At 39.4% G+C, this 288,358-nt stretch overlaps 10 protein-coding genes across 21 annotated transcripts; 3 read left to right on the top strand and 7 right to left on the bottom strand.

Annotated features, from left to right (window-relative positions):
- Window positions 1-7,133: 7,133 nt before the first annotated feature.
- LOC102228201 (lysine-specific demethylase 4A-like) lies at window positions 7,134-29,009 on the bottom strand. Of its 3 annotated transcripts, none has more exons than XM_023335628.1 (23): window positions 28,856-29,009; window positions 26,239-26,400; window positions 25,955-26,130; window positions 25,747-25,861; window positions 25,387-25,580; window positions 24,356-24,405; window positions 23,891-23,994; window positions 23,654-23,791; window positions 23,348-23,565; window positions 22,835-22,992; window positions 22,073-22,728; window positions 20,136-20,240; window positions 19,825-19,945; window positions 19,528-19,703; window positions 18,529-18,742; window positions 18,162-18,241; window positions 17,566-17,621; window positions 16,176-16,284; window positions 14,087-14,278; window positions 10,769-10,939; window positions 8,952-9,071; window positions 8,734-8,826; window positions 7,134-8,618 (listed from the first exon to the last, which is right to left on the bottom strand). In XM_023335628.1, the coding sequence occupies exons 2-23, from the start codon at window positions 26,377-26,379 to the stop codon at window positions 8,481-8,483; spliced, it is 3,525 nt and encodes a 1,174-aa protein (XP_023191396.1). In that variant the 5' UTR covers window positions 26,380-26,400; window positions 28,856-29,009; the 3' UTR covers window positions 7,134-8,480. The 3 variants fall into 3 exon arrangements, with proteins under 3 accessions (XP_023191396.1, XP_014325485.1, XP_023191397.1); XM_014469999.2 differs by having other exon boundaries at window positions 19,825-19,942; XM_023335629.1 differs by lacking the exon at window positions 20,136-20,240 and having other exon boundaries at window positions 19,825-19,942.
- Window positions 29,010-32,007: 2,998 nt separating this feature from the next.
- On the bottom strand, window positions 32,008-43,084 carry LOC102236749 (protein ABHD8-like). Its single transcript, XM_005802340.2, has 5 exons — window positions 42,713-43,084; window positions 37,493-38,325; window positions 36,390-36,560; window positions 35,989-36,205; window positions 32,008-34,112 (listed from the first exon to the last, which is right to left on the bottom strand). Exons 2-5 carry the CDS (start codon window positions 38,314-38,316, stop codon window positions 33,912-33,914), a joined length of 1,413 nt encoding a protein of 470 aa, XP_005802397.1. The 5' UTR covers window positions 38,317-38,325; window positions 42,713-43,084; the 3' UTR covers window positions 32,008-33,911.
- A 1,577-nt stretch (window positions 43,085-44,661) lies between these two features.
- Window positions 44,662-46,467, top strand: mrpl34 (mitochondrial ribosomal protein L34). Of its 2 annotated transcripts, none has more exons than XM_005802338.3 (2): window positions 44,662-44,877; window positions 45,625-46,467. In XM_005802338.3, the coding sequence occupies exons 1-2, from the start codon at window positions 44,822-44,824 to the stop codon at window positions 45,947-45,949; spliced, it is 381 nt and encodes a 126-aa protein (XP_005802395.1). In that variant the 5' UTR covers window positions 44,662-44,821; the 3' UTR covers window positions 45,950-46,467. The 2 variants fall into 2 exon arrangements, with proteins under 2 accessions (XP_005802395.1, XP_005802396.1); XM_005802339.3 differs by having other exon boundaries at window positions 44,718-44,877; window positions 45,628-46,467.
- Window positions 46,468-47,736: 1,269 nt separating this feature from the next.
- LOC102235906 (DET1- and DDB1-associated protein 1-like) lies at window positions 47,737-51,071 on the top strand. 4 transcript variants are annotated; one of them, XM_023335578.1, is made up of 5 exons: window positions 47,737-47,825; window positions 48,251-48,331; window positions 48,436-48,487; window positions 48,572-48,633; window positions 49,198-51,071. In XM_023335578.1, exons 1-5 carry the CDS (start codon window positions 47,766-47,768, stop codon window positions 49,300-49,302), a joined length of 360 nt encoding a protein of 119 aa, XP_023191346.1. In that variant the 5' UTR covers window positions 47,737-47,765; the 3' UTR covers window positions 49,303-51,071. The 4 variants fall into 4 exon arrangements, with proteins under 4 accessions (XP_023191346.1, XP_023191347.1, XP_005802394.1 ...); XM_023335579.1 differs by having other exon boundaries at window positions 47,750-47,819; XM_005802337.3 differs by having other exon boundaries at window positions 47,751-48,047.
- Window positions 51,072-51,170: 99 nt separating this feature from the next.
- On the bottom strand, window positions 51,171-73,713 carry LOC102227945 (anoctamin-8-like). 3 transcript variants are annotated; one of them, XM_023335575.1, is made up of 18 exons: window positions 73,390-73,713; window positions 70,406-70,516; window positions 66,986-67,118; window positions 66,758-66,896; window positions 66,514-66,610; window positions 65,574-65,690; window positions 65,294-65,421; window positions 64,030-64,191; window positions 60,379-60,531; window positions 59,679-59,805; window positions 59,460-59,515; window positions 59,300-59,374; window positions 56,984-57,481; window positions 56,026-56,202; window positions 55,725-55,916; window positions 55,502-55,633; window positions 55,222-55,332; window positions 51,171-54,131 (listed from the first exon to the last, which is right to left on the bottom strand). In XM_023335575.1, exons 1-18 carry the CDS (start codon window positions 73,577-73,579, stop codon window positions 53,493-53,495), a joined length of 3,237 nt encoding a protein of 1,078 aa, XP_023191343.1. In that variant the 5' UTR covers window positions 73,580-73,713; the 3' UTR covers window positions 51,171-53,492. The 3 variants fall into 3 exon arrangements, with proteins under 3 accessions (XP_023191343.1, XP_023191344.1, XP_023191345.1); XM_023335576.1 differs by having other exon boundaries at window positions 56,026-56,199; XM_023335577.1 differs by lacking the exon at window positions 73,390-73,713 and having other exon boundaries at window positions 66,986-67,056; window positions 70,406-70,489.
- A 28,188-nt stretch (window positions 73,714-101,901) lies between these two features.
- LOC102219682 (plasmalemma vesicle-associated protein) lies at window positions 101,902-109,695 on the bottom strand. Its single transcript, XM_023335882.1, has 6 exons — window positions 109,078-109,695; window positions 107,071-107,131; window positions 106,234-106,955; window positions 104,262-105,045; window positions 103,718-103,772; window positions 101,902-103,415 (listed from the first exon to the last, which is right to left on the bottom strand). The coding sequence occupies exons 1-6, from the start codon at window positions 109,471-109,473 to the stop codon at window positions 103,382-103,384; spliced, it is 2,052 nt and encodes a 683-aa protein (XP_023191650.1). The 5' UTR covers window positions 109,474-109,695; the 3' UTR covers window positions 101,902-103,381.
- An 18,068-nt stretch (window positions 109,696-127,763) lies between these two features.
- Window positions 127,764-141,171, top strand: LOC102218397 (nuclear receptor subfamily 2 group F member 6-like). Of its 2 annotated transcripts, none has more exons than XM_014473934.2 (6): window positions 127,764-128,585; window positions 128,844-129,554; window positions 133,766-133,860; window positions 136,479-136,807; window positions 136,939-137,185; window positions 139,565-141,171. In XM_014473934.2, exons 2-6 carry the CDS (start codon window positions 129,286-129,288, stop codon window positions 139,837-139,839), a joined length of 1,215 nt encoding a protein of 404 aa, XP_014329420.1. In that variant the 5' UTR covers window positions 127,764-128,585; window positions 128,844-129,285; the 3' UTR covers window positions 139,840-141,171. The 2 variants fall into 2 exon arrangements, with proteins under 2 accessions (XP_014329420.1, XP_005812687.1); XM_005812630.2 differs by having other exon boundaries at window positions 127,766-128,585; window positions 136,476-136,807.
- Window positions 141,172-141,923: 752 nt separating this feature from the next.
- Window positions 141,924-157,780, bottom strand: LOC102220032 (occludin-like). Of its 2 annotated transcripts, XM_023334827.1 has the most exons (10): window positions 157,539-157,780; window positions 155,473-156,037; window positions 154,807-155,010; window positions 154,537-154,698; window positions 147,556-147,698; window positions 146,644-146,934; window positions 146,233-146,404; window positions 145,379-145,420; window positions 143,070-143,203; window positions 141,924-142,908 (listed from the first exon to the last, which is right to left on the bottom strand). In XM_023334827.1, the coding sequence occupies exons 2-9, from the start codon at window positions 156,019-156,021 to the stop codon at window positions 143,102-143,104; spliced, it is 1,665 nt and encodes a 554-aa protein (XP_023190595.1). In that variant the 5' UTR covers window positions 156,022-156,037; window positions 157,539-157,780; the 3' UTR covers window positions 141,924-142,908; window positions 143,070-143,101. The 2 variants fall into 2 exon arrangements, with proteins under 2 accessions (XP_023190595.1, XP_023190596.1); XM_023334828.1 differs by lacking the exon at window positions 145,379-145,420.
- Window positions 157,781-159,804: 2,024 nt separating this feature from the next.
- On the bottom strand, window positions 159,805-165,886 carry LOC102219772 (MARVEL domain-containing protein 2-like). Its single transcript, XM_005811065.2, has 6 exons — window positions 165,627-165,886; window positions 162,933-164,049; window positions 161,203-161,405; window positions 160,936-161,107; window positions 160,769-160,819; window positions 159,805-160,477 (listed from the first exon to the last, which is right to left on the bottom strand). Exons 2-6 carry the CDS (start codon window positions 164,046-164,048, stop codon window positions 160,361-160,363), a joined length of 1,659 nt encoding a protein of 552 aa, XP_005811122.1. The 5' UTR covers window position 164,049; window positions 165,627-165,886; the 3' UTR covers window positions 159,805-160,360.
- Window positions 165,887-177,872: 11,986 nt separating this feature from the next.
- On the bottom strand, window positions 177,873-264,631 carry LOC102217965 (small conductance calcium-activated potassium channel protein 2-like). 2 transcript variants are annotated; one of them, XM_023335198.1, is made up of 10 exons: window positions 262,804-264,631; window positions 222,332-222,805; window positions 218,232-218,327; window positions 216,273-216,691; window positions 194,964-195,105; window positions 193,707-193,817; window positions 192,739-192,866; window positions 192,298-192,306; window positions 183,579-183,648; window positions 177,873-179,935 (listed from the first exon to the last, which is right to left on the bottom strand). In XM_023335198.1, exons 1-10 carry the CDS (start codon window positions 264,079-264,081, stop codon window positions 179,630-179,632), a joined length of 3,033 nt encoding a protein of 1,010 aa, XP_023190966.1. In that variant the 5' UTR covers window positions 264,082-264,631; the 3' UTR covers window positions 177,873-179,629. The 2 variants fall into 2 exon arrangements, with proteins under 2 accessions (XP_023190966.1, XP_005811115.2); XM_005811058.2 differs by lacking the exon at window positions 192,298-192,306 and having other exon boundaries at window positions 262,804-264,630.
- Between the last annotated feature and the right edge of the window lie 23,727 nt (window positions 264,632-288,358).

The following is a 288,358-nucleotide window of genomic DNA, read 5'->3' as shown; positions in this document are numbered from 1 at the left end:
TGAGGACACTACAGCAAGTAAGATATTAACTCTTCAAAACATGTCAATAGAATCCCATAAAAAATAAAGAGAAAAAACATCTGAATCATCTCTCAGGATGATTTGATTTGGGTTTATTTATCTAAAAAAAAAAAAAAAAAAAATCGGATGTGCTGTGGTGGAGCAGAGGTTAAGCACTACCCACATAAGGAGACCTCAGTACTCGACGCGGCTGTCGCAGGTTCGATTCCCGGCCTGGTGACCTTTGCTGCATGTCTTCCCCCTTCTCTCATTACCCACTTTCCTGTCAATTAACTATCAAATAAAGGCCACTAGAGCCAATAAAACCTTTAAAAAAAAAAATTTAAAAAAAAAAAAAAAAAAAAATCACTGAGATCCTACTGAATAGGACATGCTGGATATTTAAGTGAATATACCTTTAACTTCAGACGTTTATTGCTAAAGCAGACTCTGTTGAATCCTGTCCTCCGGTGTCGGTGTGGTTTATTTCAGAAGGTTAAATCAGAGTAATGTGGTCTGAGTTGGGTCGAATCCAGCAGCATTTCTGAGGAAACTGGCACACCTCTCAGCTGAATTCACATGACCACAGCACATCCTTCACAATGTCCCTTTATACAGTCACTTTGTTCACAGATGCACTGCAGCCAGCCTCAGCTCAGGAGGATAACAGCAAATGAAAGGTGGCTGATTAACCATGTCAGCAGTGAGCCACATGTTTCAATCATGCTGAGAGGTGACTTTATGAAAACAAATGAAGCCATTGACCTGAGTGAGACATGAGAAGTAACACTTAAAAGCTTTACTTGAATCCAGAATTGAATGTCATTACATTAATGGCAAACAAGTATAAAATTCTAGATCCTAATATTTAACTGCTTGTTCCTCCATGGCAGCAATAGCAGTCATCAAGTGTTTGTTATAAGTGGTAAAGTCTGCTAGACCAGCGTTTCCCAATTCCGGTCCTCAGGCCCCCCTGCTCTGCATGTTTTAGATGTGCCTCTATTCCAGAGCAGCTGATTCAAATGATTGCATGACCATCAAGTGCTGCAGAAACCTGTTGATCACCCATATATTCAATCCAGGTGTGTAGCAGAAGGGAAACACCTAAAACATGCAGGGCAGGGAGGCCTGAGGACCAGAATTGGGAAACGCCGTGCTAGAGCACTGCCAGGCCCACTCTGTTTTACAGAATTATTATAATTCAGACACACTGGAAGGTTTCTACATGAGCAGTCAATTTAAAGTCATGTTTTTTTCTTCACCTTACTATTTGGGGTGTTTTAATATAAGAGTCACTTGGCGCACAAAACTCCACCCACTCTTGTTATTTATCTAAAAGGCTCGGTTAGTTTTATGCAACATCCACTCAAAAGCTCCACTTTTGGCTGACACTGGCTTAGAAAAAAATATTTTTTGGAAGTTGTCTATGTTTTTTCAACTGAATTAGGACTATTTTGCATCACTGGATCCAAAACTGACATCCATTTTTCTCAATCGGGTCAAGTTTTTATTATTTCAGACAATAATTTCTCTTTGAAATTAATAATGTAAGTAATTAAGAATTAAACAGACTAAATCTTAATTTAGTCTGAAGTCAAAGTAAGTAGTTATTAAAACTACTTGCTGTGTTTACTAAAGCTGTTTTATTATTTCAAAATTTGCTTGATGGGAAACATGTAAGAGGAAGGAAAAAGCAAAACAGAAGAATCTGTAAATACATCAAGTTATCTGTTCTTTCAACCAATCTAAAGTATATTCTGTTATCTACTGTTGCTCTGATCTTTAACTGATAAGATTTGTAAAATGAAACCTGTGACCACATGCAAAGATTTTGTCCATCTGGTGAAGCTTAGAAATAATGAACAAACCCAGAAAATGACGTGGTAGATCCTTCCTTGAAAGCAGCTGCTTAGAAATTCTACAACTCTAGAAACTGAGACCTCAGTGTTATAAGTAAAATGCCTGAACTCATGTCTGTGACTGAAGCGAAACAGATCAGTATCATGAAACCACAACATGCCAGCCATCAGAGGAGGGGAAAACCTCTGACGTGTTTCTCTTCCCGGGCCACTCAAAGGAACTCACAGTTCCGGCCAAAAGTACGCAGGAAAGCGAAAACTGGAGAGATGTGGGTATTTTTTTTCTCTCATTCATTCTCCATCTGTAGAAACTGCTACACACTTTTGAGGAAATCTTATTTGATCAATAACAATGCACAGAGAAAACATCGACTTTGTAAAATATAGGCAAAGAAGCTCTATTCCAAGTGTTTTTTTTTGTTGTTGTTGTTAGACTTAAAGTTGTATATAATATATCAGCATACATTGTTTTCAATAATAATTACTGAGAATCAATCAGAACTTTATGCAAATTGTAGCATAAAGATCCAAAAACTCCCCAGGGGGAATTTTTTAATGCTCTGTTCTCTGTTAGCACAAACTCACGTTTTTCTGTAGATTCTTTTGAGGCTTCAACATTTTTATCATGCCTACTGTACATGTATTTACAGTAAACTGAAGAACAGCTAACAAATACAATCCACAAAGCTATGATTACAGGTGCACTGTTTTCTGACATTTAAGATAACATATCTCTCATTTGGACTTTGGATAGCTGATCCCCAGATGTAAAACTAAAGATTATAAAACCAGTTTGGTTTCTGCTGTTTCTATAGTTTTCAATATTTTAAAGTATTCAGCACTTAGACATTTTAAATCATGTTCTATTTATATTTATGGTGTTGTCTATGTTAAATATCTTGTTTGACACGAAAAAGCTGACCCGCCTCCCTGTGACCACATCTAAATAAAGTTGATTAATTGCTTTGACATTCAAAATATTCTTATAAAAAAAGAGTCCTCTATTTATTTTCTCCCTCCTGAATGAGGGAGGACAAGAGAACATGCGGATGAGTCTTTCCTTTTTAATGTCACAAAAAACTCATTTAAGAAAAACCACAGACAGTTTGGACCAAAGTATTCGCTCATCTGCTTTCACACATGTAAAACCTGAGTGGCATCCTGACAGCTTCAACTTCTCTGTGGAGCCAAATACAAAACACGAGACATATAATATAATATAATATAATATAATATAATATAATATAATATAATATAATATAATATAATATCAGATACAAGGAATCTTATGAGGTTGGACATGACACTGTGAAACATACAGCAGCATTGTGGGATACCTTTGACAACATTCACAATGCACTGAAACATTCAGAAACTCAAACCTGCAGCTTAACAGAGCAGATCCTCAGATTGCAGTTATTATTTGTACTGTAAACAAAACCATGCAGGGACAGGTCAGAAATCCTGAACCAGATCAGATTCTTCCCTGAGGACACAGTTTGGTGTACAGAGTGTGATCTTCCCATTGGCACCAAATAAAGACGTGCATACTGTGTTTCCTCGCGCTTCCTCTCCCCAGGCTCTGTAGGTGTTAAAACATCGACGACAGGAAGTGTTTGTGAGATATTAACAACATGGTTTCCTACATTTGGTTCAGCTGACAGAGTTGCACTTGTCTCAAAATACTGATGTACGTGAAACTGCTGAATTTCCTCTCCAGCTGTCAATCACATTTAGACTGACCTTTAGGGAAAGAAAATGAAAGTCCTCCATGTCGTCCAGTTGTCATACTGTTAATTATTTAAGAAAAGCTTCTTATCGAATCTGTAATGGTCAATAAACCAACTCTATTTATAGAACACCTTTACAGCCACTCAAGTTGATTAAAGTACTTTTTAAATTAGATAACATGGTGAAAAACATCACGTACATATATATAAATATACACAACTAGATATGAACAGCTTGTCAAATTGATTGATCTTCCAGATTGAAACTGAGCCAGAAATTTAATGTTCAATCTAAATAAATTGTATCAGACTTCTCTCCCCTCACTGGAGGACTTGCACAGCGACCGCTGTCTAAAAAAAGCACAACACATCACAAAGGACACTTCTGACCCTGGACATTCTCTGTTTACACTGCAGCCTTCAGGCAGAAGATACAGAGCAACCAGAACCAGAACCAACCGTCTCAGAGACAGTTTCTACAATAATAATACTAAATGCAATAACAAAACTAAATGCAATCAAAAACAACCATTAATCATCATGAATGATGTATGTGAGAATGTGGCTATTCTTATTTATTAGGTTTTTTTATCAGTTATTTGTTATTTCTTACATTGTGTGTGAATTGTGGGACAGTTATTTTTTGTTTTTAAGCATGTGCACCGATTGATGGCACTTTTTAAATTTCGTTGTTCTTGTGACAATGACAATAAAGATTTATCTTATCTTATCTTATCTTGTGTTTGCCAAAACAAACCAGATTCTCACGGTCACCTTAGCCCCGCTGCTTTGGGCAGGAAGTCACATGTGTATCTGCTGCTGTCCTTCCTTTTATTCATGGATTCAAACAGATTCTAAAAGTTTATAACAAAACAACATGATGCTGAATCCTCTTGACAATGGCTGGTGGTTGGAGAATGTGAGCGTATTAGAATAGCAAATTACATTAGAAAAAAACTGTCCGTGTAATCCCTGAAAGTCACTGCAAATTCTGCAGCTTCATAAGTTTGTGAGCACTGCATGGTCTGACCCTGAGGTGAATCTGGTGGGATGTCCACACCTGGGAGCTGCTCTATGTTTTCTTCCTGGTAACCATTTTCTCTCTGTCCAGAAAGCCAGATTGTTAGGAAATGGCTTTAGAATATTTTCCAGATTAAGGAGTACGTTTTTTTTCTGGGATTGCTGCTGATGCCTTTTGACATTCTGATTAATTTGAGGAGACAAACAGATTGGTTTCAAATATCTGTACTGACTTAACACCTAGAAATTGGGCCTCTTTCTCTTTAGAACACAAAATGCTGTTGACACACAAACAAGCTTCTCCCCTCAGTAAGAACTTCCCCCTCTTGTGGAGACGTGTGGACTAGCTCCATAAATTCACTGATGACTACCTTTGCTCTTCAGAGGCAACCTGTACCTTCAGGCTGTTAAATGTGTCTGCTCAGCTGCGATTTAAGGATCTTTGCCATATTCCTCCAGTTTTAAGCTGAAGCATCTGCTCCATACTGAAAGATGTTCGTTGGAGAACATCGGTGAACAAACTGCATCATGAAGACTGAGGAACACAGCAGAGAGAAGGATAGAAAACAGATCTACAGCGTCCTGGTCAACCATTTGAATGTGGAAAGTTCCAGGGGAACTCAGGAGGAGCTTGCAGACCTCCACGGCTCAGGTGGAAGAATATGTGGACGGGACAACTATTAGTTGTGAACAGTGCTGTGGACGGATAGATGGTAGGACGGGCTAGAGAATCCGTCCTTTTTCCTCTTTACAAAAAAAAAAGTGCCTTTCTGAAATTATTTTATTTTTTTGAAGGGGCCGGTATTATGCGTTTTCCAGGCACATAGTGCCATTTTATAGCACAATCAAGTAACTATGTTACCATCACTTATTGTATAAATGCTGCATATATCAAAGAATAGAAATTGGGCCTCTGTCTCTTTAGAAACTCCTCCTCCAGGAAGTCATACCAACTCCTCTATTAACCCTTTAACGTTTCTTTTATTAAACCAGCATTGCACTGAGATGTAGCTCCTGCAATGAGTTCAGCAGATGCACAGTTCCACCAGGTGTTTGCCAATAGCTGCTGGCTAGTCTGAAGGAGCCGAGTGGAGGAATCCTGGGGGACGGCTGCTCTGTAATGTGGAAGCTCCGTGGAGGAGCTGCATCTCGAAGGCGGTGCTACGTCCACCCATTTGTATTGCACAGCTGAATGGTTGCCATGGTAATTAAAGGACTTCTCAAACATGCATGAAAGAATCAAGGCAACACTCCAGTTATATCTTTGACGAGAGAACAACATAACAAAACATAAAATGTAAAGCTCAAACAGTGGATTTTGCACAAAGCTGCCAATTTTAGTTTTATGTTGTTTTTTAAGTGTAGTGTGCCTAAATGTAGCATTCCAGGACTTAAAAACCTATATTACCTGTGCCCCACATTTTACAATTTTATCTTTGAACTATGTTTTTTTTCAAGCTGGTTTATAAATGTTTGAATTTGAATTGATTACTAACAATTACCAACTAAAGTATAGCAATGACATTAATGTGTCATTGCTGTACTTTATTCTGTTGTTGCCCATTTGACTGTTAGAAAAACTAGCCAGTAGAGTGATGATCATTATTAAGCATCAGCCAGCATACAACTACATAGACATGACGTTTAAGATGTGCTTTCAATAAATATCACAGTGCTAAGGCCGCCAGTGGTTCCCTGTGCTGCACATGGTGCCTTGCATGTCCCTGGTCTCTATAGCTGCAAAAATAAAACCATTGTTGAAAGAAGACCAGAAGAGGTCCTGTGGGACAAACATGTGGAAGAAGGAGCTCTGGTCAGATGAGATCAAAACTAAGCAAAAACAAACAAGTGAACACAGAATATCCATGCAATGACACAGGCCAGAACTGCCTGGAAAATAAAAGGAGCCAAATTCCATGTAATCCTGGTAGGAATATGGACAATAATATCCACCTGCATCAGGGATACAAACCCTGGACCTTGTAGCTATACTCGGCCTACAAAATATTAGAGCTGAATACTTCTGCATTCCACCCTTTTTTGATGTATTTTTGAGAAACCACTAATCTTTACTACTTCACAAATATGATTTTTATCTACTATTCAAAAATCCCCTGAGGTTTGTGATTCTAATGTGACAAAAGGTGAAAAGGTTCAAGCTGCAGATTAAGCACTCTGCAAAGTTCAGTCTGCAACTCGAAACTCGGCAATGTTCTCAACCATTTCTCATCAAGGTCTATTAAAAGGCGTTTGAGGTTTTGTGTACGTGCAATATTTCTTTAAATAGGTTTCCTGTGCTTATTCAGATTAGCCATCAACTCTGAGAACATGCTAAGCAGATCGGAAGCAACAGAGGCAAAAGGGAAGGAACAAAATGTGATTCAAACTAGTTTAATAAACAGGATAAATTTGAGTGAATGGAAAGTGTAAGGATTTAAAGCTGTAGAATTAAAAAACAAAATGCCTCACACTCTGCTCAGATTGGCTTTTGAATAGTCAAGGAGAAATAAATGATACAAAGCACTCTTTTTTTTACCCCAAACTTTACTCAAATAGTTTATGCTTACAAAGTTTTAAAGCAGCCTTATGGACAGAGATCTAAAGACGACAGCAGGACGAAGATAAAACAAGCATCTGGCCACATTATCCTACAGAAAGGCCAGCTACTTTTACTTTCCTTATCACAATTCTAGCTTAAAGGAGGAATAAGGGGCTGAAAGTGGGAGTAAAACCTTCAGAGCACATAACTACCAGGCTTCAAAGTATCTGAAATTTAATACTCTACAGTTAGTTGAAATAAAAACACAAACACAACGGGAAATAAAATCCAATTTTCAGGGTGGTTGTCAAGGATACACAGATGTATCAAAGGTTAAAACTTCCTGAAAGAAACAGTAAGTGCTTTAGCTTTAAGAAAAACTCAAGAACCACAGGAAGTTGTCACCTTCCATTTCCTGCACAGGAAACGACAACAAAAAAACGCTCTAAAAATTTAAAACCCGTCAGCGTAATAAATATAAATACATCTCAAGTTGTCTTTAGATTGGTGAAAAGCATGTGACAAAAATAGCTTTCTTCTCAATCTGGATGCATTTTGCATAAATAAAGTCACACTATTATTTACAATATTTATAATAATCCACGGGACAAAAAAAAGAAAAACAAAAAGTCAGCTTGGCCCTTTAAAATGTAAGGCTTAGAGAACATGTCTAGACTTTCTTCCATCTTCACAGTAGATGCACCGTAACGAGCTGTGATTTAACTACACACTTACTTAATCAAGTCCTATTCAGTTCATTAAAATCATTCTACGATTCTACGAGTAGAGGGAAATTACAGTCTGAAAAACTTGATTAAAAAAAAAACATATTCAGGAGCTACAACTCTTTGGGGTCAAAGTTGAAACAGTTCATGACAAAAAGAAGAAAGCGTACATTTTAACTGCATTAGTTAAATAATAAAAAAAATTCCTTTAGAAGCCAATATTGTAAAATAAACAAAAAGTTGGAAATAAATAGCTGCAACCTGATCAGGAAAGCTTGATGAAGCAGTGATAGTAGAGAAAAGCTAAACTTACTGTCCCGTTCAGTCCTAATGCTTACACTTCACTGATTAATGGCTTCTTCCTGAAGAACGGAGAACAGAGGTCTAACAGGATGTTTTAAAGCACGAGTCATTTTAAATCCCAGCCGTAGTTTAGAAATATGGAGGCTTCTGGAGAAAGGGAAAGAAAGCAAAAGAAAACAAAACGAAAAGAAAGAAAGAGAAAAGCAAAGAAAGGAGGGGAACGGCAACTTATGAGCAAGAAAACTAAAGAAATGAAGACTTTCACATTTCCATAGTGATTTATTTTGGTAAAACATGGCAGCAGTCACTCCATAATGGCTCGGTAGACAACAGGCTCTATGTAGTCCTCTCTGTATCGGGAGTTGATGACTCGCTGTCGTTTGGAGTTCTGTTTGACGTTGCTCTGTGTGAATAGCTCAAAGCGCATGTCCGACGCCACCGACTGGAGACAGAACAATGAGGGTGAGGGTAGAGGAGGGAGAGAGGCCGCCGCGGGTCACCACAGGTCACCACTCACACTCATTCATGACAGAACAGAAAGAAGAAACCCAGCCTACCATTCGAGACTTGACTCGTTTGGGCAAATCCTCTTCAGGCGTGTAAATGTCTTCTCTCTTCACTGTGAGTTGTGATCCATCTTCAAACTCCACCTGTAGGGGGGCGCACACACACACACACACACACACACACACACACACACACACACACACACACACATTAAAAACTTGACACGGATATGATGTGCAGGACAGTGTGAGGGACCAGCAGCAGTTACCATATACATGGGGACGGAGTGGGACGCTACAAACTTAGCTCCGTACAGAAGGCCGTCTGTCCATCGCACTTGGACAGGCTGACCTGCGGAGGGTGGGCCGAGCCGGACACAATCCCAGTTCTGGAAACACACAGAGCAAAGTGTCAACTTTAGCTCTGTGTGTAGACTTTTGCAGAAACTGTTACACACATTTCTATATGTGCAGAAGCAATACAGAGATGATAAACACTCTACACAGAGCCACATACTTTAGAGCAGCGTTTCAATTCCACAGAAGATTACAACGTATAGTAATTGTACGTGTTCACAGTTAATATTATTGATTTTATCAGCCTTTCTATAACACCATATCAGAACGTGAGCGAATTCTGATGGCAGACAGGTAGATGAGTTTTTTAACGTTTCACACAAAGAAACTTAAAAAAAACCTGCTCTGTTTTCAGAGCAGGTTCAGAAAACTATCAGACATGGTTCAGGTCCACTTAAGGAAAGTGGCTCAAACCGGATATTTTGGGGTGAAAAGATTGGAAGTGAACTGTTCAGACTGCAGTGAAACAGTGAATCTGGGTTGCATTTGGATGAAAGAAAATACATAATTTGGGTCGCATTCACCTGCTGTGTGAACTTTGTCTCACTTCCTCTAATTTAGATTATTAGAGTGCCAGCTAATGAAAACCCAAAATAATACTAAAAATATCAACAACAGTTATGTTCCATGCAGAAATATTCATGTTATGTCCTCCAGTCATGTTGAGACTTGGGAGGCTGAGCTGCAGAAGGCCGTTGCTAAGGAAGCTGGCTGTGTCAAGGCATGTTAAAAGGAAGTGCAGAGCAGATTGCGTAAAGCTGAAATGTTACTGTGGCCAACTGACCTCACATGACCCCGGAGAGCACATGTGTCAAACTCGGGGCCTGCAGGCCAAATCTGGCCCGCCATAGCCATTTCTGTGGCCCTCCAGGCCTCCGAGGGCCACAGACAGAAGTAAAAGATAACAGTTGTGTGCTTATCATTTTCAGTTGAATGAATTCAGTTTTTATTTTATTTAAAGCCAAATTACATCAATGTGAAAAGATGCGACATGTGATTTAATCTTAAATGCAAGTCAAATGCAGAGAAAGATGTGGTATTTAACAGTTTAAAAATAGGTCGTTTTGTCTATCTGTTCTGCCACGACCCTTTCAGGACATTCATGATCCTGGTGTGATGCGACATGGAAATGTCATACAGAATCAATGGAGTCTTATCAAGAAGAAGATGAGACACAAGAACAAAGAATGTAGAAGACATGAAGGTTTCCTGAACACCTCAGCAAAAACACAGGCTGATCAGTAAAACAAATGGAGCCTCAACTAAGAACCGTCTCCTGGTCTGGATTGAAAATCCTACCTATTTATTGTTATTAAGCAATTATCAGAGAATGTGGGGTTTTCTTCAACTGTGAATAAAATGCATCATTCAGCTGCAGGATTTTCTAGAGGTGTTGTATTAATCAGCCTATTTGTGCTTTGTGTGTGTGTGTCCTGTTTTGTTTTTCTCTAAACAAATAAATAAAACATGCATATATTGGTGGTTTTTTGTGTCGTTTTTCTTCTTTCTCTTCCATACTGTTCTTAGTTGCAATTTACTTTATTCATATCAATAAGAAGAAAAAAGAACTTCAAATGATCAGATGATATTTCTGCTCTTTAAGTTGTAACTCTGCATTGCTGAGTGAAAAGAAAATTATTTTAAAAAACATCACAGCCCTTCCTTTTGAATGGAATCATGAGAAAGGATAACTGTCATGGTTTGTTGATTGGACTGTACCAGTACTGACCTCGATGTCCTCTGGTAAGAGGTTGTCGCTGTACGAGCCGTCGTCAAACACCACCTCGTAGAAGGTGGCGGTGGTCAGCTCCACCACCTCACTGTAGTAGTAGCGGCAGTTCTTGTGCTTACAGATCACCTTGTGGCCCACTGACAGATCTCTCAGAGAGGCCTTGTTGCGCTATGGAACAGAAACTGAGTGTTACATCAACTAGAGCGGCAGTGAATCAAACAACGAGCCAGAGGTATGAAGGCGACGCTCCACTAATGGATTAGGACTTGGAGAGAAATGCTCCACGTTTTTCTGCTTCTAGACAGATCCAGATTGGGTAACGAACAGGTTATAGAACGTGCCCAGAAGTAGCTTCATGGAGCACCACTGCAGCACTATGAGGACGGGTTTGTTGGCTGAGTTGACACGACACCAAGGCAAGATGGCTCCTGTCTGTGTGACAGCGATCTGAAGAAGCTTCTGACTGAAGAAATGGTTGCTCTACAACAGTCTCATGAAGAGGATGCTCAGGATTGTTTGCTGTTTTTCATTTAATGAGGATTTTTTTTGTATGATAATCTCCACAGTCCAGCCTTCTTTACTATTCTTATTTATCAAGTTTATTAAAAGGGGAAAATTTAATTAAAATGTAAAATTCAAGTGAATATAACATAGCAGCGCTGTTGGTTGAGAGGAGCTGAACATAAACTCTGCCTTTTATGGTCCCATGTCTGCTTGTTGTATAACTTACTGCAGCATTTATGATTGTGTAACCAGGATAATTTTTCTATATTAGATGTAGTTTAGTTATTTTATTTTCCATTTTGTTAAATCTAATTTTATTTTGTTTTATTTAAAGATCTAATTTAAAAATCCTCCTTTGTTTTACTTTTCCGACATTAACCGGGCGAGAGCAGGGTTGTTCTCGCGAGGGTTTAACGTCATGTTACAGCTGCACGTCAGTCCTAAATTGACAGCCACTGCTTATATTGCTGCTAAATCGCACCTTGGGTAGCAGACGCTGTGGGACTGTGACGTGCAGGTAGGCTTGGGTGTTGTTCCCAAAGCGGTTTTGCTTTTGAATGTCGATTATACATCAATCGTATACCTCTGTTAAATTACAGACATATGGTCGCTCATCTGAACGCTGAAACGATCTCTGTTTGTCAAAAGAGGAACTGGTAAGTGTTGCTCGGGAGCTAGGATGCTAGCGCTAGCCTATTTTTGTTTTTTCCCTTCCGTCACCGACAGAGACTTCCTTGGTTTAAGGAACTGGACTTTAAAGCTGTGAAACAATTTGTATATATTGTAAATATAAATACACCTCATTGATTTTGCACTCTCCAGTTGTATGTGTCTTGCAATTTGCCACTACCTCCAGTAGACGAACCTGGAACCTAGTTTTTCACTTAGAGTGACGTTGATTTGGGTTTTTTAATAATCTTAAAATGTAACTCGGGTTACAATTGGTTGAATGCTATACAGGCTGCTGGATTTGGACTTTAGTCTCAATTTCTTTGTACCAGTGAGATTTAACACTCTGCTTTTCTACAGTCTAGGTAAGTTAGTTCAGTGTAGAGCGAGTTGTTGTTAAAAAACACCGCTTTAAGGCTTTGGCTCAGTCCACCTTTCTATAAGCTTACTATAGATGAAACACAAACATTTATGCTCCAAACTGGAATATTTAAGAGCTTGGCTTAATTTTGGTTTAGTTGTGTAATTCAGTTTCAATATATAAATGTTTTGCATGTGTTCATATTTAAAATAAATCAAATCACTGCATGTGTTTTTTGTTAAACCGATAGGACTGTACTGAATGTTTTACGTACCGACACATGAATCGATACAGAACTAAAATCCAGCTTAGACAGGAAATACTGGGAGGGAGATCAATCTAAAAGGAGTTCAGATCTATTCTTTAAATCAGAAACAGCACATATTGGTGAAAAAATATATAATATTTGTAAATAAACCAAACCAGCTGAACTTATCGCTCAGAGGTTAAAAAACCTTTTGCAGAGCTGCAGAGTTCTTTGTCCATCTTGATCTTGGCTCAAAGCTGCCTGGAGGATCCAACCAAAGGTTCCTCTTTTGAACCACCTTTTAAAGGATTTATCCACCCTTTTGGTGTGTTTGCATTGGCTAGCACTGATGCTGTGCTTGTTTCATTGGCTGTCTGCTTGGACAGATGATCTCATATCCAATCACTGTCTTAGACACATTATGTCCTGATGACTGTGCTAGTGTCTCAGGGTTGCTCAACGGCCCTCCTATGTCCATTGCCTGCACAACCTTTTCTCTGAAAAGTTTCATCTGCTTCCAAATAAGGCATTGACCATCACTGCTCTCCTGTTAGTTCCCCTTTTCCCCTAACCTTCCACCTACCATCTACCTCCAACATATCAGTGATCTTTAATTGCAGTTACAAATTTTACACCATCTCAAGTTCAATGTCGAAATCACATTTATAACTTCTTTAGCTTCTCTGATTTAGCATTCATTTATAATTTTATGATAACATAACTTATTACTCTTATTATAATCTTAATATGAGTTATTACAGATGTTTTCTGAAAAGAAACCAAGAATAATCCATAATTCTAATTATTTGACACCAAAGTTAGTTACTTGTAAGTGTACCCACAAGTGTAAGTGCAAGTGCAAGTATTTTTACAATAAACCAATATTAATATACGGTAAGTATTTTACTTTTAATCTTATCCAATTACTCAAAATGTTTAGATTTCATTTTTTAAAACTTGTATGCTTTGAAATAAGGAATAGTCTCAACTATTTTCATAAATCTGCAGGCTGGAAACTTACTTCCTCTTTTTCCAGGAAACCTGCTCTTCCCGTTTCATGAATCTCTCTTCCTGACTATGATTTCTTATAATTAGATAGAAAAAAGAAGTAGAATTAAAGCAAAGTTCGCAGGAGACAAAAACAACACAACCAGATTTATTTTATTGATGTTTAAGTCTACTGTTGGGCCTAGATGTCACTTGTGTGATTAATTTTAAAAATAACTTGATTTATTGTTACTGTTAAACTAAAATCTCCAGCATGGGGAAGTGGGATGATCTTGGGTTTTCTTGACAATGCACACAAACATAACACTGTGTTTTTTCCATTGATAGGAATTTAAATATTGTTTATTTCTGTACTACTGTCATCTTGTTTTTTGTTGAGTTTTTCAGTATGGTGTATTTTTTTTCTTTTCTCTGACTTGGGTAGGAAAAAGTTAAAAAACACCAAAAATAAACTAACTTATGTAATATAATCGTCACCTAAAGTGGACCTCTAACCGTCAGCCCAGCTGTGGCCCTGCTAGGTTACCTCAGGTATGACGGGCGCTTTGTGTCGGTGGCAGGTGATGAAGACGACGAATGGCCAGTCATCTGGGTGCATGAGGATGCCAGCTGCCTGAGCACAGGAGGGATGAAACGCTGTGGAGCAGCGGCCATGGGAGCACTGGACACAGCAGCCCTTCACCTCCCTCTTCATCCGCTTCCTGCAGCACGCACACTTCTGCTCACACAACCCAGGAGGAGCACAGAGACCAGTCAGAAAAAGGGAAAAACAGAATGACTTTGCAAGGGGAAAAGGACAAGGGGAGGATGTCCACTATCAAGGGCAGCAGAGAGACTGGGACACATGCCAGAGCCAAGATATTAGAAAGAGAAATTACACCAATTTCCCTTTGATACTTTAGTGCCATCATGACATCATGGGGCTTTTCTCATTTCATTTCATTCATTCATGTGACCTACATCAATGAACAGAAGGTCAGCTATTGTGTTTAACAACTTGTGGCATAACCAACACTCTCACAACATGACATAATGCAGACAGAACGTCACCAAGCCTGAAAGGGGAAGCTCTGCACAAAGTGAAAACTGAATCATCAACTTAAGTACCAAACTTTCCCTTCTATGGGTTTTATCAGAAATGGTTCCAACCACAAATATTGTAACACTGACAATGAAACTAGCTTCTGAGCTGGCAGTGAAATAAGGGCCGGCCGAACTATTTATTTGAAATCTACGTCAAAAATGATTATCAATCAATTTTATTTTCTGTTTTTGAAGACTTAATTTTTGGAAAATCAAGTTGTTTTATTTCACCAATGTTTTCACAGTTCAGAGTGATATCAGTGCACCCAATAACTGTAATATTAATTCTTCAAGTAGTTCAATGTCTTATATATATGCTTTTATTTTGAAGTGCTTCCTTTTATTCTGAAAGTGGTTTGTTCTGTTTATTTTCTTCTTCTTGATGTTCGTCAGCTGATCTGTTTTCTGTTTACTGTTGAGACCGGTGCCGCAGTCATTGATGATGCGAGTAGTGGTATTAGTCATGTGACATGAATAGATAGATGCTAATTATCACTACTGACAGAGTTGTTTAGCTGCTGGTATATTTCTATAGTTTGTTAATGTCTGTTTTATTCTTAATGTGGTAGATTTTTATTAAAACTATCTAGCATTCAACCATTAGTTTTTGAGCTTTGACCAGTTAGAGCTAGATTGATTCCAAGTTTTGCATCATTTAAATTTAAACAGCCCTTATCACAGAGGGAATTAATGCTGTTTTTTACTTGCTTGTGAATTGTTATATTTAGATTTTCTTGCAATAGTAATTTTGAACCTTTATTCATCATTACTGTATTTTCAGAAACTGCTTCAATTTATTTGCATCGTTGACATAATTCTTCAGTAAACCTATTTAAACACCTGATGACCAGCGTGCTTTCTGACCAAAGCCCTGAAGTGGTCAGTTAACAAAATCCAGCAACAGAGGTCAAAATCCTTAACAAACTACTTTACTTATTTTGATTTTACCAGCTTTGTCAACTCACAGAAGGACTGACTGAAATAACAGCCAGTTTATAAGTTATTTTTAAGGTATTTTCTGTCATTTGTTATTTTTTAAGGAAAAAAAATTATTTATATTGGAAATTAAATTTCCAATTATTTTTATGAATTGAAAATTTTATTTTTAAATCACATCACCTGCTTTAATTAGAGGGTAAAAAAGTTGTGAAAGTGCCATTTTTAAGTATTAAATGAGGAACTTAGAAATCTAAATATTAATTAGCTGAATTAAAAACTTAAGACACAAGTTGTCATCTCAATATAAATAGATGTAAAAGTCCTTTATTTCTTATTCTAATATCTAATTGATAAAAATCGAAATATCTGATTAAGTCTGGAAACTATTTTTCCCCATGTTAATTTTTGCTTAATTTTCAGATTTTCCAAATTAATTGAATCAAATTCCACATTTTCAGATTGTGCAGGAGCCCTGAGAGTAGTGACAGAAGGATGTGAGAAAACAGGATGTAAATTCGGATCAGCAGGAATTCCCTTCATCCGTTTTAAAACAAGAGCAAACACAAAGGAAGAAAGCGCCTCTGGGCTCTTACCAGTCTGAAGCGAGGCAGCGGGATGGTAGAGAGGTCAATGGGGCTGCGGTTGGTGATGTTGACAAAACGCGCTTCCAGGATGGTGATGGCACACAGAACATGGACCCATCTGAGGGAAAGGTAAACAGAAACCATAAAGTCTGGATTAATCAAACAAATAACTCTTCAAGGTAAAAGCAGCTAAACATGATGAGGACACTAAAGATAGAATACAAATCCCTATCGAAAAAAATTTCTAGTTTGACTCTGGAAAAAATTACGAAATTAGTATTAGACTGTGGCTCAATGTGCCCTTTCACCTACTGACTTCCTACCCTTGCTTTAGCACACCTTCAGTTAAAATAGAGATGCACTGATCAGGTGCAGGTCCTTTTCAATGCAAATTTCAGATTTTTGTTCCAGATCTGACTTGTTACTTTAAATACTACAACACATAAATCAGAAAAAAATATGTGCAGTACATTTTATGACTGTTTTGAATTTAATCCCAAAAAAATTCTAATTAGTACATCAATAACCATGATCCCAATCTTTATCAGATTTTCTTTTAATACTCAAACTTGCATTAACTGCTGGTAGATGGGTTTTGATGCAATTAGTGGATCTGCACAACTGCAGTATTCCAATATTTACACTTATTTACATGCAGGCTGAATGGTAAATCAGTAGGACTTTAGAGTAGGGCTGGGTAATGTGGCTTAAATATTAAAGCTTAGATTTTTTCATAGAAAATCTGATTTTAAATCAATTATTTTCCTCTCTTTTACTTTTCTTAAGAAGAGTTTACAAATGACAGAAAATATTTTCTAAAACTTGCTTTTATTTCAATCATCTCTTATGGAAGTTGACCTGAATTCGAACAAATACAGGCTGTAAAATGTCTGCTTGTAAACCAAGATGGGAAGCCCTGGGCAGGCTGACATCACTGAATTACAGAAACACACCGTGTGTGTTGGTGGAAAAATTAAATCTTCATAAACAGAAAATTCTATTAAATTGATAAAATCATTTTATTGCCCAAGCATACTTTAGAGTAAAAGAACATCAATGATTTTTTTTATCCACAACAGTCAGACACACTGTTGTTTTGTTTTTAATTTCCTGTAACATTTTCTGTTGCTTTCAGTCACTTACCCCACGCTGAATAATTAAGCGGTGACGGTTCTATAAAAACTTCTCAAAACATGCGGTGTAAGCTCTATGTTTTTGTTGTGTGGCTCTAATCAGCATCAGGTTGAACAAACTGTCACTAACCAGGTGTTATATTTTGAGTCAGACACCAAAACCACCAGAGTTCATTTCGGAATCTCCAGAAAAACTCAACCATCTCTGGTGTTTTTTAAGAATGAAAAAATATTAAGTCAATATTTTCCCTGCCTCTACTACTTACTTGTCATTGTTGGCTCTCTGCAGGGCTCCACCTCTCAGTGAACACAGGCAGCAGTCCTGAAGGAGGGAACAATAAATTAGTCATAACTGCACCTCGAGGAACGCCCGACTGGGTTAGATAATTAATCATGACTCATTTTAATCTAGAGCAATGAAAGTAACAAGGAAACTGAGATCAGAGGCATTTTCAAAGGTTCTGACCAGCAATAACAATTTTAGATTCTACATAAAAACAATTACTATGTAAAAAAATTACTTGGGTGGAGGTGGGAGACGGAAGTTACCAAAAACTAATCCAAGTTAAGAAATATAAAATAATTTAGCTAACTGAACAACAATGTAAAGCAAAAAAAGATATTCACAAGTAAAACTACTGTAAATAAATGGCATCTCAGATGTCTTTACCACCTCAGCACTGCCCCCTAGTGGAAGACAACATTCAACCATATGAAGCACACAGGACTGCTGAGAGTCAGGAAGCCACTTTGAAGACTAAAGCGCGGAGAACTGTCCCCCATGACAATATCTGAAGGAGCAAAAAAAATGCTCCAACCAGCTAACTGCTAATGGAAACATGAGGGAAGCCAAGAAACTAACCTCAGTGATGGCATTCGCCTCACAGCGAGCACATAGCCAGTTGTCTAACTCTGCCTCTTCTCCAGAAATGCCGTAGCAACCTAAGCATGAGCAGAAAAAAATAAGCCATACATTCCTGAGGTGTACTGAAGTAAAATGTCAAGTATTTTTCATTCTTCATTAAAAACACTTTGATGTAAAAAGCAACACTACTCAAAATAAAACTTAAATCTGAAAAACAGTTTAAAAAATCTGACAATGCTTTAGGCAGCAAAGGCTTATTGTGTCTCAACTATTTTAAGTTTACTGTAAATTTACAGTAATATCTGAGTGCCTGTGCAGACACTGGATTGTTTTCCAGTCTATCTATCCAGAGGGGTGGGCTTACTTGTATGCACTCGAACGCAGCACTGAGCACAGCTGATGAGGCGGCTTGTTCCATCCTCAGCGACGTGAGGATTGGACAGCTGACCCTGTACGCCATCATTTGTTCTGGCCGTATGAGTGTTGAAGCACATTTCAGGGATGAGCGGCCTGGACCACTGACGACCTCCTGGGCGATTCACCAGCATCAAGCTGGAGCTCTCATTGCCAGACTCAGACTTTAAGGGGAGAGGAACACAGAGTTTATTTCACCCAAACCTTTGGCATTTCAATCTCAGTGAACTGATGTGCAGCTACTTAAACCTTACAACGTTACATTAACTGACCTACCAGACTTCATTTGTCAGTATCTGACTGTTTTCTGGACAATCACTGATCTTTACACAGCTTGATGTGGGCGATATTAATATTTTTGTTGGTATCGCCAGCTGTTAAAATGTTAGCATTTATGGGGCCATAAGCAGCTGCTTAGTTCATTTATGGCTTACATTGGCTCGTAGCATGGGCAGCATTACATCGTGTCTTAAGGTCCACCGGCTGATTAGTTAACTGGTATTTAATAAAAGTGCAAAAAAAATTATATTTATTTTAATTGTATTTTTTGTTTGTGGTTATCAAGACTCTATACCTGTGTGTTTTAAGTACTGTCAACAATGTCATCCAGTAACACAATAACCCTGTAACATTTTTACATTTCCTGTCAGAGTAACATTTAATACAAAAACATGGTTGACCGCCTGGAACCCCGACCACCAGGGTTAGCAAGTTTTCTGGAGTAAACCCCGGAAATGCAATTAGGATTTCTAAATATAATGGAAAATAAATCATAAAGCATGAAATCACTCAGAGCACAAAGCACAGGATCTATGATTAAAGATCTAATTGATTAAAGTATGGATAACATCGCTGGGAACATGCCTGAAAAGACACATATATAGTAGTTGTTTACATATATAGTAGTTGTTTACATATATAGTAGTTGCAGCAGTCCTGTAGCTGGTACCTGGTGGTAAGTGTAGAAAAGCAGACAGATGGAGCAGTAAGGAGGCTGTTGGCCCATCATTTTGTTGTAGTCCCACTCTGCCTGGGGGTTGTAAGGCTGACTCTGCCACAGTTGGGTCAGTGGCTTTGCCCACTCCTCCTTCTCTTCTTGTTCGACCTCTATGCTGACATCCTGATCTGGAGACAAGAGGGAGAAATGTTTTAATAATGAATAGCAATGATTTTTAAACCAAACTGTGATAAAAAAAAAAACAGAGTCAAAGTGCCACCTTACAGTGAGAACTACACAGTTTCATACCTTCATCACCGCACGTCTCTCTGATCAGAAGAGGGTGATGGCGAGGCAGTCGACAAAGCTCTTCTTCCTGCTCCTGTTTCTTTGACTCAAGCTTGCAGTAAGACTGCTCTTCTAATACCTGCTGGAGAAAAAGGGGAACAGCATATCTTTAAAATAAGCATCACATCGCCGCTGTGGGCACCTTAAAATCTGGAGATTTTAATCTGCTTGAAACATTGGGGCCCACTGAGGCCTCTGTACTCATGTGTGTCAAATCCTAATCAAATTCAGCCTAACCATGTCATCAAACTCTGCTCCCTTGAACTACTTACATAAGTGTGAGGAATCACCTGGACCTCATCCTGCTTGTGTTGCTCTGCAGGAATGGTGTCTTTCATGACGATAATGCCACTGTCCAGTAGTGGACACTCGTAACTCTGTAGTTTAAACAGTGGATCCAGAAGATCAATAAAGGCAGAGAGCAAATTCAGGGTAAAACGGTTGATAAAAGCGGTTTCTGCCATGAGAACGACTTAGTTAAGACTTTTTTTTGTTAGTATAGTTAGTTAGAGGAAGAGTGTCATAATAAAGTCACGCAGTGAAAACACACCAGTACAGATACACTAAACGATGTTTCAGTTCAGCAATAGATTAAAATCACAATTTGATACCCAATGATTACGTTTACTATCATTCAAAATAAATGTCACTAAAGTAGTTTTTGAACTGTTCTTTTCTCAGGGCGGAATGATGACAACAACCTCAGCAAATCTTAAAAACAACAACTAGGTGCACAAATTTGAATTTCCTACAGATTTTTTTCTAATCTAATATATCCAAGACCAACTATTTACATAAACCTATGTTAATCTTCAGCAGGTTGCTAAGAAAAAAAAGTGCTTTTGTAGCCATCTGAATATAAAGACTTTATCCTGTATTGTTGGCTTCCTGGTCCAGACCTGGTTTTAATGAGACATTGCACAAGATGGAGGGAATAACAAAAGAGAATGTCTTTCACTTTGTTCAAATGTGCTTGACACAGTTCAACAGGACAATTATCCCAAACTACTGACTGGGCTCAAAGCTGTGTTTCTGCCAAGAAACCAAGCAATGGCTTTGCTACATGTGACTTCTTTGGAATTTGATATGGGACATTTGTGAGGATGCATCCATATAATATTGCAAGCATAAACATGTTTAAACCTCTGTAGGCTAGAGAAAATCTAGACAAATCTAAAAAAATAAAAAAAGACCGTGCCAAGGTCTTTTTTGGACCAAGTTTTATCTTATAAATAAAATTAAATGTTATAATATACTCTTATAAAAAAAAGAATCAAAAAATCTAATTTAACATTAAAGGCCAGAAATCAATATTATCCTTGTGTGTATATAAACTTTTGACCAGGACAGTAGGTATTAATCACTGTCAGTTTAATGCCAAGAGAAAAGGTAGAATTGGTATTGTTACTGCATCACATTAAGCAAGTTAGGCGAGTTGTGCAGAGAGTAAAAAGTTAGTAAAGTAAAGTTAGCAAGAGCACAGAGAACAAAAAGGGCCTGAACACTAGCCATGTAACAAGGCCCTAGTCACAATCTTAAAGGGGCAGTATTATGATTCTCCAGCAACACTGAATCATGTTATAGCACAAACGAGTAACTATTTTAACTTCAGTTTTTAAAATTCTACAGATGTCAAACGTGACTTAAAAGAAATTTGACATTGTATATAAATGCCTTAAAATTGGGCCTCTGTCTCTTTCAGGTAGTCATCACATGACTCCAGTACTAACCCTTTTAACAACGTTTTTATCAGCGTTGACAAGTAACAAGTATCTTTGAATCGTCTGAGGTCCTATAATGAGCTCAGACGATTCAAAGATCCACCAGGTGTTTGCTAGTCTTAAGGAGCTGAGAAAGGAGTCTTGGGGGGGAGAGCTGCTCTGTGACTTGAAAACTTGAAGCCAGAGCTAGATCAACCCAGGCATTTTGTACAGCTGAATGTTGCCATGGAGATTAAAGGATTTCTCAAAAATGCATGAAAGAGTCAAGGCAACACTCGAGGTATGTTTTTGATGAGGGAATAACATAAAAACATGATGTAAAGCTCAAATGATGATACTGCCCCTTCAGCATCTGATAACTTTGCTCTGCTTATCCTGACATGTTAGAGGTGAACATATATTTAGATATTTCGAAGGACTTTTAGAAAGTAGTATAGTTCCCCCTCACATTTGGCAATAAGTATTGTTTTAAGTCAAGAGACACAGACCTTTCGTTTTTTGGCTCTGGAAGCCTCCATCTTGACTTTGCTGAGGTCATGGAGCTGTGTCTGGCTCTGTGGGGGGGCCGACCTGGCCTCAGCTTTGGCTTTCTCCATTCTAACTGGGTCTTGAATGAACTGTATTTTTTCAGGCTTGTCATTGTTTTGGTTCTGGTGTGCTTGTGATTCATTAAGTTTCTCTTGTATCTGAAGAACTGAGGTTCCAGGCTGAAGCTGTGCTAGTTCTTGGCCCAGCGCCATGGGTAAAGCCTGGACCTGTGTCAGCGTGCAAGCTTTGCTCTGAAGGCGACGTGGCTGCTGCTCCTTAGCGTAGCTGTGGATTTGGAGCTGCTTGTGATGATCCTGCTGCTTTTCTGACGTGTAGCTTTGCACCAGGAGAGTGTCTTTTGAACTCAGAGTCCTGTGGAAGAGCAGACTGGCCACACCCATTTTACGCACGTGTTGAGCAGGGGCTTCTGTCCACATCGGCGCTGCTGAAACCGACAGATGCCCATTTCTGGGCCTCGTCTGAGAAGAGATTGCAGGTGCTCGAGTCTTGGTGTAATGAGGAGGACGGCCTCCGTCACCGTTGCTCTGCGACATGCTCCTATGAAATGGGTCCATCAGCGTAAGCTTTGTTGGCGTGACAACCAACTTTGGCGGCCCTGGAAATAAAATGAGAAAAGGCCATATATTTTCTTTCCCCACAGAGTAACTAAGACAGAGTAACTAAGCTGACCAAACAGGAAGCCCTTGCGATGAATTTATCACCTTTATTTCTTCTGCCATCGTGTGCCACTGCTCGGTGAGGGATGAGGCTCAGCCTGGGCCTCTTTCCATACTCCTCGTCATCGTCCTCATCTTTGGGGACAACCTCGTCAGGCACCTCCAAACAAACACGGTGTCTTTTGGCCTCTATTCGTTGCGTGCTGAAGAATCACCACAAACAGACAGGACAAAGGTTACCCACATACGTTCAAATTTCCATTGTTTGCTGAATAATTTTGAGGCTATTTTAGTTTGCTTGTAAAGTTTTGCATGTTTAAGTGTGCCAATTTAAACAATTCTTTCTTAAAAATTTCATGAAACATTATTATAAAAGTGCCCTCTAGTGAACTGCTGGGTTTGACTGCTGGCATTAGTGGTGAAGCTAAAGTGGATGCTGGTGTCTAGCTTGAATCAGATGTCTTAACAGATCAATACTGTTTCTATTGTTGCCTCTTGCATTTATTTAGAACATTTCCCCCCCCCGCCACCTCATTATTTTAGCAGTCACTACAATACCTTTTCCTTTCTCCATCCTCATAGCCACTCTCGTTGAAGCTGCTGTCACTGTTGCTGCTGAAAGAGTCGCCCAGAAATTCCCTAGCCTCTGGGGTGGGCTTTGAGTGGTCGATGGGCACCGTATCTCGCCCTGCCAGCCACTGTTCATAGCGGTCTGGCTGGTATTTCCTGACAAAAACATCCATTGAAATCTTCACCATGTCTTTACGGCATGAGCACTGAGGGAGAAAGAGAAAGCAAGACAGGCGTTAAAACAACTAAATTAAATCAACTATTAAAAGCATACATGCTTTATCTGGTCCTCACCAAAACTGCTTGCTTGCCATACTCGATCCATCTCTCCGTAGCAAAGTTGGTGGATTCGGCACAATTGAAACCGTGGTTGAAACCAGCGTGATAGGCATAGGGGAAAGTAATCATAAACTCACCAGCTTCCTGAGTGATCTACAGAAACAGGAATACACTAATTAGCAACTACACATTAAGCCTTTAGCTTGTTTCACAGGTACAAATCACTATTGAAAATGCTAAACAAACACTTACCTTTTCAAATGGAATGCCGTATTTCTTCAGTATTGAAGGAGAGATAAGAGTCATTTTATGCCTTAAAAAGGCTTCACAATTTTGAGAACTACCAGGAAAAAATCCTAAAGGAGAAGAATAAATAGATTAAAGAACAATCTCTAAAGTGGCCTGGTTAATCAGATGATATCCTTTTCAACAGATCTTTTAGTACGAAGGTGGACTGTAAGCTGCTTTAGGACTTGCTGATGACTTGTGATGAAGATCCAATAAGGTGTTGTTGGTGTTTCTTTGCCTTCAGCGTTTTAATCAGAACTGAATCTCGGTATAATCTGACTCTGAACAGTATTGTTCAGTGTCAAATCAGTGAGAATTGACTCTGAACAGTGAGAAAAATCCCCAAAACTGAACTTCATTCTCCCATAACTTATGTGATCAACAGACAAACCATTCATCTCTATAGAACTCTGCTCTGTGCTGCCTTACCTTTAGCCAGACGCTCCAGTCTCTTCCCATGCTCTGGGGAAACGCAGTACCTACAAACAACCAAAAGAGAACGAAGTTTAGATTCTACAAGCATTTAGTTGTATCAACTGTTGTTAAGCCTCTCGGAAGAAAAAAAATTCTTGAAGTTAAATGCACAAAGGCAAGGACTCTTGTGTAAGAAATTAAGTCCATAAACATTTGTGATAATGTTAATTTTATTTATTTATTTTTTTGCTGAAATATGGATTGACTGATAGACCAGCCTAACAGTTCATGTCTGCACATTTGAAATTAACAATAGTCTCCTCACTGTTACCAACTCAGCAACTTTCTTGCTATATTTAGCAACATATCAGACAAAGTTTTCTGGCCAATCACTGACTTGCCAACTCCAATTTTGGCCTATACAAATTTTAAATTCTGAAAAGTCGCTAAATATAGCAACAAATATAGCACCTGGTGGGCATGTCTCAGTTGGTCCTCTCTCACTGCAGTGCAAAAGGGGACAGTGGCTGATTTTTAGACCTTCACAGAAGCAGACAAGATCGGTTTGACATGCAAGTATCGGCCTATATTAAAAAATTAAGGAAATGGGGACCGATTTATTGATGCACCCCTAATTCTATTATGAGAAAATTAGGTTTTATGGTTTCAATAAAAACATCTATCAGCAGATAGTTGTTCAAAGTTTCTTGACTGCAAGTTATACAGTCATCAGTAAATAATGTACAATAGTATTAAATTATGCAAGACTTTTCATGACTATCTCTAATTCATGAGAGTTGACTTCAAGGAATAAATAATATGCAGTAACTTAACAACAAGAGTACAAAAGGTTTAAGTGGAAGTAGGAAGGGACAAAATGGTCAAAACAGGGCTCCAAATTGGCTGGAGTTTTCTGTATCTCTGTGTTAAACCTAAGCTGCCGTTTTTTTAATCACCCTACCATGCTTGTGTAATAACTCCCAATAGATTTTAAAACACCTTCACATTTTCTGCAACTTTCGAAGAAAATCTGGGGAAGGCCTTACCACGACTTGGGCTCTCCAAAGTGCAAGTAGTTGATGCTGTAAAGGTCCATGTCCTCAGTGTGCCATGCAAAGGTGGTCTTCCACATTCCAAAATACAAGTAGGGGGTGTTAACACCCTCAATAGTTATTCCACTGTCACGCTCCACAGTGTCCAAAATGGTTCCCAAGTGGCAAATATTCCATTCCTCAATATCCTGCCAGAATACAGTCCCAGGTTAGGTCACAGCAGTCACAATGGGCAAATATGAATAATGATGTTCCAACATCAGTTTGACCAATCACATAAACACTACATCACAACCAGAAATGTGTACTGATGTGTACTTCCACATCAACAACATCTAATGAGTATCGACTCACAGGGTCATACAGGCTTCCGTTAACATCTGCTCCATACAGAGGAGGGTTAAATGTTAAATTCTTCCAGTATTTCCTTTCCAGCTCCTCAAAATCATCATAATGTGGACTGCAGAACCTGAAAAAGGCATTCAGGGCAGTTAAGACCAAACTTTTTTTCTTTTTCTTTTTTAGCTTTAAACAATCAGCATTACAAGCACATGAATCCTACTTGTCACTGTTGGCAATCTTACGAAACTCTTTAACAGTCATGGCTCTCTTCTGAATGTTGTACTGAGTGAAAAGGCCTGACTGTCCAGTCACCACCTGCTGAATGGGTGCAGGAATCACCAAATCATCTATGTCCTCATAAGAACCTCGAGGCCTCCACTCCTTTGGTGGAACAATCTGAAAGAAGGGTCAGGAGACGGTGTTATCTCAGCTAGCAACATAGAACAGATCCGTGGTAGAATCAGAATCTTATTTTTCTACATCCCAACATCAGACATTAGTTACCTTTGCTAATCCTGCTCTGTGTGCTCCCTTGGACTCTATATATGCAATATAGCGGCTGAAATTCTTGAATTCTTCAGCAGTGGGATAAAACGTCATGATAACTTTGGAACCATGATTTTGAGAGAGTGCCTCTGATGCCATCTTTTATCTCTGGTGCGGCTCCTGCACATTGAAAAGAGAGATTTCTTTTTCTTTTAGCACAAGTAGCAATTTAAAGTGTCTTGTAAAAGTTATTACACCTCATATAATTTTGTAAATATTCTATTCTATCTTTTCATTGGACAACATTGAAGATCTGACACTTTGATACAATGTAAACACTGCAAAGAAAATCTTACAATGCATTTTTGTTTAGTTTCTAGTGTAAATACCTAAATACACCTGAAATGGGAAAGAAATATCTTACAAGTATGACTGGACGAAATGGATGGAAAGCTTATCACGATACAAGGTTTTCATAACAGTCAATATTAATAATTATTGATTTGTTTTTTAAATTTAAAATATCCAATATACTGCCAAACTGGTAGCGTTCCTGTTCTATCAGCAGTTTTCTTCACACTGTTGTTTTTTATTTGCCTCTTAACTGCATGTTGTGCAGTTATGAGGCACAGTGGCAAAACCTGAAACTGCTGCTGCGCAAGTTACTCAACAGGTTGTCGCTAGGCCAGTGGTTCTCAAATGGGGGTACGTGGAGATACTGCAGGGGGTACGTGAAGCTTTTCAAAATATCTTTAAAAAATCAGTAGGCTCCTCATAATAAGTCTTGGGAAAAATTATTTTGTAAAAAGTTCGATAAAATATAAATGTGTGTTCATACACTGAATTTTATATTCAGTATTTACAGGGTATTTACAGCACTGTACCTCTTTTTTATTCCAAAAATGTTTTGCCCGTGTCAGGGGGTACTTGACTAAAATTATATTTTTAAGGGGGTACATCACTGAAAAAAGTTTGAGAACCACTGCGCTAGGCAACCAAAGAGCGATTGAATTAGTTGATGCTGCCAACCCAGCTTTGCTGGCACTGAGAGATTGAGCGGCTAAAGCCTTTCCTCTGTCTACATCTCCCAGAATGCTGTGCGGTTCCGTTAATATTCTGTTGAATATTTTATAAGACGTATCATCAGTTACTGACTGTAATCAGAAGATTTTTAGCTCCACTGGCCAGTCAAAAACTCATAAATCTGATCTTTCTCTGATCATGATCCCAGTAACAACTACACTCTTTATTGAGCCTTAAACATAGACATTTTCAAGAACAAAGATGTAAGAAGTTCTTTAAAATTAAACTAAAATACTTTTAACAATTTTGAGGCTTGTATGTGGTTAACTCAGGATGCTGAGCAAGAGAGCAAAACTTAAAGCAAGTACCATAAAGCCTGAACAGAGGCTGCAAACAGATAAAATGATCAAATGATCAAACAGAGTTGCCCTGTTTGATCATTTGACCTTTCAGCCTCTGTCTATTATAAAAGCACGATTGATTTGAAATATTGATATGGTTAACAGAAGGGAGATGACCATGACAAGGCACCAAGCTAGTACAGGAATCTGATTTACTATTTAATAATATTGTTTGTCTGAGAAAACAAAGGACTAGAAATCGTATATTAAAAACCTGAGTGATATATAATTCTGTTGTCATGAAAAGACAAGCAAGACATTTTCTTTTTATTTAAGAAAAAAAGACTATTTAAAATTGTCAGACAATTGTGATCTATTTGAAAACAACTGACAAGTTTCTAGTAACATCTTAAAAAAATATTTTTTTTATACAAAAATTATCTGATTTTTAATATTTACATTTTCAAACAACCCCAACTCTAACCCATTAATAGCATTTTTAAAAATATACATATTCTGAACAGGCGTTCAAATGTCGATAGACCCATCTCTCCTTAATCAATTATTCTCTGACATAAACTATTTTTTAGGATCCAACATGTAGCCGGTTGACATACCAGTATTTCATGTTCCACGTTACTTTGAAGCTAGCATGAATTCAGCCTGTATGCTTCCGCGCACAGAAATAATCGCTCCTGATTGGTTAAAAACTGGTCTCTTTAAATCTCTCCGAAATGTGGCTAGCTACCGTGCTAATGAAACAAGCTATATCAGTTAACGACTGTGTGGCAAAGCAGAATATAAAGTTAGAAATGATAGCAAGTCTTATTCAGCGGATACTGGAAATATGGCAATGTCAACCAAAGCGTTAACTTTGCAAACAACAATAAACAGGCTGGGAAAGGCAGCGTGTATTAAGAACTCTAACCCCATTAAGCCCGAAATGGGATGTGGCTACGCTAAGTATCAGATGTTACATCCCATAGAAACATTTGCATGCATCTTGGGCAGACTTAGCTTTAGCATTCTCTTGGTAGTTTAAAAATGAACTTATATTAACCTTCCGTTTGTACGAATGTCTGAGCCGAAATATTGCAACTGGCATGCAAATTCTGTATCTATACCAGGGCATGGCCTGCACCCCGACCAATAGCAACACCATTAGCTTCACAGCAGCTCCTATGGCTAACAGACTATATCCACCGGATTAGCATTTTGAGTTCAGTAGTTCACGTTCTGCATCCAAGCGACGTCGACGTGTAGATACATACCTCCTGCTCTAGATATGACCGAACTCTGTCCTTTATGGAGCAAATAAATTATAGTTAACCAAAAGGACGAATAGCATACCACAGAGAAGATAGCCTGCTAACTAACTAACAGAACATCACAGTCCTCCATTACCACCTCTACGCATGAACACGCATCTCGTAAGTTGTTTACCACAAGACGCACGGGACACGCTCAGCCAATCAGATGGCGAGTTTCATGGCTTAGCTTTACAGCAGCTTTATGTAGAAGTTTACTCACGAATTAAGTTATAAGTTAATTTGATGCACTTTAAACAAAAAGAGGAGCATTTTTTGTTGGTTAAAGGATCTATGACACCAACATAGTCATAACAGAAGCCAAATTATATACTTTGAAAAAGTGTATTAGTCATTATTTAGGAAAAGAACGAGCCCACTAGCAAGTTTTACTTTAAACTCCTGAACTAGAATTTTTATTTTTTTATAGCATAAGTACTAATTAACTAGCTATATAAAAATTAAAAAAGAAAGAAATTACCTTACAGTTTTATGGGGGTTTTTTTTTCGCCACATAGACTAAGTATATGGTTTCCCGTTTATACGTAGCCATGACAAGTTTCATGGAAATGGAATGTAATATGAAAATTTAATGTCATGATTCTAAAGTGTAAATTAAATCACAGTTTTGAATATTATTGTATTTTGGTAAATTTTGTTGAAAATAAGGCTGCAAAATACCACAAAATTGTGTAATTATAGTGTAATCACTGTATATTGCAATGGCTATCTATTGCAAATAATCCCCATTTCACTGACATTTCTTTCTTTTTGTTCATCACTATATTCCAAACATTTTGAGCGACCTATTAAATCTCCGCCAGTGCCACTAACAACATCAACATATTTGTGTAGTAATAGCAGAGTACTCTTATTTAAACAAATAGGATAAACCAGCTGCTCAACCGAAGGCGAAAATAATGCAGAACCAAAGACATTTACACAAAAATGTCAAGAAATGCACAAAAAGGTAAAGACATGCACTAAATAACCTACTTAGATAGTTTAACAGCAGAAAAAAAAGCTGAGTTAGGGGTTAGTTACACTTTAAATACTAATTTCTTTGTATTGATTCTGTATTTAAGTGAGATTATGTGTACCAACAAAGATTCATTAAAAGATAAATAAATTTTGCAATAGAAAAATCAGCCTGTGGATTATTTTTAATTGTATTCATAAAAGTATTGATAATAGACAGATTATTAGACCGATAAGTGCAAAAGATAAACATTTTACTATTGCTTACAATAAGTCAAATAACTGCTGCAAATTAAATATTAAAATGTTTAACTGCCTAATGAGAGTTTGCTGAGAATTACACATAGTCTGTCCATCATGGAGATGGGCCCTGATGTTTATACATTGGTCAATTAATAAAGTCATTTTAGAGTGTGGTTTCTAAGATCACCTCTTGGCTCCATTTCTCTCCGTTTCTTCATTACCTACAAGCATCATAAAATCTCAAGACAATGGAAAAATTTTCATGTTCAGTTGAACTTCAAAATGTAAAAAAAAATGAAACAAGCTGGTGTGTTTGTGTTTGTGTTGGGGACTTGGGCCGTGCCTCAGCAGTGTATGTTCTGGTCCAGGGTAGCATATTGTTTATGGGGCTATTTTGGGCCGGCTGTGGTACTGAGTTGTGCTCTGGTGGGGGCCCTGCTCCATGACTTGATTCCCTCCTCCTCCTTGCTTCTTCCAATCCCTGGGAACTGTAGATTGTCAGTCCCTGCCTGACAAGTTTGGGGCACCAAATCAACACAAAAATAGTTCCCCAAGTACCAAAATCTGCACCTGGTAACTGGGTGCCAGGTTACCCAGCACCCACCTGGCACCCACCAAATTCTCTATGAAAGCTGTTGAAGAAGAGAGCATGAGAGACGAGCCAGGACTCTAGGTGATCCAGAACAGAGGTGCCAAAGTCCAGTCCTTGAGATTTAGCATTCTGCAACTTTTAGATGCAGGATGACCAGCAGAGCTCAAAGATGCTGATGAGCCATTAAATTCAGGTGTGTTGGAGAAGGGAGGCACCTAAAAGTTGCAGCATGGTAGATCTGTAGGACTAGATTTGGCCACCTCGATCTAGAGGGATTGTGCGCTTAGGAATGGTCAAAGATTCCTTGTCTGTCGGCTGCAGCTTGGGAAAATATAAAAGCGGGAAGGCAAAAAGTTGTCCTATTGGTGCCCTGGTGATTTTAAAAAATAATTTTTTTAATGGAATCTTATGTGCATAAATTAAAGGTCGGATTTTTCTTTATTTATCAGTATGACAAACAATTAATTTATTTGAAGGGTTTATACATATCTCCTGTCAATGTGGAGCACAATGAACATGGTGACATTTTCTGAAAGTTATCTCACACTTTGGAGGCTACATGTAAATTATTTTTTATCTTTTACAGCAGTGGTGTCCAACCTATTTGTCAAAATTGTCAAGTCAAAAGGACTCACAGCCCCAAAAATAATGTTTAAACCACAAAAAAGTAGTTTTTCTTTTATTGTTCAACAATAAACTAAGCACACAATGATTCTAATCAAACAAGTCAGTTTTTGTTTTGTCGTGTTGTTTTTTGTCTGAAAGGGAAGTTTAAATCATTGTAGATCCAAAGCTTAGAGTTTTTCCACCTTATTAAAAAAAAAATATCCTGGTTATAAATTCGCTTTGGCTCAGATTAAAAAATATTCGGTTGAGTTTCACCCATTGCCTCTCTCTCTCTTCATAAAAGCTTGCTATATTAAGCCAGGTTTACCAAATTGAAAGCAGATTTGAGTGCTCTAAAGTCTAAGTAGAAGTCAGCTGATAAATGTGGTCTTACTTATTAAAAATTTAAAAACATGGTTGTTAAAAGACAAATACTTTGTGTTTCATATTTTTTGTTGTAGAAAATCTTTTATTTGTCACTAGTTAAAAAAGGTTTATTTGCTCTAGTTAAAGAAAAAAATGTCTCTATTTGCATCAATCCCCTGTTCTGGTGGGTCACACAGAATCAGTGAAGGGGCCATAAAATGGCCTCTGGGCCACATTTTGGACATCCATTACATATGGATGGATGTCAGATATTTCCAACTCTTTCAAAAAAAAAAAACCAAACAAACAAACAAACACGCAGAAACCCATCTTGATGCTGAACATCTGTTTTATTTCATGCCATAAAAGGCACATTCATACATTGAATCCCACTGTTTTTGATTGGTTATATTATGTTATATGCATCTACATTTAGGCAGTGCATATACAGCGTTATCCTTCCCATTAATAAAGGTAACAATAACACTAAACTTGTTAATCACACACACACACAAAAAAAAATTAGCACGTATAACAATTTCTATATGCAGTTTTAGCATAATAGGAAGTATATGTGCACCCTGTAGTCCACACACTTTTACTCACCTTTTACACCAAAGGAGACACAAGCAGCATTTGTGGGGTTTTTGAAAAATGTCCATAAAGAATATAGTATAGAATGTTATAGAGACATCAGTCCCCAGTCTATTTCCTCTCTGGTTCCTTAAATTGCATAAAACACAAGGTAAGTTGCATCCGCATTCTCTCAAAATGCATATTTAACCTCTAGCATGTCCTCCTTTGGGGGATTTATATAAATTTAATCATGGCGGCCCATTTTTTCTTCTCATCTATTTACACCCTCCGCGACACAAAACAGTAAACTATCCAACCAACAGATACGTACCGTCAGGGAGTATGTTAGAGAACGCTTAGCCCGCACTGTCCTGTCCCACTATGAGACAAACAACATCCATGAATGAATAACTTCCACTTAGGAACATTTTGTTTAGTCTGACACACAGCAAAAGGAAGAAAAAAAAGATTATGGCATAGAGAGCAAAGTACTCTTATTTTTGCACTCATCACTGTTTAAACATAAGCAGGTCAAAAAAGCAACCACAGCTTGTACTGCAGATTGGCATTGTTTCAGAAAAAGAAAAACAATACTCATTTTATCCAAATGTAGTGTACTAATTATTAATTGTCTCCTGTTGTTTATATTCAAGAATGATGCAATAGCATTTGAGTTGTTTTAGTCATTAGGTCACACCTAGAATTGACCAGAGGACAGAATTGGTCGATTCTCCCTTGATCGGATCTGATTGGGGATCTGAAGGTCGGATTAATATGTTTTCGAATCAGTCCTCCAATTTTCAGTCTCTAAATGCATGCTGATTTGACTGATTTAACTTTATGAGTTTATTAAGTCAGTCTGGGGATCATTTATGATCCCCAACATAAATGGAGATCATTTGGAACCTGCAATACATTGTTTTTGTCGTCCTTATAGAAAATGAACGAGAAAATAAGAATAGTGGGTCAGACCTCAAAGAAAAACAGAAATATTTATGTTGGCCGTAAAGTGTGTATCTGTTAATTATGTTTGAGATAGGGAAAACAGAACATTTTATAGAACTGAGGAACATTTTTGTGTCTTTGTCATTTTATATTTCCAGTTAATTTATACAGATGTCCATTATGATTTATTTTAGTATGTTATTAGTATTATCATATTTATCATTGGATGTGATGACACATTAATACTACCAATTCTTGCCATAGACTTTCCCTATTAAAGCCAGTTTCCCTTTTACAGTCAACCTTAAATGGATTCAACCATTACGTAATCCTTCTCATAGGTAAAACCGAGTCCACATGAGGAACTCCAGACATCATTACAGAGATGTTTAATCTTTTGTGTTGAGTAGCTGTCCACTTTTCCTCACAAACATTTCACACACAGATCACGAATGGCAGTTCTTTTGAGCACCGAGGAAGTCATTTTGCAAGCAGAGCACAAACCGGTGCAGAAGTGGAAAAGAAACTGTGTTTGTGTCCCTTCCTCTCATCCAATGTTCCTCGCTGCTCTATCTCGGAGCACAAGGGTTCACCCACATCCTGAAGACATGGTCCTCCTTGGAATCGCTCTCAGCCACGGGGCCTTATTAACACATAGATGCAAAACAACGGCCTTCCGCTTGGTGATGTGACAGAGGGAGCCTTCTGTGAGCGTTATTTGTCCACAGGCTTTTTGATCTTCAGCATGTTGATAGTGTCACAGACAGAAACGGTGTGGTTGGCCTCTCCCTTTCTGGACATGTCCGGCTCCCAGAGGAAGAACTCGTGGAGGAGGGTGTTGACGGTGTCAGGACACTCCATCATGACCATGTGACTTCCCTCCTCAATGACCTTCAGGAAGGCAAACAGGAGGATCTGGAAGCAGAGTTGGAAGGAATGCAAACCTGTCAATATCTACAACTGGAATGGATCAGACACAAATCCAGCTGTCATTTCTTTTCTCTATAGGAAGATTTTTGTTGAAGGTATTAAATATTAGCTAGTAAGTCTGTTTGCATTTATTGAATGATGAATAATGGGCAAATTCTAACATTTTGATCAGAATTTAATTGAAAATGTTGGTTAAGTTTACTGTTATTCTGATTATTATTATTTCTTGATACTGTCCAAAATATTATTAGTATTATTATTATCGGTATTAATCTATATATAATGTATTTATATATATATATATATATATATAAGTACAAATTATTAGCTTCACTCTTATGATGCAAAAGTGTTTGGAATTTTAGCTTCAGTTATTTTGTGTTTAGACCATTTTTCATTGTTTGTTTTTCTTATGTCATTTTAGTTCATTGCATTAGTTCAGTTACTCTTATTGTTTGTGTTTTGGATTTATTTACTTAGATTTGTATTTATCTGCTTACTGTTCATTCTTTCATTCTCTTTCCTTCTGTTTACTTCACCTCAGTCTACCGTTCTGCTTCCCATCCCAGCTGTTAATCATTTCCTCATTTGCCAATACCTGCTATTTTTCGCAGCTGCATCCACTTGCCTGTAATTAGCTATTCCAGTTCCTCTACGATTTCCACTCCCTCCTGAGTACATTTAAGCTTTCTGGTCACATTGAGTTTAATGTGAATGTTACAGAGAGAAAATGTTGCTCTCTGTCAGTCTTTTCTCCATGTTTCTTTGTTAATTTTCACCTTAATCAGGAGTTTTATAAGTAATTTCTGGAATTCATTATTAAAATCTTTTGCACCAATCCTGCCACCACCTGTTGCCCACACTTATTTTATAACCACCATTATGCCGCATTCTATTTCTATTCGCCGTAGCATTTTATTGCCATTCATCATTTTGTTTTATTTTGACATGGAGGACAAACCTGACAATTTCCTCAAGAAGAGACAGGTTTGGCACCTGTCTCTTGAGCAGACCTGAGCAGACACCTCCGCTGGGTCATCTGCCAAAGACGACGCAGCGGAGGTGTCTGCTCCTGACAAGGGGATCCTTCACATCCATAACACTGTTCTATGAACATTTATCACTGCTTATATTAATGAATATTAATCTGGACCGAGAAATTTCAAATAGATCTTGCTGATTTTACACTCAAGATTGTGGAAATAGTATATACTTTTATTTGATCAATAAAATATATAGATATATTCCCATTTATGTAGCACGCACTACAGTAAGAGCCTAATTCATTTAATTTATTGATGAATTTAAGTAGTGTACAAATACATTTGTTAGAATTTACCTAATTTAGTTAAGTACAACTCAAAATGGGATTGGAATTTAACTATTATTTTATGTACAAAACTTAATACATTTGTGCAAAGAAATATAAACTAAAATCTAACCAAATATTTTTTTTTCAATTTTGCAGTTAAGTTCTAACAGTCTATTACCAAGGTGTGCAGTAATTCAGTGCTGCTTCTCCCACATGTTGTTGTGTACTGTCTGCTAGTTGGCTTAAACATGGCTCCTGCACATTTGTCTCACTCTCACTTTGGAAATTTTTAGTATATTTATGCAAAAAAAAAAATTACAGACACACAGGAGTGTCCGCAGAAAATTTTTTATGAGATGGGCAGTAAAGATTTTAAAATAATTTTAAATTACATTTTTGTATTATAACACAAAGTTAATTATATAAATCAATTATATGATTTTGTGAGTAGTCTAATACCATGAGACTGCGATACGTCCACTCATAATGTGTCATAATGTGGAAGCCTCATATCTGCACAGGCATATGTTTCCTGTAGCTTTACTGTACCTCTGCCATGCGCTGGTCCTCCTCCATGGGCACAAACTTGTCACACATGCCGTGAACCAGCAGAATGGGCACAGTGAGCTCGGCATGGTAGACCTCATCGCCCTCGGGCCAGTATTGACCGCTCATCATTGCCCGCAGGACAAACGGAGACACATTGAATGCGTTGCCCTGCTTCAACAACTGCTTCTCTTTTGCACCTTGGCGAGCAAATCCAGCTCTGAAAGTTGGAGAAATGTTACCAAAAATCTGCACATTTGAAGATCTTATAAAGATTAAAAAGTAGTCAAAACATGCTTTTTTTGTACCATTTCTTAATATTATTAGATTTTTTATTTTTAATTTTTATATTTCTTGCTTCAATGGGTGTTGCTCTACAACACAAAACCATATACAGATCTTACTTCAAAAAGCTCCAGGCCAGGCAAGGTGAAAGGCAGTGAAGGACACATGATGGAAGCTGAAAGATGGAGCAGAGACTGGGTTCCAGAGCTGTAGGGCCCCCTCCATTGATCATCACTACCTTATGGACCAGATCAGGATATTCATGGGCAAGGAATGTGCAAAATGATACTCTGGAAGAGACATAAAGACTAATTGAAGAATGGCAGTAAAATGTACATTGCAGTTCGAAAAGCAGTTTTGCACAGCTGTGTAAAAAGGTCATTGTAGATAGAAAAAAAGAGTACATTTAAACTCAGACATTTTTAGATTAATTTCTATTAAATTTAAATTTTCTAGAAAAAAGAACAAAGAAATTTCTGAGCCTGAAATGTTGAACATTTGCTAGAAAAAACCCAAACATTTATAGTTTCAATTTTTCAGTTTGAAAAGCCAAATATTTGCTTGACAAATAATTTTTGTCAAGCAAAAATGTCATAATTTTTCTATAGAAAACATAGAAATTTTTGAGTTTCAAGCTGAAAATTTGCTGGAAAAAAATTTATGTTTTTCTAGAAAATTACAGAGATTAATCACAGAATTGCTCAATTTCTTTTTCAGAAATTCACAGATCTTGGGCTCAGAAATGTTCTTGTTTTTTCTAGGAAATCTTTGAGGTTATTCTCAAAATAAATGAGTGTTTTGGTGAAAATTAACTCCATTTTTTTATTGACAATGGTCCTTATAGGCCATCATAATTTTAAGGTTTCCCCCAGTGTATTATAAGCCTGGAGGGCCACCAGGCTTTACTTGTGCCCCCACCAGTCTTAGCATTGCAGGCTTAGCATTTATTTAAGTTCTTTTTTTTAATGTTTGCATTTTTTTAAGACGTTTTTGGTGTTCATATATAAATCTTCCAATAACACATAATTATCAAGTGATATTATCAAATTTCCTGTCAACTGTAAACAGATTTTAACACAAAAACACAGCGGGCCACTGGATGAATGACTGCCGAGTGGCCCTACCACTGGGGTTAGCAAGTTTTCTGGGGGAAACCTGGATTTTAATTATTTTTGCAAGTACAGAGTCCTTCTGGACCCAATGATTGATGAATCAGACTCACCCATATGAGTGGCCTATGAGAATGTTCCGTTTCCGAGCATATCTCTTGAAGATGGCCCGAAGGTCCTCTGCCAGTGCATAAAATGTGTAAGCCGCTGCGATCTGCGGAGCAGTGCTGGCCCCGTGCCCAGCCAGGTCAGGTGCGATCACCTCATAGCCCAGCCGGGAGAAGAACTCCAGCTGGCTGCTCCAAATGTCCAGAGAGCCCCCCACACCATGCACAAAAAACAGCGCCACGTCCGAATGCGTTCCTTTGCAGCTCGAGATGACCCGTGTTGAGTCAATCAGCACGGTGCGTTTAGGCTTGCGACGACGGCGGCGGGGAGGCGGAGCAGGCTTCTGCTCTCCAGAAGGCAATGGATCTGGGGGAACGGGGTTGGGGTCAGGAGATGAGGGCATCTCTTTGTAGTCAGCGAGCTCCACCTCCACGGTGCTGCAGGGCTCCACATCTCCATCCTGACACTGCAGGATCTCAGAATGCAAAACATCGCCGAGGTTCTCAATCACCAGCTGGCCATTGCGATAGACCGTGATCTTCCTCTTGCAGTGGACGCTGGTGCCAATATCATCATTAATGGAGTCCCGAACAGAGGCATCGTTATTGCTATCATAGTCAGCAGTTGTCTTGTTCTTCCCGGCATCTTGTTTTTCCGTGTCCATGCGCTGGCGATCTGGTTTGATGTGCCGCACTCGCAGAACCCTCCCTGGTTTCACCTCCACAAACTCAAACCCATCGGAGGGCTCTGAAGACTCCACAGGCAGGACCAGGCTGGTGGTCTTCCCCGTCAGGCAACACAGGATCCCGTCAGTGATGCTGGTCAGCATGGTGCCTTTCTGCTTTCACAAGACAACACATACGCAAAGTTACAGTTAAGTGTCAGGAATGGGAATCAGAGGATGAAATCTTACCTGTTTACATGGGAGCCTGTTTTTAAGGAGTTAAATATTCAGGTGAAAAGTAAAGTCAGGTAAATTTACTTTTATTGATATGTGACTGAATTGTAAAACTTGTATGTATTTTCCAGCCTTTTGTATTTTCCGGCATTTTGTCAAGTAACTATGTTACTTTCATTTATTGCAAAAATACTGTATATATCAAATACGACTTAATGCTTTTTTTTACTTTGTAATATGACACTTTGAAATTGAAATCTAATTCAGCTCTAGTTCAGCTTAGCACTAGTCATGTTGTAGATAAAATAAAGTAATTCATAGGCAGTATCATATGATGTATCCACAAGCTAATATTCTGATCAGAACGTTTAGTATTTGTTCATCCTTTGTGAAGATAGCTCTTTTTAAAGCTTTTTGTACTCCACTATACACTGCCCATCTATGCCGACGATACAAAAAATAAGCGAGTAGAGTAGTGCTAGTGCTAGCCATATGTTTGTACATAATGCTGTACCCACATGTGCAGCTGTGCTCAGGAATCTTATGTACAAATGCATGTGATCATCTGTGTCATGCAATAATATAATTGCAGTTTTAGTAAACCCTGCTTTTAGTATAGTGAGATTTTCTTCAAGATTGTGGAATCATTGGAGTCATCATATATTTGTGACTCAGTGAATAAAAAGTCATGTTTATTTTCATTTTTCTCTTATTTTGCTTGTTTTACCCTTTTACTATGGACCTTTTTTGTGTCTGGAATGATGATGATGATGATGATGATGATGATGATGATGATGATGATGATGATGATGATGATGATGATGATGATGATGATGATGATGATGATGATGATGATGATCCAATTATGAGCTTGACATTGTAAGTGTAACTATAAAAGCTGGGTATATAGAATAACTTCAACATGCAAAGTTATCAATAAGGAGAAGAGGGAGCAGAATCAACTGTTCCTCCTTCTGCTGTCAGACATTTAGCCAGGACTTTCTGAAACTGGAAAACTGAATGGATAGAATAGCACTTTGCTCCAATCTGATGGTTGAAGAACCTAAATAACAGATTAAAACAATAAATATCTTTGTTGTTGAGCTCATATGTCTATTTATTCAATAATGTAGCTCAAAAAGGATTTTTTAATTGAAAATGTTGCTTATTTTTGCCAATGTATTGTTTTTGATTAATTGCAATTATTTAATTACAGGCCCTCCAATTAACTCGATTAAGAATTTTAATCAAATCTCATCATTAATATAGACAAAAACGTAAGCTTTCATTTTGTTTTTGATTTCAACATTGTCTGTTCAACAAGCTGTCACTGGAGATTCCAAATGTCAACTTCTGCTCCATGATGAAATTTAATCATCCCAAAAGAGTCAAAACGCTGAGCCAATGAAGATCAGATCAAGTGTTGTTATGCACTCACCTCTATGATAAAGCAGCATTCCAACATCCACATTAATCAAAAACCATAAAAAAATACTTCTGCTGTCTTGGAGTTTCAGTGTCAGTCAGGACTGACTGTTGACAATCGAACCAGGATGTTTTCTATTTATAACTCCTTTTTTAACGCAGCCAGAATCCAAAAATAAATAGCAAACACTCGTCATGGGTCATGACTGTGTATTTGTCTGTGAGCAACATGTCTCATAAGAGAATGAGAACGGTTTTCCAACTATTTCTGTTTCTAGTCCAGACTAGAAAAATAGTAGTATTCGACTCTTTGATGCATTTAAAGAATTTGAAGGGAGTTCAAATTAAGCATCTTTGTTGCTAACATTTGAACCAAAACGATTTGGGAATGAGAACAGGAAGAGGCTGGTAAAGAATCTGACAGGATCCACTTCTCTGTGCAAACTCAATAAGTGTTTATATACCTGCTGGTATTTGCACAATATACTCATTTTAAGTCATATTTCTGCCGATACCTGGCATTTTTATTGTTCCTTATTTTAAATAGTCTGTTAATACTATGGGTTTAATTAACCTATGGATTTCTTTACTTTGGATAGGACTGCACTATCTTTAATAACTGCACAGTATTTATGCTAAAATGACTACATGGGCTATCACACATTTCTCCAGAAGACATGTAGCTCAGCCACATGCTAATTTCTACTGACGTACTTCATTTTGACCTGATGCCAGTTTCTTGGTCAGCACCCAGGCAACGATGTTTGACTCACACTGTTGACAATCACACTGGTGTACAATCATCCCATGTATGGTAGGGTTGAACTTTGGTCTAAACTAACTTTTTAAAATCAAAGTGTTAGATGGGTTTAGATGGTTTATGGTTTAGATGGTTTATGGTTTAGATGGTTAAAACTTAGACAGTGGGGTGCTCCACCAGGACAAGGATCCCAAACACTCATAAAAACATGTTTTAGAATTTGGGGTGTCCTGATCCGATATTTATATCAAAATTGGTTTGATATCAGCCAAAAAATTAGCATTGAATTATATCAGATTACATCTGAAATCACAAATATAAACACTCTCATAGCATTTAGTCTGCCCCAGAATTTCTATCCCTCACACAGAGGGATAGAAACCCACTGGTTAATTATAAATGAGTCAGTTGTTCTGACACTTATTATTGTTGACTATTGTTCTCTGCTTGAGTAATACCACTTGGTCAAGCCTTTTCTAACATTCCACACGGCAATGCAAGTTATGAAAATATGTATGATTTGTGCTGATATTGTATTGGGTCAATATTGATATTGGCCGATACTCAAAGCTGCAATATTGGTATCATAATGAAAGTGAAAAAGTTAGAATGGATAAGCAGGCTGACATTAAAATTCTGAAATGGCCTTGACCATTGTAAAAATGTGTGACTGTAAAGAATCTAGCACAGCATGTCAGCCTGAACCATGCCTGCAGTGAAGCATGGGTAGGGTAGTATTACTCTGTGGGAGACAGGCTGAATAGAACTTTAGGCTCTTTGAACCTTGGTCACTACCCTCATGCTTATACTGAATTTGCTTCACTGTGGATAGAGACACTGATATTTGCTTGACCTTTGAATGTTCCTCTGTTCTTGAACTCCCTAACCAATATAATTTCATGGTGACAGTCTGGATCAGATTGCAGTAAATTGGACATAATGTAAAGTTCCAAAACACAAATACATCAAATCTGGTTTTGGAATCAGGTTTATAATAAGTTAATGGAATTGGTCCAAAATCAAACCTTGTGAGATGTTATGGATGGTGCCTGAAAGCTGGATCAGAGATAAGAAACCAAACAGTTTGAACAAGTTCTATCATTTCCGATAAGAAGAGTGTTCTTAGTTCTTATATGCAGTCAGAATTATGCAATTATTCAAAAATCTATCTATCTGTCTGTCTGTCTGTCTGTCTGTCTGTCTGTCTGTCTGTCTGTCTGTCTGTCTGTCTGTCTGTCTGTCTGTCTGTCTGTCTGTCTGTCTGTCTGTCTATCTATCTATCTATCTATCTATCTATCTATCTATCTATCTATCTATCTATCTATCTATCTATCTATCTATCTATCTATCTATCTATCTATCTATCTATCTATCTATCTATCTATCTATCTATCTATCTATCTATCTATCTATCTATCTATCTATCTTGCAGCTGCATTTTCCCTCATGGTGGAGAAAAACACAGCAGCTGCGCTGAAATGTAAATCAGGGATTCTCCTACTGACCTACTGATCGATAACCAGACCCAGATCTGCATGTGTCTGCAGTTTTTAACGGACCTCTGAACAGTGCAGGCTGCCCCTCGAACCGTACCGCCATTTTCGCAACACTTACACAAATTTGGCGCATTGTGCGCGTTCAGCCATCGCTGCTGCTGTGCGTGGGCTGAGTGATGCACGTGCATGGCCTATTTTGTAAGAGGAGACCATTTTAACCTACTTTCTGTTTACTAAGCGATCCGAAGTGGCGCAGCGGAATCACAATGAATTCAAAACATTGAGTCATACCACAGCATCACAGGCTGTTCTGCAGGAAAACAATGTGGCTGTTAATCTGTTACACATGAAATAACAGCGAGAACAATTTATTATTATTATTATTATTATTATTATTATTATTATTATTATTATTATTATTATTGTTGTTGTTGTTGTTGTTGTTTTAAAAAAATTATGTTTCTTTTTTCTTTTTTGCGCATCAACAATATGTTGCAGTCCTGTGCGGAATGTGCGTTTATATGACAGATGTGCGTAATTTTGCGCATCCATATTAACAGATGCAGTCGGCCGACCAAAGATGAAAAGATGTACATGCAAAGTGAAAACCTGCCTCGCAAAAAAAAAAAAGAAACTGATTTCTTACCTGCAGAATTATTGACGATCTGGTGCGTAACCGGCTCTGAAGGGCCGTCTACACGGGAGATGCTGCAGAACTGTGGGCGCTTTCCAGCCTCATCAGGCGGCCGTCACTCGACACAAATGGATTCGAAGTGGAAGTAAAGCATGCCTCCATCAAATTGTGCCAGTTGCATTCAAATAAGATTTCCATAGCGAGAAGGAACGGCAGTGTTTTTCAGCACCCCCTCCATCCCTCAGCATCCACTGCGTTATGAGGGCCAAACCCTACCCAGCCCTGCTGCCCTTGGATCCGCAGCACCACGGACAATCTTCGCGCATTTTCGTTGCTGAGTGGCAGCGGGGAGGGCTAATAGAGGACAGCTGAACGCTGGGAAAAAGCCAATAGGAGAAGGCTGCTGTCCTTGTTGCTAAGGCTGGTTTAATAATAACAGAATGCTTGTAGTCAGAGGCAGAACCTGCTGAGATGGTCCCATTTTATCATCTGAGCAGTGGGATGCATGATCATACATAACATGACATGCGTGAGTCTCTGTTAAAATCTGCAACCGCTATCAAACCCCCATAAACATGTCATTATGTTGTACATGAAAGAGTCACTGCAGCTGCTGCATCACAGAGGTGTAATGTATATTAGCCTGCAGCCTCCTTTATTCTGACACCGTGAAATAAAATCCAGTGCAACCAGATGCCTCCAGGATTGAGTTTGTAAATAGAAATGGATGCATGTGCATGCATTTCACACAGCTTTTCTGTGAGGGCCCGATGGGTTTATTAGAGAATGAGTACCCAGCAAGCAGGTCAGGGAGAAAGCTGCAGAGAAGTTCAAAGCAGATTTAGGTTACAAAACAATGCATCCAGTTTTTAAGATCTGAAAGAACACCGCTCAGTCTACTATGGGAATATGGTACACCTGCAATTCTACCAATTCTAAGGATGCCCACCTAAAATGGCAACTTGTGTTAGAACATTATTAAGAGAGGCAGCAAACAGGCTTTCTCAAGAGCTCACATGATGGGACAATATTAATTGTAAACTTATCTGGCCTATGACCAAAGCCATAGAGCGGGCAGCAATCATCAAAGAAGGTCAGATAAGACCAAAGCTGAACCTCATGGCTTATAGGTGAAATGTGACTGTATGCAAGAAGAAAACTGACACTGAACACCACCCATCCATAGTGCAACATGGTGATGGTAGCATTATGCTGTGGGAACAGGGAAGTGCACAGTAAGACCCTTTTTCCTCTTGACAAAAAAATGTGCCCTTATGGATCCTGCTTTTTGTTTTGGTCCAAGATAGCATTTCTGGATTTAAAAGCCTATTTTGCCAGCCTGGTCATTGCCTTCCTGCACAATTTTGCTTGATTATAATCTTGCCTCACAGACAGTCTGGGCTTTCTCCCATTTATTTGAGTTAGAATTTATACTGGATCAATCAGCAAACATAATGAGAAGTTGTGAACGACGCCGTTGATGTTCTGTGCTATTTTAGAATCATTTTAGACCCTCTGTACGAAGCAAATAGCAAATAGCATAGAACAAGGGGCTGGTTTTTACCAGGCTACCATTTTGCCCCTTCAGATTGTGCCCAACATTTTTGTAATTTTGCCTAACAAGACACAGTTGAAAGTGGAAGTTTTAACATCACAATTGTGAAAAGGTTAAATGATCTTGAACTTTAGTTGCTGCTGCCATCTATTTAATTTATGTCAGAATGTGTCCAAAAATAGACAAACTATTCTTTCACACTAGCGCCAAACCTAAAACCAGTTTGATTTACCTGGGTGACTTAAACCTGTAGGTTCTGTAGTTATGTGTGTGTCAAATACTTTTCTGGAGTCTAATTTTAACAATAAGAAGAATTGATCTGCACCACGAATGAACAGCGCAAGATAGACAGACAGACAGACAAATGGTGCGCATGCGCACCCTCCGACTTTTTTTTTTTTTTTAACATACACTCGCTCTCTACTCCACTGCCTAGTGCAGCAAGAAGCATTTCCTTTGGTCAAAGTCTGAACCAATCAGCTTGCTCCTTCTTGCGAGGTACCATTCTATCTGTGACTTTCAGCGTTCACACGTAGTTAACCTGTTAGTTTGAAAAGAATCTCAGAATGAACACCGTTTTGTCGTCTATTTCCCGACTGCGTGGATTAACCCACCTACGTAGGTAAGTCAGTTCGCTATGACAGACAGGAGGAAGGCCGTAGTGTTTGTACGCCACGCTAATCGCACATGCTAACGGCTAGGGTCCTGTTCGCTACAATCCATATTTATGCTAACTCGGAGTGGGAGGCTGCTTCTGCGAGCTTCACACTGACTCATGGTCACAGACTACAACCAAGTGACACTGAATAGTGATTGTTACTACTAGCTGGCAGGGATCTGTCAACTTTTCTGTGCCTCCTTTTGGTTTTGTAGTTTGCTTTCGCTGCTCCATTTTCTCTGCTAATGTTTTCTTATTTAATGTAGAAGTGTCAATGATTCAGTTCAGTTTATTTATACACCGCAAATTCCCAGGAGCAGAGGGAGCAATCAGGTCTCTGATGCACGATGAAGCTTAACTATTAAAGGATTTAGATGTGAGAGGGACAATATTTAATTCTATTCTGGATTTAATAGGGAGCCGGTGAAGGGAAGCTAAAACGGGGACATATGATTTTTGTTTTTAATTTTCATCAAAACTCTTGCTTCAGCATTTTGGATCAACTGAAGGGACTGACAGGGAATTCAACATATTAGTTGAAAGTGGTCTCAAAATGACGATATTATTGTTTATCGCAATAATTTTTGGTTTATAGCTAAATTTGTTATCGTGACAGGCCTCAGCCTACCTATGAGATGTGATAAATTCATTACATTGAATTGTGTTTTCATATTCAGGCTCATTAAACTTTAACTTGTGCTTCTTCTGCAGCAGCGTCCCTACGTCGGATCTCTCAGCAAATACCACGTCTCACCTCAGGTTCTTCAGCAGCTGGTTTGCGTCCGGCGCAGCTGCGAGACCTCGGGTTTTCCGACTTCTGGGGCCTCTCCCTTGGCAAGTGGAGAGCGGCGATGCGGTCCAGCAGCTCCCCTGGCTGCACCAGCAGGTGCGAACCCGCAAAAGAGGCACAGAGTACCAGCCGAACAACATAAAACGGATAAATACACACGGTTGGGTCAAGAGGATGAGCACGCGGGGCGGCATAGAGGTGATCCTGCGGCGTATGTTGAAGAGACGGAAATCCCTCTCTCACTGAAGGTCTTGATGGAGGATCTGAAGGACCTGGAGTCTTGGGAGGTGCTCAGGATGCCACTGGAAATGTCTGTAGTTGGATAAAATGGTTATACTTTGAAAATGACTGTTCTGACCTCTGATCAGAACCAAGAACTGCTATCGTATAGTTTCACCAACCGGTCAAAATGTCCTGTTCTAAAATACAACATGTAAAATGTGTTTCAATTATGAAATGTATCAAAATAAAATGAGTTAGCAAAATAAGGTTTGTTATTGTGAAACCCAGTGATGTTTGGAGTTATGTGTAACACCTTCTCAGTGCTCTGCCCTCCAGCTGTTAGAACTTTGTTTATTTGCCAGAAGACACCAGGAGGAACTCTTTTCTCTGTAAAGTTTTAGTAGAATTTGTTTGGCATTCTGTCTGGAAGTACAAGTTCATCTCAATGAGTACAAATTCCATCAAAAAGCTTACTTATTTCATTCAATTCATAAAGCAATAGTTGCATGTTTTACAGTGATGTATTAAAAGCATTTCTTAAAGCTAGTCTTATGTTTTGTACCTTAAAACTAATGAAAACCCCAAGTCTTCATGACAGTTACTGTCACCCTCTACAATGAAAAGAATGTACTTAAGGCTGCAATATTTCTGTTTTATAAAACATTTTTATCACATATTTGTTCAAACTGTCAACTTGTGACAGTATGATTTGAGACTGATAATCTGAAAAATAATTGAGCTCTGCCTTTTCCCAGCGCTAACTAGAAACAATCAATCAGAGTCAGGAGGCGGGTCTTAGCGCTGTCAATCAAAGTCTCACGTGGCTCTTCTCATGTCCTCCTGCCCTGGTTGTCTGGGGTGAGGCACCTTCTTCCTGGTAGCTACCCTGGCTGTCAGTGCGAAGGCTAGTTAGCATGACCTCCAATGACGGCGGATAAACCATTTTTTTATAAAGGCAAGTTGTTTCTCTGCCATTAGTACATTGACTTCTTTTTTTTTTTTTTTTTTTTACAAAATTACATGCTGCTGCTCGAAGGTCACAGTAAAAAAAAAAAAAGCTGGCTTTTTACAGTGTTTTATCCAATCATAATAATGAAAAGTTGACTGGAAGGAAGAACTGGTGTCAAAGCAACACGACTCAGCTTTCGCTTGAATAGCATTGATGCAGTAATTTGTGCATATGGAACCACAACTAGAGGTACATATGGGATACATGATTTTTTTTTATGTATCCCATGAAAAAAATGGGAGAGCTATTGAGAGAGCTATTTGATTCTAATAGCTCTCAGTTGTGAGCTATTAGAATCAAAATGAGCAGAAATAAACACTTAAAATATGCCATTCTACTTCTTCCTATTGTGACAATATTATTGCCTTCAGAATAAATGTCAAAAATGATATTCATTCACTAAGAGGGTGTTTTGGAATGTGTTGATAATTTAAGAAACTGATAAATACACGTCAAATTCATAAATCGACATTTTAATTTGTTTTACATTTCAATTATGGAATCTTGGTATTAATTGTATTATTTCAAGATACTTTGGATTACCAAAATCGGAAAGATTAAAATGGGGAAAATACAGTATTTTCAGAGCAATAGCAACTTTTAACTGTATTCATTATTGCCAAAATAAAGAAATACAAATAAAAGTAATACATTCTTTAATATGTCTATGGTTTGCATTGCCATAATATAACGTAGTGCTGGAAACTCGCACAGGCTCAAAGGCAAAATTACGTAATCACCGTTTTGGCCAATCATCGTATCGGTCTTCAGAGCTCGTTCACAGTGAAACCAATGAGATGACGTGGAGGTTAAAGAGTCACCGCCCTCAAAATGGATCAACAACAAAGATGGAGTTGTGAACTGAGAGCTACGCAGACACCTCTAGTAAATGTTTGTGGTTTTTTTCTTACAGACTTTTAAGCGTCTAAATAATAAAGCTGACGTAGTACAGTAATATTAGATGTAGTTTATGACTGTTAGTCATCCTGAGAAGCTGTCTAACAAGTAAACAAGTCGGTTTCTAGGAAACGACTCAACAACAAAGCTTTGTTGCTAGCTCGTTTTCACTCAGCGTGCTAAGCTAGTGGACACGCGAAGACAAAAATGGAGAAGGTTTGTTTACTGTTGCTTTATGTCGGCTTTTAGATAAATTATAGAAGAATAAATCCTTTGTTCTATTGGGTTTCTGGCTTCTGGCCCATTAGCAATAGTGTGAACTTGTGAAATAATTCGTAGTTTGTACCACGAATGTCAGGAATTATTTTTACCACATGGGAGTTACTGCGTATGCTTTATCTGTCCTGAACCTTTGTCAGAGAAACTTCCTGAAGGGGCTGCCTGTCTACAACAAAAACAGCTTCACCAGGTTCCATGCAGACTCTGTATGTAAAGCTTCAGTAAGTTCTCCATTCTCACTGTTTGGATAAACAAATGTTCCTGTTTTGCCGACATGATTACTGCTAATTTCTGACTTAAACTTATTGTCAATCCTGTGCTTCAGAACCGTCGGCCGTCTGTGTATCTTCCTACACGAGAATATCCATCAGATCAGAGTAAGTTCCAAGACTTATTCCTGAAGATGAACATCCTGTGCATCTTTTAATGTTTCCTGTTCATGTCTGTGTTATTTCACTCAGTCATTGTGACAGAGAAGACAAACATCCTACTGCGGTATCTACATCAGCAGTGGGATAAAAAGGTAAATGTTGTAACAGTGGAATGATGTGACGATCTGGAAACCCGTAGGGTTTCAGAAACAGCTAGATAATGGCATAATAATACAATTTTGCCCTCTCAAAAACCAATAACCTTTCATTTAATGCTAGAACTGGAAGATATTTTATATATCCAAAATAAAATATGACAAACAAAAACAATTAAATAAAACGCAAATAAAAAACACACTCACCCGAAACCATGAATAAAATGAACTGTACTTCAAAAGATAATTGTCAGAATGGAAATATATCATGGGATTAATTGATTAATTGCTTATTGCAACAAGCTTATAAATACATGCATATATTTGAAAGATCCGACATTGTCTGGGTAAAAGAAAACCACAATAAATGCCAACCTGACCTATACACATTTCAAACTCTTTTGCTGTACATTATATTAATTTTCCATTCAGGGAAAGAGACTATGTGAAGCACTACATTCAAATTTGTATGTAAATGTCTGAGCCATCATTGTTTCATCTTTGACTGCCCATGCTGAATGTCGTGAGCCAACGATTTGGATTTTCTTCTAAATTTGCCAGAATTCGGGGAAGAAGCGAGAGCAGGAGCAGACAGAAGAGGACAGCGTGGCGCCTCCGCGGAAGATGGCGCGAACGGACAGCGAAGAGCCCACCGAGGATTCGTAAAGAGCCGCGCTGCTTCCTCCGTTCTCCCAGAGACTCGACTGCTTCAACAGAATCCACGCAGACATGCGGCGCATTTGCAGACGTGGCGGTGCGGTAAACAGTGCTGATGGTTTCGGAACGCAGCTGTCCCGACGGCCCCTCACAGTGTGACTCCAGGTTTACTCCAGGAGTTTTTTTACTTACCGAGCCTCCATGTCTCTGCTGTGGAGTGGGAGTCTTAACATGACCATACTTCTACCTCCTCTGCCCTCAGTCTTGTTTTGTTCTTCTTCTCCTCCTCCTAAACAGTCTCGTTTGTACACAGCATGTGAAGTTCTAATTGTTGCAGAGCTTATGTATGCAATAATTCACGCATATGATTATGTTGCTATCATTCTGGTTTGTGCTCAGTCAGGTATTTTCCACTTTCATAATTGGTAATGAAAGGAGGCATTTGAAATACGTTCTAGTTTCATCTTTAATGTTCTCAGTGGTTTATAATAATTTATTAATTCTGGGCTTTCTGCATTAAAAGCTTTCTGCAACTCATTTACTTCAATATGAAGTAAATGAGTTGTTTCCTCAGAGAAACTAGTGATTTATTGCCTTAAATGATAATCCGCATTGAAGAAATATGAGTCAGTGTCTAGTGAAGCAGATTTCATACTCACATTGGGTGATTCAGCTCCGTTACCAGAAGTAGATTTTGTAGCTTTCAAGCGCTCTGTTGTGTGAGGCTTCACAACCAATGGTGTACATTTTTTAACAATAAGATTAAAACAATACTTCAATATGTTGTTAATACCTACAGCTGTGTTTAAGTTAACTTGTATCCATATTAATAGCGAGGCTACCTGTGAGTCCATGCTAGAAATGTGCCAGACACACTAAAGAAGAATCCTGAAAACCGGGCTGAGTTGGGCCGAGCAGGTACCGGTAGGAAAGAGTCCTCTTTAAAGAGTTCAGTGCATTGAGAAACAAGTTCAGACTGGAATGCTTACTTCCTGACAAGCGTTTGGATATTTGCAGTGTGCATGTTGGAGTAACAGTCCTTTGAAAAATTATTCATACTCCTTTAAATTTGGCACGCTGTCACCACAAATTAATTTTTCTTTTTATTGGCATTTTTCATTAAAGAGAAAAACATTATAGTGCACACAATGTAATGTGACATCTAAGGAAATAGATAAGTATTTTTGAAATAAATCTGAAAAGTGTGAAGTGCATTTGTAATTGCAGCCTTCGCTGTAATGACAGCAGAAAGCATTACATCTGCTAGCTTTTCCTGTGTTGCATAATAGCTCCAACTCTATAACAGATCTGTTCTAGATGGAGAACTGATCTGTGAACATCAGTTTTCAAGTCTTACCATAAAGTCTGAACATCCAGGTCTGGACTTTGACTGGGCCATTTTCATAACCCGTTCCATGTTTTGGGTCCTGCTAGAAGACGAAGCGCCTCCTCAGTCTCAAATGTAATGCAGGTTTTCTTCCCTGATTCTCATATATTTAGCTCCATTCTTCTTCCCTGTTCCCACAGCATGATACACACAGTACTGTGTTTCAGAGTGATGTGGATTCCTGTCAACAGATTTGCTTTGGTTCTCTTCAGAATCCCAGTAAATTATGTTTGTCCTTTTAATGCAACAAATGGTTTTGTATTGTATCTTGTTTCTTGAAGTAATATCTTCTTTGTTTAGCTTTGTTTATGCTGTTGCATTTAAAGGCAGATTTTGGTCACAATGTAACAAGAACATGTTCTGAACAGTAAAATGCATCTTTCTGTCAGAATTATTTGTGGTGTTTGTTTATTTGTTAACTGCTGCTCAGAGGTTTGGACTGGAGTGTTTACCTGCTCAGGCATGATGAGTACCGACATTTAGCATATTTGACTTGGACAGTTCTTTCAACCTCTCAGTAGAACAGTTGCAGCTCTCACATGACGAGTTTGGAATGTGTCTGAGTTTATTGCATATATGCACTGTCAGCGTTTGTATAAAGGTACATGGTGACACACAGTAACTGACAAAAACCAGAAAGCTTTGGAGAAACTTTCAAGGAAAAAAACCCCTTTCTTCCTACTTACCTCTACTGTCGTGACAGAAAGAAAGTATACTCTGTTTCAGCTCTTGGGTTTTATGTATCAGGGTACAATAAAAATCATCTGTTCTTTTAAAAAAATCATTTCAATTAGAATTTTATTTGAATGTACAAAACCATGTACCTTCATTCACACCGTCATGATTCAGCAGGCCTTGTAGTAAAACAGTGTTGAGAAACATTGTATTGTGTGTTATGGTCTAACGGTTGTGTTTTTGTAATGCTGTGAAGGTGATTAATGTGAAGATAGACAACTTTTCTTTTCTAAATGTTTTCCTCTCATGATTACAGTTTACACTTAAAACATTTTGTTTTAAAATGTTTGATAGTTTTTGTCACTTGTTTCAGAAAGTGACTCATGTATAGCTACATCACACACTGGCATTTTTCAAGCCTCTATTTCTACTATTTTTGATAATTATGTCCTAAAGATAATGACAACCTCCAATTTAGTGTCTCACAATATAAGAAAATCGTGGCGATATTAAACACTGAAAACTCACGGTTCACACCTTAATCAGCTAATTGACTGAAAACACCTGCAGAGGTTTCCTGAGCCTCTCTGTCATTAAGACACAACATTCTGACTGGAGCGTAAGACAGTGACAGACACCATCCACTAGGAGGCGAGGCTACAAGAGGTGATTGCTGAAGAAGCCGCTGGTTCACAGAGGGCTGAATCTGGGGCATATTCATAGAAAGTTGAATGGAAGGAAAATGTGAGTTAGAACAAGGTGAGCCAGCAACATAATTGAAGTTTTTGAGATGATTGTCAAGAAGAATACATTCAAAAATGTGTGAATTTGACCTTTAACCCTGTAAAGAATATCTGGGCTTTCCCGTTAAGTGGAAAACCCAAGCAGATGACCTGAAGGCCGCTGTCAAAGCTACCTGGGTCACAGGCTGACCTCCTCCATGCCACCCTGCATTCATGCAGTAATTCATGCAAAAGGAGCCCCGAACAAATATTAAGGGAATAGAAATCAGCATCGTTCTCAGAAGCCTGACATGTCTGTTAAGCAATATTCTGATTTTCTGAGACACTGAATGTTGGATTTCCAGGATCTGTGAGGCATAATCATCAAAACTAGAAGAAATTAAGACTTGAAATATCTCTCACTGTGTGTTTAACTTTTTAAAATGAATAAAAGCAAATACTGAGCTGTCATGACTAACAATTGCATGATGGTGCCGATGTTAATAATAATCAGTTAATGAACTGCTGCTACAGCCCCTCTAAAGGTCCCATGAAAGGACCACAGGTGCACTTAGTTTTTTTTTTACCAGTGTTTCCATCATGGTTTACTTTTTGTTCAAAACAGTGTGAGAAATTTGATTGTGTCCTAATATATATTAAACCCAAGAACAAACAGGGTGTACTCTTTTTTTCATCCTCACTGTAAGTTGAAACAGTGGTGGCTGAACCAATAGGTCAGAGTTTGCCCCTTGCCCCCTTGTGGTTGCCACTGCCTGGAGGCATCAGAACCCAGCAGCAGCATGATCTCTCATAAAGCAACACCAGCTCCTATCCTGTTTCTCTCCAATGGACATTGAACTGAGTGACATTTATTTGCCTCATATAGTTACAGTCACTAAATTATGTAGTAAAATAAATTCATAGAAAATCAAAGTTTGTAAAAATAGATTTTTTTATGGTCACAGTGACTATATCTGACCTAGTGCAGAAGAATCCCAATGGCTTTGAACGTGCATTGCAACTGAAAAGACAGTGAACATGTCACGCATGCACATGGAAACATGCATCCAGTACCAGCACCAACTTGGAAGTTTGACCAACAAACTGCCTTTCTACTGTCTTGGTTCTGGACCATTTCTGTCTCTGGTACTGTCTCAGATCAGGCTGCACTGTTGCTGAACCCCAATAGAATCAGTGACACTTACTGTACAGTTTATACATGGAAGTTAGGTAATTAAGTGTAAGCAGAGACAGTGGCACGCTTTATGGAGTTGCATCAAGAGTGAAAGGTGAACACTTGCTGCATGTGATCCTTGTGGTTTAACACCAGGGTGCATCAGTGCCTCTACATTTTGCATGATCATTTATACAGTTTTTTCCCTTCCTAATATGACGTTGCTGTGGGTGAGCATTTGTTAGGTCTTTGGGTTTTCTAAATCAGTCTGTAGTCTTGATTCTCCTTTATCTGACTCGTTTGAGGGTAATTCCTCTGTGGTTGTGTTAGGTTGAGAGTTAGTAGCCTGGTTCTGCTGCTGTGTGCCATTAGCACACACCACGGTACCCTCTGATTTGCTAAAACTGAACAGCTTCCCTGGACTAAATGTTCTGTTTGGGGATTGTGGTCTCTCTTGTCCACCAGGGGGAGCAGAAGACGTCACTGCTGAGCCTGGTGTTCCTCCAGATGCCGCCGCTGGCTCTTTTTTCACTTCAGGTGACTTTAGGAACTTCAGAAATCCAGGCAGCTTTGCTTCGCCTCCCGTCGGGGACTGAGCTGGTGACCGGGATGTCCCAGAGGAGAACTTCCCTTGGAGAGGAATGATCTGTTTGAGCTTCATCACGTTATTATTCCCAAGCAGGGAGCTGGGCCTCTTGGGCTTGTCGCCAGGCTTGCTGCCCTGTGATTTGTCGTGGTGGTGCTGGTGCTGCATGTCCGCCTTATTGTCGCTCTCATGGCGAGCTTCTGCCTGCAGCTCGGCCTGGCGGTGAAGCTCCTCCTCCTCCCGGCGGCGCCGGAGTTGCTGCTGGAAGTGCTGCTGTGCCTGCAGCTCATGTTTCTGAAAGGAGAAACATTTAGGACAAAGTGATGGAAAAGAAACATTCTACAGAACCACAATGTGTTCTACATTCCGACAGTAAACTAAGGGTGTTTTCACAGTCTGGTAGACTCGGTTTGACAGGGGACCAAAAAGGCAGCGTTTGGTCCATTTTCATCTGTTGTGTTCTCTTACACACAGTGTTGTGTCAAACCAACCAAATCCTTTGGAAAACCTGTTCAACCCCTCACCTAAGAAACACTGAAGGAAACACCTCTGAAGAAGACACTGAGGGCATCTTCCTTCTTCACAAAATGTGAACAAAAGTGGAGTGGTGTCAGATTTTAGTGGTTGGAGGATTTCTCTTTTGTCCTCGGTAAAAGACCCCGGAGTCATTTCTCCATTTCTGCTAGATGAACATGTTTGTGTTGGTTGTATTTACCCAGAATGCCTTGTGTTGTAATGAACTTCCTGCTTTTGGAGTGGTATTTGGACCGCTTGGCATTCACATATGTATTCAAACTGCACCGTAATTAACCTCAATCAAATCAAGCTTTTTTTCTTAATAAATTAAATTAGGGCTGCACAATATTAGAAAATACTGTGATGACAATAATATTGATAAATTTTATAATCACAATAACAGTGCTTATCATAATCATGTTCAGAACACTGAATATACTAACCAAAAATGATTGCACTCCAAACAATCATTTGGGATATGAATAATGGGCACAACAATATTGTGATGACAAGATATTTGCGATATATTGTGCAGCCCTAAGTGACATCATCACATATAAAACATTTTTTAAATTGTTACTCTGATTATTTTGCTATGATGTTAACACTGTTGTCCTTTGAAGTGTGACAAGTAAAAAACTGAAAGTATCTGAAAAAGGAGCACCATACAGAGAGTTGACTAACATCACGCACTGCCACTATCCAAAAACAGACTTAACCACAGAGCATTTCAGGTTAACACACAACAAGAAACCAAGGGACGTGTGCACACAGATATACAACAATGCAACACAAACTGGCCAATCGGCAGCCAACAGCAGGTCTGATGTTGGCAGAAGGTCTTTCAAGCTATGACGTAGCGATATACCTTGAAAGCTTCCCTTCGTCGGTACTCTAGCTTGGCCATCTCGTCTGCTACCCAGCCAGGGATATCAGGGATGGCGACATGGATGACGTACTTTAGGAGGATTGCAAAGTGCTGAAAACCCACAAGACCACAAAGGGACAAACTGAGCACAACACATCAGAGTACAAGACATTCATTTTCACATTCTGTGTTTTGATGGATAAATAAGTCACCATAAAGCACCATAAAGCCTACACTAGTCAGAACATCTTCAGGTTTAATGAGAGTATGCAGGAAATACCTCAAGTAAGACAATGGAGATGATGGTCATCTCAGGGCTCAACCAGGGGAACAGACGCTGAAGCTGGCCACACTGACCAATCAGGTAACAGTTAACTATAATGGCTATCAAGCCCATGGCCTCCATTGCAGTCTGTTGTTGAGAACAAGCAGACAAATTTACAGGCTGTTGAGGTGGGAGCCCGAAAGACATTATTGACAATTCCAAGCTGGAAGTAACCAACCTGCCACTGTCCGATGTTCTCCACTCTCTGTCCGAATGGTCTCCGGAGGCCGGTGCACAGCTTCAGGGCATCACTTCGTATCTCAATGATGTTGTTGATAAGAGCACACATGGCCGCCAGGGGAAAGGCCGAGGAGAAGAGCACCACGTAGCCGAACTGAATGAACATCTCCTGGTAGTCTTGAAGTGTTCCCTTTTCACATCAAATGTCCCAGCACAAAAATATTAGTCACATTTTTTAAATGTGTTCACATAACTGTGAGTAGGCATAATTTTGGAGAAACATGTATCAGGAATGCTACCTCATAAGTCTGCATACAACTCTCTATCTCAGCCTGAGTCAAAGCAATGGTTTTTGGTTCCTCTGGTGGATCCATCCAAGATTTCTTGTCATCTTTCCGCTCGCCTACATTCCTTCTCTGGCAGACGGAGTCGGACTCTTTTGAAGAGGACATACTAACGTTCTCCTTGGTCTCCTGCTGAAGGAAAAATTAAAAATAATACTTCTGTGCTAATAACTGAGACATCTTTAATGTGTATTTATTCACACATTTCTTAAGGGTCTAGCATGGTCGAGCCAACGTGTTGAAATTGGTTCTCATTGTCGCAGTTGGGTGACGAGAATCACTTCATTTAGTTCTCAGCCTCATGTCGTCCACCCCTTCCTGTCACAACCCCCCAAAGAACTTATGCCCCCTGCTTCATGTAAACCTATGAAGATTGGTCAGAATTTGTGGGTGTGTTTGCCCCAAATACACAACATCCAAAAACAGTTTTTTCAGCCAGCGGGTAGGATGGGTAGTTTGAGGTTGACTAAGCCCATGAGGTAGCACGTTCAGTGAACACTAAACTTCTCCTGCCTGGTTCTGGCCTGAGGCAGCGTGTGAATATCCCACCCACACTTTCTGTTGGTTTTTTGGGCTTTCAATAACATGGAAAATAAAATGAGGTGTTGCAGCTCATCAATCATTATTTCGTACTCTATCATTCTATCGAACTTGGAGTACAGTGGTTCCTCTTTGCCATGTTTGCAGTTTTACTACACTGTTGTAAACCACACATATGATGAAACACCATGTCGTATACTGCAGTAGGAGGGGCTTCACAGGAGCTCAGATCAGTGTGTCTTGTGGACCTTGAAGGGTGTTTGTGAAAGCAAACACTTTAGTTGGGCATTGTCAACTTTGGCCCAACAATGCTGGGCCCTTAAGATGTTGAGAAACCCTGACCAGTAGACAGAAACAATGCTGACCACATTACCTGAGACAGCGATTCACAGTCACTGTCCTCATCACAACTGTCAAAAATACTGGATGGATCCATCCCGTCTTCCATCAGCGTCGGACTGTCCTCCAGGAAACTGTCCTCCACAGCCTGGGTCTCCGTCTTGACATTCTTGTAGTCCACCTTCTCGGTGAAGCTGACTTTCCGATGCTTCATAATGCTGTCGTTCATGTCCCACTCCTCCTCTGAGAGCCTGAAGCCAGCTTTCAGATCTCCTCTTCTCTTCGGTTCCTGGATACAGTTCGCAGCGTGACTCTTTGAGATTCCTCTGGGACTCAAGAAAGAGTAGGACGTCATTGAGGCTTGTGCCTTCCCAAGAGCCAGGCGCCCATACTTGAGAATGATGACTTGTAGGAGCTCCCATAAGACCTTTGGGGTGAAGACGCCGAGCTTGCTTTGCTCGTAGAGATATGGCTGAAGGACTTCTTTGATGTTTTGCAGGAATTGGCGGAAAATCAACAGAGTAGCAAGCATCTGAAAGGAAAACAGAGACTTTACATACAAGATATATTTTTTTATATGTGCATGTACGTATATGTTTGTTATTATGGAGTATTGGAGAAGGGGTACGATTAAATACATTGTTACTTCTTCCTACACCTTCTCAGACATTAAATGGAATTTATGTTTTATGTGTATTGTCATGTGTGATACAGGTTATGGATATATGGATAGATCTGTACACATTGAGTATGTACTTACTCTTCAGATTTATTTTGTGTGTATTCAGTTAAAGTAAATGTATCAATTGACATAAACTTATTTTTAAAGGAGTTTTTTATATGTTCGAATTGTGTGTGCATCCGTGTGTATATGTATGTATGAGTATATGGGTAAGTATAGACACACAAATTCATACTAGTGTTAATGTGGATGAACATAAACATCTGGAATTAATCATTATGAAAATGAAATGACATAAAATGACATGGTGCGTGTGTCTGAAGTGTAAAGTGCTTTGAGTGGTATAAGTTCAGTCCATTTTACCATTTGTCTTTGTACTGTTTATTTGCATGACTACCAACAGCAGAAACTTTAACTAGACTTTTCTGTTTTTGTGTTGTGTGCTATCAGTGCAGAAATATCTAGATGTTGTGTGGTTGTGCAGTCAGACACACAGGAAGCTGCGTGGTTTCCTTGATACAGCTGCTATAGATAGAGTCGCATGTTTTGTTCTTACACTTGGTCAGAGGTAGGATGCAATTTACAAATTGAAAGTAAAAGATTCAAAGTGTGGAGACGTTACAACCTGGTTTTACCATCAACTTCATGTTTTTATTATATTTAGAAGAATGTTCATATCTGTTCATATGTTTGTGTTCATACATTTGAAAGACGCTATTATCCAAATGGTGATTGTTTACAAAGCTGTAAAGCTACAAAGTACTGTTGGCCAAAATAATCCAAAATAAGTTATTATTATTATTATTTAAATATAATAATATTATATGAATCAGTCTTGGTGTTATGGTGGTTCTGAAGGTAGGAGTTTGGTGGTCAGATGGCACCATGGCTCTGACTACAAGGCAGCCTTGCTTCTGTCAGTCTGAATATCATCACCTTCCTAAAATAATGACTTCAGTCATATTTTTTGCCAAAAGTGTATTTTTTTTTTTGCCTAATTCATCTTTTGGCAATAAAGAGCTGGTTGCTGTTTTTTGCTTCCCCCCACCCTCCCCAAAATTACTTTTGGAAAAAAAAAACACCAATACTCAGGCCATTATTTTAGGAATGTGACAATATTATGTTTTTCAAGAATCAATTTAATGTCAGGGCTGCACAGTTGGCAGCACTATTAACTTGCAGCAAAATCCCAACAAATCCCAACCTGTGATCTTTCTGTATGTTCTCCCTGTGTATGCATGGATTCTCTCTGGGTCATAAGATTCTGTTTTTGTTAATATGTTATTTAATATTACCACCAGAGTTCATACACATTTTTAATGTCAAAATTCAAGAATTGTCATCAGATTTTCAAAACAAAAGCATTGAAAAAGCTGAGAAGAAAGACATGCTCAGTAGCAGTTCTGTTGAAGTCAGAGGGTTTTGACACTGATGGAAGTTGCAGAGTCTGCTTTTAATTGCAATTTCAATTTTGTAAAGTCCCTGGAGAGGACATATGTTGTGAACTGGCGCTATGTAAATAAACGGAACTGAATTGAATGAGTCTACAGGGCTGGCAAAGTTTTGCCAAAGCTCAAAACTGACTCATATTCCAAAACAAATAGCAACTACTGAATTGTTTTTTTGTATGACTGATTTCAAATTTCAAATTTTCTTCAAAGTTCTTACCTCCTTCAGTCGCTCCATGTCCTTGAGATAGAATCCAATGTAGAAAAGACTGAGGTAAGAATTGATGAATTCAAACTGTGAAGAACAAGAAGACATAAGAAGAAATAGAAAACCAAACTATCCTGAAAAACAAACCACAAAACAAAACAGGATAACTTACAAAAACCATCTTGATGATCAAATTGTTCTCGTAGGCACTCTGAAATCTGTAGTTCTCTGGAAGAACAAACAAGCATGAAGAATTAGAGAGATTCTGTTTCCTACTTCTATTTCTGCTGGAGAAATGGAGAGTCAGTCACCATCCTTTCCCTTTCTTATTAAAGAACTCGGCTATTATTCACACAAACAGATTTCTGTCATTTGACAAAATGATTCTTACCCATGTCATTAAGCCAGTAGGCAATCTTCTTATACACCTCGTCACATACAGTTACAGTGATGGCCAGAAGTATCTTAGGGATGAATCTTGTGATACTAGGCAGCTCCTGAATCTCCATCACCACTTCCTGCAAAGTGAAGAATATTATTATGGAATCAGAACTAATAACAGTCTCATAGCTGTTATTCACCAGTCATGACATGAAAACTATGGAGGACCAAAACTGACATAATTAAAAATAAAAAGCAGAAAGTAATAGATTTTGTTTTTCCTTTTCCTTACACATGCATTTTCATCAAGAAATGCATGACCAGCCAATAGACAGGAGTTGAAGTTTTAAGACACCGCCCTCCTCATTTGCATAACGAGGCAGAAATGTTTTAAATTAAAACGAGGAGGTGAGGAAATGTAAAAAGAACAAAGGAAAGACAAAATATTCATACATTTCTTGATGAAATGCATGTGTAAATGTGACAGATAATACATTTTATTTATAGTGGCTGTTACATCTTGAGATCTCAAAGGGCTAGATGATGCTATGTGTGTCATAAAACTAGAACTATATATATAAAATGTGTATATTTTACCTGTTTGAAAATTTAATACTATTGCAATATTGGATTCTTTATGTTTGGCTGTGGAGCTGTGTCATTATTAGCTGTTTTGATTAGCATGGTGGACAGCGCTGTCCTACAGAGACCTGCAGCTGAAGACAGAGGAGCATGGCGAGAAAGACGAAGCAGAGGCAGAGCAGGCAGACCGGCAGGCTGACCAGCCATCTGAACATGGCTCTCTTCCAGGCGGGGTAGTAGAACTCCTCACAGCCCGTTATGGGACTGCACCGCTTCACACCCTGCAGGCACACATTAGAAATGAGATTGTTGGGAAAGACTGTGGAACCTCTGGCCGTGATGATGCAAATCCTGCTCAGCAGGATTTTACAAAAAAACATTATGAACAACCCTGACCATGAGACTGTCTAAGAAAAACAGTGTCTTTAGTCAGAGGCTTTTTCAAATTTGCTTTAATATAGACCACTACAGGAGCTGTTTCCTGCCAACAGCCATCATTATCTACACCAGTGGTTCTCAAACTTTTTTCAGTGATGTACCCCCTTAAAAATATATTTTTAGTCAAGTACCCCCTGACACGGGCAAAACATTTTTGGAATTAAAAAGGGGTACAGTGCTGTAAAATCACTGTCTGATTTATTAAAGCCAAACAACTTATATCAGTGAACCTGACAAATACATCCATATTGCAAACATTGCATGGTTAAACAAAAAAGAAAAACAGAAGACGATGACCACCAGGAAAGTATAAAACCAGTCAAACCGTTTTATTTTAAAGGATATTGAAACTAAATACTGAATATAAAATTCAGTGCATGAACACACATTTATATTTTATCGACCTTTTCACAAAATAATTTTTCCTAAGACTTATTATGAGGAGCCTACTGATTTTTTAAAGATATTTTGAAAAGCTTCACGTACCCCCTGCAGTACCTCCACGTACCCCCATTTGAGAACCACTGATCTAGGGTGTCCCTACGCTCTTTCAGGTCTCATACTGATGTTTCCAGTTTTGTTAGAGCCAAATTATAGACAGCGTTTCACCAGGAGACCTAGAGTGAGGAGCCCCGCCCCTTTCCCCCTTGCGCCTCAGACAGAGTTTGGGGAAAAAGATGGCGGTCGTTCTTCGTTCGCTAAAGCTGTTCTTGTTTACAGGTTAGCAGTGTGAAGCTGGTGGAAACTGTCCCCGCTAAAATGTAAATTTACAAGTTCATTCGGTGCTGATTTCGTAATTACTTGCTAGACGTGTTTAGACGTTCGAGGGAAAAAGAGTGATTTTGTTTCATAATTACGGTTTGTAGCTATAACGGTCGTAAAACAGCCGTTATAGAAGTTTGCTACATGTATCTAAACTTCGATACACTCTCCGACCCAACCTTATTAAGGTTACGGTGGTATCCTGACGGGTTGTGTTATCTTTTGATAGGAAGTGTTAAAGTTACTCTGTTACATGTACCGGAAATCAGTTCTCATCAGTTTCAAACATTTATTATAGACGTTACCACTTTTCCCCTACTACCCAGTAATTGATTCTACTGTACTAGCTTAAGCTAGATCTAGTCCTCTAAATATGCCCATATTAAATTATAGAACTAATAATATGATTACATTTTTCAGAGTTATTACAATTCAAAGAAATTAGTAGCCTTACAATTTCACTGAACTTGAGGAATAGTTTTCTTTTTATGTAAATCTGTAAGATTTAAATCGATTGTTGAATTGTTTTGATTTGGCCCTTGGATGCTGTCACAGCTGGTAGGGGCTGATGTTGTTTATTGAAGTAGATGGAATATGGTTGTTTTGGAGCAACGGAAGGACACATGGACATGAATGCACAAAGGAATGTTCAATGTATGATTGCATGATTTCATGATTTTGACAATTTGTAATAAAACAGACAGAGTTTGGGGAAGAAAACGGCGGTCGTTCTTCGTTCGCTAAAGCTGTTCTTGTTTACAGGCTTCCCACTCGGAAGAAAGGAGAAGAAGAGACAAAACAAAACAAACATCAATTGTTACAACTGTTTCAATACAGCTGAGACATGTAACAGAGGTATAAAAAACATTTTTTCTGAGGTAACAGCCTGCGATGTCATCGATGACATCACGTCCGTCCCTGACTGTCACTGATGACATCAGACCGACAAAACGAACGTGATGTCATCGATGACATCGCAGGCTGTTCCTTCAGAAGTGCTTGAATAAGACGACCACGTGGTAATGTGAAGGCCTGTGAAGGCCCTCGCACCGAACGTGGACGCGAGGGCCTGTGAAGGCCTGGGATCCTTCAAGGACCTGGCCTGTGAAGGCCCTCGCACCGAACGTGGACGCGAGGGCCTGTGAAGGCCAGGGATCCTTCATGGACCTGGCCTGTGAAGGCCCTCGCACCGAACGTGGACGCGAGGGCCTGTGAAGGCCAGGGATCCTTGAATGACCTGACCTGTGAAGGCCCTCGCACCGAACGTGGACGCGAGGGCCTGTGAAGGCCAGGGATCCTTGAATGACCTGACCTGTGAAGGCCCTCGCACCGCCACGTGGACGCGAGGGGACTGTGAAGGCCAGGGATCCTTCATGGACCTGGCCTGTGAAGGCCCTTGCACCGCCACGTGGGCGCGAGGGCCTGTGAAGGCCAGGGATCCTTCAAGGACCTGGCCTGTGAAGGCCCTCGCACCGCCACCTGGATGCGAAGGCATGTGAAGGCCCTGGCCTGTGAAAGCCCTCGCACCAGCACCTGTATGCGAGGGCCTGTGAAGTCGTGTAAAAGTAGTAGAAAAAGTTGAGTACCTTTCTACCGTTTCTACTCTCTGCTCCTTCCATGCGTTGCTCTAGAGCAGTGGTTCTCAAACTTTTTTCAGTGATGTACCCCCTTAAAAATGTATTTTTAGTCAAGTACCCCCTGACACGGGCAAAACTAATTAAAAAGGGGTACAGTGCTGTAAAATCACTGTCTGATTTATTAAAGCCAAACAACTTATATCAGTGAACCTGACAAATACATCCATATTGCAAACATTGCATGGTTAAACAAAAAAGAAAACAGAAGACGGTGACCACCAGAAAGGTATAAAACCAGTCAAACCGTTTTATTTTAAAGGATATTGAAACTAAATACTGAATATAAAATTCAGTACATGAACACACATTTATATTTTATCGAACTTTTCACAAAATAATTTTTCCCAAGACTTATTATGAGGAGCCTACTGATTTTTTAAAGATATTTTGAAAAGCTTCACGTACCCCCTGCAGTACCTCCACGTACCCCCAGGGGTACACGTACCCCCATTTGAGAACCACTGATCTACACCAACATTTAATTTCCCTTTGGGAGCAATAAAATACTTTGGAATTGAATTAATATTAATCAATAATTAATCAGTGTCAGAGAGAATGTTTACAAAAGCAAGCACCCAAAGTGGGGCTCTAACCCACCACCCTGAGATTAAGAGTCTCATGCTCTACTGACTGAGCTAGCCAGGCTCTGCCCCCCTGTGACCAGTGTGCCTCTTTACCCATCACAACTTCTTTCTGTGGGGGCATGCAACCTAACAACAACCCCCCCCCCCCCCCCCCCCCCCCCACACACACACACACACACACTGACCCCGCCTCTTCTGCTGCTCTCAGAGCACATGGACCCGCCAATCCCATTTCCTGCTATTGTAGGCTAACCTTGTGTTGGGAGGAAGACTGTCAGAGGAAGCATCACCAAGACATGAGAAGCTTTCAGGGTCATTATTACAGGAAGCCTGTGCTTTTATTGTGAAGAGTTCTCACCCTGAACTGGGGCCTGGGCTCCTCCAAGGACTCGACGGGGGTGTCCAGGGTGCCCCACCTGTAGGCCAGCTCCGCTTCTCGCCGCTTCCAGCGCTCCAGAAACAAAGTTGCCCAGATGACATTGAAGAGAGCAAAAACTACACAGCAGATATCCTGGCTGGTCTGTGTGGGGACAAAAGGTTGAGTCAGTCACTTTACGCCACTTTAATTGTAAAGCTGTGAGGAGGATCAATCAGTTTTCTTTAGTACTTTTGCTTTGTAGTTATATTCCAACCCAAGATGTTCCCCTTCTTTGTTCAATGTGTACTTTTTGAAACTTTTCTCTGTGAAAATATAAAATCTGAGGATGACTCTACAGCACACAAGAGAAAATACTAAAAACATGGATTTCTGTTCATAAACTGTGCTGCCTTTTTAAGAAGTATATGTATTACAGTAAAACTGGCTAAAATGTTCTTTGCATGCCCAGTCTTTGGTCATGCAAACACAAGATACAGAGTGTAGGTGATCGGACCTCTAGTTAATAAAGGAAATGACCTTGCTATTCACTCGTCTACCCTCTTTGCACAGATGTAAGGTGGCTGTTTTCAACCCTGAGAAAACACCTAGAACTGTCGGTTCCTTATCTTTGCAGATGCTCCTCATCTAATACAGGAAATTAACTTATGAACTTAATGTTTCTACTTACTATAAATGCTGCAATGTACATGTTTCACTTCAACCATCAATATGTTACCAAACAATATTCTGGAAGTATAAGGTCAAAGGGAGACATAAGGTGGAATAAACAACAAGAATATAACTATAAATCAAAAACAATATAATCAATAAATGAAAAATGATAGCATTTAATACAATATGATGAATAGAATAAGTAAAATAAATATATGAGCACATAGGAATAAAAGCTGAATATAAGATAAGTATAACAAAATAATAATGCAGTGATTATTATTATCCCAACACATAAATCAATCAATAAGGTCAGACCAACTGCAGATAACAGTTAGTTTGACCTTAAATTTAAGTATTTATTCTCTTAAATAAACTTATGACGTTAACTCATATGCATTAGCATCAGTTTACATATACTGATTTGTGCTATGTCTCATCCATATTTCTATAACTAGTTAAAATGACCTCCTTATTTTTCTGTTTAAATTGTATTACATTTTTACTTTCTTTTGACTTTTCATTTAACTTGTTCCATAGTTTTACACCATTAATTGAAATACAAAAGCTCTCTGTTTAAGGTTTGGGATACCTGGTCATCTTCTGCTAGTATCCACAGCAGAAAGCCAATGACGGCAGGGTAGAGCATGGAGTTGGTGTAGAAACCCAGCCAAGCAAAGTACATGCCGATCTTCACTCCAAAGTAGTCACAAATGTCATCTGGAAATGATTTATTAGACATCACTGAGGATATTCAGCTTGCTTTAAACAGCTCCATCCTTGTGTTAGCAGAAGTGGACCACGATTTCAAGAAATCTATTCAGTATGATGCATTCCATTGTTCTGGCGTGTCATCCTCTAGTATTTCTTACCGAGGGGCTGCCTTTCACACACAGCCTGGACCCACGAAGTCATCAGCTGGTTGAGTATTCTTTGTTCATGAAGAGGAAACATCTGATGGATCACTCCCCGAGCGATTAGTTCTGGAACTAAAAGTACAGACAAGGGCTAAAACCAGAGTTCCCAGTTCGATGCGTCAGTTCTTCTGTCACATAAAATTGTAGCGAAATAAATCAAAGTTTTTGGGTTACATTGTGACAAGATGTGAAAAGCTTTGGGGTATGTAAACTTTTGAAAGGTACTGAAATTATAGCAGACTAACAATGTTGCATCTTTTTGCTGAACTTTTGTAGCTCCTGGTCCAAAATCACCAAGTTAAAAGTGCCACATAAATATGATAAGGAAAAAACATAGATTTGAGCATAAAATTTTTACCTGCTCAGCAATAAACTGAAATAAAGGGGATATTTTAGTGAAACAAAAAGTAGTAATTTTTGACAGGAAGGGATATATAAATCACTGACAAAAACGTTTTGTACTTATTAAAGTTGTACAGTTGTAATATAATAACTCAATTTATTGTCTATTTTCAACAACAAGAATATGATTTGGGATTTTCTTTGAAAACTGCTTGATATTTCCATTTTTAGAAAATTTCAGTTGTAAAAAAATTACTTTTTTAATTGAAAAAAAAAAGTTTTCATTTGGATCATTTGCCTGTCCTGGGTGCATCAATCAAATTTTATTTGAATAGCACATTTCAGCAACAAGGCAGTTCAAAGTGCTTAACATCATAAAAACATATACACTGCTTGCAGCCACGAACCACACAAAATTAGCTTAGCTGCTGCAAACATGGGCCCCCAGGCCACACTTTGAACATTAACCCCTGCATTAAGGGATAAAACCAAAATAAAGAAATGAGAAGATGCAGAACAGCCTGGGAAATGTGGATGATAAAAAGCATCTCACTTATTGGCTGCCCCTCCAAGAAGTGGATGTTGTGGAGCATTTCCCCGTGTTTGGCACGCAGGTTATCCAGCCAATACTTAATGATGCTCTGGCGTTCCTAAGCACAACAGGCACACATGGTTTTATTGAATTTAATAAAATAACATGTACATTTGTACATCCATTTTTTGTTTTTTTTAACAGGGACCTGAGTGACATTCCAACACTACCAGATGACACAGAAAACAAGAATCTGACTTCTAACCTGCGAAGTGAAAAAGCAAAGCTCGCTTTCTATGTTCTCATATATGTTGTCCTCTTCACAGGAGAAGCGGCGCATGCCACCACCAAACTGTGGCTTCACAGTCTTGTACATGCCCATCTGCTCGGCTCCTCGCAGCAGGCTGTTGGGGGGGAAAAACAGCAAGATTTCATTTCTGTCTGAAATAAAAGGCTATAGTTTCTTGTACCTGTGAAAGAGGTTGAGTCTTACTTTTCAAATGTTGTTGTGATGAAGAAGGCGTGGGTCTGGGTGTGTTTATGTTGCCGGACCTGGATGCTGACCTGTGGGATTCCAACACGAATTTGATTCAGAAGCCACAGCAGAGAGTGGTCATCTATTGTATCTGGGGAAATTAGAAATACATCCATTTGAAGTTCATCAGAATATTTTCAACTATCTACTGTCCAAAAACAGAAGCAGATGTGGTAAAGTAGAAGTTTCTGTGTCTATTCTAGAGATGCTTGACTAGACCAGTTGTTGATCAGCTGATCTGAAACTAAAAATCACATCCTTTGTGTGATCAGTTATTGCAGTGTATTGGTAATTTGTTGAATATCTTTTGGATAAACCAATTAATAATTGGTTTGCATATGGTGCTTAATAGGATTTTTTTTACAGAGTCTGAATGCAGGTGAAGCTAAAACTATGCCACTTGAAGAGTTCTGGGTAAAGAATATTTAAAAACGAAGATCTTAATTGGAAAATGTATTTTTTTACACAGTTTTGACTCACTTACTGCTCTGAGAGTGTTCTTCTGTCAGCAAATGACCTTTTTTGAGTTTGTTTACTCAAGTTAAAGATTAATCATTTAACAAATTAACTTCACAATTTCAATAATTAATTTCTGACAATTATTCCAATTAATAATTTCAGCTCTAGTTGTGTTTTTAGCCCAATTCTTCTTGCGTGGAATCTCAGTGGTGGATCCACTTCCGCTATTCTGCTAATGCGCTAATAGCAGAGCTAATTTGTCATTTACTGCCTTTAGCGTTTTTGCTAATTTGTAAAATGCTTCCTGTAAATTAATTTTTCCAGATAAATACAAAAGTGCTAATTTAATTTGTGGTTTTGTAAACATTTAACTGAATAAAGTTTAAAATTTGTGTTGAAGCTTTGATTAGCGACTGTTAAGAATTCTTCAAGTAGTCAGATGTTTATACATGCTCTTATTGTGAGGCTGGGAGGGGGAAAGACTACTTATGCAGAAGTTTATTTCGTCTCAAATTACATTTATTCTGTACCCAGAATGCATAACGGTAGACAGATAAAATACTACTTGTGCACTGCATGATTTCTGATCGAATCCCTACTGTGGCAAACTCAGCAACAGCGTTAGCAATACTCAAAAATCTCTTACTCTTGAAATCATTTAATGAGTAAAAGTTCTCTTCCACAGAATAACCTCCTGAAGCATCACTGTACAGGTAGGTGTGCACTAACAAATTTGACCCTGCTCATGGTAATACACTGTGACATAACACATGGACTGGACGATATGGTCAACTGTCAGATATGTTAAGATCCTGGGTTGTTGAGTTGTGGTCACAAACATTGACACTGACTTCAGTTGCTCCTCCACCCTTTCTCTAACTTCACCATAAAGTGCAGGTATGGCTGTATGTGAAAAATCTTACCGGCAGGGATTTTGTATCTGTGGTCAATGACTGACATCATTTTCCTGAAGCCCCTTATTTCCACCATAGTAAACAACATCATGCCTTTAGCATGGGCTTTTCTTTTGACATGTCTGGGTCTGGGGTGAAGCTTTAGGGACATGTTGGCTTATACGTCATTGTGGTTCATCTTCTGACTCCCAGAATATTCTATCAACAGGAAATGCTTCACATGGTGGAACAAATTGATGTTTTCCTGCTGCTAGTTGGCACGACTCTCCGGCACATTGTGCAGCACGCTGAAACCTGAAGTTTATCAGATCTTAGAGATCTGAACTACGTCTATACCACCAAATTAATCTTTCCTCTCTTATCAATATTTTGTCTGCTTTCTCTTTGCTTGCGGAAGCTCATTCAGTCACATTTGCATTACAAAAATGGTCATTCCATTTTTGGCTAAAACTTACCGCATTGGAGCTTAGCGTAACCTAGGCCAACCACCTAGCACAGCCTTCTACTGCTGGGCACGAGTCTGCCGTGTACGTCATTACTCAAGTAGCCAATGTGTTGTGGCCATTGGCGGTTTCTGATATGAGCGCCCTGGGCAGTTGTCCAGGGTGCCATCTTGCGGAGGCGGCATGAGCCCAGGGCGCCAAACAGACTAGGACTGCCTCTATCTTTCTGTTCAGCTTGAACTGGTTGTGCCCTGAATGTCAGTCAGTGAAATGCTGTAATCATAGACTGTAATATCAGTCTATGATACTACATAGACTGAGATCTGAATTACATCTACACCAGTTCAAATTACCATTATTGAATAATTTTATATAGTGATATATATATATATTGCCATTTAATCTTGGTCCCGCTCTAACATTTTTACTGGTCTACTCTGGCCACCCTTATGAAAGTTTTCTGGGGCCGGCACTGTTGCACACGACTGGCAGGTACGAAACAAAAAAAAAAAACTTATAACAGAGACTTGTGAAAAAGGAACAAAATGAGCTAGAATCTCTCTTATAAAGGAATAATTCAGACATATTGTGACTCATTTTGGTTTTTATGTGCATTTCCAACTGTAACCTGATAGTCCTGTAAATTTGGGATCTTTCTGTAATTGATTTATTTTGATATAAGTATTTTATTTTTGAGACAGTATTCTGTTCAATTGATCCAGAAAGAATAGAATAGAATAGAATTCAACTTTATTGTCATTGCACTGTCACAAGTACGAGCAACGAGATGTAGTTCGCATCTATCCAGAAGTGCTCTACGAGATATAATATTTATTTACAGATGTACAAGACTATGTATGTATGGACTGTAAGGGGTTATAGCAAGAGATATAGATATTGTGTATAAATATAAATATGGGAGCTACATGCACAGATTATACAGAATATATAAGAATGTTAGGGAATAGATTATAGATAAATAATGGCAGATAAAATTTACAGGTTGTATGTGTGTGTGAAGAAAACAGTCCGTGGTAATCTCTAATCAGTGCATACACAGTAAGGTTGATTAGAAGCCATTTTTAAGAGCAATATTATGCTCACTGGTGATAGGTGGTACTGGAGGTTAAAGGTCAGTCAAGCTGAGTTCTATTATTTCCTCATCTTTCATAGAAAATAAAAACAAGAAACTATTTTACACAATGTCCTTTTAAAAACGGTGCCTGAGACAACTGTGGCAATTGTGTATTCAGACAGAAATAATAAATGTTGACTTAAGCCACTTATCTGCCCATAAGTAAACAGCGTGCTGTTTAAACACCACACATATAACAGGATGTGCTCCTTCACACTGCATGTGTGTATGGTTGCTTAATGAAATGCTTCAAGTTCGCATTGCTGGCCCTTCCATTAAAAGGAAACAGCAGAAAGAACAAGTGTTGTTAATCGACAGCTTTTAATATCCCCCAAAGCACTTCACTGTAAATCTCTGACTGGCTCCCAGCGCCTTCTCTCCTCACCGCAGGACAAACATGGAGGACATGTCAGAGTAGAGCGTCTACCTGGAAAAGTCATCAGGATGTCACAGTTTTGTGTGGGAACCATCTTTAACCAAGACTTGCGAGAGTTGATGTAATGTCTGGCCAGCAGAAGTCGTTTCCCAAACAGTTTATCTAAGAAAAAGAAAGAAAAATATGAGTCTGACAGGGAAGGATAAAGCACATTAAAACAGTGAGTGTGTGCTGATGAAAGACAACATGTACCAGACAGATGGTGGCATTTATCATTGTGACGATGAACACAGATGACTGGCTGGTTCTGCCACTCACCACTAGCTGCACTTCCATTGACCAATCTGACATTTCATGTGTTTCATTGAAGACGTGTTTTTTGCTTAAAAGTTTTTTTCCGCTGGGATGAGCGGTTTATTGGTTTATTTTACAAAACTGCAATGGAAGCACTTTTTTCGCATCACACGAGTAACCAGATGTTACTGCTGGCACAAACCACGAAGACGACGACAGGAAGTAGCTGGACGATAGAAGCACTGCATGCATTTTAATGCCTTATTGCTTGAACAAACGTATTCCCATTTTAATTGCATTTCATATTTAATGGAAACACCACAATTGCGTTTTTTACAATATTTGCAGAATGCTGACAAAATTTTGCGTATATTTGTAATGGAAATGTAGCTACTGATGCTATTTCTTCTGAAAAATCTTTTATACTCCTTCCTTTTTTCAATTTTCTCTAAGACAAAATAGCAGAAATATCCCAGTTAAGCAAGACTCTGCTGCTGTGGCTGAATGACTGAGCAAATATTGTGTACCGACAAATAATTTGCAGACTGAGTGGCGTGCAAACAGTCCCAAGCAAACTCTCTTTTCAAGTCTGACTCCAAAAAAAAAACATCAGTGGTGTTATTTTTGGTTTGTCTCACACTCGTACTGCTCATATGGATTTTACTCTGATATAGTGGTGGGTTTTGGAAGAAAAGCAATACATAGTCTGTAGCTTATCAGTCAGCTGAACCTTGCATAGGTTTCCCAATGCTTCTATGCATGTGCAGTTAACTGTGGATTGATTGTCATGGATGAAAAGACATGTAATGATCACATGTAGGTCAGAGAGAATTATAGAAGTTGTGAAAAAGAGTGATTAACACTCTAAATATCAACTCTTCACACATATTTGATGTATTTGCAAACAGAAACCTTAGATCCATGTGATATAGTTAGTTAGTTTTGAAGTGTATCACAGAAATATGTGTAAAAAAAAAAAAATGCTGAAATCCCAAAATACGTGTGTCAACGTGGTCTGCAGCCATTTTCGCTGCCTGGTGGCTCTCAGTGGCTCACACTCCGTCCTGCTGAGGCAGTAGCTGCAGTGACTGACCACTCTCCTAATTGTTCACTGAATTATAAGGTGACTCTCTCAGTGTCTGCGTGAGCTTGGACTTTTTTATGATCAAACCCATCTACTCATAGTCTGTGCTATCCCTCCCAGCCTGAGCCATCCGTGTGTTAGTCATGTCTATATTCATTTAAAAAACAACTATTTTGGCTTTATGAAATTTAAACTAAAAAGGTTAGGTAAATCTGCTTTTACATAAATAAATCAAGAAAGTCACATTTCTGACTTGAAATTTGCTTCTCTAACACAAACCCTTGTTTAAATAAGCAGTAAATATGCAGCTTAATGAGAGAAAAAAATGCTAAGCTATTAAGGGGGGAACCCAAAAATCAGCCCTGACTTTCTTTATTTTGGGAGACTGGTGATCGGCTGATAGTTGCATGTGAAGGTGATCTTATCCACCAATCTTTGATACTTCCATAAAGGTTTGAAAATCAATCAAAACCAATAGTTACCCCTTTTCCCTCTTCCCCGTTGCCATCTTATCAACTTTTTTTTTTGCAATATTAAGCAACTTTTTTGACAAAAGAAATTGGTATCTGCCAACAGGTGAATTAGCAAGTCAGGTTTTGTAAATATCGGTGATCGGTCAGAAAACAGCAATCAGTGCAACCCTACTGAACAACTCTTTAGTTATCATTAAAAAACTTACAGCTATATGAAAAGATCTAGGACCTGTGACAACAACTGCTTATGAAGTTCAAATCAATTCAGAAGTGGCATCAGTGCTCATAAATGTTATGAAATATGAACTGTTGTCTACTGAAATATGAATACATTAGACACAGAACCATCTTTGTTAGAATGGATCCATCAGAATCTTATGCCTTCTTATCCTATCATGGCACCAGTTAGTGGGTGGGATGTGTTAGGCAGTTAGTGAACATTTCATTTTCAAACTCTATGTGTTGGAAGATGGAAAAATGGGCAGCAGGATCCAGGTGGTGACTGTCAATCAGTGGAACAGGAAGGAATTGTGAGCTCCCATCCAACATACATGCTACTGCTGAAGAAGTTATTGTTGCTAATCAGTAATACTTTTATAACAAATTTATGTCCGATCATGATTTCTTGGTTAATGTCAAGTTGTTATAACAAACACATTTTGAATAATGTCAACTGTGTATTAAAAGTGTCATGATTTACCAAATGACACTTTATGACAACAGTCATAAATATTCATGAAGACTTACTCATGTTCATGACAGGTGTTATGTCATGTTTATGACGGTGTCATGACAGGATTATTCACAACTCGTCAAATAAAGTGTTACCCATATAGGTTATAAAACCAGAAGCATTTTCAGTGACTCTAACTAATCAGATAAGAACAGAGCAGGATTTCATAATGCATCCTCATTGTACGGTTCTCCAGACAAAGAGAGCTGCAACATATTCTTCTTTCTTTACTGGTTAACCAGTAATGCAGCAGCAGGACATGCCTAATGTTTCCTGAATTCACCTGTGGTTCCAGCAGGCCCGTCACAGGGAAACACGCAAAACCAAAAACCCTTCAGCCAAGTCGTCGCGGCGTCAGTGATGCTTCACAAAGCCCGGGCACGGTGGCTTGTAAATGTTCATTGTCAATCACATGAAACACAAATACGTAGCTCAGGGGTGGGAAACTCACCGAACACCCCGGCGGTTTGCTGCTGCTGGTTGCTGGTCCTGTCCTGGTGCTCGCTGGGCACCGTCCTCTCCGTCCTCTCCATCCTCTCCCCTACCCCGTCTCTGCCGTCGGCGTCTGCGGCGCAGCTGCAACCGTCTGCCGCAGACTCGGCATCAGCCGTCGCCTGCGTGTTGGTGCCCAAAAGCTCCATTACGTGAAGGAAGACGGCCGTCAGAACCCGCAGGAGGCTGTTAATACATGACTGCTGACTGTAGGAATGACAGCCTGGTGTGCGTAGCAGTCAGGCAGGAGAGGGAGGAGCGCGAGGTACATAAACATGTCATGTAGCCGCAAGTTCTGCTCACCAGTCGTGACTGCGTGACGTCACAGACCGGGGGACACCGCGCTCGGGCTACAGGTTCATACAGAAAATGGGACATATCTTCTATTTATTGCTCAGATCAATCTAGTCTGAATATCGCTTTGCTATATCTCTGCATTATCCGTTTTTTATTTAAAACGCATATTCTGAATGTGTGTGATAATCCACCAAACCGTTAAATATAAAGCTGAAAAAAAAAAAAGTTTACATAAATCAAATAAAAATACCTTTTTCCCCTCACTGTCTTACGTTAAATCTTCTAAACTTCTTTTGTTTCAGGTCAGTTAGTTACCAACATTATTTCTGTTTGTTAAATACCACAACAATGGTAGAAATAATCTCAGATATTTATTTATCGATGTCTTCCAAATCAGAATTTTACATTTCCTCAGCATTTGGTACCATTACCTTTGAAATGTATGACGTGGGTCAAAGGTCTTGGGATTGCTTCTATAAACTTCTTTCAATAGTTTGCTGGAGTTCTGGAACATTCTTCCTCCTCCTTCATGAGAATTCTGAGATGAAAGTCAGAATTCTTCTTCTTCAGTGACTCTAGTCATCTTCCATATTATCCAGACTAATCAGACCCTGATGTTTTAAGACAGAGGAACTACCAGGGGCACCACCAGGAATCTTGGGCCCATGACAAAAAACTTAGATTGGGCCCCCCGTGTAAACACAATAATGGTCATTCCATTTTTAACAAAGACCTGTTATAATTTTTTGAGTGTATTTGACCTACAAAAAGCATCACCATTTTAAAGGCTTGCAACTGCCTTGCTTTTTTTGGTCCAATACTGATACTAGGATAATATTTACTGCTCATAAATTTTATATGCAACAGTTCACATACAGTATGCAAGTAGGTTGCTTACATTTTGTCTATTACTTAAATGGCTCTTCCCACAAGCAACAGTCATAGGCAACTTGCAAAATACACATAAAGCAATCCAGACTTCTCAAAAAATGCTATGTAGTTGCATTTTATTCAAGCTGCAGTATACAACTTTAATTAAAAAAAATGTTTTCTCTATATTTGTTAAAGCTGTCATCATGTCGTGCCAGTTTGTTATGAGACAAATAATCTGTGAAAACAATCAATCTCCTCCACCTCCTTCCTGAACTAGGTAAAGCAATGCAACGTTCCGGCCAAAACAACCAATCAGAACCAGTAGGAGGATCTTAGCGCTGTCAATCAACCTCATTCACTCACTGTTAAATATGCTAATGGGGGAGAAACAACTTATTACAGGAAAACAGTTTATCTGCCATCATTGGTAACTATGCTAACCAGACTGAGCATTTGCAACAGGCTGCGCTAGTTACAGCATAGCACAGAGCAAGGGGAGGGAGGATGAGCAGCCACATAAGATTGTGATTGACAGCGCTAAAACTCTCCTGCCACTGATTGGTTGTTTCTAGCACTGGAAGAAGGCAGAGGAAATAGATTTTCCACAGATAATCTCTCATGCTGTACTGTCACAATATAATGATAGTTTTAACAAATATGCAAAAAAAATATTTTTTAAAAAGTTACATACTGCAGTTTTAATTTCACTTAGGAGAGGACAGGTCAGGAGGGACGTGGGTTAGAGCTGCTGCTGACCGACTCATCTGTTGTTAAGTGTGGTAAAAGGTAGGGACAAGTTTAATATATGAATTTATTTCCTTAATTCATTAAATGCTAGTGAAATGGAGGCAAACAGTAGTCTGTAGCTAAGCTAACTATGCTGAATGGTCGATAATCTCACACAGTCTACCCACCTCTCTGAGAAAAACTGGGTTACAAATTGACACTCTTGTCTTTTTCTTTCTCTTACCTCTCAATTTTTTTGAAAACCTGATTTTCAGACATTTTTTAATAGCAAAATGACCACCACAGTCTTGTCTTCTACTGACTGCTGCTGAACACCGTCACCGTCAAGCGCGCTAAGCAGGAACGAACCATTTCATGCAGATCCAGGAGAGGGTTCAGTGCAAATATGGATGTGTGCTTTTTGGTTTGGGAGTGGTAACATTTAATTTTTACTGATAAAACAATTTTAGAAAACACAATATGATTAATTTTGTAATTGGCATTGCCCCATTTTATTTGATTTCTATGAAAAATAAAATAAAATACAATGTGGCAGACCCCCTGTTGGTCAGGGGCCCTTGGAGTTGTCCTAACTTTCCCCCCCTATACAACACCCCTGGGAACCACGTTATATAGAACTACTCTCCCCAGAGACTTTCATCTTGGGAGAGATGATCAGTGTCACAGTGAAAGTGGATGCCAAAAAACCCCCCCAAAAAACTCTGCCAGAGATGTCTTTTCACTGTTTCATGAAATATGCATTTCATATAAACACACAATTATGCCCATAGTAAAACCATAAGTCGCTGTAAAATAAAGAGCTGCTTATCATTAAAGTATGAAAAACAGATAGAATTTCACAAGTTATCTGATTACCGACCAATGATGAATCATTGTGCACATTTTTACATTTTCAAAACTAGATTTGCATTATTTTTTTTAAAGTAAAGTCCACTTATTGCATTTTACAGTGTGGTCTTTTGCTGTGTTCAGGCCTAAATTACATCTCTTTTTCGAGGTTTGAAACGCTGGCCTGTTAGCGTAGGCTTCTGTTGCCTTTGATTACTCATAAAAGACACTCGAAATTACTTACTAAATTACTTACATTGGATGTTTTTAAAACTTCTCATAAGACCCACTTTTGCGACCTCTTAAAAGTTGATATCATGGTTGTTGTTTCCAATTTATTTTAAATGTGTATTTTTATGCAGGAACTTCTTCACACAGGAAAGCTGAACGAGGAGGCTAATGTTTCACCTGTAATCCCTCCAGTAGTGCTGCTCACAACTGGACTCAGTGGTTCGTACATTTATTGAGAAACATGAGGACCTTCTCAGGCTGTATATAGCATTGGACACTCAGAGATAAATGGTTACCTTTGGCTTCTGTTTTTCGGACTAGTTTGTGTAAACAGTGACACAGCATTACACAGTGCAACACATTAAACATAAACATAGAAACATTTGCTCTATCTATTGGTGCTCTAATCAATTGACAATTTCTAGACCCAGCTGCAGGTTGGACTTTAAAAAATTCTAGGACCTACATAAAACACCAATAAACACACATCTAAACAATCAAGCAAAAGTAAACACTCACAAACAATGAATGCTAATCCAAAGTCAAACAGTTAAAAATCTCAGACTAGACGATCAAAGACAAAAGATTTTGCATGGATTGGTTGACAGATGATTGTACTACCAGAAATGAGGAAAAAGTAACAGACGGTTCATGAATCACATGGAAGAATGAACAATGAGGAGAGTGTGGCAAAGAAGAATATTGGGAATAGATAAAGATGGGAGCAGGACAGATTAAAAGCTGGGGTGGATCTTAAAGAGCATCAAAAACCTAATGTATTTCTGATTGATTAAGAAATGTTCAGAGGTTGTGTACACACAAAAAACATGTGTGTGCCATTTTCAACGTAAACTTCAACATGGCTAAATAATCAACTAAGAGTTGAAATGTTCAGCCTTACAGCAGATCCATGGCCCCCATTTCTTGTTATTGGCTGCTTGATGACTCAGTTAAGGTAAAACCTCTGCAAAATTGTTGATTGTGAACAGAAAGCGTTTTCATTCATCTGTACACAATGGAATTTATTTCACTTTAGCAAACCTCAACAGAAATGTAAATGATAATGAAATAATGTTTTAGTTACACTGTAAAAAACAAATAAACAAACAAAAAACGTCTCTAGTTTATGGTAAAATACCAGCAGCTGTGGTTGCCGGATTTGACCGTATAAATAAATATGGTCAATAAATAAAATAAATACTGTAAATTAGAGACTTTTTTTCTTTTACAGTGTATCTGAACATTATAGTCATAGCTGACCATAAGCCTCTTCAACATCTGATCCTTTGAAGACAGCATAGAATGTCTGTAATTATAATCATATTCACACTATTAATGCACTTTAATCATGCACAGCGTCCTGTGAACTGGTCATGTAAAGGCACATGTACATATTAAAGATGCCCTACATACCCATACATGTCACATGCATCTAAAATGTGAAAGTAAACTACCATGAAACATTTCCCCACATTATTTCCATGATGTTGTAGAAAAGTCCGTGTTATTGCAATATACAGCTGTGGCCACTAGATGGCAGGGGTAAGTGGTTTATTTCTTAATTCTTTCAGGAAAGTTTGACGGCGTCTCAAGCACATTATTAAGGCAGACTGGTTTCATTCCTGCTAAAGTCAAGCAGCTCGTCACATCAGTAAAATTACCTCCATAAAATTACTATATTTGAGGCAACTGCAACCTGTCAAAGCAGTCAAGAGAACCAACTCAGAGCTATGGTGCTGGATAAATTTGATTGCACTGGAAACCCTGATCCCTGATTCAGAAAAAGACATACATCAAAGCACAAACAATAGTGTGCGTCTGAGGTCAAAGTGCGTGACAAATTTCAATTCTTCCTAAAAAGACAAACAAGTACAAAGATAACAATAAAAGTCAGAGAAGGGACACATCATACAATAGACTAATCAGAAGGAAAAGTTAAATAGATGATTTGAAATAGTTCCAAACCAAAAATCCGACTTTCTCCATGAATATAAAATATGTTTTATTGCTGTGTATAGAACATTACATTTTAATATAAATTGCAAACATCATTCTAATTGTTTACACTGGTATATAAAACCTCATAATTTTTGTCTTTTAAAGTGTTTTGAATTTATTTGTAGAAGAGCATTTTTTCTACTTCTTGTCCACACTGATTTACTTCTGAAATGCACATTAGTTTTAAAGTAATACACATAATTTTACTTGGGAAATCAAACTTCCTTGTGTCAAGAAAACTGGCATAGGGTGTGAGATCTTTCCGGGTGCATGCAGAAAAGGTGCATAGAGGCCTGGGAGAAAATAAGTAATCTTGTAGTTTGATTAAAAGCTAATTAAATTGAATATGAAGGAATAGTAAAATGAATACAAGTAATCACATAATAACCTTCTGAAATGTATTATCTGAAATGTGATCTGTAATGATTTCTGTAATGAATTAACTGTGGAAAGATTATGGTTGATGAATTATAATAAGTAAGAGATGTGATTGATTGTTAACTAAGGATCAAACTTGTGATAATGTGAAGTTGTAATCATTTGAAATTAATTCAAACAGGTTAACAACAGATTTAATGTGTTTAATGAGCTATAATAAATAATAGTGGGTTATAGAAAAAGAGAGGAATACAGTACAGTCCTGAAACAGGAAATGTCGCAAGCAGTTCTGAACAGATGGTCAGAGCGCACAGGAGGGTTGGAGTGTTGAGTTTGGCTGAAGCAACGGAGAAAGGGGAAGTACGGGACTTTCCACTATGGTCAGCAGAAATAGGTTGGGCAATGTGGGGGCTTTTTCATGATACATAGCAGATGTGAAGCAAGTCACGTAGACCAAATTTCCCCATACACACACATGGAGGAGAGATGCATAAAAAGGGGCTGAAAAGAGGAACCAGCCGTTCCCAGTCCGACGGCGCAGAAGGAGAGACAACTTGCTGAAGCAGATTGAGCCACGGACCGCACTTCAGAACCACGGGAGAGCTCGGACTTCACACCGCCAAGAAAGGACTGGGTTCCATCGCCCCATCCCTGGTTCTTCATTCGATCGTCGGTCTCGTCTCAGCCCAGCAATTACAAACTCTGCAACCAGACTTGGAGGAAGGACAAAGCTCCCTCAGGGATGAGGAACTGGGTTTTGCAAAAGGATTCGGACCCGTTCTGCTTTGTTTCTTTTCTAAAGAGGGTTTTTTCCACACAAGGCAAAGACCTCAACCAAGGATGCTAGAAATTCCTGTTGCCAAAGATCCACCATCGTCTGGGTATGAGTTGAATCTGCTCATTGAAATTCCATTTCAGAACTTGCGACTTTAGTCAGGGAAAAGAGGACAGGGTAGTATGATTGTACATGTAAATTTTATTACACTGTTCTTGAATTATTTACGATTGATTATTGATTTGTATGTCGCATATCCCTGCTTAAGCTTGCTTAATAAAATTATACTATAAAATTCTAAAGAGGTTGGTGGACATTGGAATTAATAGAGTCATTTAATCTTCGTTCAGTTCTTTTAATTAAGGTAAAACTAATGTACATGATTCCAGTAAATAGGAGGCTTCATAATTTCCTTTGGTGAGAGTAAATAATGACCCTGGGACTTACATCTAAGTCACTAAACATAATCTAGCCGGTTCCAAGTGCAAGTTATGATTTAGAAAGTGGGCTACCGTTAACAGAAGTGGTTATTGGAATTATGCAGCTGTGAGGGCTACTCAGCTGATTGTTTCTTAACTGTAAAGGGTCATAACTTCTGGATTGGAGGTAGTTAGAGCTAGACGAATCACTTTCGCCACCAGTTTAAATAGATTATCTCTTATAGAGTACTTTTAGGGTAATACCCAGGTCTCAGAGATTTTCCGGACCTGTTAGACAGAGAACTGGTCAGTAGGCAGCCCTGGGTAGTAGTGAGGAGTGGGCGGGGCTGACTATTGCAGGATAACCTTCATGGCGCCCAACGTGGGGCGGCGCACAACTGAGTAGGCGGGCCCCAAAGACACCAAGTCAGTGAAAACAGATGCGAGACTCTGAATAGCTCACTTGGGTTTCTAACTCTTAGGGAAGAGAGTTAGTGGTGACTGACAAGGCCATCAGTCACAACCCTCGCAGTAACTGTATAGCATACAGGTGAGGGAAAGCTTCTACTGAGGATAGAATGACCAGATCCAGACAGTGAAGCCAGTAGCCAACACAGCCTGGACCCATCCCTACTCGAAAGCGCAAAGAGAGGCTTTGGGGGATAGGCGACTCGAAAGACAAAGACAACTATGAGTGAAGAAGAAGAAAGAGGGGAACTGGAGCCCCTACAAAAGCCAGCAATGGAACAAGAGGCAAGCAACATCAGCCGGGATGGGAAGAATCATCAATCCCATCTTTCCAAATCTACATTATCGCAATTTCCTGTAATGTTGATATTACTTGGTGATGGATTGGAATCCTGGACTGAGATAAATAAAAAGATGTTCTTTGATTCTCACTTCACCATGAGCAAGGACGTGGCTCGGAGCCCAATGGAAATCATAGTGCAAAAACGGATATACTACTGCACCCAGCTTAGACACGGCCACCGACTGGGGGTCGTCAGATGCCCAGTGAAAGTGGCTAAGAAGCCGGAGGTTAGAGGATGGCTGGAATGGTTCGCTGACCTCCTTGAAGGATGGGCGGATGGTGAGCTACGAATTGTCCACAGCCCCTCCGAAAAGTATGACCGCGTAGTAAAAACAGCTACCTTGGCGGCGGGCATCGATGGAATCCTGGTGGACCCAAACGCCAAGGGGGTGAACCAGTACAAAGACTACGCTGAGGCCATGCAGAGACTTTCAACCTACAAAGAGGGCAAGGAAAAGGAGCGAGCCCTCGAAGAGGCAGGGTCGGAGGTGGCTGAGCCTCCGTCCCGACTGCCCAGCAGAACCACGACACCGACTCGCCAGACGAAGCAACCTCCGAGGTATCTGATAGACCTGACGGGCGGCAGCGACGACAACGCCGGCGGTGACAGCAGCGACGACAGCGATGGAGGTCCCTCAGCTCCACCAGGTCCATCGCGGAACGAGGACATCCCACCTGCACCAGCCAATGAGGAAGACCCCGAGGAAGCGCTCGTCGGCGGCCTCACTGAGGAGCAGTTGGAGCAAGCGGCCAGGGACTGGTCCCTGCGACGAGGTCTGGAGCCCGGGTTTCATCCCCGAGCCCACAGCACGGAGAGGAGGCATCCACTACCACCTACGGAGACCCCAGCGGCCAGCAGTTCCGACGAGGACAGGGAGGAATCGGACGAGGAGCAGCGGGACCCCGGTCGCCCTAAGAAGAAGACTCAGAAATCGGACACCTGGAGGATGGCCCGAGAATTAGCCGAAATACCACCGGGGGCCAGCAACTTTAGACTGCAGACCGGCCTCCGGATTTATCAGGTTATTGGAAGAATATGGGATCTTGAGGGTGACGGACTGATTGTGTTCACCAATGACAGATACAAGATCCACAATCGAAAGTTCAGACGCAGCCTTGAGGACCAAGCAGGGCAATATTACCAAGCGGATTCAAAATTGCTAGAAGCCACCTGTAGCCCAAAGACAAGGGGAGAAGTAGTCTTGATGAACGGCTATAGTCTCCCTTATGGTGCTGTAATCCTAGTCCCGATTGACGTCTACCGAAAAGGAGAGAGTTTGGAGGAATATCGGAAGAAGATGTGGCATGGACTCGAGCGGGGCTTAGCGGCGGCCAGCAACGAATGCATGAGAAGAGTCATAGTGAGTGTACAGGGACTGAGATCGCCGGATCTGCCAAGGGACACCGCCAGATCAATAGCGGAGAACGGAGTGGTGAATATAGCCAAGACCAACAGTCATTTCTTTGTGTTCAAAGAAGTGGTGGTGGTGGTTGACCCCCGTCTGCATCGACTCCGCACTGAGCAAGGGGTGAAATTGGCAGCTGAGATGGAGGAGCAATGCCGCATTAGCCATCCATCGCAAGAAATCAAGAAATATCCCTTAAAAATTCCCCAAAGTGAGGTTTTAAACACCACCCAGATAGGAAAAGCCAAGGCCGTGCAGCCACCCAGGATAAAGATAAAGGAGGCACCTGTTGAACCAGGGTTCTCTGCAGCAAGGTACGTTAAGGAGTTCTCGTTTGAAGAGAGCCGCAGTGAACTGAAAAAACCCAATGCGGGAAAAGTCAAGAATGAGCAGCCGACGGTCCCGAAAGAAGAAGGACCGATGAAACCAGCTAAGATTCGACCGCTGAACTCCCCCAGGAGAGAACCTCTTCGACAACAGCAGCATGAAGACATCAGCGACTCGGAGGACGAAGAGGAGCAACCGGAGATCGAACATCCTGGAGAAGAAGAAGAGGAGAGCGATCACGGCAGCGTCTTCTCCGACCCAAGGCAACTACCGGCCGAGCATAAGACACTCCGAACAGGACAGCATCGGGGTAAGAAGAAAGAAATAGAAACCTTTGACATCGAAGGATCTTCTGAGAGACTGGCAAGAGACGTGACCTGGGGTCCCGTGCAGGCTAAGGACGGACGGCGTACGTATGTACCAGAAGTCGGCCAAACCGAGTACCAGATCCCGGCAGGATGGGCCAGCAGATTGGGAGACCGGGTGCAGCTCGAGGTGGAAGCAACAATCGGAGAATGGGCTAACATCCTGATGACACCATCCTGCTCCACTCTGACAGCACACTATTCCCTGACTACCAACTTCAGGAATGCCTACATTGGAATTATGTATGATGTGATGCTGCGACGACTGAAGAAAGCTGCCTTCAAATACTCCAGGGAGGCTCGACAGAAGCTGGACGAAGTGTCGGCTGATGAGGAGGAACCCCAGGCGACGTCTTCGGAGCCAGGACCACAGATCCCGGTGAGGCCACTAGGGGCGTTGGCTCAGCTACCTGCCGCTAATACGGGACAGGATGCTTACGCCGAGTTGAAGAATCTAAGGCTGGTAATTAGGAGTAAAAACGCAGACGAAAACAATGAGGAGTATCTGAAAGATGTTTGGCCAACCGTGTTGTCTACCACCAACCACGAGGGAGCCAAAAAGTTGTGGCTGACCAGCGTGACCTCGGACCCGATGGTTGGAACAGATTCAGCACAGAGCAACTATGAAAGGCTGGTGTTGGAGGACATGGATGATGAAGAGTCCCAGGTGAAGAGAGCCAGAGGACGGCTGGACAAGGGAAGCCGGTTGGAACCGCTTTGGCACACACTTAAGCAGACCGTTTCCCCTGCGAGATATGTGAAAGTACTGCGTGAGGTGACAAAAGGACGCAGAGGAGAGATCGTGTTCGTGAAGTTGCCAGTGAGAAGCACAACAGTCGCTCAGATGGATGTAGCAGTGCAAGGATTCGACCTGGAACAACAGTACTACGAGGACAAAAGGAAGAAGGAGGCTAGCCAACCGGCAAAGCCACCTGGAAGGGTTAACATCAGACAACCATCCAACTTCCAGGGTAGACCGTTCCAGCAAGGAGCACCGCCATCCAACTTCCAGAGCAGACCGTTTCAACAAGGAGCACCGCCATCCAACTTCCGGAACCGGCCGTTCCAGCAGAAACCACCAGGACCACAAGGGAAACCGACCAACCCTCCGGCTTCATCAAACCAGCCAGGAAAAGGTCAGTTCCTGACAGATGAGGAGTATAGGAAATTGAGCCCAGAAGAGAGGACGGCCCTCCGTGAGTCCCGTAAAGCCGGGGCCGGAGGGTCACCAAAGTAATGGCGTCCAGGTCGCGGGTCATTTTAGAAAATGCCTACTGGGAGGGGGACGAAATCTACGCTAAAGTGGAAGGAGTGCCCTACCTAGTGGACACCGGAGCGGAGGTGTCGATGACCCGCAAAGACCTAAAAACAGCAGGACACCTGAAGGTTCAGTTTGCTAATGGGAAAATAGAAGAAATGCCATATGGAACCTGGAAAGGAGTAGTGTGGGTGAAAGGTCCCTACAATCTCCTCACAGTAAAAGACTTAGACGAACTCAGTAAAAAGAAAGGCACACATCGCCGACTGGAGCGAAGGCTGACAAGTTTGAAAGCAAGATTGGTGAAAGTTGGCCCGACTCAAGCAGGGTCAGAAAAGCAAGACTGGTACAAACCGGTCGACATACCAACGGTGACAGAACAGAAACTTGAAGAGAGTGACTTCTCCCCGGCTGGGAAAGAGAAGCTACGTAAAATCATCGCTACAGCACAGGTAGCACGGTTCAAGAACGATTGTGGAGATTTGGGCCCAAAGTTTGTTCATCACATCGAAGGTGGGGTTCATCCACCTGTTCGGCAGTACCCGTTGAACCCAGGAGCAGTCGAGGAGATGGACAAGATCGTGAAGGAACTGGGCGCCCTAGAGATCATCAGAGAGGAGCTCAACCCGATCACCAACAGCCCCATCCAGGCGGTGAAGAAACCTGAATCGGCTGGAGGGGGTTGGAGGCCAGTTATCAACTTCAAAGCCCTGAATCGGAGAACAATAGCAAACCGAGCCAGTTTAATTAATCCACAAGGAGCGTTGAAAACTCTTCGAGTCAAGAAGTTCAAGTCATGCATCGACCTAGCCAATGGATTTTTCTCTCTACGCCTCGCCAGACAGTCGCAAGGTAAAACTGCATTCACCCACAAAGGCAAGAGCTATGTGTGGCAAAGGTTACCCCAGGGGTACAAGAACTCCCCAAACGTGTTCCAGTCAGCAGTGATGGAAGTACTGGGGGACGTAGGTGCTACTGTGTACATTGATGATGTTTTTATTGCTGATGACACAGAAGAAGAACACCTAGAGAGGCTACAAAAAGTGGTTGAAAATCTCACTAAGGCAGGTTTGAAGCTAAACCTCAAGAAATGTCAATTTGGACAGTTCCAAGTGAACTATCTGGGTTTCCAAGTTACGTCGGACTTGGGACTCTCGGATGGGTACAGAGAAAAGCTGACGAACATTCAACCACCACAGTCAGAAAATGACTTGCAGAAAATATTGGGACTGTGCAACTATGTCAGAGACCATGTACCCAACTATCAGAAATATGCCAAACCTTTGTACCACTGCCTGAGGAAAAGTGAGGACGACGAGAAAGACGGAAAAAGACCCTGGGTTTGGACAGCAGCCAATCAACAGAACCTAGAGGAACTGAGAAGGGCCATTCAAGCAGCTGTGAGATTGGAGCCAAGGAGTTTGTCAGAAAGACTGGTGGCAGAGATCAGCTGCGAGAATGACGATGCCATGATCAAAGTGAGTAACGAAAATGGAGGCTTAGTTACCCTGTGGAGTTACACCCTAACTTCTGTTGAAAAGAAATACCCGCAGGAAGAGAAAGAGCTAGCGGTGTTAGCCCGCTATTGGGGTGTGCTGAAAGATTTAGCACAAGGACAACCAGTTAAAGTCATCACACAAAGCCAAGTTCACAAGTACCTAAGAAAAGGGACTGTGGAAAGTACTAAAGCAACCAATACTCGGTGGGGAAGATGGGAGGACATCTTGCTGGACCCGGAGCTTGAAATTGGGCCAGCACAACCTACCAGTAAGAAAAAACCACAAGAAACACTTGAGAAGCCAGGACAACCGGAATGGACAATCTACACCGATGGATCCAGAAAGGGGTCCGACCAGTCGGCATACTGGGGATTTATTCTGAAGCAGGACGGCAAAGAGAAATGCCGCCAGAAAGGAAAGGCCCCGGGTAGTGCTCAAGCCGGAGAAGTGACGGCAGTACTGGAAGGATTGCTGGAGCTGGTGAAAAGGAAAATCAAAAGTGCCAGGTTAGTAACCGACAGTTACTACTGCGCTCAGGCTCTCAGAGAGGACTTGGCCATTTGGGAAGAAAATGGTTTCGAGACAGCAAAGGGCAAGCCAGTGGCACACAAAGATTTGTGGAAAAAGATTGCTGAGCTGAAGCTGCAGTTGGAAATAGAAGTGCAGCACCAAAGAGCACACACGCATGAGGGAGCTCATTGGCGTGGGAATGATGAAGTGGACTGTTATGTCCAACAAAGGAAGATCGTCTTTGTCGGTACCGAGAAGTGGGACAGAACTCCCAAAGGACGGGAGGTCCCAGAAGAATACGTGGTCGAGGTCGTGCGGAGCGTGCATGAGGCCCTTGGACATGCAGGCGTGCGACCTACCCGTAAGGAACTGGAGGAGCAAGACCTTTGGATCCCAGTGAAACAAGTCCAACGCGTGCTAAGGGACTGTGAAGTGTGTGGTCAATACAACGCAGGTCGCCGAGGGCAGCGGATGGATGGGTTGTCCATCAAAAGCACGGTCCCCTGGGGCTCAGTCTGCATGGATGTTGCAGGACCCATGGGGATAACAGGAAGGAGAGGTGAGAAGTACCTCTTAGTGCTGGTGGATTCTATGTCGGGGTTTGTAACTACAAAAGCAGCCAGGAAAGCAAACGGCAATAGCGTTGTCGGCATGCTGGAACAAGTATGCAGTGCCCTGGGAATCCCGAAAGAGCTGCGCACGGACAATGGGACTCATTTCCGTAATTCACAGGTTGACCAGTGGTGTCAGAAGTATGGAGTAATGCGAGTTTACTCGCCACCCTACACCCCACAAGCTAACGGAGTGGTGGAACGAGCCATAGGGTTAGTGAAGAGCTGGATAGCTAAAAATGCTAACACCAACAGTTGGAGCACCCAAGCGGTGGAAATAGGGCAGGCCCTGAACGACAGAAGCAGAGCCGAAAGACCCGCCCCTGCGATGGAACTCAACCAACGGCCGTTCACCACGAAGGAAGTGGGGCGGGGCTCCAGCGACAAAAAGGAGAAGCTGACGCCCAGAGTGCCATTCCGAGAGGGACAGCGCGTGTGGGTCAAAGCAAGAGAACAACCTGTACATGCAGCAGTAAAACCCAAGTTTGAGACAACTGACATCGTCAAGAGAGTACTGGATAGGAACACAGTATTGCTGGAAAGAAAAGGGATCCAAGGAGTCGAGCAGCTCAAGCCGGTTCCTGACTAAAGCGAAACAGAAGCCGGTGAAATGGCCAGTGAATCATGTACCATTCCACCCTATCTCGGACTGGCCACCGTGAAAGGGGTGGTTGTAATTAGAAGAACACCTTCAGGGATTTGGGCAGGACGAGCCCTGAAGAAATTGGATTGGGCCAAAAATGGAGTCCTGTCGGAAGACAGAGAGATGCTGGTTTGGAGGAAAGCTAAAAGCGGCTGCCCGGTTTGTTTAGCCGACCACCATCTTCCCATTATCTGGGAAAGACCGGGCCGTGAGAAGCCAAGACACCAGGAGGCTACCGCAGAGATGCTACAACACCTTCGCGTCTCCCCAGTCACGGTATTGAACAATACAGTCTGTGGGAACTGCCGAGTGGGTTACCTGCCCCGACTTAAGTTGGAAACCCAATGGGGGTGGCTCCAGGAAAAACCAAGAACTTGTTATTGCACGTGGGACGGAGATGAGCTACACCACTGCCCTGTGTGCGAGGAACAGCTAAAGAGTGGAGAGGTAACATTGACAGGCGCAGCTGAAGGGTGGCAAGTGACAAGATTTTACAGCTCGCTGCGATATTACAGAACCTATGGGCAAGTGCAGCCGAACTATGGGAGCTCCATACCGATAATATTACCAGGACCTTCCGCCCCTCCGAACACTCCAGAGGAATTGGACCCATGGGTGTGGAAGAGGGAAGAAGGGCCCCATGATGTCCTGTGGGATTCTGTTCAAGCCGCCTGGCCATATGACGCTGCTAGAGCATCCCTGTCATGTCCACCATTGAATGCCAACCACTCTCCGGTGGTCTTCCGGGTACATCGGCCTCACGCATACCAACCATCAGCTGAGGAGCTAAGTGCACTCCCAGATGACGCCCGAGAGCAAGCCGTTAATGGTGGGTGGACAGGCCCCTGGGAACTAACCACCTGGGCACATCTAATTTTGGAGGTCATCAATGACTGCACGATACCCATAGTGGATCTGCCGGATGTACCAAGAGAAGATGGGGTGCGCAGCTCGGATATGTATTACTACACCACAGAGGTGGAAGGATGGGGCAGCAATGCGGTGAGACCAAAGGAGAAGTCTTGCCTGTACTGGGTGACAGCGGAATCCCAGTTTCGGGATGGAGTTTTGCAACACCCAGGAGGAGTGGCTCACAGGGCGAGTACGCCCTCTGATCCTAGCACCTCCTGTCGGGTCCAGCTGTCAGTGCGCATGATCACCGTTCCCTATAAAGGGATCTACTCAGTCGGAGCAGCCATCAAAGTGGTACCAGACGAGCAGACTCACGCCACCGTGTCCAGTACGGAGCCGGAGCCTCCCAAGAAGAAACCCAAAACTCACGCCTGGCAGAAGCTTGCCTCAGCATTTCCATGGAGAAAGACAAGCCAAGACTGATGGACGCACCGGAAGGAGGAAAACGAGTCGTCAAGTCTGAAGGTCAGCAAAAAACCAAAAAGCGAAAGGGGAGACAGTGTTTTGTGACTAGATTGTTCAAAGTGGGGGTTGGAGTCTCATCGGGACTATCAGACAGAGGCCCGTTTTTAAAACTCCCTACCACCTCCATTCTACTAGATATGCCAAGAGAAGATTTCACTGTTTCCAATCCGCTCACCGAGGCCTATTTTCTCAAGTTTCTCATATATCTCCGACCCACCAATTTCCAAAACGTAAAAGAGGTGGGGGAAAGTGAAGAATACACGACGCCCCCTGCCATGAAGCCACATTTATTTATCCCTACCGCACCGCCCGCTTGGAAAGGAAGAGGATCCGACAACACGGTTAATGTTGCATCAATCTCACCTATGTGCCCAAGATCTCTGCCCTGGATTTTTAATACAGTGTATCTCAGGGTATGGGGGATCGAACTACGGATTAGGTGGGGTCCCCATTATCTTGAACCACTGCAAGGACTGTATTGTGAAATTTCACTTAATGACATGATGATTTGGACCACTTCACCAAGTATGGCGAAAACCATAGTAAGGAGGGAAATAAATCCTGAATGTTATATATTTAATAACACCAGGCTTCCATTAAAATTGGAAATAGACAGGGTCTACCCCAATCCACCACACCAGAGGATTTTTACTCCGTCAACCTGGGGGTACCGCACTAGACTAACTCTGCATGGACAATCATTGTACACCTATATCTCAGTACCTGCCCCAATAGGGTACAAACACGAATCCTGGCAAGACCAGGCGCTGAAAAACGGAACCGCCCCAGGCCCATTCCCTAGGCCGGACTACTGGAGGGTGTTCCACTGGAAGTGGGTGTGGAGGGGGTTGGAGCCTGATTTACCCTACCCCTCTCCCATATATACAGCCCTGCAGCAGAGAAGGGCCACCAGACGGGTTGGAAAGAACCCTGCCAACCAGGGCCACTTCAACTCTCTGAGAAAAATCTGCACTACGCCTGATACAGCGGATCCCAGGGAAGCACTAATCTGGCCAGGATGGATGCTATCGGCATGAGGCGCAAGCCTACAGACCCGAATGGCCTGGATGTCACATCGGATTCAGACAGCTCTACTGACACCGACGACGACTCGGAAACCTCTAACGAACCCTTGCTACGGAAAACGACTACGATAACCAGAAAAACCCTATGCCTGAAAGGGCTGCTAACGCTTCTTGCCCTGCTGTTTGCTGCTGCTGTTCTTGCTACTATCTTCTACTTCATCGGAGTTGGACCGTGGTATCTTACGCATACAAGAGTCACCTACGGACATTCTAAGTACACTAACTTCAATTGTTGGAATACAAGCACCACGGCTATTTTTGTACCATGGAATAACGACACATCTGTCCAGAACCGAACCGGGCTGTTCGCCAAAGACAACGGGAAAAAGTACGTGGAGCGCCGAGCCTTCGGATTGAACGACTCCACTCTGGACGACCTTCTGAATCGCACCTGGGAGATCTACAACTATGACTTCCTCGAGACTGGAGTGCTCTGCTGGATACGGGTTCTGCAAAACAAAGAACGACGGACCGTCAGATGCAACTGGATTCACCCGGACCGAGGTATGCCAGAATGGCATTGCAACATGGCTTGTCGATCGCTGCTATTGATGCCAAGTCAAGGGTACTGGGATACCGAAGTAGTATACCCAGCCCCACACAGGTCCTCAGGCTGTCGGGCCTGGCTTCCACGAGGGGAGTTTTGGGGAGACATCCACCTGAACTGCAGAAAGGATGACATCATCCCAACAGCACCAACGGGCAACTGGACCTATCGAAATGCCTCCCGAGGTAATCTTCCAGTTAATACAACGATGCTGCCTACATCAGCCAATTTGACCAACATGACGGCTTTCCTGATCAGACAAGGACCTAGACGGTTTATGTATGAAGATGAGCAAAAGCACTGTTATAGACACCACTTTAGTTGGTTAAATCCTTGCCTCTGGAATAAGTTTGTGCAATGTGCAGGACAGAATTATATAGTTACAGCCATAGAGGAATACTGGGCCGATTTGTGGCACTCTACACGCACAGTCCGCACAGAAGTTGAAACCTGGCTGAACAACTCATTCCCATGGACATACATAGCCAAAGACCAGACGTTCTTTATGGGAGACTTTCCGGAGGGAACGGTTCGCTCTCATACTGGTTTGGAGGAGCTACACATTGCCAATTTGCGTACACAACCCCTTCCAACTCCTGATGACCTTCTGAGTGCTCCTAAAACGGACTTTGCAAAAATTGACAAATGTGTCGCCAAAAGAATTTTTGACAGCCTAAATGACACCTGTTGGAGGAAAACCCACTCATCGCCACGTTGTGACCTCTGGCAAACTGGGAATGCTATTCACTCCACCTGGAGGTACAACTGCCCTGACCCTGACAAAGCACCTACTGCTAAGTGGGCTTTGCGGGCCTGGTATGAAGATTACACTCGAAATTGGGACTACGAGTGGTGGGGACTTCAACAAGATGAGTTCGAAGCTTGGGTAACACCATGCCTCACGGAATCAACAAACTACTGGGTCAAGTACCAGTACATCGCCACGGTTTATTCGAAAGACCGCATGATTTGGCCTGGAGTTTTTTGGAGACCTGACAGTTATGTCAACCCAAGACCTTGGCGCATGACCTGTAGAAACACGACAAGACGGGTCCTCGAATGCACGATCAGTTTGGCCAGGAGACCCTGCCAAACCGTTCGAGGTTGGGAAAGCTACTGCAGGGAACATTATGCAGAGGAGTATGACACTCACTCTGCTGAGGTTACTTGGCGGAAAATCAATGGCACATGGCGGAGGGCCATAGTGAGTGGACGGACATGCACCGACGCAATCCTAGGATATCATCTTCAGAAGCGCAAGAGCATTCTTGGACTACCCGTTCCGTTCATTCCAAATCCCCTTATAGCCATCGCTGAAGGACATGCTTTTCGGAAAAGTCTGTGTGAAGGGAACATCGACTCAGGGTTTGACTGGGTAGGACCCAACCTGTTGTATTCCAATCTCACCTGCTCCACCACTATGGAGCATTGGCAGCAATGTGGAGAAGGCTCTAATAAACATGACTGTTTCTGGTATGAGACTATGGGGGCAACTTTGGTGGCCGTCGCCACCGAGGTTGTGGAAGAAATTGCTCATGTGGTGGAAGAAGGCCTCAACATTGTTGAACAGTGGCTGCTAGACGCTTTGAGCGTGCTATGGCCATATCTCTTAGGACTCCTGGGCGTCGCCGTAGCAATACTCATCGGCAAAATCGTCTTGGAGGCGTGGCTGAAAGCACTTTGTCGTTGCAAAAAGAGGAACTACCAGCCCCTCCCCCCTAAGGAGGAGCCTACTTCTGCATAAGAGAGAGCTGCCTTGTGCCTGTGAGCCATTCAACCTTCATCGCAGCTGCCGACAGGACCTGATCCGGAGCGACCATCATCTCACATCATGGAAAACAACTCTTCGACCAACTCATCAAATCCCAACTCACTTTTTGCACCGATTCAAGTGAGTACCATTGAGCACTTAGGGATTACCCTGGCCTGGGTAGTCTTCTGCCACACCGGTCCTTGGCCCAAGGGACATCCTATGAGGATCTTCGTCGCGCTACAAGGATATGCCAAGCTTATCCTCCGTCCAATCATTCTCCACAGATGGGGGTTGGCTTCGTCCCTCTTCGCCTGTTACCTGATGGGCTGTACTCGCATCAATTGGCGCAGGGGCGTTGTGGTCTGCCTGTGGCTCATCACCGATACCGCAGCCCTGATACTGGAATTGGTCCTGGGGGGCGCACAGGCTACACGAACCGCCCCATTTAAGATTCTCACAGCCATTCTAGAAGGGCTTTTCGCAGTATCTATCCTCATCTACTTAGCGCGCCAGGCCTTGTCTATCAAGGGTCGGGGACGGCGAATTTGGATGCAAAAGTGGGTAATCCTGGCTCTTTGGGCAACGGTTTGGGGGATCCTGGTGGTCCTCTACTGGCTTCATGAGACCTCGGACCTCGCCATTGTTGTCTGGCTGATGACCTACGCGGCAATATTCCATGATTCAGCTCATGTCTATGATCGAGGTGAACCAGCACCGGATCATGACATTTCGGCTCCTGTGATTAATTCACCTTGGCTCGCAAAACAAGCTGGCACACGGGCTTAAAACCAGCCTACTCTCTCAGCTTTCGCTTTAGCATTTTCGTCATTGTAAGTACATGTAGTTAATCAATAACCACTGATCATGAAGTTACCTGGGTTACTGTTTCTCCTCAGGCATCAACCTGCTGTGTGGGATGTGGGATCACCGCAGAATCCTATGGATTCATTTGGGTGGCATCGTCCGCCCGCTGGTGTCACAAATGCGTGAGCAGCCATTTTAATGATGTAACGGCAATCCTCTGCGCTACAGGGCTGGAGGATTTGCCCTACATAGCGGATTCCACATCTAGATCCCTGGAACGGGTGCACAAAATCGTGTGGACCTCTGCATTTGGCCTAGCCGACGACGACTTCCCAGCATCTCCATTGTATACGGGACTACGGCTGCCCGTAATTCATAAGTTGTGGGAACACCAACTTACTCGGCAATGCCTCCCAACTTTACATCTGTTGGATGGCCGAATTGTGGCGGTGGGCGACTATCTTCCGCCTACACGTCCCGTGTCCCCAGACTTGTTTGTCGACGTCGGATGCCAAGCCAGCAGTGCGACTAACGACAAAGGTACCCAAACTGAGAAACTCAGTTCATCTCCCCAAGCATGCCAGAATGAGGACACCCTTTCCCCTTCATCTCCATCACCAAGTGATATGGATTTCCAGAATCTGCTGGCAGAGTTGGACGACTACTGCAACAATCCATCAACGCTGCCCGACTTCGGCATGGACTTGCCTTCGCCTCTGCCGCCTCCGCTGGAACGTTCCACCCTTTCCGTCTCAGGTGACTCTACACTTGACAACGATTTAGGTGCAGAACTCTGGCTTTCTCCGCCATCCAATCTGTCGGAGTATGCGGTTGTGGATTCCTGGACACCTTCATTGTCTCCGGTTACCTGCTATGAGCGGGACATCCTCACTATCACTTGTGATGATGGACTTGATCTCTTTTGACTTTGGACTCTGTGTTTTCTGCGAAGCACCGTCCGATCTCATGGAGGGGGTGTCAAGAAAACTGGCATAGGGTGTGAGATCTTTCCGGGTGCATGCAGAAAAGGTGCATAGAGGCCTGGGAGAAAATAAGTAATCTTGTAGTTTGATTAAAAGCTAATTAAATTGAATATGAAGGAATAGTAAAATGAATACAAGTAATCACATAATAACCTTCTGAAATGTATTATCTGAAATGTGATCTGTAATGATTTCTGTAATGAATTAACTGTGGAAAGATTATGGTTGATGAATTATAATAAGTAAGAGATGTGATTGATTGTTAACTAAGGATCAAACTTGTGATAATGTGAAGTTGTAATCATTTGAAATTAATTCAAACAGGTTAACAACAGATTTAATGTGTTTAATGAGCTATAATAAATAATAGTGGGTTATAGAAAAAGAGAGGAATACAGTACAGTCCTGAAACAGGAAATGTCGCAAGCAGTTCTGAACAGATGGTCAGAGCGCACAGGAGGGTTGGAGTGTTGAGTTTGGCTGAAGCAACGGAGAAAGGGGAAGTACGGGACTTTCCACTATGGTCAGCAGAAATAGGTTGGGCAATGTGGGGGCTTTTTCATGATACATAGCAGATGTGAAGCAAGTCACGTAGACCAAATTTCCCCATACACACACATGGAGGAGAGATGCATAAAAAGGGGCTGAAAAGAGGAACCAGCCGTTCCCAGTCCGACGGCGCAGAAGGAGAGACAACTTGCTGAAGCAGATTGAGCCACGGACCGCACTTCAGAACCACGGGGGAGCTCGGACTTCACACCGCCAAGAAAGGACTGGGTTCCATCGCCCCATCCCTGGTTCTTCATTCGATCGTCGGTCTCGTCTCAGCCCAGCAATTACAAACTCTGCAACCAGACTTGGAGGAAGGACAAAGCTCCCTCAGGGATGAGGAACTGGGTTTTGCAAAAGGATTCGGACCCGTTCTGCTTTGTTTCTTTTCTAAAGAGGGTTTTTTCCACACAAGGCAAAGACCTCAACCAAGGATGCTAGAAATTCCTGTTGCCAAAGATCCACCATCGTCTGGGTATGAGTTGAATCTGCTCATTGAAATTCCATTTCAGAACTTGCGACTTTAGTCAGGGAAAAGAGGACAGGGTAGTATGATTGTACATGTAAATTTTATTACACTGTTCTTGAATTATTTACGATTGATTATTGATTTGTATGTCGCATATCCCTGCTTAAGCTTGCTTAATAAAATTATACTATAAAATTCTAAAGAGGTTGGTGGACATTGGAATTAATAGAGTCATTTAATCTTCGTTCAGTTCTTTTAATTAAGGTAAAACTAATGTACATGATTCCAGTAAATAGGAGGCTTCATAATTTCCTTTGGTGAGAGTAAATAATGACCCTGGGACTTACATCTAAGTCACTAAACATAATCTAGCCGGTTCCAAGTGCAAGTTATGATTTAGAAAGTGGGCTACCGTTAACAGAAGTGGTTATTGGAATTATGCAGCTGTGAGGGCTACTCAGCTGATTGTTTCTTAACTGTAAAGGGTCATAACTTCTGGATTGGAGGTAGTTAGAGCTAGACGAATCACTTTCGCCACCAGTTTAAATAGATTATCTCTTATAGAGTACTTTTAGGGTAATACCCAGGTCTCAGAGATTTTCCGGACCTGTTAGACAGAGAACTGGTCAGTAGGCAGCCCTGGGTAGTAGTGAGGAGTGGGCGGGGCTGACTATTGCAGGATAACCTTCACTTGTGTTATTCCTATCACTTGATCTTAAGATAAATAGCTTTTGTCAGTTAATTGGCAACAATATCTTTCTAGCTACAAATATAACAAATAGAATTTTTAAATTGATCTTGTTCCTTAGTTTCAAGATTTTTATTGAATAGACAATTTGCATGTTCTTTAACACTCACTTCATATGAAATTATTATAGGTTTACTTTGAGTCACAAACAAATGCTTAATGTTGGTTGTATAACCAACAACAAATGATATACTGTATGTTTTATATAAAAAAAACATTGTGTTTTGCAGTGTTGTATAGTAACGAAGTAAAAATACTTCACTACTTTACTTAAGTATATTTTGGAGTACTTCATACTTTCCTGGAGTATGAAAATTTTTGATGACTTTCACTTTTACTTCACTATATTTCCGAACTTAATTGCGTACTTTTACTCCGATACATTTTCAATGTGTGGTTTAGTTACTCGTTACAAAAAAGCGAGAGAGAGAAACGCAAGTGTTTTGATCCCACCTACTGATTAGCAAGTAGCAAGCAGGCTACCGAACAAAGTCCGTAGCCTGCTTGCCTGGGCTTGTTCATCACCACCAATAGGATACACCTTCTTCTTCTTCTTTTCTATTATGGCGGATCACAAGCAACTTTAAGGTGCATACCGCCACCTACTGTACATGAGTGTGTAGAAGCATTACTTCACATCTATTAAATTCTATTTTTTAATTTTGTATTCTTAAGATAAATAAACAATGCTTTCCTTAATTTGTGAATATCTGTTATGTTTCCTTCATTTCCTAATATACCTTTAAGATTCCATTCATGCCCCATATTTCTAACTATTCTCTTTAATTCTTCCCTTTCGAGTTCATTTGACTTACAGTTCATCAATATGTGTTCTACATTTTCTTTCTCTCCACATCTCTCACATTTATCATTATTTTTCCTCCCTATTTTATAAAGCATGTCATTTAAGTAGGTATGACCTACTCTTAATCTACTAATTATTATTTCTTCTCTTCTGTTTCTTTCATTAATGCTTCGAATTTGAACTTACTTTTGTACTTCATATAATCTTCTTCCTTTCTTATCTTCATTCCACATTTTTTGCCATTTTTTGATTTCTTTACTTTTAATTAGGATACACCTGTTTCGCTTCTCCCATTAAACACAAAGCAAGTCTCGCAATCAGTAGCAGTCACATGGAAATTCTATCTTACAAAAACTCCCCGTCCAACTTGAAGAAACACATCGAGGTAACTTCTTATGAAATGGTTATAATCCTCCTGTTTCAGTAACTATAGCTTGGTCACTAGGCACTACTGTATTGTGAAATCTTGACCATAAATGAACTTTGTTTGGCATTGTTTCAGTTCCACACGTGGTGTATTTAGCTTAGGCCTAATGTTGACTGTAGCAGGCTACCTAGACTCCTCTGTTCAATGGGGGACAGAAGCCATAGCGATAGCAATTTAGACTAAATTTAACGAATATAGGAAAGGCATGCAAGTTCAAAACCAGGTTTACAGATGCCAATAAGCTGCATTTCCCTCCCAATTCTTTTTTTCTTTTGCATAATGACCAGTTGTGTGCACCACCTACTGACTGTAGCATTGACTGATTCACTGATTTGTGAAGTAGAGTAATCGTAACAGCTCTTTTTCTTCATGTTGGCCGCATTTTCTGTACTATTTATTTTTCTCATTTTCAGCACTGACCTTACTTGAAGGGAAAACTTAAGGCTTACAAAAACTTTGTATTTTCTGTCCTGGAGGGTTTACTAAGAAGCTGGTTCAGTTGTAAAGCAGGTTAAGTTAACCTTGTGCTATAGGTAAAGCACCTAATTTTCTTAACTAAATGATGCCTGCAGGTATATCTATTAGCAGGTTTAATTTTGCCTGCACTTGGTTGTGTACATTATTTTAAGTGTATTTGACAAGTTTACCAAACTATAAAAAATGTCATTCAAACTGCATTTGCTTTGTTTTACTTTTTACTTGTACTTTTCATTACATTACTTGAGTACATCCATTTTTACAGTACTTTCCATACTTAAGTACAAGAAGTTTCAGATACTTTAAGACTTTAACTCAAGTAACATTTCAGTCAGTGACTTGGACTTTTACCAAAGTCGTATTTTGGAGAGGTACTTGTACTTTTACTTGACTCTGAGATTTCAGTACTTTATACAACACTGGTGTTTTGGATGGATTCTAGAACAGTCTGTGAAATAGAAGATTCTTTGTGAATAGGTATCTAAAGTCTGTTTTTTATTATTTTATTTTTATTGACGTTACATCAGCCTCTCTCTTCATCTTCTGAACATCAGCAATGTTTTCATGCTAATCTTATCGGACCAAAGGGCTTGCCTCCAGGATGGATGGTTTCTTTCCTCACACTCCTGTCTGGTTGGAAAGTTTTTCTTGTTTTTCTGCAGCCTTGCAGTTCATTCCTGCAGAGCTCCAATTCCCCACCTGGCTAACTCATTCATTAGCAGTTGTTCTGTGGCCTTTTGACACTTTTCTCTCTAGTTTTCTTTCCAGGGTCTTCAGATCTCTGCCAGGTTTACTCTGTAACAGGTCTCCATGGTGCTGCTTGATGATTCTTCTGACTCCAGTTAGAACTGCTGTGACATCTTTGTTTTATTTAGTTTTGACTTGAGTTTTTCGAAGCCAATGACTCCAAACATAATAAAGTTTTCACACTTTGTGTTCATTAGAAGAAAATCATTTGTTTTGAGTAGATTTATCAAGCCTGGAGCTTCACAAAGTCGAGGGTCGTTATTGAATAACATTTGTTTGTGCTGCTGCTCAACAAAAATGTCAGATTTGAGGACAAGGGCAATCATTTCAACATTTTTCAATATATATATAATTCAGTAATTCAAACCCATGACCTTTACATAAGGGGAATGAAAACATTTGTGTCCATATTTCACAGTTTGAACTCAGGGTGAAGCAGCTGATACGTCCACTCTGTAAAATAGAGTGGAAGTATCAGGTTAATGGTTAAGGTTAATGATATAAATACTGTCGCTTTTCCTCTTGTAGACGTACTTCTCCATCTGGAAGTCGAGGTTCATGCCTCCCAGGCATGAACAAATTCATCATTTGTATTTTTGAATGATAAACCTAAAATGTTGCTTTAACAATTCATAAGCAACTCAAAAGCTGCTTCCCTAACATCTTTCCTGATGTGCTTTCTCATTGTCACAAACCAGCAAACTGTCCAAGTGTCTGCATTTATAGAAGTGATCACACCTACGAAGAATCATTGATGCATTTAATTCCAAGGACCTGATTAATCTGATTATACTGATGCTGTGATTTGTTGAACATTCAGAACATTTTTCTGTGCATAACCTCCAGTGAATAACTCCTGTTGGTGTATCATTAACATCTGGAAGGGTTGCTGTAGTTTGTTATGATGGCCTAATGATGTTAATTGAGGTTTCAACATCTTGGCTAAAAGAAGCTGAAACTGTGAAATTCAGATGTCTATTGTAGCAACTAATTTGTTCTTTGTTCTTTGAGAACAGTGCCGTCCATAGGGGTCATGGTGAAGGTCACAGTTACTCTCAGCCCCGCCCATCCACAGCTTGTCCATCCTTAGTGGTCTCCAGCACTATCTTCCACCCTCATCTATTGGACCGGATTGTGAGAGTCCCAGCAGAGAGGAAATGCAATTAGAAGTCCAAATAACATGTGAACATTGGGAGCCTCTGAATAAGAGGCAGCAGTCCTTCAACCCCAGATTAGGAAGGAGGTCGTAATCATAACCATCCGTTAAATATCCTGCCAAAGGAAGAGGAGGGTGGCGGCCAGGCGGACTGCTGCACAATGGACCCGACTCTTCATCAGTGCCTTGGGCACAACATCCCCAAATAATTCAGAAGATCATTTACTCTTACAGAAACCCACACTGGTTACCCCCATAAAGACATCGCACTAACCGTGAGACAAAGAAAAATTAATTCCTAATACTGAATAATTGTGATTCAGGCCATTTGGTGCCATTATCTATACTCTAAAAACAATCATACTCAGAAGTTGTTTTCTAGGGGCTGCAACTAACAATTTTTTTAGTAATCAATTAATTTACCGACGATTAATCAATTTAATTGAATAAAGAAAATCGGCATATTCTGCAGATTCTTCATTTAACAACTTTGCAATATCAGAAATAATGCAAATACAATTCCTTTCTTAAATAAGAAAATAAACATTTTATTGCTTAAAAATATCTTTAGTGAATGCTTTTCTTTAGTGGTCATTTGTACCAAAGAATGCATCTGCAGCTACAAATCCTCCTTTTTTAAAAAAAATTAATAAATAAATTCTTCCAGCATCAACATGTGAACAGCTCAGCTCTTTCTGAATGACTTAATAGCAGTAGGGCTGATCTGGTCATCAGTTTTGGTTTTACCTATTCATAATTGGACAGCAGGAGCTGCTGAATTGAAGATTATGTTTTGTTTTGTTTTTTTTTTAACAGAATTTGATGAAGTTAAATTACGCCTCTTAATGAGCTCTAAGTAGAACTTATTGATAAAGTTTTTTGTTTTTTTTTAACCCCTCCAGGGGGTCTTTTTGTGGGCTCTAGAGTCCCTTTTTTATGAAGTAGGCTGACAGGAAAGGTGGAAGGAGAGGAGGGAAGACATGCGATAAATGTTGCCGGGTCCGGGAGTCGAACCCGAGACAGCCGCCTTGAGGACTTGAGGCCTCCAAATGTGGGTCGCGCTAACCCCTATGCCACCACGGCACGCCCATAAAGGGGTTTTTAATGTTAAAAGTAAAATGTACACATTTTTGTACAGTTTAGGTTTGATTCCTGCTTTCAGTGGGTTGTTCTTTCAGCAAATGGCCTTTTTGTTGTCTGTTTACTCCAGCTAACAATGAATTGATTACTGAATTCCTTGACAATTATTTCAATACTCGATTAACTCATGATTAATCCGATGAATCGTTTCAGCCCTAATGTTTTCCTCATTTTTTCTTGATTCATATGTTGCATCATTACTAGTTTGTAAACACAACAAAAAATTTGACTCAAACTGATAAGTTAGCATTTATGTACTTCTTTCACTTATTATTGTTCCCTGCTGGATTAAAACAATAATTACTCATAATCCTTGCTGCATTCCTGTTCATCCACAGGAATGCTGACATGTGAGGAGCTGTCTGGGATCCTGAGATAAGCCGACAGGAAATATGCTTACTCAGGTGAGCATCATGGTGACAGTGGAAATTATCTGAATGCATCTTTTATCTGAGAGTCTTTAATAAGATGACTCCCCAAAGCATCCACCCAGATGACCTTTATTATCCTAACAGCTACTCCTCCAACGAGCTGCACATCCCAAAAGTAGGAAAAACTGTTTCTGCTAAACAAAGGATATCCTTTGGACAGGGCAGAGCTGTCCTCATACGAATGGACAACAATAGAAATGGGCTGTGGTGCAACCAACAAGGTATTTATCTGTTCATCTACCTCCTTTTATATATATATATATATATATATATATATATATATATATATATATATATATATATATATATATATATATATATATATATATATATATATATATATATATATATATATATAAAGGTTATGGGCTTGTGTAGTGATCTTAATTAGGGTTGATAGAATAATGTCCTCATAATTAAAAAAAAAAAGCAAAAATAAAACTCCCTCATATTTCATGCCAAGACCACACAAAACATGACAATCAAATATCTAATGAGTAAAATATGAGTAACGCCAGCTGCCTTTCGTTTCTGAATAACCTGAGAGACATTTAGTGCCACCATCTGGGCGACAGGAACCAGCTCTTTAGGCAGAGAAGAACTGTGGAGCTGTTTTTGGAACCTGCACGTACGTGACACTGCGAGCAAAGGTTCCCCTCATCCGTCTGCCTCTGTCTTCTGACAGGTTGGCAGGTAAACATAAACACCATGGAAGGATTAAACCTTGCTGAACGTAACCGTGGCAGCAGGGGCCACGGAGTCACTTTGCAGACAATTAGCTACACAATAGGTGACGCAAAAAGGGACAAACAGTGATTTCCAGGTCTGAGTGGGGTAACAGTTTAAATAGCTTTGTTTACAAAGGCATGCTTTTGTTCTGACAGACAGACATCTGGAGGCTCAGGTGCTCAAGTGGGAAAAGGGCAGCCACCGGTTTGTTGTTAAAGACACGACCTAAACAGGATGTATGTATAAGTATTTCAAACTAATAGCCACATGAGGTCTGAAGCAGAAGTTTAATAATGTTCAACACTTGATTGATTTTGTTTCTTTAACAATATAATTGGAAACAACAGGAAAAGAGCTGACATTTTGTCGAGTAAAAGTACAAAAATGTTGGCCAGTGGTGAGCGAGGCTTTTAAATCCAGAAATGCTTCTTTGTTCAGACCACACTGTTAAAAAACAAAGCATTTCAGTTTTTGTCCACAGGTGCTCTGGGTGCACATCCCTGCCAACAAATTTTATAAGTGTATTTTATTTATTTTCATATATTTACAAAAACAAAAACAAAATGCTGGGAATGACATGTTGAATATAATGTGTGGCGCAGTTTTCACAGTAAAAGAGCTAAGCAGCTTTCAAATAAATTTCAGTAGATGCATATTGAAGACATAACTGGTGAAATACTGTATGTATTGTACATTCTATTTCTTTATATTCAACACAGTGCCTTGCAAAAGTGTTCATATGTCTTGAGGTTTTCAACACAGTTCTATGCGAGATATCTACAAAAATTAGATGATAACTATGAAATAAAGGGGAATGTTACATGGCTTTCAAAATGAAATCAATTACAAATAGAAATCTGAGAAATGTGGTGTGCAAGGCATTCTGCCCCCTTTACTAGAATGACCTTAAATAAACTGAAATCAATTGCTTTCAATAGCGCCTTAACTAGTAGAATGGGATAAAGGCTTACATATTGTATCATATCAGACAAACAGTTATATGATGTAACTGCTTGTTGCTGTTTTCTTATACAGCGAATCGGGACTTTGACTGGATACTAGTTGAAATGACGGGGTTTTATCCCTTTACTTAAAGGCTTTTCATTATAATGTTGAAAATCTGCAAAAAAACAAAAGAAAAAAAAGAAAAGAAAGCAACTACATATTTTTGTTTAACTTGTCTGCCACTGCACCCACGCACTTAAACTCCAAAAGCAAAGAAAGAAAAATTAAGCATTCTTTGCTCATTTGCTATAATTTAAACCAAGGTGTCTACTGTATCCAGATGTTCAACCATACAGAATTTGTTTTAATAAGAGGAACTGCCAGTAATTTCAGTGACAAGATGTGAGGAAACTGACAGTGATAAACCCAAAAAGACATGTACGCCTGTAATGGCAGAGAAAGATGGTTCATCACTCCAAAGGGGATGAATATTAAATTAATTCATGTTTTCAGATTTTTATTTGGAGAACAAATTAAAAACCATGCATCATTTTCCTTCCACTCCAAAACAATCTCAACTTTGTGTTGCTCTATCACATGACGTTCCATGTGATAGAACGTCATGTAAAACCTCCAAATACATGGAGGTTTGTGATTATTACATAACTAAAAATGTGGGAAATATTATATAAATTTTGATAGTCATTGTAATGAGCTCAGAATGAAAAACTTGTGTAATCCCTGTAAATTCCTTCCTTTCTCATCTAAATATTTACTTCATCTCCACATGGACTTCCATTGGTTTAACCCAACATTCTGGATAGATCTTGCTTCTCCCTGAAAGGAAAACAAAGAGTAAAAATGAATTAGTGGTTGTTGTTGTTGATAATGTGAGGAGGAAGAGGGTCAAGCTCTCATATTAACATGCCTGGTCCATCTTCACAAAAGTAGGTTACACTGTACCATCTCATGTTTATTTAAAGAATACACTATATTTCATTTGTGATTTTTTTTTCCTTTCTTTTTTTTTTTTTTTTACACTCACAATATTCTCGAAAAGCCCTTAAATAAATAATGAAAAACTCAGCAGCAAAACTCAGTTTAATTTGCCCCCTTTGTGACAGAATGCTGATACTCACTGTGGGGCAGGAGGATCAATGAAGCGCTGCAGGTCCTGGATGTGCTTGGTGACGACTAATGGTCAAACACAGAAGGAAAAATGAGGTGTGATTATCATGAAACATAAACGCTCCAGGTTGTTATGAGCATTGTGATGTTAAAGTGTGAATAGGACATGTTGTAAATCATCTGTGCATTCCAAATAGTAACGCTTTTGAAGGGACCAATGGCATTATTTATAATTTAGACTTAAATGATATGAGGTAGGGTTATGGAAAGAGGGGAGTTCATCCTCATTTAAATGTAGATTCTATCTCTGGAAATCAGAGCCAGGTTTAAAACTACTGAGAAAAAAATGGGATGAGTTTTTGATTACACCCAGTTTAAGAACCCGAGAAGTTTGGGTTAAAAACCAGAATGTGACTCTGAAGACTGTTGCCATGGAGACCATCAGAGGAACTGTTCCAACATCTAACATGTTTACATATAAAATAGTCCTGAAAATGGATCACAAAATAAAGAGATAAAACTAAAACATAACATTTTGGGGGGGGTTGGTCTTACCTGAACCACCCGTCTGTCCGCTTGTTCTTCCTCCACCAAACACAGGCCCGGTTCCAACATTCCCACTTCCAGTAGATGGTTTCCCTGGCACACTTCCTGTCTTACTTTGCCCTGAGTTGCTGCTCCCAAGACCAAAATCAAGCCAAGACAAAGATGGTGATGAACTGGTTTTACTGGCTGAGCTGCCAGTCCGACTCGACACAGATGACGACGCCAACCCGTAGCCTGGTGAGCTTTTCCCCCATGAAGCCGGACTGTTTAAACCTGTTCCAGCTGAACCTTGGTTTAGTCTGGATCCCAAAGACCCAACTGACGACCCAAAGGATGACAGGCTTTTCCCACTCTCTGCTAGCTTGTCTGGTTGTGTCCCGCTTGAGCCAAGAGTTGACCCAAACGTTCCCGGGCTTGAGGGTCTATTAATTCCTGAACCTACGCTCAGGCTTGGATTTGACCTGGGTTGCTGGAGGATTGAACTTATTGAGCTTGCTCCAACTGGTCCTGCCTGATTAAATGTTGACCCAGTGTTACCGGGGCTTGACCTTGACCCATAGGATGAGAGGGTTGAACTTGCTGAACCTGCTCCTGTGGATCCAGTCCTATTGAGTCCTGACCCAGCACTACTCTGGCTTGGACTTGACCCAACTGTTCCTGTTCTACTTTGACCTAAACTGGAAGAACTGGAAGGGGAATAGCTGGAACCACCACCGTCTGACAAGCCAGTCCCGAAATGGTTCATGCTCGGCATTGAGCCCAGGCCCCCTCCTAGGTATCCACCAAATGTATTCTGAAATAAAAAGACAGCAGCAAATGAACATGTGAGTTCCCAGCAAAACAATGCAGGAACAACAATAATGGCAACCAGTTAATCAAACATGGAGTCTTCAGCTGTTTTTACACAACATTTAGCAGCTGAATAGCTGCTGGGGGGAGCAGCAGCTGCACCATGAAGCAGCTGGATCATTTTCAGCTGCTTCATGTCTATGATCATTCACTGGTCTGAAAATCCTACAGAAGCCATGATTTTATCAACTTTTTTTTAAAAAATATTGCAATAAAAAAGATTGCAAAATTTGAAATAGCTTCCTCTATTTCGCTAAAACATTTTCATGCTCGTCTGAGGTGGCTTCTGGCTTGTCTGAAAAAAGGAGTTTGTGCTCTAAAGTGGAGATGGAAACACATTGCCAGAATAAGTTCTGGCGTAGTGAATGAACCCATCCACTCGTGTGTCTGCATCCATGGTGCTGACCAGAATTGGGCCTGTTGGTCTTGCCAAATTTTACCATGGGTGATTGGACGGTTTCACCTGAGGCTTCCTCATAGATCTCTCTCCTCTTCCTCATCATCCAGTAACCAAAGCACGGGATCTGAGGTTGGTAGCAGGTCCAGAATCTGACTGTGTTTTTGTCATTGTTTTAGTAAATCTCAAAAGACAATTTTACAATGAAGAAACTCAGCTAGCCTGGTCACTGTCTTCATACATTGTCTTGGATTCCTCCAGTAGAATTTCTAACAAGCCAATCAGCGAACAGAAAGAGAAGTTGTGAACGATGACTTTGATTTTTTTTGTGCTCGTTTAGAATAGTTTCCAAACTTTACTTCCTGTTCATTACTGCCATGCGCAGCATCGACATCTGATGAAATAACTTTGCGTAGCCTGATTGATTCACTCCAAACCAGCTGATGGAAACAAGCTTAATTTGCATCTTCTTTCTTTCTTTCTGTTTTTTATTCTTTTACATTTCAAAAGTTTGCTCAGAATTTGCATGACAATTGGATGAAGATAGAATATAGCTAAAGGGACATTGTGTAAATGTTCCTTGTAATTATTTCCATCAATCTCTGCTCTGGGTTTTGAATGTAGTCAATAAAATAATTCGTTGTAGAGATTATATTTTGAAAGGATTTATGTTCTACACAGTATTTTGTGTCAAGTCAGAAGGAATCTAAATCACTCCTCAGTGGTGATTCTTACCCTCGCCATGCATGACATGTTGAGTTGATTTAATTTGCCTTTTAGATCATCAATAACTAAGTCGTTGTACTTCAGTCTCTGAAGCTGGAGATTATTATCGCTAGTCAGCTTCATCTTGTCCATCAGGAGTCTCTCCTTCTCCTGATCATGTTTCTGCTGAAGTTCTGCTCTGCTGCGTTTGTGCTGCTCCAAAATGCTCGTGCGATTTTGGACGACCTCGCGATAGTCCTCAGACAGCCTCCAGTTCTCTGCCTTTAGGCGGGTGTTCTCGATCTGCATGTCTGACACCTGCTCTCCGACCTTGTTCAGGTATTGCTGCAGCTTGTTCTCCACCTCATGGGACAGGCTGGTGCAGTTGGTGTGGATCTGCTCCAGGTGCTCCTTCTGTTTTGCGCAGGTCAGCTGGAACGCGATGTGCTTAGGGAACAGAGATTCGATCTTCACCAGGAAAGCCTTAGAAACGTCGGAGACAGGAGCCAGCATCTGGGAAAACTCGTTCTTAGAGTTTTGCTTGAAGAGGTCCAATTCTTTTTCCAGGATGGATTTTTCTCTCCTGAGACGGATAGCTTCCAGGAGCTGGTTGTCCCTCTCTTTAGCAATCTGCTCCCTTTCCAGAGTCATTGACCTCGATGTTGTAGTAAAGTTGGAATCCAAAGACTGAAGTCTAATTTTCATTTGCTCAGTCAGCAGCCCACAGTTACAGTCCCCACGAGGCTGGACAGCTTTAAACACAAAATAGCAGTGAATAAAGGCAGCTACTCTTTCAAACACATACAAGTATTTTTATGTCTTGGGTTTGAGTAAAACATTTTGAGTTTGAATAAGTATTATACTTACCCAGAGTGTGGGTTGTCATGTATGTCATCCTGCATTTCATCAGCTCTATTTCGCAATTTTTCTGTTTAAACAGCAAGAAAAAAAGCCATTAGTCTCAGTCTGTGAAGGATTGTCATTGAAATATAATCAGTCACTCCAGGATGTTGAGATTTTTTTTCTTTTTCTTTTTTTTGTATTGAGATTGTTGTGGCCCAAAATATTTTGCAGCACGTTTTTCAAAATGTTGCAGTTAAAGTTGAACATTTTTCTTTAACCCTTGTGCGATCCTAACATTCTGTTTATTCCCCTTCTGTGTGTCCTACTGGTCAAAAATAGCCCGCCCTAACAAAAGCCCCAAAATAAAGCAGAATAATTGCATTTTAAATCCAAAATCTATTTTGCATGATGAAACAGTCTGATGTTTATCAATTCAACAAATTTTTTTATCATGTATTTTTGTTACACAATGCAAAAAGACGATCAACAGTATTACACACTTTTTTCTTTTTACCACAAACCAAGTGTTGTAACAAATTTTTTTTACACAGTAAAAGTTTATTATTGTAATTATATAAATGCGAAATTATTACTTCTGAATTAATTATACTGAAAGGAAAAAAAAGTCAATAATTCTAAACTTTTATGTCAACAGTTCATTCCTTTATATTTTTTTACGGAGTGAATTATAAAAATATCTCTTGTAACACAACCAAACAAAATGTAGCTTGATTTTGTGAACAATTTAACATCAGCTCTTATGTTGTGTCTCATATTTATATGAGATGTTCAACACAAGAACATCTTCTGCTCAACATAAGGTGTTGAACTTGTAAGATGTGCTTATGTTGAACGTCTTCAACATAAGCCAAAGAACATAAGATGTTCTTATGTTGTATGTAATTCTAACTGACCACCTCACCTTGAACATAAGATGAAGAGTGCAGGTGCAGGTCAAATGCAAGTTCAATTCATACATCAATCCAGTTTCTTTGATATTGTGTGTGTGTGCATGTGGGGAGGGCGTGTGCGAGTGTGTGCGTGGAGTGGTGTGTGTGTGTGTATGTATATGTTTTTAACTTTTATGCTGTTGTTTGTGCATAGATGTATGGATGCAGCTCCACGCGTTCCTAATTTTTAAACACCTTGTGTTTCCTCAGTGTGTATATTTAAACACACTGTAAAAACAGCTTTCAGTGGAGCTGACAAAAAATAAATCAACCAGTAAACTACAGTAGTCACACTGACAAACGCGGGGAACAATCTACATGTGGAATCAGCTCACAGCAGAACGTAGGAATCATTTAAACTGGGGCTGGACGTGGCATGTGGGAAACCCCACAGTCTTCCTACCTCAGCCCAAAATTCCTATGTGTGCCAAATGCATTAAAAGTATACATGAAATATTATTATTATTACTATTTAACCAAGAAGTCCCACTGAGATCAGAAATCTCACAAGCGAGCCCTGGCCATGACAACAGGCAGAAATAAAACCAAGAATAATATACAGACAATAAAACAAATGATTGGACATTTACTGCATTTACTACATCCTAAAGTCCTTAATGGATATTTTGATTTTATGAAATACTATAGATTATTCAAAGAACCTGATGCAGGAAAGAAAAATGGTATTTTTGCCAAAATCTCCCAAAGCCCTCAGAATACTGCTGGCTGATAAAAGGCATGAGTGGTATTTTATATTTATTGTAAGACAAATAAATAATAAGATGAAAATGTCGATTCCTCAACAATTTTCCTCCACAAGCTTTTGAGAAATACTGCTGCAAACTGTTTATGTAGAACGTCTTACTCTGAATATAACCCAGAATGCATTGCTTTCTGCTGTATGTTCAGGTTTTTGTAGAAACACTACATAAGCTCAGTTTTCTTAAACAATTCTTCTTATTATTATTATTATTATTATTATTATTATTATTATTATTGTTGTTGTTGTTGTTGTTATTTTCTTTAAAGCATTTTTACACCAAAATGTTTGAGTTAACAATGTGTTCTCTATTTTTCTTACCATCTCCATGGTCTGGAACTTGAAAATCTCGATGGACCTGTTGACTAAGCTCTTCAGTTGTGCCAGGTCGTAGTCGTTCTTAGCCTTCTCAGTGAGGGTGGCATTCAGGAGGTTGGTGAGGTTCTTCCTCTGGTTCTGCAGGGCAACGTTTTCAATGGAGATTTGGCTGAACCTCTTTTCCAGGTCCTGGTCAGGATTCGAAGAGGCAGAGACATGCATGTTCCCATAGATCAGAAACAGCACAAGGCTGACTATGATGAGAGACTGGATGAGAGATGAGAAGAAGAAGATGATGCGCATGTAGTAGCCACAACTCTTGCCCTTCGAGCGGTACTGCATCTTCTTTTGAGCCTCTGGACTGAACTTGTTGACCTGGGAATAGCCGCTGCTGTACATCGCTGTTGATAAGTTACAAGGCTGTCCAAGAGTTGAGATTACAATGAGCTGTCAGTCGAGTTCTGTTAAAGTCTTTCTCTAAGTAGGAAGATAACCTGCAGCAACTTGCAGGTTTAACACAGCAGACACATTTCACAGCAAGCCAGATGCCCTGCACATGTAGGCCAGCTGTTTCCTCACTGCAGCTCTGGAAACACAACAATCGATTGTGGATCAGGTTTAAAAATGCGCAGGAGTTTATAAACCCCTCTGCGGAGCCATCTCCCTTCAGGGGAAGTGGAGCCAGCTTCAGCCTCCTCCTCCTATTGGCTGCTTAAAACACACAAATATTCACACAATCACACGTGATTCCATATTAAAGTAATGCTGTGTTACAAATGAACACTGCTCTTTGTTGTTTTAAAGGTAATGTGAAAAAAACTATGTACATAAAATATTAACATAATGTTACACTGCAGAAACACAAAATCTTAGTACGTATTTTTGTCCAGTTTCTATTGCTAACATCTTAGTGCTCTTGAAATAAGACAACAATAACTTATAAGTAACTTTTCAGCTAAGATACAGAAGATTGTTTTAAGTCAATAATTTCGTAATATTGAAAAAAAAAGTCCTTGTTATAAACAAAATAATCTGCCAGTGGAACTAATACTTTTTCATCAACATTAAGTAATTATTGAATTAAAAGAAACTCCTATTTCTTCCTGAAAGGTTACTTGTAAGTTAGTTTTGTCTCATTTCAAATGTATTTACATATTTATACTAGAAGCTAAACCAACAGTACTGGTAAGTAAGACTTTATGTTTTCTCGGTGTAAAATGACACGTCTGGGTTAAATAGACAGTTTTTTAAAGTGAGTTTAAGTGAGTTAAGGTCAAGCACATATTACCTGCTGTAGCTAACTGTTCACTGCATCGCCACTATGATTAAATATGGAGAAGGGGTTTTTTTTTTGCAGATGTTTGGTGTGAAGAAAAATTATTTCTACCATCCCCAAATAACTGCAATCTCACAAGATTCATATGAATTTTCTCAAATTCAGCATTATGCAGCGTTATGGTGTTATTATGGCAGCTAAATTATTTGGTAAATAATGACTTTAATGAGAAGATGGCACTTTTATCTGACTTTTAATGCAAATTTTAAAGCAACTTTGAAGTGTCATTATTTACCAAATTACACTTCATAACAACAGTCATAAACATTCACAAAGACCTCTTCATATTGTCAGCAGGAGTTATGTCACATTTATGACAGTCTCATGTCAGTCTTATGAACACCCCTTCACATAACGTGGTACCAAAATGTCCCCAATATTTTAAAGGAATAGTAAGGTAAATTTTGAAGACTTTAACAAATAAATCTCTCTCATATTCTTTCTCTCATTATTGTGGCGATTGGCAAATGGAAATGAATTTGGTCATTCTAACTGACCTGAAACAAGACAAGTTTGGTCTGATTTAACCTCAGACAAAGAAAGGGGGGGGGGGGGGTATATGTAAACTTCTGGTTTGAACTGCGTATGTTCCACTGGTGAACGCTGCACCACGCTGGATATGTGGAGTCTCTCCATAAAGCTGTCAAAAACATATTTATGGGATCATGAAGAGCGTTTTCCGGCGCGCAGCAGGAGAGAAGGACAAAGCCATGTGTTGTTCTTCTGGAATGCTCCCCCGGAACGTCTTTGATGATCTGAGTCTCTTGTCAACATTTTGACGTCAGTCCACTTTCCTCTGTGCCAAACATGCACCGACGCCATCCAGAGTGCAGAGCAATTTTTTCCATTGTAGCAGTCGCCACTTTTCCTGCCGTGCGTTCTTCACATGGCAGATCTGAGCTGGAGAGGAAGAAACTAATCATGGGGGAACCGCTGGTGCCAAAGATGCCTAAGGTGAAGAAAAAAAAAAAAAAAAACATTAGGCCAATGAGAGACGGGAATAAATAAGCTGAAGAAACGTGATATTTCCGATATGTCTTTATATAAACTCTGTAATCTATGTTGGGGACAGGAAGAAAGGCCCTCTGTATAACGATGCTGATGTTGTTTTCATCTAGAAAAAGCAGAAGCAAACAGGCCTGTAACAACATGGAGAAGTTTATCTTTCCCATAATTTTGACATATTTTAAAGCGGTGGTCCCCAACCCCCGGGCCGCGGACCTGTACCGGTCCGTGTAAGAAATAATTAAATATTTCCGTTTTATGTATTATTTGAGTCTGGAGTAACTTTATTTTGAAAATCTTTTCACAGGATTCTCTCGGTTACGTCTTGCGCCAACATTGAGCCCACAAGCAGCAAAATGAGTAAGAAACAGATCAGATGTCTTTGGAAAGTTTCTTTGCTAAGGGGAAAAAGCCCAGAGATGGTTCACACAGCACAATTTAAGGATTGTCAGCCAATTTTCCAAACCTCTGTGACCACAGAGCCGATAAAAGTCCAACAGGTTTGATCGGTTGGTGTGTCCAGCCACAAGGCAGGAGCAACACACCACACACATTCCACTCACGAACATCGCGATTCCAGAAGAAAATCCAGTAAAACCTCCAACATACCATACATGAATTTAGAATAACCAAACACGGATGACGATGTAGAAGCAGCAGTGATAGTTTGTGGACTCATTTTAAGCGATAAAAGATGGAACAAAAAGAAAAGGCGAGGAGCAGCCGCTCTATTTGCTGCACTGTGATTTGGAGGTGAGTTATTTTTTTTTCATAGTTAACATTTGTAACTGAATAAACATAACCACATATAATAAACATATATAAAAATGTTTATTTTGTAAATTTTAATTTTACACATAGTAATAAATATTTCCATATATCACCTCTGATGTCCACCGGACTCTCAGTTGCCATGTCAACTGTCTGGGATTCCCCTCCGTTCTTACGTCACCGCTCTTGGACAATGTTTAAAAAAAGGCTTTAGCGGGAACACCAACATGCTTATGTTCCACACCCCCACATTCCCCCGTTTTGACCGGACCACGGTAGTAAAAAGGTAGTAATTGTTATAATCAATAACTTACAGGTAGTGGTTTGATTGCATAGACTCATTCAGTAAATTAGAATAATATTAAAAATCATTTATTTCTGGAACTTCTTCACTAAGTGAAAGGCATTATATACAGTATGTAAGTGTCAGTGAAATAATTTATTTCTTGGAAAAAATGTATGTCTATTACTAACAGTTAGGATAATGTATTTGAAGTTGTTTGGTTAACGTTTTGAGATTTGTGTAAAATTGTTGTATTTCATTTCGTGTCGAACTATTTTTTGTTGAAAGTTATGGCGAGATTTGCTTATATGTGAAAGGCTGCTAGACTTGAATAAACAGATTAGGAGCGGAAGCCTGGAACCGAGCTACGTGCAACAGCCTCGTGTCTCCTGTACATGTGAAGGTATTTTGTAGTTATGTTTGTAATGTTTTGTACATTTATTGGTTATGGTGTTTTAATCACTTAATATTTTAATTTAGAGTGGACGACGAAGAATTAATCTGTTAAAGACCTCCAAAGCGGCAGGCGGCCACGAGGTCACCTTTGTTAAATCACTTGTCACCTGTCTGTCTGTAAATGTATCCAGCTAGTGTCAGTCCTGACTGAATGAAAATCATTATAACCTATTTACTCATGTAATGAAGAACAGCTGAAAAGTTACTGGGTTTATCAACTGCTGTAGCAATTTCGCTCCAACTCCTCCTCTTGTCATTTCTATATTCTTTGCACAAAATGTTGAATAAACATTAAAGTTGTTTCCACATATCATCTCCGAAGGGTTGCGCCGTGTCAGCTGTTTGGGATTCCCCTCCGTAATTTCCCCTCAGAAAGCATAGAGGAGAATCAGTGCTTTTTGATTGGCTACCTGTCACATTCAACAGGCTGCGTTAAAGCTCCCAGTCGGGGAAAACCCCTGATTTAGATCGGAGCGGCAACGACGATCTACTGTAACACACCACACAATCTGAGAAAGACCAACGTTCTAAGATTGTTGTAAGGGGAAAAATAGGGGCAAAAAACATGTAGTGTGAACTATTGCATCAGGTAATCGGATGTGCCCATCTTCTCTATTTAAATCTAATTATTACTGAAGGGCAACATAGTATACAAACTTCATAATCTGCACTCTTTTGGCTGAATGCAGTATTTATTTCCACTTTTACTTTATGTTGTTTAGGGTTTTTTTTTTCAAGTGAGTTTTTTGTTAATGGAGACTGAGAATCCATTTTATTTTTGTTTTTGGTTGTTTTGTTTATTTTGTTTATCATTTCCAGTGTTTAGTGTTCTTTTGAAAATAAAGTGTATCCATCTTTGGCAGGAAATCGCATGCATTATTACATCATTTCCATTAAATCAGTGTAAAAAGGTCTTCAAACAATATTATCATTTATCGCAATAATTTTTGAGACAATTAATCGCTGAGAAATTTGCTATCATGATAGGCCTAGATTTGACAGCACTGACATCTTTTTAATGAATCTGTAATAGTCCAATGAAACACCCGCTGACTGATGTGATTATGTTTACTGTTCCATCATGCTGGGTTGGGCTTCACCAAGTTTGACTATAAAATGCTATTTTTAGCATGTTTAATGTTCATGTGTATCTTCTAGATTTTTTTCTAGCTAGATACAACTGGTTTTGTCTTTATGACAGCAGATTAAGATTTTGTTTAGTCACATTTTTGTCCCCTTTTAAGATTTTTTATTTTATTTTAGATGAGTAAATCTTACTACATTTTAGTCGACTCAAATAGAAGTCAGAGAGAAATGCATTTTCCTAGCATATGATTTCTTTAGTCATAAAAATATTTATTTCAGGATGGAATGAAGTGTTTTTAATTTCATGTTTTAATCTCCACAAAACTCAAACATCTAAACCCAACGTTTAAAAAAGCATCCCCATTTGAATATTCTTGAAAAAACATTTCAATAAAGTGTTGATAAACAGATAAATATGTTTTTTTTAATTAATACTCTTTATACATTGTTTTATTATGTTTTGAGAGAAGAAGCTACTTTAATACATGAGGCTAAATTGAAATCAAAATCTCCCAGAAGTTGGAATCATTTTTGTGTGACTGATTTAATAAAAGTTTAAATCAGAGGGGTGCAGTTTTGTGAACTCACATCAACAGCACAGCATGCTGCAGTGTAGATATTTAATGTCCAAACTGGTGCCTGGTGCTGGACATTTTCTCATGGACTCTCTGGAGGGACTGCAGCCTCCATCTACAGTCCAAAGATGTATGGAACCATGATTTATCTCTAAAATTACTTTCAAGTGTCAGACTGTCAGATTTTAGGGCTGTAGAGGCATCAGCAGTACCCCAACTCTCCCCAACTGACCTGAAGTATAGGCACCAACCTGCTGCAAAGAATGGATCAAAGAAATAAAGTGGATGGATGGTCTGTTATTCTAACAGAACACGATTCCACTCAGACAAACCAAACAACCCGCTGACATTATCGTAACGTGAGGAGGTCAGAATAAGACACCACCAGCAACGACTTTAGGAGAATGGAAGCAGTTTTTTATTGAAGGGTTTTGGAGAAGGAAGGACAAATTTAAAAATAGGATGAGCTCATAAAGTCTTGTAATGAAAAACATATGAATCCAAAAATATTTTAACACAAGGACATACAGTAAAATCAGACAATGCAGAATTATTTATAAGTGCAATAAAAGGGTTTTTACTTGGGAGGCCAAGTAAAAAATAATATTTCCTCAGGAACCAGACTTGATACAGGGTGAAGACAAAGGGATGTCAGTCCTGTTTCCTACGAAGTGTCTTCTAAGTGGCCAGATTTTTATCACTCTTTTAACAATCTCTGACGAAGATCCCTTTACTGGAAACGAGCTGAACTTTGATCCAGCTGTTTGTGGAAATAGAAACACTTGAGACAGCATAAACAAGCCAAATCTGTATCACTCCCACACAAAGAGGTGTGGAGCATCTGCTCCCACTTAGGTCCTGCTTTTTACACAATGTGCAGTTTACAGTTTGGAAGTCACAGTGTGGAGGTGATTAGGAACCAGAGCTCTATTGTGTTGTCAGTGGAGGACATGAGAGCACAAAGAAAAGTGAAGTGTGTTTACCGGGAGGGTTTCCTGTCCGCATAAGGCTGTTTACCAACCCTGAACTGCATATTCCTGCCATCGCTGTGATGCTTAGTTTATTTTGTCATGGAGCCAGACGAGCCTATTAATAAGAGCTCAACTGTTTCTGTTTGTTGGTAACTAGATTCCCAGGCACCAGATTGCTTTATGTCTGCTGCGATTCGCTCCACAGAGCCTGAAATGTCGAGTACCCAGAAATCATGAAGAGTTTCACTCTGTTTTAATTTTTAAATTTTTTATCTTTTTTTTTTTTTTACACGACTTCTCCTTTGGGTATATTTCAAATGTAATGGACACAGAGATGAAAAGAAATAGATAAAGCTGGGTAAAAAGTTAAAAGAGAAAGAAGGAGATAAGAGTTTATAAGATAACACTCTAGAAGTCTGCTTCTCCACCTGCACAAAGAAAGAAAACAAGCTAGAAACCATAGTGATCATTGAGAAGAACAAGATCCAGTTAATGCAAAGTTTTTCAAAGAGTTTGATCTGGAGTGTCATTTTGTAGCTGTCAGACATACAGTAACGGTCATAACTTTTAATGGCAACACAAAGCCAAATGCTTGAAAGGTCAGAGTTATGAGCTGTGAGCTCTAAGAGCTCAAAAGTTTCCAAACTTTCCTTTTTCTCAGATTTACAATCTGAGAAAAAGCTTTCAAACTTCATATCAGAATGGTGATAATGAGAGATGAAGCTGTGCTCAGTAGCAGGCTGGTTATTATAAGAGAGCCGCTCTCTGACACCAACAACCAGACCAACTTCAAAGTCACCCAACTTCCTTTTTATTTTCCGTTCTGATCCTCACTTTGAACTTAAAAGAAAAAAAGACACAAGCTGCCTAGATGCTTACATACATCGAGCTGCTGACATGTGATTGGGTTCACTATTTACATTAGTAAGCGACTGAACTATACTGTGCATAATAAGGTGTCCACTGATTGAACAGACTTGGTTTCTTTGCCAGTTTCTTTCAGCAATGGTTAAGGCTAAAAAATAAAAGAAGGCCTGCAGCCATCATCATTCAGAAAATAATTCATGGAGGTTCAGTGGTATGAAGGCTCTAGGATGAGCATGTGTGTCCAGTAAGTCCAGTAAGAATCAACTTTCCACCAGTGCAGAGTTTGCTGAGCAGTGCAAACTGCAGTGAAGCATCCTGATCAAGTGTCTGTGTTGCCCTGGCGACCTGTCCTTGGTGACCCCACTTCTCACCTGATGAATGGATGGACAAGCCAGAGGTATATGAGTCTGATCAGTAAGTAGAACTGGACTACTTCACTCACTTCTAACATCTTCCAAAAGTTTTTATGAGTATACAATCTGTTGGAAGGAACAAACATAAATAATATTGGATCATAAAAATAAATGATTACAGGTTGCTATGGATTAGCATATTTTCTTGCGCTGAATCTTTGAGAAATCCATCAGTTTTTTATGACAGCCTCAGGAAAGACTGCAGGAAGGTTAACAACAATATGTTGAGTAGAAAGCCAGGTTGTGCAATTCTGTTAAAATGTTGGTAAAAGACATCTTGCCAACTTCCTGCAGCTGAAATGAACTGATATGGAGAGAGATTTCTCCTAGCTACTGGATAACAGGAAACTGAACACAAATGTTTTCAACGCTGTCACTACTATTCATGTTTTACTGGTTTTTTTCCTGTTTTTGTTGAATGTTCTGTTATTTGGACTTCTTAGTAATTTTTAAACAAATTAAATAATCTCCAAATCTGATCATTTGTACAATTTTTGTTTCTAGAGTAAAACTATAGAACCTCCCAAAGTTTAGAGCAGGCTGGAGCTTCCCTTTGATTTTAGTGAGGATATGTGCTGAGCGGAGGGAGATCCCAAGATGGTCCACAAATCAGACAAGTTTTGACATGGAGCACACTGCCACCTAGTGGTGGCAGTGTGCTGGTGGAAATGGAAACTACTACAACCACAAGTGACTACACCATCTTGGTGAGAACGTTCCAGCACATGGCTGACAAGATAAACAGCTGTATGCAGAATTTTTACTTTTGAATGATTTTTGCCGTTTAATTGAATCTGTTTCTCGTGTCGTCAATATTTGATGACTGAATCCCACAAATAGTCTGCATCTGTGAATTATTAAAGTAGAGAGCTGTTGAAGCTGGTTGCACATTTATCATGGATGACTTGAACAGAACTAAATCAAGAAATGCATGAAAAAAACTTCAATGATTTATGGCCTTCTAGTTTGAGGTGTAGTTGAGCCCAGACAGCGACAACACATAATGTTCTGATGCTTTGTCTTTAGCTTTTATTCATTTGTTGACCAGTTTCTGGGTTTCAGGGCTGCAGCAGCCTCACAACAACCTCTCTTGGAGCAAGTGACGAGGTAAAGAATAGCATTCTTAGTTTTCTATTTTAATTTGCAAAGCAAAGTAGCATTGATGAGCTACAATAAGCCATTTCATTTAAATCAATAATCCCATATGCCATCAGAAGTCCTCCTGCAGTTTGAATTTGTTCATCTCCTGAATTAATTTCAAATTTAAAGGTTTCAGCACATCTTTTGGATTAATTATTTATCTTAAAAAAAGAACAAACACCATGAGCTGTGAATCAGAGTAATCAATCAGTGATGTTATCTTCTTCACCGTGAAGTCTGAGCACCAAACCGGTGCTAATTTGTTCTCTACTTATTGGTTTTACCCATACTTAGGGAGGTAAGATTTTGTCGTATTGTTTTTTTATTTGCTCTTATCTAGAAACAATTCTGTTACTTCAAAATTTTTTTGCTGAAGTAGCAAAAGGAATATCAAGGTATTTTTCTTATCGTGGTATGAGAGTCCTGACTTCTTACACAAAATGAGACCCTAAGGACACTAAGCATGAAGGCTTAATTGCTCCGTGTCTTTGAGTTATGAGTAGCAAAAGCTTGACTTTTTTTGTTTTTGCCACTGACATTAAATCCTTTTAAACTCTGGAATGCCCCAGGATTTCTTTTCTTGTCCGTTTTTTATCACTCCTAAAATGAGTCCTTTTATAACGTTCATCTAAGAATTCACAGTGTATCTTAACAGTTACTACGAGGATTCCTGATCATTAGTTTGGTAATGTGAGGACTGGGAACCACACTTCCTGGAGTCTCTGATGGTTGCTATGGCAACTGCAGCTTCAACTGGCGGACTGTTCAGCTGTTTCTGTGTACATCCTACAACCCCAGGCTCTCCTTTTAAAAGCAAGAAACATCTTCACTGCTGCACTTGCTTCAATCAATCAATAAATCAATCATGTTTATTTGTAAATCGCATTTCAGCAAAATGGCAGTTCAAAGTGCTTCACATCATAAAACTGTCAGTCAACTGTCATCATAGAACTGTCTGTTCTCGTTCTCTTTGCTCCAATAACATTATTCTTCTGCATGTCCCACGCTTTCGAACTGAAAAAGGGAAGCAAGCATTCAGTGTTTTGCCCCCACAGCGTGGAATCAGTTGCAGTCTGAACTTAAGATGTCGGAAATGATTTCACTGGACTTATTTCGATCAGTTCTTAAAGATAGGCAACAAGATTCTATGAAACAGTGTCATTGTTTTTAAATTGTTTTTATTGTTTTATACTTGTGCATATGTAGTAATTGTTTTTATCTTGTAACCAGGTTGCTATGTATTGCAAATTTTTTGCTCAGGTCCCTCTTGAAAATGAGATCTAGATCTCAACGGGGTTTACCTGATTAAATAAAGGAATATATAAATATATATAAAAACACCAAAATACAAAGTCAAAAAAATCATGTAGAAACCAGTAACAAATATTACATTTTGTTTAGTGCCATCATTAAAATCATCAATACACGCCAATAAGCTGGAATTATGGTTCAAAACCAACAATAAGATGAGAGGGATGCATAATCATATTAGATGCAATGACAGGCAGGACTTTCTTAAGAAAAGTTGTGGGTATGACAGGAAGAACTTCACCTTAATTGATTTATAATTTCTTCTAAGTGTTTTTTTTCCTGCATGTGTAATGTTTGGGGACAGCATTGATATTGGATTAGGTATAGATGTGCAGATTAGCCCTCTATTATTTTTTACCTCTATTTTTCTTTTTTCTTTTTCTCTTCAAAGTTGGTAAAATCCCTGCAGGCCATGTTAGAGTGGAGTTCTAACACGCAGGGTTTGTGAGTCTGTCAGCTGTTGCAAATAAAGCTGGAGCATTGTTCATGTTTTCATTTATGATTTCTGCAAAGAATGTTTCCCCTGCATGTTTTAGTGTCCAGTGATAGTTCTGCTTCAACAGCTTCAGATTTGTTTTTTCTTAGCATGTGAAAGAGCAACTTCTTGGTGAAAACATATTGGTTTTCCTTGTCCAAATTAATCTATTGAAATATTCACAATTTAAAGTTTTGGCCATTATATGTTATAATATGTCAATCCTCAAATAGTTTTAACATATATAATTAAACTAATTTACCAATAATATTAGTGGGATAAGCCAACAAGGCTTCCCTCCAGTGATGTTTGACTTATTGTTGCTTTGCTCCACGGTATCTTGTATTCTAAATCACACCTGGGCGTCCAGGCCTGAAGAAAGCCGTCTCTGTACTGAGGGACACACAGGCAGGAGACTGGCTGAAGTCCTCAGCCAGATGGAACAAGGACAAATAAACAATCTGGTGCCAAATGATGTGCACAGTTCATGCTCTATGTAGAAAGAGTCTGCTTTCTGTTGTCTCTCTTCCAGCTTCTCTGGGGAAAATAAGCATTGAATGGTTTTTTTCAGTATATATATTTATTTTAATGGGGAAGTTGAAATGGTACTCACAGCCCAGGTAGTCTACATAAACAAATAAAAAGTGTAATGTTAACAAAAGAAGCTGGAATAAAAGCATAAAATTATGGAGAGCTGTTTGTAAAGTTACATGGTGAAACGTTAGCAACAATAATTTGGGTTATTCATAAGAGATAAAAATTGGGTGAGCATTTTCCAAAGCCATATTTTCACCATGTTATCCATTGCTTGATTTATAAATGTCACAGTTCCAAACTAAATATTTAATTAGCGAGTTAACCATTTAGTTTGTTAACTAAATATTCAGATTGTACCTAAATATTTAGATTGCTAGCTAAATATTTTGTGCATAAGCTAAATATTTAGCTTGGTAATTCATTCTTTTGTTTGAAAATGGTGCATTTAGAAATGAATGTAACTCCTGTTTTTCTTCTCTTATGATGGACTAAAAAAAATCACAAATTATTGCTGTTAATTTTTGACTGTGAAACTTTACAAATGACACCTCAAAATAAAAAGCCAAGAAAATACCTCACACAGCATTCTGGCTCCCCATCCGCTTCAAATAATATCAGCTGCTTTAGTTCAAATTTTACGGTTTATTATAGTTTGTCATCAGCAAAGTAACACATGAAAAGCCTATGATTTCTTAAACCAATTGCAGATTTTCCATTTGGTTGTTTGATAAGATAACCTGCAGGATTCATGTCACATCACTCATCCTACCACAGCCTATTAGGGCCATTGTAATTAGAAAACAAAATTTACTAGAAAAAACACTCGTACATTTTTAGATTAATCTCAGATGCTTTTTAGAGAAAAAAACGTGGACATTTTTTAAATGTACTCCTTTTTTTCTATCTACGATGGCCATAATTCAGCGTCATTTCTTCTCCTTCAAATTGTGTTTATGTATATTTTAATTTAAATCCATGTTCCTGCTGACCCCAGAAACAGCTGGGCTGCTGCAGGGTGTGGGAAAAAGGATTTTTACTCCGCACGTCGTCAGGTACAGTGGCTTCCCGAGTGTTCCCACCGAACACCGAAGAGAAACCTGGAGGGTCGATCCCTCTCGTGTCTCTGTGTCTTGAGCACAGCAGATGTTTTCCCTCTGACCTGCACAAAAGGCCTCTGTTTTTGTTACCAGGCTTGTCCATTCCTCTGGGGTCAAAGGTCACCGTGGTCTCAGGGTGAAGCTGTCACTGCAAGTCTAAACATCTGACATCCATCAGAGCGTGACGACAATGCCACGCCTGTGAGAGGCCTCTACAGGCTCTCCTTGACCACTGTGAGTGAAGAAGTCTTTCTTTTCTTTTTCCTGGATGCTGATGCAGCTGAGATCGGGTTTCACTGGGAGCTGGGGGATACCTGGCACTGAGGCTGGCAGAACATTGTACACAGAAAGGGTTAACTTTAGTGGCTGAAAAGTTAACTTAATTCATTCCTAGTCCCGCCAACAGGTGGGGTCTAATGATCCACCCTGCAAGCTTAAAGCCTGGCAACCTAAGCCTGCTGAAAATTTGGGACTATATAAATTTAATTGGCATTAAAAGGGACTGTTTCACTGAATAAGATGAAATTTCATTTAAAGTGTGCCATCAAATTGCTTTGAAGTGTGTTTCAAGATTTACAGAGTAAATATAATGACATTTTCTAATAACAGGAGGGCTAAGGCAGCCACTGGCTAGGAGGGGCTGTTCAGATCTGACCTACAATATAATGAAAATCTGCTGAATATATGAACTATGATTAAACAGCCAAGCAAATGATGAGGTTTTGGTCATTTCTGCAATTTTTCAACATTTAATCACTTTTTACCTTCATGTGCTGGAACAACCAGCAAAGGCCTGGTGAACTACCAGGATTCTCAGCAGCTAACAACCAGCAAAAGAGGCTCTGAGTTTGACAAAAGGCATGGAAGAACTCAAGCTAACATCGAATGCCATGTCAGAATAACTGAACAAGGTGGTGAAGCAACAAACAAGTCTGATGCATTTTATTGGAGAAATTCAACAACTGAAAGTGATTATCAAAGAAAAGGAGAAGATAGAAGAGCTGGAAAACAACTCAGAAATACACACACACACATTCACACACAAAGGCAGCAGCAGAAGAGTACAAAGGGGAAGATACACCACCAGAAGAACAACTTTCTCTTGAGCAGCAACGTATCAGGTTCTTTAGCAGTAAATGCATTTTGCTGGACAGTAAAAATATTGCTGCTTGTAACACATTATTGGAAAAAGCAAAATACAAACTCAGAAAAACAAAACAAAAGACCAAATATCGTTTGATTTGTGAGTACAAAACACAAAACTGAAAAAAAATAACAAAAACAAAAAACTGGAGGGCACAGATGTTTTTGTGAATGAACGCCTCACAAAAAAGAATGCAGAGATTGCTTACCAAACCAGGATTCTGAAGAAGGAGAGAAAACGACAGGCCATGGACTAGGAGTTATGAGAGTTGGAAGGTTCTCCTATGTACGATAATGTCCAAACCACCAAAAATGTTTCTGAGCTGGAGAGATACAGGTAAACAACATTAAAAACCTGGAAACAGCTAGATGTTCTAGGAGGACTCTGGTACCAAACAAATAACAAAACTGGTTTCTGAGTGCGTAAATCAAGCTAATGTACCCTCCACCCTGCAGGAGGGCAGACTTTGGGCTGTGGTGGACAGAGTGAGGCATCCCAAACACTCTTGAGATGCTGAATTGGGATTCAACATCATGTAAATATACATTGACTTTCAATTATTAACATACAGAAAAACATCAGACAATTTTCTATCACGTTGCATGTTTCTGAAGCCGTGACCTTTGAACCAACAGCTGGAAGTTCTGTTGCTCCCAGCAAAGAAGGAAGGAATGAAAAAACGTCCTTGGAGCAGCTATTGCCACAGTATCCAGCATTACGCCCACATGAAAACATGGAGAGAAAAAAAAGATCTGATGGCAGCTTTCAGTTCAGAGACAGGCAGCAGATTAAAAGGCTGAAACACCAAAGCTCTGAAATGGAACATTAATTATGTTTGTTTATCAGCAGGAGATTTTTTTTAAAGAGATCAAATGTTTTCTGGAACTAGCTTTAGCTGCAAAGCCAAACTTGGCCTTTAGTTCTAAATGCCCAGTAAATGTCCAACTTTCCACAAATCAACTGTTTCTAAAGCCAAGAGAGAGGTGGGAATGAAACTGTTTTTTTTTTGCAGCAGTGATTTTCTTTTCATCCACATCTAAAAGCCCAGTGTAATTCCATATCTATGCCCAATAGCTTGCTTTATTCCTTTTCTTCATTTATTATTTATTACTCATTTTCTTTGTTGCAGCTATTTCTATATTTAGTTTCCCAGCAGCAGCAGTGAGTGTAAAACATGTTAAATAACTGATGGCATGCACACACGAGGCAACGCTGTTTTATGTCTTGCTCATGTGTGCTGTTCATTTTGGCCAACATTTCTGTAGATGCTTTTACATGGTGTACCTCGTCATAACTTTTTTAACTTCATCAGTTTTACCTGATTTACATAAATCGAGAAATATCTCAAATGATGGTGAACTTTAAAATCAAGATTTGGCTACACACAGACACATCCATTTAATGTGATTTTTTTCCAGTGCTGGAAGAATCTGTACAATTTATTCTGCCTCAAAGCATACATGCTCAAACACATGAATCTTCAGGGACAGTTGGTTGGAAATTCTTTAGCAATTTGCACCTCTACCATAACCATTTACAGACATGTTCAACATATTAGAATATATGTATTGTATGTTGGATTAAAAATACTATTTAAAATAAACAACATTTATAAAGGTATTTAACAAACTTTTCATTAAGCCTACTTTTCTGACTTCAAACATATATATTTTTACTGGTCTGATGTAATGTTCTAATTTTAAATTTCATGGTTTCAATGACTGTAAGCGGAAAATCATCATATTTAACAGAAATAAATACTTTCAAACATCCATTTGTGTGTAATTAATCTATTCAATGCGTTTCACTTAATAATAAAGTTCCTGAAATAAATGGACTTTTCAGTAATATTCTATTTTATTGAGTGGATCTGTATGTCTGATCTCTCTTCTTGGCACAACTGGAGTTAACTGGTCTGAGTTCATACTGACCACACACAGCCAGTCCCACTGACTGATGAGCACACTCAAGTTGGAGCAATAGTCTTCAACCTCTGTACTGATCAAATTTGAATTGAACCATTATGAAACATAACTTATTCTACAGGCATCACAAATCTGATTTTAAATGACCTATGAGCTCTCCCAGAGTAAAAATAAACATCAAGCTTTATCAAATTTGAAGATTATTCTTTGGCCAAGATGCAAAATATATAATAAGCTGGTCTACCAAGTTCAGAAGCAATTCAGAACTCTATAAGGTGAAGCCAACTTGAGAGACACTACATGAAAGATGTTTGGAACGATCTGGAATAAAAGAAATATAACATGTGTGTTACTATTGCACTGATATTGTGAAGAAAAAGGCATTGATAAGGTCAAGGTATTTGGTATTTCTACTTCCATTGGATTGTGATGGGACGCTCATCATCAGTCCGGTTCAGAGTACAGCTAACTGAAAAAATTATACTGTCATCCAAATTCTTTGCAATCTTTTTATAAACTGGAAAACAAAACAGCCTAATATTAGGCCTTGAGGGACAACTTTATTTTTTTCTGAAAACTGGACATATAGTTAGCTTTTAAACCAGCCTAGAGCCTCTTTATTAAAAAACATCAATGAATCTGGCTCTTTTTCAAATGTAAGTATTTTGAACCTCTTGTTATGTCAAAACTGATTGACTCAGTGTTTCACCTTAGGTAAGACTTATTTATTTCCTTAACACTCTCTAACTTTGTTGCAGTAAAGTAAAGTAGTAAAGTAGTGATAAGTCAACTCAACAGCAACACAACTTCTGCATCTTCAATAATTATTGTTTTTTGTTGTGGTTTTGGAACGAGTAACACAAGTATGAGACATCAGTAACATCTGCCTCGACCTGAACTGGGGTGGAAGTGATTGTTGATGCAAGCGCACTAATAATGCTTATTTCAGGTCATTGAGCTAATTTACCTAAAGGCCTGTTCAGACCTAGTATCAGCTGTAAGTGAAGTTCATACGTGGCATTAAAAACTAGAGATGAGTAGAACAGCAAAAATATATATACTCAAGTACAAGTAGCCTTAATACTACTTGTACTTGAGTATTTTACTCAGGTATAAGTGAAATGTAGTCATCCAAAAATTACTCCTAAGAAAGTAAGAATACTCAAGTAGGAGTAGAAAAGCATTAGGTAAGAAGACAGCCTGAGTACTGAGTAACTGTAATAACTTCTGATGTAGTTTGTGAAAACTATTTAATCAAAAAAACAAAAATAACTTATGTGCAAATTCCTGCAATATTAAAGAACAAAGAATTTAGTAAAAATCAATAACTACACAGTAAAATACTATAAATGACATATTAAAGCAGAACACATTTCCAGCTCCATATTATTCACAACATAAAGCTTTTAAAAGCAATCCTTACAGTAGGTAATGTAGTAACAACCAGGAGTTGATAAAGACGCATGCACCTTTTTTTCTCACTGTCTAAATCAGACCAAACTTTTCTTATTTTCAATAATTACCTAAATTATTTTTATTAGCTAAATGCCACAATAATGAGAGAAAGAATCTTTCAGAAATGTATTTATTAATGTTCTCAAAATCTGAATTTGACATACATTTCCTCAGTATGTAGCTGATGTCATTACATTTGAACTGTATGACTTTGGTCAAATGTTTTGGGTTCCTTCCACAAGCTTCACCCAATAATTTCTGGAGTTCTGATCCATTTTCCTTCTCTCATTTCTCTCATTTCTATTTGCAGTCAGCAAATAGAAATAACATTGGTAATTGTAACAGACGTAAAAGTAAAAATTTGGTGTCATTTAACTTCAGTTAGTGAGACATAAAGATATTTCTTTTCACTCGGTGTATGGAAAGTTCAGGTTTCAACAGTAAGTGTTGAGATCAGGATGAGGAACGTGGAACATGAAGAGTTAAGGGTTAAAGTAGAGCTAAAACGTGACTAGTGACAGCAGCATTGATATGACGTGAAGGTAGGATTAGTTTCTGATGATTATTTGTGACTACTATGAAATACACAAGTCATCAGATAACATGTTTTTTTCTTTTTCAGACTTAAAGCCTAACTTACAGCCTTGCTAAATATTTGTTCTTCTTACACACACAAACAGTCTGTCTTTCACAACTACTGTCTATTTGACAACCCTAATCGTTTTCAACACAAGAAGTGACAAAAGCATGCACAAAGGCCTAATTAAACAGACTTTCTCCAATTAACACACACACAGACAACCCCCTGATGACCCATTAGCAGCCCAATAGATTGGACAAAGCTTCTCTTCGCCGTGAGCTCTGCAGGGGATGAAGCTGGATTTAGATTTAGGAATGCCATAAAAGTGTCGATAGTTGGGGGCGCCTTTAAAAAAAAAATCCCTGACTGACCACCAGCTGACCAGATGCGTATGGCATACTGCTCATGGTACTGACTCCATCATGAGTCCTCCTCCTTTTCCTCCTTCAGCCTCGTAAGCTGCACATTTACAAGTAGATTCATCTCTTATCTCTTAAAGCTCTTATGCTGGGCTGCCGTGCGTCTTCCCCTCCCTTTTATCTGCATTTGACCCTGGGCTTTTAGCGTGGCGAAGAGTGTGTGAAAGTCAGCTTGACCTCTTGGGTTAACCTCAAACACAAATCACCACGCGCTTTACAAAATGCTGAGACAGAGGGGCCTTTTGAGAGATATGCAGTCGGCCACGACGTGATAACCTTTAGTTTCTCTCACAGCAGCAGGGAAGCGGTCTGTAGGCAGAAGATGAGCCACTCTGCTGGAGGGGATAGTGGGGGGTCGTTGAGAAGTAAAGTTCTGTGTGATTTGTGATTAGAGCGAAGCATTCACGTCCAACAGAATACAAACACCAGGCAGGAGATTGTGTTTTCCCGTTGTAGGGTTTTGCAGTAATCTGATGTTGCTAGGGCAGTTTGTGAGGCCTTTGGGGTCAGGCTTTCTGCCTGAGGAGAGATACTCTCCACATTCTTCTTCTGTGTGTGTGTGTGTATGGGTGTGTTTGTGCATACATGCTGACCCACACAGCCCACACTCTTTTGCTCTTTGACTCTGATGGCCATATAAGGCAGCCAGCACCATGGTAACCACAGGGCTTGAATAGCAGTGTCAAATCCCTGGGAGCACACACATACACAACCCCACACGCACACACCCACACCCACACACACACCAACAGGCAGACTACCCCCTCCCCCTCTGCATACACTCCTGCAACCCTCCCTGTGACTCTATTTGCTGGATCTCTCTCTAACACACAAATAGGTTGGAAGGGGAAAAAGAGCAGTGAGGTAAAATGCAGTGGCCAAATAGTGTTTTGCTTCTTGGGCATTTCAAATCATAATCTGATTTGGGAACCAGAGAGAGAGACGGAGGAGGAGGAAGAGGAGAGGAGGGGAGGGAAGAGGAGCACCCATTTCTTAACACACATCTCCTCCCCCTGAGCCAGCTGGGAAAGCTAAGGCTTCACACACATACACACAGAGGTAAAACAGCATACAAGGCTAGGCCGCAAGTCATTAGTTATTGGTGGGCAAGCACTGACAAAGGACTGAGCAAGAAGCCTGGAGAACATCCACAGGAATTAGAGCTGAGCAAGAAACTCTCCTTCAACCTGATTTTTCTTTTTCGTTTGTTTTTGTTTTATTTTTTCTGTGTGAGGGAGGAAGTAGCCTGAGGATCCAGTCAGAGCCGAGCCGACTCAGACAGCAGCCAATACCAGTGGAAAGGCTGCACTTCCTTGTGTGCATGATCTGATTGAGTGTTTTGGATGCGAGTAGGCGCCGCGGGCGGTCCGCGTCGCCTTCATCCGCCGCAGCAGCAGCATCTGCAAGCCGGCGTCGCCTCATCAAGAAGGGAGAAGAAGAAGACAGAAGCCCGCGATCAGACGAAAAGTGGCGTTTTGCGTGTGTTTAATATCCTCACAATGCTGCTTGTGCTTCAGAGTGGATGGCTGCGGAACATTAGAGCCGAGCTCTCGGTCTCACTGGTCGGAAGGAGGATCTAACACGATTAACTAATTTTTTTTTTTTTAAAAAACGACTTTCTTCGTTTTCAGCTAGAAAAGCCAAAAGACAGCCGTTTGTACTGAGGTAAGCTCGCATATTTTCTATTTAAAATAATATCTGTGTGTGCGGGGTGGGCTGCTTTAAGACGGGCGGTCAAATGCTCTCCAGGCATGTGCTAAGGCGAGCCGCGCTGAGGTCCTTTTTCAGCCATTACTACTGATGAGACGGAGAGACACAGAACAACAGTTTGACTGCCAGCCGTCCCTCCCGCGTGTCCTCAGCCTGTTCTGAAGCCGTCTGTCTCTGGGAACTGTTATTTAAACTCTGTGTCTCCTGTTAAAGGTTTTTGGACTGCAGTGTGTCCCCCGTCGGACGGAACGACACAAAGACACCGAACCGGAGGAGGACAACGGAGGTGTTAAAATCCAAAGGAATGCCAAACTAAAAGTTGCCCCAGTGACTCCACACTGTTTCCAGGTCATAGTGGAGTGGGCGGGGACTGAGCTACTCTCTTTTCTACAACCAAACGGCCTCATTTTTACCACTAAAACATTGGCAACACTGCTTATTTAGCTTGCAGACTTCCCCTCTTCCCCCAGTCCTGTTCATATTTAACTTGAATTAGCTACTAAATGAAGACGGAGGGTAGCTGAAGAGGTTAAACCAGTCCGGGTAGAAAGGGGAGAACACACACCACCGTCCGGACTCTGGGTTTTTATGACCGCTTCCAGAAACCTCGGCTGCCTGGCCCCATTTTCTTCCGCGCTGACTCCGTAACCAAGCGATGGCCATGGTGAGTGGGGGCTGGGGAGATCCCAACGGGGGCACCAACGGGCTGGGGGACAAGGGCTACCTGCGGGGGGAGGAGGAGGACGGGTCTCCGCAAGCGGGGGGCAGCGACATGGAGGCCGGGGATGAGGACAAGGCCTGCGTGGTGGACTGCGTGGTGTGCGGGGACAAGTCCAGTGGAAAACACTACGGCGTGTTTACCTGCGAGGGCTGCAAGAGCTTCTTCAAGAGGAGCGTCAGACGTAACCTCAGCTACACATGCAGGTGACATGAGGCATCATGGGAATTGTATTGTTATTGATATAGAGGTACAGTACTCGAAGAAATGACTTATCACACCCTGATAGAAGCTTTGAAAAGCGTACTTTAAGACATGTCATTTTTGATATTATTCGATCTTTTTCTTCTGCTCAAGTAGAGAAATTAGAATTGCTTAATGTTGATTTAAAAACAATGGGATTTAAAAAATGACTCCGTCAGTCACGGATCAGGATTTCCAACTTTTTCCTCAGATCCCCTTTTAAGTTCTAATATAATCAGAAATGGGTTAGTGAAATTTATCCAGTAATGTAAAGTCCTTTAAAAATTTTTGAACTGACATGTCAGACCAAAGATTTCCAAAATGTGGGCCGAGGGCCATTTATGGCCTCAACTTCAATTAAAGAATGATCCAAATTTGACCCATTCAGCACAGATGGTTGATGCACATGAAGACATTTTATGTGTTATCAGGGTAAAATTATTTTTGACATAATTTTTTTACAATGGAAAATGTTAAGTACAACACAAAGTATTCATCTTCTAATAACCAAGCTTTTATAATGAGTAGAACCTTGTCTATCCAGAAACTTTTACTGAATAGCTGAATTTGCCACAGTGAATAACATCCCTTTCCTATTAAAAAAAATGGTTTACTATATTTACTTGACTAGGTTTTTTGGAACGTTGGCCCATGAGAACTTTTGACTCCCGTGTGACAAACAGTTTGGACACCTCTGCCTTAAAGAAAACTAAAAATCGTTATCTGCCTGGTGCTAATGCTAGTGAACTATCACTCTAAAACAAATACCTGCACATGACTAGAGTTAGGGGGAACACTTGCGGATCGATGAGTGGGTACAGCTGGCTGTTTGGAAAGAAACATGAAGGGGAAACTGCGAAAGAAGAAACTGCGAAGGGGCTGGCAGTGGAAACTGGAGAAGATAATGAAACTCCTTAAAATCAATACAGAGTGCTGATAGATGTCAGTTTTTGAGTGAACTGTTGGTAATCGGCAGCAGTAAATGGATTTACACACAAAAAATGGATGTTTGGATAAAAACGAAATTTGATGAGAAGTCCTGAATGGATCACGAAGGTTTTGAAGCTCCAGTTTGATGCCAGTCCAGAGAGACTTCTGGAGCGAAGTCCTCAACACTGCTGGAAATACGCACAGACACACACGTTTCTCACGACAACAACCAAAAGCAAGGTTTGGCAAAAGCCACGAGGGAATCTGGAGCCTCATTGATGAACAACAATGTTTTTCCCTTTACTTAAACACATTGAAGCTCTCTTTAAGTACAGTGATTTAGATTTATTTTTCATGCCTCCTCTGTGGCCCCCAACTGCAGTTCAAGAACAGTATAAATTTTCCACCCAGCATTTGATAATGATGCACGTGGATGGTTTTTTGTAATTTCTTTAGAATGAGATTTTCCTATGACAAGTTTGCATTTTCCTAAACAAAAGATGTTAAGTATACATGAAGAACTTTTCTTTTATTAGCCTGTTATTTAATTTTATTTTTTTGCTTTGATTTTTACTTTATAGTAAGTCGTCTCGCAAATATTCCCTTCAGCAACTTTTTATTCAAAAATAGGCTTGACCACACCCATCCACTATGGATAAAGACCAACAAAGTAGAAAATAAGTAGCAGAGATGCATTCATCCAATGTTAATATCTGTCTCGGTCCTGATATTGAAGAAAATTGTAGATTGAGTATTGGTGACAAAGTGCCATACAGGCAGGCCTATAATTCTATACTTTGTGCTCTGGGCAGCACCATGCTTTATTATTTATTTTATAGTATATTTAGCATTCCTAGTTGCACAGTTCTACTCCTAATTATACTAAATGAACAAATTAAAGTTATTTTTACATGTTTGACCTAACTAGTGGTCAAACATGTACTGCAGCAGTACAGATTTAAGTGTCTGTACTGTTGCAGTACATCACAGTACATTTATGTCCGTTAAAAAAAAAAAAAGTCATTCAGCTGTTTTCTGTATCAAGTCGATATTGGCCGATACTAACCCTCAGACATCTGTATCGGTATCGGGAGTGAAAAAAGTGGATCTGTGCATCCTTAATAATTAGCCCAAACAGTTAAATTATTGTAAACTTAAGGGATAAATATTACATGTTTAATTTATTGTTGTGCAGGAAAAAGATAATTCACAATAAGGTTTTTAACCGAGGAGAAAATAAAAACATTTTGAACTCAAGTTGCAGATTTTGGCCCTTGACGCAAAACGTTTGGACGCCCCCGCTCTGGACTGTTTGAAAATAATGTGTCAATAGTTGCACAGTTAAACAGTGTTTACATTTTTCAGGCAAGTTTCTCAATGTCAGAATGTCCAGCTGTTAAAATGGATACTGTCTCCATAGCAACTGACCCAACATCCTCCAAACAGTTTTGTCAGGGATAGGCAATTATCTATCCTCATTGTTTAGAAAGTAGATGAGTAATTTTGAATAAAGAATATATGGATTTGCTTAAAACTGTATTGGACATAGAAGGAAATCTGCATTTAGCTACACTGCTTTTTGACTTCAAGAGAAAGGGAAAGAAAAGGTCACCTTCAGCTGCACGGAGTTTTGACACGCTGCCCTTTAACTATTCATTATTTTTCAACTGAAAATATAAACTCGGCAGCGAACGCTCACCATGTTCCAGTTCAGAGCAGAACTTCTATCATTGCAGTCTTGACCTTAAGGGCACATCTAATGATTAACTTCATCACCCGACACCCCAAAGCTGAATCCATCTCAGGTAATGTGTATGAAAGTGAACCAAGGTAGTTAGATTTTTTTTTTCTCTTTTGACTCAGAGTTTCAGCTCTGACAACTTGAAGATTATAGAACGGTTTCGATGTGTGAATGACTCAACCATCTACTAATAAAGAGCAACGTGAAAAAAACTGCTTTCATAACCCGTTAATAATGCATGTGACTATAACAGGAAGTATTGGTTTCAGGCTGTAGATACAGCTTTAATTCATATCAGTAGGTTTACAATAGAGCAAGATGACTTCAGTTTATTTTGTCCTAACAGGTACAGAAGAGGAAGATGAACATAGTTCTGTTGGTCTTTAGACACTTCTTGAATCATGTTAAATAATTTCTACCAGACTGAGCGCTAGTCAAACTGACGAACAACATTATTGTATGAGTATATCATCAAGTGGTACTTTATGCACAACATGGCGTACATAAGGCTCAGGTTGATTTCTGAACGGCTTGCTGGAGAACCATGTTCAGCCTCTGCCAGAGATTCTTGCATACAGAAAGCAGATTTATCCCAGGAGTTCATCTGGTGCCTTGCATGGCTGCTATACAGAGAAAAACTACAAACACTGAAATTAAATAAAACGTTAATATAAAATGTATGACATGATCAGATTTTACTTGATGTTATTCCTCCTTCTGCTAATGTAATTTAATGTTTTGATGATGACAGCTGTGGTGATGTTGTCATCTGTAACTGAAGGTGGAAACAATAAATTGGCCCTGATTTCCTTCCTTTTTGGAGTTGAGTGATGGAAACTGACCTGATCTTATCTACATCCACAAAAGCCTGAAAATCATCCACTGCCTTGAGAGAGCACTGATTGTTCACCAGGTTATGTCTGCACATGCACGGTTACCAACAGTTACCTCCAATGTTGCCAACTTAGCAACTTTGTTGCTATATTAATCAACTTTTTAGACAAAAAAATCGGTATCTGCCTACAGATAATAACCCAACTTCAAATCGACGGGTCAGGCTTTTAAGAGATTGCGATTGGCCAGAAAACTGCAATCGGCGCGCCTGTACTATTTATCTGATTGAGGTGTGTTAAAATGGAGCTGTTTCTGAGCGATGAAGGCCACTGGACTGAAATTTTGACACCTGTGACTTAGTAAAGAATGAATTTGTATCAGCAAAACTGCTGTAAAATATTGGACATTATAGGGAGATAAAAAGTCAACATTTTGTTGTCTTCATAAACTGACCAATCCAGACACTCATGCATGCGTCCCATGTGTGTGAAAACCTGGTGACTTCAAAAACCAGCTGCTTCCCATTATTCTGACTGGCAGTACATATGCAAATCTTTCAACAAAGCAAACATTATCAATGCAGAAAATCGTAAAACGGCGATGCCTTTGTGCATCGTTAATACATCCGGATGTGCATGTCTTCATGTCGACTTATTTCTGCGTTTTCAGGTCCAACAGGGAGTGTCAGATAGACCAGCACCACAGGAACCAGTGCCAGTACTGCCGTCTGAAGAAATGTTTCCGTGTCGGCATGAGAAAAGAAGGTAACTACCTGCTACCACTGGCTAGCTCCCATCCAGTGTGACCAGCAGGAAAAGATGAGTCAGGGTGGGGCAAGTTGAGATTACTGGAACGTTAATTGTGCGTTAATACGGGAATAAAACCTGAGAATTCCCTCCTCACGTGTATAAGCTGCTTTTAGAAATGAAATGGGGAAAAATGTTCCTCATCCAGCCTCTTCTCCTGTACATGTGGGGAAAAAGCTGCATGTGACTGAACAGCATGTTATTAATAACAGGGCAGGATGATTTGGCTCAGATCGTGATAGCTTAGCATTAGTGGCTGCATAGCTGTGTTAAGCTACAGAAACGACATAAAACAGAGAACTGATCAGGAACAGTCAGTGTTGGGTAACTGAGCTCATATTCTACAGGTAAAAATATAAAAATAAAAATTAACCAGTCAAACCTCCAAGTTATTAAGGCCTATCATTTAAGCAGAAAGGTAATTTTCTTCATAAAAAAAAATTGAAATGCAACAAATACAACAGAGTATTAGGGTCGAATCTGTGCAAAAACACTTTTATACTCTATGCACTAGTAATGAGACACATTCGCAGTTAGTGAGATGTTTAGGGTTGCAATTTGATTCAGAAACAATTTTTAATTCAGACGTCCATTTTTCTGTTTAAACTACATTGCTAACAAGAGGAAGAGACACTGTAAACAACACATTAATTTAAAACTATTCTTTAAGGTTCCATGTTGTATCAAATTCCATTGCTTTGAATTCAGCCCAAATTGGTTTGTGCATAAAATTAGGTTAGCTTAGCTGCCTGGCTTCTGGGAATTATGAATAGACTCAAAATGTATTAAAGTTGTACATCTTTGCCGCTCCTATTTGTGAGTATACTTCAGATCACATTACCATATCACTTTGAATATACAGTATTTTCTGCATCTCTACTCGGCTAACTCAAGGTAGCATTAAAACAGTTTTAAAAAGCCTTAAATTTGACTAACTTAGATCTGCACATTTCCTTCAGGAATTGTCTTTCCTAAACCATCCTGCTGACCCATGTACTGGTTTTCCCTGTAGTGGTTTGGTACACGCGCGCACACACACACACCCCCGCGCGCACACACACACACACACACCTACCCCCACGCACACCCCGACACACACATCGTCTCTTGAGTGTTTAGTTGTTTCTTTCCTCATAATCACAGATCATAAAGTATGCTAATGAGACACATAATGGCTCCCTGTGGAAAACTTCTCTCTGCTGCACAGAGAGGTCAGAGGTCCGCTTCTGCTGCATTCCTGTTTAGGATTCTGCAGCTCGCTCTGGGATGAGCTGGTTCTTGCATAAGCTCGTCACATGAACTCCTTTCCCTGAATGCAGCAGTCAGTAATCCAGCTGCCCTCTGATTCACCAGTAATGCTGCGAGTTATGGTGAACCTTCTTTTTCTGACACTGATGGCTTTGGAGCTCAGAGGGAAAATCTGTCTGTTAAAGGGGAAGTGTTATGTAAAGTGCACTTTTTTTTAGCTTTACGTCATTTTATAATGTTGTTCACTCATCAAAAGTGTTGGCTTGATTCTTTCATGGATGTTTGAGATGTCCTTTAATCTCCATGGCAACCATTCAGCTGTGCGAAATGCCTGGGTGGACCCAGACATAGATGTAGCTCCAGAGCTTCCACATTACAGAGCAGCCTTCTCCCCAGTACTCCCCCACTCAGCTCCTTCAGACTACCCAGCAGCAATTAGCAATCACCTGTTAGGACTGCGGATCGGTTGAGCTCATTATAGGAGCTACGTCTCTGTGCAGCGCTGGTAAAAATGTAGTTAAAGGGTTAATAGAGAAGCCATGTTGTGACGACTTCCTGAAGGTAATTTCAGAAAGAGCAGGAGGCCAAATTTCAACGCTTTAAATTGTGAAGTTGGATACAACTGACGGTAACATGGTTACTTAATTGTGCTTTAAAATGACCTGGGAAACACATATTACTGCCCTTTTAAGAATTTAACATTTTTGCTCAGATTTCTGAAAAAGTGATTACGCCAGTCACAATGAGAAATTTTGCTGGATGATAAATTGTCCCAGAAGTTATATTGTTATGAGACCATTTTCAAGTAATAATGGTGCAATAATGCAAGTTTGTTCTCAAAGATCGAACTTGCATCGAATGCAAGTTCGACTGTAAAGAACATTATGTTCTTTACAAAATTAATGTTCTTTAATTTTGTAAAGAACATTTAACACAAGAGCGGAAGGATATTATAAATAACAACAAAAAAGAAACGACAAAAACAAATAAAATGGAAATAAATATCACAAATGAAAGAGCTAATGATGTCAAAATTGCCCTTCAAAAAATATTAATCACAATGGAACTTATTGACCTGATTTTAATTTATTATATGATTGATTAACTGGTTATTGTGACAGTATTAAAAGTGATATTCTTCAAGCTCTTATTAAAGTTTCCGTCTGCCTTCAGATCCGCCTCATAGTTTAACATCATCTTTGCTGATAAGTGACATACTTTCACTTCTCAAACATTTTGTTTGTTCTCCAACCTTCCCAAAATCCTGCTTCCTGTATCCCCCCTCTCCCTGCCTTCTCCCCCTTGGTCCCCCAACCAAACTACAGCAGTTCAACGCGGGCGAATCCCACCCCAGCCGAGCCTCAGTCCCTCCATCACACCCATAGGTGGCGCCAGCGGCATCGGCGGGAGTGAGTTCTACAACAACAACAATGGGGGCGGCGGAGGGGGCCAGCCGGTGTCGGAGCTCATATCCCAGCTGCTCCGGGCAGAGCCGTACCCCAACAGCCGATATGGACACCAGTATAACCAGCAGGCAGGACCAGACAACGCCATGGGCATCGATAACATCTGTGAGCTGGCCGCTCGGCTGCTCTTCAGCACCGTGGAGTGGGCCAGGAACATTCCCTACTTCCCCGAGCTGCCCGTGTCAGATCAGGTCAGCGCTTCATGTCTGTGTTTTTTTTTTACTCCTGCTTGTTGAAAATCGAAAATTAGAAACAAACTGCAGTCAGATTAAACCGAAGAACAAAATCAGGCTGCGTCTTTGACTGTTCCTCCAACCCACAGGTGGCGCTGCTGAGGCTGAGCTGGAGCGAGCTCTTCATCCTCAACGCGGCTCAGTCGGCCCTGCCGCTGCACATGGCGCCCCTGCTGGCGGCAGCCGGCTTCCACTCGTCGCCCATGTCAGCTGAGCGCGTGGTGTCCTTCATGGACCAGGTGAGGATGTTCCAGGACCAGGTGGAGAAGCTGATGAGGCTGCAGGTGGACTCGGCCGAGTACAGCTGCCTCAAGGCCATTGCTCTCTTCTCACCAGGTGATTGTTGTTGTTCACACCTGTCCTCAGGGTCACTGTTCTCCCTCACTGCAGTTTTGAGTTCACATGAATTAAAAGGGCAGTACCATATAACATCCACTTTTGAGGTTTACATCATGTTATAATGTTATTCCCTCATCAAAAACATACCGGGAGTGTTGCTTGGATTTTTTCATTCACGTTTGAGAAATTCTTTAATCTCCGTGGCAACCATTCAGCTGTGCAAAATGGCTGCTTGGACGCAGCCCCTCCTCTGGGCTCCCTCACCTCCTTCAGACTAGGCATCAGCAATTAGCAAACACCTGAGGGAACTGTGCCTCTGCTGAACTCATTATACCAGCTACTTCTCACTGCGATGCTGGTTGAGACAATGTTAAAGGATCAGCCCGTGATGTGGATGCAGTCAGAGACTTTTTATTGTAATTTTAAAAATGTGGGGTTCAACACAAAGTATTCAACTTTTAATAAACACACTTTTGCCTTCTCCTTAATTTCAGAGCACAGTGGACCCTGGTATTTGTGGCCTTTAGTGCCTACAAACAGCTAAAATCTGTAAATACTTGTGACCCGCTCTAAAAACGCATAGAACTGGCTATTTCAATGGTTCAAAACAACAAATATACCTAAATATGAATGAATAGGCACAGTAGAAACCCTCTTGAGCATTACAGCAGAAACTAACATTTCCAGTTTTTCATATCTAATTATTGAGGGTACAGCCAATCACAGCCAAGAAAAATAAATGGCATTACAGGATTGGCTGCTTTGCGAACACTAGCCAATGGCTTGCCGAGTAGCATTCTACCTTTGCAAACTGAATTTTATTTAAAATATTTTAGATATTCTTCACAGTAAAATCCACAAATACCAATCTTTGTATTCAGTTAATAAACTTTGTTAAACACAGCAGAAATTTTCAGACAGTGTGACCCAAACCTTGTTAGGCCTGTCACAATAACAAATGTTGCTGGATGATAAATTGTACCAGTAATTTACATGACAAAAACAATAAATAAAATGGAAATAAAAACCACTTACAACCAAACCATAAATTAGATTATGATGTCACTGTAAGCAATTTTTTTTCTAAAAATATTAATCAGAATGGAATTTATCAAGCTCATTGTAATTTATTATGTAATTAATTGCTTATTGCAAGACTCATGTTTTTTCAATCAAGCAAACTGGATGCCTTTATTTTAATAAGTTAATCTTTCCAAGTGCTTTTTTTATTTTTAGAGCCATAAGAATGAATACATGCATACTTTAATTTTAAAGATGTTCTTTCTCTCAATATTGTGACATTTAGCAAACAGAAACTCTTTTGGTGATTCTGACCTAAAAAAGGAGAAGTTTGGTCTTTAACTTTATTCGCTGTAAACTTCTGGCTGCTGTAAGAACATGAGTCAAAACAGATGACTGGTGTGCAACAAAAGAAATGGTTGGTGATATTAATTATTGATCTGACCTACTGTAGCGCCATCTCTTGGCCTTTTGATGAAACTGCGGTAGTTCTGTTTTGTTTCCTGCAGTTGAGCAACAGCAGTGATCATTGTGCAGCTTTGTGCTTTTCACCATCAGCCTGTCACAAAAAGCAGTTAATCAATGTCAAATGTATTTGTATAGCACAATTAAAACAGCTTCACAGTTTACACCAACCATCATGACATCAAACAAAGATCAACGCAATAAAAATAAAATGAAGATATTAAATAGCAAACAGAAAACAAGCTGAGTAAAAGTTTCAGAAAAACAGCAACTCAATCAGTCAACACAGATGATTTCACTTTTAATCACTCGATAAATTATAATTAGCTCAGTTTCCATTCTGATTGATATTTGTTGAAGGGAAATGTTGTTGACAGACATCATAATTCATTTTATTTCTGGCTTTGGTTGTGTTTGTATGCCCATTTTATTTATTCTGTTTTGTTGTTTAATTTTTGATATTTGAAATATCTTCCAGTTAAGTGTTCTGTTATAAAACTTTGTCAATGAGAGGGCGAACTTGAATTACGTAATTCTCTGTGTATTCCTTGAAAATGGTCACAAAGCATCGATATTATTATGTACCTCAATAGTTGCTGGGAAAATCTATGGTGACGAGCCTCGGCACTGCTGCCAGATGTGACTATGAAATATCCCAGTCACTGGGAAATATGTGACTGGGAAATATCCCAGTCACAACTACAAATTTTGTACAACAATAAATTGTCCTAGAATTTATTGCAAGAAAATGATAATATTGTTTTGAGATGGCATAAATAAGTTGAGATCAGCTGTGGAGTGTTTTATTTTCTCAGCTCATCACGAATCCTTTATGTAACTTTCCCACACTGTTAAATAACCCCCCTCTTTTTTCTCCCCTTCCCCCTGCAGATGCCTGCGGTCTGACCGACTCGGTCCATGTGGAGTCACTGCAGGAGAAGGCTCAGGTGGCGCTGACGGAGTACGAGCGCATGCAGTACCCGTCGCAGCCGCAGCGCTTCGGCCGGCTGCTGCTGCGCCTGCCGGCGCTGCGCGCCGTCCCCGCCAGCCTCATCTCCCAGCTCTTCTTCATGCGCCTGGTGGGGAAGACCCCCATCGAGACGCTGATCCGAGACATGCAGCTCTCCGGAAGCTCCATCAGCTGGCCGTACGTCCCTGGGCAGTAGCTCCGCCCCCGAGCCCACCCGGCCCCCACCTCCTGACTCATCACCGTCCTTCTGTATGCTTGTGAGGCGCGGTGCCAGCTGGCCGTACATCCTCTCTTCCCGTCTTGTTGCCAACCCGGTCTCTCCGGTGCCAGAACACAGCTCCGCACGCTGGGATCCAGTATGGTCGCCGCAGCCCGCATGTCACGTTGAGTAAACTCAGCCTCACGCAGGGAGCAGCAGCACCCTGCTACGGATCCTCATAGAGGACAAAACAGTTCTTTCCTCCATGCTGCGCATCATGACTGGAACGGGTTTGTCTCATGAATTCCCTGAGTTTTGTCTGCCAGGCTGAACAAGACGAAGGAAAATCACCAAAGTTTCTAACGCCATCCTCAGATTGTCGTCATGGTAAACGCATCAGAGGAGCGGATAAAGAATACTAAACTACACACGGCTCCATTGGGAACAGACCGATACCTCATTAGACATCAGAATGCTTTAGTCGGATATTTCCTGTAGGATTTGTTCACCAGAAACCGCCTTCTTTTTGACAACTGCCTTGCTATCGAGGACGATGAACCTGGAGCTCCTTCTGGCTCAGGAGCTCTCTGTCTTGTATCTTTTAAAAAAAATCCTGTCATTTTCTGTTGTCTTTTGAAAAGATTAGTTTTTAAATGTCTCAGTACAGTTTACTCTGCTTCGTTTGGATACATTTTATGAATGAGATGCATAAGGCCAACGTGGAATTTTGAATTGACAAAGGAAAATTACAAGATTGATTTTTAGCAGTGAAGAATCACTTTATGTCCCTTTACGAAGCGCCTTGCTACAGTATTCACACACATTTGTAGTGTTGCAGCCCCGAACGGTCATGTGTTTTTCTTGGAAGTTTCTATGATGTACAGACACAACGAAGCAGATCAAATGAAAACTCCAGCTGCTGCTCTGCTGGAATGAGGAAGAGCTTGGTTTATGGCGGTTTATTGCGTTCATCTGGCTCTGCCCACCTGACTGACCCAGATCACTTTTGGCTCTAGTGGCCTTTATTAAACAGAAATTTGACAGGAAAAAGGTGGTGGATGGAAGGGAAAGACCTGCGGTAAATGGTCAGAGAGGGGGAATCGAACCCACGACTTCTTGTGCTTCCCTCTAACAGTATCTTTCATCCTACTTTTCTGTCTTGTGGAGTCTACATCTTATATTTTCCAGAACTGTAACTAACCATTATTTTAGTAATGAATTATTCAGACGAGTAATCACTTAAAAAATTGGCACTTTTTCCAGATTTTTCATTTAACCACTTTATACAATATTAGAAATACATGAGAAGGCACAAATAAACAGATAATTCATTTTCTTAAATAAGAAAATAAACATTTTATTCCCTAAAATGCAATAACAGCATTCTTTTAGTGAACACTTGATCATTTGTAGCAAAGGAATCATCTGCAGCTAAAAATCCTTCAACACGTGAACAGATCAGGCCTTTCTGCTGGACTCAACGTCTGATCTGCTGATTATTATTATTTTTTGTTAACCAATGAATAATTGGACAAGATATTTTTTTTTCGAGAATTTGAACCAGGAGAAGCTAAAACTCTGCCACTCAAGGAGTTCTCTAGACACAGTTGTTTTTATCTTACATGCTAGATGTCCATATTTTTGTAGAGATTTGTGAGACCTCCTACAGTACATCTCTGCTTTAAACTTCTCCACACTTTCCTTCCTAATCTACTGCTGGGGTCCTCTGGTTGCCATGGTGATGCTGGTCCTCTAACAGGGCCAGATTAAATTCTGTTTACTCATCAGGTGACTTTTGAAGGTCATTGGTTGCAATGGATTTTTATTCAGGAGTTTCAAAGTAAAGGGGCTGAACAAATATTTGACACACTTTTGAGATTTTTATTTTAAAAATAATTATGCCTTTCCATGAACTTTACAATTATGGACTAACTTTCTGTTGATCATCACCAATGGTTTGCTTTGTGGAAACAAAGGAGTGTGAATATTTTTGCAAGGCACTGTACTACACCTGGGGCAGCAATCTCTTGAAAATGTATTAAAATATGTATATATCTATATATATTGATGCCAACTTTGTCTTTTTGCATGTTCAGATGTTGTTTTTGGTTCTCTGATGTCGAGATGTTTTTTTTCCTCATTTACACTATTAATCAAGTTTGATTTCAACATTAAAGTATTCCTTTAACTTGTACCTCCTAAATGCTTGTTTTCTCTATGAGACGAAAATACCTCCACTGAAACATGAAGGAAGCCAACAGAACGAGAACAGAGCTTGAGCTGGGGGGGGGATGGAGCTGATGGATCAGAGTCGATGCCAAAACAAAAAAAAGGAAATGCCCCACTGTTTGAGTTGAGTTGAAACAGAGAGCCTGGTCCTATTGGATTTACCTCATGTGATTAGTTCAGGAAGCAGGTTACAGATGACGTGATGGAGGACTAAATTATGATGGTGTATAAGGGCCATTAGAATAGAAAAAATGAGTAAATTTCTGGCAAAAAACTGAAATTTTGAGATTAATCTCAAATTTTCTAGAAAAAAAGGACATTTATGAAATTTACAGGGTTTTTCCCCCAGAAAATTTCTGATATCAAAATTTCAGTTTTTTGCCAGAAATTTAATCCTTATTTTTCTACCTATAATTGCCCTAACACGCCATTGTAGTAAACTGCACATTCTCTCGTTTTTCTTCTTTTGTGTTTTTTGAAACCGTCATTTGTAGGTGAAACATTTAACATTTGTAACCCTTCTTCCTGATCTCCTGCTGGGCCTGTTTAAATGCTCAGCCATGTTTTAGAGGACTGAATTTTTTTTTTTTTTTTAATCGGTTTCTGGGTTTCCTAAGACTTCAGATCTCCTGTATATGGCTGTTATTAAAAGAATCAAACATGACGTCGCGTCAAAGTTTCTTTAGAAAATGTGGTACTTTTACCTGTATGGTAAATGCCAAATAAACAGCAACGTGTGACAACTCAAGTGTATTCATGCAAACTATATGGTAAGTCTTTCACTCGTCGCCCTACGTTCACTGGTGACATGTTTTGGTTCTGTCGGCTGAAAGAAACCTAAAATGACCAAACAACAGATCAGTCTCAGAAAACATCCTGGCACATTTTACAGATAAACTAGAGAACATGTTATATATATATATATATATATATATACACACACACACACACACACACACACACACACACACACACACAGGCAACAACTTAATACTGACTCCAAAGGGCCGATGTGTTCTCAGGAGGTTCTTTAACAGAAGCCTTGATCGTAGATTTTCACCAGATGTTTGATGTGGAAAAGTTTTCTTCGAAGTTCTTTGCTTTTTCTCTTCTTAGCCTGACAGTCTTCCGTCTGGAAAAAAAAATAAGCAATCAATGTTAAAACAGCCAATATTATCAGCAGTACCTACAGATGTCCTGTTAGTTGTTTTGTGTCTACAGGCACACATCAAGAACATTTTCGGGGGCGCGTCTGGCTGGTGCGAACTTCTTTTTGCTTCACTTATGATTTTTACTTTTTTTGTGTGTTTGGGTTCTAATCAAATGCAAAACTCAAACTTTCAAAAATGAACTCTAAAACAAAAAGTCATAAACAAACTTCAAGAATTAAACTTTGGACTGCACAAAAAGTGCTCTGAAAATGTATGCTGATTTGCATAAGCAATGCTTTGAACATTTTGGAAAACTTTTGATGGCTGACTAAGTTGATCAACATGTATTATTTTATTTTTACATCTTTTTGCCTAATGTTCTGCTGCATTCTGGTCTTATTTTGCACTGCGTGTCTCATTACTCTAACAAACAGCTAATAATACTAAACCACTACACATTACAGTGATGGGGTTTCCCCATCTGACTTGTGGATCCCTTTGAGTCTCGTTCAGCTCCATCTGTCTCCTTCCCTCTGTTTGCTGCTCAGGCTCTCCCTCGGCTGTTCAGCATTTCCCTGATTACACTCAGCTGGTTCCTATGCAACCAGACTCCTTGGTTTCCTGTCCTACCCGGTTCCTCAGCCTGTACCTTGATGCCTTGCTGTACATGTTGTTTTGTTATTATTAAAATCCCTCCCTCGCCATGCTGCTCCATGACATATTGCGTCCTGCTGCTGCTGATGTTATCACCTCTGTTTGCTCGTGTTCTTACTGTGCAAAAGAAAACCCAGGTAACAGCAACAGAACCTGGAGGGACCCAGAGTGTGGCTCTTATTTCCTGACAGTGTCTGCATAGCACAGTTAACATTTCCTGGGTTTTGATGTAAAACTGAGGATATGATGTTTAGCAAAAAGACTAATCTGTTAGAAGGAAAATAGTAAAAACTAAACAGCTGGTTCCATAAATATTAACACCCTTAATCTAATGCTTTGTTAATGAACTTCTGGATTCACTTTCAGGATTTGCAGCTAATATAAATTTTTGTGAATTTGAGGAGCCATAAATTATGTTTAGTTTTTACGACATCTACTGTATATTCCCCACATGTCTGAATTAAGAATAAGGCAGAAGGATTTTCTTTTAAATAAATTATTTCCTGACTAAAATCTCCCAGAATATGACAGAACAACACAGCTTTTTGTCAGATGAAATGAAAACAGTTGAAGTAGCTGTCAGTTTTAAAACAGGACTGTTGGCTGTTTGCTAGGAAGGTAACAATAAAAAGTGATATTATTTGTTAGTATCATGATAAGCTTTCATCTAAATCAACAAGGGTGCCTTTCTGTGAGGAAAGCCAAAGTTTTAGAAGGGCCTAGCCAAAGTCCAGAAATAAAAGTGACAGAAAATCACTGAGGTTACCAGGAAACTGTCACAAGATGTCCTAACAGAGGTTTTGGGAACTTTGCAAGGCAGACTGAGCATTCAGATTTGGGATGCTGACAAATTCCTACTAATAAAAACCAACCAAAAGATTCTTCAACAAGCTTTTAGTTTAAGAGTTAAAGCCAGACTTTTACATACACTGACTAAAAAGACACAACCATTTTTTTTCTCACTGTCTGGAGTTAAATCAAATCAAACCAAACCTTTCTTGTTTTAGCTTAGAATTACCTCAAACTCCAGTCCTCAAGGGTCGCTGTCCTGCAGTTTTTAGATGTGCCACAGGTACAAAACACTGGAATGAAATGGCTTAATTACCTCCTCCTTGTGTAGATCAGTTATCCAGAGCTTTAATGACCTAATTATTCTATTCAGGTGTGGTGCAGCAGAGGCACATCTAAAAGTTGCAGGACAGCGGCCCTTGAGGACAGGAGTTTGAGACCCCTGACCTAACTTATGTCATACAGTTGATAAGGCAGATTCCTGGATACTGGCTAAATCTATCTTTGAGGAAAGTTACAAAATAAAAAAATAAATAAAATGTTCTCACCAGGGTTTTTTCTATTTGACTTCAGACAATGAAAAAAAAATGTGTAAGTGTCTTTTTATTCAGCGTATGTAAATATCTGGTTCCAGCTGTGTGTAACAGAGTGATAGCAGACGTGGCTAATGGGCTAAAGGCTCTGATGGACACAGAGGTCAGAGGTCACTGTACCTTTTTCAGGTCTTTCAGCCAGTTGTATTCATCTGCTACACTCTGCAAGTCACAAACAAATGTTCCACTCACATGTTCACAAAGTTCAACAAATATTGCAGTCTTGACTTAGCTAGTGCTAAACAGAACAACAAAAAAAAACAAAACAAATAAAGCATCCTGCAAAAGCATTCCTACTTTTTGTGCTTTTTTCTCATGCATTTTTTATCTGTTGAAATTTTATGTAACAAACCCAAATTAGCACATAGATGAAGTGATTTTAATGTATAACATTTGGAAAAGGATGGCAGGATGTATCTATCCTCATTCTCCTTCAGTCTGATTCTCCTGAATACATCCCAGTATTCAGTAGAGTTTGCCTTCAGAAGTCACCCTCTGCTTGTTCAGTAAAAACTGAACACAAAATGTTCATCAAAGACATGTGAGCCTTGGTTATGACTGCAGGAGCTTTCGCTACGTCAGACCCACCTCCGGGCTCCGATTGGCTGTTTCTAGTTAGCACTGGGAGAAGTCAGAGAGGTTTGATTCACAGAGTATCTGTCTCCTACCATCGTGTCACGACACAGTGGCAGCTTAAAAAAATGAAAATAAAAAAAAGTTTATAAAAGTTATATCCTGCAGCTTTAACTTGACAATTTTTGCCCATGTAACTAAAACGTTTGGACTCTCCTGGTGTAGCAAAAAAAAAAAAAAAAAGCCTAATAAAAGTTTATGTTAGCATGGTGAAAAGATGTTAAAAAGATCAAGGGGTGGGGAAGGGGGCGAATACTTTTGCAAGGCACTGTAAATATAACTGGAAGAGCAAAAATAAAGCATATTGAAGTAGCTGAGGCTTTTCTCCTCTCTCTGGTTACCTGGTACCTCACGGAGCCTTCGTCCAGCGTGTCCAGCTCTCGGCTCAGTTTGTGCACCTGGTCACTGACATGGTCCATCTCAGAGCAGAGCCTCTTGTAGTGGGCCAGATGCGAGTCAAACTCTCTCTTGTACTGGCGACGCTGCTCATCTGTGGTTATGGCCGGGTACATCCTGGAGGCACGCAGCTGATTACTGCCGTTTTACTGTCACTGAACCACATGTTCATCAGCATCTCAGGCGTGAAACAGAAATCACTTCAACAGCCAGTTAGCGTGACATAAAGATTATACTCATCACAATCTGTATTGCTATATTTTTAAACGATGGATGTTTCTGTCATTCTCTATCTGATGTATCAGATGAAGGTGAGACTTTGTTGGCGTGGAGACAGCAGCAGAGACCTGACCCACCTGTACAGGTAATCTCTCTGGTCCCAGTCCAGCTCATTACCAGTGTCCCCTGAGGTGTAACCAGTTTCGTACTGGGACTCGGCCGCCAGCTGAGCAGCAGGCGTGGGTTCTGTGAGCTGTTTCTGCGGCCGCTTGTTGTTGTGATGAAGAGGAGGCTCCCTGTTGTTGGTGTGATGAAGAGGAAGCTTCCTCACGCTGTCGGTCTCGTAGGAGCTGCTGGAACAAACCGTGGCTCTTGTGTTTTGGTAGACAGGCTCAGTGTCGTGCCTGGCGCTGTTCTCTGTGCAGGAACTGACAAGAAACACAAAATCAGCAATAAGAGAAACATTTTCACACAGACTTTAAGAACATTTCAGAACCTAGATCACTGTTTTGTTTTGTTTTTTTCAAAGTGGGGGTCATGGTGTACACTGACTAGGAAAAAAAATGCAAAAATAAAAATAAAACAAAAATTATGATGACAAGTTTAGAATTAAGAAACTTATATAGGATAAGTGTTATTATTTTGTTTTCAATCTTTTAAAAAAGATATAAGTTAAAATAATTGATTTACACATTAGGTAAGACTTTATTTGAAGGGGTGTGCATTAGATACTGTCATGAACATGGAGGAGTTTTCATGAATGATAATTATTGTCATGAACGTCATTCAGTACATAATGACACTTTAAAGGCAAAGTTGCTTTAAAACTTGCATTAAAAGTGTCAGTATATTATCTGATATTAAAACTCATGACCAGTAAAATCCAAAGCTGTGAGGCAGCATTTATGCTAGATAAGTATAGTAATCATTGAATAGGGAATAGAAAAAATTCTAAAAGTTGATGTTTCTGCACATATTTTTCTGTACTGTCTGTGGGTGTGCAGAGGGCGTCCCCACCCAGAGGTCAGAGCTCTTTGGGGGGGACTGACCTGGAGATTAGACAAGCATCAGCTTCCTTGTGCCCTTCGCTGTGGCCGCCGCTGTTCTCCGCCCTCAGGTCAGGCGCCGCGCGCTCTGACACCACAACGGTGGGCGCCTGCTGGGTGCTGCGCGCCTCCCCAATGTGGTTCACCTGGCAACAACATCCACAGACTGTACATTTTATCGAGAACAAGGAGGTAGAGGCGACGAAGCAGAGTGTCGGATCATATTCTGAGTCTTTAGTGAACAAAAATTGAAAGGAAAACTTACATGAAGCTCAGGGAAACCGTGAGATACACATAAAGCAACAGAAAACACTTGAGAAGAATAATGGAGGAGTGTATGGACGGATGATCCATCAGTGAGTGAAAGGAAGAAGTGGAAATGACAGAGGAGCCAGAGGAGCTAATCACAGTTGAAGGGATGGAGCAGGGGAAGGGAGCAAATGGAAAAATAAGGAAATCACAAACGAATCATAATGTTTAGAATGTGATTATAATGTCAGTCACCTGGTAAAAAATCCACATTTAAAATACTGATTTACGCTCAAAGGGCAAATATGTTGTGTTACAGGTTATATAACTATGTAAACTATTACTGAACACATCCAAACCATGAAATCAAGCAAACAGAAATATGACTCATATTTTGGATCCTTTAAAGTTTTGTTCTGCATACACCTGATATCTCCATGAGCAACATTATGAAAGCAGAAGGTTTTGCCTCGTTTTGCTGCAGAGTTTGACTCGTGAAGTCAGAAAGTTTGACCTCCATTCATAAAAAATAAAAAATCTGTCTGAACCTCCTCTGTTCCAATATGGCTGCCACACACAAAACAAGACTGAAAAGTGAAATCCAGATGCATGCAATCAATTTATTGCAGCTGTTTTATTTTTTCCTTTCTCTAGATTTCTTTGTTTTCAGTCGACTTGAGCTAGATGTGCAGAATGTCACATTAAAAGTGAAAAATGATTAATCATTATCTCATAGATACATCTCAAAAACCTGACAGTTAGAGAATATTTCATGCTTACAGTAGGACCAGAACATACAGTATATAGAACATACTCATTCACACACACTGTGATGCTGCACCGTTCACACACTTCAACAACTATTCTTCCTGTTTTATTCTGTCATCTACTCTACCAAAGCTGTTCCTACTTTAATGAAACTAGGTCCGTCTCTGTTTATTTAACTAAGGGTCACTTTGACCGATACGAATATTCAAAAGCCTGCAAGAATGCCTTCAAGTGACGCATGAAGCTGATGAAACTCTTCTCTAAAGCAGCACACAGATTGCTCTGAGCCTCCTCTGCTCCCTTTATTAATTCAAACACAGAACAGAGGCAGTTCTGCTCCTCAGTTCTGCATGAATTCACACAGAAAGCTTGCAGTGCACAGAGTTGTTTTATAGAGTGGATTATTTGGTGTTAATAACCTTTCTTAAAACTCTTCTTTTTAGTCATATTTGATGTACATAGCCTTTGAACTGAATCTAACAGTTACTTGATTGTGTCTTGAAAATATATCGTTCTGCCCTTTAACGCGTCTTCACCTCAATGTTCCTGCTGATCCGTTTAGTTCCTGCTCTGTGGCTTTGCAGGAACTTCCTGAGAGACTTCAGGGTACAGAGTGGTGTCAACCTTTACACTAAAGGCACCCAAACCATATCCTTGCATCTTTTTGGAAAAGATACATTTAGGATATAAACCTTCCCTTCCTGACCCAGTGGAAAACTCTCACACAGCCTGTAGCTGCATTTCTGTTAACCAGAGAACTGCGCAATTTGAAATTATGAAAATAAATTGGCTTAATGGAAACATACCAATCTCGAAATGTTTTTCTTGTGTAATTGGAAACAAAATGTAACCTTTGCATTAATAATAGTCATCTGTTGCAGTTGAAGCATGTGCTCAGAATGCTCCAGGATGGGTCCAAGGACATAGTGTATTTAAAAAATTGTCCTTACAATGTACCAAATACAATGACAGACACACATACATACACGCATGCACCCCCCCACACACACACACACCGCCTCACCCCAAGTATAAGACCATATGACAGCTCTGACATGTGTCTTCCTTCCCTCCAGCCTCCCCTGAGTCTCACCTTAAATCCTCTCAACAAGCAGCCGAGCTAATTCTCTGGAAGAAAACACAAAAACAAATCTCCCCACTGCGTCTGACAAGAGATGTGTGTTATTAGAGGGAATGTGGGTGCATCTCCGTATCATCAGAAATGTACAAAGAAAAATTTTGCACTCACAAGAAAAAAAAATGACAGTGTGGCACAGTAAAACTGAAACTGCAGGAAGTAATTAAAAAAAGGTTTTGGCTACAATGTAATTTAACACAGAGACAAAAATGTCAACTTCAAAGGCCAGAAGAACTATCTGCCTGATGTGATCTCCACTCTTACTGCGGAATGCAATATTAAAGACTTCTTGTGTTTGACCCATTTCTGCATGGCTGTGTAGTCAAACAGGGTTAGGGCTGATGTGGGAGGAAAGGAGCTTGTTGAAACCGATCTGATGAATGTGGTGTCACAGGATCATGCTCAGTGTGGGGAAAATAATCCAAGGAAGCTGATCCACTGGAGGGACAAATTTAGTTCACTTTCTGCTTCTCAGACTGCCTACCACTGTATAAGAAAATGAGAAAATGAACTGTATTTCAGTAAATTGTCTTAGATTTAAATAGCAACATATGGGTTTTCAAAATTATTTTCCTTATTTTTCCCCGTCCTGTGTGTCTAAACCTTCTTCTGCTCATTTGAAACAAAAATGTAGCATGTGAAAAAAAAATCATATTTTACTCAGGAACTGATCTGATGAAGAACCTTCACAAGTTGAATCATTTAGTGCCACCTCACTCTGTGGGAATTCACACAGCAACAGAAATGCAACTCAACCCTTTATATACATTATACATGAGCCATACATTATATATGCTTCCCTGCAAGGCAAGCGTCTTCAGTGCGATACAAGAGAGCCCCAGAACAGGGCCTGCATCTCAATGGAGAGACCCTCAACACGATGAGCAGGATGCACGCAGAGACCTGGCTGGATGAGCCGATTCAGTATGCTCCTTCGCTTTGTACCAGTCAGTGCAGAGATGCTATAGAGTCACAGCACAACGGTACTATGATGAATTCTTCCCTGGTATCACAGGATTACGGTCTGATAGACAGTGGAGTACCATCATCAGAAAGAGTAAAGCATAACTCACAAACAGACGCCACTTGTTGAGATCCCCTTGATCAGGCCTGCAGATTTCCAGTCATAAGACAGATGTGTGCGCTCTACTTTCTGAGAAACAAACCTGAAGGTATTGTGGAGAATTATCCTTCTCCATGCTAAGTTCTTGATGAATGAGGTTGAAGAGTCAGTGAGTTTAATTCATGAATTCCATTTATTAATACCAAAATACCACTGGTCCATCTGACATGCTACCTTTCGGAGCTAGCAGAAAAAATGGCACCTAAAAACAGTTGGTAATTCCCTTTGTTAGCTTCTATCTAAGCTACACTCTAAAGAGGGCATTCCCTAGTGTGTCATATCCTTTAACCCTGGCTTTGAGGACATTTCTTACCATGCCATTTCCTTTAGCTTTAGCTTTGCTACTAGCTAAAAGAGGTAAAAGGAAAAACACAGAATTATTTATTCTCAACAGTATCCTGAAGCTCTCTTTAAATTCTCCCTAGGTGTGAGTGTGTGTGTGTGTGTGCATGGTTGTTTGGCCTGTCTCTGTGTTGCCCTGCGACAGACTGGCGACCTATCAGGGTGTACCCCGCCTCTCGCCTGGAACGTTAGCTGGAGATAGGCACCAGAACCCCACCCGACCCCACTAGAGACAAGAGTGTTAGAAAATGGATGGATGGAGTATCCTGAAGCCCAACAACTAACACATTACAGATGTACATGTAAACACATAGCCGCTTCACTTAGCTGGTTGTCAACAACACAGTTAGCAAGTCTACTGATGTTTTTCTAAAATCACACGTGAAAATTAACATCATCATATTATTAATCAGGTATAGACACTGATGACATTCATATAAGATGTATTCCTGCAGATTTTAGCTGCAAAACTCCTCCTGATCAGGGTTGTCAGATCTGACTGACAGATTCCAGCCCCAAAACAACACAAAACCCGCCCAACTCCAAAAAAAAAAAAAAAAAAAACCCAACCAAAATCTCAACCAAAATCTCAACCTCTAATGAAATTTATGTTGATAGCACCATATATAGTTACAGGGTTTCACCCAGTGCATTATAAGGTTTATTTGCCCCCACACTGGGCTAAGTGTTGTCTGTTTTTATTTTAAATTGTTTCTATACAGCATGCGTCTTTGCTGCACTCCGATGCGCTGCTCTGCGCACTTTACAGGCGGAGCGCAGTTGTTCCTAAAAGAGGAGTTTATAATTGATGCATTGAACAGGGCATAAAGTCGGGCACACACCAATCACACCGTCAGTGCCTCTGTGCATTGGCTGCATCAGCACACTAAGCAATCCTCCCAGGCCTGATCCCACAGAGTCCAACCTTATGCAGGAAATATTTGTGTGACAAATCATGAATTCCAGAAAGATGAATCCTGAACTTGCTACAATAACCATACAGTCAGTTCCTTTATAAAGGTTTTCTGACCTGTTTCCTATCATAAACACTATTCTAAAATGAGTGCAGTGCAGCTGTTATCTCAGTCCTGGTTAATGATCAGTCAGAGTGAAACTAGGAAATGACTATTCAGTCACTGAATAGTTGCTGAAACTCAGTGACCACTACATATAAAAACATGGTCAGCATTAGTATTCACATTACAGCAGGATATAATGACAGTGTTTTGGTAGGGACTGTGTGGCTTGATGACTAGGGCAACATGACTGCAAAAGCATTCAACCAAAAAACAAACAAAACAAATACAAAGTTACAGTGTCTGTCAGTTGCACCACTAAAGATGCTTGTTTGAATGTTCAGTCAATGAAGAGTGGGCACCCATGTTGTCCACAGTGAAATGACAATCACAGCAAATATAACCATGTGCCAGAGTTGGTAAATGACAAAGAGGTTGCTATCTGAATCTCTAATGGACTACTTCTGTGTTTTTTTGTTCCAGCATGTCTACTCTTAGCTGTCAATTACAGAGCCCACTGGGGGACATGGAAAAAAAAAGTTCTTTTGGGTTCCTTCACAATGCATTACCTCGCAATAAGTTTTGTGTTCCCTCGCAATATGCTTATTGCAATATTTGTACTGTATACAGTACAGTCACAAATGTCAATTTAAAATTTAAAATATATGCACATTTTAAGAGCCTCAGTGAAAAAGTGTTTATTCTGAACTCTTTGGTGCAAAACATTGACTGAAAATCGATTTATTCACTTCATGTTTATGTCTGTTTGTGTAAGGCTGAGATGGAACAGCACTGAAAACAGTTCTTTTTAAACCATTCAGACTACCAACACAATAGAAACACAATCAAAACTGTCAGTCTGCTGATTATCCCATAATAATAACTCAGAAATAGTTCAAATAGTTTGAATATATTTTTTCTTTCTTTCCTGCTTATCTAAAGTTGCTGTTTATATCATAGGTTTGTGGTGCATTTCTATCCTAAAGAAAAAGATATAAAACTTCAGATATTTCACAATGAGATATTAAGATACATGGAAAAGCCTTACGAAATCCTTATATAATAGCAGAAAGTACGATGGCACTGTTAGAAAAGCAGTTCATGCAGAACTGAATGTACTATTCAGAAAAAAGAAAAAAACTATAAAGAAAAAAAATTCCCATGTCTTCTAGAGGGCTCCGTAGTCAATAAATCTATGTCTCTCACTATTGAATGTTTTTTTTTTTTTTTTAAACACAAGACATGACATTAAGCAGCTCGATATTTTAGGGTGATGAATTAGGGGCTCAACCACAGAACATTTAACACGAGAGCTGCCATTAGATGTATAAGATTAATCTTAGATTTAGGGTAACATTGCCTTGCCATTATTTATTTGTTCAGTTGAGAAAGACTGCAAGAAAAACAAAAAACAAGAATATCCTCTAAAGACATGTTGAGTGTTATCGTTTACAACCGGGAATGTTTTGCATGCACACAACGCTGAAGGGCAAAAAGACTATTGTTTTACTTGTCATCCATAACCGCACTGCCGTGGAAATTTAGGAAACCTGGATATGTAGGTATTATTAATTTAGTGCAATGTGCCACAGAAAAGGAATAGTAATAAAGAAAAATTGTTGAAGAGTAACTCAAAACCACTCATACTCTTCCTTTTCCCATCTATCTGTGTCAGACTTACACTGTGTCAACTTTGCACTACACCCATACCTGTTGCCATAGCGACTGGCTGACAACAGCTCTACCTAAAACAAAAAGCAGATATTTTCCACAAAAACGCTCAGTCCATTTCAATATTAAGTTTTTAGGCTTGATGTTTATTTTGTGATTATTAATGAGTGATCATCTGAACATAGCAGTGGCTTGCCAGCTCTGTTGATGATCTGTTAAAGATTTGGTGTGTTGGTCACCTTATCTCTTTTGTTATCTGTATCGAAACACTGAATTCTGCAGCACATCTAGATGTTAAGGTTGTCAAAGTCAAGCTAACATAACTGACCATCCTCCGTCTCCCTCGCCATTCTTGTTTATTAAAACTTGTTGCTGACCTGTGAAATGTGATACTCTTGGACCTTGTTATTTGTCATTGTGTTGACAATAAGTAGCAAAGCACTGCATCCCTTTTTCTTTTTTAAATACATATAAGGTTCAGCACATTATACTGACAACTGGACAGCTAAAACCAACGGTAGTCATCGTCATCGAGCAATTTTTTGCCCTGCAGCAGGGAGCTGGGAGTCTGTGTGTGTGTGTGTGTGTGTGTGGGGGGGGGGGGGGGTATCTTCCACACGAGCTGTCACATTGCAATATGTCTATAAAAATCAGTAAGGAGAGACAGGCACACTCACCCAGTCCAGAACATCATGCCCGTCTGACAGCCTGACCATCGGCTCATCCCACAAGATGTTTGATTTTCCATGGCGCCAAATCTTGCTGCGGGTCTTGTAGGCGTAGTAAGCAGAAATAGACAGAGCTACAACCACCAGCAGGCCCAGAACAAGCCCCACTGCCTGAACAAAGGAGAAGTTAGATGTTACGATTTATCCAATCAAATCAAACTGGTTTGAAAAAAAAACTACTGAAGATGGAGTAAAATGGAGTAAAAGTACTGGTCCGACCTCCTCGGGGTCCATGAAACAATAGTGGTAAAGGTATTGATTGTACAGGGGAAAGCCTCCAGGGAAACTGGCCCCCACGCTGCCACTCAGACTCGGGGTCCCCTGGATGTTCTGACACATCCTCAGCATGGGGTTATACAGCATGCTCTGTGAGCTCTGAGACATGGGGTTCACCCCAATCACAAAGATGATATCAATGATGCCCTGAAAGCCAAAAGAGGCCCATTTAGTCACAGCAGTTTAAACCATTCCCTCAACTTCATAAAACAGGCAGAGCCGGAAATCACTAAACCAGAGACACCCTGCGTTACTACTAATCATGTTATCTGAACCCAAAAGTTTCAGTCTGTCAATACTTTCTGGGGGCAATGTTGGAAAATTTATTGATCGAGCTTGAAGCTGCGTTAATCAACAGGTATGAAACTGATTAATTCTGAAAGAGATGGATCTGACTGGTTTTTTTCCTTCAAAGCTCCAAATATTTATGAGTTCTATGTGAAGAGAATCCCTTACCTCACCCCTCACCCCAATTAGACCGAGATATGAGAGCCAAACTTTCAAAATAGTGGCATGAATGAGTCTTCTTATTGGTAAACAGTCTACACGTAATCCTAGAAAGTGCCCAGTGTCTCGTTATGATATCGTGTGTTGTGTTTGAGAACCCACCTGAAAAACAGCCAGGATGATGTCAGAGATGAAAATGGTGAGGTAGAACCTGCACCCTCGCATCATCCGGGACCTGGAAAAACTTCCCACCAGGAAACTCAGTGAAACCAGGAAGTTGATGGCCACCATGGAAATCATCGCTGCCTTGGCTGACTGCGGTGTCATATAGGAGCCACCGTAGCCGTAGCTGCCTCCATAATAGCCCGAGCCGGCTCCGCCCACAGAGACCGCGTCCCCAACACCGTAACCCCCGTACCCAAACCCATTCATATCCCACACCAGCGTTGAAGCCACGCAGGCAAAGATAATGAAGCACATGAGGGCTGTGGTTCCTTGGAAGGTTTTAACAAAACCCGGGGGAGAGAACCACCTGTAGAAGTGCTGCGGCTGCCCCTCCATGTAGTAGGAATCAGGAGGAGGCTGGTGGGCATAGGAGACATACTGACTCTGAGGGGAATGGACGCTTCTTGGGGGGTAGAGACTGTGGGAGGTGGTGCTGTACGGAGGACTGTACACAGGGGGGCTGTCATAGTACCGGGGCTCATACATGTTTCTGAGAATTTTCCTGGAACAGAAAGGAAATTATGGTCAAAATTAGTCAGCAAATCAAAACATCTGGTGTATTGTAATTATATTCATATGCTATGAACTTTTTCATATTTTGTCACGTTTGTAACCACAAACTACGGTCTGTTTTATTACGCCAACATCGCAAAGGGCATAATTGTGAAGTTGGAGAAATAAGTATCGTTTTGAGATTATGAAATTAAAGATCAGAGAAATGTGTTGTGCTTCCCCATAGCATGATGCTGCAGATATATTGTTGCTGTGAGGACAGAGTTTTCAGGGCAATTGTACTTACTACAACAGTGTTAATTACGGCCATTTAGAGTTCATTCGAATGAACTCTAAATGGATGACTGCAGAAATATAACATCCAGTCAATTATTACATCCAATCAGTTCTTTGTAATACTGCATATATTGCAATGATCTTTTTCCCTTTGCAACTATGAACTACTTTGTGAGGGTCATTGCTAAGGAAAGAGATAGAGAGTGGACCAACGAGGCACTGACATCAGAAGAAACAAAACAATATATATATATATATATATATATATATAATAATGACCAGTTTCTCTGGTTTTATTTTTCATAGGTATATGAAAAACATAAAACAATGTAGAGTAAAACGAGCATTGTTCTTTTATTCTATGAACTACTGACAACATGTCTCTGAAATTCCAAGCAAAAATGTTGTATTTAGTTGCAGAAAATGAGAAATGGTAAAAAAAATTTAAAAAAAGATGCAGCGCTTTCAGACCTCAAATAATTCAAAGAAAACAAGTTTATATTTATTTAGAAACAACAATACTAACGTTTCAACTCAGGAAGTGTTCAGACATTAATATTTGGTGGAATAACCATGAATGGGGTTTTTCATTTTCTCCAGAGCTGTACAGAAGCATCATCAAAGTGATTTAGGTAGCGTGTAAATGCTTCATAATGGACCTCCCTGCTCCTGAACCACCTCCACACTCTCTCCAGTATTGATGACCAGCACCTTGTCTCCACAGAAGAACTCAACCCAGCAGGCTTCAATTATTCAGACAGGCAGCAGAGAGGAGGCAGAGCCGGGGCAACCATGCGTGTTGTTTACCAAAGGCAGGGGCAGAACCGGGCCGTGTGTGGCCCCCTTTGCTGCTTCTTCACTGTATGACACCTGTAGGGCCCCGCTGGGAGCCAGCCAACCACGAGAGGCTAAGCTCCGATATAAGATTGGCCAGCTGGGTCAGAACTCTCTGAAGTTGCTGGTCAATAGTGTATCTTACTTCTAGAAACTGCACGTCTCAACTGGACTTGACATGAAAACATGTTAGACAGTCTAATGTTTCACTTCTCCTGCTTCCTGGAACTTTATTTATTTTATACTTAAAGAGAAAGAACTTAACTTATATCCTGCTCGGAAGAAATATTAACTTTTTATAGTAGAACTTTGTGATACTCTAAGTTAACAATTGCAAAACTTTAAAAAGTGTTCGATAGAGAATGAAACATGGCACTCACCCAGTCGGGTCATAGGTTGTGTTGCAGCGCTCCGGTTCTAATCAGTGTTCGCTCTGACGGTGGTAAACTGGAAACCTTCAACTCGCATCGGTCCCCGTAAACAGACACCTGTGGGGCCGGACTCAGACAGGTCTCCTCCCCGGAGTTGCCGTGTGTCTGAGCAGGGACGCAGTTCACCCTCAACCCACAGGCTCTCTGAGGCTCTCTTTCAGGCTCCTGCTCCAAAATGTACTCACTTATTCACTGTCAGTATGACCAATTGCCGGCCCAAGCCTTTTAGGGGCCCTATAAGCAGATTTGACAACACCAGAAACTTTATTATTTCTAAAGTTACTCTATGTGTGTAACACACCTGGTGTCATTAGCGTCATTTGTAGTTAGCTCACATCATACCAGAGTTCTTATGGGTAAATGATTTTAACCTTACAGGAATAACAAACTAAAACAGATATTAGAATTTTGAAATGCAGAGTGTTATTTAGGTGTACCATATTATTTTAACTACTTTAACACTAAATTTGCAGTAAACAAGTTGACAGGTTATACCTCAACAGTGACAGCAGTCATCAACATGAAATGATGAACCATTATTAGTCTAAAACCTATAAAAACAATATAGAAATAGTTTTTACATATGTAATAGCATTTAGTTTGCATCATTCAATGTTATTTTAAATATATATACATATTTTATCACACTAGCTTAATGTTCTTGGGCACCTCCTGGTGGTGCGGAGGGCCCTATGCAGCTGCTTTACTTACTTATGCCTTGGGCTGTCCCTGTGTAGACCTCATCAGCTCAGTTCTCAGATAAATGACTTCAAAAGTTTTTTTTTTACTTACGTAACCGTAATGTGACTTTATGATTAAGGCAACAAGAATCGGCTTTAGTTTTGTTATATACTTTTGCTTTGCATATGACTTGGAGCAGGCAGTCCATAATGTGGTTGTTTTATGTTTTTTGTTCTTGTTAGAATAAACGGAGAAACCATCCATTTCCAAAGACAAACTATAACAGGCAAATTCTTCACTTATAACAAGCACAACTCAAAAAAGATCCGGTTACACCAACGCAGGGAGGGAGTAAGAACTTAATTTCAGTGGCATGTCTTGGAGTTTCCCCTTTTTCTATCTAGAGGAAGCTTACCATCGTGAGTCAGGTTGGTGAGTCAAGAGCTTGCAGATGAAAATATGGCTTTTAATGAAGAGATAACAAATGGAAACTTACAACACAGAATGCTGAGGAACTGAAAGTCACGGAGAATAACGGAGAAGCCAGTGTGGAAGAATGCTAACCAGAAAGCTTACATGCACTGAGGGAGAAGAGAGAGAGGCGTAGGAAAAAGAGGGACTAATCAGAGGTAAGTAGAGGCAGCAGAGGAAGAGAACAGGAGGAACCAAATTAGGAGATGTGAAACAGCTGGGGAGGGAAGTATACTGGTAAACTGAGGAAAGGAGAAAAAACAAAGCTGAGACACAGGGAACCACAGATGAAGCAAAAATCCTAAAGCTAACATAAACTGCAAACATTAATCTGTAGAAACAAGAAACCATAAACGAAGAGTAAAAGTGCAGTGACAGCGCCTCAAGTGGCAGGAGTTCATCCTGTATCCAGTGGTTTGCTGGTTTAAACCCCTGTTCCTTCTGTCTCAGTTGTAGTGTCCTTGAGCAAGACACTTCACCCGCCTCGTCTGGTGCTGGTGGTGCCGGAGCATGGCAACCTCGCCTCTGTCAGTCAGTAGCCACAGCTCCCAGGGCAGCTGTGGCTACTATCCTGTAGCTCACCACCATCAATGTTTGAAAAAAATGGTTATGTGCTATAAAGAACTGGAACCAGTTGTTACTGTTTATTACTGGATTAGACATCATGGACCAAACTTTGTTTTCATAAGTGTATCAGTGAGTCTTGGTGACCTATGAACCTCTTTTGTCTGGATCCAACCACTGCAGACTGAGAATAACCCCATTTCCTGCCAGCCGCTGTCAACACCAGGCTTCACTACAAATTATGTTGCTTCACTTTCAATTCTTAAGCTTAAAAAATATCAAATAAATATCAAATAAATAATTTATTAGGCAGATTATTTTCGCTATTTTACCCAATCAATAAAATAGCGATAAAGTTCTTGAAATAAATGAGGCTTTCAGTAATACTCTAAATGAAACACATTATATGGATTCATTCCACAAAACACTGATGTTTTCAAGTCTTTATTTCTGTTAATTATGATGATTGCCACTTACAAGTAATGAAAAAAAATACATTTAAAATTAGAATATTACATCAGACCAATAAGAAAAACATATTTAATACAGAAATATGGGCTTAATGAGAAGTTGATGGTAAACAGATCTCATCTGAAGAAATGTAATGAACATTTCTTCATTACATTTCAGCAGGCTCAATGCCAAGATGTATCTGGTTTTCAGCTTAACTGTGGTACTTTATGTTAAACCATTTGATCTGGTGGCAGGTTTAAAGACTGATACTTTGCTTAGGAAAATATACAAATCTTCAAGAATGGAAAGAAGCTGACACAGGCTGCACATAAAAAAAGCACAAACAACAAAGACAACATTGGAAACATCCAAATCTGTTGAAAGAGAAATAATGTAAAAAAATTAAATTAAATAAAAACTACTTTCATTGATGTACCTCAGCTTTTAGTATCTCCTAGGCCACATGAACTGGAGATCTGAAGGTGTTCATAAGGGGAAATATCATGTTCTTTGGAGTGAAAAATTTTTTGCATAACATATCTAGTGTACACAACAATAAGATGCCAAACAACATATTAAATTACAACATTTGGTAGTCCCAGTCATGTCCAATGATTTTCTGCGGTCTCCTGGTCATAATCTAGGATTCTGTTTTTAATGTGCCGTAATTTAGCTTTTAGGTAATCACAGCGTTCCTTCTTCTCCAGAAAAGCAGGATCCTGCAAAAACACATGCATCACATTTTGCTGTTTGTTGCAGTAAAATGTACCCGTCCTCTCATTTCTCACTTCCACTCCATCAATATTGTCTGATTAATTCTGTCAATGACTTCAAATAAAATTTGAAACAATTTGACATCCGTGAAGAGTTTTTTTTCATGGGACTGCTCATTTTGTTTGTGCAATCGTACATTCTCATCTATACAGCCTGAGCATCACAAGAGTTAAATCTGTTTTTCAGTGGAATCAATAAAGATAAGCAAGATCATATTTTGTGTCTCTTCCACTTACGTTTTTTTTGTCTTGATATATTTTTAAAATATTTTGAATCCTCTGTTGATCCTGTTAAGAATATAGAAATAGATTAGCTTGACAATCCAAATCGGATACCTGGTTTATATAGGCTTAAACAGGATTTACCCTGAAAATCATTAAGCACAAGAAACCATCAGTCTTACCTCCCAGCTCTTCCCTTTTCTGGGAAGTTGATTCACCATAGTATCCAGCTCTCTGAACTTATTGAGGGTTGTAATGATGTTTCTGTGAAGGTCCTTGTACTCCAGGTACTGGTCATTGAAAACAGCCTTGTACTTTTCCCGTTCCTCTTCAGATCTGATCTCTGGATACTTACTGCAAAGAAACAAGATGGAACATGTTGAGTACAAATTCATTCTGCCTTTATGTTGTACATGTGATTGCTGTCGATTGTTCAGGTCTGAACTTACATTATGTAATCTGCGATGACATGTACTTTGGGTGTATGATTGGACACAGTAGCTCTGTTTGGGCTGACACTTGATTTCTGGACATTAGCGGGCAGTTCAGGTTGGCAGTTACTGTCTTTATTCAAAGGTTTATTGGGCTCATCCCTAAACGATATCTGTTTTGTTCTTTGTGTGTTTAGGGAAATGGACTGGTTAAACTCACCCTGCAGCAAAAAGAAAAAGAGGAAAAATGTTCATTATCCTGAAACACGAACCAACATATTAAATTATCTAATATAAATTGCAATATAAATAATTTCCACAATAGCACAAAATTAACAAAATAAACCCATTGGAAGACAGAAATAGCTAAGGAGAAAGATGCAAATTTCAAGATTTGCTCTTATTTGACACATTTAGTGGTTTCCTTGACATCAGCTGGTCAGGTTGTGGCTGTGTGGTTGTGATGTGATATAAAACAAAGTAATTGGTATAATTGTAATTAATATTCAAATAAATGTTTTTTTTTAATGAAATTTAGCTACATATGTTATATTAGACAACATATCAGTAGTATTGCCATTGTTGATAGACTGTCTTCTTTAAATATACATTTTCACAGTTGATATGGTGCTGGTATCATCGTCATGGTACCACATGGCTGGAGATGAACTTATCTCTAGCTTCTGGGAGTGACCCAACCTTTCACAAATGTTTAGCAAAGCATATCTACTCAATTTTTTTCACATATATGGAACTCGTGAATTCAATTATTTTAATGGGCGAGCAAACAATTTGGAAAATATAGTTCATTATGAGTCATTTTAACACCATGTTTGTTGTTGATTAGAGATAGATATGAACTCAAACATCAAATTCTTCTTAAAAAATTATTTAAGATGATTGATGCATTCTCCATGAAAAAAAAGCAAAATTCTGTTAAAACCCAAAACTGATATGACATGTAAATATTCATTTATTCTTAGTGCTATTTCCCTCCTTAATTTATTCAGAGGGAGATGTTGTTAGTCTCATAGTGCTACAGTGATGGAAACAGTTTGTATTTTTAGCCACTAAGTGAAATGGTAGCTTTAACTTAGTTAGGCATGTCCCTTACTGAGGAATTTTACATTTTTAAAGTTCTATGTATTTACTGGTATATTTATTCACCTTTTTAGTCATATTGGAACCTATATGTTTTTGATTTACAAGTTTAGTGCTTTAACCTCCATTTGTCAAAGCAGGAGAATTTAGTGCCACACCTTCTAGCTAAATATTAATTGTTGTGATGTTGAATTTTTGTTTTGTTTTTATTGTAACTTGCTGTAAAATTAATTGCCCATTGGTACATAAATAAAGATCTATCTATCTATCTATCTATCTATCTATCTATCTATCTATCTATCTATCTATCTATCTATCTATCTATCTATCTATCTATCTATCTATCTATCTATCTATCTATCTATCTATCTATCTATCTATCTATCTATCTATCTATCTATCTATCTATCTATCTATCTATCTATCTATCTATCTATCTATCTATCTATCTATCTATCTATCCATTGATGTTTATGAACTGCATATTATTTGTCATAAAAACTCTCTATTTCTAGTAATCATGATCAGATGATGATTTTTTGCTACAATTGAAAGGAAAAAAGTGGGAAAGTGATGCAAGTAGTCCTCCATCCATCCCATACCTACATGTATGGAAGGCTGCCAAGAATCAGCCTCTGCAGGTTTACCTTTTGGTCAGCGTTGTGCCTGACCTTCCGAACAGCCTCATGTCTCCACATCTTCAGACAAACCAGGAAGCTTCCCAGGTACATGATCATATTGATAAAGATGAACGCCGTTCCCGCCATCTGGCCACCGTCAACTCGACACAGATTGGCCATGATGGGGTTAACCCCAATCGTCATGTGGCACAGCCCCCCTCGATTCAAGTCATTGATGTATACAATCCCTGCGGCCATGTAAAGCAGGAACAGAGCCAGGTTGATGAAGGCCTCTGTCAGGGGCCACCAGGAGGAGTCCAGGAGGATGGTTCGATAATACATGGTCATTCCTGTCACTAGCAAACTCAGAGTAATCATCCAGGAGATTCCAGCTACAGATAAAACGAAGGCAGTCATAGGCCCTGTGTAGCTGTACCCAGACAGTCCGAGCCCATTGTTGTTTATTCCACTGTAGAGCCCATAGGTGTTGAACCACTCACTGTCTTTTTGTATGTAAGCAACGACGCATGCAGACACCATGCCACCAAACAGGAGCTGGAGCCCAGCCAGCAGCCTGAGCAAACCCGGCCATGATTTCAAATAGGAGTACTTCTGCTGATAGACCTCCACCTTGGCGGCGTAGTACTCTGCAGGGTGGATGCTGGTCAGCAGAGACTCTTCCTGTAGGCTCTGACAGAAACACTCTGGGGTGGTTTGTCTGAGCAAAGACTTCTTTGAGTCTTTGGTGGAATTCCCTGACGACTCATCCCAGTTCCTGCGCTCCAGGAAGGGACTTACCGGGGGACTCACCCTGGTCCCATTGGGAAGAATCTGGATTCCAGTTCTGGTGGTTTCAGAATCACTCTCTCCTGCACGCTTATTTATGATCCCACCCAACGATTTAGGAATGATGGATCTAAGTTTGGACTTAATGCTCCTTTTGCTGTTTTCAGCATCACATGGAGAGCTGGATGTGTGGCTCATGGACATGCTGTCTTCATCACTGTCGTCCTTCACATGGTTAGGCGGAGGTGTGTGAGTGACCCACATAGGCACTGCTGGAGTGGTGGGGGTCTTGTTGTGAGAAGACCCGTCTTCACCTCTGTGTTCTTGCCCCTTGAATATTACGCTCCAGTTTCTCATGCTGTGGGAACATTTAAAAGCTTTATGAGGCAAGAATAGAAAACATATGAGGGTTATTAATATGTGCTTCTAAAATTAGCACCACTTCCATTGTCTGCTGGTTTAATATTGTTTTTCACTTAAAGGAGCAGAATTGTGTTTTCCAGCCACATAGTGCCATTTTATAGCACTATCAGGTAATTATGGTAACTTCAGTTGTTATAAAAAATGCTGTAAATATCAAATAAGACTTAGAAGAAACTTGACATTGTAATTTAATGCCTTGAAATTGGGCCTCTGTCGCTTTAAGAAACTCTTCTTCAGACACTCTTCTTCTTCTTCTGTCTTGAGGAAGTCAACACAACTTTGCTCGTCCTCTGAGAAATAGCTTTCCTATAAGAAGCTCAGCAGTTCCATAGTTGCTAATTGCTGCTGGCTAGTCTGAAGGAGCTGAGTGAGGGAGTCATTGGGGGGACTGTTCTGTGAGACAGAAGCTCTGAGGAGGCGCTTCATCTTAGAAGGCGTTGCTAGGTCCGTCTAGGCGTTTTGCATAGCTTCATGGTTGCCATGGAGATTAAAAAATTTCTCAAACATGCATGAAAGAATCAAGGAAACACTGCAGATATATTATGGAATAACATTATACCATGATCAAACATTTTTATTTTATATCATACTGCCCCTTTAACCAAACTTGAAGCTCTGAAAAATGTTCCAGTAATCATTCCTTTTGAACTGTTTTCCAGTTTGTGTACAAAGTCTGAAGTCACATGTTGGCATCTTATTCAGGTGTTGGAGCAACAAGCTACCTACTTGGGAGCGGCTACGTATGAGGCGTTTTGGGAAAATTATAGTTGGTGATTTTACAGGAAAGCTACAGATACAACATGTTGGACACAATTGTTTATGAACTGTGTGATGCTGTGAGCGCTCCGGTGAAGACATCTGTACATTGTTGGAAAAAACAAAAACAAATCATCATTCTCCTACTGTTCCTGTCATCTTCTTCGCCACTGGCTGTTGATCACATGATTCAAGAGGCAAAAACAGTTTCGATGCAGCCAGGAAACCGTCTCAAAAACCTTTTAATCAAAAAACAAGACTTTTTTTTTTTAATTGTTGTGTTTCTATTGAGGAAATTTATGTTCATAATTTCAAATTGCACAATTTTGTGGTTAAAACGTAGCTACTGCTACAGTTATAGACTTTGGTGTCTTTTGGGTGTGTATCTTGAACTTTTCATCATGTTACAGTGTAACAATGAAAAGTTGGGAACGTTCACAATACAACTGCTTTTCCACAGCAGACAACAACAACAAGAGCTGAGAGATGACTGTGAAGCTGTTTCATCAGCAGGAGTAAAAGTCAACACCATTAGTCTGCATTGCTTGGTTCAAAACCATTCAGAATTACTTTAAACCCACTAATCACTCCTACAGACAAAAAAAAAAAACCCAAACAAACAAACATTTCAAATACGTCCTCTTCTCTGCTACTATGTGACAAATCAGAGAAGGAGCCTAGCAGGCCTCCAGTGTAGCCTAGACTAGTCGTGTCTCACAGCAACACAGCAAAAACATTTAAAAGAGAAATCCTTACCTTCTCTGTTTGTCTGCAGCTTTGTGGCCATGCAGAGGGTTAAGTAGCTGCTTTCAGAGGAACTGGATAGTTGATAAAAGCAGTAATATGGCAGCGGTGTCCACCAGGCCCAGTCTCTCAGTTGACTCACTACAGGTTTCAAACAAGGCAACAAGCCAGAATGCGTGGGGAGCTGTGAGGGGAGTAAACGCTTAATCATTAAACCCTGACTGCGGCTGTGCAGCTGCCGACTGGCACTATGTGGTTAATCTGTGGGAGAGAAAGACAGGTAGCAGCAGGGAAGCAAACTGGTGTTCCCTGCAGGAAAAAAGGCATTAATACCTTCCATACTTCCTGGAAATCACATTGATGCTGATTTCTTGATTAGAAAAAGAGGAGAAAACTAATTGTCTACCTGCTTCATAGCCTACTGGGTACATATGAAAGCCCAGGCGATTTATTAGTATTAAAAGTATCACTTTGAATTATCAGCTTCTGCAGAAGATTAGGCTTTTTCCTGGAGACAATAGTTTATACAATCTGCATATTATCAGTCACATCCCATCTAAAATACTGCTTTATCATTCTTTTATTTATGAATAATTCATCCCCATCTCAGCTGTCATATTGTGCTACACAGAGAGCTGGTTGTGTGCCACTAGAGGGCAGCAAACTTCTGCTTGTTTGCAGCAAACTTCTTCCCCCATCACAAGCTTACTGTCTCTTTCCAATTTGCTGTGCTTCTTTCCCATGTTTACGGTTTCATAGTTTTTAATCCGTCGCCCTTTGGCCGTGCATGGTTACATAAGATGACAAATAAATGCAGCAAAGAGAGTTTATTGATTTGGGGGTTTAATTTGGTTTAGTTGTTTCCAAAGAGCAAACAGCAGCAGGTGAAGGTAAAGAAACTTCTCACTCCCCCCGCCACCCCGGTTAAGTTACATATCTTCACTTCAACAGCTAAAACATTAGTATTGTTGTTTCTAAATGAATACGAAATAAATACATTTAGGGTAAAGCTCAGGGTTAGGCTATAGAAATTAATGTAATATAAATGGAAATCAATGCAAAGTCCTTGTGAAGAAAGAAAGAAGTAATGTGTGTGGGCGGGGGGGGGGGGGGGGGGGCATGGATGTGTGTGTGTGGAGGGGTGGGGGTTGTATTGGTGTGCAGGTGGGTGAAAAAGAATTTGCCCTGTTAACTTGTGATATACTTCATAAAAAACTGCAGTCATTTCTGACATTTAACAGCAGCTTGCTAACCATTGGTACTGACTGTGAAAGGTCACTGTCTCCTGTCCCTTTACAGCTCGCCTTAGCTGTAGACGTTTAGACATTTGAAGCACAAGTTCAGTGCTTGTGGCGGATCGTCAAGCACTGGCATATGAAGCTCTGCTGAGCGATGGAAGCTGTCAGTGATAACATCCATGGCTGTTTATGTGGCTAAAGTTAGTCAGGTTTTTTTTTTCAGATCCTGCATAAAGTGTAAGATGGGATCATAGATCTTAACGTTCTGGCCTTGGCTGAAATGATTCTGTCATGTGAACTACAACCTGACAAGAATTATAGGACTCTACCTGTACACCCACGCACATCCTGACTCTGGGTGAATGCATGTTCCTGTGGAATGTGATCGAAGTGAAGAATCTACATCCTGGATGTTTAGATGGACAGACGGTCTGCTTCTTTTACAGGTAAATGAAGCAGGGAACTGTGGCAGCTTTCAACAAACTGGAACATTTGTATCTGTTTATTCTGCCTCAGATCTCTCAGAGGGAGGAGTAACACACAAACACAGAAAGAGCTCAAAAATGTTGGGTGCTGAAAGAAATTATAGTGAAAAGACCTTTAGTGGAATGAAAAGGTCTTCCACAGCCACTCCCTGACAGTAGACAGTGAGCATTAAAGTGGCCAAAAAGCAAAATCAATACACCCATTTGCTCTGATTTTCCCAAGTGTATGCCTAACCACGTTAGCTGAAGGCGATATGAGGGTATTAAGTGTATGCAACCGTCCGCTGCTCCCTCTTTGGTCATGCAGACAGAGAAGTGTGGCCTGTGATAAATTTAATAAATTAATAAAAACTTCCCTCCTGCCTGCCACAAGCTGTTCCCAAAGGATCTTTTCACAGTGAGATTAACCTCAGTTTCCTCACACACTGGCTCCTTCCTGTGTTGTTCTTCAGCTTTCAGGCTGCTGCTTTCCTTTGTGTTTTTTTCACTGAGTATTTAGACGTTTGAAGCTACCATTCCAGACTTTTCTTTATTTTCTATCAAATAAATGCAGTTCATTTTAGACATAGTGTGGCACTGAATGGACATGCTATTGTTTCTGTTCTGTTTTGCTGTAGTTAACTTATTCAAGATTAAATGTATCCTCCCAAAATGGGCTTCCACACAGGATTTGTCTGTGGTGACATGGAATAAGACAGCTGACCTGAGTTCTTCTAAATTTATTTATTTTTTTATTTTTTGCATTGTGAGCTGATGCAGCAGAACATTACAACCATATAGAGCTAAAATGATTAATTGGACAAACTAATTTGTAAAATGATTGTAATTTAGTAATTGATTAATTGTTACAGGCATTTAATCCCTATGCAGACTCAATAACTGATATTTGCTGACAGAAAAACATTATCAAAGCAGTATTATTAAGTCAAAAAACCTTTGTCTTTAAATCTGTTCCACCCAAAACTCCCAGAGTGTCACAGTTTTGGTTCAAAGTGGTGATTTAAACCACTTTTAGACTGGTTCAAATCCAGTCTAAAAGTCTTCTGTGAAGATTTTTTTGCTATCCAGTTATTAATTGGTTAATCCTAAAATTGGTCAACATTTCAGCCCTACACTGTATTGAAAGCACAAACTTTTCAAATGTTGATGATACAAATATTTTTTAGCTGCAGATGCATCATTTGCTACAAATAATTACGTGTTCACTAAAGGAATGCTGTTGCATTTCAGGCAATAAAATGTTTAGCTGAACTGAATTCTTTGCAACTTTCAGTCTATTTTTAATAATGTGCAATAGCGGTTTAAGAGGTTAAATGAAACATCTGCAGAATTAAAAAAAAAATCAAATTAATCGATTAATTGTCAGAATAATCAAGAGTTGTAGCTGCACAAACATATGTCTCATTGTCGCCAGGAAAACTGACAAAAACAAACCACATGAAAAGTCTTTGTGAAGGCCGACTGCAACAGTGAGATTTCGCTATTGCAGAGCATCAAGCAGAGATGTTATGAGTTCCGACGACATACAGTCCAACTGTATTAGACATCATGTAACTTTCTAAAATGGTAAAAGCAAAGTCAAGCATTTACTTGTTATGCGAGTTGTAAATATGGACAGAGACCAATCTGATAGGAGCTTTTAAGCAGAAATATTGACAGATTTGTAGCAGCTCATTGTCACTGGGATCAGACTCTGAGCCAAACACATGAGAGTGAACCTCCTGCAGCCTGAATGGTCCTGAATTTATGACTAACTCCATCAATTCTTTCTCTTGTGTAGTTTATTAATGCTCAGCTGTTCTTCCTCTGGTGATGTCATTGACTCAAATGCACACAAAGAAGAATTAGATTTTATTCTTCAGTGCATTTAAAAAAAAATTGTATTTTGTGAAATCCTGCACTGGAAATCTACAGTTCATTACCCAGATGTGTTTTAAATTATTACCATATTTCTTGGTAAAAAGTAAAAATATAAAACTTTCATTTTGCTCCTCAAATTAACATCATTTTTGTTGTTACAAAAGAAAACAGCTGAAGGTTTACCTCTTGAGGATGTTATCAACACCGGGCATCTGCTGTAACCAGACTGATGTGTTTTTTCCACCCATTTTTATTTGCACTGGGAAGCAAGATTTTAATCTGGATCACATTCAAAGTCTCAGATGATCTTTACCATCCCGGAGCAGCAAGAACATCATGAAGTCTGCAGTGGAGCTGTTCCTTGTGTTTCTCCTGCTGCATGTGTCTGTATGGGGTTGTGTAGCAACAACTACCGGGTGAATGACTCTGCCACTCTTGCGGGATATCGGTCCGCTGCCAAATCCCTGCTGAATTGACTGTAATTAACCAGGCTGAGCCTTGTTTGTGCATGTGGACACGAATAGTAGCTTGTTATTTGAGCACTAATGGCACTGTGTGTGAATGTGGATGTTGTCTGCAGTTCACAGTTCACCCTGGAACAGCGCCCTGGCAGCTGTGCGCCCTTCTGAGTACTGTTTACATCTTTATCAATACGTTTTCCTGTAATCATGTTTTAGGATTGCTTCACAGTTTCACAGGAGGAAAAAAAAACTGTGATGTCTGTACTGTCAACACATTTTGCCAACGATCCTTTCGAGTGTGACAGTTGGTGTTAGGCTGCTGAACTTCCCGTCCTCGCGGGAAGGGGAATGTGAAAAAATGCAGAAATGATTGTTTTAAAGAAAAGGTTCATGTTTAACAGCAAAGAAAACAGGGTTATAGTCATTGCTGAAAATGGTTTTAATGGGTAGAATTTCTTCTTACTGAGACAAAAGTTCACTTGCAAAATAAAAAAAACAGTGAAGAATATACTGGAAACATGGCTATTCCGTTTGCCATCCAGAAAAAAGTAGATTTATTCCAGTGCTACAATGTACATTATGCATCATGTGGCAGTGTACACAGAACAATGACTGGGTTACAGTTTTACTGCTGCTGGGATGTCTTATTATTCAGCTGACGTATGTACTGATGCCCCTTCTGCAACTGGTCAGGCTAATGAAAGAGTCTGCCACGCTTTCACCTTCACTCATCTACAGTTGTAAGAATAACATCACAAATTCCTTTCATTTGAAAAAAAGTTATGACTTCCTTCTTGAGAAGTGACAAGTTGTGACTGGTATTTCCGCAGGTACTCATGTGTGTAAGAACAAAATGAACTATTTCAGCAGAGGGTATTACCTCCTAGCTTAGAAACTTAAAATGAAACAAATATTATCTTGCTGGTCTTCATTTTAAATCATTCAAATACATTTACTGGTAGAGTTAGCTACCATGTTTAGTATCCAGAAGGAATATTCTGTTTTGGAAATCACTTCAAACGGGACCCAAATCAGTCAGTACTCTTTGCAAAACCATGTGGAAAGACAAGATGTATGTTGTGCGGCTGGTATAACCACCTGGCCTAGTTCAAACCCAGCTTGCATCATATATCACTCAGCATTATTCAATTCTGCCCAAGGCGGCACCAAGACATCCTCTGTGTCAGGTACAGAGATGTTCAAGTAATTTTTCTGAAATTCAAGTTGAGTCTGAAGTCTTTTTTCTGAGGATCAAGTCAATGCTGAGGTTTTCCACCCAAAGCTGAATGAAGTCTTAATTTTGGGGGTCAACTCAAAGTCAGACCTCAAGTCTCTAATGACTGAAATAAACATTTTCTCATCAAAAGCAGAGTGTAACATTGCACTGCTATAGGTTAAGGATCTCGTGTCATGCATTACTGATCTTTGGGCCAAAATGAACCAAAAAAATAAATATATATTTTAATATTTAACACACAATTCAACAAAAGGTCAGGGGCCAATTTGAATTGTTTAAAAAAGTGAAAGGTGAAACATTTACCCTATAAATAAATAATATGTAGAATTCAAGGGAAAATAAAATAAAAGCAAACCTCCATGTGGAATTTCTGATAGAATTAAGCAAAGCACTTGTCAGTTCCACTTTGTGGTGATGTATTTATCATTTGTTAATCCTTGTGTACGCATAGTACACTCTTTTTTTTTCTAACTGAGGATTATTAAAATGGTTTGGAAACTATATAAGCAGGAAATATCTTTGTAATGACACAACTAGCTTAATACAGAGACAATAAGACATTGGATGTTATGCTTATTTTAGTCTGAAATTATCCAAAATCACTCAATACAAAACAGAAGCTGCTGATCCTTACCCACTGTTATGACTGACTGCTGTCCATATGACATCACTTTAGTTCTGATACTAGCTCTAGACCCACCATCTTTTTGCAAAGCAGTCCAAATCCATACCCATCACTGGTCACTTCTGTACCAAGTTTTGTCTGTTACACTTTATTTTAAAGAGCGTATATAAGACTGACATGCCACTGTCATAAACATGTTATAACAACAGTCATGAACATGGAGGAGTCTTCATGATTGTTGTCATAAAGTATAATTCGGTAAATAATGACACTTTTAATGCAAAGCTGAACTAAAAGTTGCATTAAAAAAGTGTAAACTTTGCATTAAAAGTTTCAATTTTTACCAAATGACAATTCATGACAACAGTCATATTCATGAGGACTCCTTCATGTTCATGACAGATGCTAAGTCAGTCTTATGAACACCCCTTCAAATATAGTGTTACCGTTGTGTCATATCAGAACATTCCTTCTGGCTTTACCTTGGTGCTGAACCGTACTTGTCAGTAAGTATATTTACATGGTTTACCTTTCCCAGTGCATTAATTGGACCCAACTACCTTCTCTCAGACTTTTCCTTTTCTCTTCCTCTTTTTCCTGTTCAGCTTTTAACATCTACAATGATGTCAAATTTGCAGAATACCCATCTTCACTCTAAATTGCTAATTTGAACAAAAATAATGTCTGTCAGTAAATGTTCAATGGGTCTATTCAACTTTTCCTTCTCTCCAGGGTTTACAATCCATCCATCTTAGAGTACTTATATATCTGTAAAACACAAGTCTTGATTCTATAAGATTGTGAAAATTTAAGTCCCCCCTTCATGACAGATATCCTTCCATTATTCACCTTCAATCAATGCTCCGCTCAGTATGTTCAGTATTGGGATAGAGGTAAGTGATGTACAGGAAGAGGCAACAGTAAAGAGTCATTGTTCATTAACTCAAGTTAAAAGGGAAAAAACCCAGACAGTCTTGCTTGATTAAGTTCCACTCAAAAAACTCAAGTTTAACTTAAAATGAAGTGCTCTCTGGTCAGTCAAGGCTGAAGGAGATTTGCCGTTTTCACTGTTTCGCTTGATTTGACTTGGAATCATTTAACAAATGCTGGCAGATTTATTGGTCAACAAAGTAGTTTTTTAATGTTACCATCCATTTTTGTTCAAACAAGATGCTGGTATGCTAGCATTAGCTGTTATTTTATGATAGGAAAGGATGAAATCTGCAGCCAATAATGCTTAAAGAACTGGTCCCATTTGCTTTCCCAGTGAGTTACCAAGTGACAAGTCTGTACAGTAAATCTATCTCCAGCTTCTACTATTAGCTTAGCAGCCTAATTAGAGAGTTGTTGTAACATTGCATGTGACCACAGTAAGTCATTTTTACATTCAAGGATGGCATAAACAATGTGCATTTTGTTAAATAGAGACTTGTTTTAGATTGAGTTTTAGAAAATCATCTGTTGATCGCCAGATTACAAATTACACTCCACTGAGCTTTATATGGGTAAAAATATGTCTGATGCCCTCCTCACCCCCACACACCCAGGGCTTTACTTGCAGTAATAGGAGTGTTTCTTTTGTCTATTGTGGTAAAGACAGAACTCCCCACCAAGAAGAAAAATAAAGAAATAAATAAAATCAAAACAATGTTCTTTTTCTTGTAAATATATGAATATGATCAATAATGAAAAGTGACAAAAAATCTACTTGGAGATGCCTTTTGAAGTGTAAATCGGTTGGAATGTCAGTACAGTAGTCAGACGTTCAAAGGACTTTTAAGATTCCTGTTTGAGCTAAACATGATTATGAGAGGTGAACTAAAAGAGTGTAATGTTCTTCTAAATGTTTGAACTCAATAAGGATGACTGGTCAAACAGAAATAGCCATAAGAAATGCTGCGAGATCAGATTGCAGGAGGGATAACCAGACATCTCCTCTCCTCAGCGACACCTTATTGAGATTCCAAGGTTTTCCTTGGCCAGATGGGATACTTAGTCCCACCAGCAAGTTTAAAGTCTTCCTTAAGGTCTTCTTCCAGTGGAACCTGCCTGGAAAAGCTTAATGGGCCCTTTGCACGTCAGCTTCCGCTTTCGGGGAAAAGCGGCTCGGTCGTTTCCGGTCTATTGAAAATGGCATTTTCAATAGACCGCAGGGCTCGCCCAAGGTAACAATTAATGATGTACATCGATCCGAAGCTCTAACAAGTAAGCTGAAGAAAGGTTTTAAGATGTACACCTCGTTATACATTCACAGATACAAAGGTGAGTTTTACTTTCTTTAAACTTTGTGGCTAAAACTAGCTTTAGTTTATGCTAGTAGGCAATATTGTAGGACATTTTTCTTATAAAAATGTGCAATTTAGTACCTAAACATTTTAATCCATTCTAACGGACAATGCTTTTACCTTGTACTTATTTCAGGTGTATTATGTGTGTCTATTATCATTAGTGTCAAACAGAGATCAAGTAACGGGGGAGATTACCGTTTGGACATTTTGCTTCCGAAGCATGAGGAAGCACAACAAGCCCCATAGCTTAAAAGTAGGGCAGCACTGATATCAGAGTTCGAGTTCAGCTGACAGTTCAGGTTGCTTTTAAAAAACTATGACCATGTTCCTTAAGGTCTCTGTGTTATTTTGTTTTATTACCTTTGCATGCTTCTTGTGAAGAGCTCAAATAGGATGGTCTTTACAGCAGTGTGTACAGGCGGATCAGTTGCTCGGCTGTCTGGCTCTGGTCTGCTCACTCGTTCTCATACACTTGCTCTTTCAGGCTGAATACAGAAGTAAATCCATGGAAATAACGCAGGGACGGCTCCTTTATTTATCTTCTTAGGCTGAAGAAGCGGATCAGGAGTGAAGTGAAGGCTGCAAACTTTGCTGTGTGGTGTTAGCTTTAACTGGTACCGACGAATATTTACAAGTCACTGTCTTCTTAATTCAGGATTGCTTGGAAATCCAAGAAAACTTAAAAGCCCATTATATTAGGAAGATAATAATGTTCATAGTATTGCTTTATTTGCGTCTGAAATACGACTTTGTCTTTTCTAGCTGCCATGGAAACTCAAAGCGGAAACAAGAAAACCGCATTTGCTCATGCGAATGTGATGTCAAAGCCGTATGTGCAAAGAGCCCATAGGGAAGCGACTAGGAGGCATCCTCATCAGATTTTAGGACCATGTACACTGACCATCAGAAGTGGAAAAGCAGCAGCTCTACATTCAACAACCCTGATTAATAGAACTGTTCGTCTTTTCTCTAAGGGAGAACAGTATAGACAAGCTATAAGCTTAAGCTTGTTTTAAAGTTTTTATCAAACTTTAGTTCATTTGACTAGAAAGTGGGGTTTGTTTAGGAAGATATAAATGCGCAATCAAACTTTGATGTGGACCAAAAAAGTGAATTCTGGTCCATCTACAAACCTGGGTCTCAGTTCGGTTGAAGTGAACTCTGGTGTTGTTCAAATGCACATGTGAAGCAAACTATAGGGCAGGAAGCAAACTATAGGGCAGGAAACAGACTATAGGGCAGGAAACAGACTATAGGGCAGGGCATTCTGGATAAATACGACCAAAACAAGAGTGCAAGTCTAGATTTGAGGGAGAAATGGTTTGTGGTCTTTAGCCAAAGACAAAAGAGAAATTCTACAACCGCTAAACGCTGATCCCACTCCATTTTTGTTTACATTCTGCAAAGAAGGAAGTTGCTCTCAGAGTCAGGTTGCTCAAAGGATTTGTTTGGATTGACAAAATCTGAAAGAGAAACACAACAGCTGGAAATGTAACAAACGTTGCACCTTTGGAAACAATCTACCAGACTATCTGAGCAGGCAAAGACTTGCAACCCAACTCAGAGGGAGAAGTCCAGCTTTTTCCTTGGCCTCAGACTCTGAAGCAAGTTGAAGGTGTTGATCTGAAGAAGCCAATAGAAAGAGACAAAACTGAAGCTTCTTAAACTCAGAGGCACTGAGAGAAGCTTCATCATTTGGAGACCGATGTAAATGGAGCTGCTGCTCCTCTGCACTGAAAGAAGTTGAAGAGACTGAAGTGGATTGGAAGAGATACCTCCTAGCAGCCTCGCTCTGAAGGTGTGCTGAGCATTCCCGATGGAAGGAGAACCAGAGGGAATATTTACATACCTTCTGACATAAGCCAACCAATGATTATGAGGATTTCTGGGTTTCCCTCCTGGCTCTGTTATCTTAGCAATCTGGAATATGATGGTGAAATGGAATTAATCTAAACTGCTCCTAAATTCTTGACAGATGTTTTGGCTAGAATTGGACTGAAACTTTAATAGATATCTAAAGTGAATTTTAGACATCTAAGAGAAGAATAAATTTAGTGGAGAATGGCGAGAATAAGTTGGCATCACAATACCTTCTGAAACTACGATTCTTTATCAGTAACTGTATTACTTTCTCTCTCCTTTTCAAACAATTTAATAATTGTTTGAAAAGGAGCCATCTTGTTATCAAGGCAGAGTCAGCTATGTTTTTTTTAAATAAGCAAACTTTCCTCCAAGTGATATCAATAAGACATGTTGTTGTTCAAGTCATTATTTCCCTGACACTTAAAATAAAATGCTGTTGTTCTTATCTGCCAGGATAGTGTGAAAATGCAAGCATGTCTTATCATTATTTCTTCAACTTTGAACTAAAAACACTTTCCAAATTCAAAATAAAAATAAGGTGTTCAGTTTGAAAATGAAATACATTGTGCATTGAAATTATGCGCTTAAAGTTTTACAGGTATTGGGTTTGTTGGAAATTTTAATTTTATATAAGTGACGGTGCCTTTCAAAGGCATTCATACTGCGTGAAGTTTTTCACAATTTAAGACATTAGCATGGCAACATTCCTTTGGAAGAATATGCAATAGATTAACACAAAGAAGCACACAAAGGTAGGATGGAAAGTGAGGTTTTGTTAATAAAAGAAAATAATTGATTATGGCCCAGTCTTGGACAAAAACAAGTGTTTCCAAAGGTTCCACTAAAACTTCAGGATAGAGTCAGAGTCAGCTTAGATTTTTTTGAAGAGAAGTTCTGCAAAGTTCTTATCAGTAAGAGTCAGTGACTTACTATCAGGAGAGGCAGATCCCAACAATAAGAGGAAATCAATAAGCCGTAAATGTGCACTGATGAGGCAGAAAGTACCATGTTGATGGTTGATGGATGTAAATTGAGTCTAATTTACACAATGGCCAACAGGTGCTCTTCTTCACTGAAAAGACTGAAAATTGTTCACTTTGGCAGGCTGTTTTAATATAAAATCAACTTCGCAAGAGATATCTGAGGTAGGTTTATGGCTAGACATAAATTAAAATTTCTCTATTTATATTTCTACTAGGCAAAATAGTTATCTTGTCTAGTAACTTTAATTACAATCTTCTTGAATTGTAATTATGGTTGTGTGTGTTACGGATGATGACGAATCTGGCAATGTCATTTGAGATTTTTGAAAAGTATAATGATTTGTCGAAATGTTACTGAAGACGTCTTGAATTCTTCTTTTTAGCCAAAACATAAATACAAATATCTTAAATTATCATTCAAAAGAGTCAAAATGTATGTGTCTCTAGTCAAAGCTCTTTTTTAGATCCCTGGAACATAATTATAGATAGCTGAAACAGATTTTATGTTAAAATGGCCTGCCATAGCCTCTCCTCCACGGCGATCAACTCCAGACTTTAAAAGACAAACATGAGTTTTAGTTGCAAAAACCTGTTAAAGTCCACTAAAACATGATGGGGGCTGATCTGCACTCCAAGGATATCTTTACTTTTACAGTAACCTCTCAGAGATTAACATCTTTCTACTGCAGGAAATTGAACTTTTATTAATAATAATACATTTGCAGAACCGCTCTTCAAAAAATCCAGATGAACCCTTTAATGTTTGGTGGAGCTTTGCCTCATCTGGACACTGAAGCCGCAGCTTTTGCTCAGTGGGATGTCCCTGTTTTCCAGAGGCCACAGTTTATATGTTTAATCATGCAAAATATACACCACAGGTTCACTGGAGCTCTCAGTTTTATCATTTTATTGGGCCTTCCTCCTATCTAGATCTGGAAGGTGAACCATCATGTAGGAATAGTTTCACAGTAGGGACCAATAACACATAAATTCACTTTTTTTTTCAAATTCTGTGAAAAAAAAGTAAACTGTTTTTGTATGTTGCAAAACTGGCATTTAGTGGCCTAGTTTTTATAGTCCAACCAATTTAGCTAATATGAATTTTATTTCATATTTATAGCTCAGACATAGGAGTGATAACAGTCAAACAGTCAGCAAGAAAGTCGGGTGGAACGGAAGCGTTTCTTTCCCATTTAAAGACGGATCGGCTCACTGTTCTAAGTTTCTTCAACACTTTTATTTGGATCCTTTCAATATTTTTTTGTAATAGTGACTTTTTAACCCTCACCTCATATTTTAAACAGGGAATGCATTACAGAATTAACATTACCGCAACTCTCTAAGATCGGCAAATCTAAAATGCTAAATATCCTAGTTAAAAAAGTAAAAATGTATTTAAAAAAGGATAGAAAGCAACAAACAAACAAACAAACAGAAGTACGATAATGAAATCAAAAACAATTGTAAAATAATCAAGCCAGGAAGATTGTGATCTCTCATTATTTTGCAACAGAACCATGCAAAGGAGCCAGGTAGGTTTCTCAGTTCCTCCGCTGATGTGTGGCTGTATAACAGCGCCATTCAAGCCATGCCGATTTCCCAAGACCACAGGAAGCTCTAATTAACTGGTGAGAAAGGTAGACTACATCATGTTTCATTGTGGTGTGCAGCACTGAGCCAGAAGTCAGACTAACAAATATTCTCTACGTTCATTTCTGAACTTTTCATTTGTTACTGTTAGTAGAAACAGGAATCAAAAAAAAGAAGATGTTTGGAGTTGCGGTGTAATGGAGGCAATGATATGCATTACATTAAGACAGTTTCTTTACATTTTTGGAGAGGAATGTATCTGAAAAAGGAATGCAATGCTGTATTCAGACTAACATTGTAAAAAAGCTTTGAAATTAGTAATTAAATAACCCTATACTATTTATACATTCAGGCACTGAAAAATCACATGTCAATATGTAACTAAAAAAGATAGTTGCTCTCTTTTTTTTTCTTCCTTGGTAAGAACAAGGAAGCTGATACCTTGAAGTTGGCAAACGAGTACATTTCCCCTACCTTGGAGTAATGCCATGTCCATCCTCTTTTCATGCGACCATTTCTCCTCCTCTTGAAGTGCATTTTCAGACACTGACCTGGAGTCAGAGCTTTCGTGGTTTCTCCTAAAGCTTTCACCCTAAGCTGTGAGAAAGAATCCATGACACCTGTCTTTTTGTGAAGGAAATCAAATGGTTTATCTGGATCCTCTCCTTGGACAAACAGAGAAACGGACAGATGGGTGGACAGATGTCCTCCGTGGCCCCAGAGGGCCAGCAGGTGACCCGAGGACCTCTGCTCCACAGACCAACATCCCCCCACCCCGTGTGGTTAAGGACTCTCCGGTGTGATAGCCAGCTCTCACTCCAGCGACCCTGAACTCAGTCATTTTTTTAACTATACAAGGGCTTTTACAAAAAAGCTAACAGGAACAGCCACACAATGGCTAAAACATAAACCATACCTCTACATTATCTCTGTCATTTTTTTATCTTTTTTTTTTCTCTTTGACATTTTTGGATGCATTTTGTGTTTTCCCCGTTAATTGTTTGCCTTTTCTTGTTCTTTTTGAGTAGCTCTAATCCAGAATTATGTGTGCTGAGAGGCTCAGTTACAGAAAAACTGGACTTTGGAGGTTTTGGATTCTTTCTTTTTTTTTGGGTTGATGTGGGAGAATGGAAAAAAAGGGAGAGACTAGGCAAGAGAGAGAGAAAGAGACAGAGAGGGAAAGAGAGAGAGTCGGAGAGGAAGAGGAAGAGAGAGAATAGAGGTGAGAATCAGGTCACGGGGTCAAGATATGGTTAATTATTAGTCCAGACATGGACTCGCAGTGGATGCAGGGACAGCTTTGGATCAGACAGGATGTGGTGAGGGGGGGTGTTTGGAAAAAAGGTGCTGTCTGATACGGCGGACTAATACAGGGTTCCTCAAGGTTATCCACTGTCAGAAGACGTGTGTGGTGCTGTGGAGGGAGAGCGCCGCCTACGGGTGGTGGAAGTCCAAGATCTGTCTGAGCGTTCAGAGCGCTCCGACGCTAGCGAGGCAGGCCGGAAGCGGTGAACGAAGCCGTCCAGGAAGTCCTGCTGCTGCTGGGTTATGGCTTGGGAGATGAGGCAGGGCAGTGCCTGCAAGCTGCCCGCCACCGAGTCCAGCTTGTCCTCCAGTGTCCCGATCCGCTTGTCCAGCTCCTCGCTGCGCTCCTGCAGCTCCGACACCAAGTCATACATCACATTCTGGGTCTGACCAGGGAGACAGAGGACATGTGTTTCAGGGCGAACAGGAAGAAGGAGAAAGAATTGTTTCACAATTCAAAATCCAGAAAACCATTGGACATGAACTAATATTAAAAACTGAAGCATGAAAAAAAGCTTCATGTTCATCATAAAATCCAACACTCAGCTAAGTTCATTAGTTAGTAAAAAGAAAAATATCAGGAAGCTGGAGAAGAACTGGAGCCACGCAGTTTCAGCATGTCAGCATAGATTATATCATCTCATACATTTAACAACCAGCCTCTCCAGTACATTTATAGCCAGGGAAGGCTTTTAATACCTTATGCATTTGATTGAGAAGATCCATTTATGTAATTAAAAGGGTTTCCATTATAAAGGCACTTATTGTTCTGCAGAGCCAGCAGCGGGGCCAATGTTACAGAATGTGCATCTGCAGCAGCTGGAATGTCAAAAGAATTTTCTGTTACAGTTGTAAAGTTATGTGCATCATAAAAATCTAGGTTAATGTTTGTGTGTTTTTAAGCTTAATTACACTTTTAAACTTTAAGGGGTAAATACAGTCAAGGCTAAAATGATTCCTACCTCTGGCAGATTCAGAGATTCAATCAGAAAGTTTGTTTCTGACAGGAAATCAGACATGCATCTCTCAAAAGATAATAAAACAACAAAGTATCCCTTTAATCTACTAGTCAAATATTTCAACTTTCAAATACTTCAAATAAACAAACCCAAAGCTGCTGAGCTGCTGCTTGCTTGTTTCTCTTGTGGTGAAAGTTTGCAAAGTTACACATTCAAAAATTAACAGCAATAATTTATGTTTATTGGCTTCTCATAAGAGAAAAAAGAGAATCATATTTTCTACCATGTTGTTCAAATCATTCATTATTTTACAAATTATATAAATTAGCCTCACACTAAATATGCTAACTAAAATTTAGCATAAAACCAAATATTTTGCTTGAAACTAAATACTTAGCAAAATAACACATACAACATTTTAGTTTTACGTGTTATAGAACAGGGTGAGCTACTTTAGCAAAATCATCTGCAAATTGTTCTTTAAATTAAGACTTAAAATGTAGGGATCTTCTAGACATAAAATGCCCTGGTTGGAAATTTAATTTTAATTAACTTCCAAATGACATTAAAAGTCAGAGTCAATATGCCTCCAGAGCATTTCCAGTGGATCAATCTTAAATAATGATATAGCTGGTGTAAACTTGGCTTAGCTAGTTACAGATATTAGAAATGAATAAAACTTGATTCACATAGATGTAAAAATTTGGATTTATTCTTTTACATGGAAAACTAGAAAAGGTATTAAACTAGAAAAACTAACTTTCTAGTTAGTTTGAAATTCCAGGTGAGAGCGCTACACTAAATATTAAGCCAGGAGCTAAATATATAGCTTCAGATACAGTGACTGTTGCTGTGATATTTTAATTTATAAAAATGTTACAGAGAGATAATAATGTATCATATTATGACATATGATTACTGATTTGGATGATGTTATTAGGTGAACTCAATAAAAAAACCTGTTTTGTTTTATTGTTTCTTTTGAATTGTCTTCTGTTACCCTCTCTATGGAAACATTTACCTGCCAGATAAGAAACAAATTCAGAATATTAATCCTGTTTATATGAAAAACTCTCATTTTAAAGAGACCCTAAACTCACTAAAATAAGAACGTTTTCTTGTATAATGAGATATAAAGATATGTTCCTCTGACAGACTGCAAATTCTTAAAAAGTAATATATGAGGTCCTGCTGACTACCTTCTCCCTCCGTTTCCTCTAGATGACATTCAAACATTACGTTCTACAGTTACGACCTCTCGCTTAAACAAGAACATATTTTAATTTTGATAAGATTTAAAACTCATTATAATGCCTTAAAGTAATTATAACGGTTTTAATATCTGGTTAAAATGACTTTTGTCTCGTTATAACAAGATACAACTCTTGAATTTATTTCTTTGCTCTGGCAGTTCAATATTTCTGTACTGCAAGAAATTAAATGTATCATGGTTACAGCTATTAGCCTGCCAGCTCTCCTAAGTGCAGAACAGAATACAGTTAAGCCCCAAATTATTACTATACCTGACAGATTTAGATGTAAAAAATTCTTTTTCATTTAACCAGGAAGTTGGTTTCTCATAGGAAAGGAGACAAGCAAGTGTTTGAGGTTGGAATATTTCCTTGCCATCACCCTAATTTTTAACTTCCTCCACAGATTCTCAGTCATATTCAAGCCAGGACTTTGGCTGAGTGCCTACAAAACGCTAAAGGCCCGACATACTTCATCTGAAGTGCCGAAATCGGCTCTCATTACTGCAGACACGTGATGAAAATCGCCTCATTTTGTTTGCACAGAGGCTGAACTCGACACCAGAACCTGGTCCAACAATGTCAGCAGAGCTCTGTGTGAGGGACTGTGTGATTGGCTAGAAGTTTGTTAGTTAATATGCTCAGACATCAGTGTTGATGTTTCTCTTCAGACATGGATACTTTTGAGGAACGTTTATCTGATACAGTGAGGAATTGTACTATTCTTCACTAAATAACTGTGATAAAAATAAGACTGGCAAATGATTAATTATTCCTGCATGGAAATTGTAACATTGTTGTTCACAGAGTAGGCTGCCTAGGGAAGACCGTGGTGCTAGCTCCATGACCGTTTCATTATAAAATGGAGGGAGAATGAAGAGGGGGGAACCCAGGAGGTTTGGGGCATGAAGTATGCTGAAGCGGGAGGGGCGTCTCCCTGGCGATCTGCACTGTTGTATGAAAGGTGTGTGTGAATATGAACGTCCTGAAACCATGTGACTGCATGTCAACTGTTGGACTTTTTTCATCCGGGTCGATCAGTGAAAAGAAGGAGTTGTGAACAATGACATTGAGATTTTGTGCTGTTTATCTATTATAGTCTGCCTTTATAGGGTTGTAGCTTATCAGTGGCAGTTTGCATCGGCCATGTTTCCAAAATATTGAGCAATTAGTGAGAGCAAGTCAGGCCAAGAGGAATGTTAAAGTAATTTTATTGCTGGCAGTAGAGGATGGTTGTTTACAGTGCAGCAACTTCTGGTAAGCTTCATAGCGCAGCTTCCTTCACGGTCAAGTCGGCGCATTACATATGTCATGGCCAAATGTTAGCAACTGAGTGAAATCAGATAAAATTGTTTAAAACTTCAACAGAGTCCATGCTTCCAGCAAGCAATTGTTTATCATCAGCCAAGAGTTTACATTTTCTGTACAAAGCAAGGTGTTAGTTTTTACCAGGCTAACTTGATCCTACTTCTCATATGTGTACATTTCTTCATTTATGTTCTTTACAATTCTCTTTGACATCCATGCACCTTTTTACACTCTCTACAGTTTCTGATGTCTAAACAGTCTTTATCTCTTGTTTATCACGTCTTAACTTCACCTTCCACTGCAAAAATGCTTTAATAAAGAGTTCAAAAACACTTTTCTGTAACTTTGCATCTTTCTGAATATGAAATTTTGATTTTTTTTTTTTTATTATGGTTCAGAAAGGCTGTAAATAAGACTTTTTTGGTATATAGTTTTATTCAAATCAGCTTTGCGTTAAGATTTTAGCAGCTTAGTATAGAAAGTTTTGTTTTGTAAAAGCGAAGAAGCCTTACCTTTGCAAGGTCCACCAAGGTGTTGGCCTGATCATTGAGTTTTCTCTGCTCCATCTTCACGCTGCGTAGTCTGAGTGGGGGCAAGGGGGGATGTTAACAGGAGAAAGATAGAAGGCAAAGTAGAGAAAGACGGATGCAATGATAAATGTGGAGAAAAGAGAGCAAGAAGGAGAGAATATGTGGTTTTAAGGAATAAAAAAGGGGAAAGAAAGGCCAGTAAAGAAGAAAGAAAGAGGAGGGAAATACATTTTATTTGCTGTGTTCTCATATCAATCAAGCTGAAATAAAACACATGCATTGTAAAAATACTGTATCTTTCAAATCAGTACATACATATACTTTGCAAAACTGTATATGTATATATAGAATACAAGGAGATGTGCATAAAAGCAAGCATACTTGGTCTTGGTAAATACATTGCAAACCAAAACATGCAGAAGTACAGAAGCATACTACACTCATTTTCAGTGATTTTAAAGACCTGTGTGTTTTTAAAAACATTTCGAAGCAGCAGGGAGCAGAAGGTATTGCTGACGTGAAGGAAGGTTATTTTGAGTTACTATCTTGTTGCAGGTAGGGGTGGGCGATGGGGCAGGCTTCTAGAAACTTTTTAAGAGAGGTGTTTTGAGTACAGCAACTTTAAAGCCTCACAGAACACATAGGATTTCTTTGGTAAATAATCAGTAACTTGGTGTTAAAATTCTACTGTGTTTTCATTACATTCCCTGGTGGATTTATATAAGAATATGAATGAAAATGCAAAACATCTTCGACCCTCTTTTTGGCAGCATGATCTTGCAGCTTACATCAGTCAAAATGATAAATCAAATCACCCTAAACAGACTTCACTGCTTGGACCGCTCCATTACTTCTCTTACAGCTGCACTGAATAATGCGACTGCTTGAAACCTGACATGGAGATATCAGCCAAAAAAGAAAAAGTTAACTTTATTTGCAGGATAACTCTGGATGGTAGAAACTTACAACAATAAAATGATAAAATGTTCCAGAAGGATTGCATAGCAACTTATTGTTTATCTTATCATTTCTCTACCATTATACTGCAGAGACAAAGGTCTGTGTGCCAACCGTTATGTCCTGTGACTCTGAAATCTACAAACTAATATAATTAGATTTTCATGACAAAGTTGGGGCCAAAGTTAACTGTATATATAAGAATATAAGAATTGTCCTACAGTCCAAACAGCTCAAATAGCAAATTAAACAAACTAACTCAACATTTATGCCTAGTTCAAGGTTTTTATGTTAATTTTTGTCCCAGTTTTCTCCTTCCATCAATCTTAAGACCCCCCCGATCATCAGGGTGGCTCTTAGGATAACCTTAAGAGATATTTCTGATGTGCTAAGAGTGATCTGGTAATCTCAGAAGGACATGTTGGATTGTCTTGGCCCAATATCGTAGCATGTGTGGTGTTCCCTGACAACAAATGAGAACACAGACTGTTGAATGTGATGTGTAGCCAATCAGAAAGAGAGGTGATGTAAGCATGGAGGGAGATCTAAGATACACAGAAAACAAAACAACTTGCCATGAAGCACCAGAAAGTCCTGTGGATGCTGGAGGCAGCTTTGTATTGTTTTTTTCTCTATCAAATTTATTCCACAAACTTTTGCCACTGCTTCTGTCCAGTCAGCCATGTTTGTTTACTCTGAACTCCTGCTTGGTTTCACAACATTTCACATGACATCTGAATGTTGGTGAGTGAAATTGATTCGCGTGTGATGTGTTGTTCCTGTTGTGTGACTGAGCACAACACACTGCATGACCAAAACTGTTATACCTAAAAATTTTCATTGTCGTTTGTGAGGTCTCAGGTTTTGAAAATTGGTCGACTGTATTAAAATCTTCCAGTGTGAGCCAGGCATTAGCAAGATGGAGAACAACTTAAAGACTTGCCAAAGGATTGGCAATTATTGCATCATTAATCATTTTTATGCCAATTGTTTCATGATGACAATTGCGATTGTATAGACCAGGTTTAACTAACCCTAATAACCTTTGCAAACCCAAAACTAACATTCAGTAACCATAGCCACAGTTTGTTTCAGAAGAGTGTCAGTCAATATGAATATATTTGAAACTATAACAAAGTGCAGTTTTTCTGTTCTACTTAGTGATAGAATCAGACATCTTAATGTTCTGAACTAACTTATTTTTTAATGATTACATTTTTTAAGTGCTTGACGTAGATCTGCTGTCTATTACCCAAATAGACAGTGAGAATTTCTTAAATACATTTTTAGCATCACTTTTATTGTTTTGCAATAAATACCAGTGTGAGGATTTGGTTTTCTGTGTCTATTTAGTTCATGTGTCGTATCCTTTGCCCCTCATTGCTCCCAGCTGTGTCTCGTGTTCCCTGATTACCCCTTGTGTATTTTATCCCACCTGTGTGCCCAGATCCTTGTCAGATCCTTGTCATGTCGTGTGTCTAATGTCACGCCAGTGCCTGCGTTTCCTTGTCTCATTGCTCACCTGTACTGCCTGGATTTCTGTGTTCTTGATTAAAACCACCATTCTCACCATAACCTGGGTGGCATGTCCATCCCCACCACCAACAACACCACACAATTCATGACAACCGGTGGTAATTTTAAAAGTTTATGTCACCCATCCCAAGTTTTCTACATACATATCGACTAGAAAAGCTGGAAACAGTGACGTCCTGAACAACCACTGTTGACAAGAAAGCTGGTGATAACCTATAACTTTAGCTAACCTGTTTACACCCAAAGGTCACTGTGAGCCAAAAATTACTTTGGTAAAGTCTTGATAGTTGTCAGGTTTTTCTCTGAAAGAAACGATACAGCTTTGATTTGGTCTTAGGGAACAAAAATTATCCAAGTGGCGTTCTTAATGCTACTGCCAGCTAACTCCTTAATTATGTCCTGCTGTGTTTACTTCATTCATATTGTGGTAGCATTAATATTTTAAAAGGTATCTGACATTTTAAGAATAAGAATTACTTTATTCATCCCAGCAGGGAAATTATTTCGCAGTTACAGCAAGATTTTTTTATACACAGATTAACACACACACGACAGGAGCTGCGTCTGCAGGCAGCCAGCTGAGCCAGCGCCATTTTTGAAGGAGGACATCGTCGGGACCGGGAGTCGAACCAGCGACGTCCGCGGGTCTAAGGCCTCCAAATGTGGGGCGTGCTAACCCCCTGCACCACCACAGCACACCCCAAGAGTTGGACACTGCAGCTTAACTATACTTCATATTATAGGTAGTTGGTATGGATGTTGAGGGTGTAAGTAGTAACACCATGGTGGATCTGCAGTTTTGTTGGTTTCTTTCTCCTGCTCTTTGTCAGATTCTGGCTCCAACATGTTGGATAGAAAGTCTACCATTGTTGTCATTTTTAATAAAAAAAGTTTCTCTGCTAGTAGATAACTGTATCACTACTGTACTATCAAACTACAAAATGGCCGAACAGGGTGGAGTGGAATGTTGTGCAACCTGGAGGGGCATAAAATGTCTTATTCACATTTTAAAAACCCCAGCAAAATGGGTTGCTCTACAATGCGTCAGAGCAAAGGTGGGTCTGTGGAATTCAGACGAGAGCATTGCAGTTGTTCTTCATATAGACCATACGTGAATGATTTACATATGAAAAGGAAAGATTTAAAAGCTAGATATGTCCACTTTAAAGCACCACACAGGAGACTATACCACAGAAGTTCCAGGAAAAAAAAACTTTTAAAAAAAAGTTTTTTGAGCATCTAACTTAACAGAAACATTAAATATTCTGCTAAAGGGAAATTGTAATCATATTTTAGAGTCAGAAAGGTAGAAATTGAGAAATTTAAAATATCAATAAATTACAATAGACTTTCCAATGCCGTTCAATTGAATAACACAAAAAAGCTCTTTTAGACACACCTCTCAAAAATGTAATACAATATTATCTCTGGATCCTAATATGCTCTCCAGAACCACAGTACTACTTCTGTTGTTAATAGTTCACAAATTATTCTTTGTTTTTAAATGTATAGCTTAATAATAGAACAAAAGATGATATAGTGAGCACTCTTTCAGTTGAAAACACTTTTTGCCCTATAAATATGAACAGGTGGAATCTCTGCATCAAGGGAAGGAGCAAACTAAAGCTGAGGGATAAGAACACAGTGATGACAGAGGGTGTTGTTTGTGAGCAAGTTTCTCACCTAAGACAACTTACTTTTTGTTCTTCTATCAGCAACCTAAACATGATAACAAATGCCAAAACCAATATTTGTTAAATAAATGGTATTAGCTGAATTGTTTTTTTCTCCCATAAAGAGACAAATAAATAATACAGAATATCAAAAAGGATTTTTAAAAATAAATCCATAACTGTCCTCGACTATTGCTGGAGATTGGGCCAGAAGGGAAACATACTCCCTTCAGCGGGTTTTGGTCGCGTCCTGATCAGAAGCCCAATCCTTCTAAAATGATTCTGATATTTTTCAAGTTTTTCCTAAAAATAATTCGGTTGAATTCAGAAGAACATTGTTATTTTAACACAAGTCAGTAAAGTTGTATAAGATCCTGTAAAAGTGGCAGAGATATGAACCATGACTTCCACTTAAAACTTAGGAATCAGCGGTGTAATAAAATGGGACCATTTATTACAATTTTGTGATTCATATACACTTTTTCCACATTAACGCAGTTAGTGTTAGACTTAGAGTCCAAAGAATCACATAGTTAGACTGAAAATATATTTAGATTTTGATTTTATCAGAATAAAATATATGTCGTGATTTTAAGCCAAATCACCCACCCCTAGTTTTAAGTCAGAAAGGAATCTGAATACTGAACTGGTCAAATGTTTTCCCAGAAGAATGCAATATGCTTCCATAGAGAAACCTTTAAATCCAGTTTGAAATAAAAAACAAAAGCATTCTTATCCGTTTTCATCCAAAAGTAAGACATGAACAAAAGGAAAAAGATGGCATGCCTTTGGTCAGTGCTGCAGGCAACTCAGTGGTAGGCTCACACTGGTCACTCAGGAAGCGTGCCATAGCCATGACTGATCTTTGTGCACAGTGAGCATGAGCTGCAGTAGTTTGTTCTGTGTTTATGTGTATGTTCACAAGCTGATGTGTGTGAAGGCGATGCCACAGATAAAAGATGGAGTTAACCAGAAACAAACGGCCTGTTAACGCTCCCGAAAATGCAGCAACACAGACATTCTGAATATGCTGCAATGAGACACCTGACATGTTTTGTGATGCCTTCCATTCTGTGGCTTTATGTCACTAATCAGATACATTATGACACTGTGGAGTCTGGGAAAGTTGGATTAAAAAAATGTGCTAGTCGGTTTATTGTGACATCACGCAGCCATCATCTGTATGTATGAGAGGACAAATTTCCCTGTTTGGCAAATTATGAGACAGAAGGCCTTTCAAGGTCATTTATTCATTCAGTATATTAGAGCAGAGAGAGAGAGACTATTTCAATAGGACACATTTTCATTATTGTGATTATTTATATGTCATCCTTTCTCCTGGCTTTCAAAGCAAAAAGACAGTACAGCAGTCATGGTTTCAAAACTGCCAAGATCTTTGAGTTTTAAATTCCTTTTGAGACTCAAGGAACAGTTCTGCATTGTCAATAATGTCTAGTTAATACGGCAAGATTTTTATGCCGATTTTTGTCCCACATTTCTCCTTCTGAAAATCTTAAAGATGCCCTGCTTATCAGGATGGCTCTTAAGATAGTCTTAAGCGAGATTCCTTAGATGCCGTGTGTGTTAAGAGTAATCTGGTCCTCTGAGAAATACGCCGGGACCGCTGTGATCTAAAATCAGGAATAATCAATCTGCTGATTGTCTTGGAACGATATGGCAGCGTGTGTGGTGTTCCCTGACAACAAATAAATACACAGCCTGTTGAATGTGATGTGTAGCCAATCAGAAACAAGGAGACAGAAACACGGAGGGGAATCCAAGATACACAGAAGACAAAGTAACTAGAAAGTCAGGTGGATGTCTCAGACGGTTTTATTGTTTTTTTTTCTGTTAAATATATTTTACAAACTATCGCCGTTGCTTCTTCTCAGTCGGCCATATTTGTTTACTCAGAACTCATATTTGATCTTTGCGACATTTCCTGTCTGACATTCGAACGTTACTGAGTTAAATCAGTTCGTGTGCGTTGCTCATGTCGTGTGGCTGGCAATCACACACCGTGTCACCAAACCTGCTGCAGCTAAAATATTTTGTCACCATGTGTGGCCAGTCAGGGCTTGAAAAGCGGCCGACAATTTTAAATTCTCGTGTGTGAACCCGGCGTTAACTGTCCAAACATAAAGACATTCTCCTAAGTGTTTCTCTTGGTTAAAAGTCTCCAGGAACATTTCTGTCTTTGAAAAACAAGAACATTCATGGGTTTGATAAATGAGAAGCCTTACCAATTTGTTTGTAAGAGAGTGATGCTTTAAAACACATGCTGGCAACAAACTCTGCAAGTTAGCATGCCTGTTGAATAAATTATTACTGCATGTGACGGTCTGCCAAAATTCTACAAGCTAGCACGTTTTTTTTTGTTTTGAGAGCGGATTGCAAACTCACTATTAGAGCAACAAACATCTCGTTCTAACGGCCTGCGATCTCCATGGTGACTGACCACACTATAAAGTGTCTTCTGTCACTCTTTATAACAAAAAAACCCCAAAACTAGCCAGCATATTCCAGTAACCCATAATGCTTTACGTTAAATGTGTGGACAACTTCCCAAGAGGCATTTGTACATGTAAAGTAATGATTTTTTGCTGAGAAAATGTGGAAAAACAATTGGGAAGGCTTCATCTTCAGTCAGAGGCTTCTTCAGATTCGCTGTAATACTGGCTGCTACAGGAGATCTTTCCTGCCTACAATCATTACCTTCTACAGCAATTCTTTGAAGAATTTTAACCAATATGAGCTACAACAACACGGAATTTCCCTTTGGGATCAATACAGTATTTTGAATGGAACTGAACTGAATTTTCCTCTGTGTGCTTGTTGTTGACAAAGTGAAAGCCGCTAACATGAAGGGTTTTCTGGGGTCACTCTGAATGCAGATCTCTGATCAGAGGAAGAATCACATTTCACTTTGGACATGTATTTTAACTCGCCTGCGATGATACAAACTTAGGCCTTAAAACATTTTAAATCTGTTCAGATTTAAGATAATTTATTCATTAAATTGATTAAATTGTTTCATTGTTTGTTCTTGTTTTATCCAAGAGATCCAGATGGTCTTTTATGATGTGACAAACCTACAAAAAGCAAACAACCCCCTCCTCGTCGCCCCCCAAAAGATTTGTGCACATTTGCTATGGAAACGCAGCTCCTATGTAAGCTCCTGGATCTTCATTGTTTGTTATTAGATCCTTTTGTTACTCTTCTGGTACCGAGTCTGTTTTCTTCCCACTTTCCAAGATCTGAATTTGTTCTGTAAGTTATTTCATGTTATGAAAATATTCTGTTTCAATGCAGCTCTGATCTGCATTTGGGTCCAATTCAAACACGACACTACTCTGTGTCCCCAGAATCAGAACCAAACATTGAGGAGCAGCATTCAGTTTTTATGCTCCATTAATCTGGAATAAACAGATTAGTGTTTAGTCAAAACTAAATTCCTTCAAATTACAGTTAAAACGTATTTTGTTCAGAGTTGTGCTTGTCTGAAGGTTCCATAATATTAACTGAAACATCATTAATTTTAGTCTATAGTCCAATTTTGCTTTCTGTTATGTCACTGCAATGTATGATTTTATGTTCTCAGCATGTAAAGCACTTTGACTTGAAAAAATCTATACTAATAAACTTTCCTTGCCTAAAATAGCAACCTTTAAGCAGTTGTTAAATATACTTTAAATTACACATACATTTCTGAATTAAAAATGTATTTTTATTGCTCTGATATAATATTCCAATCTTAAATTCATTTAAGATCAGTATTAAATAGAGTTACTTTTTATTAATGTTCCATTATATTGAATGTTTCTTTGTATAAAACTCAAGAAAGCTCTTAAATTTAAGCAGCTTTGAAACCATATTGTTTTTTGTTGTGGTTATAACATTGTTAGTCTAATACCAGCATAACCAAGTCTAACATGGACTAGGGTCTAAAAACATGTAACATAAAGACTTTTATACACAGTTTGATTCTTGTGTTGTAGATTGTTTGCTTTGAGATTATTTCAGAGAGGAAAAAGACAAAAACCAACAGCAAACAGTTCAGCTTTTTTTATGTAACTACAGTATGTTACACAGTTTGGATAAATGTCATCACAAAACCATCAAAAGTGTGGGATGAGTTCTGCTGATGACGATTAATATAGCCCCGGGAGCAGCTATATTAGTCATACTTGTGCGGTAGATGAGGATGATCTTGGCCAATAAAAGGTCCAAGCTCACTCTCTGCGAGAAGCTTTTTCTTTCACACATTCTCTCCAGACAACCCTTAATTACTGACACAAAGTGTTGGTGGCAAAATGTTGATGTTTTTTTTGTCTCATTCCATTCAAGAGAGAATGGGAAGGAGAAGGGAGGAAATGGAACACTGAAATAAATAATAAATAAATAATAAAAAAAAAATCAGCATCCAAGATTATTATTCTTGTCCTCATGCATGTCAAACGCAGACATGGAGAGTGGAGGAGGAGGAGGATGTTGAGGAAACAGTAGGAGAAGGATACATAGAAGACTTAACTTACTTCTGAGCTCTGCGGTGATAGAGCAAAACAAGGACAGAACACAGTACAGAGTTTTAACCTCACAACATTCACGAAACGAGTGAAACCATTACACTTGTCGCTGTAAGCGCAGGGTAAAAGAGGGTCGGAGGGGAGAGGGGGGCAGGGAAATACGAAGGACCATCACAATACTTTGAGTGTGTGTGGGTGTATGAGGGCGTGTGCGCGTGTGTGTATCTGTCAAAGCTTACATGTAAGTGAGTATGACAATAAAAGGAGCAGCTCTACAGGGTGATAATACATAACTATCGCTACATTTCTTCACCATGTTAGCAACATAACCAAATATGAGGTCTAAATATTTGAACCTTAAGTGAGATTGAAACTTATTTTTACTTTCTGCAGAGAGATTTTAATTGTCAGTTTAAAACGTTGATGAGCGAACGGGAGTGCAGGACTTACTGGTGGATGGCTTGGAGAAACTTGCGCTGGTGTTTCCGCACCTTAGCGTGATCGATCTTCTTCACCAGCTTGGTGTGTTTGTAAATGAGCCATGTTTCCCTGAGTACATTGGCAGCTGTGTTCTTTACCTGAGGCACAAGAGTGAAAAAGACATTTGATATCACAGATCTGGCTCTGCTTCAGTGTATCAGTTTCTGATTGAATGATTAAACAGGACCATGTGGGAGATGGGAGATACAAGATAAAGGTAAACTGGTGGAAGCTATCTGACACAGTGTCAGCGTCGTACTCTCGTGTCTGCTGGAAAATGGGAAAAGTACAAATTAACGTTCTGCTTCATGGTGAAAACCTGCTGAATTCAAATCACTGGAACTCACACTGTCGTTAGAAGGCATGTCTACCGTTGTGTTTCTCAGATTCATTGAATTTTTCCATCATTCCGCATTGCTAGTTTGAAACATTTTTTTATAAAATACAAGAGAAATCTCTAGCTGCCGCCGGGCACTTACTGGTTTCTCACTTGATGACTGTATGTTGTTTGCATGACTTTTTATTTTTGTGTTTTTATGATTTAAAGCACTTTGAACAGCCTTGCTCCTGAAATGTGATGTACAAAGAAACTTGACTGAATTTGATTGATGGATGTCATCTTGTGTTTCCAGTTTATAACTGTTTCACTGGTTAAATCTACCGGTACTCATTTCTAAAACATTATCAGTAGTTTCTATATTGTCACCTTCCTAAAAATAATGGCCTAAGTCATTTTTGCCAAAAGCCATTTCAGCAAAAAAAAACTTTTGGAAAAAATGGTTTAGGGTATTATTTTAGAAAGATGGTATAGAAATACAAAGATCCAAAATAGACAGGAAATGTCATGGGTTAAAAGTTTACAGAGGGACTTTGTTTATAGGCTTTGTAAATCAACCTGCAGCAGACTACAGTAAGTGCAGGTAGAAAATGTAACTCACTCGTTTGCAGAGTTGTGTGTCCATCATGAAGTTGTGGACATGCTTCTCAGCCTTGGTCAGCTCCAGCTTCCTGGCAACCACTGCTACCACCAGCGCAGTGCAACCTGCCCCCTGTTGTTTAAATGTAATGACAAACACAAAAGCACTTGGTTGGTGACATTTGAAAACATAACATGAACTATATATATGTGCTTTAACATTACGAAAACACCTGCAGCCCCTAAAAATCTGAAAAGTGGGAATTGCATGCACTTTCAGCTCTCTTTACGCTTTAATACTTCTGAGTAAATTATTAGCAACCAGTTGCCACCAGAAACCATCGGTGTTTCGTTAATCCCACAATAAATAAGGCTGTTCAATGAAGCCCCTTTGTAGTTTTCTACAAGCAGCATAGGGGAGACAGAAGGTGCTTGATCAGATAAGAAAGTTGTCAGTTTTGCCTACATACAGAATGTTGTTTGTTTGGAAACTAGCACTGCACATGACCCTTCAGCACTTAGAAGCTGGTCAGAACTGATGGAAGATCAATTAGCTGCTGCACAAGACCTGAAATTGGGGCAAATGTTTACCTTACAGAGTGAGGAAAACCCTAAACACACAGCCAGAGCTACAATAGGATGTTTATAGGATAGTTAAGAATGGCCTAGTCAAAGTCCAGACTTGTCTGAGACAAGTCTTGAAAATTGAGAAACTTCTGCAAAGAAGACTGGACCAAACCTTTCCAGCAGAAGGAGCTGCTGGAGCCACACTGCTACAAACTGAGGGAACAAAATGCACATCAACAAACTATTTATGGGGGTTGAAAAAACAAATGCACATCACACTTTTCAGATTTTGAAAACCCTGTTATCATTCCATTTCCACTTCATAATTATCCACTACTTTGTGCAGGCCTAACACCAGAGTGGTTTCAGTAAATGAATAAATTAGAAGAAATCAGAAGTAATAGTAACTGGTACATTTTTAACTTGGTTTAACTTTTCAGCACAGCAACCTATCAGGCCATCCTCAGTCCTTCTAAAGAGAGCTGAATAACAGAACAGATGAGTGAGCTCTGCAGGGCGCCATTAACCACAGCTACAGTTAAAAATAGATGCCAAGACATTAAAAGTGCATTCACACGTGTAAGACAAGGTAAAAGAGGTATTAAGGGTCTCAATCCAAGATTTTATTTTGATTGATTAAAAAATGTAATAAAGTAAAATTTTCCTTCCATATATTTACTGATATATTTCAATAAAAACAAAAGAAACCTACCATGATCCCTGTAAGAAGACACACGCCTTTCCCACAGTACGTGTGTGGTACCATGTCACCGTAGCCAATAGAAAGGAAGGTGATCGAGATGAGCCACATGGCTCCCAGGAAGTTACTGGTCACTTCCTGTTTGTCATGATACCTGAAACAATAAAGACAAGGAGAGACATGCTCAGAAAAAAGTAGCCACAGTTTCATGAATGCAAACATGCTAAAGAACAGGATGCTCTGTGAGTCAAACAAGGCCTGTGGCCGGAGGGAAATACGGAGGAAGAGCATGATGCAGTGGGAGACCTCTGCTCTAAAACAGTTTGGTGCGTTAGCTTCAAACTGACGCAGCTTAATGGATAGCAGTAGTTTGTAGGGATTTTAGACCAAAGTTCTTGTGCTAAACCAGGTTCTGGTTCTTATGGTGCATTCTATATCTGCACTGAAAGCCTCATGAAATTTGCATTCTGACTCAAAAAGTTGTAGGTTCCCACCAACCCTCAACCTCAGAATTCAATATGCCATATGTATAGGCACACCAAACTGGAGACTTGAGGTCAAATTAGCTAAACATGATTCTGTAGGTGCCAACTGACGAGAAAGTGAGACACAGTGACAGAAAGAAAAAAGAAGGAAACAGAATCTGGAGGAAAAACCCTCAAAGGTTAGTTGTATATGTACAGAGAGGCTGTGGACCATTCAGCAGAACATCCAACAAACCTTTGGGTCTGAAAGGCTTCCAAACGGGTTTGATCCATATGAACTTCTGGACAAGAAGTGATGCCGTAATGCTCCTGTAGTTTGTTGAAAATTTTGCACTTGTCCACAAATACATATAAACATAAAAAAATATATCAAAGGCAAATATTTGTTGTCATCTGTATAACCTTCATCTTTAGTTACAGATGACATGAGAACTCCATCAAAGTATTTTAAATAATCGAAGAATGACTTCTTATCTATATTAGATCAACTTCAGGACATGAGGCCCAGCAGGGCAAAGATCAGTCCTCTGTAAGAATACCTGATGGTGGAATACAGTTCCCTCATCATGACGCTAAACTACCACATTGATGGGGCCTGCTAAGCTAGTAATGTCTGCTTGTTACTGGTGGGAAGATCTCCAGAAAACTTTGAAAATAAGCAACTTTCTGTTTCTTTCATGTCACTGAGATCTACCTGACAACATTCTTTAGTAAGCACTGGGATTTTAACCTCAACCCACATAAACCATACAGTTTATGTAATGCTGAGGCCTGGATCTGTCATAGTTCTACACTAACTAAGGCTAGCATAGCGCTCAAAGATGTTATGGCTGATAGCTGCAGCGATAAACAGTTTATTTCCACTTCTGGTAGCCTTAATATATCATGTAAATGTACATCATCTATTTTTTAAGATGTTCCTTTAGTTTTTGGAGCCAGAATATTCTGTGTACTTAATTTTTATTAGCTTGTGTTGCTAACAACAATCCAATTAGCAAATGTTGCTTCAAATAGTTCACATTAACAGCATGTTCTATGAAAACACTGATAAGGACCGTGTCGTTTTACCAAATAAGTGGCTTGTTGCCAGGTGGTAACAGAACCAGAAAAGTCTTGCTTGATTGATCTTCTGTCATTTCTGATTTCGAGTAGGAAATCAGGACACAAGAAGAAAACTTGTGGTTTTTTTAAAAACCTAAAAAAAATTTGACCTAATTTTTTAGATCAAAGATTTTTACCTAAATTTTGACTAATTTTGTCAAAACTTTTGACCTAAAAATTCTTTTTGGGCCTAAATTAGAAGAAATGCACCTATTTCCAGCTCTGATGCTTTTTCCTAAGCCCAGCAGGTGGTGCAACATAGAACAATTTTTTTTATATACCAGAGTTATTGGTTTCAGAAGTGGTTCTGGTTTCAAGCACTGGTTTGGCACAAGAACTTACTTATTTTCAGGCAGAGATAATGAACTTCTGCAGAGAAACTAGTGTGACATATGGAAAATAAAAAAAATAGTTTTTTATACACAATATGCTTAAACTATTGGAAAACAGTATCAACAAAAGACATTCTCAGAGTCTTGAAAGATAAAAAAAATAAAAATTTTGACCAGGGACATTCATAAAATGGCTGCGGACTCAAATCCTTTACAAAATACCATTGAAATTAAGTTTCAAAGAACATTTTTCAAATGTCAAAGAAAGAACATCTTTTACCAGACATTATGGTACAAAGTGCCACACATCAATTCAAACTCATGTTGACAAATGCAACTAAACAAATACATGACAGTGCATTCAAAATGGTAATATTGCTGCAATAAATCAAACAGTTGACTGATTGGTCACAGTGTGTGACAAATGCTCCATCAGAGATTAAGGTGCTGAAAGAAAAAAAAAAAAACTTTGAACATACAAATGATCACAGCAAACATTAAAGTAGCTTTCACCAATGTTTGAAATGTCAAATCATAGGCCAACAAAGTGTATGAAAAATAACTTTACAAAGAAATAAAAAAAATTAAAAAGCTGAAGAAGCCCAAGATTGAGGATGGCATTCCGATAGCTTTTGCAGCAATGCAAAAGTCTGTTACAGAGGCAAATATGCCTTGTGCACCTTTGTTCAACTTGCTTAATTATAACCAATGGGCTGTCTTGGAGAAGTTAAGAGAGTTTTCTTTATTTTATTTTAACACTCCAATGGGAAAAAAAACTGCATAAATTCTAACTACTGAGATTTTTTTAAGGGCAGAGATGCACCAATAAAAGTCCTGGTGACACAAATAGTGTCATTTTGAATTTGATCAGCCCAGACACGTGAGCGATTGCGATTGATTGGAAACTTAAAAATACCAACTTTTTCTAATCAGTGAACCCATCATAATGTGATTCTCAATTTGATCAGCCCAGACACGTGACTGATTTTTTTGAGATCATACTATCAACCAAAGACTTCAGGGTGAACACTGTTACTGGGTGAAAAAGACTAAAGGTTGGAAGTTGATTCTAGATGAGGCGTTAAGCATGAGGTCAGAGGAAACACAGAAATGCTCACAGATCCACAGGAAGTGAGAGGGAGGAACACTTTAAGGAAATAACAGAAAATAAAATCTGCTCTGTTTTAAAATTCTATTTTATTCATTTTATCTTTTCACTTATTTATGTTACAGCAATAGCTAGATTTGGAAAAATTGATAGCTTTGCAGAACTCTGAGTTAAAGCTGCAGTATGTAACCTTTACAAAAATGTGTTTTTTACAAATTTGTTAAAACTGTCAGTATGTTGTGACAGTTTAATATGAAAACCAAGCTCATCTGCCTCCTCACAGTGCCACTATTGCTATCTGCAGAAATGTGCTACTGGTGGAGAAACAACTTAGCATTCCAGGAAAACTGTTCATCTGCTGTCATCATGGCTATGCTAACTAACCTGACCATTTGAGTGAATGAGGGTGATTAACAGTGCTAAGACCCTGCCTCTCATTGGTCGTTTCTGACAGAGCTGTGTATTTGTTCATATGACAGCAGGACCATAGACAGATTATCTCTCATATTTTGTCACCACATGTTGATAGTTTTAATAAATAAGTAAAAAACATGTTTGTTTTTTAAAAAAATACATGCTGCTGCTTTATGGTAAACATTTATTCTCCACGAAATAAACACAAGCTAACCATGCTAATATCATTTGCTAAATGTAGTTTAAAATGTAAAGTCTGTGGCAAATTTGTCTCTCTCACATGCTGCATGACTCGCGTTTGGCCTCTGACATGAAAGTTAAAGAATACTTTAAACCCAATTCTCATATCAACAAATAATATAACTGTTAAAGTGAACCTAGATTAGCATGAACATATTTAACGGCTGGTCAAATATGTCCAAAAACCGAATAACAAAAATTAAAGTCGTAATAAGTGCGTCTTTTCTCAGGAAGAATTTAGTTCAATCAGTTAACTGCATTTTCCAAAGTGAATCTACCAAAAATGTCCAACAGATCTCCTCCAAACACAAAAGAAAAACTAAGGGTTCAGTTTTTTTTTCTATTAGAAAAAAACCCAACCATTGTTTCAGGTCAATTTTCTCCTCCAAGACAGTTCATTGCCACCAAATATTCTTAATCATCTACTCATGCCTTCTGCAGTGCATAAAACTCCCACTCCTCGTGTTCATGCTCAAAGTCAGGGGGAAACGAATTCCTGGTAGCTGTTCTGTGCCACAGCAGTGTGTGGCTTGTAGGATTCTAGTGTGTGATGACATGCACAGAAGCAGTCCGTTTTGTATCATGCAGGAATAAAAAGTTGTCTGCATCCTGCATGCTTCAAAGCCAGTATATTGAGAGCAGGAGTGCGAGGGGAAAACTCAGGGTCCATAATGTAGCACTGTGAATGAAGCGTCTTTGAGGACAGGCTCTCATTTGTGAAACATGGAAGGTAGATGCTCATTGAATTTGACAACTCTGTCTCTTTTACCTGCATTACAACACTTCACCAGCTGGCCTTTGATAGCTGCCAGGGGGCTAAACTTGTTCAGATGGCTAAATATTGTAATTACAAATGACTAGTATACAAACTTCATTCATCTTGGCATGAAGGCGTGCAGAGAATGAGTCATGTCTTCAGTGCAGGCTGAAATGTGCCGCATTTTCAACTTGGAGAACATGGTGCAGTACAGTGGGCTTCTTTCAGTAAACATAACCCAGAAGTATGCTGGGAGAAATGCTAAAGGTGTCATTTCTCCCTCTTTTATTATTAGCGCTAACTGGGGATGTCTCTGCTCTCTTCTTTGTAAATGAGAGACAGCAGCATGGAAATAGAAGGGACGTGATGAAAACAATATTTTCAAGCTCTCAATATACCGGGGCAGGTTTTCGGGTTAGCATGGAGAAGAGCTGGCACCACTTTCAACCTATTCCAGGGCAACAGATATGTCAGGAACCTAGAGTTTGTTCCCCACTTTGACTACATTGTTCTTAGGACACGTATGAAGTGTTTAAAAGGAGGCGATCAGTTATCCATTTCTGCATAAAACACGATACACAGTGGGACCTGAATGGTAAGAGGGAAAGGAAAAACATAGTCTGCATCTTTTCTCGAAAAAAATTAACTGCTTGTTCAAATTATCCACGGTCAAGCCTGGTACTAATAAGTCATTCCCAACAGTTGATGACTGAAGATATGACACCTAAGTGGCCAAAGTTAACAATCCAGCAGCCTCTGTTGATGTGAAAAGGCCCTAAAATAAATGAATCTTTTATTGCAAAAAAAAAAAAACCTTGGTTGGTCAGGATGAAAAAAAAATCTACCACAAAAATACTTTTTTTGTTTTGGTTTGGGTTTTTTTTTTACAAAACAATGATTGTGGGATGATTATAGTACCCTGAACAGCTTTTCTAAATAAAAATTTACTGAAGCATTTTTATAATTCATTCTTTCCTTTTTTAAATTGATCAGAGATTTTAGGAACTTAATATTTATAATCCATGACTTCCTGTTTTCCTGGAGTTCCTCTTTACAAATTTATTAATAATTTCACATTATTAATAAATTTGCAAAAATCTCAAATGTTTTTCTGTATTGTCATAATGGGGTAGAATTCTGAGTAAATTAATTTAATACATTTAGGATTGTACAATTGTGTTGTTCCTAATTTTGCTTTTCCCACATAACAAAATGTGGAAAAAGTAAAAGTGAAGTGCTGTGAATACTTTCTGGATGCACTCTAAGTATAATAACAAAAAGGTATGTCTATTACTCTTTCTTCACAATGGGACAGAAAAGAAAACATGCTGATCAATAATTCAAAAAGGAGCAACGTTTATCTTACCACCTCACATAATGAGCAGGATGTTATGTTTTGTCTTTTTGTCCCACCATCACAAACATGTATGTCAAGTTTTCTAAATTATGCTGAAACTTTAATAGCAACTGCGTGCTTTGGTCAAAACTTATTTGTCAAATGTGCTTCCATCTCCTCGTAAGATCGTAAGCTTTTCTTCAAAAAAGCTGCACCTATGCATGACCCTGTGTGATCATTTTGGACATCCACACATTTCCTGTGTCATAAAGAGTCCACCTCACATGCTGGATAACAGCCAGCCTCATACCTGCCTAAGATACAACTCCTTTCAAATTTCTGCCAGTGCAACCTGTCCATCCTATGTGCTGGATGACCTTTGCTCATTTTTTTGGAGTCACTGTTCCTGCTCCACTCAGGATGTCGTCACCATACCCTCTCATGATCGTTCTACCTGAGCCAGCATCTTGTTCGCTGAATCACTTAAATGCCCACCACTGGTCTGTATGTGTACTAAATTACATTTAGATAACTGGGCCACTGCGTCTGGACACCAAGCAGTCTGGATATTTTCAAGTGTTATCTGACTAAAAGGGCCCTGCAACATACAAGAAATGTGTCTTACATTTATGAATCCAGAGAATTGAATAGTCTGATTTTCATAACTGTACATTACCAAACTCTAAGGCCTGACTGTTATATGCTCGGGGATTCTAAAAAAAAAAAATCACATTTACAAGAAAAATTAACACTTTCAGGGTTGCCATTTGGCAACAAATCACTTGAAGCCCTTCCACACACATACATTACCTCCAATTTTACAATGTAGTGCACTGAAAGAGAGATGAGACCCTAAGAAAAGCAATGACAATGTTTAAATTTGTCACATAATTTTCTGGAGGGATGTTTGACACCCTTTTCTATAGACCTCTTCACATGGAGGGGTCTCACTATTTGACTCCTCAGAAATCATGAAAAAATAATTTTTATGACATTTTTTGACCGAGGAAAAATACATACTCAACAATAAATTAGGTAAGTTCATTTATTACCACAATGAATGACCAGTATTTGATAATTTAATAATGATAAATTGTTAAAATGTTGATGTTGCCATATGGCAACACTGTACCATTGTATTGCTAACCCAGCATATTGATCTTCTAGAGTCTGCTATAATCATGCATTTTGTGAGTCCTTTCCATATTGCATATGACTATAATTGATACTCTTTCTTCCATTTACATCATTACTACAACAATGTTTTATAGTTTCTTAGGAAGAAAACCAAACTAGCAGTTCTTTTTTTATGGTAGTGAGGATGCATTAGCATTTAGTGTTGAAGGAAATGAGCAGCTTGCAACTTTGCAATGAGACAGTGAGGATGATGAAGACTATAAGCCAGAGAATAAGAACAGGCAGGACAGGAGGACCAGTGAGGACAGGAGGAACAATGAGGGTGAACATGCAATTATTACTTGTGTGTTTCATTAAACTGGCAGGTTCATAACATACTAAAGGATATTTATTTGTTTTCCTCTTCCACTGTAAGCTGAGAGGAACTGCTTCATCAGCTTCTGCAAGCAGTAAGGCAAAGACGGCATGATCAAGACACTCAAATCCAATCAAAACCATTATATCAATGAAATATGCAAATAAATTAAATTGTTTTTAGCTTTCAAATGAGTTTCATTGTTAACTATTATTGCTACTGGAGACTATTTAGACTATGATTTAAGTTGTTAAATAAAGGTTTTTCCAATAATAAGCCAAACTCTCTTGTTTTCATTAATTTCCACTATGGTACAGTGTTGAAAATGGCAACATCAACAAAAAATAAATGAAAAAATAATATTTTTTAAAAATTTGTCTTTATTATGTTTACTTGGTTTATTTTATGTCAGAAAAACATCCCTAATATTTTTTTCCAACTGGCATCATTATGCATTCCATAGAGGGTTAAGCTAGGAGAGCTAACTCTGACACCATGTCCAGTATGGTGCTGGTGATGTATTTTTGGAAGATATAGGAATATTTGGAAATGGAAATGAAGACTTAGAGTCGCCTAGTTAAAGTCCAGCCTTCAGTTGGTGCTAAATGCTGTGGTAGGATGTCAAGGTAACAGTGGGTGGATGAATATCATTATTCCCCAATTAAGTGAGGTATTGTTGTTACAAAACAATGGACCAAAATGTCTCTACAAAGAAGAAAGCAACTGATAGGGCCAAACAGTGGCAACTTCTTTGTTTTATTAACTGTTTTTTTTCTTAACATAACATGGCTCATCTAAGGTTGAAATTAATTAATGTCAGTATATAATGACCACTAAATGCTGTCATACAGTTGACTGTAAAGAACTGTACAGTGGTAGGTTAGCAACCACAGCTAGCTACAAATAGTTAAAATCTGTGAATACTTTACTATAACTGTTAATTTTAATAGTTCAAACACCTAAAATAGCTCACTAAGCATCAAAACGCAGAGTGGAAACAATCTTAGTTCTACAACAGGAGGTAACATCTGCTGTTCCTTAGTGTTGATTTTCCAATCAACACTAAGGAAAATCAATGGCACTCCTGAATTGGCTCCTTCGCAAACACCAACCTATCAGTTTCAAGCACCATTGCGTCTGGGTAATTCAGCTTCCCAAGCTGTTTTTTTTTTTCTGTATATATGAAATGCGCTCTATGAGAAATTCAGTAAGTAAGTGAGTTTTCCACAAATAATTTGGAGTCACGTTCCACAAAACAATACGTGACGACTGAACCATGGCCAGGCCGCAGCCCACTGTACTTAATGTTTACCATGACTGAACCTGTAAATATTAGTAGTCTGTTTGCAGTTTGCAAACAGACTACAGAGTGTCATACATTCACACTATTCATATAGATTATGTAGCTGCTCATTTGAGTGGGTTCTATTTGCCCTCATGTCCACACATGATTCATATTTTAGTGGCTGATATAATAAATATCACAAACCGGTGGTGACATTGTGGAACACTAAAGAAAGAAACGGGTCAGAATATCGTCATCACTATCTTCAGCAATGCTATTATCATTATGTTCTAAGCAGTGGAAAAAATTTTAGTTTTTGATGTCTCACTAGTAAAACACAATGTTGGTTATGTTTGTCTTTCAAGTGCCAGTCAATAAATACTGTATAAATTACTTGGACAAAAATGTGTCACAATGCTCTCTGAAAGTCTGTTAGTTGCAGTAAATATAAGCAGATAACTCAGAATGACAGTAATGACGATCCAACTCAAAAACGGCAAACAAAAAACTTGCCCAAATTCTAGCCCAAATTTGCCCAGAATGAGGAAAATGAAATTCAGGCTTGGTTGGAGTGTTTGATGTGGTCCAAATCATCCTTAACTACTTTGTGACAAAGCGTCAGACAGCCCTATGTGTTTTAAATGTGTACAAACTTTGTGATATGTTAGTGCCACTGCAGCCATGCATCAAGCTCCAGGGCGAGTGTGTTAGCAGCAGTGACAGTGCATTCACAATGTGGAGACTGTCAACACCGACATGGTTTGATCCTCAACAATTTAAAACTTTACTGGACTTCATAGTGTACAAAACATCCAACTCACCAGATGAGAATTTCCACAATATTGTGCTCAAAGCAAGGAGCTGAGCTGAGTCTTTTTGGGAAAACTCAGAATCCCCATTTGTTTCTTTGCAGAACAGATTTCTAAATGGAGCAAAGATTTCAGAAAACACAAATTGTGTTTTGAAGAATCTGTGGTCCGTGTAGATAAGTTATCCATAGTCCTGCTAATGACCTAATTATTCTATTCATGTGTGCAGCAGAGGCACATCTAAAAGTTGCAGGACACTGGCCCTTGAGAACTGAAGTTTGATACCCTTGCCCTATTGTGTTAGCTAAGCCAGCTAATAATTTTCTAGTATATAGTTGCATGCTAATAAGGTCCAAGTTAGTCATTCATCATGTTTTGGTCCTGTAGTAGGTTATTGATGACAATGTTTCTGCTGTTGTGTAGGGTGTAGGGATAGTGCCAAATAGATACAGAAACTAAAAAAATATATAATTTTGTTAAGTTCTATGAGCACATTAGAGTTATGATTGTATGCTTTGTAAACTTACTGCAATTCAGGAACTTTCAGATAGTTTCAGTATAGAAACCAATCAATATCAAACTGATAGTGATCTCATTCTAGGATCAGATGTAGAGTTAAGGTTACTGATGTATCCTGCGATTCAGACTTTATGGTCCTGCGTTCATGACCGTCATTTTGATTTTACTGTAGAAGTTCAAACTCCAAAAAAAAAAAAACGGTAAAAAATATTTGTAACTCAAAAGTAATCTAATCAACTGTGTAGGAACATTGGCAGCCTGTTGGAAAATTCTGAAACATGTACACACACACCCCCACACACACACGCGTGCGCACCCCCATGCACACACACACACACTCAAAAGGAAAACGCTGACACAAGCCGATAGTACGCCTTCCGATACTAAAAACCGTTCAGTAGTCTCATCCCCATATATTCTTTGCTTTGTTTGATTGGAATGGGAAGCCACTATTTTACTTTGATGTGCTCACACAGATACAACTTAACTTATGTATAATTACTGATGAATCAGTAGTGAATCAATCCAAAATATCAATGTCGAGTTGGTATCAGTATCGGATTGATTCTGAGGGTGGTAAGATTGATATTTTAGCATCAGAATTCATCTTGAAATTTTATTTTATTTTTGTATTGTAGTTTCTCAACAATACCTAAAAAAATTGTATTGATTTGCTCCACCTTTAATAAAACCGTCACTTTGTTTATTTAGAAGAAAATGGACATATCTTTGCTTCATTTTTCTGTTGATATTGTTTGTCATGTTAGTAGGTTATTAACACCTTTTAGCTTTGTCCAAATTCTGTCATAGGTGTGAACAGAATAATTCATAGGAAAAAAACACAAAACACCTAAAGGTCAGAAGTTTGATAATATGTCAAACTTAGACAAAAAGTGTCGGTATCAGTATGAATAGAATTATTGGTCTCTTGGTATTGAATCAGTACCAAAATATGAACTATCACATACCTATAGTGATTGTCTCAAATAAAAATGCTACATTTATGTTGATAATCTTGACCTTATCTGTTGGTAACCGACAAAAAATAATTCAATGAAAAATTGAGTTCCGCTTTTTCCTGAGATTTTATAAAAGTCATTCTTTAGCAACGTCATTTAAATGAGACAATCAAATTCACCTTAAAAATGTGACTTGTTAATTTTCCCCTAAAGCAGTCCTCTCTGTGTCATTCTGTGACTGCCCTCCTCAGTCTGCAAGGCCACTACACAGGAAGCAGTTCATGAGCACCTTATTGTCAACGCTTCAGTCCTGGAGTGCATACATACGTCTCCTGTGTTAACAAATCTGCAGTTTTTCTGTTACAGAGGTCTCAATAAATTACCTGTAGGTAGCACCCAAAAAAACACAGCAAAATCACCACAGTGTGACTGACCTCAACCCCAGCTGCAGCTGCCCCCCCCTTTAATAAAACTGTCACTATTTGGTGTAGATTCCGGGCTTCTCTTCTTCAGGGGACACAGTAGCAGTGAAACTCCACCACTCCATCGCCTCTACCAACGCTGTGTAGCTCTCTGAAGTCATCCCGAGCATCAATTCATGAAATGTGTTGCATTTCCACCCACATCACTGGTTAGATCATGGAGTGCTTGCTTAGTGTAGCTCACTTTCTCTCCAACCTCTACTCTTTCAACAAAAATCTGATTTTTTGTTTTTTTGGAGAGAGTAGGTTTTAGACAGTACCTATAATGCTAGTACGTGGTTGCCTGAAAACCACCATAAAAAAATAAAAAATAGATAAATAAAAAATAAAAAACACACAATCAACCAGGATGTATGTAAACCTTGTATCTGTTCTAGGGGCATCATGGTGGATGTTTTCTCTGGTCAGACTATTTGGCTTATTCTATCTTTCAATTGGGTGATGATGCATGTAACATATGGTGTGTGTGTGTGTGTGTATCCAATGAGTAACTCGAGCTTGATTATCTGGTGTCTTTCTCTCAGCCACAAAAGATAAACTTTCTGAGACTTTGACGTTGCTGCAGACAGTGAGGTGAGAAGCAGCACTCACACTGCCTAGGAATGGAACGCTTTGTTTCAGGTAAAAGAGTCGAAACAAGGAGGGAAAGAGAATTAGGGAATGGCTAAGAAAGGGAGGCAGAACAAGCACGCATGCAGCGGTTTAAAGCGGGTTCGGACTGTAAGGGGACAAGATCAGAATAGGGAAGAGAGGATGAGGGGAAACTGCAGATGAGGCCACATTAGATGGGTAGAGTAGGGGATGTATAAATCAGTCAGTGAGGAGTAGGGAGAGAGGGACTTGGAGGTTAAAGCCAAAATAACTTAGATGAGGTTTATAATATCTTATGCATTAAGAAAGGAGTAAGAACAAACTATGAGGAAAGGAATAAGAACAGACCTTAGTCCTAAACAGTCTTAAATCCATTCACAGTAAATTTAAAACATTTTCCCCAACTCCACACTCCCTCTACTTCTCCATCCCTTTCAATTCCTCTGGATGTGTGACTTTCATTCCCCCCATCTAGGCATTTTCCAGTTAGACTCCGTGTTCGTCCACTCTCACAGCATACTGCCCTTTCATAAACACAGGAGTATGATCAATGTGACAGCGCCTCAATGCATTTAACAGAGGATACAAGTCACACAAAGCACTTTTAGGAAACAAGCGCCTCTTCTTTTCGCTTTTGATTTGTTTAAAAGAATGGAATTGGGCAGTAAACATGAAAACTATCATGCTGTTTTTTTTTTATGTTTACCGAAGGAGATGAGGAAGGGGAAGTGACATTTGGAACTGTGAAACAAACAAGGACAGTAGTCATCACATTCTGAAGAGTCTCCTGCTTTTCATACGTTAAGTTGCAAGGGAACACATTTAAAGCCCTCGTTTAAAGCCCACCCTGTAATACTTCAACCAGTAAAACCTCAATCTATACATCAACATTGCAATGTTCAAACCAGGGCCACAAAAAACAACTTAAATATTCTCAACAAGACTGATAAACCGCTCACTGTTCTGATTCAAGATAAAGTTAGTCTGGATAAGATTATTGTTTCTGGATTTCTAGGCAAAATATATTTGGGTAAGAGCAACAAATGTCTTTGAAAAACCATTAGAACACGATTCAATCAATTTTGTGAGAGGGAGACACATAATGAGATGGTAATGTGTGAGGAAAAAGAATAAAAAGGGCTTTTCTCCTCAAAAAATCTTTGCAGTTGCTTCTAGAAAGTATTTGTGTGTCACATGGATCTATACCAATTTCATAAAACAAGAAAGGGAGACAAATTGCACAAAGATGGATTGCCCTCTGGTAAATTTCTGAAGGTGACATGGAGTACTTCACTTTAAATCAACCTCCCCCCCCAGGTTCTCGTTGGCCTCATGCGCAACAGTTAGCAAAGAGACGCTTGCTTCAAAGTGCTGCTCACACTGTTACTTCACCTCTGCTTTGCTTCTAGAGCCAGTAGAATATGTCCTCTTCGCAGAGGAGCAGTGGCACATTCCTGCCAACGAGAGGCCTTACCTGATTCTGCTTTGGCCTGCTAGGTTTGACAGTTCATGTGTTTTAGAAGGGCTTCCCCTATCCCTCTCTAATACCCCCACCCTCCCAGTCAGGGCAGCAGTGGCGCCAGCTCAGTGAAGAAAATGATATATAGATTATTTATTTTTTTTTTTTACAGCCAGAGAAAAAGGACTCACATGGTATCCCTATGGAGCAGCATAGTGGGGAAATAGAAAGTACAACAAAACATTATACAAACACACATACACACACACGCACACACACACTCACAAAACTGCACATGCATGCTCATAACCATTCACAGTAACACAAAAATACATACATACACAACTCTGCCCATCTTATTCTGGAAAATGAAATAAACAAAGTGGTGACATGCCCTGGTGTTTGGGAGTGTGCTCTAGCAGTGTGAATGACTGCGTGGTCGAGCCAATCAATTATTTTTAGCTTTATTGGAACCTCTGTGCTTCTCAAGCATAAATTTATTAATGTCTGGGTTTCTGAGCTCACTCTGGGTGGAGGACATACAGTTAGATGTGCAGTAGAAGACAGGGCTGGACGATATAGACCAAAACTAAATTCTTATTTATGTTCAAGGTCAAAGCCAAGGTTATCAAGACTAGGCCTTTACCTTCAATATACTACCCTCCTGTTCTTTTTCCTGTTATAATACCAGAAACAAATTATTTTATTCCTAATGATACTAAACTATTTTGGTTATCTATTATTTTATTTATAATGGAGTAGAATTTTGTTGCGCAATGTGGCAGCTTGTTGCTATATCTCTGTTATAAAACAAGCGATTTAAATCTTTTTGATATTAAAAGTTTTACTTTCGCTGAATTATTTTTTTTCTCAATTTAACATGTTTTGTCACCTTGTGATAATGTGAAATAAAAGAGAGAAGATACATATTTCAAAAGCTCTTATAGCACCAAACTGGACCCTAAATCAATGATGGGTTATAGAGGAAGAGTTTTGGATGAAGAGCAAGAGCAGAGTGGATCAAGAAAAACAGGAAGTAAAAACCTTCTTGATCACAGTACCTAACATGAGAGCTCTCACACATTGGAGGATGAGCTGACAAATACCCAGCCTGGCTCTCTGGAATGCATTGTCATGTGTTTCAAAGAGATGTAGGAGCAATAGCCAACCACATAATAACCAACTCTAGTATCTCTTCCAGACTTTCCCGACTTTAAGACTGGACAAGCAGATAGAGATTTGAAGAGCCAGAGCAAAAATAAGAGTTGCAGGGATTGTCATCAACAGCTTGTGCAATCCAGAACATGCTGCAGTTGTTTCTGCAGGTACTGAACAGGTACTGAACTTTGACACAGCTGCAAATTATGCCCATTTTATTTACCTAAGGAATTCATCAGTATTATCTCTGTAGATGTATAGATCCTGTAGGGGATTATTTAATATGCCAACTGTGCATATTAAATCATCCACTCAGTTGTTGTTAAGGACAGATGCCTCATCGGATGCATATGCAGAAATATCTGAATGATGTTATCTAATCCTCTCTCCCTTCAATGATTTCAACAGCTCCTCAACTACTCCACCAGACTGAAAAATAAAATAAAAAAAATGTTGGATTTGTTTTCTGCAAATATCAGGGACGGTACAGACTGGTACACCTTGTGTGTCACATGGACATGACAGCAATGCCATGACTTAGTGTACAGTCATCTATTTAAAGTTTATGTGGACAGAATGATTCCCATCAGACCACTACAGTACTTTCTGAAATGTAAAGTTCTGCACAGCCACTGGCCTCAAAGAATGACTTAATGAGAAAAAGGAGATACCCGAGAAAAGAAGCCAGGGAAATTACTGAGGTGTGCACAAATTCAACTTCAGACATAACAAGAGGGTCAGATGGTGTGAGGTGGACAGTGCCAATGAGCAAAAGACCTTCCTCAATAGGTCCAGTTTAGAAACAAGCCCAGCATCATCCTCACCTGCTCTCAGCCAGACACGCCTCCTTTACTTCAATTTACCCACAACTTTCCTTTCACATCACATTTTTCTTCTGATTTGGACATTGATCTTAGGGTTACTGCTCAGCTGTTTTCTTCAATGATATCAGGGAAGACTGGTGCTTCCTTCACCTCACCCCATGTCCATGTCTAGTAGTCATGAAAGAAAGGTGGAGAGATAGAACCAGAAGAAACCTGCAGCCAGACAGTTTCAGACCCTCAGGACTTGAAGGTATGTGGGAATCAGCTATTAGGGATCCTGCATCACCTCTTCAAGTTCAGCGCAACCCAGGAAAGGATTGCGGTGCTTTGGAAGACATGCTGCCTCATTCCATAATCCAGGAAATCTCATTCATCAGTGCTTAGCAACTACAAGCCCTGTTGTCCAAGCATATAACACCATAATGTCATGGGGAGAATGTCATTGGCCCAACTGAGAAGATAAACAAGCCACTCAGAACCTAAAGCTGTAAAGAGGTCACCGTAAGCCAGTAGCTATAGTGTATAAGAAACTCAGCAAGGCACAGGTGGACTCGGATTCAAATTCAGATACTTTTGTTGTCCCACAAGGGGAAAATTTATTTTCACAAGGTCAGCAAAACCCGAACTGAGGCAAGATCAGTACAAACATCAATATTCAGCCATAATAACCTGAATAAATAACTTCCTGACAAACAGACCACAGTTTGTGAGACTACAGACTGTGTGTTTGACCCGGAGGTCAGCAGGGAACTGCCCTGTCAAAATGTATTTTTACACTGTGCTCCAGACTTCCAGTACAAGTCAGAGAGGCTGAGCAGAGGGACCATACAGACTACTCAGCAGTACGGCCATCTTTAAAGTTATAAAGACAAAGAGGATAACTGAGAATTTTAGGAAAAGCTGCATCATGTCAAACACTATTTCCATCAGGGGACGAGAAGTCAAGGCATACGTTGGTGTCCATCTGCACAACAGGATTGACTGGAGAAGCAACAGTAGCTGCACCTCCATTACAAATGTACACAAATCTTCATCTATACTCTGCTAATGTCGAAAAAACACAATTTTGCAATTGCGGTGTTGTCATTAAAGGTGCAGGATGTAACTTTTAAAGACTGTTTTTTTATATATATTTGTTAAAACTGTCACCATGTCGTGACAGTATGTTATGACAGATAATTTGTGAAGAGTTCAGTCCCACCCACCTCCTCCTTGAGCTATTATTGTTGTCTGAACAAAATGTACAGTTCCAACCAATTAGAGCCAGTAGGCAGGGCTCAGCGCTGTCAATCATTCCTGCTTACTCACTGCTAAATGTGCTAATGGCGGAGAAACAGCTTACCATTACGGAATTTTTTTTTATCTGCCGTCATCGATGACTATGCCAATTAGCCTGAGCATTCACAACAGGATCTGTTGACTGGAAAAAGCTGCGGCGTTACTAGAGAGCAGGTAACATATGACGTAAAAAAGTGTTTCTTGGGGCTTAGAACAGATAAATATGTGGATGTGCCAAAACTTTCTCCAGTTGAACAGAAACAAAACTTAAGTTATTATTTTTGGACCTAAAGATGAACGATCTAGAGTCAATGCACAGCTTCAGTTATTACAACTAAAAACCAGCGATCAGGCCCAAAACCTGGGAGTAGTGATGGACTCTGACCTGAACCCCCAGAGCCACATAAAGACAGTTACAAAGTCGGCCTTCTATCACCTGAAGAACATTTCCAGGATTAAAGGACTAATGTCTCAGCAAGATCTAGAGAAACTCATCCATGCGTTCATCTTCAGTCGCATTGATTATTGTAACAGCGTCTTCACAAGTCTGTCCAACAAATCAATTAAACAGCTGCAGCTGATCCAAAATGCTGCTGCTCGCGTTCTCACTAAAACCAGGAAGATAGAGCACATGACACCAGTTTTAAAGTCCCTACACTGGCTCCCTGTAGCTCAAAGAATAGACTTTAAAATACTGTTGTTAGTTTATAAATCACTGAACGGCTTAGCAACACAATACATTAAAGATCAGCTGTTGTTGTAACAACCTTCCAGACCTCTCAGGTCTTCCGGTTCTGGTCTGCTCTGCATCCCCAGAACCAGAACCAAACGAGGAGAAGCAGCTTTCAGCATCTATGCACCACAAATTTCCAGAAAACTGTAAAACAGCTGAAACACTGACTTCCTTTAAATCTCGACTAAAAACCCACCTGTTTAGGATTGTATTTGAAACGTAATCAATTACAAATTTAATGATGAAACTTGACTTAATGTCATGTTTTGATTGTTGATTCTATGTTGCTTTGTGTTTCTGTGTTTGATAAGATGCAAAGCACTTTGAAATGTCTTGCCGCTGAAATGTGCTATACAAATAAAATTTGATTTGATTTTCTACTGCAGTTTTTTAAAGTACCTCTATCTTGATACGACTGAAAAACCACCTTGTCCCAGCGCAAAACTTTTTCATCAAAAAACATACGATTTTCCGAAATTGTCATGTTTCCATAAAGCAAATTTATTTCCACAATTTCAATTTGCGCAATTTTATTGTTAGTGGAAATGCAGGCAGTAAAAGGAAGAAGTGAGCAGGCTGTAATTTATCAAATCCATTCCTTAAATGGGGACATAGAAAGACTATGACAGAGCTGCAAACCTACCAAAACATGGCTGTACATCTAAACTGACAGAAATAACCAGAGAAGCAGCCAACAATCCCATCTCTGGAGGAGATGCAAAGATCCACAGTTCAGATAAGAAAATACCCCAACAGAGGAAAGAAACAGTTTTCAAATTTCACAAATCTGTGGGAAAAGTTATATAAGAAGGACAAGAAGAAAATCATTACAAAATGAAAGCTAAAAGAAGCCCTGTTTGCAGGTTCACACAAACCATTCCAACCACACAGCCAACATGTGGAAGAAGGTGTTCTGTTCAAAAGACACCAAATTAATCCTGTTATTCTACAATTATGTGTGGCAGAAAACAGATACTGCATATCACCCTAAACCCACCTCATCCACTGACAAACAGCTAGTCATCCAGAGACTAGCTGTCTCTGGTCATTGGATGATGGGAAGATGGATGGATCTAAATGCAGGGATATCCTGGGAGAAACCCTGGTAAAGACTTGGGGAGAGGTTCACCTTCCAGCAGGAGAACAACCCTGAACATACAGCGAGAGTTACACTGAAGCAGTGCTTATGAAGCATGTTCATGTGTCAGAATAACTTAATTAGCCCAGAACTAAATACAATTAAGATGGCAAGAGCCAAAAACTGATGTTCAGATGCCCTTCATCCAATCAGAGCTTGAGCTGTTTTGCTAAATGTTTATAGACATCCAGAACTGGTACAAACATGCCCCAAAACACACATTTTCCTTCCATTACACAATTATTGTGTGTTTGGAAATAAAATAAAATATTTTTTAAGACAATTATGATAGCTCTGGTTAACTAAAACTATTTATATGACCGTTTTTACTGATGTCACTGCAGCAGTTAAAACTATGTTAAAACAGTCGTGTCTATTTGTTATCAGCTCAGATGTGGTCCAGTGGTGATCTGAAAATATAATATAACATAACCTGCCATGATACTAGTGCATGTCTAAAAGGAACAATGCAAGAAACCAGGAACTGGCAGGTTTACATGATGTATTGTGTCAATATATTAATATGAATGTATATATACAGGTTGCTATATCGCCCAGCCCTTTGGTCAGGAATTTAGTTTTTTTTAGTTTCTTACATGCCAAGAACTGCACATGGAATTCTTTACTAATATGAAACATTGTGAAACTAATGTTAATGTTAGGTAAGGGGAACCGGAGTAAATAATAAAATGCAGCTATCAAATCACAATTTTGTTTATTAAGTAAACAAGCTATCCAAACCAACCTGGCCCAGTGAGAAAAAGTAATTGACCTTAAATCGTACGACAAGTTGTTTCATCCTTGGTTGCAACAACTGTCTTCAAACATGTAAAGACAATATGTCCATCAAATTGCAGTAAATGAATTTTTTGCCACTCCTCTTAGCAGAAGGTTTTTAACTTTGGAGGGTCTAGACCACAGGTGTCAAACTCCAGTCCTCAAGGGTCGCTGTCCTGCAGTTTTTAGATGTGCCACAGGTCCAAAACGCTGGAATGAAATGGCTTAATTACCTCCTTCTTGTGTAGATAAGTTCTCCAGAGCCTTGCTAATGACTTAATTATTCTATTCAGGTGTGGTGCAGCACAGGCACATCGAAAAGTTGCCTGACACCGGCCCTTGAGAACTGGAGTTTGACACCCCTGGTCTAGACTGAATTTAAGTTTAAACTTTGGCTAAGCCCTCTGTTTTGCTTTGCTAAAATTCTCTATCATAAAACCTGTCTAAAGGAGGCCTAGAGTAGTTCAGCTGTTGTTCAGGGTTCCTTTGTGACCTTCGGATCAGGCATCAGGGACTCTTATGGTCAGCCAGACACTCCTGGGAAGGTTCATGCTGTTCCCGGTATTTGCTGGAGTCTCGAAACCTTAGAAATGGCTTTACCGTTTTCCAGACAGATGTCAGATCGGTTCTTGAATTTGTTTTGATTAGAACATGACGTTGCATTTTCTAAATGTATTATAGACTACTGATTTGCTGTCAGATGGATTGTATTAAAGTAACTTCTAGATTCTACAGTTCTGGCAGTAATCCGGCCTGGGAGGAAGACGGAAACTGAACCAAGAAGATCAGATTTAATTAATGATATGGCAACAGAGACAACTGTATGTGCTCACAGTCATGTTGGTTTGGATATGTGCAGGTTTTATGCTTACTACATTATATTGTCATTCTGAAAACCGCATTTTGTAGTTTACTCAGGCTATTTGTACTGATTTTAAAATTTATTTGATGATATGGACCATTTTAGTGGGACAAAAAAAACCAGAAGAAATCTGTAAAGGTTGCACATGTTATTCACAACTGTGTATTTAAGCTTAGAACAATGTCTACCTGCCTTTGGGGTGGTTTGTCATGTAAAATACTGTATCAAGATTAAAATCCACCAGCTAACAGCTGAAGTGCTGAGGCTAAGGCTAGCAGAGAGGAATGGTTAGTCTCAGGTTAACAAGGACGGAGTTAGGAGAGAGGAAACGGAGGGAAGGATAGGAGGTAGAGCTTTAGGAAGAAACTAAGCATCTGTGGTCAGGACCTGGACAAATTCAAACCCTCCCCTGTGATGCAATATGAACTACTGTAGCTACACCACCAGAAAGGGGTAATTTGCTGTATTAGATCTCCTTGACAACATCACGGAAGCAATCACACAAAAAAAGACTTTAAACATCAAAGCTGACATTAGTGTCTCATTTCCCTATGCAAATGTAAAGCGAGGAAGAGAACGGAAAGCTTTCCGTGATTTTTTCTGCCTTTCCTTCATTTTCACTGAGATTCGCTGATGCCCCTCCCACCAATACCCGCCCTCCCACCCCTCCCGAGACGGACCAAGATGCTCAGCTTTTGGGGGGAGGAAAGCGGGTTAAGGGATTTTGGGGGCTGCTCTGCATTACCAAAACAAACCATTCAGCAAACAAACAATTAGGCTCTCATGAATTATGGACAAGCCATCTAAAATAGCAATATTCATCTAAAACAAGGAGTGGGAAGTTGTGGAGCGAGTGCTGAGCTAATGAGACAGATGTCAGGGTGTTTTTAAACACTTCAGCAGGGTTGTCGTATGTGGGCGAATCAGTGAATGCCTTCCTGCAAACATGTAAGCTTTGTTTCTATGTGACCTATGCTAATGATTTCATCCAAGTGGACCACTGCAGGTGAGTGATAAAAAGCAAGAGAAGACTGACGAAAATGAGACACGACAGGTACGAACGTGGAAGGAAAGGAAGAAGGAAGGTATCTAGTAATCCACAAATCAACACAACTGTGCATCAGCCATTTTGTGTCTTGGTTTGCACCTAGCAACATCCATTATTCACAGCCCTGTGTTTACCTCTCACAGACACGCACAGTCCATGCAGCAATGATCCAGGAGGATATACTGAACACCAGCAACACTGTTCCCGGACAGATGGTCATGAGGGTTTTCATGACAAAGCGCGTGTTGAAGTTGATCTTGTTGAGGGCGCCGATACTGCGGGACGAGGCGTCCGTGAACAGCTTGCTGTGGAGTAACATGACCCTGCCAATCAGGTAGAGTCTCAGGAACATGGGTATAGAGAGGATGATGTCCACGTCGGCGTCAGCCACAGACGGTGTGTAGGTAAAGGCCAGCCGTGCCGTCCAAGTGAAGACATACTGGCCTGGGATGGGGTGAATGGCACACACCAGAAGCTCCAGCACAATGAAGAAGATTCGCTCATATGTCATGGCTATCCTCCAATCATCTGCTCCATTGTCGACCATGAACAGCTGAAAAGAAGCAAAGTGCATCTTAGCTAAATGCATTTTCTTTTATTTAAAAAAACTGTACAGCATCTTCCAATTGTTTCATTTGATAAACTATAACTTAGTTGTCCGCATATCATTATCCATTAATCAATCAATCAAATTGAACTGCAATTCAATTTCCTCATAATAGTCATAATCTGCTTATGAACAGTGTCGCTGGGGCAGCAGTTTCAGCCCAGACTTCACTCCTGCAGATCCTAAGGGGGAAGCCCGATGTGTCCCCACGCCAGCTGAGATCCTAGCAGAGGAAGTTACCCGAAACATGTTTTGAAGAATCCAGAAGAGATGACAGACACCTTAACTGACTCCGTTAGATGTGGAGACTCTAAACTGAGTCCCTCCCTGATGCCTTCTCTAAGGGAGAGTCCAGCCATGCTGTGGAGGAAGCTCATTTTGGCTACTTGTGTCGACAATCTCATTATAAACTATCATAACCCAATAAATGACCATAAATGAGGGTAGGAATGTAGTCTTGTTTTTTGGCTAAGCTCTCTCTTCACCACAAGTCTGTGCAGCAGTTATTGGGCAAAAGGCGTGGTACATTTTGGTCCAGTTGTCAATCAAATAAAGAAACACACAATCAGAAAGCCACACATTGCTAATATCAATGAATGAACCTCACACACATATTTTTTGGTTTGGAGTAGAGCAGCAGTCTTCAGATCCAGGCCTTGAGGGCCAGTGTCCTGTGACTTTTAGATATGTCTCAGCTTCAACTCAGAGTGAAATAATGTGGTAATTAGCAGGACTCTAGAAAACCTGACAGCATATTGAGGAGGACATGGAGACACTTGATTCAGGTGTGTTGGACCAGGGACACATCAAAAAGCTGCACTACATTTGCCCAAGAGGCCTGGATTTGAAGACCCCTGCTCTGGAGGAAACTGGATTATGCATGCATGCTCAGAGTTACAGCTGAGATTCAAACCAGGGAATGTCTAATCATGAAAACAAAATGTTTTACTATTTCTCCTTCAGTTACTCTGCAAAATCCAATTTATTTTTACAGTTATATACTTATTATCTCAAAACTAAGTTCAGACTCATACTTCAGTTCATCAGCGGCGGTTCTAGAAAAAATTTACCAGAGGGACCAGTGTGGGGCACAAAACAAAAGAGTGAAGCAATAAAAACAGGGCAATATTGCATCCTTTAAAATATTAAGTGAGCCACAGAACCAAAGAGCCACTTGCAACTCCAGAGCTGCAGGCTGCAGATGAAATCTTTGATCCTATCTCAGCACAAGTAAATCTACAAATGCAACACTTAAATTTGAATTAATTGTTAAAGTAAAATTCTCAAGGTAAAAATAAATTAGCTACAAAGGACAACTAGGTACAGTTTCTGTGCCTGTGCATATCAGCATAAGAAACTGATTTAGTATTATTTATTCAGTACAGGAGGCATAACAGGGACCTGGATCAGTTCTGCAGGGGCACTGGCCCCTAATGGCCTCCATCTAGAACCGCCCCTGAAGTTAATATTTTATTAATAGACTCACCTGGATTTCTCGGGCGTGGTACATTATTATAAGACCAAGCAAAATAACAGTGGAAAGGCTGATAAGGCATTTCAGTGCAAATGAGTATGAGGATTCCTGCAGTAAAAACACAGAAAAAGAATAATTTACTCGAATATCATCAACATAAACCATATAAAAATACAAATCACTTTGTGTGCATTGTTATATATCATAACAATACCAGTGATTTCTGAATAGCATGTCTCTAACAAAGATAATAGACCAGGATGGATAGACCTCAGACAAAAGGAGGTCACAAACAACCTGCAAAAACAGATCTTTCAACAGTTTTGTTGTGCTTTTTTCAAATATGTAGAGTGTGAGGCAAGGCAAGTGATATATTTTCAAAAGTTAGCCAAGCATCATCTTAAGTGTTGCTTCCACCGGCTAAGCCTGTAGTGGCAACTCTTATTTGTAATGAAAGGTCAGCGTGGTTCTGTTACAACCAAGTTAAAACCAGAAATCCACATGTGCTGTTCATATTTACATACACAAGGACACACAAACATTTTGTTCGTGTGACTTTAAATTAAACAAAATATTTCTGGTTTTAGCTCAGTTGGTATTACAAGATTTTATTTACATGTAGTTCAGAAGTTCAATTCCTGACAATGCAGAACTAGTTTTTGTTTTGATAATGATTTTATATAAAGTAATAAGATATTCTAAAAAGATGTATTTCAAACAGTTATGCTGCTTGGCAATATAGATAATTTTGGTAATCTTAAATGACCCAGAACAGAAAGATTTTAGTCTGATTTAATATCAGGGAAAAAGAAAATATGCCTTTTTGTAGGGCTTATTTAAATATCTGGTTCCAACTGCAATAACAATCATATTCTATATATTTGGATATTTGGCTTCTTTGTCAAACTGAAATTAAGTTTTGAACATAACGACCTTTAAGTGGACATTAAACATGCTTTTCAATAAGCCCACATTTCTGTATTGAGAATGTTTTATTTTTTTTTGGTCTTATGTAAGCTGAAGATCATCATAACAGAAACAAAGGCTTTTAGACATCAATGTGTGCAAACTTAATCTATATAATGTGTTTCACTTATTGAACTGGGATACTAAAATACATAAACTAATATTCAAATTTATTGAAATATCTATCCTGTATTTCTGGTTTAGGATGAAAATATAAAATGAGAAGCAAGAATGAAACAAAAGTTTCATCATAAAAGAAACACACAGACACGCACGCCGGCACACGCTCACACCCCCCCAGTGCACACACACCCCCCTGCATACACACATACTACTCACAAGCACAGAGGACTCCTATTAGTATAAGTGGATAATGTAGTTCTACAGAAAAAGTACACTTAAGATGATGCTTAGCCATGAAGGTGCCGGTGTAAGTGCAGCCTGATGTTATCTGGACACCGTTCATCATAAATGAAAGTACAGATTAATCAAAACGTGACATAAATAGGGGGACTTTTTACATAGTGGTTGGAGCCAAAAGCCATTGCTAACATTAGCACAGGGCCACCAGCGTGAGCTGTGCTTGTGATAAATAGGCTGGCTGGATGCTAGAGCGCCGCTGCTTTTTATTTGTGTACATTGGAAATGAGAACCGGTAGTCCTCACACCTCCTACTTGGTAAAATGCCAGATGATAAATCAGTTTAACAGCCCTGGTGTAAAAGGGCCCCTCTACTGCAGGCTAATGATCCTAAGATTGCTTTTATAATAACAGCGCAAGCGACAAATGATAAAAACGAGAGAAAATATTGCGTATAATCAGCAGTGTGATGACAGTCAGAGCAGCTCTACATCACTGTCCTTCGGTGGTCTATATAACCAAATGTATTTTTAGCCATCAACTAGATTGCCTTGCCCCTCAGTTCAGTGACATGTTCTCAAGACATTTGGAAATTGTTTTGAGAAATCCCTGGTGAAATAACATCGGGTAAACCAATTAATCCACCTGCCAGTGGTTCAAGGATTTTTCAGTCCCAGTGCTTACTGTCTCCCTACCAGTTTCCCTGCTTCAGGGCTCAGAAAACCTTAGCTGAACCTCAGGTTTTCACTCTGCAATGTTAGATGGTGAAGTGGACCATCCACAGAACCTCCTACCGGTCTGGTGTGGGAACTTACAGTTCTACTAAGACCACTCGGGTCATTTCCATTTCAGCTGAGGTCAGCTTGATGAATGGACTGAACTCCACTCAGTAACAATCAAGATAAATCTATTGATTTTCTTAGATCCCCATAAATCATACTATGGATTAGTCTCCCTAACTTTCACATACACACCCACATACATCTGTAGCTTTTTTAAGTTACAGGTCATTATCTGCAATTTGCCAGTAATTATACAATTCTATATTTTACAGATTAATAAAAAAAAAAACAGAGGTACATATATGGCAATTTTATTTTAAAGAACTGAATATTTAATAGAGTAAATATTTTATGTTTTGTTGACATGACTATGATGTATTAGGACAACACTAGTGTATTAGAAGCAGGGGCATTCCACTACCATAAACACAACCAGACAGTAGCAAAGACGTAGTCAGTTTATGTCTCGCTTTATGGCATTTTAATCAGAATACAGAGACAGCTGAACACCATGTAAAGCTGTTCAATGACACAATTCTATTTGGACATAACTGATGCACAAGCAGCTCATTGATGATCATGTAAGTAGTTCTATTTGTGAGCTGGGATGATGACTTTGCATGTAGCTGGATGGTTGTTTATGACAGTGTCCTGTATGGCACTGTGGCCTAAGTTTAGAACAAAACTTCAGGACACTCAAACTGTAAGCGTAGTTCAGCACCAAATGATAAAGAGCATATTTCACATACTGAGAAAACCCCATCAGTGTGATGTAATGCATCTACAAGTTGCCTTTAGTTAACTTCCATCACAAATTAAATGAGTGTCAGACCTTGAACACACCACACCTCTAAAATATGGTGGTGGCAGCATCATTCTGACTGAAATCATTTCTTCAGCAGGCAGTAAGAATGACTTACATTAGAATAGTAGAGATCAGAGGTCTTCAAATCCAGACCTGGAGGCCCGGTGGCCTGCAACTTTTAGCACTGCTTCAATACACATGACTGTTGTAGATTGTCTCATTAAATATGTTTGCTTCCACTCTGTTTTCATACACTTGTTGCATTATTAATGAAGATCTGTCTCAAACTATTTAATCCTTTTCGTACAACAATTTCTAACTTTTAACTCGGTCTGCTTTGCACTGGGAGCTGATAAAGCTGATAAAGCATTATGTTTGTTAGAATAAAAGAGCCTTTGTTAGGATAGTTCAGGATTTGTGAAATGAAATTATATTAAAGGGGAAAAATATCAATCAATATATTTCTTACAGTAGATATTGCTAATGGCAACATTATTTAGATTAGTTGGTTCTGAAAGCTAAAGGTTAGTCCAAGAGCGGCTGAGACCAAACAACTCCAAAAATACAAAGTATGAAAAGTGCAGATGTTATTTATTTTCCATTTTATGGCCTTGCTTGTCAATTAGGTAATTTCTCTGACCAGAAACTCAGTAAGTGTTTAAAACACAGGAACACAGATGGAACTCTTTGAAGACAGACAGATCTACTGGATGCATTCTTTTTCTGAGAACTTCTTAGGGTTAAACTAGGATTAGAATCAAATAAGCTTAAATATCCAAAATCTTAATCTTTGCTTTACCTTTGTTGTTATCAGAACAGTGCATGGTGTGTTTTGTTTCAGTCAGTTTTGTAATTTTGTCCTGCTGATTTACCAGCCGCTCACTACAGAAGAAGCACATCAAACCTAGAGACTGCTGTATCCTGAACACAAATACAGACTGAGTTGTTTTAGGTCAGCAGAAGGATTCTTTGGTCGAGCTCCATCTTGAGCATGGTTTCAGCTTCCTGGACCAACTTATCTGGATTGATCCTAACAGAAGATGCTCAGAGTAAGGGTTGGGGCAAGCATATGATATCAGAAAATACACTTCAACATTAATAATCTCTTTCCACAAAGTTGAAAATGGCAGTATCCACACAAATGATAGAAATCAGACACACTTTGTTCTAACTCACAAACACACACACACAAAACCCACCTTAGTGTAAACCCCCCATGAAAGTTCTGTCTCCGTCACCATGACAACAATCCCAAACATCCCGAAGATGAGTGCGTAGTCACTGAGTCGTTTTCGCTTCTCGAACAGCGCCCTCCGGTGACCAAGCTTGTAGCCAATGTCCTTGTTCTTCTTCTGTGGAGCCCTGCCGCCGCCTCGCCCGCTACCCTCCCTTACCAGGCTCTCGTTGGACGCCTTACTGGGGTCCTCTCCGCCGTTGCCCTTGGACACCACCACCTCCAAGCCAGAGCTGTGCAGCGTCTGCAAGGGTTGCGTTTCTGAGTCGAGCTCCGCAAGGTTTCGGCGCGACGAGGACGCCAGGCTGCCTACTAGTGGTCTTACCACTCCGCCATTGTACTTGCAGGTGTTCATGGCTATCTGAGGGAGTCGGCCACTGCTCTCAGAGAGGGAGGGCTTGGATCCAGCATGGCTCAGCTTCTTCTGCTCAGTTGAGGTCTGGAAACAGAAAGAGCAAGAATAAATAAAGCACTCTCACAACAAACAAGGTGTAAAATCTAGAGGTGGGTTGAAGAAACCCACACAGGTTCATTTTTTAAATAGGACACTCATGCGGGAGTTTGAGCAGCAACTGACATAGACAGATACATACTTGGTTCATTGTTGAGAAGAATCACAAATTAAAACAAAAAAAACCTTTGAAAACCACCAGTACTACAATGCCTTGCAAAAATCCAATCCCTTTTCATTTTTTGACATGTTACACAACAAACACAATGTACTCCATACCATCAAAAAGTAGGTTATCACTATGAAGCAAAAGGAAATTATGCCAAATAATTTTTACAGATTAAAACCTCAAAAGTGTGCCATCCAGGGGGCGTATTCTCGCCCCCTGAGTCAATACCTTCTAGAACTGAACTTGCTTCCAGTTCTGTTTAATCGTCAAGTCTTCCAGGGTTTGTCTGTACCAGCTTTGAACAACTTTAGACTAAATATTTTTGCCCAAACGTCTTTGCAACAAAGCCCTAGTTCAGTCTCGATATACAGCAGCTGTGATCAACAGCATTTATGTCTGGATTGGACTGACCCATTCTAACATGAATATGTTTTGATCTAAACCACGGCTTTTCAAAGTGCTCTTCATGAGGAAAACGAAATAACCAGACAAAGTAACTGCAGACATTTAGCTAACTTCACCAAGCCTATGCAAGAGACCAGATGGACAGACTAAAGCTATGGTGAGTGATAAAATATGGTCTGGGTCAATCAAATTAAAAAAAGAAGGAGGTATCACCATGAATATTGAAACTTTGGATTTCTATGGGCTGAATCTGAAGACGCCTTACTGGCAGACAATGTCTTGGCTGGTTGTTGTTAGCTAGCCAAGATGTGCTAGCTAACAACACCGTAAGGCTGTGTCATTATATTAAGACTAAACACCCAAGTTTGATGACCAAACCCCAAGAGTTTTAGGCAGGAAGCTAAATGTAGTTTATTATTTTAGCACTGTATATGGCAAGGCAGCTAAGGTTGATCATGTGTTACTAGACATAGCTAAAGTAGGTAAACGCTGTGATAATGTAGTGGGGGGCGGGACAATTATCTGTTTAATGATGCTGCTGCCACCATGAGTAACCATGGGGATGATGTGTTCACAGTCATGTGCACAGTTAGTTTTCTACCTCATACAGTGTTTTGCAGGTTGGTCACACAAAATTCCATTTTGGTCTCTTCCTGGCTGCTTCATTTTACATATATTTTGAAAGTATCTGACACTACACGTTGATTTATTACAAAGAAACTCCAAAAATTCACTGAAGTTTCGAGTTTCAAGTCTACAAGATGTGTAAAAGTTCAATAGATATGAATACCTTTCAAAGGTACCTTTTTAAGGTTTTATTGCAAAACTATGAAGTATCCAAAATTGTGAAATAGCAAATATTTGTGTCTGTTTCTTGAGATTTTTTTTTCATTAGGGATGGCATCACGTGATGTCTCGACGAGTTCTTCCCTCTACAGAATGAAATCAAAATAGGAACTTTTAAAAACAAATTAATTATGAATAGCTCTAGATGTATAAATAAAACCACGTAACCAAAAGTGGACCATACAAAGTGCAGAAAATTGAAGCTGTGCTTTGCACAAATACAGATATGAATGATTAATGCTTGGCATGACCCCCTTTTCCTGTCACACAAGCACTCTTTACTGTGGAGAGCTGTAGCAGTCACCAATAACAAAGGGCAGAAGAAAACATTGACTATTTATATATCTTTCTTATGATTACTGACAGAAAAATTTATATACAGATACATTTCTAATTTGATATAAAAGTTAACTGAAGCGAGTGTTGAAATCATTTTGGAAAAGCTTCCTTTTAACCCGCTATAATTCATTTACTGAGCCCAACAACATTTCTGCTAATCCAAAACATTAGCTCTGCCTGTATGTTCAGGTCTGTTGTCCTGCTAAACCTGAACCTCTGACCTAATCTCATCTTTTCCAGCCTCTACTAATTTTGTTTATTTGTTTTTTTGTGTGTGTGTGTGTGTGTGTGTGTGTCTGTGTGTCTGGTGTCTTCTGTCTTCTAATCAAATCTTACCATCTTGTCTGCCACTGCTGAAGAAAAGCATTACCACACCATGATACTACCACTACCAGCATTCTAGGTAGGGATAGTGTGTTCGAGGTTATGCGTACCATTAATGTAATGAGCTCTGCACATGTTCCATGTGCAATTCCACCAGGTGTGTGATAAGTGCTGCTGGCTAGTCTGGAGGAGCTGAGGGAGGAGTCGAGTGGGAGGCGGAAGCTTGGAACCTGCAACTTGGAGAAGGAGTTGCAGCTTGAAAGCGGGGCTAGATCCACTGAGAGGTTTTGCACAGCTGAATGGTTGCCACGGATTTCTCAAACATGTGTGAAAGCATTAAAGCAACACTCCAGGTATGTTTTGATGAGGGAATGACATTATAGCTCGATGTAAAGCTTTAAAAAGTTGATTTTACATAATACTGCCCCTTTAAGATAGTGATTTCCTTAAGCTGAACAAGAACCAGACATTTTGTCTCTAAGCTCAATATCATTTCTGCATCGTCTTGTAGCGCAGACGTAACACACTCCATCCATCGGTCACCCCAGCAGCATCTATGTGCCTGTCGCCCTGGGTCCTTTGGAGACCCGGGCAGATTATCATAATGGCTTATGAAGACGTCACACGGAACAGTGGCTTAAAAAAAAAAAAAAAACAAGTTGAGGGGATGCAATACCACTGCCGGACCTTTTTATTAGTCTTGACAAAGCGTGCCTAATGCCTTTAAAAGTGCTGGTGGGAATACAGAAGGGCAGCCCTAATGGAAATTCACTAACTCTTGTCCTGTGATGCTATCATCTTCCGCATATTGTGGCGAATAAGAACAGGACTAAAGGTTAAGGATTAGTGCAGCCCATAGTGTTTCTAATCCCCTTTTCTGTATTAAATTGCTTTTTAATCTGTGCCATTAGAAGCCCTCTATACTTCAGAAGTCAGTGGAGTAAGTGAACTTTGAGTTTGAATGACAGGAAACAGTGCAGATAGATGCTGATATGGCAGTGGAGATCAGGGTGCTGTTCTTTGTGCCTGGACTAAATTAGATCAGTGAGTATGCTAATCAGAGCTAATTTGATACCAGTTCAACAAATTAAGATAACAGCGGAGTTCCCTGCAGAGGGAATCTGAACTTTACTGTCTTGTGACTGATTTTATAATTCATTCGACCATAGCATTTAGCAACAAAGATTAGAATTCCCTATATCTTTAATCATTCCAATGCCAATGCCATTAACAGATTTAAGGAGAAAGTGTAGCTTCAGAAATTGTTTTCAGACTTATCAGAAATGTCTCTAAGCATAAATAGCTGATGTGTTCCAACATTCTCAAAAAAAGAAACAATAAAAGGATTAGTTTTGTTTTTTGTAGAACACTGAAAATAGATATCCTTTTTGTGGAACTAAGACCTACGATTTAACAGTTTTTATGTTTTGGATCCAGATTACAGTCATTTGCGAGAAACTAAAGCATCACTTCTTCCTTTGATTTGTCACAATATGTCAGTCATGTTCAAAAATGAATCTGTGATTCTTGTTGGTGATTTAAATAGCTCTGAAGTCCTGCTCCCAGCTCAGAGTATTTTTAGTATCCTGGATGTTTGAAGTGGAAATATGGATCCTGGACTGTATGAAAGCAAAGGTAAGACTCAGCCAAGTTTTCTACACTAAATAATTCCTTGACTGTACATTTATAGAGAAATTCTGGGCACAAAACCCTGTTTTAAGAAAACAGGTATACATTCAAGAGTGAGCATAAATGCAAAGTAATGATGCTCTTAAGTTTCTTTTTCTACTTTCATAATACATCAGATTTTTGTCAGCTAGCGTTGCACATTACTGATACAGTCAGGCTGTTCCATGTGCTTAACATGGCAAGACAAAGCCAAGGCCCTTGAAGCCAGAACTTGGTAGGAATGACATCACATCCAGTTTTTATTGAGATCCAGTTGCAGTTTCCGGACTGTCATAGAATTACAGAGTGTCTTCAGTCAGAGGCGTCAACAGATCTGCTGTACGACAGACCGTTACAGGAGATCCTTCCTGTTCACAGACATCAGCATCTACAACAACGCTGAAGAAACTTGGACAGATTGAGTTATAAGAATATTTAATTTCCCTTTGTGATAATTTTTTTAATTATATTTGAATTGAATTAAAAAATTACTGAAATCCATTTGGATCCTTGTTCAGTCCCTCAGACATTCACAGGCTTGAAGCAAGAATCCTCACATCACCTTCCAAACTCACAAACATTCAGTCCCTTCCATTCTCATGCCCACTCGGCCAATCACCAAAGCTGCTCAGTTATTTAGATTATTTGTTTGGCATGTTCCCTGCAACACTACTAAAGAGTGTGGCAGAGCGGGCATGGGGGCCCAGCATGCCCTTGACTGCCCGCGATGTCCCCAGAGAGGAGACGCAGAGGCAGCTCGTCCAGCTAAGAAATGGCTCAATTTTATTCTAAATAGCACACAGCATCCAGGCTCTATGAAATGGAAACTCATAATCAAATTGAAAAGCCTCAGTGCAGAACAGCTTAAATGAAGGCAACCCTCTGCCTGGCTTTCTCTGTCTGTCTCACTCTGCAGGCAGCTCAAACCTAACAGAAAACCTGTCTTTCATTTTGGAAGGCGCCACAGTGCGGTACTTTTGAAGCCTTATATATATTTGTGAAATTGAATTGTGCATTATAGCACAGTGAGTGTGTTTCTGTGCGTGTGTGTATGTGTGCCAGGTGACAGACAAATTTCTGTGTGCAAATAAGCCCAGATGTGTGTAAGCTAAAGCCAGGATTCAAACCGAGTTGGATCGTGATGCAGACTGCGTGCAGCGATTAAAAAAATATAAATAGGAAAAAGCCACATAAGTGTGTGTGAGTGAAGGCGTGTGTAGGGGTGTGTGTGTATGGAGAAAGATTCAGCAGGGTTAATGAGAAAAGAAAGATCACAAAAGAAGACAGAGGAAGGAAACGCAACAAAATGAGGTAGTTCTGGAAATGGAAGAAACATGAACGATAGAGTGAAAGAAGAGGAAAAGAGAATGAATGAAAGAGGGGAGACAGCTCCCTGCGGGCGTCTCTGCCAGGGCGGGAGTGATTGAGAGCTCCAGGCTACCCTTTCCAGTTTGTCCCTGCACCCTAGATGCTGTCAGATTTCTGTGACAGGCCAGCAGGCTACAGGGCTCCTCCGTCCATCACTGACCAGCATGGGGATCATTACTCAGCGCTGGTAAAGATGGCAGGAAAACACTGCTACAAGCTACACATGCATAGGAAAATATTTGATCACATCGGCCTCTGAAAACAAAGATACGTTTATTTTACTTTTTTTTTGCCTACATTTAGTATTGCAATTCTTCCTAATAAATTTGCAATAGGAATGCACCAATCCACTCTTTTCACTTCCGATACCAATATCTGACGCTGAGCATTGGCTGATTACGATCCGATACAGAATTATTTAAAAACTTTCTTTTTTTAAACACAGAGATAAAAGAATGTAATTACAATTGCACTTAGTAAATCTGCACCAGTACAGCTCACTTAAATACACCAACAGTTTCACAGGTTTGGTCAAATATGTAAAATCAACTTTCATTTGTGCAGTCAGTGCAAGTAGGAGTAAAACAGCCAATGTAAAATAAATGATAAAGAAACGGAAACAATAGGTAGATTATCTTGGTCAAAAAACAAACTGCAACAAATCTTCTATCAAATGGTTCAGAATGTGTAATTAAGAATTGTTAAAATGCTGTAAAATATATAATAAAGCATGATGCTTAACTATATTATATTGAACAACTACTAACTTATTATGAATGGCTCTCAGCTGAGATCTAGCGATGATAACAATAAAAACACATTCAATTCTTATGGTGCTTTTTTGGATGTTCAAAGTAATAGTGATAGTAATTTATTGAACTTTAGTGTCAGTTTTCAATGAGAAATGTTCCTTATTTTATTTTTTTATTTTATTTAAACTTTATTTTACCAGGATTTTCAAGGGAGTTCTGGCCAAGAATCAGCAACAAATACAACACAGAAAAATACCCAGTGCAGAGAAAACTCCACAACTTCCCAATAGAGTTCAGTTTTATAGACTGAGCCCGACCCGACCAAAACCTGACCAGAAGTTTAGGTTGGGTTGGGTCAAAATGAAATATGTTTTATGGTTGAGTAGGGTTGGGCTTACAAACTTACAATACACACAGCAAGGAGGAAAGCTAAATAGAAATGCATGAAAAAAAGTTGTTTCAATCTACTTATTCTAGTCTAAACAGAGGAGTAGGTACTTTATCCGGTTGAGGAACGAAAAAAAAGGTGCAGGAGTTAATTAGACTGTAATAAGTGCAGCGAGCTGCACAAGTAATGCTCGGTGTCAATCAATTGCATAGTCCAGAAGATTTGTACTTCCTGTGATTACAATAAGCAACATGTCAGGTTTACTGCTGGCTCAGGATTCTGTAATTTTAATGTGAAATGTAGTTTGGTCAGAAGGGCCGGTGGAGTGAAAAGATGCTTTTTTAGTTGTTTAGTTTTCCATACCTTTTTTAATAACTTGTTCACACCTCAATAAATAAATAAATAATAATAATAATAATGTATTTAGCATATTCATGGACAATTACGAGAAAGTCATTAGTGTCCAGAATTGTTTTTTTGCAACCAGAAAAATTAAATGCTTCCATTGTGCTTGTTCATTTTTGTCTGTTGAAAACAAACTAACTCAAAACTGATAAAGATTTGTGAGATTTCAAACAAAGCTCAGTGACCAATACAACCATCCTTCAACTCCATAACAGACACAAGCCTTCCAGTCATGGAGTCTGTCAATTTCATGATCTGTTTAGGATCAACTTTTTATTCAGCAGGAATCACAGCATCCCAGACGCTGTTCAGAGAGCAGCACTGTTTTCCTTTACCATAACTCTCCTGTTTACGAAAGATTCATGTTTTCAAAAAGATTTAGATCAGGTGAGAAAGGAGGCCGTGTCATTATTCTTTTACCTTTAGGGCCTTTAGTGATGGAGTACTTCGATGCATGTGATGGAGCGTTGCCTGGAATGAAAGATACAGACTGCTCCCTGTATCACTGGTTAAGGAAGTCTCTTATAAACACTTGCAATATTTTTGTTTAATTTTGAGTCCGTCTTCAACTCCAAAAGGTCCGACTAGCTTATTTTGAATTAAACACCATACCCCATATCCCAGAAATGTAGGAGTCAACCTGTTATAAAGACCCTGTTTAGCATTGTTTAGACAAAAAACATCCAATTTCTTTTTTTTTTCTTTTTTTTTTACTCAATACATAATAAACACAATAATTCTGTTCTACATCCCTTCTCCCTCCACTTATCCTTTTTCTTTAACGTCAGATTTAGATAATGAAGAAAAAGTTGTTAAAAACCAGGATAATCCTCCATGGAGGAAAAAAAGGACATAGGTACACGCCTATGGGACCCAGTTTAGTTTGGACAAATAACACAGTGTTCAACAGAGACTCCATGCTATTATAATTAGGACCCAACAAGGTTATTCCATGTATGCGTGTATGAGTGTGTGTCTTATAAATTAGGTCCTGGGGAGATTAGGGTTAGAACGGATGGAGGGAGATGTGGGGGTGGGGGGTACTTTCCCTGTGGAATACACAATGCCTGATTTTAATTTCCAGCAAATTAAAATTGTTAGAAAACGGATTTGTAAATTGGGGCCATAAAGGGTGGACTGATCCTGATAATGTGGGTAACAAATTAAAGCTTGAAGTAATACCAGCCTGACTTCTTCTCACTGCACTGGAAGACAAGTTACATCTGACTAGAGTAGCAAATATCATAAATAATCGTAAATATTATTTACTGAAACACTTTCCCACAACTTCTTCTAGTGTGTTCATTAGTGGCATTTAGTACATATAATAAGAAATAAGCTATACAATGGACAACAAAATACTAACTGAATTTTTTTAGGAGTAAGACATATAATCGCATAAGTGAGGACAATGGATCTCATTCTGAAAATATCAGTCAAAATTCACAAAACTTCTAATCTCCAAAATTAGAGTAGAATCGGTGAGTGACAGCAACTCCATCGAAATCATTAAAGGATTTGATCAGCTTCAGCCCCTCTTTGCCCTCCAGGTCATATTGCTTCCCACAGATACCTGAAGAACACACCTACATCTAGATTCCATCTGCAAAGTCTTCTGAATGAGGTTTCTGTGACAAATCCAATATTCGCTGTTAACACAACAGTTACATCTCCTTTTTTACTATTCATGCTCAGTTGTGCAGAGATCTCAAGATGTGTATTCTAGCTGGCATATTGTGATAAAACATAAAAAATACATTACTATATTTCTGTTGTATCCTTTTTGCTGCTCTGAGCTCATCAGTGTATTGCCAAGTAATCTTTCTTCCTTTTTGTTCATGTCCTACATTCTAAACATCGACTCATTTTCAATCTGGAGTCTTATTCCAACCTTGCTCAGATTTTGGAAAGGTCAGTCAGCTGCTCCCACACAAACGACTTTCCCACTGGCGTGGTTACAAACCATGGCAGATACTAAAAAATACCAGAATTACAAGAATAAGTCCCTTAAAGCAGCACATCCTGCAGAAAAGCTTAGAGTTCAGTTATTTGGGGGGGGGGGAATCTCAAGCTGCTCTCACGCTGCTTCCTATCCTGCCATGTATGCTGGCTTTCTGCAAAATATGTGTCCAAGCATGAGGACATAAGCACAATTTGTGGAATATTAAATTCTGTCGTGTCCTTGAAGAATGTGTGCTGCTTTTGATGCCCCCGTTTTCTAAATAGAGTGTGTTTTAGATCAATGATCAAATGCCATTGTTCACAGTGTTCTGCTGCGTCAGGACAGGATGCTGACAGGATAGTTTTCTGTGACATCACTGTCTCCACTGATCCAGATGAGCTCAATCAGAGGGATTTAGAACTACTGCATGAGAGGGCAAAGCAGGAAAACTGAGGAAAGATTAACACAAGCAACACAGAGGAAGCTGAACTAAACCAGAATCTACAAACCAAAGAGAAAACAACTAACATTAACATAGGAGTCGAAACTAAAACGAACAAAAAACAAGAACAGAATTAAATGAGAATCTAAACCCCAAACAATTGAACTACAAGCAAGATCCTAACAAAAACAACGAACACCACAGAGAAAAGAACTGAGTATGGCAAGTCCTTTCTAACAATAATAACCAAACACAAAATTATCAAAAAACAAACACAAAGGAAATGAAAACCCAAACACCCATGGGTCACAACATGCCATAGTATACAGTCCATATTTTCTACAAACAGGATTTCTGCACAATTCTTTTTATGAAATATTACACCTTTGCTGACTCAAATAAAACAATAAAATAAAGATTAAGCATGTCAAAACGATGTAAATGAGTCAACCACAGCATTCATCAAGCATGATTAAGACTTGTGAAGGAAAACTGAACATTTTTCCATACTCTGCTTTCTTTTTTCCTGTAACTTTCCAGACTTTATGGGCTTGCATATCAGACCTGTTGAAATCTATGTCCATGTTCCATATTAACACTAAAGAACTGTAAAATGTCAGATGTTTTTGGCTGAGTCATGCATGGAAAACAGCCCATCCACTACTAGTATCACTCCTACCAGCAGATGGAATGTAGATGAAATGTCCATAGTGTTGACATAATCTCTCAAGTTAAATAAATCAACACAACTTTTTTCTAAGACAGTATTTTTACTGTTATACTAACAGTGAACTAAAAGCCTTTTAGCGTTTCGCAACAGTGGTCCACATGGAGATCTGATCAGATTTAATAATAATTTAGTTAGAGGTGCAGAACCTTTTTCTGAAAATTTCCTGTGCTCATTCAGAAGCTCCATACACCATGGACGCGCGTTGCCGGGCAACAACACCAACAACAGGGCTTTCTTACAAGAAGTAAACCGTTTAAGTCTTACACAGTGTGGAGGTGGACATCTCTTTCTAAAAGCTGAAGCAAGACAATCATAATGCAAACAATAAGCAAGCACACAAACACAGCACCTTCAAACAGTCAGAAATGGTCGGATTCTTTACATGAAATGCAGCAGGGGCCGGCATTACAGCTCTGTTTATGTCTTCATTGCTATAAAACCTTCCCAGCTCTTCTACAGGGAGTCAGTGACATCTCAAATAAATCTAATGTTACTTTTTTAAGTCATTCATCCAGTTGAAGTGCCAAATGTTTTACCTGAACATTCACAAAAAACCCATCCAATCACAAAACTCTGCAGCATAACATTTGCAGCGGTGTTGCTGCTTTATTAGGATTTATTATTTGGACAATTTGTATCTTCTTTTCATTCTTCATTACATGGCATAAAACAAAATCACACAGGTCGACCCTCAGACCTGGAGTCCAAGTCTATATAGATCAAGACTGAGCTAAGTCTTAAGTGAGAGTACGGTTTAAATGTCTCCTACATTTGAACTGTATAAACACCATGCTTCTCAACTGCAGCCAAACTCGTAGCTTCCATCAAGCTCTGAGCAACCAGCAGGGACAAGTCTGGCTACAATTTGGAGGTGTGCGTGCTCTAGGTGTGATAAGTGCATAGAATACTGATTTTCGATCCTGATCCTCAGAGCCCACATTCCCTATCACTTTCACCTGCAACATCCAGATTATATGAAAGCATGGATTCATCCTGCATCAATTCTAAAGGCTAGTGTTGGTGGTGTAATGGTTTTCATTGATTGGTTTGGGCCTCTTAGTACCAAATGATCTCTGTTTAAATGCCCCATACTATTTTTGCTGCACTGTTGCTCATGTCCACCTTCTGTTAGCTTCTTCCAACAGGATAAGTTGCCATGTCAGAAGGCACAGGTAAGAGAGAACTGATTTCTTGACTGTGACTGATTCTGATTACAATGGGCTTACTGTGCTCTAAAGTAGGGCTGTATAATTATATCGATGATATGATATTTGTCGATTTTTCCACCCTCAGAAGGTATCGATTTTTCATCCCCGAGTATAAACCATAGGGGTCCATAGGCTTATACCGTCTTTTTAACATGTCTGGTTTGTGACGCCGTAGCAGCAAGACTCCGTATCCCCCAGTCTCACTTTCAACTTGTGCTTAAAGTGCACATTATAAACTAAACACCAGTTTTTAAATTGTGTTAATAGGCCAAGTAAAACCGGAGTTATAAATATGGTTTACTAAAATAAGTAAACCATATTTTTCCAAATGTCAGAGAAATGTCAAAAACCGGATTTTCCGGTTATGTGAAAGGGAATGAGCTTCCAAACTAAAAAACGAAACGCAACATTAGATTCCTTTGTTTTTGGAAATCTCAAATCTTCAACAAATAATGATGGGCTGTATTTTGTTGCTAAAAAACGAATTTGCGAAAGTAATCGTGAAAGACAAGCGTAATGAAGAAGAATTACTTTATTCATCCCAGCAGAGAAATTATTTCGCAATTACAGCAAGAATTTTTATACACAGATTAACACACACACGACGGGAGCTGCATCTGCAGGCAGTCAGCTGAGCCGGTGCCATTTTTGAAGGAGGACATGCGGCAAAGGTCGTCGGGACCGGGAGTTGAACCTGCGACGTCCGCGGGTCTAAGGCCTCCAAATGTGGGGCGTGCTAACCCCCTGCTCCACCACACCACAGTAGCGGCGCAAACGGAGTAGTGGCAAAAGCAGTGAGATCGCGAAATTAATGCAAAGTTTGGATATCGGAGCGACTAGTGGCATCCACTTCGTAATTTGTTTTTAGCTTAGTGGTTTCTGTTCTGTATATAAAGGATTACCTGGAGAATGAACACGCACCATGCAGTGGCACTCTGTTTTGAGCTGGAAAACGAAAAGGGGAAACCCGCAGCCGGAATCCGTGGCGTAGTGAAGATTGCCATGATGATGATGGCAGATCGATCATTCTTATTAGCAACTGACAAAGAGTATGAGAGACTGAGAGTACGATGAGATCCTGGTAGTCTGAAAGGTAGCTACTCAGAGCTACACCTGGTTTCATTTAAGCCAGGTGTGTGACAGAAGGGAAACATCTAAAACATCCAGGACAGTTTGTCCTAAGGACCAGTATTGAGACACAATGCAGAAATTAGATCAGGTCGCCCTGTGACTGCATCTCTGATGGTCCAACCAAGACAGAACTGGGGTCTATTTTGTTTTGAGCTATGCAGCAGTTTGACAGGAATGTCATGAATGAGACAGGTAGTAAGCTATGGGGTAAAGTAAAACATATCCACTTTGGGGGAAAATATAAACTAAACTAAACTCTTTTACTTGCAAAAAAGTAGTACTTAAGTCCTCAAAAGTACAGAAAAAAATCAAAGGGAAAAGGCAATCTTGTTCAAACAGTAGCTACAGCTTTCTGTTTACTGCTTGACAGGCCTGTGCTTACAATGGCGGGTCTTCTGGTACCTACTCTCTAGAGTCCGGTGGTACATTGACAGAGCGTTGAGTTTGAGCCTGTGTGTCAGGTCAAAATGTGAAGAGTGAAAAGTCGGATGCAGTAGTGTGGTTTGGACCTTATTATTTTGAGCTTGATGTTTGGAGGCTGAACAGGATGCAGTGGGATCCTGTTCATCTTGGTTCTCAAATTTGTTTTTTGTGTCTTGTCTTGGATAAGATGCAAAAAAAAAGAGAAAAATATCCCGCTTGGCTTCTATTGACAAAGTAACCAAAAGCTAGTGGCAAACTGTAAACCACAGCAACAAGAAAACTAATCCTGTAATTCGGTCACATTTTATAACCAACATTAGACATTAAATCTTGTCAGATTAAATTTACAATATGGGAAATATTGACACCATGTTTACTCAATACAGCTGCTCATTAGATGTTAAATGTGAATTAGCAGCATTCTAGGAGGTTAATACAAAAAGATTACAATTAAGCCACTGACTGATAAGTACAGTGAAGTAGTAAACTAGCATTTGGAGGAAATGCAGACCACCGCTACTTATGAAAATTATTTGATTTGGATCCACAGATAAAGATGGAGGAGCAATAATATTATCAGGTAGTTACTGGAGCAACAGACAGTGGCTGGAGGTCACCAGACAGAGAATGCTTTGTTAAGCCTTACCATCACATGTTGGGAAATTACACAGCAAGAGCAAACAGTATGATACAAATCCAGAATGGAAGTTCAATAAATAGTTGATCGTTAACTGATCTCCCAAAGATGCCTGCTCAAGAAACACCTGTCATTCCCAACTGTCTCAGAACAGTTGGAGCAACGTTTCCTGGATATGATGTTTCTGTTCTGTGCAAAAGTATAATAAGCATGAAGTCTACAGACACATACAGCTCTACCAACATTTCTGTTCAATCTGTAATTAAGCTCATGATCCGAATAACTTTTAAAAGCAATCTCCTTCAATAATAGGCTTGTGTTCTTCATAGACGTTTAACCAAGCTCAGTCGTGTTTTCAAGTGACATAAAATTTTTCAGCTTGGAAACAGCTGTTAGAATGTAGTAGGAAACAAAACATGATTTTCAACAAACAGCTAGACTGTTAGATCTTGTGAAAGTAGTCAGGAAAACATGGGCTGAAAATCAAAGCAGACTGGCAACAATGTCTAACTAATTTTGAATATTTAAGTTTACACAAAAAATTGGTGAATCAAAAATCATAAAGGATTACTAAATGCATAATGTCAGATTAACAATAAGGTTTTCTTGTTCTCATGAATTCAACCACGCAGCCTGGAAAGTCACCGATTCAGAACACAGCAAGTCAGCGCATCCAAAATGGCAGATAGCAGCACCATAATCATGTCAAATGAAATTAACTTGATCACAGAATGTGTGTGCGTGTGTGTGAAGTGTCTTGCTCAAGGGCACGACAGAGGAAGAACCCACCGATTGCAGGACAAACTCCCAACACCGTGGCCACCATCATTTTGCTTTAGTTAATATTTATGTTTTTTGTCTTAAAATCTGCAGCACAGATTTTGGAAGTTTGCTTTGTCTTGCTGATTCTTCTGCTTTACAAAAAACAAATTTTCCAAACTAAATTTTAAATATCAAAATATCATTATTCTGGTTAAATCAGATGTTTATTAAATGACTTGTTTAAGAATATATGTTAAACTTTAAGGACTTTAAGATGAAGTGAGGTTTGCATGCCTCAATTGTGGACATGAAATGAGACGTTTCTGCCTTTAATTGGGACTCGAGACTTGGTTGTAACAACTTGAGACTCACCTGTGACTTTCAGTACAATGAGTTGGACCCACCACTATAAGTACTAATTATAATTTCTATTGCTAAACATTCAGACATTGTGAGTTAAAACACTCCTCTCCTATATTTTCAGAGTTGATGTTTATGAGAAAGTTCTTTCAATAAACCTGCTTAAGATTTACATAGAACATAAAATAGAACTAAGAGCTCATTCATTGTTTGGCTAATCAGCTCTTGAAAGCTTTCTCTAATCAACAGTATTTGCCCATTTGCCTCTGTAGAATCCCATTACGCCTGATTGCTTGATTGATGCCAGATTTCGGCTGATGACTTGATCACAAAGAAGAACTTGTCTTGGACACATTCACACATTAACGGAGATGAATGAGGGAAAGTTTCATTCAGAATCAGTGTGTCACTCCACACATACAGGAATTATCTTATGTAGAATTACTTTATTCTGATAAACACCTGGATTCAAAACTATAAGCATGTTCAAGTGTTCCTACTCAAAGACAAATGCTATGTCAGTACAACTTTAGCAATAGTTTTCTTAAGCAATATGGTAAAGGGCTTCACATAAATGATATTATCATTTCATTTGTTAAACATTGCTTACTCTTATACCAAGGGTCAACCATGGACTGGGACAGAAACACAAAGTTAAACTGAAGTAAGAGATAAGTGGTTTTGGTTAAAGTGGGGAAAATAACCCATGTTTCAATATAATCGATACAAATATTTACTTACAAATACTCATTAGCATCAAAATGATCATAAACTGGCTCATTTGGCAACAGCATTGCAGTAACATAAGCCATCTTTCCATCCATTTTGTCCATTTTGAATTATCGCATTAGAAAAGTTTAATGGAAATGACAAGGTTCAAAATAACTTTCTCAATTTCACAAAAACGTTTTTATGTTTGCTTGAGGTATTTTGTTGTTTCTTTTTTGGGGGGGGGGGGTGAACTAAAGGGGAGATGGAAATATATCTGCGGAAGATGGTGTGTCTATGCTTTAGCAGAGGCATGAAACTTGGAAACATTTCAAAGTCAGCGACTCCAAAGTCCAAACCAGGAGTTTCTGAGCAGAGACCAGTGTATCCATCTTAATGCATTGTGTCATAAATAATCTACAACCAATTTCTTGATTGTGCTCCATTGGTCTCCAAGGTCACCACATCACAATCAAATATAGAAACAGGAGATTCCCATCATGGATGTACAGCCAACAAATCTGCAGCATCTGTGATGCGATCATATCAATATGAATCTCTGAGGAACTTTTCAGACACTGTGTCAAATCAGCATGGACAGGAATTAAGTCACTTCTAAAGCCAACCAACTGTGTAGTAACAGGGTGTACCTAATAAAGTGGCTGGTGAATTGTAATAACATTTAAAAAAAATATTGATGCACGTTACAGGTTATACTCCTCAGCTCTATTTAAACATCCAAACATCACTACATTCCTCAGAGTGACAGCTGTTAAATGGCCCTTAAACCTCCTTAAAATCCACCAATCTTTACCTTCTATGGATTCGTGTTCAGTGCTGTGAAAAGCAACGACTGCATCAGGCATATAAATGCCAGCGACCTGACAACTTCTATTTTCATTGAACTGTGATTGTGAGTCATTTGAAAACGAACCCCCTATAAATTCTGGCCTAAGCGCTTTCCTTCCACCCTAAGGGGAAAAATATCAATTGCAGGGAGAGAAGCCAGGACAACCTATAGCATCGGACAGATCGATAGCACAACAAAGTCAGTAAAGATTGACTGGAGAGTTGCCTAGAAACGTCCGGCTTGGGATTTATGGAGGAAGGATGACACGAGCCAACAAGAGCAGAAGGAGGACAAGAGAAAGCCAGATGATTTCAGGGTCACAGCATATCCTCATCACTGTGTTTTTTGTATTTTTAAATAATTCATTCTTAACTAGAGTAAATTGCCACTGCCTGTTCAAATGTTTCCCTTGCGACTTTCCACAGACCTGTTGCAGATAGGACAGTATCAGCCTATCTACTGGGAAAACCACTGAAAATCTTCAAGAGGCAGTGTGGAAATATACAGAATGTCATGAGCTCTGGACGCTAACAGGAGACCTCACAACATGGCAGGTTCCACTGAGTTTGGTACCCTAATCTCAAACTAATTGAGTTCTTATCTGGCATAAGATGACCTCTCTTTTATCCAGTGAAGAGAAACAAGCAGACATGAATCAAAGCCCATTTGCACCTTGCAGACACGAGGTAAAACCTAACACATTCATATTTATTTCTGTACCTTACTGCACTGCACATTGTCTTGTTTCCAGGTGGGTAACCCATAATCAGAACACACAACACACCGTAAAACAGCCAAGATAAAAGTTGCAGGTATTATGCTAATACCCTTGAGCTACGCCACCTTCCCTCTGTGGGTTTTTTTTCTTTTTACTTTTTATTTTTTTAGTTATGAAATTAAGTGTCTAATATCCTTGGGGCCTTTTGGCATAAATTGATTCTATTTAAAAAGCTTTTTTCCAGTCTGTCAGAGAAGAAGAGGTGGCTGGGGAGAAGAAAAGTGATTGAAAATGGACTCTCAAAGAAAAAGAAACCAGACAGCAAGACTGGTGAAGCGAGCCCAGCTTGTGAAGGGGTTAAAGAGGAAATTGTAATGACAAACGGGGATCTGAAACAGAGTCTCGCTCATCCATTAAGGAGCAAACCTTCAGCCTGATGATGGAGGCTGGAACCGTTGTTACAGGAATTGAGACAAATGCAGTTTCAAACATTACAGAGACCAGAATCACAAACCGGAGGAATGCACTGGGGCAGGAAGAAAGGTGGAGTATTCCAACACGTCTTCATTCTGAAGCTTTGACCACTCTGTTGTGATTTCTAACTAGAATTTAGCATCACCAGACACATGTGAGGTTACTGTGTGCTGTTTAGCAGTACCAAATGTAGATATTGCAGGTGCACATTGTCTTGTGCACCCATAGATATAACGGGTGCACAAGATAGATAGATATGTCTTTTGATGTAAGATTAAATCCACATTGACCAAAGCCTTGTGACCTCTAATGTACAGTGACATGTGGTTAGGGGAGGCAAGGGAGGCAGAGCCTCACCCGTCATAATGGAAAAATAAGATAAAATAATTTATATTGCTATTGTCACTATGTGGTTTTTACTGTAAGGTATTTGTTTTTTATTTAGCTTAACCAATTTTGATTATTTTTTCTTCAAAATTGCTTAATTTTTGCATTTTCCCATTCAAACGCTCGGAAGCGAAGGCAGCAGCGAGTTGAGCCTCACCTGGGATTGCGTAACCTCTCGCTAACTGCACTGGCTGCCATTCTATCGGAGCATGCTCCTCCTGTCTGTACATGGCCAATAAAATGGTTAAAGACATTTCATATATGAACTGATTTTCCATAATTTAGCTTATGTGTATAATGTACAGTGTTTTTTGTCACCAACTGTGTGTGTAATGTGTTTTGTGTGCTGAGGAGCGATCAGAAAAGGCAGAGAACAGATTCAAGGTGAGGCAGGCAGTTCTCTTGCCTCATGGCAGGGGGCTCTCATGATCCCAGACATTGTGACTCCACAACTGCAGAGTAAGTAACAGCGAGCTAGCCATACAGTAAAGTCAAGTGCATCGATATATTTATAGTTTTCTCCTCGTACCACACGTTCCACTTATTAATAATCATAAAATAAACATTAAGCCTAAAACCATACTACTGTAACAAACTGAATGTTCTGCTCTTTATGTAGGAAATATTTGAGTGTTTTTTTAGGGGCGTCGTTGTCAATTTCTATGGCAACGAGTCTGTGTGTAGCCTGGCCAATGCAGAGAGCGAGAAAGACGTGGTTTTTAGCTGTACTGTACTTCAACTGGTCAGGTGTGTGCTGTAATTTACATTCCACATAGCAAAAGCCAGCTAAGACACACTCACTTATTGTTTTGTTTTTTTATTATTTTCACAGCTAGAGAGAAACCTTAGCACTTTTTACGGCAGTGTTTTTATGAAACAGTTCAGACTCGGCCAGATGACACAGACTGCTGTCCTTTCAGACGGTCTGTCTCTGGATAAAGAAAATACAACACAAAATGATAAGATTTCAGGTACTTGAAGGTCCTTTGGCATGACCTTAAACAGTCTGTTCATCCTCAAAAACCCACCAACATTTACTCAGCGTATCTTTGTATAGTACTACAATTATAATCAGTCAGGTGTTACAAAAAGTCCAAAATAATAGAAGAAAATCTGTCAGGAGAAATACTTTTCACAGTACTGTATCCAAACATTCTTTCTGCATGGATGACAATTCAATACATATTTCAAAACTATGAAAGGACTTCATGTTACACAAAGAATGCTTCATGTTTAGATCTTCATAACACATGTTTATAGGCCAAGGTAAAGAACAGTGAGGAAGCAGCTTTGCACTGAGTCTTAAAAGGAACCAGCAGAAAAATGAGGAAGCGTGAGAAGTCACAACTTTTTAAAATGTTATCCAGGACTTGCATGGAAAACGGGGTTATTTGTAAACTATTTGACAGACTGATGCGAGACCAGCAATGAAATAAATGTCATAATAATCACACAAGGAAGATTTTAGTTTCAATTGCATTGTGTTGTCAGAGGAGATTGGGCTGCAGGAGAAATGTGGTGAGATTCACCGTGTAAAGACACCCACACAACAATCATCCTACTCTTTCACTCGCACTCTTCACCTTAAACACTGACACGAAACTAAAAGCACACGTGCAGAGACATACAAATGTATTTTAAAACTAGTGTAAATATGCAGCAGCAGGTGATGTTTCATCATAATTAATAGAGAGCGAATAGAGCTAAAGGAAATGAGCTTGGTTCAACTACAGCATAAAAACAAACACAGACATATCACACATCAAACTCTAACCCAGACAAATACATGTAAACACAGAGTTCTAACTTTATTTTTATCTTATTTTCATGTAAAGGTTCCTGTATTTAAGCATAAGAGATAATCACAAACAGGAGGCGGCAGATTCGTCAGGACGGTCAAAAACTCACAACCACACTGGTACTGGGAATTCCACAGTGTTGTCCTTTAATAAATACGCTCTTCACCAACCTTACAAAGCCCGGTTGAACGGCTGCTATATTATCAAACATGAAAATTGAGCAGTGTCCAAACAACCCGTAACATTACTAAAACGTTAGGGAGCTAACATGTCCGTCTAGCACGTTTCTCCCACGCTCTCTACAGAGAAGCCGTGGCGCATACTTCTGAAATCATTAGCAATACTAGAGTATCTTAAAGAGACACTACACAATTACGGCTGTTACAGCGCCTGACTACGGCCAAATATGGTAATAGGCAATCAGAAAGGTTCGGCTGAGGAGACCATGTGTGTGAATGCGGCCCAGCCTCACCCAGACTCTACCTCCAGCGGCCCCTGGGTAAATTGAGTTTGAGACCCCTGATGTACAGTGTATGTAAATGTCTGGTTTAAAACTATGTTTGTTTGTGACCTAGGGCTGCACAGTGGTAGAGCTGTTGCCTGGGTTCGATTCCCGGCCCAGGGTCTTTCTGCACGGAGTTTGCATGTTCTCCCTGTTCTCTCCGGGCATTCCGGCTTCCTCCAACAGTCCAAAAAACATGACAGTTAGGTTAATTGGTCTCTCTAAAGACCAGTCTCCCTAGGTGTGAGTGTGTGTGTTGTGTGTCCTGTCTGTTTCTGTGTTGCCCTGCGACAGACTGGCGACCTGAGAGTATTGAGAGTACTCTCAGTACTGCATGTGACTCCCTGCTCAGATATCTCCACAAAGCTGTCTATGTGTAGCACAGAGAGCAGCTGAAACACTAGTCAACACATTTTATGAGATCCATAGCAAAAACCTAAATATGTGAAGCAGAACTACTTTACTGCAAAGTGACATATTGTCATTTTCCTAAAATAATGGACAAAGTCTCTTTTTATTTGACAAAAGTAATTTTGGCAAAAAATGTAAAAAAAAATGTAAACAATCACAGTTTCTTTCTTTCCAAAAGATGTCTTAGGCAAAAAATTACTCATTATTTGCCTAAGGTCATTATTTTAGGAAGGTGACAATATGGAGATAAGATATCTAGTAGATATCTTATCTACTAGATAAGATATCTACTATCTTATCTATTGCAGCTTTATATACATTGAAAAGGGAGCTTTAATCATTTATTTTACACACTATAAAGCTACAGATTTTGTATGGAGTCAATTACTCAATTAATATCCTGGGTTTCCTTAAGGCCGCCACGTACCCGGGCGTACTGTGTGTTCGATTGAGATCCCATAGTCTACATTTCTAATGGTAAATACATATCATTTCCCAAAATTCAATTGGATACTAGCAAGTTTGATGAGCTAGTTTGGCGGCTATGTGCATGTGTGACATTTGTTGTGAAATGCTGCTATATAAATAAACTTAATTGTAGTGAATTATCCTATATGTGAGATTGCCTTCATTGACTTCATATAATATAGGACTGTTACTCTTTTTTTGGCAAAAGTCTAATCTTCATTGATGCACAGCAGTATCAGGAAGAAAAGATCCTGATTGGTGCCTTCCTGAACTCTATGACTAAATGTCTCATTCATGCATGCAGAAACTCTGTTCTCTCTTGAACACAAAGCAGATGTTCTGTGCAATAACTCTCAAAAATGAGTCAAGCTTTCCAAACCTGAATATTCAGGCAGTGAGCAAAGCATTGTGTGCCTAAACTATGATTCCACATCTGCCTGTTTTTTTACAAGCATGTTAAGCCATTGAGCAGACGGTGCTGAATAGAGTCAGCCACTCAGCTGCAAGACAACAACGTTTTAAGTGGCATGTGTGCACACCTGCACACAGCTCAGCAATGAACGACAAAGATCTGCGTGCAGTCGCTATTATTCATTCTCTCGTGCTCTTTGTGTTGTGATTGTGCCCCAACGCAGAAGTAACCTCAGATCAATAACCTAATTAGCCATAAAGCATATGCATTGTGGTCATACATTATACGCCCGACATCTACTGGCACCGTCTCGCAGGAATTACCATATAAATAAAAGAAGGTTGTTTATTAAGCTAAGAGCTGTGGTGGGAAACTTGGCATACTACAGAGGTTAGGAAAGATTACGATGTTAGCTACAATGCAAATTAGAAAAGTGAAACATTAATAAAGGTCAGAGAATGAAGCTAAAAATTCCATGAGCTACTGGAGTGAGAACATCGGCTGTGACTGCAAGTCAGCAGGTCGGGCAGCTGAGGAAACCCACATCATGGTCTCTTTCCACTCTTTGTGTTCTGATGGAAAGCAAGTCATTTAATACACCTCAACTTGTGCAAGCATATCAGCCAGAGGAACTAACAGGTGGAGCACTGTCTGAATTCCATAAGGTCATATGGGTGTGTGTGTGTGTGTGTGTGTGTGTGTGTGTGTGTGTGTGTGTGTGTGTGTGTGTGTGTGTGTGTGTGTGTGTGTGTGTGTGTGTGTGCGTGTGCGTGTGCGTGTGTGTGTGTGTGTGAGGGCACCGCCCTACCCCTGTGAGTGAAACACTCATCATCAAACGCTCAAGGTGAGAAAAGAAACTACAGGTGTTCACATATCATCTTGGTAGTTTGTAACCAGGTTGTAGGCTGAGTTCCAGCATTTAAAAACAGAAAACAGAATGAAAGAGCCTGCAAATTATTTAAAAACTACCTTTAAACTCAATTTCGATGCAGCTAAAATACCACCTCATCCGACTGCCAAAACCCACAGTGACGACTCATCCAAGAGATCACAAAAGTCTCAGTTCAATTGAAGTGAACTCTGATGCGGCTAAAATCAATGCATACATGAACGCCAAGCAAATCAGAGACTGCTCCAAAAGCAGGAAGCGCACTACAGCACTCGGCATTCTGGGTAAATACCAAAACATGTGGGTCTAGCTCCAGCAAGGGAAATGGCTCACACTGAGTCTGTTGTTGAAGAGGGTTTTTCTGGCACTTTTGATAAAGACAAAAGAGAAATTCTTCATCCACTAAAATCTGATGTCACTCCATTTTCGTTTACATTTCGTGAAGAAGGAAATTGCCCTTAGTGTCTTGTTCAGAATTTGTGTCATTTCCCTCCGTGGTTCTCATTGCAGCGCCACCACAGGCAAGGGGAGGAACAGGTTACTCAAAGGGTTTGGTTCGTTTGACACTGTCCAGTAACAAGGATTTCACACCATACTATTGGGTGTGAAAACATTAACATGTCTGTCTATATGACTGGACTGATCTGAATATGTCTGTATCTAGTTTTTCTTGTATCTTGAAATGACGTGTTGTGCATGACACAACACGTCTATTTAAATCAACTTAACCAAACTGAATGACTCACTCTGTTTGGTTTTCTGCTATTTTTGCTTCTCTTTGCATGTTGAAGCTCAAACTTGAATCCTAATGTGGATCAGGAGTGTGTGAGTTAAACACCCACTACCATAAACATGTACAAAAGTCTAAATTCTAAAGATTATCTCCTGCACATGATTTGCGGACCTACCTCAACACCCTGGAGACACACTGCTACACAACACCAACCTGATCTCTCCATGGCAACACACACACGGTAACACAAGTCTATTTCAGAAGAGTGCAGAGTAGCTCTTCAAACAGCAGACAATAAAACAAGCAGAACAGCAAGTGGTTATCAAAAGAGCTTCAGGTTCATATACTTACTATCCATTTGTGCCGTCAGCTGCAGCAAAACAAAACACTCCTGCACCTTCCAGGCTGGAAAGTCTTTAGCCTTTATCAGGCCTCTACAGCAAGGCCACTCCTTCGTCACATACAGAGGATGTGAGCTGGGGATCTACCCGGGCCCTGACATTTAATTGTTCAGTGTGATGTGTTTACTTTGAAGGTGTTGGCTGCGCTCACAGACTCCAGTGCAGAAGTCAATGGAAACAGGGACGCCTAATGAGACAAAAACAAACGGAGGCCCGTGTAACAACAGCACAGAGATGACCGATAGAAAGTTTAAATCAGCATAATGTTCCTCCTGGCACAGAACCACAAGTCAATTAGACCATAAGCAGATCTGTCTGCATCAATTGTTCCAAGCTACAGCATTCAACATTATCTCAGCCAACACAAACATGCTACTGATCGGATGAAGTCCGTTTTTTTTACAGCGAGCCAACAAGCAAATTATCTCGGTATTTTCCTTAAATTGCCCAGCTGAAAAAACAGAGAGATCCTGAGAAAATACATTATCTCAGTGATAGGAAAACTGCACATGCAATCAGAAAAGATTTGGGTGGATCAAGAACAATAAAGCAGCAAACTGACAAATTAAGAAACTGGAGATGTTTTTTTTTTACCCTTATGTAAAGTAATATCTTAAAAACCCTCCCATGTTTCAGGGGAAAAAAAATCCCTCACTTTTAAAGCTTTACCACACTCTACTTCAACAGTCTGGAAACAGGACTAAAGACACAAAGTTCTGTTTAAATAAGAGCTGACAACATTAATGTGTTAACACATAAGATTAGTTTGAACATTTTAACACGTTAATATTACAAAGCACAGATTAATCAAACTACCTATTATGACCTAAAAGCCTCTCTCCCACTGAGGGTTACCTCGTTCACAGCAATGCATTATGGGACAGATGCACTGTGAGTGACAAACAACAGCAAAGTTTTCTGTGACAACAGTCAGCAACAAAAGTTGAACATTTTTCAACTTTCTTGTGTTGTGTCACCAGCCTGCATGTTCACATCTACATGTAGTAGCTCTACATTTCTCATGTAGGAGTTATGGTGGTCACTCAGCTGGATGAGAACCAGAGACTGTCGCCTCGTCACACAAGTTCCATAGAGAATGATTAGAGAGGAACGTTTCTAAATGAACATTTAAAACAACATGACTTCCTTTGAACATTCGTGAATATAAAAACCTGGAAAACTGAGAATATTCAGACATGTTTTGGTTTGAGATGATTAAACATTTTTTTAAAACGTGCGTACAGCAGCAGTTTGATGTGGGCTATATATGGACAGTTGCCCAAGGTGCCATCAGAAAGGGGTGGAGCACCCAGGAACTAGAGATAAAATATATCTGTCAGTCTGAACATGTTTTCTACTGCTTGTATCCATATGTGATGAAGTAAGTTTCCATTAGTTGCTGTTGAATACGGACAGACCACATTACCTGCTTTCTGCTACAAAAAATCTGATCATTTCTTGCATTTTAATTGGTTGGAGAGCAGCAGGAAAAGGGCAGGGCACCATTCCTGTAAGAAGCACACCTGTGTGCATATTTATATTTCAGGCTTATAAAGTTAAATATAGTGATTAATTGTGATTAATCACAGTGCCAGAGTGCGATTAATCTCATTTTTGTTGTTGTTGATGGTTGTTTACTAGTGTAAATGTCAGTCAGATTGCAAAACTACTAACACCCATTGAACTTTTTCACATACATTACAATCCCACACTTCATGTATTTTACTGTGATTTTTTTGTGAGAGATTAAATCTAATCACAGTGGACCCTCAACTACTCGCAGTCCAATATTTGCAGATTTTTCTGCGGAATGTAAGTCCAAATTATTTGTGGAACATCCAGCTATTTGCCAATTTTTTCTTGGGCAGCTGACATACCCGGGCACAATGCTACTTGACACACTATTGGTTGGCACTTACAAAGCAGCAAATTCCAGAAGTGCCATTTATCTTCCATGAAGCTGATTGGCAGACATAAGGAAGAATGTTAGCTACTGTGGTTTCTGCTGTTAATGGTATATTTTGAGTTTGAACTGTTAAAAGTACTTAAAAAGTAGTATTAAAAGTAGAACTTCATGTGTATATACAGTATATATATAAATTGAACTGATTTAATATTGTAAATATCACTAGATTTAGGTTTATAAAGTATATATTTCCTACATTGTTTGCACTGTTTTGGAGCTGGTTTTAATCTCATTGCAAATGTGTACAGTGACAAACAAATTACAATTCTAATTGTAAAATAGGCAGCTATATGCATTTTTAGATGGGATCTCAAGTATTTGTGGATATTAACTATTTGTGGCTGGCTGTGGCCCCTGGCCCCTACAAATACCAAGGAGCCACACAATTATGACCTAAAAGGACAATGATTTTTCAATTCTGCAAAGAAAAATCTGAAAGCTGTGGCACACATTTGAATCCAGCTCCTTTAATTCTGATGCACCTAAATAAAATCCAGTGTACTAATTTGAAAGTAATAAGGTCTAAAACTTGAGCAGGGTATAAATGCAGCTGTTCTGTGAAGGCCTCAGAGGTTACAGTAGAGAACAATCAGCCTCATGGAGACTAAGGAACCCAGCAGACGGCCAGGGAGAACTATAAGTGACTGCAGGAACCAAGAATTAGTGAGGTGTTTAGAGTGTGCTCAGGACCTTCAGAGGCTCATGAACGGGAGATCAGTGGACCTGTAAAAGGATCACAGATGACTAAAGCTCACTGCTGCACCGAGTGAGTAAAAAAAAAAAAACTTATTACACAATCTAAAAGATAACATGGTGTCAGAACACTTAGTGAATTATATATTGTGCTCCATGGGGTCACATGTCCACGGAGCGGTCAGGGTGTCCACTGGGACCAATGGCTGCTGATAAAGCAGACAGAATTCACCTGCAGGTTCCTGATCTGGATCAAAGAGCGAAAAAAGAAGCTGATGTGGGATGATGGATCAAGTTTACTTTAACACCATATAGCTGGCAGAGTGAGCAGGCGGACCGCATGCTATCAGAATGCAATGCTGGAAGCAGCCAAGAAGGTAAGATAGGGTTTGGGGGACGACAGCCCAGGGCAGCACCAAAATTACTGGCAAATTTAGATGAAAACTTATTTTCATTCAACAATGAGATTCATTTCTGATATTAAATGAGAATGGCATCTATCAAAAGATTATAAATCAAAGTGAAAGGAGTATCATATGTGTTTAATTAACTAGTATGTTTTTTGTTGTTATTGTTGTATTTTGTATTTTATTAAAAATGTTGTGTTGGCAATTATTTTCACCCTTTATCTTGAACCTAATTCTGTCAGAGGTATGAATTATTTTGGGCTCAACTGTTGCCTGCTCTTTTTATGTGAATGTTGCTTTGATGTCTATGAAGCAGACACAGACCTGGACAAACAAGTTCATGGAAGCATAACATATTTAATAAAAATGACAATAACAATAAAAATGTGCTATTACAGAAAGCTGAAACATGACAGATATTGCTCTAACAAATATGAACAATTCTCAATTTTGTCTGTAAACTTTCCTCAACTTTTCCATGCACTTAAAGGGGCATATCTTCTAGGAATATTTTAAAGCACAATGAAGTAACTATTCTAACTTTAGTTGTTATAAAAATGGTACAGATATCAAATATGACTTAAAAGAAATTTGACTTGAAATTGGCCTCTGTCTCTTTAAGGAGCTCCTGCTCTGTCTGACACTCTGCCTTCAGTATGACATCACAACAATGCTCCTCCATGATGCACCCGTTTACAACTGTTCTTAGGAGCATTGAATCAAGAAGTCGTTCCTATGATGAGCTCAGCAGATGCACAGTTCCACCACACTGCAAAAACACTAAATCTTACCAAGTAATTTTGGTCTAGTTTCTGGTGCAAATATCTTATTACACTTGGAATAAGATAAACTAACTTAAAAGTAACTTTTCAGCAAGATATGCACACTTGTTCCATTGACAGATCATTTAACTCAGGGGTGGGCACTCCTGGTCCTCGAGGGCCGGTGTCCTGCAACTCTTAGATGTCTCCCTGGTCCAACACACCTGAATCCAACAGCTGAATCTCCTCCTAAGTGCAGTCAAGTTCTCCAGAGTCCTGTTAACGACCTCATTATTTGACTCAGGTGTGTTGAAGTAGAGATGCATCTAAAAGTTGCAGGACACCGGCCCTCGAGGACCAGGAGTGCCCACCCCTGATTAACTTATGGGGAAAATGCCTTGCTATAAGTGAAATAATCTGCCAATGGAACAAGTACTTTTTCATTTCATATTAAGACATTATTTATTTAAAACAAGCCTCTAAATCTATCTACAAAGTTACTTTTATGTTAGTTTGGTCTTATCTCAAGTGTACTAAGATACTTGCACTAGAAACTAGACCAAAACTACTTGGTAAGATTTTGTGCTTTTATAGTGCAGGTGTTTGCTAATTGCTACTGCTGCTAGTCTGGAGGAGCAGAGAGAGACGAGGGGAGGAGTGATGCTCTGTGAGGTGGAAGCTCAGCTGGAGTCTGCAGCTCCAAGGAGGAGTTTTGTGGTAGTAGACGGAACTTTGTTTAGAAGCGTGATTAGGCACGCTCAATGGTTACCATGTGATATAACGCTCATGGTATAAAGCTTTATATCCTCTATTAAACCTTTAACAATGGTTTAACCAGTGTTTTACTGAGAACCAGCTCCTTTAATGAGCTCAGCAGATGCACAATATTATATAAATCTCAAAACATCCATCCTACATAATATCGCCCCTTTAAATTATTTCCAGTTCTCAGAATCTGACCAAGTGATTAACTGTCAAGGGTATCTGCAAACTGGACTTAACTATATCATTATTTGTGATTTTTCTACTTCGCCTACATTCCCCCAAAATAAGTGAGATGAGAATTAATCCAGCAGTCTTTATAACCTAGAGTGCCCTCTGTGAGGAGGGACCTCAGCCATGGCAGTAAGTGCCAAGTATTAGAGTACTTACACAGCATACCACAAAGGCAGTAGTAATGTTCCTAAGGTAGGTACAATATCTGACTAACTGCCATCTATTCAGGGACTATTGCTATTGAGTTTCAAGGTGTGCATAATGTAATGTTATACACTAGGTCAGACTTGTTCGGTCACAGGTGCTTTGTTTAAGAGATTTCAAAAGGGAGGGGTGAGTAGAGGCTGCCTGATTAAAGGTAAGTCAATGAGATGTTATCATGATGATGGAAAATATTCATCAATAGATAGTATGTATTACCCTATCAGTATGCTTAGCACAACACAGCTGAGGAAAAGGCAGAATGTGTATCTATAGCATTTTTCTACTTTCTGATTCTGTTTTTAAAATTAAAATGGGATTATGTAATGTCTGTTTGACAATCAAAAGTCCTATTTACTGTCCCAATTCTATGCTGAAGAGCTGTAAAGCAAAGGCAATAATTATAATACAAACATCACTGTGCCCGTGTGATTCTCATCAGCAGTGTAGAAAGTTTATGTTTGTCCTCCTGCTGATTCTGAGAATTTTGCAGTTATGATTGGCACCCTGCTGTGCAGACATATCTGGGTGCGGACTGCTTTTCGTTTAAGTTGCTTAGTTTGAAAAGATAAAAAATCGTTCTATATGAAGATCAGAAACAGCGTCACAACTATTCAACACTAAAGAGATTTCACAAATATATATTATATGTATATATATATATGAACACTGTTTGAATTATATTTGAATCCTTAAAACTACTATGATTGTTTGAAATGAGGTCACAACTTAACCATCCTTTATCTTTACAAACAAGTTTGTTTTTCTTTCTGTTTTATTATGCATGACCATTTAATCTCACCAAAGATACCTTGTTTACATTTACACATTTACAAAAGTGTTGGGAAATTAATGATCCAATTTTTCCCTGATCAGTAAACGCACCAAAGCTAAATGCTATAAGACAACAATCTTTATTGTGGAAGTTCTTACTACAGGTAAAAAATAAAATAAAATAAAATTCAACGTTATCTAGTTTTCGTGTCAGTGAAGTGTTCAAAAGGAAGTCAGGGAAAATCCTTTACTACAAGATGCCAGGTTGTTCCACAATGTTGGTGGCCCTGGTCACACTTTGGCAGATAACAAAAAATGGGTCTATTTGATCATTTTAAGCTTTCAGCCGCTGTCATAGAAGATACTGGATTTAGGTATGATGACAACGTTTTATAAGTCTGAGTTAAAGTAAGGAACAAACACAGAAAAACTAATGTTTCAAATTATTAATGTTCAGTGTTCATGGAAGCTAATATTGGATGGTACATTAGATACATTACAATAGATGGTAATGTATCTGGTGGTACATTAGATACATTTATGTCAGGCACTTAAGCAGTCACCTCTGGGGTTCTGTCAATCCGATTTTCTGTTGTAAGTGTGTGTTGTAAGTGTAAATGAACGACTCAGCTTATTGCAAATCAAAAGTTACAAGATTAACTCCAGTGTTACAACGACTGCTCTCAAATACACCCAGTGTGACATCTCCTCTGCTCCTAATGTAATATATTTAATGGCTGTTTATGAAGCCAGCAGACTTGAAATAATATTTTGAATAGTAATTATTATTCCTCTTAAAGACCATGTGCATCAGCATGTCAAAACTTCACAAAAACTAGAGATTGGAATTAAGTCTTCCTCTGAAATCCCATACAATCAACAGACAGGGTTTTGAAAACAGAATCTTATGACATGTGTGATGTTAAAATTAGAGGTGCACCAATCAATCTGCCAGAGATCATCAGTGATCATGTCCAATACTGAAAACTGACTGGAACAATCACTATTTTCAGTGTATTAAATCAACAGCCTGTACTGTGATGCAAATTTCCTAAGCTTATTAAAAACCAGATAAAGTTAGCGGAATATAATTTGGTGCTTCAAGGCAAATGATCTAAAAATTATTTCTTTATTATGTTATTCTATGATTTAGAACAAGAACCTCTACTGAAGAAACTACAGCTCTGTTATTTTTTCTGTTATATCCAATAGTCCATAAAAAACTGAACTAGAGGAACATTTTAATCAGCAGGTCAGACCTAAAAAAAAAACAGGACAATTATGCCAACTGGGGATCGACTGATCAATGAATCTCTAATTAAAATGTTATTTTAAGACAGTGTCACATGCATATTTCCCCTATGAGTATCTCGATGTACTGTTCTTTTGCTTTAAATCTACAAATTTAAAATAACAGAAAACAGATCATTTAAGCAGTGTTTTTTATTCACCCTCCATTTATTTACACTCAATGTTTTATACTGTAACAAGTAGAAAGCAGCTTCAGAATACGGGTTTTATTCCCCCAAATCCAGGAGCAGTATCATGGTGATAGCATGGGCCCCTGAAAACAGCTGCAGTTAACAAGCTGTCCAGTGGTCTTATTTAGATGATGCACCCTCATCAGGGCCACCTGGTTGTTTCCTTCCCTCTTGTCCTATGATGTAAAATCTTCGCTTTGACTGGACAAAGAGGAAATGTCAAGGGAGGGAAAGTAAAACCCAGTCAGTGGAAAATCAGAAAGAAAGCTTGTTGATAAAAAATGAGCATCGTTATGTCTGCTTCCATTGGTAATTAGCCATGTTTCACCAACCAGATCACTCAAAAGATAAACAGTAGCTCTCTAAAAATAATGTCACTTGGCTCTGATGATTCATCAATAATCGACTGCAGCAAAACTGAGCATACAGACATGTAATAAACATGTAATAAACATGTAGTACCTTCATGGTGTCAAATCTATCTCAAACGAAGTTTTCATTTCGTTTACTTTTTAAATCTAACATTAACTCACTAATTATTTCCAATTACAATTGAAAAGATGAGGTCTTTAAGGTTGAAGGATAACATTGCAACACGATTATCGAATATTGAAGTTGTGATATCAGTCATAATTAACCCAAATCTTTCTCCTTTTTCTCTATGTCCGATCATCAGGATTTCGTCAGGACACTCGGTGTCCTCCTTTGGAATTTCAGCCTCCAGCATCTACATCATGTTGGTCATCAAGGACTGGGAAAGTCCATCTGAATGACCCAATTGTTCAATTACATGAAGTGAAACAATCCACAGCACTTGGAATATAATACCTTTGCCAATACATCACCAAAGCAGTGCTTTTCCATGCAATATGCCACACACTGATATAGTGATGTTAACTGTAATTCAAATGATTATTTACTAAATATCTCATTCCATTTTGGTCATGGGTGTTTTTGTTATTTTAATGTCTCTTTCATTTATTTTAATTTCTAATGCAGAATTCCCACACAGCATAGATACATTTGGAAAAAGTATGGAATTAGATTATTTTCCTGGTTTGGATAAATGGAGAAAAGGTTTATTTCCAGAATGATTTCCAAAGGTTGTCCCCATAGATTTATCAATCCCCCCATAATGTGTCTCACCATCCATCCATCCATCCAGGTCACAAATGTAAAGATCTTGAACTTAATGTATTATCATTAAAAACTTGGCACTTGACTTGGACTTTCACACCAATATCTCATGACCTCATTGAGCTGTTTGACTTGAAAATTCATGAAACAGAAAGAATGTCACAGTGGAGCTGTAACCCAGCACAATACAACATAGTATATTTGATCCACTTGTTGCTGCAACATTTTTTCCCTGTTTTTTTTCTATGATAACTGCAAAGAAGCCCACAGTGGTGGAGAGGTCATCCCCGTCAGCGCTAGCATAGAAGGCTACACGACGTTGGGAGGGACTTGGAACATCACCCAAGTCACCCATTTTGATATTTATTTTTATATTTATTGTAATTTTGTTTATTTATTTATCTTTTTTATTTCACAATAAATAAGATATTTATTTATAAATCACCCAACCACAATAATGTTAAAGCCATCTCTAGTAGCTTCTCAAATGCAGACAGAAGCAACTGATGAAGGACCGGTGTTTTTACTGCCAGCCTGGAGTCGGTGTCATGAGTGCAGTCAGTGGTTGTATTGACATTATTGCCAGAGCTGCTACAAGTAAACAGGTGTTGTGCTGGGTGATAGGCTCAGAGCAAAATGCTTTACAATAGAGAGCACCCTGAAGTCATAATGGAAATGTTCCTATAAAAATTCAATAAAATCCTCACTTCTCTCCATCATGTCAGACAGGTGGATTACCAGCAGAAAACACCTTTTTAACAGGACAAATAATTTCCATTACATAAATTTCCTGTTTCAATCTATAGATATTCAGAGGATCCAACATATTTCACAAAGTGTCACTTAAGTTTCTTAAATCGGTTGAGGTTAACGGTATTAACTCCCAGCCTTCTTATAGTTTTACATCTTAAATCCAGATCTAACACAACAGAGAAAAAATTGACATAATATTTTTTCCTCTCTCTGGCACAAATTACAAATTGATCAAAAACAAATAAATCTGGGGAAGTAAGACCTGCAGGCTAAACAACTAACTTTCCACATTTAAACATGCACAACGATTGATAAGCCAAAGCAAAAATAGAGACCAATGAATAGTTAATGTTAGCTTTTCCTTTTGTTTTTCTTTTCTGGTTTTGAATGCCATGTTCGGTATGGCTGTGACTGAAGGTGACTGCAGTCAACGCCCCACAAGCACAATCTTGTAAAACATATTCAGCTTCTTCAGGACAGCAGCTACATAAAGAAGTGGTATTTGTGCCGCTAAACTGCTCACAACTGCATTTAATCATCCTTTTAAATTTATTAACTTTTACTGATGCTCTGATGGAATAAACAGTGGAGTAAATAGTAAAAATAATTTTGACAATTATATGTATAGTTTTATAAGGAAATCTAGTTATTTTGGTTATGGATCAATTTGCCCATTATTTGTTTTAATTAACTGACTATTAACTTCCATTTAATTCACAACAAGTCACAAGCAGCCTGAGGTCAAACTTGTCCAAGACTTCATAATGAAAGTTTGACTTAGTACTTTCTTTACTTAGGACCTGGCCTGATACTTGGGGGGGTAAACGCTTATTGTGACTGGCCCCCACCTCTGGTTGGAACCTGCTGTCACTCAGTCATTTCCCTGAAATGTTCTTGCTGAGTTTGGAACAAACCCCATTTCTATAAAGGCTAATTCCAAAGACTTATGGAAATGTTTAAAATCAAATTTGACAGCAATCATAATGAAAAAGGATATCAAGAGATTTGCTGTTTATGCCACTATTTTTTTTTTTTGTACACATAAGAAAACCTAGCAAAAATGCCGGTTTTAAATGATAAACAACCCCAAACTAAAGGCTGTTTTACAAAAAGTCTTTTGAAGGTGAAAATGTAATTCCCAAATGTTTGGCTATATGAATTTGCTACTTCCAGTCCTAAAATATCACGTCTGCATCTTCAGTGGTTGAGCATCAAAAGGTCCAGTCCCTGGAATCTTACCACCCTGGATGGAGAACCTGAAGGATGATGCAGGACTTTAGTCAGGTATTATTTTCCTGTTTCTTATGACGCTTCATAAGAAACACTTCTTATGCTCTCAAACTGTGCAGTGTCCTCAAATTGTTTAAGGATATGACATTTATTCCCCTATTAGCTCTTGAGAATCAGGTTTCAGGAGACTCACTGTAATGCTTGTCATTGTTAGTTAATTTAAAGGCAGCAGCTACATAACTGAGATTGGTGTTTTTTATTGGCAGGGTTGTTGTAGTCTAGTCCTAACATGTCTGGAGATATGTTACAAAACTAGAAGCACCAGGCTCTTAAACAGCTCAAATTCTGCACTGTTGTATAGATCAGACACTTAACAATTCTGCACTTCTTTTATTTATTTTATCTGTTATTTGTGTTTTCAATTAAAGGGGCAGTATTATGTAATATCGACTTTTTTGAGCTTCACATCATATTACAATGTTATTCCCTCATTAAAAACATACCCACAGTGTTGCCTTGATTCGTTGATGCATCTTTGAGAAATCCTTTAGTCTCCCATGGAAACCATTCAGCTGTGCAAAAAAACTGGGTGGACTTAGCCCCGCCTTCCAGACCCAGCTCCAACTCTAAGCTGCAAGTTCCAAGCCTCAGAGCTTCCGCCTCAAAGAGCAGCCCCAATTTTTTAAATCTAAAAACTGAGTTTCACCCTTTGAATTCAACAACTGTTACAAATGAACTTTTAGATGGTTTTCTAATTGACTGACATGCACCTATAATGTTCAAAATATTTCTCACAATGAGTCGTTGCCATTTTGAATAGCACTGTACAGAGATCACATACTTTCCACAACAGAGGTTTTCTTGCATGAAACAAAGCAAATATTTTTAGATTTTTTTAACAAGAACTGATGTTTCAACTGGTGCGACTCCTCCACTCAGTTCCTTCAGACTAGTCAGCGATGACTAGCAAGCACCTGGTGGAACTGCACAGCTACTGAGCTCATTATAGGAGCTACTTCTGAGTGCAATGCTGGTAAAAACGTTGTTAAAGTACGTATTAATAGATTAGCCGTGTTGTGATGACTGAATTAAGGTGGAGCTTCAGAAAGATCAGGAGTTTTTAAAGAGACAGAAGCCCAATTTCAATGCATTAATATGCAAAGTCAAATTTCTTTAAAGTCATATTTGATATTTACAGGATTTTTATAACTGAATGCAACATAGACACTGGATTGTGCTATAAAATGGCACTATTGAACTGGAAAATATATAAGACTGCCCCTTTAACATCAATCTGTTCTAATTAAGACATGCTGTCTCACCTTCATATGTGGATTATAACTTGTCACAATAAGTCAGTTACATTTCCTGGAGTAACTTTTTGTGAAAAAAAAATAAAAACTTACTTGTAGGTTCAGTTTTACTGTACTCCACTTTTTACTTTTACTTGAGTAATATTACTGTGAAAATATCACTACTTCTACTTGATCAAAATTACTGGATACCCTATACTGTGAGTAACTTCACTAAATGAAGAACAAGCCTGTTTGAATCAAAATTGCATGAGACACACAATTACAGTTTCAGTTAAAGTGAGACCTCTAGTTTTGTACACAAGCTTCGTTCTAATGTTATTTTCTACCTACTGAGCCTTTTGTGCAACTTGGAGATCAGAATATACTGTTATTGGATTCATTACATGTGCGTGCGTGCGTGCGTGCGTGCGTGCTATATGTTTACATAGAAAAAAATTATTTAGGAAAGTGTTTCTCTTGCCTAAATTTGTTATGTTTCCACTAGCATTTAAAGTAGCAAATTTTGTGCATAACTTTATATTTTTCTCTGACGATAATTTTTACATATTAAACAGTTAGATTTTTTATTAAATATTTTTTAACTTGAAGAATTTCTTAGATGGCTACTTTTTAATGTTGCTCATACTGGATTACAATTTTTGGCTACTCTACCCGACTCTGGTCATTTTGTTCTAAGTCAATTAGGATACTGATGGGTTCATTTCAATACATTCAATTGTCACTTAAAAGTGAATATTTTTAGGAATTCAATAAAAAGTAATGTAGCTCATAATATAGGTTTGCTACACACTTAATGATATATTCTAAGCATGTCTTTCTGGTCATTTTAATTAAGTTTACACAATCTAAAAATTCAGTTTCTAGAAAAACTTTGGGCAGACCAGTAAAAGGGACTTTAAAAAAGGCTAAGAAGTGAAAATAAATAGATTTAAATCTAAATAAACTACTCTTCTGATAAGTGCAGTTGTTAAGAAGGAAAAAGACTTATTATTAATAAACCTTAAAACTTTTTCTTCAGGTAACTTTTGAAAATGTATTTGTCCCCTTATATATTCACCTGAACGTTTCAGATTTGTACAGATTTGAATGTTAGATGAGAGCTTGAGTAAGAACAGTTTCAGTTTCTGATCTAATTGAGTAGAGAAGCTTATCCAAACCAACCTGGCCCTGTGTAAAATAGTACTTTCTTCCTAAGCCTAATACCTGCTTGTGCCACCGTTGGTGCTACAGCTGCTATTAAGGATTTGCAATCCTTGCTAGATTTTCACATTGCTGTGGAAGAATTTTAACTCGCTCTTCTTTGCAGAATTGTTTTAGATCAGCCACCCTGAAGGATTTCTGAGCATTAAGATTAATCCACATCTTCAGATTCAAGTCTAGATCATAACAAGGTCACTCCAAAGTTTGATGGTCAGAAATTCTCCTCTGAAGCACCAAAGCAACCCCAGATGATCCACCATGTTGAACTACCGGGATGAAGTCCTTTTTCAAAATGCTGCACTAGATCTCAGAGGATTTACAATTTCCAAACATTACGCTGTTGTGTCACCCGTTCACAAAATATTCACCCAAAACTAAAGGATCATCAAGATGTGTTTCGGTAAACGTTAGATGGGCCTTTGCATTCTGCATTCTTTTTAGTCAGTATTAGTAGCTTTAGTTGGAGTTCTAGGTTCTTTAGTGATCTCCTGGATCAGCCGTCACTCTAGGAGTGATCTTGGTGGGCTGACCACTCCTGGGAAGTCCTACCACTGTACCAGGTTCCAGCCTACATGTTTCATTTCTGATAATGGCTCCTACTGTTGTTTGCAGGAGCCCCAAAGCCTTAGAACTGGTCCTGGAAATCTGTTCTGGAAATGTACATTTTTAAATGAACCAACTCAGTCGCACATTCACTTAGATTGGATTATACTTTTTTTTTTATAACTACATGGTGTGTATGCTGAAATTTTGCTCTTACTGTACAGTATTTTTATTCTTTATTTTGCTTTTATGCATTTTATATTCTATCTTTGTTCCAAACTATTTGCTTTAATTGCCTGTCACTTTGCTGTTGATGTGATAATTCTATTCTATTCTAATCTGAACCTTTAAATAGGCATAATGTATTGTTTTATTTTAGTTTTTGTTGTTTTTCTTGCAGTTATAAAGGTTCTATTTAAGTGATTTCTTTATTCTGCAGGTCTGGTAAATCAGATCTGAGTTAAAATAATTTCTCAAAGAAATAAGACTAATTAATTAATAATGAAGGCAAGGACTTTCACATGGGGCAAGGTTGATTTGGATAGCTCTCTTTATCCTTAATAAACAAAAGCATGATTTAACTTTTTTATTAATATGATTTGACTTTTTATGTAATTTGAATATTGCATAAAAGTTTGATATTTCTTGCCAGTCATCTCAGAAAGTGAAATGTATATCATCACACATAGAGCCTTTGTTTCTTTACACACACACACTCGCGCCTGCACGCACACACACACACACACACATATTATTATTGTTATTATGGTTATATTTGTATTATTATTTAATACCGTAGATGGAGTACCTTATCGAATAAGCAATTTCCCCTTGGGATCAATAAAATACATTCCATCATATATATATATATATATATATATATATATATATATATATATTTGGTCTGCCAACATCAGCCACCTTCTGGGGCCAACATCAGCCACCTTCTCTATATGGATGACATCAAGCTGTATGCCAAGAGTGAGCGAGACATCGACTCACTGATCCACACCACCAGGATCTACAGCACGGACATTGGGATGTCATTCGGACTAGAGAAGTGTGGTCGGCTGATCACAAAGAGGGGGAAGGTCATCCGCACAGAAGGGGTCTCACTCCCAGAAGGAACAATAGCAGACATAGAGGACAGTTACAAGTACCTAGGTATACCACAAGCAAATGGCAACCTCGATGAGGTCACAAGGAAAGGAGCCACAGCTAAATACCTCCAACGAATAAGGCAAGTCCTGAGAAGCCAGCTCAATGGCAAGAACAAAATCCGCGCAATAAACAGCTATGCTCTGCCAGTAATCAGATACCCTGCTGGAATAATTAGCTGGCCAAAGGAGGAGATAAAAGCCACTGATATTAAGACTAGAAAACTACTAACAATGCATGGAGGATTCCATCCCAAATCCAGCACCCTGAGACTGTACACGAGCCGCAAGGAAGGAGGCAGAGGACTAGTGGAACCACAGTCCAGGACGAAACAACTAAGATCCATAAATACATCAGGGACAAAGCCTCAACAGACAATGTGCTCAGTGAATATCTCAGACAACAGGGAACGGAGGTTGAGGTGCCAGAGATACCATCATGGCAGGACAAGCCCCTACATGGGATGTACCACCAGCAAATAACCTCAAGTGGCTGATATCAGTAAATCCTACCAATGGCTGGAAAAAGCTGGACTCAAGGACAGCACAGAGGCCCTCATCCTGGCCGCCCAGGAACAGGCCCTAAACACCAGAGCAATAGAGGCCCAGATATACCACACCAGACAAGACCCAAGGTGTAGGTTGTGCAAGGAGGCCCCTGAGACAGTCCAGCACATAACAGCAGGGTGCAAGATACTGGCAGGGAAAGCGTACATGGAACGACATAACCAAGTTGCAGGCATAGTGTACAGAAACATCTGTGCAGAATATGGACTGGAAACCCCGAGATCAAAGTGGGAAACACCCCCAAAGGTGGCGGAGAACGCCAGAGCTAAGATCCTGTGGGACTTCCAGATCCAGACAGACAAAATGGTAATGGCGAACCAACCAGACATTGTCGTAGTGGATAAACAACAGAGGAAAGCCGTTGTGATAGATGTAGCAATACCAAGTGACTGCAACATCAGGAAAAAGGAGCACGAGAAACTAAAGAAATACCAGGGCCTCAGGAAGGAACTGGAGAGGACCTGGAAGGTGAAGACCACAGTGGTGCCTGTGGTCATCGGGGCCCTCGGGGCAGTCACCCCCAAACTGGACCAATGGCTACAACAGATCCCAGGAACAACATCAGACATCTCAGTCCAGAAATGTGCAGTCCTTGGCACAGCCAAGATACTGCGCAGAACCCTCAAGCTCCCAGGCCTCTGGTAGAGGACCCGAGCTCAGAGGATAAGAACCACCCGCGGTGGGTGAGAAGGGAATTTTTTATATATATATATACAGATATAGATATATATTCGTGTGTGTGTGTGTGTGTGTGTAAATGTGAATATGAACTTGTTTTCTTTGCATTATTTGAGGTCTGAAAGTGCTGCATCTTTTTCGTTATTTTAATCATTTCTCATGTTCTGCAAATACTAATCTTTTGCTTGGAATTTCAGAAACATGTCAGTAGTTCATAGAATAAAAGGAACAGTGTTAATTTTACTCAAACACATACCTATGAAATGTAAAATCAGAGAAACTGATAATTTTACTTATCTTATGATCTCTTATTTTTTTCCCCAGAGCTGTATATTATGTTACAGATAATAAAAATCCAAAATTCAACATCTTTACTCAGGTCATCTTTATCTGATATGAAATAATTTGGTGATTAGAAACTTGCAAGTATATTACAACAGAAATATGAAATATGCACAGGGCACTTTTTCCCCTAAATGAAAGTGGATCAAGACTTTTGACCAGAATATTTAGTACGCAGAACATTCTGTATATCCAACGTCAGTGGAATAAGTTGGCCATGCTCTGCTGCAGGTACAGGCCTGTGTCGGTTTACCTAGCCTCTGTGTGTTGTGTTGGGAAGGCAGAAGGGGAGCATCCTCCGCTCTGGTCCCCCTCTGTTCAGCGGGAGCAACAAACGCGCTGTAATTCGGCTGCCGGGGAGCTTCATTAGGCTCCTGTCAGCGGGCCCCCCAAAACAAGTCTGCAACACGGAACAGGTGTGTGCGCGCGACACAGCGCCATTGCTCTTTTGTGTGCGCGCGCGCTCGCGTAACCAAATGAAACAAAATACCACACAACATGCTGGGTCACATGTTAAGTACTTACATCAGTGTGTTTCTGTCGACGCTGAAAATAATGTGAAGCCTATCACACACACACACACACACACACACGCACGCCTCTCACTGTACCTAGAATATATTGTGCTCTATCAAAATCAGATGACAGGCGTGGTCATTAAATGAAAAGCTAACAGCAGTTTGTTTGTTGCCAGGATCGGTTAATTAGCTGATGGGAAGCGGAGGGTCTGTACCTTATGGAGGTCGATGCGGATCCTCTCCTCTCCTTTATGCGGGCTCTCGGGCCACAGGTGATAGCTGGAGCCGTAGTTTGGGCTGTCTTTGCTGCTGTGGCTGCCAGAAGCAGACGAGTTCCCCGCGTATGCGTGCGGTGTTGCAGGGGGGGTTACGCGACTGTGTGACTGCGCCTGACCGCCCTCCGCGGCGATCCGTCCACACTTATTGCGTTCTCTGTCACAGTGTTGCTGCTGCTGCTGCGAAGGCTGGGGACGGAGCCCCGGCGCGCCTTGCTGCTGCTGCAGCCGCTGCTGCTGCCGATGCTGCAGCAGCTGCTGCCGCTCCTGCTGTTGCAGCAGAGGAGCCCGGTGAGTTCTACATAGCTCTCCGGAGCCGCTTGCGCAGTAGTTGACGGGCAGGCTGCTTCCCACCAGTAGCTGTTGCTGCGCTCGCAATTGTGGGATCTGTTGCTGCTGCAGATCCTGAATCTGACACTCGAACGCTTTCTTAGCCTCGTTTGACTCGCGTGCATCTAAAGAGTGCCCTTTTTGTGAGTTTGCACGGCTTCCTTCAGGGGAGGGGTCCCTCTGTTGGAGTCCTAAATGACAGTGCTGCTGCTGCTGCTGCTGTGGCTGCAACTGCCTGTGGTTTTGGTGTCCTCCTGCGCCTCCTCCTCCCCTGCAGCGTTCCACGGTGTTCGCCTGTTGGTAATTATTGGCGCTCCTTCGGAGACGATCCCCTCTTCCAGATCTCCCGGAAAAGAGCAGAGAGGAGGAGGAAGACGTTGGTGGCGGCGGCAGAAGTGGTGGGAAAGGCGGGGTGGGCTGCGGGGGGAGAAAGTCTACAGGACGGGATTGATTTTTAGGATGGCTCGCTTCTTTTTCCGAGAAACTGCAGTGGCAGCTTGGAAAAACAGCCTCCCTCTCTGACTGCAGCTGCGGCGGTTGCTGCGAGCCGTCCGGGGCCCAGGGAATGGGATCCTGCCGCAGGTGCACCAGCTGACCGGCGCTGTGTTCTCCGCCTCGCTGTGAAGGTCGCCGGCTGCTGTCGCAGCTCGCCAGCGGCAGCGGGTCGCCGCTGTGAACAGGTCTCCGAGGGGGCTGGCTCACACACGGGAGCTCCTGGAGGCTCTGACGCTGAGCGGCGGTGGTTGGAGTGCGGACTCTGTGGTGAGAAGAGGGCGGGGGCGGCAGACTGAAAACGGGCGCGACTTGCTCTCGGCTCTGCTCGTTGTTCCCTCGCTCTTCGTCTGGTATGTGGTGCTGATGGACCGCTCCCGCGTTCCGATGCCGCATCCCCTTATCCGCCTCGTCGCGCTGTGGGTGCTCCTTTGCCGTGCAGAGCTCCGAAACCCATTCATTGCGATCAGTCCCAGCAGAGTAGGACCGACTAGTACCATTGGTAGGTTTGACCAGGACCTGCCTTAAGACGTCACCGTACAGCCACAACACCGCCTTCGACTCAATATCGGTTCACTGCGTGCCATGCGCACAGGTTGCAGGGATCGATCACTCCGGTGGGGTGCTCCCACAATAGGCAATGTGAGATGCTAAAAAGTGGTTCACTCCTGCTTTCACAGTCAGTCTACTGCGGATCTCCACTTTTTTCCACGCAGTGTCAGAAATCCTTTCCGCCTCCGTGTCACCTGTCTGAATCTAACGCGACACTTAGCTCCAATGTAGAGGCGATTTCATTTCTATTTGCGATGACATCATATGCCACCAAAGTGTGCGATGTTGAGACAATAGTGAACGTCCTTGTGCAAATCCAGTTTCCATTTATTGGTGAATGAGGGTATGAGTCAAATCACCAGAGTAAACCAGGCCGTCAGGGTCTGATCCTGGCACATTCCTGTGTAAAGAGTTCATCATTAAACAGTTGCTTTAGTCTGACCAGGCGATGACCAGCCAGTCAGGAAGAGAAGCTGAGTAGATATCTGCTTTTTTTTTTTTTTTTTTTTTTGCAGCTGCATAAACGTCACATCATCACCAAATGAGCAGAAATGATCATAAATCAAAGAGTGTTAAGAAACTTTAGGTATTAACAAATTCTATAAGGTAAAGCAAGTATGAAAATACTAAATAATTAATAGAGTAGGTCACAAAATAATGAAGGTGAGTTGTGATCATAATTTAAAGCATGACACTTTAAATATTATTTGAAGAATTCATGCAGGCATTGTGATAGAGGACCCTGCAAACATCTGCAGACCACAGACTGGATTGTTGGATTTTATGTGATAGACCAACACAAAGGGAGCATATTATTTATGAGGTGGAAAATGATGCATGGAATCTGAAAAGTGTGCCATTTGTACTCAGCCCCCCCACACCCTCCACTCTTCCGTGAGTGTGCATGTGTACACCACCTGTTGCTTCAATACCAGACATCAGAGAAATTTGCAAATTTAGAGATTGGAATATCACCATTCTTCTTAGCAAAGCGAGCTAAAGCCGAGTCAGAATGAATCCAGAGCTGCTGAGTAGTGCACCTTTCAAACTCTGCTGCTGGTTCTTAATTAAATTCAGACCTAGACTTTGACTGGGCCATTCTAACACACTGTGGACACTGTTTGATCAAAGCAGTTCTATGCACTGCCAGAAAATGTTCAAGGGGGTGGCAGCTAAACTTATTTGTTGGGGTTTATGTGACATAGCTGTACTTTATGCCCTTTGATGACATAAACATGTTGTAGATAAATACCCCCACATCACCATGCCTCCACCACCATGTCCATGTCTTACTATGTCTTACATGTGAACTGGGTGATTGCTGGTTGTCCTGTTAAAAGGACAGAGAGCGGTGTGGATTAGTGTAAATGTTAACGGCACTTAATGATGCCCATTGATGTTACTGCTCATACTCTGAAGCATTAAAACCAAAAAACGTGTCAGAAACAAGGTTTTTCTCTGTGTTGGTTAGTTAATTTCATAAGAATTGGCTGGAATCGAAACATACAGGCATAAATAACTCAAACCACATTAAAGTGCACAGAAGAGGAGGAGATGAGGCTGAGCCAAAGAGACAGGAGAGCAGCGAGATGAAAAAAGAGCCAACTTCCACATCATACATTAGCTATTCTGAATAAGTAATAATCCCTTCCCTAAAGCTGCCTCAGCTCTTTGGAGTTTTGATGAGTCTGAAGACTGCAGCGATGGCACACTTTGCCAATGTAGGGGGCTTCAGGTCCAGCCCATTTTACAGTTTCATGAAGTACTGCAGAACCCAGCCAGCGATGCATAAGAAACCTGATCATTTTCATTAAGCAATTGCTCATTGTGACCTGTGTGAATCTCTTTGCAAGATTGAGTTTCATTTTCTAGTTTAAAAAGCAAAGTTGCATCTTCCATGTGAATTATTCAACTGAACTCAACATGTCTTGAACTTTTAAATACCCAAGCTTGCAAACCCTATTTTCTCTCTTCTTCCTGAGAAATAGGATCGCAGGTTGTTTACTTCTGCACAGAACCAAGGTAGTGGATACGTGTGTAAAGAAGACAGCTGTGGTGAAGCAGGGAGATGTGTGAGGATCTGTGTGTGACCAGGAAAGAGACAGAAAGTGGACAGAGAGCTGCATCTAAAGCAGGCGTGTGCACCATCACAGAACACGTCAAAAGAGTTCCACTGGAAAAAAGAAGAAAAAAGCCGACATGCTTAACATATGGGACCCAAAAATAATTACACAGTTTCAGAAATTTGCCTCCAATCTAAAAGAAATTTAATTTCACTTCAAGATGCTGTTTTGCAGACGTATTCCCAGGCATTCAATGTTTTCACATTTTGTCACCACAAACACAGAGCAGTGAATAAATGATGCATGTTTTTTTATTTTACAAATATAATCAGAAAAATAACTGTTTGTACTCCACCTCTTCACTCTGGTAGTACTAAATAAATACCAGAGCAAACAGCGGCTTACAAATGATTATCTCATCCCAGTATGGTGTGAAAAATGTTTGCTCCCTTCCTGATTCCGTCTTCTTTTCTTTCTTTTTTTTTTGCATGTTTGTCACAATTCAGTGTTTCGGAACATCAAACCAATTTTAACCAAAATGCAATTTTTTAATGAAGATGTTTATTATTATGGAGATAAAAATCCAAACCTAAATGGCCTTGTGAGAAAAAAAGGACAATTTTTCTCCTTTGTTGAAACATAACTTACCTGTGGTTTATCACACCAGAGTTCCTAAGCTGAGTTTACAAATGTGCGCAAAACATTATCAGTATTCCACTAATGTTGAAAAAGCACAATTTCACAATTGCAGTGTTTCCATTGAATAAGAAATATAATGAAAATAAGTTTGTTTATACGACAAAACATGTTGCATCATCCTCCATCTACTTCCTGTCTTCTTCTTTGTGGTTTTCTGCAATAGTAATGTCCTGTTGTTGATCATGTGACTCGTGAAAAAAAGTGTTTCCATTGCAGTTTTGCAAAATTAAACAAATAAAAACTTCATCCTAGCACCAAAGTTTTTTAGCTTTTTCAAATTTGAGCAAATTGATTTTTGAAAATTAATTTTCAAAAACACACAGCAGGAACACAGTCCACAGTCAGTAAGACGTTTACAGCAACATCTCAAACCACTCTCTTCAGTTCATTGATTGAAAATGGAAAGAGGATGGAGCAACTGCTAGGGCTAACCTGCCAAGACATGGATGTCTGCCTACAACTGAGGGGGAGAAGATTAATCTTAACAACAAGTAGCTCTGGAAGACCAACTTAGTATCTGGTCTTTTTGGAAAAGAGGCAGAAGAAACAAATTGTTAATAGCAAACATGAAAATTAGCTCTGATCAGAAGAGAACTCAAGGTAAAGGGGGCATCATCCTGTGAGGATACTTTTATTCTAAATAGGACATAATCACGTGTAAGAATGGCTTAGTCAAAGTCCAGACATAAATTCAGTAAAGAGGTAACCTAAAATGGGTGAAAGACTAATCAGGCAAATTTTGCAGTGCAACAACCATAGTCTTATTTTCAAGAAAATAACTTTGCTTGGTTTGATATGTCATGCTTTTTCAATCAGAACTTACATTTTTGAAAGATAAAAGTCCCAAACATACGCACACACTCACACCCCCAAACGTTTGTATTTATATCTGTATAAGAATTTTGTACTGACTTCCGTTCACTTTAGTAACTGCATTCATGTCTAACCTAGACATTTTACCTAACCCTAACCATTCCGGCTGTATTCCTAACCGTAACCAAAATCTAATTTACACCTTACCTCTGAATCTAACCACTAAACCTAAATAATGGGGCCAACTGGATCGGGACCAGACTTTGGTCACCATGAGGCCCATTGGTCTTTAGAAGGTCAGTAAATATGCCAGAAATTGTCCTAAGAAGAATAGCTAAACAAGTACACACACACGCACATGCCCACACACGCACGCACACCCCCACCAATACACACACACATACCGTATTGCATCAGAGTATGTCACTTAATATATTAAAAAGCTATGGAAGTCTGGCCAATCAATCTTTGGAAAAGAGGAGTACAAAAAAGCTTTTGTTCCAACGCAGTAGTTTAGTATTTACTCATGAGAAGCTCTCTTTGTCATGCAAGACGGCCAAGTGTAAAGCAGCCATCTTAAATTAGTCTGTCAGTTTACTTCATGTCATTGCAATGGCTGTCATCTTACACAGAAATGACCTACCGGAGCAACGCCCCCAGCACCGAGTATCTGGTGGAGCAGAAATGATGGAGAGCTCTGACCAGAGAAAACCGTTCCCAGGTCAGTCTGTGTGAACACTCATATCCATGATCAGCTACCTGCAGTTCTTCTGATTCTTGTTGTGATCCATTGCAGCTTTGGCTACACTGCATGCATTTCTAGGGCAGGTGGTAAAATTGATGCATGAGGTAGCATGCTTGAGAGATCCAGGCTGTCAGCCACAGAAGTGGCAGAGGCAGGGCACTGTGCCCACTAATGAAATTTATCTCAGGCAGCGAAGATCACTGCTTAGATTTGCTTATGTACTCAAATGACTACGTAACCTCACCATCATTCAAGAGGAGGAACATCCAGGGAGAATGACTGTTAGACATCAGCTGACATGTTTGCATCATAAAGTCCCATAAATAGGAATAAAGTCCTGCAAGGCGGACAACACTGATAAATTAACTTCTGTTAAAGTGACGGACAATGACAAAGCACAGGGAGTGATATAGTGGGCTGGCAAATTGCTATAATGCAAAACCATGCCAGGTTACATCCAAGATGAGATGAGATGAGATGGGATGAGGTCCTATTTAAAGACCTGGAAAATGTGATGTCCAAAGAGCATCCTGGGTGCAAAAGCATCTCAGAGGAGTCATAAATTACAACAATTAGACTTCGTGGATGAAATCGCCTCTCTCAGAAGATGTTGAATTAAATTTTCTGACACTCAGCTCTTTTAGTAAGATAGATGGCAGAAATGTTAAAAGCAATATCCTTTGAAAGTAGAGGAAAAATGAAGAAAATCTGCAAAGATCATCTGAACTTCAAGAAAAGCTCGACTTAATCTGAAACAGAGGAAATGAAGGTGTCAGTGGGCCAAGAGGGACCATGGCACATTGTAGCAGCCTTTATAGTAATTATGCAGCTGTAGATTTCTATTAGGTTTAAGTTCAAATTTTTTTGAATACTAAACTAATGAACATTTACATGTAAATACATGAGATTACAGCCAAGTGGCTAATTTCCATCTCCAATCCCATTGACAGGTTGATGCTAAAGCATAGTAAAAACAAGGAGAAAAACAACAAAATAATGCTACTGAATAAGAAATGCACAAAACAAACATAAAATCCATACATACGATCAATGTTGACAGTTTTGGCTTTCCAAGAGCCAGTTTTTGAAATGTTTTCTAAATGAAACTCCTTTAGTAACTTTTTCTCTTTCCAAATGGTAACTAGTGATATTTTTTTATTTGTGTTGTTGGAGACTTTCTGAGAGAGCAATGAGAACAGACATTAGCTTCTTCAGCTTCCTCAGTACTGCAGCCAGTCTCACACAGTCGTATGTTCAAACAGTCCAAACCTTCACCAAATAATCAGAGCAGAGCAGACCCATTCCAGTCCGTGCCCACATTGCAAATAAATCACACATTTGTAAACATGAGTAATGCTATTGATCAATGCTCGCCAGTAGTCATGGCTAATAATGTTAAACTCAAAGAATTGCACAAAAATGTCAAAACTTGCAAAGAAGCATAAAGATAGAACCCTAAATAGGGTTCCCTAAAATCCTTATAGACATACTGTATGTTATATGTCTACCTGCATATAACATATACAGTATGTCTATAACATGTAGACCGTTTATCAGCAAAAAAAAGTAGATTTGGTTGAGTTTCTCTCTGTCTTACAGTCACTTTGATGTCCCCAGCACTGACCTGGAGAGAGACACCACCACTATGTAGAACGTATATAACACTCTGTTATCAGCAGCAGTATTGTCAATGGTATGGAGGACCAAAACTCTTTTCCTCAAGAAATGTATATGTACATTATCCTTACACGTGTTGTCGTCATATACAGAAATGTATATGTTTTGTTTTTCTTTTCCTTTATACATGCGTTGTCATAAAAAATGATTATTAATTTTTCTTTTCCTTACCTGTGTTTTCATCAAGAAATGTATATATTTTGCTTTATCCTCATACATGCGTCTCCTTTTTTTACTTTTATTTTTTTTAGGTAATCAGACCTTGGGTAATTTTTGTTGGAAGTCATTCAGAATCCAAACTTTCAAGATAAACTTGATAGAAAAATGGTGATCTGAAAACCTTTTTACAAAATTCTGCATTGAGGCCATCAGTCCCCAGTGACTTTTTTAGATTATTGATGGACTTTTGGATGTCTTCAAGTGTAATCAAGGAATCACATTGTTGTTTACTATTTTTACTAATTTGTTGCATTTTATAAATTCTGTGACAGTTTCATCAAAACATCTTGACTGATAAAGTTCTTGGAAAAAAGCCTTTCCAGTAAGAAGAGATTTGAACAGATATTATTATTGATTTGAAGTTTCATAATACTGTTAGATATTTGGTGTCTTTTTTCTAATCTAAAAAACTAAGAAGAGTTTTTTTTTTCTCCTTCTTCTAACCATTCCTGTCTCAATCTGAAGCTCCTCTAGCTTTAGAAATGTAAATATTGTCCAGGTTCAGTTGTAATTGGTTTAATCTAATCTCTTGTTCTTCAGATATATTTTCCGGCAGAATACGGTTTAGTAAGATAATTTCTTTTATTACGTCTGATTCTATTTCCCTTTTTCTTTTAGCTATTTCAGCTCCAGTTTTCATTAACATTTTTCGAAGTTCATATTTTAGGAGTTCCCAATTTTTACTAACTTCCTTCTGACTGCAAGCTGTATTCCAATACTTTATTATTATTTGTTAAATGTTTTTTTCCTCTGTTTTATTAACTAACAGTCAAGAGTTGAGTTTCCAGTAAGCTGTAATAAAAAATTTTCCATACTGGTTTAATTTAGTTTTTTCAATTAAAATAAGTTTGTGATCCGATAAAGGAGCTGGAAGAATAACCAAATTAATTTCATCAGCTATTAAATCAGACACTAGCCAGAAATAAATTCTTGATTTAAAGGAGCCTGTTATGTTTTGCCAAGTAAATTCAACTTTGGAGCTATTTTTTTCTCTTCATAAATCAGTCAGGACAAAAGTTGATATCAAGTTTTCTAGAACTGTGTTTGGATTTGTATTAGTCTTTGGAGGAAATCTATCTGCATTATTTAGAGTCAAATTGAAGTCCCCACTAATAATAATATTTATATTATGATGCTTTCCACATAAGTCATTCACCATGTTACTTAATCTATCATGAAGTTGCATATTTCCTGCTTTGGTAGCGGCCGCTTCGTCCAAACTATGAAAACCCCGACAGTCAACCTCTGAGTTTGAGAGGCGCTAACTGAAACATACGTTCTGCACTGGGGTCGACAAGAAAAATAATAAATTCTGGCGTTATAACACTATTTTCTAATAAAGTTGCTGAGCTGAGAGCTCCAGCTCACTGATAACCTGCTAGGTATCTCAGTTCTAGGCAAGTCCAGTGTGATGCTAACCAACCAATCAGCAGAAGCTGAAGCCTGATAACACCGCCCCTCGTTTGCATTTAACTTTTCTTGATTATGCATTCAATGCACAAGGAAAAGTAAGAAAAGGAGACGCTTGTATAAGGAAACGACACAACAAACTATAGACTTTTCTTCACAAAAATGCATGTTTAGGAAAAACAGTTTTTGATGACAGTGCATGAATAAAGGAATGGAAAAACAAAATATGCATTTCTTAACTGAAACACATGTGTAAGGACAAGGAAAAAAAAAAATATATATATATATGCTTTTTTACTATGTCAGTTTTGGTCTTCCATACAATGGTAGATAGGCATTTAGCAACAGTTTTGATAATATTCATCAGTGGACACTCAAAATGTGATCAGCAAAGCACATCACTATCATGAATGTCTTAGCTCTTCCCAAGAAAAATATCATCTTTTGTACTTTAGTCATAATGAAGCATTTCCACAGGGTTTGATGTATATCTGCAGCAGCCCAGGCCTGTATCCCCAACAGAACCTGATGAGTAACTTAAGACTGCCAGACAAAGCTCTCAATGCCAAATTACAGGGTTTCTCTGCAGAAACCCTGTATGTTTCTGCAGAGAGCCACATATTTAGAACAAATAGTTGGTTGCTAAAAGTTTCTTATATAAGTATTTTTTTATATCTGTATTCCACCTAAATGGAGTGTTCAATATTATTTAATTTCATGAAGTATGGATCAAATGCAGAGACAGCTATTTATTAATATTTTTGCAGTTTGTTATTGGGTCCTACATTCTGCCAAAACCAGGGCCCGCCTCCGAATTAAACAGAAAGAAAATTGACTACTGACTATCAGGAAACCCCCCAAAACTTTCTGTATTTACCTGAACGATCTCAGCCTGCCAGAGTCACTGTTATACTTTTTTGGGGCTCAGCTGATTAATAATATATATCAGGGATGTAGAATAGATTGCAATGGCAATAATATTGGTAAATTTTGCGACAATAACAACTGCAATATGTGATTCTTTTCTCATTTCTCATCTGTGCCTCCATCGCCCTTTGACCTTTAACATTTTGGACAGTGTCATTTGTGTCCAGTGTGAACATCTGCTGCCTTAGGACTCTGTCCACCAGGCTAAATATTACATTAAAATGTAAAATGCAAGTTCAGAACATTATGAATTTATCAGTCAAAAATTATTATTGCACCCCGAACAGTCCTTTGCCATATGAATATTGCACACGCTAATGTTGCGATGATGAGATATTCGCAATATATTGTGCAGCTCTAATACATATATGTTTAGACCCAGCCACCCTTTAGGGGATGCCACTCTTAGTGGGGATCCAGTCCATCCCTAAAGCTCTCTTTAATAACAGTGCTTCTACGTTTTTCTGTAGGATGTCACAGTAAAGTTAAAATTAGCACATAATAATAACATAATAATAAACATAATAATTTCAAATTTGTCATTATGTAAGAAAATATACACTGCCAGACAAAAAAAATAAATGTGTGATTGTTGTCATGATTGTCTTTTATCTTATTAGGTCTACTGAGATAATGACAGAAGGATTGGTGGTTATCAAACTAGACAAGTTTTGATTTGGTCCCAAACAACAAACACCTGCCATGTTTTTTTTTGGGGGGGGGGGGGTTCATCACAAACTTGAAGAAGTAGTGTACCATCAACCTCTTTTCGCACGGATCCCAGTTTTCCTCCGGTAAACTGAGGAGCAGATCATGGAGGGAGGTGAGGAGAACAAAAACAGAGTGGAGGGGAGCAGAGAAAGGCAAAGTCCAATTATGATGCAGTCGAGTGTGCTTGTGCGTATTCCCCGGCACACTGGTGCAAAAATGTTTGACTCTGTTCTTAGATGCACTGTGTGTGTGCAAATTGTGTGCCACAGGGCGTGTGTTCGTGTGTCAGCGCTCACTGGTGAACACATGTGCGCTCTGCGTGGGTGGACGGGGGACCGGCTTCTGACGAGAGGGGCTCAGTTTGTCCAGCCTCACAATATGGTGATGAGCGCTGGAGAGGAGAAAGCTCATCAGTGATGCAAAGGTTCAAAGACTTGGTGCCTGTCTCATCATCAGAGCTGCAACAAACACAAAGGAGGTGACCAAGTGACCCGCCTCCCTCCTCCACACACCACCAGCACACACACACACATTTTGTGCCCTATAAAAGGAGAGTCTATGAAAGACGCCTGCTTTACACAAAAATTCAGCTTGAATCCACTCCACCTTTCAACTGATCAACTGACATCGTTCACATGTAAGCCAGGGACTAGGCATTGCCAGCAGGATCTTTTCACAACAACTCCAACTGGTAGCCAAATGCCACATAAATCGCTCTGTAAGACGGAAATACACGAGAATTTACAGCTGGGAACATTTTCTGCTCAAAAGCTGAGATGTTACATAAAACAAAATATTGACATGAAGGTCAATATGAAAGAATGATAAAAGGATGTACCTTTCATGTGACGGATTCTCCACAGGCTCTCTGCTTGCAAAAGACGCATCAAGGTCATTACAAATGACAGCACAATAATCAATATTCTCTCACTACTTGAAGGGGCTCTCCCAGTCGTTGTAGTCTCCTGACTCTTGCAGCGTGGAATATGGAAAAGAAAACCCGCTCTGAGATTTTGGAGGCAGATGCACAGTTTATTGTTCCAGCTACTGGCTGCGCCTTCCTTTCTCCTCAGACTCATACATGGAGAATGTTTTCCACTATTCCTCGACAAATTCTTCCTTCCTTGGAGTACTAGGATTCATTTTAAGGCGGGTTTTTGATGTCATTTTGCTGGAGGATCAATACATTTTGGACCTTTTTAGAAACTCAGGATGATAAAATGGAATCTGGCACGTGTGGGGAAAACCGCTGCCAGGAGCTGTGACAAAAAAAAAAAAAATCAGGAGGTTTATGACCTTGTGCGAGTTGACGTTTCCCTCCTTCTGCTTGTGAATTGATGCGGGGATTCCTAGTGCTATTTTTAGCCTCTTGGTCGTGGAGAGCTGAGCGTGGGTGGAGGAGAGAGAGAGGAGAGGAGAGGAAGAGAGAGAAGCTGGGTGGTGGAGGGATGGGGGGTGAAGAGGAGGTAGAGATGGAAAGAGAAGGAGATGGAGGTGAAGGGTGGTGGTTGGGATTTGCATGAGGAAGGAGGAAGAGATGGACGGGGTGGGGGGTGGTTGGGGGTTCCCATGCGGACTTCAACTGCAGCAGCATCAACACAAAGCTCCCTGCTATGGGGGCTTTGAATCGTGACCAGACAGCCAGGAAAAAACAGAAGGGAGCGTCGTGTCATCCTCTCTGCACAGGACGGTACTGCCTGCTTTCATTTTAGCATGGAGTGTTAAATTATACAGGTGTTTTAAAATGATGCTGGGGCAGAACTCGTGCTGAGTGGGGGGAACAGGAGGGAGGGGCTTTTATTAATGGGACTAATGTGTTGATCAGGGAGGCTGTTCAGCAGTAAACCTAGAGTCATAAACATAGAACGGCTTTTTATAAAGATAGACGTATATATCTGCAGCCTCTAATGCAGGCCTGTCTCAGCAGTGCTATTAAAAGCATTGATTTTATGTCTCTTACATCCCAAACTGCTAAATAATATTAAAGTCACGACGAGGCGAGTTAATACACGCAGAGCCATATCTCCACTTGCGCAGCTTTTGTCTTTTAAATGACAACCACTAATTGTTATCCTGTGCATTTCTTCACAACGTGTTCCCAGCAGATGAAGTCATTCGATTCAGCCCACGGGTTGAAGTCAGGAGGAAGGTGGAGGGATGCGTGGCATATGGGGATCGGGTTTATTATTTATCACCTCCGCACTATTTTTAGAGGAGCTGGCATTGAGGGTGTCCGGGCGCATGGATGGCAGGTTTCCCCGTCACCCCGCAGGTCACACAGCGGGGGGAGACCCATGCATGGTATTCCGCAGGGAAAGGGAGGGGTAGAAGAAAAACCACAGGCATCAGAGGACTCCTCTGGCTGGCTGCATTATTCACTCAGGCACTTAATCAGAGGTGTGTAATTACAGACACAAATGGGAGCAAGGAAAATGACTGCATAGGGGACGTAGCCTATAGAAGGTCTCTTAACAAGAACAAACATTAGTCATAATTCACCTGAAATTTGACTAATGTAAGCTCACCTGTTACATATGCTCTAAAATAAAAGAAAAATGTAAATTATTAATTTAATTAATTTATAATAAACTCCTTTATTTTTAACTCAGGTGAGATCATCAGAGTAATTTCTTTGCTTAATAACAGAACATAGGGTTTTTAAAGAGTCTTTTCTTTCATCTATGGGGTTCCGTTTGTCTAAAATTAACAACAATAATTTAAGTTATTTAGCCAGTTGTTAGAGGAAAAACTGTCTTAATTTTTTATAGTCATGTTTTTATTATGTTATTCAGATTGATTTATGAATGTCACAGATTGATTTATGAAATTCATAAATCATCCGTTATTCAGACTGATTTATGAATGTCACCGTTTCAAACTAACTATTTAATTAGCAAGCTAAACATTTATTTTACCAACTAAGTATTTATCATGACTGGGAAGCTAAATATTCCAAAAGATTAAACAGAGTAGCAAATGTCAGGCTTTCTGTTTTTTTCTCCTTGTCTCTTGCAGCCTCAGTGAACTGCAGAAATCTTTGACACCTTTACTTTTATTAAGCTTCTTCTCTGTGGTTCCTTCGTCTGTAATTTTTTTTCTTAAAAATACTGAAAATATTCACCTTGAATCGTCTTCCCTCAGTAACAGTCTTGACATGAAGAGGGTTGCAATCAGGCAAAAGGTCGATTTGTGTTTTTTAAATTTCTCACTGACTGGTAGCTGATCAAAGCAGATCAAGCTGAAACTCATAGAAGTCAGTGTGGTCATGTCTGCTATGTGCAGCAAAATTAAAAAAATTTCCTCAAGTGAATCCAGTGCATTTTAGTGATTTGTTATTAATGACAGTAATCCCCAAATCGTTAGTGCTTTTCCTTTTCACCCATCCTCCATTCTTGTCTTGCCTCGTTTATAAGTGATATCCACGAAGGACATTCGCTGTAGGCAGTTGTTGGTACAGCCAAAGCCTCAGCAAGCAATTCAGAATGATAAGTGACAATATTATGCTGTGATGCAGCTTTCTGCAATGCTGCAGTTATGTAAGAGTAGCCTATTCCTAAAACACACTTTTATTTTTACCTACATTTTGCATTAAAAACTGTCAGATAAGAAAAGACAACCTCTTAATGTCAAACTAAAGAAGACGCTGATTTTATCAAGTTTGATTTTATAATGCTAAAAAATTAATCACAAACAGTTTTCCTTAGTGCATCTTTGGTTAAAACTCTTAGAATAAGTTATGAAATGAAAACATCTAACAGAAATAAAAATGTCATGTATAAGTTCATCTTTATCGGTGGGAGAAAGCCCAGACAAAGCAGTGAAGGGAAATGAGAATCGAGCAGAATTGCGCACAAAGGTGATGGCCTGACTATATTTGGGGGCACTGCCCACCCAAACTGAGGTTATTGTCAGGCGATAGAAGAGGATCTCCAGCCACTAAGTTCTGTTTATTTATATAGAGTCAATGTAGCATATTTCATTAACCTTTTAAAAGGAAAGATGCATTGTTCCAGGTTATAGCAAAAATGCTAATTTCCACATGCAGTCCCAGTACAGATATGTAAAATATATATTCTTTCTCCTAATAAATCTACAGTTTGGTTTCTGTCAGTTCTAGAAACAAGAGAGAACAGAGCAAATTTCTCTTTATAGTGGCCCATAATTTAATTTTACTTAATAGGAGCCATGATTTAAAATTGAACAAACTTTGGCTCCTATATGCATTATGAAATATTTCATCCTATTTGATGATTGTTCTGAATATTGCCACGTTCTACGAACAAATGATGCAATTTGTCCAGGAGACGAATGTAGAAAAACAGTTTGCTTTTTGTCTCAGTCTGTCAGCTTAACGTCACACGCAGACTCGTTTATTTATTGGTTATGCAAACCAATAAACAACAGCCCTGAGAGCGCAGAGCAAATATTACGTTCAGGAATTAACACACAAAAGAAAACCCACAAAAACATTTACCACACAAAAACGGACGTACAAACACCAATCAGAATATTCTGTCTGTTGCAGATTTGTGTTTCTGAATTTCCATTTTGTGATCATTAGGAAGTGGTCGCCTGAACACTAGCGGTGGTTGATTAGCCATCTTAAACACCTGCACTTCTGATTATCTGTCTGCCGAAATACTCCGAACTGCGCACCAAGAGTACATGTTAAAGCAAGGGCGTAGGTTTGGTCTAAGTTTTAGTGGGACCTTACAACTTACTGACCAACCCCCCCCCCCCTCCCCGACCATTTTTGACCAGTGGGGTGGGGGGGGCACCACATTGGCTTAATAACCCCTCCCCCCAACCATAACCATAACTTGATCATACGTCTTGTGTAAACTCAGCAGATCAGTTCAAGAACACTTTACTTTTTCCTTTTCAAAATTCAGCAGCGTAACCTGGTTTGTATTCACACTAGCTTAACTTAATTTAAGACTAACACTTCAAATGCCATATTCACTGAGATAATTTCACAGTATAAGTAACACCTCACCTGGAGCCCTGAAGCTCCAGCCACCTCTCCATCGTTCTGCTCTGCCCCTTGCTCTGCTGTCTGAGCATCCTATGTGAAAAAATATTACATAATTAACAGACCTATTCTACCTCACATTCAGTGCTGACCGTACTAAACACCGGACTTTACAACAAATGCGTTGCGTGATAGATATCTAACTTATGGGTCCACTCACTGTACTTACAGCCGAGGTAGCGAAATAACTTCTAATGTCTGTCGTCCTTTTCTTTTTTGGTGGCGACATGGTCTCGGAGACTCATAATAAATGTCAAACTCAGAAGGAGACGCGTTCACTTTCAGCACCATGGACCAAGCTTCCGTTCCGCGTGTGGCCAGCTGGCCGCCGCCTGTTGCAGCTAATCAAAGAACGTAGATCCACGTTCTTTGAGCCAATAGCGGCATGGGTCGTCATAGTTCATAACAGCGAATTTTAAAATGAATGCTACCACTGCGTAGTATATTGAAATATTAAACTAATCAGTGTAGATTTTCGTTTATTTATTTTGTTTTTGTTAAAAAATACGTTATTTTTTTTTTTTTGATTAATATGGCAAAAATTGGTCGGGACTATTTTATATCCCTTGAATATTGGTCGTGACATGTCACGACCGTCCATACCCAAACCTACGCCCATGTGTTAAAGTGATAAAAGTTAATCTATCATGACTAACCTCTCCACTTTCTTTATATATATTTTTTAATTAAAGATTTTTACTGACCTGTGAAATGTGATCCCTTTGGACATTGTTGTCTTGCTATCACAGTGTTGACAATTTCAAAACTTTGCGTCCCCTTCTCAGATTCTTTGCTTGATTGTGTCATTTCCCCAAGCACCGATATTCCAGACTCAATGCAAAGCAACAGCGCATGTGGCGCGCTGCCACTGCGCAGTGCACGGGCGCGCACAGTAAGCCACGTGATGTCCAATTCAGTCCTCAAGGGCCGGTGTCCTGCACCTTTTAGATGTGCCTCTGCTGCTCCACACCTGAATAGAATAATTAGGTCATTAAGACTCTGGAGAACTGATCTACACAAGGAGGAGGTACAGTAATTAAGTCATTTCATTCCAGGGTTTTGTACCTGTGGCACATCTAAAAACTGCAGGACAGCGACCCTTGAGGACTGGAGTTTGACACCTGTGCACTAGATCACTGAGCGGACTTGCCATTTACGTTTTACAAAGGAATTTTAAATAGCATTACCTGTCTGTTAATTTTTTGAAGACAACGTGTATGTAACTTGGCTACATACACGTTGTCGTTGGCATAAAGTTACGTTACATAGATGTAACTCGATGAGTCACATAAAGAACAAAAGGTGCAGGAAATATTGGTGGGGACTGTTCCCTTCATGCCAGAGTTGGTGGAGACATGTCCACACCAGTCCTTCAGGAAGTTACACCTATGCCACAGAGTGTTTTTCAACAAATAACTGCTTGACTGGCAATTTAGTCACTGCTGTCATTTACAGAAGATAAAATTGAATTCATGTATTGACTTTCCTATACCATTATAGAACAATATCCATTTTTTCAATAGCCATTTTGTTAATTCTGTTTATTACTTCTCGTAACTGAATGCTAGAATGTCTTGTTCGAATTGCTTCAGAGAAAACAATAGCTGCAGGCTATTTGCAATAGGACCTATGTAGAAGGCAAAGGGCGTAAATCCCATCTTATTGGGGGGAACCATAAACAAGAACATTTCTTAAGACCGATTTTGGGGTCTTAGCAAAGGGGGGTTCAGCAAAGTTACAGTGAAATGTAACATATTACATTAGTTAAAATTCAAGCTGCAGGACCAAAAATGACTAGTAATACACATCAAACGTGTTTTTCTAAGTAACCTGTTGAGAAGTAAAACTAAAATTCAAATGTTGCTTAGATACGAGTTTTGTTCAGTCTCACTGATCTAATCTCTCTGCTACACCTTTACAAAAATGTAAGGTTCTAAATAAAAAACCTTTAATAAGTAACTGCTCTCAATAAAATTCCTCATAAACACTGATTTATTGTAATGGCTCCCAATACAAGTTATAGGCTGTTTAAATTATAACTTAAGTTGCTTTATTTTTAAGCCTTTTTTAGTTTTGCCATGTCCTGGATGACTGAGAACCAGCAGGTAGATATAAATGAATATCTGGTGGCTATTATAACGTAAACATAACACTTAAAGCACCAAGGTTTATATAGAAAAATATTCAGATTTTATTTTGTGATTTTAAAGGCTCTACGTTGAAGACAGTGAGAAATAACGGCACAGCTTTCTGTTTTTTTCTACCTGTTCTCTCTTCTGTTCTCGGCTTCCACACACAGAGCTGTCGGCCACTCCTCAGCTCCTCCCTCCCGTTTCAAACTCTTCTAATAGACCCTTTTCACAGTGACGTCAGACAATGGCCGCCATAACTCAAAACTGGGTATCTTTACTTCCGGTGTGATTTTGCCTTGGGAACCAAGCTGAAAACTTCTCGCATTCTCATAATCTTAAGGATATAATAAAAGGTAAGTTTAATAATAACAGCATTTAAGTGTTAGATAGCTGTTACTAATCATTGTAAATTCACCATTCTCTATCTGTGTATAAAATAAACAGCCTCCGATCGGAGAGTAAACCACCTAGCAGCAGCTTTAGCCACATTTAGGAAAAATATACTCTCTGTCAGCGCTGTAACGTTTAGAGGTTCACTTTCTGTGTTTTATAAAACGGTGTTTACGTGTTAGATAACCGTTATCAGTCATTGTCAATTTACCATTCTCCAACTGTATTCAAAGGAACCAGCTTCCGATCATGAGTAAACCAGCTAGCAGCAGCTTTAGCCACAGTTAGGAAACATATACACCGCCGCCTGTCAGTGATGTAACGTTTAGAGGTTCATTTTCTGTATTAATGGAAAATAAAAACAAGACAAAAGCCACAAATAACAGTTGGGCTTGACGATATTTCTGTTTTTCCAGCAACAAAATGCGCATCTCCATGCACTGTTCATGTTTCTGTCACTGCTAACTGTCACAGAGTCTCTCCCAAAGACGCAAAGAAGGAATAAAAATAAATACACAAGAAAATATTAATGTGCAATGATTTGGATAAATAACTTTAATCTGATTACTGGATTTGAAATACGAACTCGTTAGATTATTCGTTACCGAAAAAGTGGTCCGATTAAAGACATTACAAAGCAGCGGCGGCACCGGACATCTCTGCTTATAACAAACAAATCCCTATTTTATGGGATGAGTGGCAACTCCAGTCTATAATTTAATAATCTGATCAAGATTAGAGCCTAAAACGTTATAGTTCAAAAACAGTAAAAAGGTCTGGTTAAGGAACAGTTATGTCACGTAGTTAGCTAGCTAACAAAATTCACTAATGCTAAGCTAACGGTTACGCAAAACAAAAATACCTACCTTCATAGTCAAACAGGTATTGTTCGGTGAAGAATTTGTAGCCTATGTCTAATTTAGATTTTTTTGTCAGAGAGAACTGGTTTGCAAATCGTGATATATCTTCAAATCTTATTTTAGGCAAATGTTTTAGAGACTGTGTAAACTCCATGCTCCGGTGATCTGTCTGATCAACATATGCTGTCAGATTTATACATCTCTCTCTCTCTCTCTCTCTCTCTCTCTCTCTCTCTATATATATATATATATATATATATATATATATATATATATATATATATATATATATATATATATATATATGAAATAGACAACTTTATCATTACTTACTATGTACACCGGAACTAAGGATACACAGCTTCGAGCCAAAACGGAAGTTGTGTGACGTCATGTGAAAAGGGTCTATTAACTAAAAGTTAAAGAGTTAAATATGAATGAGATGTTTCTACCTTTGACAAAAAAGCTCAAGTCTATGAAAGCAGCGTAGCAGTTTTGCTAATGAGGCAGCTTATCAAGATTCAGCCAAAGTAAGAAAATAACGGACTGCAGTCTGATCTTTACTGTTAATGTGTTTCTTCTTATTGAGCAGTGAATGTAAATAAAAGGTGTTACATGTCTTTTGTTTAAAGTATTTACTTGTTGGAGGGTTTTATGTTTGTGATGCAGCGCCACAGCTAACAGCTAGCTCATCACTTCAGTGGCTCTAACGGAGCCTGTTGCTCCGTTTTCAAGTTGCACTGAACCATTGTTCTAACTAAGGTAGGGGGGACCTAAAAATGAAGGGGAGGGGGGGCAATACTAGACTTTTCCAAGATTGGGGGGGTCCGGACCACCCTCCCCCACTGGGATTTACGCCTATGTATGTAGATACATTTTAAACGTACGCTTATAAAACACTTTCATTGTTTCATCCACACAAAATTATTACAGTTTACAGATTACTACAGTTTCCTAAATATGAGGAGGAACAATTGTTAACATAAATTAGGGTATGACTCTAAAATATATAAGCTAAATACAGACCTAAATAAATACTGTATAATGATAGTCAACATAAAGTGTGTGCTCACAAAATCAGCCATTGCTTAGCAACCTGAAACATGCAAAATATTACAATATTACAACATTACAATTATAATACCAAAATGCTCCAATATTGCACTTAGATTTCAGGTTTAAGTAAAATAAGACAGAATGAATCTTAGAGGAGTAGAAAGCAAATGTAACTTTAACTCAAGGTAAATGTGTTTACTGCTAAACTTATATTTATTTCCTATAAGAGAAGAGCTGATCTCACGTACAGCGACTTACAGAAGAATTTTTATTACAAAACTTTTAAGCACTTCAACAATAAATGTATTTTGCGATAGACTAACACAAAGTCAGAGTTGCTGTGAATTAATCACAATGGATTCATTCTTAATAAGATGAACTAAGTTAATGTTTTTATTATGGCTGCCAATAGATTAAAATAGGATGTAACAAAACATGGTCTGATGATTTTGTATTTATCATTGTTCATGTTTATTATTTGTCATAGCAGTTTAGTGTTGCTTCAGTTGCGAGAAGCTGCTTGTAAAATGATGCTTTTCTCCATTGTATTGTCAACAACAGTAAAATCATTTCGGGGTTCTTCCTGTCCTCTGCAGAGCTGCAGCATGGCGCTATGGAGGACAGAAAGAACCACCAGCGGCGAGTAGGAGGAGAAATGGAGAGGAGAGAGAATGGAGCTGTTTTCAGAGATTACTTTTTTTAAGAAACAGGAGATCAATGCCATAGAGAAACAGCTGAAACAAGGAAAGAAATTACGTTCAAACTGTAGTGCAGGTGACATAAACAGTACATAAACCTGTGCATTTAATTGCATATTATTGACATTTTCTCACTTTGCGAGATTTATCCAGGATTGGCTTGCTTCAGCTGACTCATTTCATACTATCTAGTGTTCTGAAAGCAGTCATTCTTACTGCTTTTTCTGTAGCAAACACAGCTGTAATTTTGGCATTTGACAGTATTTGTTTAAAAAGGACGTTTCTCAGTTTCTCTGCATGTTTTTTATGTTTTCTCTCCTTCTTGGCCATTGGGCAGAGAGCCAAAGGGAGAAAATGTTTTGTGATATGACTGGGTCTGCCCTGTGTCCAGCGCAGTGACTGCTTATTGGAAAGTTGCACAGACATTTTTTTTTACAATTACAATCCATTGTAATTGCCTTCCTGTCAGTCAAGCGATGATGCCACAACTGTATTACGTAAATTCAGAAAAATATCTGCCACTAGTACAAAATTTAACAGCCTGTAATCAGCTTCTTTTTTAATTTTCAAACAAGCTTTAACAGGTCACCCTGATGTCTGTAGAAATATAACAATCAACAAAATACAAAAGCAGAAATAGCAGTGACTTTCCCTGATCTGTATTCACTTTCAATGGATCACTGACTGTTTTTCCCTGAAGTGCTGCCACTCTTTCAAATGTGTCACTTTATTGTTCTGATTTCCTTCTTTTCCCCAAAAAGGAGGATATGATTTCACAGAACGTTAAGTGGATGGGATACCAGGGAATAATGTTGGAGCTGGGGAGGATTGTAGAGATCATGGTTGGTGGTGGGGGTGGGTGGAGCATCTCTGACCTGGCCTAATTAAACCCACCCACCAACCAACATCTCTGATGGGTTGGCTGTGATGTGTGAAGGACACTGGATGACTTTCTGAATCATAATTTGCCTGACTTTGACAGAAAAATGATCAGAGTAGCTGTTGTTAGAGAAGCATTGGGAGACATTACCTGCTGTATGTTCTCAATGAAAATGTACAGGGAAATAAAACGGCAGTTACTCCGGTAGCCAATCAGAGGAACAGACAGGTGGGTGGAATGTCCATCTAAAACTGGAGTCATAAATAAAAATGCTGCATGGCATCAACCACTTCCACCTTAATGCTGAGCATTCTGAAATGATCTCATCCCTTTATGATTATGCTTCTTTGCAAAGCTCTAATAGAGTTAAAGTATGACCTCATATTTTCTTAATAGCTCTGACCCAAGTTTAACTGAGTGGCGCCAGGTGGATCTAAACTAACCTCGTTTTCCTCATAGCCGGCATAATTAATACCTAATCATATTCCGCCATTAAAATCACAAGCTTCTGGCTGCTACCAAACCAAAAATGAAGACCTATGGACATCATGCAGAGACGAGACAAAATCAAATTCCCAACATATGCTCAAACTCATAATTCACATGATAGAGGTCTGAGAGAGCTGCAGGGGGGGAGCATGTGGCTGAGAGGAGGGAGGCCTGCAAGCCGTAGCGCATTCCTCCCTTCTGCACATAGGGTGATTGATGGTGGGTGCCAAGGCAACATCTTGTCTGGGGCCCAACACACAAGGGTGCCTCACAGAGCAATGATGGACGAACCTGTAGATGCTACCTAAAAATCGAAGCTGGCACATATAGCGCATTCCCAGCTCTCTATCTTAACCTGTAATGTATAGTGATTGAAATTTGTTTCGCAGTCCACTGCCATAGACAGTGATGGATGCCAAAAAGGAAACACAGGGAACAGAGTAGAGGAGAGAGACTGTGTGCATGCATTTTACATTTGTTGGGCACCTGAACACTTTCCCTGTAGACAAACATACAACCAATAGAGGTGGAGGAGCTAAGCAGTTAATGTAGCAGTTAACGCTAGCAGCTAATGTTAGCGACTAACGCCAACGGTCCAAGTGACGACTGAACAGCACAAATAACATAAACAAAGATATAACAGAAGAGGACATGGACGAGTTTTTGATAACCCTGTAAAGGGGAAGAACGAAAGCAGACACGACACGGACACGACGTTACTCCTTTCGCTTCCAGTGTTATTATATTATTTCAAGAGCAGTTTTAAACATTACACTGTCACATACTGAGTGCTGAACATTGTACACAAACATTGTGGTTATATCCACACAGTAATAAGAAATGTAGCCCAGGGCGCAGCTAGCCAGAAAGCTAACGTGAATATAGCTCTTAAAAACTCAAATTATCGCAGAGGCCACACAATCCCTGCTCATTCGACAAATGTAACGAACCTAAATACAGCTTTAACCCTGTATTTAAGAACATTTTAACGATCACTAAGCTTCATGTCAGGGGAACTGACAAAGTTAACGCTGCAGCAGGAGCTTTTTCTCAAAGTTGTAAATGATGGGAAGTCACTACAAACAACGCTGACAGAACGGGATAAGAAGAATTCTTTGCTCCAGGAGAGAATTGGAAAACTTGAACAATACACGCAGAGAGAGTATTTGGTGATTACAGGACTTAAAACTCGACACCGAATGTATGCCAGAGCGACAGCTAATGGAGATTTAACAGCGGACACAGAGGAGAAAACTGCTGGAGCAACTGGTCGTTTGTTTTCTTCAGAGTCAAGACATAAACATTCAAAGCGAGGCAATATCTATTTGTCAAGGAGGAAGTCTGAGCAATCCAGAGCCGCTATTAGAGTTTGATTCATCAGCAACAGAGGAAAGATGTCTTAATGCACGCATAAAAAACGGAATGGAACAAACATGTTTGTAAATTAAAAATTAAAAAAAGGGAATTACAAGAGAAGCGAGGAGGTTAAGAAATCAGAAAAAAAATGGAACATGGACTGGGGACGGGAATGTATGGATTTGAGATCAAGTTGGAGCTGTGAAGATACTCAAAGACATGGCAGAACTTGATAAGTACACAAAGAGGAAGATACAACCTTGACGCCTGTTACTAAAAAACAACAGATAGTACAAGGACAGAGATCATGAGAGGAAGCAGGTTAGACACACATGTTTAATGGACTAATATGCAGTGAGGTCAGTAACGAGTTACTTAGTGACGCGTTAGTGACGTCGGTACAAAATTTTACTTCCTCTATGTGTCTTGGGGAGTTTCTGTGCGACAGTATCAGCAGCGACAAAAACATAAACAGTCGAGGGAAATGGGAGATGCGCATTTTGTTACTGGAAAAACAGGGAGTATTTTGAGTCTCGCTCGCCAAGTCCGATTATTATAAGCAGCTTTGGGCTTGTTTTTTTTTTTTTTTTTTTTTCTAAAGTCGCTTGCGCAGGTTGCGCTTTTTGTGCTTGGAAATAAGCAGACATAAACCCCAGAATTTGTCTGACATCCAGTTAGTTTTAGTCAGACTCTCCCTGTCCATCATTTCCTGGATGATCCGTCCCGCTGTGTCTTTGTGTAGCAAGTGTGTAAAACTGGTTATATTTCACCTCAAATCCATCCTCATTACCTGTGTATTTGTTTTTCTTAGTTTTTGAATTGTATTTTATTTTGGCGGAGAAGCTTTTATTTTCTTGTTTCCTGTCTCCTCGTCATATCCTGTGTGTTCGCGCTGCCCTCCTCAGTTCGCGCCAAGCTGCGGTGGGGAGAGGTGTGTGTGGGAAAGTCAGAGCCCAAGAACTGGAGTGCTGAGAATATTCTTGTTTTAAACAGAATAAACCTGCCCTACTGCTGCAATACACCCCGGTGTCCTCGTCTCCTGGTTCCCTTTGCCTATTACACACAACGCAGAGTACATGTACAACAGATGAGTCGGATGAGAACGGCTACATTTGTTAATGTCAAGTTAATATATTACCTCTGAAAGACGTTGAGTTTCGCGTGGCGCTCCAGAAAACTGTAAACATCGAGACTAATATGAACAGCGCAATAAACGTGAAAACAGCCACGAATGAACGTGTCCATAAAGTTGTGTAACTAAACGCCACTATAATTATTAATATTAAGATAAGTGTCACAAATCTGTGCAATGGGACATCAGAGGTGTGGAGCGGCAGGAGGAGCGCTGTGCCTGCGCTCTGACACCAAACGCAGGGCCGTAACGCAGAACCTGGACGCTGGAAGCGGCAAAATCCTATTTATAGTTTTCCAGACAATACTGAAACACAGAAATTACTAAAGTTTTTATTGTACTGTTGTAACCATTAAACAACATATAAGTGGAGACACATTGTTTATGTTACCATTATAAAATAACTTGCAATTAAGTAATGGCAAAGATCAATGTAATTTTCACAGAGCGTTGTTAGCAGGTGCTGAAAGTAACTAAAAAAGCTACTTTTAATGTAATTTAGTTACTTTCCAAATCAAGTAATCAGTAATCTAACTAGGTTACTTTTTTAAGGAGTAATCAGTAATCCAATTAAAGTTACTTTTTCAAAGTAACTATGCTATCACTGCTAATATGTTTCCTCGTGGACAAACACGAAGACACGATGATCTTAAAGATAGATGTTGATCATTGATTTCTCAGAATTAAAGAGTTTAAATATTATACAGAGGAACGATTTAACAATATACTGTGATGGACAGAGCACTGTCTGTCATTCATTTCAATAGTTTGAACTGGAGTCTAGTAAAAGTAACTGATTAAATCAACTCAGTAAAAGTTTTAATGTAATTGT

Source organism: Xiphophorus maculatus, chromosome 6 (assembly GCF_002775205.1).
Source record: "Xiphophorus maculatus strain JP 163 A chromosome 6, X_maculatus-5.0-male, whole genome shotgun sequence".
In the NCBI taxonomy this organism is placed as follows: domain Eukaryota; kingdom Metazoa; phylum Chordata; class Actinopteri; order Cyprinodontiformes; family Poeciliidae; genus Xiphophorus; species Xiphophorus maculatus.
This window is presented reverse-complemented; position numbering and strand designations above follow the sequence as displayed.

Coding starts and splice junctions, on each gene's coding strand:
- LOC102228201 (XM_023335628.1), bottom strand. CDS start 26,379: ATGGCATCAGAGGCACTCTCTCAAAATCATGGTTCCAAAGTTATCATG. Junction 26,131..26,238: donor ACAGAGCAGGATTAGCAAAG/GTAACTAATGTC, acceptor CCCTTCTTTCAG/ATTGTTCCACCAAAGGAGTG. Junction 10,940..14,086: donor AAGCGCCCGTCATACCTGAG/GTAACCTAGCAG, acceptor TCTGTTCCATAG/CGCAACAAGGCCTCTCTGAG.
- LOC102236749 (XM_005802340.2), bottom strand. CDS start 38,316: ATGCTGACCAGCATCACTGACGGGATCCTGTGTTGCCTGACGGGGAAG. Junction 36,561..37,492: donor CTCATAGGCCACTCATATGG/GTGAGTCTGATT, acceptor TGTCTCTTCCAG/AGTATCATTTTGCACATTCC. Junction 34,113..35,988: donor AGGACCAGCGCATGGCAGAG/GTACAGTAAAGC, acceptor CTCTGCTTCCAG/ATCCTCCTGTTTGCCTTCCT.
- mrpl34 (XM_005802338.3), top strand. CDS start 44,822: ATGAACACCGTTTTGTCGTCTATTTCCCGACTGCGTGGATTAACCCAC. Junction 44,878..45,624: donor GGATTAACCCACCTACGTAG/GTAAGTCAGTTC, acceptor CTTCTTCTGCAG/CAGCGTCCCTACGTCGGATC.
- LOC102235906 (XM_023335578.1), top strand. CDS start 47,766: ATGGATCAACAACAAAGATGGAGTTGTGAACTGAGAGCTACGCAGACA. Junction 47,826..48,250: donor CGCAGACACCTCTAGTAAAT/GTTTGTGGTTTT, acceptor AACCTTTGTCAG/AGAAACTTCCTGAAGGGGCT. Junction 48,488..48,571: donor AGAATATCCATCAGATCAGA/GTAAGTTCCAAG, acceptor TATTTCACTCAG/TCATTGTGACAGAGAAGACA.
- LOC102227945 (XM_023335575.1), bottom strand. CDS start 73,579: ATGGAGCTTTTGGGCACCAACACGCAGGCGACGGCTGATGCCGAGTCT. Junction 59,806..60,378: donor TCCTCTGTCTTCAGCTGCAG/GTCTCTGTAGGA, acceptor TTCACTTTGCAG/GAAGTGGTGATGGAGATTCA. Junction 55,917..56,025: donor GTTGTATGCAGACTTATGAG/GTAGCATTCCTG, acceptor TGATGTGAAAAG/GGAACACTTCAAGACTACCA.
- LOC102219682 (XM_023335882.1), bottom strand. CDS start 109,473: ATGTACAGCAGCGGCTATTCCCAGGTCAACAAGTTCAGTCCAGAGGCT. Junction 105,046..106,233: donor ACATGTCATGCATGGCGAGG/GTAAGAATCACC, acceptor TTTTTATTTCAG/AATACATTTGGTGGATACCT. Junction 103,773..104,261: donor CGGACAGACGGGTGGTTCAG/GTAAGACCAACC, acceptor TTTGACCATTAG/TCGTCACCAAGCACATCCAG.
- LOC102218397 (XM_005812630.2), top strand. CDS start 129,286: ATGGCCATGGTGAGTGGGGGCTGGGGAGATCCCAACGGGGGCACCAAC. Junction 133,861..136,475: donor TGTCGGCATGAGAAAAGAAG/GTAACTACCTGC, acceptor ACCAAACTACAG/CAGTTCAACGCGGGCGAATC. Junction 137,186..139,564: donor CATTGCTCTCTTCTCACCAG/GTGATTGTTGTT, acceptor TTCCCCCTGCAG/ATGCCTGCGGTCTGACCGAC.
- LOC102220032 (XM_023334827.1), bottom strand. CDS start 156,021: ATGTATGAGCCCCGGTACTATGACAGCCCCCCTGTGTACAGTCCTCCG. Junction 146,405..146,643: donor CAGAGAGATTACCTGTACAG/GTGGGTCAGGTC, acceptor GCGTGCCTCCAG/GATGTACCCGGCCATAACCA. Junction 145,421..146,232: donor AAGGCTCCGTGAGGTACCAG/GTAACCAGAGAG, acceptor TGTGACTTGCAG/AGTGTAGCAGATGAATACAA.
- LOC102219772 (XM_005811065.2), bottom strand. CDS start 164,048: ATGAGAAACTGGAGCGTAATATTCAAGGGGCAAGAACACAGAGGTGAA. Junction 161,108..161,202: donor GTCATCGCAGATTACATAAT/GTAAGTTCAGAC, acceptor GTTTCTTTGCAG/TAAGTATCCAGAGATCAGAT. Junction 160,478..160,768: donor TATATCAAGACAAAAAAAAC/GTAAGTGGAAGA, acceptor GTGTTTTTGCAG/GATCCTGCTTTTCTGGAGAA.
- LOC102217965 (XM_023335198.1), bottom strand. CDS start 264,081: ATGCGGCATCGGAACGCGGGAGCGGTCCATCAGCACCACATACCAGAC. Junction 222,806..262,803: donor TCCGCATCGACCTCCATAAG/GTACAGACCCTC, acceptor TTCTGTTTCCAG/ACCTCAACTGAGCAGAAGAA. Junction 179,936..183,578: donor CCTTGGTGGACCTTGCAAAG/GTAAGGCTTCTT, acceptor CTCCCTGGTCAG/ACCCAGAATGTGATGTATGA.